Source organism: Oncorhynchus masou, chromosome 31 (genome assembly GCF_036934945.1).
Source record: "Oncorhynchus masou masou isolate Uvic2021 chromosome 31, UVic_Omas_1.1, whole genome shotgun sequence".
Classification (NCBI taxonomy): Eukaryota; Metazoa; Chordata; class Actinopteri; order Salmoniformes; family Salmonidae; genus Oncorhynchus; species Oncorhynchus masou.
The window spans coordinates 81,685,572-81,973,929 of NC_088242.1; the positions used below are offsets into that span (position 1 = coordinate 81,685,572).

A 288,358-nucleotide genomic window follows, 5' to 3' on the forward strand; every position below is an offset into this window, starting at 1 on the left:
TATGCAATGCGAGTCTGGTAGGGAGTGATGTTGAGAAATAAAAGCATAGTCTCTGCTGGAAAGGGTATTCTGAAAGGTGGGATCTCATTTTGGAAGGGTGGCTGACTTAATACTCAGAGGATGCTAAAAGATCTAACCTGAAGCTAGTCATTGTGTGGGGCCTGGGTGTGTTGCAAGCAGAATAGAAATGAAATGTCGTGCTGGCACTGGTTCTTTTATAATGCTTCATTGCGCCCAAGAGCTCTACTATCGTTTTGGAACTCAACAAAGTCCTTGGAGAATGAAGTGTTGTGCCTACCGACACGTGAATCCGCTCTGGTGAATGCTGCTCTCTTGGCTAGTTCATAAGTGGAAATAGGCCAGTAATGTGAGGTAAAGACTTTTGCTCTCCTGTTCGCATCCCTCAAAGTTCTCATTTTGATGTCCATCTTAACTGCCTTCAACTTTACCCAACTGCCGCTGTCACTTCCTCAGGCCCTAGCCGTTACTGTTCCGAACCCTGAGTTGCATGAGTACGTTCAGTAGCGTATCCTGTTTTGTGTTTTTTAGAATTTTCACCCTGTCCCCGTAGACCATTGGGACTACTAGACTCTGAAATGACCATTGACCTTTTGAAAATTCCATAAGTTGTCATGGCTCAAGTATCCCTAGTGTAAAACAAGATCCTCCCAGTTTTGATCTGTGAAACTACAAGTATTGTTCTCCCAGTGATTGCAAAATATGTCTTCATCTTAAAGGTAGACTCAGCAAAATGACGTTGTCACAAGCAGAAGTGCAGACATTGATTGGGACGCAATAGACTTGGTCACACTCTGTGCACAGGTTCGCTTCACAGCGTTTTAGCCAGGGCACCAAAACAGCAAAGTTGAGCCTTGTGCTTCAAGCGTTTAGTAGTTGTGGAAATTGGCCCACTATGCTGTTCACTTTCTGCATCTACGTCATATTGCTGAGTCTACCTCAATTCTAGACAGCTATCACCTTTCCACTTTTGCTTGTCAAGTTTATCACTATGTAATTTGTTTTGTATAAACATCTTAACATTCAATCGACTTCGATAGGATTAACACTGTCTAATGCTAGAAGTTGATGCTGTTTAGCACATCTGTAGTTCATGTTGATAATGATAAACAAATGCATGTCATATTGTTGCCCTCAAAAGCTGTACTCAACTAATTACAGTCTTGTTACTCGATCAGGTTAAACTAAGCGTTGGATGTGAAAGCCTGCTTTAACACGAGGTTGTGGACTTCGACGCTGACTGTTTCGTTCCAGTGCTTCCTTGGAGGTGGGTATTCTCTGACCAGTACTGAATGCCTTCGAGCTGAAGTCATGGGCCTTGTTTGCGTTCCCCTTAAATGACAGTCACTGATCTGACACATTTATTGTTGAAGGCAGTGTTGTGAAACCCTGCTTTTCTGTCCTTTAGTCAGATGAGATCAGGTGTCACTCACGGAAGGGTTCATATTTGCAGTATACAACCAGTGCATGTTTTAAATTGGCTTGTAATAAGGCTATGGTTCCACTCAGATACATGAACACTGAAATCTTATACGACCTACATTGTCTGTTTGTCCAAAGATACAAGTCAACTTTTGGCTGTGTTCAGAAGAGTTGCATCAAAGGACAAGCAGGTTTTTTTGCTCAATCCCTGTGTGTATGACCGTGTGAGAACTCCCTACAGAATATGCTTACACCAATCCAATGCTTTTAAGTGTGGGGAGAAGTACACACTTGGTAAGAATTGGGGATGCATGCTGTTGATCTGACTAACAGTAGCGTATGGTGCAACTAACTTGAGTTTACATTTCTAGCAGTGCACTCCTGTCATTTTACTGTATTCCTTCTGACTAATTCTAACTTTATTCCAGGTTCACCACAGGATGGTTTGCCCTGAAACAGCTCCTTGGAAAATCGTCACCAGGAGATATCTAAGACTGAACTGGAGATTTTCTGCTGAACTGGACTTGTTGTTTAGTCAGTCAAGACCTGCCTTGGAATGGGAGTGCATATCTGAACCAGATTTTATATATCCATGACGTTTACCAAACGGATTGTCATTCTGGCCTGCCAATGCAGTACCTGTATTACAAGTATACATTTTGTATTTTTTTGGTGAAGTACTCAAACGAACGTCTTGGAAATTGAATGAATTAAATATTTTTTTTCAAATTGGTTGTCTCTTGCACATTTTATGGGATGTTCTTGTAATGTCTTATTTTATTTAACCAGGTAGGCAAGTTGAGAACAAGTTCTCTTGTAGTACAGTACACATATTTCTGATGTTAAATAGACTTTCTATTCAGGGCTACTCATTGACTCTGTGGATGTATTGTGACCCAAAGATGGGCCGAATGCATAGGCAGTTGGCTGTAGTTGACCCTCCAACGTAACAAATTTACTTTTTTTTTTTTAATCAATCTGAAATGCTATTCCTGAGCTGTGGAGGGTTTTCTCTGCTTAATATTCATAAGCTGGGCGTAACTGCAAGGGACGCATCAATACATATACCGGGAGGCCTCGCATCTCATTCATTCCCATCTGCTGCAGGTCGGTCGGAAGATATTCTGTTTTATCGGAGGTAAGCGATTGTAATAACCTTTTCCATAAATGTTTGTGTTCGTAAACGTATTTTATTTAATTCGTGACAGGCGCTACCAAGATTGTGGCAGGCTAAATGAGTGTGACATCACCCGAGGAGGAGTCTGAAGGTGGCTCAAGATGCAGCTAACTAGCGAGCAAGTAGCCAACGATAACATGATAGTAAATTGTGTTCGATGTCCGAATTAATGGACAATTATATTGTGGTGTGCGGAACAGACCAATGTTCTTACATTTGTCATAATGCCGATGCCCACATTTTGCTATACAAGCGAGCGTGCTCAGAAACGTTAGTCGATGCAATGACGCAGTGATAGCTGGCTAGTCAGGGGCCATTAGCACTCATAAATGGCGCCGTTGTGGTTGTTGGACAATGCTGAACAAAGGGAGTTTCGCATCTCGGCCTGGGACATGAGGGGGCGGGGAAGACTATGTCGCTTACTGATTTGTACTAAAAACGGAACTGAATCGCACGCACTTATCTGCTTGTGGAGCGAGGACCGCTTTTTGTTGCGAAAACGCAAATTTCATTGGCTAGGTACGGTGAACTTGCTAGCTACGGTAGCGTTATATTGGGAAAGAGAGGACGAGAAGGCAGCGCTAGCTACCGGGGGGGGGGGGGGTCTTGGGCCTTGATGAGCTAAGCCCCCCCATACGCATTTGTTCTTCAATCGCTGGCACTTGACTGGTTTTTATCAAACTTGCTAGGTTACCTTCATGTTGGTAATACAACATACTTGGCATTGGGTAAAAATACAAATCAGAATCTAGCCAAACAACTTAAAAATAATTTTGTTATTGCGTGTGTAAGTGCACCATTGCAAGAATAGAACAGAGGTTTGCATCCAATAATAACCCCCTATCCAGTGGCGTAGGCACTGCCAGGCCCACCTAATCAGATTTAGCTAAAAAAAAAAAAAAACTTATATATATATACACACTCAGAACTTCCCCGTTGGCCCATCCACCAACGAATTCCAGCCCTGCTGCTAACAGTTCATTGCAAATAAATCATTGCACCCATAATAAACATGTTATTTCTTCCCTTCTGCAGTGGTGAAAAGGAAGGATGTCTGACGAAGGGAAGCTTTTTGTGGGTGGCCTCAGCTTTGACACTAATGAACAGTCATTAGAAGATGTATTCTCCAAATATGGGCAAATATCTGAAGGTAAGCAACTAACTGTTGGATATTGGGTGCAATGCAAAAAAAAAAAATATATATATAGAAATATATATATAGAAATATATATATATATATAAATAAATAAAAAAGATGTATCTGGTGGTCCACTATTTGAACATGCTTTGAATGATACACTTCTTGCAAGGTTGCCTTGTGTCTCTATAGTCTTTAAATAAAATGTCTCTGTCTAGTTGTTGTAATTAAAGACAGAGAAACTCAGAGGTCCAGGGGCTTTGGTTTCGTCACCTTCGAGAACCCAGATGAGGCAAAGGATGCTATGCTGGCCATGAACGGCAAGGTGACAATTAAACCTCAACTCCGCCCTGAAACACAACTCTGTCGACTGTGCAACAACAATATTAATGGTGTATTCTTTATATCCCCAACCCTTTCTGTGTCAGTCTCTTGATGGCAGACAGATCCGTGTCGACCAGGCGGGCAAATCTGGCGGTGGTGGCAGGTCCGGAGGTGGATTCCGAGGGGGCTCTTCAGGCGGCAGAGGAGGTGGAGGAGGATACTTCCGTGGAGGCAGAGGTGGTGGTGGTGGAAGAGGTGGGCGTGGCTTCTCACGAGGCAAGTTTGTTGTTTTCTATCCTACAGCATCCTGACCTTGAGTGTCCCTCCCTCGTTTGCCTTGGAGTGACTGACACCCCAGTCCCAACCCTACAAAGATGTCCTCACACCTGCGCTAGCCTGGGATTCTGTGGCTTGCAGAACTAACCAGAAGTAGTCAGTGCGTATGCGTGCACCCCGCACTCTGACCCCCCCCCCCCTATCCCTCATCCTTAATAACCACTCCTACGTTCCCATGTCTTTTTGTTTTGCAGTGAGTGTTGCTGTTGTCTAGTAGCTGTAGAGGTTTGATTGAGACATCTGTTGGGCTACTGATAGTATGTCCAAACTGAAGAGTGGTGTTCAATATTCTCTTAACACATTTAACCATAAGATGAGTGTATGGCTGCTTTTAGCATTCCTTTGAGTCAGCTGTTAACCACAAGTTATATTACAGGTGGTGGAGACCGGGGATATGGTGGTGGACGTTACGACAGCAGAAGTGGAGGCTCATACGGATCAGAAAGAGGCTACTACAACAAAGACAGGTGAATAGTGATATACCACCTCAGCTACATAAAGTCACATTTGCATTTACATAGCTACTATATGTTAGCAATTGATAGAATTTAGGAAGACAAAGGAAAGGTGAAGAGTATAGATCCTATAGGTAAATCACAATGCATTTTCAGGAGCTATGTGCCCATTTTGACAGTAGGCAAGCACTTTTAGGAAGACCATTTTGAATTTGATGTTACTCAACTTGCTTTTGCTCGTCCAATTCTTGTTTACTGATGGACATTTCTTCTTCTGTCCACAGAGCACAAGGAGGAGGATATGGAGATCGTTCAGGAGGTTCGTACAGAGACAGCTACGATAGCTATGGTGAGGCTTCTTATAAGCTTACACAAGTGTAGGGAGTCAGGATAGGCAGCCAATCTGGTGCCTGGACAGCAACATCCCTGAAAGCTACCATAGATTTGGAATCGGCCAATCAACACCAGAGCCGAGGCAGGTTCTTGCCCTGTATAGCAGCTGGATGGGCTCCTCTCGGACTGGGTTTGCCCTCTATGATCTTGGACCAACTGATGGATGAAAAGATCAGTGAAATTAGTAATTTTCTCAATGTATGAGGCCTTTAGTCATGTGTAATGGAGAAATGGGTACCCTATTCCCATTCTTTCCTGACCATATTGAGAAATACACCTTCCCAAGTTACACTTTTGGTGTTTCACAATATGTGGTACATAATTCATCTTCAAGAATAAAGAGTTGCAAATGAACCTAGTGGTGGACACTGGGTATTTCTTACAAACAAATGCCCTACCAGGTTAGTATTGGAAAATGGGAGTCATTTGGTGTTAAAGGTATGTGGTATAGGAAAGACTCAATATACAACATCCATTCCTTTAGGGAGCATCTGTGGAAGAGGGTCTGCAGATGGGCCTGAGTGTACTTGTGTTTCCCTCCTTGTTGGAGAACCTGGGACCTCGTCATTAACCACTGGGCTTTCTCTTCTCTGAACAGGCGGTGCTGTTGTCAGTGGCGCACAGTGAGGCTGACTCCTGTAGTTGAAATATGTTGAAGGCCCAGTTTAGCACTGCAGAAAGCCAAGGTAGGCTGACCTCGGTCTGCAACTGTCTTGGCGCGAGCTGTCCTACAGGGGCCATAGCATTAGCCCTCTACTTCCTGCTTTTCTTGTCATAAGCTTTTTCTCTCTGTCTTGTAGCAACTTTTTTGTAGAGGTGTATTTTCCTTTGCTTCTTTGCCTTGCAGTACAAGGATCTGCACACACACACACAATGGAGCCAGTCACCTTTCTTGTTGACGTAATTTGCATATAGTAGTAGCAGGATTGCCTTGTCTGTCTGCTCTGTAGTTTTGTTATTTAAAGTTTTCTATCCATGGAATAAGCCGACGTAAAATTGCTTTCATCGAGCGGAGGTTGACTACGCTTGCTAAATAGAAACAAAAAGGTTCTCAATCAGCTGGCCTGCCTTCAGATAGAGTATTTGTCACAGAAAATGTAATTCACTCCAGCATAATTTGCTACCACTTCTAAGTATCTTCAAAAGGAATTAACGTTCAGTAGCAGCAGGGCCGCTTTCGAGAGATGAGCCCCCTTCCATCCACAGAATCAAGGTAACCTGTGTGTGTCTTTCCAACTTCTCTGCAGGTGACGAGGGTGGCTGGTAGGACAGTGGCGTCCGGATGCCTGTCGTCTGGGCACGGCCCCTCACCCCGAACCAGCGGCCCCATCCCGATGACGGCGGGCCTGGCCTGGTCCTAGCCCAGCGCCTGCTGCTCCGCGACACTTTAAATCTTCTTCTGAAACCCACCATGTAGATAAGAGCAGTCCTGGATAAGTGCGGGGAGGGCTGGCTTGCACTCCGAGCCGCCCACCACCGGTCTGTTCCAAGTTTTTGTTTTTTACTTTCTGATCCTCCTTATTTGTTATTGAAAACCGCAGAGAATGAAATTTTAATTTACAGTTTTTGTGGGGAGCTCGAAAGAGCAAGGCTCATGTGCTGTAGGCCTTTGCCTCACTTTGGGCTGTGCACAACCTGAAAGACAGGGAATGTGTCTTGGATAGAGAATGGTAATGCTGTTGTAGTTTCAAAGCTCTGCTCTGTAACAAAGTATGAAAATGCTTGCACTTATTTTGGTTGATTTGATTGTGACTGCTTTGCCATCCATTAATGGTGATGAGTCTGAATGAGGGAAATGTACACAAATGTCTGAAACCTTCCATCACCACCATGTTTGCACTGTTCTACCTGACAGAGGGAGGGATGGTGGAGACGTTCTCTAAACGTTCTCTAGTCCACTGGGCTTTTTAGGATCGCTGTGGGTTCTGGTAAATGAAGAGGGCTTACTCAATTGTTTTCTGGATCACTGATCTGTTGTTTGACTGACCTATATGGCAGGTTCTTGTCTAATTTATTTTGGTTTCTACTGAGAACGTTTTTTATTTTATTAGCTATACATTTTGAATAAGGAACTGTCACATGACAGTTGAGTACACAGCGGTGAATTAATGTGAAGCGGGCCAGTTCTTAAAGGTAACTACTACTTATGAGCTCTTTTCAACAAACCTACTTTTTATGAGGGTACAAATGGAGTGATTTCACAACTGTTCTCGTCATAGCATCAGATTGGTTTTATATTTGATTTTTCTTTAAGCATTCTGTATCTTCATGGTTGTATTTTTCCTAAATAAAAAACCTTTACAAATCTCTGGTGCTGGTTTTGATATAGGCCACATTATAGGCATATTATTTTCTCATTTGTATGTGTTTCAAAAAGAGGTGACTTGATAGATATACATTTATGAGATTATATTGAAAGTCCTATCTGGGTAGAAATTAGATGATATTGTCTGAGGTACACTCACACCTGCTAATTAATATAAAAGTCATGCTGGCTATTGGAACAGCCCCGAATGAGATTATTTTCTGGAAAGTCTGGTAATAAGTTGTGCATGAAACTACAGCTATAGGGTTTATAGGCCATGCCAGTATAAAACAATTCCAGCAGGGGCTGACTTCTATTCTGTAAAAAATACAATGCATGTGTAGACAAACTAAGGAGTATCCCGTCTACCTGTGGTCCGATCAAACCAATGACTCGCCAGTATTCAACAGATCTAGAGGACTGACATGCCAGGGTTCTAATATAATGGCTCAATATGATGTAGGTTAGGTAGGGAGGGATGCTTTGCTATCATGCTGCATTAAACAATGGAACTACATACATTAAAAACGCCAATTCATTACAGCCGGAAGTGACTTTTCATAGCAGTTTAGGAGAGCATTTTCTCTAACCCTTTTCCTAAACTTAACCTAATTATCCTAACCTTCACCTAATTATCCTAAGCAGTTTTTAGGGAATCTCATATTTGATTTGATTTCATCTCATATTTGTTTTCATCTTTATTTGTCACAATATTAGTAATCTCAATAGTAGTCATCATGAGACATTCTTTCCTGTTGCCCTCAAAATCCATTCCAGACTGTTTTAATGTATTTTACATGGACAGTATGTTATCCAGATGTGCACAAGGGGGCAGTCTTGTCTCAAAGATCTTTGGTGTGTTCAATGTATTTTACTATATATTTTCAATTTACTGCTCAATGAAATGAACCATTTACCAGATATATGATTGTTGCCTTACTGGTGAAGGGACAACTTGATAAAAGCGCATCTTATCCGTTTGCTCGGATATTCACAAAATAAATGTGTCCAATAACATCACCCTACTCTACTGTTTAATCCCACAGTAAATCATTTAAGATTTAAAACTGCTGCAGCACAGAACAGGATTTGAAAGCATTGTTTGACAGATGGAAATTCAGAGGTTTCAATTGTTACTGCATGTAGGGGCATATAAGGCTAATTTACTGCAATTCTACACGTTTTTCCATGCTCTGTAACAAAGTATGTCTCATTTATGATTAATGTCTGATATAAAAACACTAAACAAAGAGCTGCAGTTAATATCAGAATTGGTAGCAAGGTACAAGTTAGTTCTAAATATTTCAAAAACAAAGTATTGTATTTGGGACAAATCATTGATAAAATATTGTAATGAATAATGTGAAAATTGAGCAAGTTGAGGTGACTTAACTGCTTGGAGTAACCCTGGATTGTAAACTGTCATGGTCAAAACATGTTAATACAGCATGTGGCTAAAATGGGGAGAAGTCTGTCCATAACAAAGCACTGCTCTGCCTTAACAACACAGGTCCTACTGGCCCTAGTTTTGTCGCACCTGGACTACTGTTCAGTAATGTGGTCAGGTGCCACAAAGAGGGACTTAAGAAAATTGCAATTGGCTCAGAACAGGGCAGCACGGCTGGCCCTTAAATGTACACGGAGAGTTAACATGAATGAATAATATGCATATCAATCTCTCCTGGCTCAAAGTGGAGGAGAGATTGACTTCATCACTACTTGTTTTTGTAAGTAGTGTTGACAAGCTGAATGCACCGAGCTGTCTGTTTAAACTACTAGCACACAGCTCTGACACACATGCTTACCCCACAAGACATGTCACCTGAGGTCTCTTCACAGTCTTAAAGTACAGAACAAACTATGGGAGGCGCACAGTACTACATAGAGCCATGACTACATGGAACTCTATTCCACATCAGGTAAATGATGCAAGCAAGTAGAATCAGATTTTTTTTTTTAAAGAGGAAAATACACCTTTTGGAACAGCAGGTATCGTGAAGAGATACACAGGTACAGACACGCATACGCACACAAACACTAGCACATGCACTCTACACACATGTACGTTGTAATATTGTTGTATGGTGGTATTATACCTTTTATATTGATGTAGTGGTGTAATAATGTTATATGAAGTACCGTTTTATCTTTTGTTTTGTGTGATGTAAGTGCCTTAATGTGTTTGGACCCCAGGAAGAGTAGCTGCTGCCTTGGCAACAGCTAATGGGGATCCCTAATAAATACAAATTCAAAAATGTGATATCTGTGTGAGAGTGACTAACAAATCAATGGGGGCCTCTAGAGGTCAGGGCCCCTTTTTTCTTCTTTTTTTTCTCACCTTTATTTAACCAGGTAGGCTAGTTGAGAACAAGTTCTCATTTGCAACTGCGACCTGGCCAAGATAAAGCATAGCAGTGTGAACAGACAACACAGAGTTACACATTGAGTAAACAATAAACAAGACAATAACACAGTAGAAAAAAAAGGTCTATTTACATTGTGTGCAAAAGGCATGAGGAGGTAGGCAATTAATTACAATTTTGCAGATTAACACTGGAGTGATAAATGATCAGATGGTCATGTACAGGTAGAGATATTGATGTGCAAAAGAGCAGAAAAGTAAATAAATAAAAACAGTATGGAGATGAGGTAGGTATAATTGGGTGGGCTATTTACCGATAAGACTATGTACAGCTGCAGCGATCGGTTAGCTGCTCAGATAGCAGATGTTTGAAGTTGGTGAGGGAGATAAAAGTCGCGAAACTTCAGCGATTTCTGCAATTCGTTCCAGTCACAGGCAGCAGAAAACTGGAACGAAAGGCGGCCAAATGAGGTGTTGGCTTTAGGGATGATCAGTGAGATACACCTGCTGGGTACATGCCCTACGTGCCCGGTCGGTAATTTGGTGATGATTAGGCCATCTACAAGGTTTAGATAGCTGGCTAGACTACCTTACCTAGCAATATAAATTGTTTAGCTAGCATAGGTTAATTGAATGACTGTCAGTGACTGAGATAAAAAAAAAACTGCTGATGCACAACCAAATTTCGAAATGGCACCTTGTGTATTCTACTTTTCAAACTCTCATCAGTAAGTTGAGAACTCCACTGGGGGGAGTATTAGGAAGAGGTGGCTCCGGACAAAGACATTAACTCGCACTGGTAAATCAATCAGAAAGCATGATAAGCACATTAGGATTCTTCACAGTATCATTGTCATGTTCTAGGCACCTGGTTGACCAAATTAACAAACTGTTTCTGGTCAGTGACATATCAATTCTTCATGGTGTCATTGATCTAGTCCAGAAAGTCAGGGATGCGCATGTAGATGTTGTTTCTAGTCTTGGTAGACACCACCCCATAGGCCACACCATTACAGACTAATGGACCACCAGAGTCTCCCTGGAAGTAACACACATAGACCACAATACCGAACAAATGAAAAGGTTGCCTGGCGACTCAAAGTGAATTCTTCCGCTGCTCTATGTTCACTACATACTTCGGTCTGAGACTTCCATAGTTGAAGTCGTTTGTGGTGACATCAAAATTATGAATGTTGTACAAAACAAAGTCATCAGCGATTTGTTTCTTAATCAGTGGCAAGTTTTTTTTCTTTCATGTTCTCTCTTCTGAGGAGCCACAGATACAATCTCGAGTGTACGATGCTTTTAATTTGGCATCCTGCCACTGATCTCTGCACGATGTGACTGACTGAGTCCTAATGGGTCTGTCAAAGTTAGAGGAGCTTTATTGGCAGAAATGTTCCCATCCCCTCTGATGTACATCTGATACCTTGGAATATGAACACCATATGGTTTGCAGATCACAATGATTCGAGCAGAACACCAAAACATCCACACAGGCTGATATAATTGATGTTCTTCAGGCTCAAGACAACCTCTTTCTCTTCTAAGCATGGCATGATGCTTCAGACTGGGTCATGTCTGTATTTCAGATACGGGCTGTGGTTAGGTTTTTTCAATGCCAAAGTATCATTCTTCGTCTGACTCCTATAATCCTTCAAGAAAAATGTTCCCTTTTGTTTGGGTTCCCTGGTACATGTGGTATATAGAGTATGTGACAGTGGAGGCTCCTCAGGGGAGAAAGGCGAGGACCATCCTCTTCTGTGAATTGTAGAAAAATGTAAATAGTGAAACATTTAAAAAGTTATCCTTTTTAGATAAAACTATACTAAATAAACGCAGCAAAAAAAGAAAAGTCCCCTTTTCAGGACCCTGTATTTCAAAGATAATTCGTAAAAATCCAAATAACTTCACAGATCTTAATTGTAAAGGATTTAAACACTGTTTCCCATGCTTGTTCAATGAACCATAAAAAATTAATGAACATGCACCTGTGGAACGGTGGCTAAGACACTAACAGCTTACTGTCACGCTCGTCAAAATGATTGGACCAAGGCACAGCGTGCGTAGAGGACTGCAGATGTGGCCAGGGCAATAAATTGCAATGTCCATACTGTGAAACTCCTAAGACAGAGCTACAGGGAGACAGGATGAACAGCTGATCGTCCTCGCAGTGGCAGACCACGTGTAACAACACCTGCACAGGATCGGTACATCCGAACATCACATCTGCGGGACAGGTACAGGATGGCAACAACAACTGCCTCAGTTACACCAGGAACGCACAATCCCTCCATCAGTGCTCAGACTGTCCGCAATAGGCTGATAGAGGCTGGACTGTTGTAAGGCAGGTCATCACCAGACAACACCAGCAACAAAGTCGTCTATGGGCACAAACCCACTGTCGCTGGGCCAGATTGGACTGGCAAAAAGTGCTCTTCTCTGACAAGTCGCGGTTTTGTCTCACCAGGGGTGATGGTCGGATTCGAGTTTATCGTCGAAGGAATGAGCGTTACACTGAGGCATGTACTCTGGAGCGGGATCGATTTGGAGGTGGAGGGTCCGTCATGGTCTGGGGCGGTGTGTCACAGCATCATCGGACTGAGCTTGGTGTTATCTCAACAATGTGTGTTACAGGGTAGAAATCCTCCTCCCTCATGTGGTACACTTCCTGCAGGCTCATCCTGACATGTCCCTCCAGAATGACAATTCCACCAGCCATACTGCTCGTTCTGTGTGTGATTTCCTGCAAGATAAGAATGTCAGTGTTCTGCCATGGCCAGCGAAGAGCCCGGATCTCAATCCCATTGAACACATCTGGGACCTGTTGGATTGGAGGATGAGGAAGGGCCATTCCCCCCAGAAATGTCCGAGAACTTGCAGGTGCCTTGGTGGAAGAATGGGGTAACATCTCACAGCAAGAACTGGCAAATCTGGTGCTGACCATGAGGAGGAGATGCACTGCAGTACTTAATGCAGCTGGTGACCACACCAGATAGTGACTGTTACTTTTGATTTTGACCCCCTCCCCTTTTATTCAGGGACACATTATTCCATTTATGTTAGTCACATGTCTGTGGAACTTGTTCAGTTTATGTCTCAGTTGTTGAATCTTGTTATATTCATACAAATACTTACGCATGTTAAGTTTGCTGAAAATAAACGCAGTTGACAGTGAGAGGACGTTTCTTTTTTTGCTGAGTTTATATTCACGTCTCCAAAGAATTTAATAAAACACACTGTTTCACAATGGTCACAGTAGCCTCAACAGCACTTTGCATGGTAGCACCATGGTGTAGCCGGAGGACAGCTAGTTTCCGTCCTCCTCTGGGTACATTGACTTCAATACAAAACCTACGAGGCTCGTGGTTCTCACCCCCTTCCATAGACTTAATTATGGCAACGTCCTTCAAGGATGTCCTTCAACCTATCAGAGCTTTTGCAGAATGAAGTGACATGTTGTCCGCATAATCAAAGAATCAGAGAATCTCGTACTGAAAGCATAAGCTCCAGCTAGCTAGCACTTCACTGTATAAAATATGGTGAGTAGTTGATTCAGAGAGAAAAATACAATAGTTGAACAGTTTAACAAATGAATTTCTTCAAAAATGAAGGAGAAGCGAGAGAGAGTGCTAGCTATATTTTGTATTTCTTTCACGTTCACTTACTTAGTTGGTGAATGCAGCTAGCTAGTTTAGCCTACTCAAACACAGAGAGTGATGTTGTTAGTTAGCTGACTATGGCTATCCAAAACTCCAAGTCAAGGTAAGCTTTTGGTTTTATTAATTTATTGCCACCTGGGCCCGCTGTTGTAACTGCTAAACTCCTTTCTCTCTGTACTGCATGATAGTAGTGTGTTTACTAATGCGTTAGTTCTAGTAGCTATGTTGACTGTGACATTATAATATGGTGACAACGACATAGGCTGTGTGTAGCGGTTAGCGGTTATAATATGAATGTTTGGATAATGTGTCTGAAGTCCACAAGCGAAGGGAAAAGGTGAGAAGAGGAGCGCGAGAACAAATTATACAGTGATCAAAGGGATCATGCTGAATTGTATGTATCTGTCGATTCGGTTGAAAAATGTTTCTTAAACAGAAGAAAACGGAAGAAAACGGCGATAAACATACCTCAATTTGTCCAATAAAAACTCCCGTTTGCAACTGTTGGACTAATGATTACACCCTAGATCAGCTAGATGCAGGCCAGTGTGTAAAAGGCGGTATTGAATGTTTCAATATTTGTCACCTTGATTACTACAATTTCTCAACCTGTGGACCTACGCTGTAAACATTCATTCATAGGCTAGGTTGTAGTAAGCTATCGATGTTACAGTGAACTAGGTGAATGGAATATGAATGACAGTCATCCAATATGATGTAATAGAAATAAGGCCACGCTCATTAACAAAAAAAATTGTCTTCTCTCATCTTAAACTGCACCAATTGCCACTGTTATGTGATGCTGGCCGTTCAGTCATTTTGACTAGTCAGTCATGATGGGTGCATTCAGAATAGACAGTTGAAATTGAAGGGGTGCTACTGATGGAGTTTCATTGTGGTTTATCTGCTGTTTGCCCTACGGGAAGACTATCCAATTAGACTTCATGAAGCATTTTATTCAATGGAAATAAACAGCATTCCCGACCATGGCCTCACAGTCAGAGCGCATGCCCGTGTCTCTGCATGGAGATAGAGGAGAACCAGCTGAAGCAGGTTTTCTATTTATAGCCAGCACATTACTAACAACATTAGCTCATCATATTAAGTATCTCTGATTACTGATCCAATCCCTCCTGGGTTCATGCCAATTGTGTGCTGTGATTATGTACTGCTTAAGTCTCAATTGTTCTCAGAATTACAGTGTTGTAGTGCTGGAGAGCTTTAGAAGTACATTCAATCGGGGAAGAGAACACTCCATAGAGGAAAATAAACAGACTGAGGTCCCAAAAATGTTCCATCAGTCTCTATTCAATAAGCCACAATTTCTCAGTCTTCTGCTGCCAATGTTTTTGAATTATATGGTGAAAATAACCGATTTGGATCCAGTTAAGAGTTTTCATCTCTAAAGTTGGGTTACCATGGCAGGCAGGGCTATCAGATGAGATGCCAGGATCTAAATCAAAAGTCTGTCAGGGTGCAGGGAGTCCATCAATGAGGTAGCTAGATGTCTGGGAGACTGTGTTGAGTTGATGTTCTCGTGAACAATGTCTTATATCATCATTGAAAATCCTCCTGTTTAGTTTTACAGACTACACACAGCATGACATGCCTTTGGCAAATGTGATGTTTTTGTTTTCCTTAACTACCCAATAACAGCTTTGCACAATCTTGGCATTCTCTCAACCAGCTCCATAAGGAATGCTTTTCCAACAGTCTTGAAGGAGTTCCCACATATGCTGAGCACTTGTTGGCTGCTTTTCCTTCACTCTGCGGTCCAACTCATCCCAAATCATCTCAATTGGGTGGAGGTCAGGTGATTGTGGAGGCCAGGTCATCTGATGCAGCACTCCATCACTTTCCTTCTTGCTCTAATAGCCCTTACACAGCCTGGAGGTGTGTCGGGTTATTCTCCTGTTGAAAAACAAATTATAGTCCCACTAAGCCCAAACCATGTGGGATGGCGTATCACTGCAGAATGCTGTGGTAGCCGTGCTGGTTAAGTATGCCTTGAATTCTAAATAAATAACTGACAGTGTCACCAGCAAAGCACCCCCACAACATCACACCTCCTCTTCCATGCTTCACGGTGGGAACCACACATGCGGAGATCATCCGTTCCCCTACTCTGCGTATCACAACGACATGGTGGGTGGAACCAAAAATTTCAAATTTGGACTCCAGACCAAAGGACAGATTTCCACCGGTCTAATGTCCATCACTCATGTTCCTTGGCCCAAGCAAGTCTCTTCTTATTATTGGTGTCCTTTAGTAGTATTTTTTTTGCAGCAATTCGACCATGAAGGCCTGATTCACAGAGTCTGCTCTGAACAGTTGATGTTGAGATGTGTCTGTTACTTGAACTCTGTGAAGCATTTATTTGGGCTGCAATTTCTGAGGCTGAACACTAAATACAATAAGGCACAAAAGAAACAACCAAAACAGCTCCGTCTGGTGCAAAACACACTAAACAGAAAATATCTACCCACAAAACCCATGTGGGAAAGAGCTACCTAAGTATGGTTCTCAATCAGAGAACAGCTGTCCCTGATTGAGAACCACACCCGGCCAAACAACACAGAAATCAAAAACATAGAAAATGAACATAGAATGCCCTCCCTAGTCACACCCTGGCCAAACCAAAATAGAAAATAAAAAGCCTCTCTATGGCCAGGGCGTGACACTCCCAGACAAACGAAACAACTTCTTGCTCACTTTGAGTACAATACAGTGCCACCGACATGGCCCACTACCAAAACCTGCGGGGCTCCTTCACTGCAGCCAATGTGAGTAAAACATTTAAACGTGTTAACCCAGGCAAGGCTGCCGGCCCAGACGGCATCCTTGGCCATGTCCTCAGAGCATGCGCAGACCAGATGGCTGGTGTGTTTACGGACATCAATCCTTATCCCAGTCTGCTGTTCCCACATGCTTCAAGAGGGCCACCATTGTTCCTGTTCCCAAGAAAGCTAAGGTAACTGAGCTAAATGACTATCACCCCGTTGCACTCACTTCCATCATCATGAAGTGCTTTGAGAGACTAATAGGTCCCAATAGGTCCACAGACGACGCAACCACACTGCACAAGGCCCTAACCCATCTGGACAAGAGGAATACCTATGTAAGAATGCTGTTCATCGACTATAGCTCAGCATTTAACATCATAGTACCCTCCAAACTCGTCATTAAGCTCGAGACCCTGGGTCTCGACCCCGCCCTGTTCAACTGGGTCCTGGACTTCCAGATGGGCCGCCCCCAGGTGATGAGGGTAGGAAACATCTCCACCCCACTGATCCTCAACACTGGTGCCCCACAAGGGTGCGTTCTCAGCCCTGTCCTGTACTCCCTGTTCACCCATGACTTCGTGGCCATGCACGCCTCCAACTTAATCATCAAGTTTGCAGACGACACTACAGTGGTAGGCTTGATTACCAACAACGACGAGATGGCCTACAGGGAGGAGGTGAGGGCCCTCGGAGTGTGGTGTCAGGTAAATAATCTCACACTCAATGTCAACAAAACAAAGCAGATGATCGTGGAAACAACAGAGGGAGCAGCCCCCTATCCACATCGACGGGACAGTAGTGGAGAAGGTGGAAAGCTTTAAGTTCCTCGGCATACACATCACGGACAAACTGAAATGGTCCACCCACAGAGACAGTGTGGTGAAGAAGGTGCTCTTTTTATTTTTTTTAAATTTCACCTTTATTTAACCAGGTAGCCAAGTTGAGAACAAGTTCTCATTTACAATTGCGACCTGGCCAAGATAAAGCAAAGCAGTTTGACACATACAACAACACAGAGTTACACATGGAGTAAAACAAACATACAGTCAATAGTACAGTAGAAAAAAGTCTATATACGATGTGAGCAAATGAGTTGAAATAAGGGAGGTAAAGGCAAAAAAGTAAATACAATATAGCAAGTAAAACACTGGAATGGTAGATTTGCAGTGGAAGAATGTGCAGAGTAGAGATAGAAATAATGGGTGCAAAGGAGCAAAATAAATAAATAAAATAAAATAAATACAGTAGGGAAAGAGGTAGTTGTTTGGCTAAATTATAGATGGGCTATGTACAGGTGCAGTAATCTGTGAGCTGCTCTGACTGCTGGTGCTTAAAGAGATAAGTGTTTCCAGTTTCAGAGATTTTTGTAGTTCGTTCCAGTCATTGGCAGCAGAGAACTGGAAGGAGAGGCGGCCAAAGATATAATTGGTTTTGGGGGTGACCAGAAAGCTATATCTGCTGGAGTGCGTGCTACAGGTGGGTGATGCTATGGTGACCAGCGAGCTGAGATAGGGGGGACTTTACCTAGCAGGGTCTTGTAGATGACATGGAGCCAGTGGGTTTGGCGACGAGTATGAAGCGAGGGCCAGCCAACGAGAGCGTACAGGTCGCAATGGTGGGTAGTATATGGGGCTTTGGTGACAAAACGGATGGCACTGTGATAGACTGCATCCAATTTGTTGAGTAGGGTATTGCAGGCTATTTTGTAAATGACATCGCCAAAGTCGAGGATTGGTAGGATGGTCAGTTTTACAAGGGTATGTTTGGCAGCATAAGTGAAGGATGCTTTGTTGCGAAATATGAAGCCAATTCTAGATTTAACTTTGGATTGGAGATGTTTGATGTGGGTCTGGAAGGAGAGTTTACAGTCAAACCAGACACCTAGGTATTTGTAGTTGTCCACGTATTCTAAGTCAGAGCCGTCCAGAGTAGTGATGTTGGACAGGCGGGAGGGTGCAGTCAGCGATCGGTTGAAGAGCATGCATTTAGTTTTACTTGTATTTAAGAGCAATTGGAGGCCACGGAAGGAGAGTTGTATGGCATTGAAGCTCGTCTGGAGGTTAGTTAGCACAGTGTCCAAAGAAGGACCAGAAGTATACAGAATGGTGTCGTCTGCGTAGAGGTGGATCAGAGACTCACCAGCAGCAAGAGCGACATCATTGATGTATACAGAGAAGAGAGTCGGTCCAGGAATTGAACCCTGTGGCACCCCATAGAGACTGCCAGAGGTCCGGACAACAGACCCTCCGATTTGATACACTGAACTCTATCAGAGAAGTAGTTGGTGAACCAGGTGAGGCAATAATTTCAGAAACCAAGGCTGTTGAGTCTGCCGATGAGGATGTGGTGATTGACAGAGTCGAAAGCCTTGGCCTGATCAATGAATATGGCTGCACAGTAATGTTTCTTATCGATGGCGGTTAAGATATCGTTTAGGACCTTGAGGTGCTGAGGTGCACCCATGACCAGCTCTAAAACCAGATTGCATAGCAGAGAGGGTATGGTGAGATTCGAAACGTTAGGTAATCTGTTTGTTGACTTGGCTTTCGAAGACCTTAGAAAGGCAAGGTAGGATAGATATAGGTCTGTAGCAGTTTGGGTCAAGAGTGTCCCCCCCTTTGAAGAGGGGGATGACCGCAGCTGCTTTCCAATCTCTGGGAATCTCAGACAACACGAAAGAGAGGTTGAAACAGGCTAGTAATAGGGGTGGCAACAATTTTGGCAGATAATTTTAGAAAGAAAGGGTCCAGATTGTCTAGCCTGGCTGATTTGTAGGGGTCCAGATTTTGCAGCTCTATCAAAACATCAGCTGACTGGATTTGGGAGAAGGAGAAATGGGGAAGGCTTGGGTGAGTTGCTGTGGAGGGTGCAGTGCTGTTGACCGGGGTAGGGGTAGCCAGGTGGAAAGCATGGCCAGCCGTAGAGAAATGCTTATTGAAATTCTCAATTATAGTGGATTTATCAGTGGTGACAGTGTTTCCTATCTTCAGTGCATTGGGCAGCTGAGAGGAGGTGTTCTTATTCTCCATGGACTTTACAGTGTTCCAGAATATTTTAGAGTTTTTGTTGCAGGAAGCAAATTTCTGCTTGAAAAAGCTTGCCTTTTCTAACTGGCTGTGTATATTGGTTTCTAGCTTCCCTGAAAAGCTGCATATCACGGGGGCTGTTCGATGCAAATGCAGAACTCCATAGGATGTTTTTGTGTTGGTTAAGGGCAGTCAGGTCTGGGGGGAACAAAGGGCCATATCTGTTCCTGGTTCTAAATTTCTTGAATGGGGCATCCTTATTTAAGATGGTTTGGAAGGCATTTAAAAAAAATAACCAGGCATCCTCTACTGACGGGATGAGATCAATATCCTTCCAGGGTACCCCGGCCAGGTCGATTAGAAAGGCCTGCTCGCTGAAGTGTTTCACGGAGCGTTTGACAGTGATGAGTGGAGGTCGTTTGACCACTGACCCATTACGGATGCAGGCAATGAAGCAGTGATCACTGAAATCTTGGTTGAAGACAGCAGTGGTGTATTTAGAGGGCAAGTTGGTTAGGATGATATCTATGATGGTGCCCATGTTTACGGCTTTGGGGAGGTACCTGGTGGGTTCACTGATAATTTGTGTGAGATTGTGGGCATCAAGCTTAGATTGTAGGATGGCTGGGGTGTTAAGCATGTTCCAGTTTAGGTCGCCTAGCAGCACGAGCTCTGAAGATAGATGGGGGGCAATCAGTTCACATATGGTGTCCAGAGCACAGCTGGGGGCAGAGGGCGTTCTATAGCAGGCAGCAACGGTGAGAGACTTGTTTTTAGAGAGGTGGATTTCTAAAAGTAGAAGTTCAAATTGTTTGGGTACAGACCTGGATAGTAGGACAGAACTCTGCAGGCTATCTTTGCAGTAGATTGCAACACTGCCCCCTTTGGCAGTTCTATCTTGTCTGAAAATGTTGTAGTTAGGGATGAAGATTTCAGAATTTTTGGTGGTCTTCCTAAGCCAGGATTCAGACACAGCTAGAACATCTGGGTTGGCAGAGTGTGCTAAAGCAGTGAATAAAACAAACTTAGGGAGGAGGCTTCTAATGTTAACATGCATGAAACCAAGGCTATTATGGTTACAGAAGTCATCAAAAGAGAGCGCCTGGGGAATAGGAGTGGAGCTAGGCACTGCAGGGCCTGGACTCACCTCTACATCACCAGAGGAAAAGAGGAGGAGTAGGATAAGGGTACGGCTAAAAGCAATGAGAATTGGTCGTCTAGAACATCTGGAACAGAGAGTAAAAGGAGGTTTCTGGGGGCGATGAAATAGCTTCAAGGTATAATGTACAGACAAAGGTATGGTAGGATGTGAATACAGCGGAGGAAACCTAGGTATTGAGTGATGATGAGAGAGATATTGTCTCTAGAAACATCATTGAAACCAGGAGATGTCATCGCATGTGTGGGTGGTGGAACTAATAGGTTGGATAAGGTATAGTGAGCAGGACTAGAGGCTCTATAGTGAAATAAGCCAGTAAACACTAACCAGAACAGCAATTGACAAGGCATATTGACAATAAGGAGAGGCATGCTTAGTCGAGTGATCAAAAGGGTCCAGTGAGTAGTGAGGTTGGTTGGGGTCACGGCGATTCAGACAGCTAGCCGGCCATCGGTAGCAAGCCAGCATAGGATGGAGGTCTGTTTTTAGCCACCTCGTGCGTTTCCGTCGGTAGGATTAGTGGGGTTCCGTGTGGTAGAGGGGATCAATCCAATTCGCCAAAAAATAGATATAGTTATAGAGGCCCAAGAAAAAAGGAAAAGAATTGTCCGATAGATCTATTCAGATAGTAGCCGATAAGACAGATAACGATTAGCGGGCCGCAGATGAGTGTTCAGGTAGAACTCCCTCGGCTGGATAACTGCCTCGGGCAGATAACGTCGATAGTCCAGTTGTGAAGGCCCGGTGGGGCTCCGCGTTGGCAGTAAAACGGGTCCGGATAGGTGATTGTAGCCCAGGAGTCTTTTTTTTAACCTTTATTTAACTAGGCAAGTCAGTTAAGAACAAATTCTTATTTTCAATGACGGCCTAGGAACAGTGGGTTAACTGCCTGTTCAGGGGCAGAACAACAGATTTGTACCTTGTCAAGTGCAACCTTCCGGGTACTAGTCCAACACTCTAACCACTAAGCTACCCTGCCGAGTGACTGATGGAACTCTTCAGCTGGCTAGCTCCGGAATAATTGATGTTTGCTCCGGGATCGACGTAAGCCGATAGTCACACGGATATAGCAGCTAGCTAGCTGCGAGATCCAGGTATCCAGGAGATCCAACCTCAGGAGGCTGAAGAAATTTTACAGATGCACAATCGAGAGCATCCTGTAAGGCTGTATCACCGCCTGGTACGACAACTGCTCCGCCCACAACTGTAAGGATCTCCAGAGGATAGTGCACAACACATCACCGGGTGCAAACTACCTGCCCTCCAGGACACCTATCCACCCGATGTCACAGGAAGGCCAAAAAAATCATCAAGGACAACCAACACCCGAGCCACTGCCTGTTCATCCAGAAGGCGAGGTCAGTACAGGTGCATAAAAGCTGTGACCGAGAGAATGAAAAACAGCTTCTATCACAAGGCCGTCAGACTGTTAAACAGCCGTCACTAACATTGGGTGGCTGCTGCCAAAATACTGACTCAAATCTCTAATAATTAAATACATACTGACTCTCACTTTAATAATTAAAAATGAGATGTAATAAATGTATAACTAGCCACTTTAAACAATGCCACTTTATATAATGTTTACATACCCTACATTACTCATCCCATATGTATATACTGTACTTTATACCATCTACTGCATCTTGCCTATGCCGTTCGGCCATCGCTCATCCATATATTTTTATGTACATATTCTTATTAATTCCTTTACACTTGTGTGTATAAGGTAGGTGTTGTGAAATGGTTAGATTACTTGTTAGATATTACTGCATGGTCGCAACTAGAAGCACAAGCATTTCGCTACACTCACATTAATATCTGCTAACCATGTGTATGTGACAAATACAATTTGATTTGATTTGGTTCGAGTCCTGAATGCTGATTGGATGACAGTCGTGGTATATCAAACCATATACCATGGGTATGACAAAACATTTATTTTTACTGCTCTAATTACGTTGGTAACCAGTTTATAACAGCAATAAGGCACCTCAGGGGTTTGTGGTATATGACCAATATACCACAGCTAAGGACTGTATCCAGGCACTCTGCGTTGTGTCGTTCGTATACCTTGTGCCTTATTGCTTGAATTTACAATGCCTGTCAACCAATCAGCATTCAGGGCTGGAACCACCAAGTTTATAATCCAGTTTATGTGCCTTATAGAATGTTGACCAATGTTTCTCCTCACCCGTCTAAATAACAGCATCTAGACTTTAGATATTAATTGTATGTCTCTTGATTTGTACTTTCTCAACCATGAATCCCAAAGACAACACAGCTGTCACGTGAACAGCTTCAGAGAGCACGCTTGACAAGTGTTTTGAGGTTTACTTCTATAATGAACATTGCCTGGTGTCAGATAGACAGGCATTGTAGCTAGTTATCTGGACAGACTTATCAGAAAGGAGCTGCTGGAGGACTCAGGATGTCAGTCTTTAGTTCCTCTCCATCCTATCAACACAGATCCAATCATGTGTTTCTGGGTGTAGACTTCTTTATGACATGATCATACCACAGAAATAAAGCCACATCCACCAGTAGACAGTAGACAATGAATGAACCCCCGGCCTACCACATATGTGATTTCGAATTCACCGTGATGTGCGACACAATGATCAAGGTCTTCCTTTTATTGTTGTAATTTTCCTTTCTTCTTAATGAACATGTAATTTTCGCCATTATTGATGGACTTTTTATGACTATCATTACTTTCCCCTGCTTTCGACCGCAATGGCTGATGGCTAAACCGGGCGGCGCTCAATCCCCGCAGTCCCAATAAAGCTGACAAGCTGACGATAAAGGCCTCTCCTCCTGGGCTTCCTCTCTGTTCAGTTCCTCTCTGCCTCCTGTGATTCCCATTACGCCATCACACAGCTCCCAGAGACCATTCTCTTCTCTTATTCGCTTTCCTTCTCACAAAACCCACTGTTGCACACCATTCCAATCAATTAGAATAAAAGGCTTGTGGTTCAGGTATGAAAGGGGGTATTATTCAGTCTAGACTCTGGAAGCTATGTAATAGACATACCTGGGGCTACGCGGTCAGTTTATACTCTTACCAAAAACAAAGGGGTACCCCTTTTTAGCCAAGGGAAATAGGTTGTTTCTGGTTTGTAGGTTTTATACACCCCATGAAGGAATATATCTTGAGCAGTTTAACTCACCCCATGATGTTGACATTTGATATAAGGACAAGAGAGGTAGACAGGAGGGTCACATAAGGAGAAAGGAGGGTCATCTGGTGAGAAAGTATCAGAAAGCTTTTGGTTTAGGTTTGCATGGTAAACAGGAAGCGGCATCCCTTTGTGTGGGTGTGAGACAGCCGACTAATAGATGTAGATATGTTCACACAGGTCATAGGGAGAAGAGAAGCCAACTTTCAAGTCAGTTTCTCCTTTTGACAAACCCAAAAGAGCCTTTTAGAACCCACAAGCTTCCAAGATACATCATTATCTGCTTTTGAGATATGCCTCACATGAATGTCTAATAGTGGTATCATTTTATTTCCATTTTTGGTTGAAGTAGATTGATTGACCATGACGCTCACTGTCATCTGTGCAGGTTAATATAATATAAGAGATTCTAGTCACTTGAGCCTTTAGTTTTCTTCCCAAAGGACTTTAATGCCTTCCCCATACCAGACAAACCTATCGGATCACAAAGCACTGGGTACAATGAACCCTAAAACCAAACAATTCCTATTTCGATACTAGGGTTAAGTTTAAATAACGTTACCTGGGGTCCGATGGCAGAAAAAGAGACTTATAAGAGCCATGACCTTGAACAGGGAAGAGCCATGAACAGGGAATGAGAATCGTCAAAGCTGTCTACTGTTTTTACATGAGAGGCATTCGATTGTACATTTTGACAGATGTACAGTATGTACATCACAGGCCACCATATGGCTTGATTAATGCTAAATTATGCTCCAGTAGACCAGCCTTGGGTCACACACAAGAAGCGACTTTCACATCATATAAATCTTCAAAACGTAAATCACAGGATATTTGTTCAATGTCACCCAAAGCATTTATGTTCTTTCCTTTCAGTCCCATGGTGCTCTGAAAGACCCCTACAGTCCATAACTAGCCGAGCTATAGTTTCAACATTACTACTATTGGTGTCTTGCTTGTAGTGCTTCGAAGGCAGTAAATGCAAATATATCAACCTCAAATAAATGACATGCACACAAAGGGAAAGAGTTTAAGCTCTGTCATGCATCACTCAGTGTCAATCACTCAAAATATATGCATAGATGATTAGTTCCTGGTCTCCTCCAAGGCCTATTTAAAGCTGAAGTGTAAGAGGAGACAGTGAATGACATCTCTCACAGGTTTCCAATCACATCAATTGCTCAGCTGAAGTCCATTCACTATGGGCATTCCATTGAACCTGGGTACTCTGCTCCTGATACTCCTCTTCTACACACAAGGTAAAAAAATAAAATACCTAGACTACACATGTACAGTGAGCTCCAAATGTATTGAGACATTTGTTGTTGTGGCTCTACTACAGCGCATTTGATTTGAAGTGACACAATGACTATGGAGGTTAAAGTGCAGACTGTCAGCTTTAATTTGAGGGTATTTTCATCCATATCGGGTGAACCGTTTACAGCACTGTTTACATAGACCCCCAATAGAAATGAATGGAAAATAATGTATTGTGTCATTTTGGAGTTACTTTTATTGTAAATAAGAGTAGAATGTTTCTAAACACTTTCACAATAATGTGGATGCTACTGTGACTATGGATAATCCTGACCGAATTGTGAATAATGATGAGTGAGACAGAGGCATAAACATATTCTATTTTTATTTACAACAAAAGTGACTCCAATGAGACACAATACATTATTAACCATTCATTTCTATTGGGCACAAAATAATCAGAAACAACCAAAACAAACAGTAAATGCTTCCAACCAATGTGTAGTCACAAGCTTGAGGTAGTACTTGCATGCTATGAATATGGGACCAAATACTTTAAGTAGTAAAGTTACAGTAAATTTGTCCCAATACTTTTTCTCCCTTAAGTGCTGTAATTTCTAAATGTTTCACCTGATATACACTACCGTTCAAAAGTTTGAGGGTCACTTAAATGTCCTTGCTTAATGAAAGAAAAGCACATTTTTTATCCATTAAAACAACATCAAATTGATCAGAAGCACAGTGTAGACATAGCTAATGTTGTAAATTACTATTGTAGCTGAAAACGGCAGATTTTTTATGGAATATCTACATAGGCGTACAGAGGCCCATTATCAGCAACCATCACTCCTGTGTTCCAATGGTATGTTGTGTTAACTAATCCAAGTTGATCATTTTAAAAGCTAATTGATCATTTGAAAACCCTTTTGCAATTATGTTAGCACAGCTGAAAATGGTTCTGATTAAAGAAGCAATAAAACTGGCCTTCTTTAGACTAGTTGAGTATTTGGCGCATCAGCATTTGTGGGTGCGATTACAGGCTCAAAATTCCCAGAAACAAAGAACTTTCTTCTGAAACTCAGTCTATTCTTGTTCTCAGAAATGAAGACTATTCCATGTGAGAAATTTCCAAGAAAGTGAAGATCTGGTACAACGCTGTGTACTATTCAGGTTCACAGAACAGCGCAAACTGGCTCTAACCAGAATAGAAAGAGTGGGAAGCCCCGGTGCACAACTGAGCAAGAGGACAAGTACATTAGAGTGTCTAGTTTGAGAAACAGACGCCTCACAAGTCCTCAACTGGCAGCTTCATTAAATAGTACCCGCAAATCACCAGTCTCAACGTGAACAGCAGAGGTGACTCCGGGATGCTGGCCTTCTGGCAGAGTTGCAAAGAAAAAGCCATATCTCAGACTGGCCAATAAGAAGAAAAGATTAAGTTGGGCAAAACAGATACTGGACAGAGGAACTCTACTTAGAATGCCAGCATCCTGGAGTCGCCTCTTCACTGTTGATGTGGAGACTGGTGTTTTTTGCAGGTACTATTTAATGAAACTGATAATAGGCATCTGTACACCTATGTAGATATTCCATTAAAAATCAGCTGTTTCCAGCTACAATAGTCATTTACAACATTAACAATGTCTATACTGTATTTCCAATCAATTTTCTTGTATTTTAATGAACAAAAAAATGTGCTTTTCTTTCAAAACAAGGACTTTTCTAAGGGACCCCAAACATTTGAACGGTAGTGGAAATGGAAATCTGATGGAAAAGCTGACAGTCTGCACTTTAACCTCATAGTCATTGTATCATTTCAAATCCAGAGCCAAAATAGCAAAAAAAATTGTGTTAGTCCCAATACTTTGAGCACACTGTATGCATTTATTCAGGGTCTTGTACTTTTGCAGTCTACTACTACTAATCCAATCAGGTATTATGCAAGGTGGTATCAAATAAGAAAAATCCACAACGTTTTAGATATTATGGGTTGAGTGGATCCGGATTGTTGATGTTGTCACAGTATACGCAGGGCGTATCTATGGGGGCAAGGAGGCTGTGGCCCACAGTAGACCCTACATGGTTCTTTTGGAGAAAGCTGTTGCCAACAATCTGAAGCCAGGAAGCTTTTGTGGTTTTCTAGTGAGAGAGAGGACTTTGTGATGACTGCTGCCCACTGCAATGGGGGGTCAGTAATGTCTGCTTATCTAGTGAGGGAAAACCAATAGAAAATGTGTGGAGCCCATTGGCCTCCATTATCTGCCCTATAAATGCTTCAACTGTTTCTCCTTGAAACTCACTACCTTACAGCTCTATGCCTAGAATTAAAATGCATGCTGGTCAAACTACTCTTTCAATTGGATTTTTCCTGCAATCTCACCAACATTTTAATAGGGTACCATTTCAATGTCTCTAGGTTTTTCACACCTGAATATCTTTACTGTTTTTAGCCTCGGGCTATCCTACCCCATGCTTCACATAGCTCTTCCTAATGTTGCATTTACACATTTTAACAATGTATTTCTAATGTCCCCTTTGGAGCATTTAGACGTGAAACACAGCTTAGCCCGGGGCTAAGACATCCAACAGCCAAAGGCTGAGATAAAAGGTGCAGTATGGAAAACCTACCAATAAATGTAGTCATGCACCATTAAGATATACTGCAGACTATTTAACCCTTATAAGAAAAAACATGAAATCATGTGAAACGTGTTTTTGGAACCCTGTGTGTCACGTTGAATAAATTATTGGAGACAGGCACAGTAATGCCATGAATAGGATTCGGGACGAAGCCCAAAACAAACACGTATCCAAAAATATTGAGCTGTAACCCAAACTAAAGAGCGAGGTAAAACCTCTAATAAATACACGGGGCAAGACCCGTAATAACAAATGCACAATACACGCAGCACGAAAGCCGAAATAACAACGCACATGTACTCCCAGACCAACAGGCATGGGAACAATAACCAACAAAACAATGGTGAACAGAGGGCACATGTATAAAATTACTAATCAGGGGAATTGTATGCAGGTGTGCGTAATGAAACACTTCAGTGACGCCTAGAGGCCGGTGACGTAGACCTCTGGAACTAGTGCACGGAAGGAGCAGCAGTACAGGGGGAATCCGTGACAACATGCTCACGTGTAGTTTCATGTTATCACATGTTGCTTTACACGTTGTCACATTAACTTCCCATAAGATTACGTGATCACATGAAAACGTGTTTTCGGAACACTTCACGTGATCACGTGAAATTAATGTGGTTTTTCCGTAAGGAAATGTCAGGGCATAGGTTGAAGCAAGCGGGAAGCAAGGATATACGGTAGATTGACATTATGTTTTCAATCAGTGTCTGTGTTTGTCCACTACGGTCAGTTGCAGATATGTGTAGGAATACAGTATATTCCATTGCGTTGTGCCTCTGTCTGTGTGTATGCTACAGATCTATTAAGGTCAAGCTGGGAGTCCACAATGTGCAGCAGGAGCAAGGTCAGGAAATGCTTGTGAAACAGGCATTTTCGCATCCAAATTATGATGAAGAATATAATAATGATATCATGCTACTCAAGGTAAAAGTCCAAGCTAGGACCTAAAGCTGCACATATTTTTATTTTTACCTACACAGGTGAAATTGTGTATGTACATTGTCACTACAATGTCAAAGTATGAATTGGATTGGTAAAAAACAGTTAACCACCATTAAATTAACTACCAGGCTTGCTGAATAGACTATAGAACCAAGGATGCAAGTTGTAACAGTCAACAAACCTGCTCTCTCTGCCTCAAAGCTGGAGGAGATTGCAGTTTTCACCGACCATGTGAGACCCATTGGCCTCCCGCTGACAAAAGATGAGGAGGTGCCCAAGGACTGTCTGGTGTCAGGCTGGGGACACACTATCAGGAATATAAAGCAAGGCTCCCCTGTGCTTCAGGACCTCAATGTGACACTGGAGGAGAATCAACTTTGCTCTGACAACCATCAGGTCTGCTCATCAGGACTAAATGGACCTGCTCAGGTAAGTGGCGTCTGAAAGTATGTAAAATAAATAACATGAGAAATAACATGAGAGGAATGAAAGGAAATTATAGTTTCCCTTTGGTTTGAGGACATGAATCATTCCAAGGGAAATGTGCCTTTTCGTTTGCCTGGCTACCTAAACTCCTTGCTTTGGCCAGACGCTACGCCACGCACACAGACGTTAATTTGTTCTCGGGGAGGTACTCCGCAATGAGTAGCTCCCCGATGATTTCTAAAATGCAAACACATTCTAATTGTTCTGATTGGGCCTAGAAAACAATGGGTTGAGCTAAAACACAAGTGGATAAAGAGGTGTTTTGAATATTCGGAAATGGCTGTGATACTCAAATTCAGTGTTTCTTAATCCTGGTCCTGGGGAACCAAGTGGGTGCACATCTTTGTTTTTGCCCTAACACTACACAGCTGATTCAAATGATCAACTCATCGTCATCTTTGATGATTTGAATCAGGTGTGTAGTGCTGAGGCAAACACAAAAATGTGCACCCCTTTGGATCCCCAGGACCAGGATTAAGCATAGTAAACAAGTCTGGTGCAATGTTTTCACCTCACTCTAGACTAGATAGTGTTCTGTTGCGTCAGACACAACCACATAGATCAGATGAAGGCTCTTAGCTGCCAAATCTGTTTTGGTTTAACACGATCAGATGAATCTTGCAACTGCATGATGATGGTTGTGTTGGAGGAGCTCATGCCCCCTTTTCACTTCTCCACTCATTTTTCAGACAGAAATACATGCTTAGCCCAAAATAGAATCCTCTTTAAAGTCAGCGCTGTCTGAGGAACACAGAGCCCCAGGAAAACTACCATGGGATATAGACCAACAGTAGATACCTCTGTCTGTAGACATATCCAGCGTTGCTGATATGGCTAACGTGGCTGCCAAACAGTGTGGAAAAGAAAAGCAAAACATTGAAACAGAAATGTATAGGTTTCCACTGAAAGCCAAAGAGGTTTGTAAGTGGGGACCTAAGACTCCAATATATTATTCATTTTGTAGGGGTCATTTGTAATTAATAAGCACCGAAAGGCGATATTTATTAAAAGAACTATATATTTAGAAAAAGAACTATATTTAGACATTTCTCAGTTGAGACCAGGGGAATAATCGAACTTCCAGATGTAGCTAGCTGGCCGAGTCCAGTATTGGTCAATTGTTGTAATTGGTCATAGGTTTTCACCATGGAACTTGTTAGTGGAGGATTCATTACTGTGGTGTGAATACAAATGCAACTCTTGGTTAATTCTTGCTGCTGGGCAGTCGAAATGAAGGAGCCTTCATGGAGACAGGAGACCGACCGCTCCCATTCCCAATGCCATGTGGAGTGACAGACAACCAAGCAGCCTCTCCGGCTCTCACGCGGATGTGTTGCAGGCTTAACAGCCAGAACATGTTAGATCTCTGCTGACATGTCTCTGAAAACCAAATTGGATTACATGGGTATGAATGCCTCATTTTCCATATGGGTTGTTTGGTTGCCACATCCTAGCGATATAGCCAATCAGAAATAGGCTAGTGGTCAATCCTGGATGGTCGTATAAAAATATTTTACTGCAAAAGTGGTTAAATTGATAGATTTTGTAACACGGAACCCAAAACGGGTGCGCCATCGTGCGCTATCATGCATACATTTATTTTGTTCCCCTACACCAAATGTGATCATTTTTATTTTATTTTTTATTTCACCTTTATTTAACCAGGTAGGCTAGTTGAGAACAAGTTCTCATTTGCAACTGTGACCTGTCCAAGATAAAGCTTAGCAGTGTGAACAGACAACACAGAGTTACACATGGAGTAAACAATTAACAAGTCAATAACACAGTACAAAAAAAGGGGAGTCTATATACATTGTGTGCAAAAGGCATGAGGAGGTAGGCGAATAATTACAATTTTGCAGATTTGACACGCAGGTTAAAATATCAAAACACATTCTGAACCAATTACATTAATTTGGGGACAGGTCGAAAAGCATTAAACATGTATGGCAATTTAGCTAGTTGGAATGTACTTGCTAGATAATTTGTCCTATTTAGCTAGCTTGCTGTTGGTAGCTAATTTGTCCTGGGATATAAACATTGTGTTACGGCTTTCTAGGTGTGAAGGAGAGTCAGACCAAAATGTGGGGTGTAGATTGCGATCCATGTTTATTAAACTGAAGCAACACGAATCTAAATACAAACACTACAAAACCAAAAAACGTAATGAAAACCGAAACATCCTAATACTGGTGCAAATAAACACAGAACAAGGACATCGGGACACTAAGGACAATCACCCACGAAACACTCAAAGAATATGGCTGCCTAAATATGGTTCCCAATCAGAGACAACGATAAACACCTGCCTCTGATTGAGAACCACTTCAGACAGCCATAGACTTAACTAGAACACCCCACTAAGCTACAATCCCAATACAAACACACCACATACAAAAACCCATGCCACACCCTGGCCTGACCAAATAAATGAAGATAAACACAAAATACTTGGACCTGGGCATGACACATTGAGTTGTTATTTTACCTGAAGTGCACAAGGTCCTCTACTCCGACAATTAATCCACACATAAATCAGCCAACTGAATTGTTTCTAGTCATCTCTCCTCCTTCCAGGCTTTTTCATCTTTGAACTTATATGGTGATTGGCATCTACACTTTTACCACGACAACCAGCAAAACAGTTCATCTTTCAATCACCCACGTGGGTATAACCAATGAGGAGATGGCACATGGGTACCTGCTTCTATAAACCAATGAGGAGATGGGAGAGGCAGGACTTCCAGCGTGATCTGCGTCAGAAATAGAAAGGAGTTGGCACGCTCGAGCAGTGCGGGTGCAATACATTTATTTTGCTCGCACACGCTCGCACACGCAACATGTCCGGTCTGGTCAGCTTGTAACACACCGCCTTAACTCAAAAAGTGCAGAATAATGCCTGGCTGGAGGAGGGGTGGTCCACCTAAGCTCATGTAACTCAAAATTGCAAGCTCTGATAATGCTCAAATGTGGAATACAAGTAGTCAGTTGTCCCTACATACACAAACAAACATCATTAGGATATCTTAATGCATCTTAGAAATATATATATATATTACTGTAAACACAAAGATACAATTGTTGGAAATATCAACTATGAATATTTATGATAAAAACTGTTTTTCCAGTCATATGTTTAGCCCCTACTCTTGTAATTACGTTAGGGGGCCTTCTTAGATTTGACTCCAAATCCATTATGGATGCCACATTACCATTAAATTGTGGTTTAATCACCTGTATATGTACATGTTTGTGGGCCTTCACATCATAGGAATTGCCCCCTTCCAGCCATGCGTTATTCTGCACTGTTTGAGTTAAGGGGGTGTGTCACAATATCTATCACTCTTTAACAACTTTGCAGGAAAATATTTTTACACAACCATCCATTTCATATATGGGAGAGTCTTCTTATACCTCGGGTAGGTGTATCTCAACATTTCTGGGGCCTTGTCACTAGGCTAAAAGACCCCACTCTGTCTACATGGCCTTATTTGACAGGCAAATAATGTGTGGCGCCCCCTTGATCTATGTTTAGTGCTTATATTTTCATTTTCTACAGAGATACTGTTATTTGTCTGTAGGCACACTCCACGAGGAAGGTTTCTTGACACGATTGTGCAATATGGCTTTTTTCCACTTCAATGTTTATCTTTAGTTTGAAATTAAGTGGAGATATAACATCTGCATTTCAAATGTGTGAAAACTGCAGGCAATGAAATATAGATATTTTGACTGTGATTGGGTATAGAAAAGTTTCTCAATACAGCCCTTGAGTTCACCTACCGACCTTCTGAACCTTGAATAGAGTGCTACTGCCCGAGGGAGGCTGTCTCCACACAGGCAGCACACAATAGTATTCTGGATATTTGGCTGTGACTGAAAAGAGAGGCAGATATTTGGGAATAGAACAGATAGACAGAGAATGGAAGAGGGAAGGAATGAGGGGGACAGTACAAAGAGTATCTTTAGAGGGGTCTTGTTCGGGGGGAGGAGTTTGGGGGGTAGAGGCAGCAGAGTAGACAGTCTATGTTGGTCATTATAGGGCTTTTAGAGGATGGAGAAAATAGACTGCGGATTTCAGCTGAAGATTCCATGAGAACAGACCTATGGGAGGAGGGCTACGAGACGGGGCTATAGGGAACACTGTGCGCCTCACCCCCTCCCCATGCCTAAACTCTCATCCCACATATGGGCTCCACTATTTGATTAAGAATGGTAACCTTAATAATAACACTGTGATATGCACTGTATTGCTTACTTTTTGTAGTACTAGTCTGTCTGGTCTCCTGCGTTCACAACTCATCAGTCAAAATGTGTTTTCTAATAGTTATTGTACTCACTGAGCAATTCTCCTTTAGTACTGTGCTTGTTTTTATCTTCTTCCCATGTTTTTGGAAGTGAGTTGAATGATATAAACAGCTTCTCCATACTTGGCATAATGACCTCTATATTTCACTATCACACCTGCTGTTAGTTGACCTGGCTCTGACTCCAGCAAGGGTAGGTAACTCAGAGCCATTCGGGGGTAGACTCGGGGGTAGACGTAACATAGTACACTTAAATCCAGGATACTCCAACTAGAATGATATGTTATGCTTCATATGGTATATTCATTTGTAGATCTCCATCATCCATTTTGTATGATATGTTACGAATTAGAATTTATGTGATATGTTACGAATTGCAATTCGTACAATGTGTTCCGAATTTACAAAACGTAGCCTAGTGGTTGTGCCAAAGGTTGCTGGTTTGAATCCCCGTGCCGACATGGTGAAAGAATCTGAGCAAGGCACCTAACCATAATTGCTCCTATAAGTCGCTGGACAGGAGTGTCTGCTAAATGACAACAACAAAAAATAAAAAAAATGTAATGTTACGAATTGCAATTCGTTGTGGCTAATGTTAGCTAGGTAGCTAGGTGGCTAAGGCTGCAGATAGCTAGGGGTTAAGGTTAGGAGTTACGTTAAAGGGTTAATGTTAGGGAAAAGGTTAGCTAACGTGTTCAGTAGCTGCAAAGTAGCTAAAAAGTAGTAAGTAGTTGCAAAGTTGTTAATTAGCTAAAATGCTCAAGTTGTCCATGATGAGAGCCACACAACCTTTGGGTTGCTAGACGTTTGCGTTATACACCCACCCACCCTCCCTACTTTTGTTTTTGACTTAGCCATTTTCTGCAGTCAATGACCAAAAGTACCCTTTGGGTGGATTGTTATTCAGATTTTTCAGAATTTCATAGTTAATAAAGACTACAAAAATCTGGTGTTTCCATGTCAAATGGTTTTGTTATATTTCAGTCTTCTGTGATGTATGTAAAGTGTAATATACTGGGATGCATTTACCATGCTACGTCTAGTCTATGAAACCAGGCTATTTGGGACCACTTTCAAATAGAGGAGGAAGTGCTAAAGAGCAGGTAAGATTTTTAGTTTTACGTTGAAAGTATTTATCCCTTTCTGTGAGATGGTTTATGTTTTGTTTCTCTTTCGGGCACCATGAGAAATGGAGAGGCCAATGTGCTCTAGCACTCTTCCGGGTTAAATGAGGACATAGACTACTGTCTCAATCTCCTTTGTTACAGAAGGCCCTCTAACGTGAGGAGAGGAGTGGTGGTCTAAGTTAAAATGGCGAATCCATCTGTGAGCGCTGACGTCCATCTTTGTGCGCTGACGGCATGGCCTTGGCGTTCTCAGCAGTTTTTTTCTGGACCCACAGCAAATCCTGGTGATCAGGGCCTGCTCATCTGTCTGGTCCAGAGTTCTCCTGCATGTTGTCTGTTTGTCCGCCCCCATCGTAGGGACATGCTGGTCGTCACGTAACTACCCTGGTCCTCCATTCAGCAGGAGAATGGCGTCTCATCCTTCACGCTGAGGACAGTCGTTTTTTTGGACACCCTGTTATGAAAGCCATATCAGTGCTCCAGCGGTTGATTTAAGGGTTTCAGTGAAAGGTGCATTGACTGGTTTGGGTTAGGGTTGCTCTGAGAGGCCCAAGAGGGGCAGAACAGAGTAAATGGCTATCAAAGACCAGACAGACAGTCTAATGATAGCAGTTGCTTTTTCTTGGGACTGATGGATGTGTAAAAAACAACAACTCTAAAGGTGTCCAGAGCTCTTTTCCTTCCAACATGCACCTTTGTAGAAGCCATTTCCTCACATAAACTGCTACTCCATACAGGCTGAGTGTTACTGATAGTACGGTATATCCTCGAAATTTACTCCAACTTTGTAGCGAGGGTAGTATTTTGATGTGAGGAAATGGAACTGAGGTCAGGTGCTGTTTGAGGAAGTGGAGGGATTGGGTAATGCTGTCCACAGTGTCTCCTAACCCCTTGTTACGAATCCCTTTTGGCCCGACAGTCTAGGGGGGATGGTAATGAGACTCGTAACATAACTCATGCAAATTATTATTGTGACAAAGGAAAAGTGTGAACGAAATAAGCACGACAACTGAAATCTACCGTCAAACTCTAGGTTTATTTATAAACACACGGTAATGGGGAGAGCAGGAAAAGGGGCTGAGCTGGACCCAAGGAAAGAAACAATAAGTATTCAAAAACACCCCTAAGCTAGACTAGCCTACTTTAACAACAGCTAACTAACTAACCAAAAATACAGTGGGTGGTCCGCCCAGTTCTAACTAGTGTATTTAACAAAGTTCACCTACGGGTAGTGTATGCCCATGGGCGACTTGTCTTGGTTTCCCCCTTTTCCACCAGCAATCAAACACAAACACCATAACCAAAAACAATACTCACAGGTGATGACAAAGTGCTATGAGGTGCTTAAACAAAAGAGAGGTTAAGACACAAAGCGAGAGTGAAACACAGAGACCTACAGACATGGCATTTACAGAGAGGCTGAGCTGAGCTGAGCTGAGCTCCAGAACAAACAAATGATGGGGTTTTTAAACCATGGGGAAGGAACTGTGATAGGTTTAGGAAATATGAGGAGGTGTGTCTTCTGATTGATGATTGATTTTTGACTGATTGGGGAGTGATGATTTTCACCTGTGAGGGGAGAAGGAGAGAAAAGAAACACACACACAGGATACACACACACACAGGATAACTGTATCCGTAACACCCCTCCTGTCTTAGCCTCCAGTATTTATGCTGCAGTAGTTTATGTGTCGGGGGGCTGGGGTCAGTTTGTTATATCTGGAGTACTTCTCCTGTCCAATTCGGTGTCCTGTGTGAATCTAAGTGTGCGTTCTCTAATTCTCTCCTTCTCTCGGAGGAGGACCTGAGCCCTAGGACTATGCCCCAGGACGACCTGACATGATGACTCCTTGATGTCCCCAGTCCACCTGGCCGTGCTGCTGCTCCAGGTTCAACTGTTCTGCCTTATTATTATTCGACCATGCTGGTCATTTATGAACATTTGAACATCTTGGCCATGTTCTGTTATAATCTCTACCCGGCACAGCCAGAAGAGGACTGGCCACCCCACATAGCCTGGTTCCTCTCTAGGTTTCTTCCTAGGTTTTGGCCTTTCTAGGGAGTTTTTCCTAACCACCGTGCTTCTACACCTGCATTGCTTGCTGTTTGGGGTTTTAGGCTGGGTTTCTGTACAGCACTTTGAGATATCAGCTGATGTACGAAGGGCTATATAAATAAATTTGATTTTCTTTGATTTGGCTATCTTCTGGTGCAACTGTCTGTCACGGTGTATAAATGCCCTCGGGTTCAATTTCAATGGGATTCTTATTCATGACTTTGTTGCTTCCACTGAATCCCAAAATAATAACTGTTCACATAGTGGGACAGTGGAGAATCCATTATGTTATATGAGAGAAATACAGCCTAAGGACTGTAAAAGTATTCATATAAGCCCAGGAAGAGAACACTGTGAGCTCTGAAGAGGAAATGTATAATTCTTGCCCGTTTTATTGGTGTTATTGTTTGGGAACAATACTCTGTTGTGCCTGAATGATTCATGCCTCTGACCGCTGGCATTTAGCAACAACACTAATATGATATTCCTGTTGTGGACGGACAAGGAGTTTTTGATATAACAGGTCTCTGGTATGTGGGAAACATTTGTAAAATAGCTGGAACTGGGGATGAAGATTGGATTGGGTGGAAGGATAGAGGGAGAGAGGAAGGGGTTGACAAGAGCGAGAGAGGGCCGGTGGTGTAACTGCACGTACATTAGACCTGTATATGGAAAAGTGCTCTCTGATGGGAAAGCTGTCAGGAGTTGAGGAATGGGATCCGGTGAGGGTGTGCTTGGGACATGGCAGCAATGAAATGGAAGGCTTCCGCTGGGTAATGTCACACCGCTGATGCTGACGAAGACCGCTCCCAGACAGAATTATGGTTGTTGTGAGCAACGGTAAGGCGTCTATGCAGGCCAGGTAGGCCTGTGATATGTCTCCGGGATGACAGCGTAGAAATAAACAGCTGTCTCTATGACAGTAATAAGAATGTCATATTTAGTGAGAGGCTTGAGGGATGCACCGTAGGGGTCTTTGGGTGCCTCTCTGATCATTTCCTGTCTAGTGATCATCATCAGTAATAATCAAGCCCCTCAGCAGCCAGGTGACTTGTCAACTAATAGAAAAATAGCCCTCCTCTAAATACATACAACTGCTGTGCTACTGACTATAAAGATGCATTTCTCAGCTCCCCTCTGTCTTCTGAAGGCATGGCAGTGATGCAACCATGTTAGATTTATACTGGCTTCATCTGAATGGGGATGGAAGAAGTTCATTTTGATATATTTGCTTTAGCTTTTATAGGGGAGTTTTTGTGTAATGGCTATTTATTAATATAACTAATATAACGCTATTCAAATATGGTTATCATTGGAGAGGATAAAATAAAATAAATTGAAATATTGTCTTGTCCATTTGGAAAAGTGATTTCTGTCTTTGTCCTTTGTTCTCTTCCACCCTTCCAACAGAAAGAAGAATGAGAAGGAGAGCGTCATCTCAATGTGCCAGAGCAGTTGCAACAATTATCTATGGTTTGACCTGAGCCATCAGAAACAGAAATAGATGAAAAACTGAGGAGAGAACTTTCTTCCGGGCCTCTCAGCGGAGCTAGCAGAGATGCATGACAATGAAGGCCTCCGGCTGGAAAGGCACTCAGCACTTCATCAACTGACTCCACAGAGACGGTCCAGCTCCGGATCTCTCAGAAGTCTGTCAGATCGAGGTAGAGATTCTCTGGGACAATACGCAGGCTTCTCAACCACCCTAGTCCTGTGAGCTAAACTATTTTAAACAGGTGCTAGCACTCTGTAATGGAGGTTTTGAAGTGTCCATGCACCATGAGTACCTGTGGTGGCTGTGCTGGCGAGGCTTAGGATAGTGATAATAAATTCTTTGTTGACAGTGACCGTTTCAAGAGGCAGAAATGTTGTCCTTTTAACGAGGTGAGGACATGTTTGCTGTGTGGTACTGATGCACAGAAGCACCATTATCTTCCATATCCGTAAGTCATCTGTATCTAACCAGGATGCTGCTGACTTGTCGTTTGACATACTGATGACACTGTGGATCATAATCTAGACATGCTCAGAATCTGAATTTCATCGGAAGAGAACAAAAATATTTTAAAATCAGCTTGACGTAGTGCCTTCTAAAGGCCTTGGGTCAAAAGCAGAGACAGACCAGGTCACAAGCACAACCATTCCGAAAGAAACAGCATAAACCTGTTTTTCGCTGGAGACCAGCCTTCGTTATGTTTTCGCTATGAGACCAGCCTTCGTTGTGTTTTCGCTTTGAGTCCAGCCTTCGTTGTGTTTTCACTATGAGGCCAGCCTTCGTTGTGTTTTTGCTATGAGACCAGCCTTCGGTGTGTTTTCGCTATGAGGCCAGCCTTCGGTGTGTTTTCGCTATGAGGCCAGCCTTCGGTGTGTTTTCGCTATGAGGCCAGCCTTCGTTGTGTTTTTGCTATGAGACCCGCCTTCGTTGTTTTTTCGCTATGAGGCCAGCCTTCATTATGTTTTCGCTATGAGACCAGCCTTCGGTGTGTTTTCGCTATGAGGCCAGTCTTTGTTGTGTTTTCGCTATGAAGCCAGACTTCGTTGTCTTTTCGCTATGAGGCCAGCCTTCGTTGTGTTTTCACTATGAGGCCAGCCTTCGTTGTGTTTTCACTATGAGGCCAGTCTTTCTTTGTGTTTTCGCTATGAGACCAGCCTTCGTTGTGTTTTGGACACACAAGCTGGGTAGCAACATATGCTGGTCACCCGCAAACCAGCATAAAGTCACATTATGCTGACTTGCAAAGGGATGTCTAATTCCTATTAGAATCCAGCCCGACTGGGGATATCAAAAATGTGAACACAATCTGCATTCAGAATGACTGTTAGGGTTAGAAAGATGAATAAATGAGACCACCTAAACCATCTAAAGTGGAACAACTATTTCAGTAACAGGGGAAATAACTCCAACCAACTGATTTGATTACTTTACAAAAATGTGTTTGTGTCGCATGAAAGGTGAAATACAAACAATTGTGTTCATGTCTAGTAACATTGTCTAGCCTACAGATACTATAAACAGTGTCACGATTGCTTTGCAGCATGTTCAGGATTTCTTTCAAACATGAGACAGCACACAGAATAAACTAGATATCCTAAATAGTGTTGTTTGCATTGGCTCAAATAGGCTATACAGCACTAAATCAGCCAGCCAGGAGTGCCTGTAGGTGAGGATGGGGGAGAGTGACTGATAAATTGTTTCATCCAGGAGAAAGATTTCATCTGAGCATGGGCTCAAATCATCAGTAAAGTATAAACAATGAATTATTCAAAAAGATGAAAGCAATACATTCAGCACAGGTTTACACAATATGTGCAGGGTAATGTCCATGAATGTGTGGTAGCGTCAGCCACCAGATAACATTATCATAACAACATGTTATGGGAGCAGGGAGAAAAATGTGCTGTTTCCTGCCATTTTACACATTTTGCCATGAGGCTGAGAACTTTGCAGTTTTAAAGCTAATTTCCTGCAATGTGTGTGACCAGTAAAACAAATAACATGTTTCCTGTCAAATAGGAGAAACGATGAGATGAGAAAATTGGTTTCGGGAAAAGATCTCAATAGAATTTAATACACATATTTGCTACAAAGTGTCAAGGGTCAATTATCTGGTTCATTACATTTGCTTTGTAGAAAATGATAAATTCTCAGTTATCATCAAAAGATAAATATCAAAAAAATATTCACATACTTTCATATCCTATGTCTCTTTAACAATGAATTAGTGTCTATACCAAAATAAATGCTTTTCACTTACAAATAGTGCAAAAGACATGCCATCTAGCATTTATAACCATATACATGTATAAACATAACCATGTATAACCAATTGTATGTATGTTTGTCCAACACATTTACATTTACATTTAAGTCATTTAGCAGACGCTCTTATCCAGAGCGACTTACAAATTGGTGAATTCACCTTCTGACATCCAGTGGAACAGCCACTTTACAATAGTGCATCTAAATCATTAAGGGGGGGTGAGAAGGATTACTTATCCTATCCTAGGTATTCCTTGAAGAGGTGGGGTTTCAGGTGTCTCCGGAAGGTGGTGATTGACTCCGCTGTCCTGGCGTCGTGAGGGGGTTTGTTCCACCATTGGGGGGCCAGAGCAGCGAACAGTTTTGACTGGGCTGAGCGGGAACTGTACTTCCTCAGTGGTAGGGAATAGCAGGCCAGAGGTGGATGAACGCAGTGCCCTTGCTTGGGTGTAGGGCCTGATCAGAGCCTGGAGGTACTGCGGTGCCGTTCCCCTCACAGCTCCGTAGGCAAGCACCATGGTCTTGTAGCGGATGCGAGCTTCAACTGGAAGCCAGTGGAGAGAGCGGAGGAGCGGGGTGACGTGAGAGAACTTGGGAAGGTTGAACACCAGACGGGCTGCGGCGTTCTGGATGAGTTGTAGGGGTTTAATGGCACAGGCAGGGAGCCCAGCCAACAGCGAGTTGCAGTAATCCAGACGGGAGATGACAAGTGCCTGGATTAGAACCTGCGCCGCTTCCTGTGTGAGGCAGGGTCGTACTTCGGATGTTGTAGAGCATGAACCTACAGGAACGGGCCACCGCCATGATGTTGGTTGAGAACGACAGGGTGTTGTCCAGGATCACGCCAAGGTTCTTAGCGCTCTGGGAGGAGGACACAATGGAGTTGTCAACCGTGATGGCGAGATCATGGAACGGGCAGTCCTTCCCCGGGAGGAAGAGCAGCTCCGTCTTGCCGAGGTTCAGCTTGAGGTGGTGATCCGTCATCCACACTGATATGTCTGCCAGACATGCAGAGATGCGATTCGCCACCTGGTCATCAGAAGGGGAAAGGAGAAGATTAGTTGTGTGTCGTCTGCATAGCAATGATAGGAGAGACCATGTGAGGTTATGACAGAGCCAAGTGACTTGGTGTATAGCGAGAATAGGAGAGGGCCTAGAACAGAGCCCTGGGGGACACCAGTGGTGAGAGCGCGTGGCGAGGAGACAGATTCTCGCCACGCCACCTGGTAGGAGCGACCTGTCAGGTAGGACGCAATCAAGCGTGGGCCGCGCCGGAGATGCCCAACTCGGAGAGGGTGGAGAGGAGGATCTGATGGTTCACAGTATCGAAGGCAGCCGATAGGTCTAGAAGGATGAGAGCAGAGGAGAGAGAGTTAGCTTTAGCAGTGCGGAGCGCCTCCGTGATACAGAGAAGAGCAGTCTCAGTTGAATGACTAGTCTTGAAACCTGACTGATTTGGATCAAGAATGTCATTCTGAGAGAGATAGCGGGAGAGCTGGCCAAGGACGGCACGTTCAAGAGTTTTGGAGAGAAAAGAAAGAAGGGATACTGGTCTGTAGTTGTTGACATCGGAGGGATCGAGTGTAGGTTTTTTCAGAAGGGGTGCAACTCTCGCTCTCTTGAAGACAGAAGGGACGTAGCCAGCGGTCAGGGATGAGTTGATGAGCGAGGTGAGGTAAGGGAGAAGGTCTCCGGAGATGGTCTGGAGAAGAGAGGAGGGGATAGGGTCAAGCGGGCAGGTTGTTGGGCGGCCGGCCGTCACAAGAAGCGAGATTTCATCTGGAGAGAGAGGGGAGAAAGAGGTCAGAGCACAGGGTAGGGCAGTGTGAGCAGAACCAGCGGTGTCGTTTGACTTAGCAAACGAGGATCGGATGTCGTCGACCTTCTTTTCAAAATGGTTGACGAAGTCATCTGCAGAGAGGGAGGAGGGGGGGGAGGGGGAGGAGGATTCAGGAGGGAGGAGAAGGTGGCAAAGAGCTTCCTAGGGTTAGAGGCAGATGCTTGGAATTTAGAGTGGTAGAAAGTGGCTTTAGCAGCAGAGACAGAGGAGGAAAATGTAGAGAGGAGGGAGTGAAAGGATGCCAGGTCCGCAGGGAGGCGAACACATCTCAACAGATTACCCACTATAGTAGTGCAAACATAAATGTTACCCAATGCTACACAATCGACCACAATGACCCCCACTAGCCATACTACAGCTAACAGTAAAATAAATTACCAGCTAAGCATAGACCTGGGTGAAGCTATCCACAATAAGGATTAGCCTCAAGGGGAATTTGCGTTTTGCCTTCAAAATGAAAGTGCCCCATGGAAAGTGATTCAAATGGATACAAATATTGGAATCATGCCATATTGTCACGAACCGGCTTGACGTTCGCAACAAAAGGGAGACAACATGGAGACAAGGAATAACAAAATATATTTATTAAATAAAGTAAACTAAATACAATTAACAATGGTGCGTGAAATCAGTAGTGTTAGTGAGCGTTTGCATGCATATATGTGATAATGTGGGGTGTTGAAAGGTGCCAAAGCAGGCAGGCAGGCAGGCAGGCAGGCAGGCAGGCAGGCAGGCAGGCAGGCAGGCAGGCAGGCAGGCAGGCAGGCAGGCAGGCAGGCAGGCAGACAGACAGACAGACAGACAGACAGACAGACAGACAGACAGACAGACAGACAGACAGACAGACAGACAGACAGACAGACCACAACCAAACTCTAACAGTGTGTCTGCATGGAGAGAGTCTCCTCAATGAATGGGGAAGAGGTGTATTTATCCCGGGACACACCCGAGCCCAGGTGTGTCCCATTTCGCTGACGACCCTCCTGGCTCCGTCCACCGATATCCTATTAAGGAAAACAAGAGCAAAGAGAAAGAATTCGGCAGACAGATTGGGAGGGTCGTCACAGTATTTAGACTAAATAATGCTGAACAAGGTCAGAATGTTTTTATATCAATTCAACAAAAGACAATTATTAGTTAATATGACACAAAAAAACAAACAGTTGGTGTCGCACTGTGGATGTTTTAGACTTTAAAATTGCATTATGGGCATACTCGGAGGGGTTGGGTTAAATGCGTAAGACACATTTCAGTTGAAGGTATTCAGTTGTACAACTGATTAGGTATCCCCAGTTTCCCCTTTAATGCTTGTCTTGGGCAGGAACTCACCGGAGCTAGATACCTGCACCTGAAACGTTATACTGTTTGAGCTCCTGTTCCTCTTATGGAATATTAGCTCAAAAGTATTGTGGAGCTCCTGCACCTAAAATTAAACAGTACCGGCACCCAACATGAGTACCACCACCTATTTTAATCCAAGTCAAGCACTGCGAATACTTATATGTACTGTATCACCTTTCCTATTTATTTCGGGTCAATGAAATTGGGTATCCGCCTACTCTGTAACATTCACAGATTAAGGACTTTGAAACCGGTGTGAAATGAGCCACATTAAGCTCACTAGTCAAACTACTATGTGCTGAACATTCATATTGCAATGTACAGGCTTACCTATGGATCTTGGCTCCATTAATTGGGGTATCAGCCTAATCAGTGACACCCACAGATAACACTTCTGAAGAGTTTACACAAATATGAGTGTTGTAGCTCATAAGGGACTTTTAGCTGTGTGAAATCCCCTCACTATACAGCCTATTGTGCGTATTGACATTCGTATTGCAATGTACAGCCTTCCCTATGGTGGGGTCCATGAATATTAGCTGCAATGCTAATAGTTGTGTAAACTCTTCAGAATTGTAATCTGTGGGTGTCACTGATTAGGCAGATACCCCAATTAATGGAGCCAAGATCCATAGGTAAGCCTGTACATTGCAATATGAATGTTCTTTACATTGTAGGTTGACTGGTGAACTTAATGTGGCTCATTTCACGCCGATATCAAGGTCTTGCAATAGGTGCTACGATGCTAATATTTGATATTTGTGAAAACTCTTCACAGTTGTGTTCTGTGAGTGTCACTGAGTAGGCTGATACCCCTTTTAGGGAGGCTGTACATTGCAATATGAATGGGGGGGAGGGGGGGGTTGTGAGTTCAAATCCCAAGTGAGGTTGACTCCCAAGTAATGCAAAACCATGCCGATCATTATCATATTTCCCAGAATGCTCTATTGTGATTTAAATTTTAGAATGGTTTCTTTCAATATCTGTGTTTTTTAATGTACATTGATTGACAAGTGACGCACCGCAGTTTTGCGGGTGCCCCACAAGGTCGGAGCAAGGTATAGGTTGGAGCAAGGTATAGGTCTGAGCAAGGTATAGCTAATCTCATACTATTCAACACACTTTGACATGAGGCTGAGAGAAAATGTTACTGTTTTAAATAAAATGAGGCTGATCGAAAAGAGGATTTAAACATCACTTTACAAGCCTAAGCATAATGTGACTTTGCTGGTTTTTCTTTAGCTTATGTTGGTCACAAGTGTCAAAAACACAGCAATGGCTGGTCGCCAGCATAAACGCAGCGAAGGCTGATCACCAGCAAAAAAGTTAGTAAGCCAGCATAACTAGCTAGACCACTCTGGTCAGACAAGTTTGACCAGCATCAGACCTGCACTGACCAGCAAATGTATGCTGGTCTTTGCTGTTTTTGTCAGCAGGGAAACCAAAAACAAAAAGCGAAAAATAGAGAAACTGGCATCAGAGATAAATATTGTTGCTTTGATTAATACTTGCACTCCCCTGTGCCCTTTCTGAGATTGCAGTCCACATGCTGCATTGTATTTTCTATTTCATTTTCTATCTTTTTTCATTATCTGGGCCCTTTAGTCATAAGCAATGCTCACTTACTCAGATGGAGAGAGCCCCCCAATCATAAACCCCATTAGATGTGTACCACACACACTCTCATTCCCAGTCTGACACAATATGACTGCATGGGGGGCATTGTATGAATAGAGAAATAAGGCTGCTCCCACCAATGATCTTTATGGGTGATACAGTAAACTCTCCTGGACCTTGATGGAACTCTGTTCCTCACCATGTTCCACCCTGATGGGTATGTGAGACTAGCTGATTCTGTAATGGAACAGCCTGAAAGTGTTGTTTTTGCTACTAGTCTAGAGGTACAGTATGATGGCATGCAGCTTTACAATGAACTTGGGGAAAAACCTCATGTAAGCTTGCCTCCGCAAAAAATTGATGGAGCCTACATATGTTTCCTGATAACCGAAGACAGACTTGTTGGACCCTGTGGAGCCTGTCTGATTCAATTGAAGACTAAAGTAAATGTTGGGGGTTTTTATGCACTCCATTCGGAATTTAATGTAAAGCACATCGTTACATCTTAGTGTAATGCATTATCCGCACAGAGAGGCAACCTGTTGTTCATTTGGGTTGACTGTGCTGGAGCCAGAGGTGGGAGCAGCCAGCCGGATGCAGAGACTGGACATGAGGTGTTTTGGGATCCCCTGGGCTGTGGAGGTCTGACACCAGTGTTGGACATACCGTTAGGCAGAAGATGCAATTGCATCAGGTATTACATCATCAAGGGATCTCGTGAGCTGGGAATAACTTAAAATAATAATACTAGTAATGCTCCGCTCGAGGCTACCCCCCTGACAAACAACCAGCAATCATGGGCTGCTCAGATCATTACTCTCATTCTGTCTTGCTTCAGCAGGTTGATTAAGCTGCAGCAAAACCTGCGGGAAGTTTCAAAGTTGCAAAGGAAATGGGGAGGGAGGGGGGGTTTCCTGGCCACTGTGCTCAGGAGGCCTGGAAACTGGTCACATTCAGGACATATTTTTGTAAGGACTGTGTTTGTGCAAAATGTTTCTTTGAAAAAACAGCGTGGACAGCTGAAACACTGACTGTTGCATCAATTGAAACTGGACGTTCTGAATAAGCATTCTAATCACAATGGATGCACGTGGTGTAAAAAGTACCCAATTGTCACACTTGAGTAAAACAGTAGGTACCTTAATAGAAAGTTACTCAAGTAAAAGTGAAAGTCAACCAGTAAAATGCTACTTGAGTAAAAGTATAAAAGTTTTGGTTTTAAATATACAGTACCAGTCAAAAGTTTAGACTCACCTACTCATTCAAGGGTTTTCTTTATTTTGACTATTTTCTACATTAAAGAATAATAGTGGAGACTCTTATCAAAACTATGAAATAACACATATGGAATCATGTAGTAACCAAAAAAGTGATAAACAATTCCAAATATATTTTATATTTGAGAATCTTCAAAGTAGTCACCCTTTACCTTGATGACAGCTTTGCACAATCTTGGCATTCTCTCAACCAGCTTCATGAGGAATGATTTTCCAACAGTCTTGAAGGAGTTCCACATATGCTGAGCACTTGTTGGCTGCTTTTCCTTCACTGCAGTCCAACTCATGCCAAATCATCTCAATTGGGTTGAGGTCAGGTGATTGTGGAGGCCAGGTCATCTGATGCAGCACTCCATCACTCTCCTTGGTCAAATAGCCCTAACACAGCCTGGAGGTGTGTGTTGGGTCATTGTCCTGTTGAAAAATGAATTATAGTCCCACTAAGCGCAAACCAGATGGGATGGTGTATAGCTGCAGAATGCTGTGGTAGCCATACTGGTTAAGTTTGCCTTGAATTCTAAATAAATAACTGACTGTGTCACCAGCAAATCACCCCCACACCATCACACCCCCTCCCCCATGCTTCACGGTGGGCAGTCCCACACAAAACACACTACCAGGCTGTGAACAGGTGTGTCCAAACTTTTGACTGGTACTGTACTGTACGTAAGTATCAAAAGTAAATGTAATTACTAAAATATACTTAAGTATCAAAAATAGAAGTAAAAGTACGTAAGTATCAATAATAAATGTAATTACTAAAATATACTTAACCTGTTACATCTATGGGGTCGCTATTTCATTATTGGATAAAAAAACGTGCCCGTTTTAAGCGCAATATTTTGTCACAAAAAGATGCTCGACTATGCATATAATTGACAGCTTTGGAAAGAGAACACTCTGACGTTTCCAAAACTGCAAAGATATTGTCTGTGAGTGCCCCAGAACTGATGCTTCAGGCGAAACCAAGATGAAACTTCAAAAAGGAAATGAGCAGGATTTTTGAGGCTCTGTTTTTCATTGTCTCCTTATATGGCTGTGAATGCTCAAGGAATGAGCCTGCCCAATCTATCGTTTCCCCAAGGTGTCTGCAGCATTGTGACGTAGGCATGATGTAGGCATATCATTGGAAGATTGACCATAAGAGACTACATTTGCCAGGTGTCTGCCCGGTGTCCTCCGTCGAAATTGGTGCGTCATCTTCAACTGCACGTCTTTTTCCAAGCGATTCACAGGAGAAAGTAGACATCCACAAACGATATATCAATGAATAGATATGTGAAAAACACCTTGAGGATTGATTCTAAACAGCGTTTGCCGTGTTTCAGTCGTTATTATGGAGTTAATTTGGAAAACAGTTCGCCGTTTTGATGACTGAATTTTCGTTTTTTTTTGGTACCCAAACGTGATGTACAAAACAAAGCGATTTCTCCTACACAAAGAATCTTTCAGGAAAAACTGAACATTTGCTATGTAACTGAGTGTCTCCTCATTGAAAATATCCGAAGTTCTTCAAAGGTAAATGATTTTATTTGAATCCTTTTCTGGTTTTTGTGCAAATATTGCCCGCTAAATTAAATGCTACGCTAAATGCTATGCTAGCTATCAATACTCTTACACAAATGCTTGTTTTGCTATGGTTCAAAAGCATATTTTGAAAATCTGAGATGACAGTGTTGTTAAGAAAAGGCTAAGCTTGAGAGCTAGCACATTCATTTCATTTCATTTGCGATTTTCATAAATAGTTAACGTTACGTTATGCTAATGAGCTTGAGGCTATAACTGGATACAGTTTTTTTCATAGCCAAACGTGAACAAAACGGAGCGATTTGTCCTACACAAATAATATTTTTTGAAAAACTGAACATTTGCTATCTAACTGAGAGTCTCCTCATTGAAAACATCTGAAGTTCTTTAAAGGTAAATTATTTTATTTGAATGATTTTCTTGTTTTTGTGAAAATGTTGCTGGCTGAATTCTAGGCTTATAGCTATGCTAGCTATCAATACTCTTACACAAATGCTTGTTTAGCTATGGTTGAAAAGCATATTTTGAAAATCTGAGATGACAGTGTTGTTAACAAAAGTCTAAGCTTGAGAGCAAATATATTTATTTCATTTCATTTGCGATTTTCATGAATAGTTAACGTTGCGTTATGCTAATGAGCTTGAGGCTATAAATAGGATTCCGGATCCAGGATTGCTCGACGCAAGAAGTTAAGAATCAAAAGTAGAAGTAAAAGTACGTAAGTATCAAAAGTAAATGTAATTACTAAAATATACTTAAGTATCAAAGTAGAAGTAAAAGTATAAATCATTTAAAATTCCTTATATTAAGGAAAGCAGTCGGCACCATTTTTTATTATTCAAATTTACGGATAGCCAGGGGCACACTCCAACACTCAGAAACTATTTACAAAAGATGCATTTGTGTTTAGTGAGTCCGCCAGACCATAGGCAGTAGGGATGACCAGGGATTTTCTCTTGATAAGTGCATGAATTTAACAATTTCCCTGTCCCGCTAAGCATTCAAAATGTACCAAGTACTTTGGGTTGTCAGGGAAAATGTTTGGAGTAAAAAGTACAATATTTTCTTGAGGAATGTAGTGAAGTAAAAGTTGTCAAAAATATAAATAGTAAAGTACAGATACAGCAAAAAATGACTTAAGTAGTACTTTAAAGTATTTTCACTTAAGTACTTTACATAACTTCCGATTTGAGCGTACGCTGCAGGGACCACTGTAGAATGATCACACTGGTTTGTTGGTACGTGCCAAAGGGTTAATAAAGCAAATCTGAAGAAAACACTACTGAGGTTTTATCAACACATCTCCTGCGCTACTCACTAATAGAGAAGCCTTGACCATTGCTACTCCCTCTTCTGGGACGGCTACAATGCCCTCCCCCTCCCTGCTTTATGCATGTCATATCACACCTCCATTCTACTCCTCCCCTCCTATAGGAATAAACTTAAACAGGAAGTACCAGTGGTAAGGACTGTTCAACATTGGTCTGACCAAGATTGTTTGACCACAAGGACAGGGAAATGTTCCAGGTTGTCTCGGAGAATAGCATTGACAAATACAGTGACCATCACTGAGTTCATCAGGAAGAGGATATTGTTCCCACTGTGACGATTGCAACTTATCCAAACCAAAAATCATGGACAGATGGCAGAATTCTCTCAAACTGAACCACTGCATTTAACCATGGCAAGGTGACTGGAAACATGGATGACACCCGAGCCATGGCCTGTTCACCCCGCTACCCTCTAGAAGGAGGATACAGTACAGGTGCATCAAAGCTGAGACCGAAAGACTGAAAAACAGCTTCTATCTCCAGGCCATCAGACTGTTAAATAGTCACTTCTAGCCGGTCTCCGCCCAGTACCCTGGTGGACTAGTGGTTACTAGTGGACTACCACCCGGAACTCAACCCTGCACCTTAGAGACTGCTGCCCTATGATCGTAGTCATTGACCACTGGTCACTTTAATAATGTTTATATACTCTTTTACCTACTTCATATGTACTGTATATACTGTATTCTAGTCATCCTATATAACTGCTGTACACACCTTTTCTATTCATATACTGTCCATGTCTATGCAAACCATTATGTAAATATACAGTATATTTATATTCCAGACTGTGTCATTTCTCCTTCTGATATTTATGAATTCCTTTCTTTTTATTTTGGGTATTTGTGTGCATTGTATTGTAAGGTATCACTGCACTGTTGCAGCTAGAGAAACAAGCATTTCACAGCACCTGCCATAACAACTGCAAAATATAACATTTGATTTATTTGAATTTGATTTTGATGTATCTGATGCTGTCTGGACAAAAAGAGTATGGCAGGTCATATTCTCTTTGTCCAGACAGCAGCAGATGCATGGGCTACATATTTAAGACAAAGGGACGCTGCTGCGCTTGCTTGGGTGCTTTCTCCAGTGAGTGAGTTTCATCTACTCTTTGGAGGCTGGCATTATTTTGGATGAACGTGCAAAGGTAACCTACTTTTTAAAGTGATTTGTTTGACAATCAGATGAAAATATGATGACTGGTTCATTAAAATGTAAAACATTTTTTACAGTTAAATTATGTCTTTACTATAAAACCCCAATAAAAAATATACCTGGGTCCTCCAACTCATTAAGTCTGCCCCTGTCTGACACTGAACAGGGTCATATTGTGGTATAGTCGGCAGTAGTGAGGACGAATCCACTAGAGGGGAGGAGGAAGGGGGAGGGACAGGGTCCTCGGCAGCTGGGACTGTCAGCTGACCCTGGGCGCAGGAAGCAGACTGGAACCGTCTTAACACCCCTCTACGGGCCACTTTGCATTCCACTGCTTCCCATTTTATACAGGGCTTTGTGCAACTGCTACCTCACTGCCAAGTCTCTCCAACTGCTGCCTTCAAATTCCTCCAAAGAAGATGGATGGCACGGGTTCTATGGACTTTCCAGACACTTTGCTCAATGAGGAGAAGTGACAGTGGGACTTCACAAGTTTCATGTTTTTGTGAGATTGGAAAAAGTACATGTTTGAGTCATGTCTGCCAAGTCTGGCTGAGGGATGAGTAAGTTCACTACTGCATTTCTATGCATTTTGTAATACACTTTTAACATGAAACGATTAGACATTTCCCCTGGTGAAACTTTTTTGGAGGAACAATTTTGTTTTGGAAAATGATAAATGTATTCAGTGGCCTTGTCCTAGTGTGAATTTACCTCATACAATGGAAAGCACTTTAAGCACCTGGAAAAGTGTCTAGACAGTATACTGTAAAACCCAATCCATTATAATTATAAAATCATCAGTAACACAGGCAGTAGCACTATGTTTTTTCCTCAGAGAGATCCTATATGGCAGGCCAGAATGGCATTAACAGGCCAATGATCAATCAATCTGTTAGGGTTTTCCTCTGGTGAAGGAGAAGCGGACCAAAATGCAGCGTGGTGGTTATTCATGTTCTTTAATAAAAGGAACTCGACATGAAATAACAAACAAAACAATAAATGTGTGAAAACCTAAACAGCCTATCTGGTGACAACAAACACAGAGACAGGAACAATCACCCACGAAACACTCAAAGAATATGGCTGCCTAAATATGGTTCCCAATCAGAGACAACGATAAACACCTGCCTCTGATTGAGAACCACTCCAGACAGCCATAGACTATGCTAGATACCCCCACTAAGCCACAAACCCAATACCTAACAAAACCCCACTCTATCAAAGTCTTAGTCCCTCCTCCTCGCGTCCTTGGATAGTCCACCCTCGCCGCCGACCATGGCCTAGTAGTCCTCACCCAGAACCCCACTGGACTGAGGGGCAGCTCGGGACTGAGGGGCAGCTCGGGACTGAGGGGCAGCTCGGGACTGAGGGGCAGCTCGGGACTGAGGGGCAGCTCGGGACTGAGGGGGAGCTCGGAACTGAGGGGGAGCTCGGAACTGAGGGGGAGCTCGGAACTGAGGGGGAGCTCGGAACTGAGGGGGAGCTCGGAACTAAGGGGGAGCTCGGAACTGAGAGGAAGCTCAGGCAGGTGGTTGGATCTGGCAGATCCTGGCTGACTGGCGGATCTGGAAGAGTCTGGCTGACTGGCGGATCCTGGCAGACTGGGGGATCTGGGTGAGTCTGGCTGACTGGCGGATCTGGAAGAGTCTGGCTGACTGGCGGATCCTGGCTGACTGGCGGATCTGGAAGAGTCTGGCAGACTGGGGGATCTGGGAGAGTCTGGCTGACTGGGGGATCTGGGAGAGTCTGGCTGACTGGCGGATCTGGAAGAGTCTGGCTGACTGGCGGATCTGGAAGAGTTTGGCTGACTGGCAGATCCTGGCAAACTGACGGATCTGGCTGCTCCATGCTGACTGGCGGCTCTGGCTGCTCCATGCTGACTGGCGGCCCTGGCTGCTCCATGCTGACTGGCGGCTCTGGCTGCTCCATGCTGACTGGCGGCTCTGGCTGCTCCATGCTGACTGGCGGCTCTGGCTGCTCCATGCTGACTGGCGGCTCTGGCTGCTCCATGCTGACTGGCGGCTCTGGCTGCTCCATGCTGACTGGCGGCTCTGGCTGCTCCATGCTGACTGGCGGCTCTGGCTGCTCCATGCAGACTGGCAGCTCTGGCGGCTTCTTGCAGACTGGCAGCTCTGGCGGCTTCTTGCAGACTGGCAGCTCTGGCGGCTTCTTGCAGACTGGCAGCTCTGGCGGCTTCTTGCAGACTGGCAGCTCTGGCGGCTTCTTGCAGACTGGCAGCTCTGGCGGCTCCTTGCAGCGCTGGAGAGGCGAGGCGCACAGTAGGCCTGATGTGTGGTGCTGGCACTGGTGGTACTGGGCCGAGGACACGCACAGGAAGCCTGGTGCGAGGAGCTGCCACCGGAGGGCTGGTGTGTGGAGGTGATACAGGGTAGACCGGACCGTGCAGGCGCACTGGAGCTCTTGAGCACCGAGCCTGCCCAACCTTACCTGGTTGAACACCAGTGCGGCGAGGTGGAATAGCCCGCACTGGGCTATGCAGGCGAACCGGGGACACCGTGCGCAAGGCTGGTGCCATGTAAGCCGGCCCAAGGAGACGCGCTGGGGACCAGATGCGTAGAGCCGGCTTCATGGCATTTGGCTCAACGCTCAATCTAGCCCGGCCGATACGCGGAGCTGGAATATACCGCAAAGGGCTATGCACCCGCACTGGAGACACCGTGCGCACCACAGCATAACACAGTCGCCACACTCCCTGTGAGCCCCCCCAAGACATTTTTGGGGCTGACTCCCGGGCTTCCTTCCGCGCCGCCGTGCTTGCTTCGCCAACCTCATTCTCTCGTAACCTTCCGCACACTGCTCCATCGAATCCCAGGCGGGCTCCGGCACTCTCCCTGGGTCGACCGCCCACCTGTCTATCTCCTCCCAAGTTGTGTCGTCCAAATTCTGCTCCCATGTCCCGAAATCCTGACCTCGCTGTTGCCTCTGTTCCTTCTCCTGCCTGTTGACACGCCGCTTGGTCCCGTTGTGGTGGGTGATTCTGTTAGGGTTTTCCTCTGGTGAAGGAGAAGGGGACCAAAATGCAGCGTGGTAATTTTCATACATGTTTAATGAACAAACACACTAAACACAAACACTACAAAACAATAAACGTAATGAACGTAATGAAAACCGAAACAGCCTATACTTGTGTAAACTAACACAGAACAAGGACATAGGACACTAAGGACACTCAAAGAATATGGCTGCCTAAATATGGTTCCCAATCAGAGACAACGATAAACACCTGCCTCTGATTGAGAACCACTCCAGACAGCCATAGACTATGCTAGATACCCCCACTAAGCCACAAACCCAATACCTAACAAAACCCCAAGACAAAACACACCACAATAAACCCATGTCACACCCTGGCCTGACCAAATAAATGAAGACAAACACAATATACTTCGACCAGGGCGTGACACAATCATTCTAAGAAATCATACAATGCATACTCCATCATCAATAATGGACCAAACTAACTCATATGCCACACCATGACAGCATCTACACAGACCAACCTGGCCACCTTGGGTCTCCCTCTGTGGTTTCACATGGTGACTACTCCCCTCCTCCTTCTCCTCCTCCTTCACTCCTCACTTCCCTCCCCTCTGGTTTTCTGAGCCCTGCAGACAGCCACTTGGAGAACAAGGCACATTGTGTCTGGATATGAACATTAGTGAAGAGACATAGAGACAGGAATACATTGGAGTCTGATCGCTCCTGCAGACCTGCAGCAGAGGAGAGGTGAGGACAGGGGTCAGACTCTGCTTTAGGAATGACACAATCTTTACACCCACTGCAATACCCTAGCTCTGTTCTGATCTGATCCCCCATGAGTTGGAGTTTTTCCTGGAAATAAGAACTAATAGTGAAAAACACTTGGCCCTAGTCATAGCCTTACTCATAAGCAGAATAATCTGGAATGGAGATGGTGTCTTCAATCTGATTTATTTTAATTTGATTTATTTAACTAGGCAAGTCAGTTAAGAACAAATTTCAATTTACAAGGACAGCCTAGGAACAGTAGGTTAACTGCATTGTTCAGGGGCAGAACAACAGCTTTTTTCCTTGTCAGCTCGGTGATTCGATCTAGCATCCTTTCAGTTACTGGCCCAACACTCTAACCACTACACTACCTGCCCACCCACAAAATGTTATTTGTTTTGCATTCAACTTGTCCTTTATTACCCATAACCTAATGTATGTGCTTACATGTCACTATGATTTGATCTAGACTGGAGCCACACTCCTACATCAGGTGAGGATTATTCCTCTATTCTCATTCTTTCACAATCTATCTAAAGATGTTGGCAGGCGAGCAATGACTGCTGTGTAACATCACAATGACAGCTGTGTAACATCACAATGACAGCTGTGTAACATCACAACATACATAGAAAGCCTCGGTCAATAGAGAACATGTAGATTACAACAAAAAGTCAATGTGAGTTTGGAGAGAGGAGTGTTGACAGGCCAAGAAGTTAAATGGAGGAGATGGGAGTACAGATATAGGAACTTAATTTGAGACAGTTTACAACAGCAGGAAAATAATCCTGCAGCAACAGGAAATGTTAATTATTATATGGATTATAATTAATGGACATTTTTGTAGGGATAGATACATTTTTCATAAGGGAAAATCAAGTTAAAAAAACTACAATACGCTTTGCAGGAAAGTTATCCTGCAACAGGGTGATCAAATTAAAGTCCTATATCTGTATACATTCACTGTTGTATTTCAGCATATTCAACACAATAATATGACCTATGCGCTCACATAACTCTGTTGTCCAGTGTGTATGAGGAGCAAAGCCAAACAAAAGTAATTTTTCATGCTCTCAAAACATTCCTCGGTGCATTTAATTTCTTAATGTAGATGACTCCGCGATTGCCTTTTGAAGGAGTGTGTCCTTTTTATTATAGTTTTGGATATTGAATACAGAAGGTATAAGGTTGACAGGCCTTGTTTTAATCTAATTTACAGTACGACAAAAACCCGAAAAAACACAAGTGGTCCGTAAGTGAACCCTAATCAACGTGCTCTCTGAGAACACACTATTGTTTCCAGAGGAACTCGCTACAGGAGAGTTTACCGCTGGGTTTCGTTTCCTGTTAAATTCCCACTGCAGATGTAGGTTCTTAATTTGAGCCAGTTTGCTACAGCAGGATAATAATCCTGCAACAAAAGGAATTGTGAATTATGTGGATTATAATGAATGGGGTTAGGGGTTGCTACATTTTTTGTTAGGGCAAATCAAGTCTGAAATTACAAACCTTAGAATACTTTTTCAAACTCAAATACACTACAAGTTGTCATTTCTCAGCAATAAAATTCTCATCAATAAAAGAGTGATCAAATTAAGATCCTACATCTGTGTGTCAGGGTCGTGTCTGGCGGAACATACAAGCGATAAAGAAAGATGGATACATACCTCCATAATGATCAGGCCAAAGGAAATTGCACATACCTTACCAAACAATCTTATTACACGAGTGACTTTGTCTCTAATTCATCTCACCTGTTGAAAACTGAAAAATAGCTGGATAATTGCAAGCGATGAGAATGAGGCATGTTATTTACTGTGAGCAGGTACTGTTATTAACCTTTAGCTGGTGCTTTCACATAATGAAAACCATATTAGCTGGAAACCTATCCCCCTCTCCAAGGTTGGCCAATGTGTTAAGAGACTCCTGAGGGTGGTTGCTGGAATGAGGACAGTGTTTTGGGAACAAGAGGAGGCTAATGATGGATGAGTTTGGGCCTCGCTAGCTGGCAAATAACTTGTCTGAGAAGGGATTTCTCAAGGCCAAATTTAGCCCTTTGAAAACAAAGTTACACTGACCAGTGGCAGAAAAAGTTGTTTGCTTGTAGAAACCAAGTTCATTTATAGACAATTTGGACCCCGGTGGCTGCTGATTCTGTAGCATATGAGGATGTGTAAAACTTACTACTCAGCCTGGTGTCCCTACTTACGCCAAAGAATAGCTATCTTTTCTGGTGGCGCCGACTGGTAAAACGCTTTAGGAGGGCGGTCATGTGTGCTAGCAAGGCAGAGGTCTCAAGTGCGCGCCAGGTATGGCCCGAATCAGGAGGAAGGGATACTCGCTAAGCAAGTAGAGTGATGTAATTTACACTTGCTTGCAGCTACAGTATATTTACTTTTATTGTTGCCTTACAGAGTGCTGTTTCCATTTTCCAAAATGCATATATCGTCTTTATTTATGAATAGAAAATGTATAGCCTAAGTAGTTTTGACTCAACAGCAGTCTGGACCTTTACATTTTTCCACTTTATAGGCTATGAGGACGGACATGTTGCCAAGACAGTGTTTTGGACCAAAGCCACCTCACCCACTTCACAACAGTGTAGGCTATTGTGGGTGACTGGGAACCAGAGGAATGTATTTGAAGAATGCTCTATGACTGATGAATTCATAACCCCACCTCGTTACACAGAATTCTTAGTTAGAACCAATTACGCAACTGTTGTGCAAAGTTGTGAAATTCCTGTCTACAGCCTAATAGTCAGGCATTGTTGCATTAAAGTGAATATAGAGAGCCTTCAGAAAGAATTCACAGTCGTTGACTTTTTCCACTATATGTTGTTTTACAGCCTGAATTTAAAATGGATTACATTTAAATTGTTTTGGTCACTGGCCTACACACAATACCCCATAATGTCAAAAGGGAATTATGTTTTTAGAAATGTTACAAATGAATAAAAAATTCAAAGCTGAAATGTCTTGAGTCAGTATGTATTCAACCCCTTTGTTGTGGCAAGCCTAAATAAATCCAGGAGTAAAAATGTGCTAAATAACAAGTAAGATAAGTTATGGAAATACTCTGTGTGCAACAATAGTGTTTAAAATGATGTACCCCACACATACAATTATCTGTAAGGATCCTCAGTCGAGCATTGAATTTCGAACACAGATTCAACTATAATGTCCAGGGAAGTTTTCCAAAGTCTTGCAAAGAAGGACACCTATTGGCCGATGGGTAAAAAAAAAATCTGACATTGTCACGTGAGTTGGGGTGGGTATTCTATGTTCTATGTTGTGTATTTCTATATTTTGGCCGGGTAGGGTTCTCAATCAGGGACAGCTGTCTATCATTGTCTCTGATTGAGAACCACACTTAGGCTGCACTTTTTTCCACCTGTGTTTGTGGTAAGTTGACTTTGTTTAGGGCACATAGCCTTTAGCTTCACTGTTTGTTTTTGTAGTGTTTATTGTTTTGTTCGGTGTCATTTTCCAAATAAAGAGAAAATGTACGCTCACAACGCTGTACCTTGGTCCTCTTCTTTTAACGGCCGTGACAGACATTGAATATCCCTTTGTATCACGCCCTGGTCTATATTTATTATGTTATCTTCATTTATTGAGTCAGGCCAGGGTGTGACATGGGTTTATTTGTAGTGTGTTTCGTCTTGGGGTTGTGTGGGGTGGCTGCCTAAGGCGGTTCTCAATCAGTCAGGTGATTGTCGTTGTCTCTGATTGGGAAACATATTTAGGTAGCCTGGGTTTCACTGTGTGTTTGTGGGTGATTGTTCCTGTCTCTGTGTTTGTTGCACCAGTCAGGGCTGTTTCGGTTTTCGACATTTGTTGTTTTGTATTGTTCGTGTTTTTTCATCATTAAAGATGTATCGAACGAACCACGTTGCATTCTGGTCCGATCCTTGTTCCACCTCTTCATTAGAGAAGGAGGTAGAAGAAACCCGTTACACTTTGAGCATGGTGAAGTTATTAATTACACGTTGGATGGTGTATCAATGCACCCAGTCACTACAAAGATACAGTCGTCCTTCTTAAATCAATTGCTGGAAGGGAAAGAAACCGCTCAGGGATTTCATCATAAGGCCCATGGTGAGTTTAAAACAGTTGCAGAGTTTAATGGCTGTGATAGGAGAAAACTGAGGATGGATCAACAACATTGTAGTTACTACACAATACTAACCTAATTGACAGAGTGAAAAAAGGAAGTCTGTACAGAATAAAAATATACCAAAACATGCAATAAGGCACTAAAGTAAAACTGCAAAAAATGTCACAATGAAATTAACTTTGTCCTGAATTGAAAGTGTTATGTTTGGGGCAAATCCAACACAACACATCCCTGAGTACCACTCTTCATATTTTCAAGCATGGTGGATGCATCATGTTATGGGTATGCTTATCATCGAAAAGGACTAGGGAGTTTTTTAGGATAAAAATAAATGGAACCAAGCTAAGCACAGGCAAAACCCTAGAGGACATTATTTTAAATAATAAATGTGCAAATATTGTACAATCCAGGCGTGCAAAGCTCTTAAAGATTGACCCAGAAAAACTCACAACTGTAATCACTGCCAAATGTGATTCTAACATGTATTGACACCGGGGTGTGAATATTTATGTTAATGAGAGATTTCTGTATTTCATATTCAATACATTTGCAAACATTTCTATCAACATTTTTTCTCTTTGTCATTATGGTGTATTGTGTGTAGATGGATGAGAACAAAAATCGATTTAATTTGTTTTGAATTCAAGCTGTAATAAAATGTTCTATAATCAAGTGGTATGGGTACTTCCTAAAGGCACTGTAAATCTAACAACACATGCACTAACACAACTAAACCAAATTTGACCATTGTGTCTTCCTAATCAGTCTCTAAGACAATTATTTTGTCTCCAAAATAGATATTCATTATCAACCTAATCCTCGATTTAAGGTTTTTTATTTGTTTATTAGTATTATGAGTTACTATGAGTGTATCCTGACACCTTCATGTCATAGTAAATTGTCTTAAGAAGGAGAAAAGTGGATATTTCCTTTCCTTCCATGGATTGACATAAAGGATCTCCGGCCATCTCATAGATTTGCTAACACCAGCCTGCTGTGTAGTCATGTAGGTTGTGCGTCGGCAGGCTGGTGGGCAAATAAAAAACCCTACTGTGTAATGCTTTTCCCTACTTTTATTTGTACTCCATAAATCAGACCAACACCTTTTAGCATCTTCAAACTCCTGAAGTGGGAAAATGACTTTCATTGTGGGCACCAGGCAGTGGTACAGTTTATTACAGCACATAATGCGCTGGGATATGGTTACTGGTTTATTCATATTTTTCATCACCCAGTATATAGAATTACTGCTAAAAGCATGTGCTTTCACTGAGGTCGAGTGAGGTCAAATATCATTCATTCACTCTTTCTGATATCTGCATGTATCCCTATGTGACTATACAGCATACCTGTGGAAGTAGCTAAGAGATCAGAACAAGGAGCCTCTGTTTTGGGTTGTGGTACTAGACAGTTAGTCACATCACTAATCTACTGCCAGCATTAGGGCTATTACCATAATAGAGATGGAAACAGAGTTTATAGAAGCTGAAGAAACACAGATCATGAGAAGTAGCATATGTACATTTTGGAAAACACACAAAATAATTGTTATTTGCATAAGAAAATGTTAAAATGTCTCTCGGTACCATAAGGAAACATAACTTTGAATGGTTTTGGATCTTTCGATTTATTGATTATGACTGACTTTCTCCATACTTGACACTTCATATGAACTGTCATCCGGAGTAGACCTGCTTATGATATAATATAAAATATAACAACTTTGGCCTGTATGAAGTGACATCTTCCAAACGTTTCAATAACATCTTAATCATATCTCCATTCAGTCCATAAAGCTACACCAAAGTTAAGCATCCAACAGGCTCTTTTTTAATATCATATTTCAATAACATGGATTATATCTTAAATTGGGGCATGCAGGAAATTATACATTACCTAATGACATCATAGTTATAGTCTAGTAATAACTAAGTCATTCATCATGAAGGGTAGAAACAAAGTAGCTCTAATTAAACATGTTATGTTAAATAACTGTTATTAACAGTCCACAGCATGGAAAAGTCAACCAGAGAATGTCCCCTTGCCAAATACCTGACAGAGGCAGTCTGGCTTCTGTCAAATTATGGAAAGTCTGAAATCCAAAGAGAATAAGGAGCGCTAGAATTGATCATTGAGAAAATTGTGTTGAACTATTTGCTCACTATATACATGTGCAAATGTACTTCCAATGCGGTGTCTCTACCCCTGAAAGCTAATCCTGCAGCTGTTTTGTATTCAGCGCCCAGATATATTGGTGAATGTGAACTACACTAAAGAAAAATATAAATGCAACATGTAAAGTGTTAGTCCCCTGTTTCATGAGCTGATATAAAAGATCCCAGACGTTTTCCATATGCACAAAAAGCTTATTTCTCAACAATGTTATGCAAAAAATGAGTTTAAATCCCTGTCAGTGAGCATTTCTCCTTTGCCAAGATAATCCACCTGACAGGTGTCTGTTCCAAGAGGGTGCATGACCTTATACACGTAGCTGTTTCCATCAACTTCCCTTCATGTCAATGGATTACTGGAAAATAAGCCATTTGTTTCTCTTTATAATTCAATTCATGAGCAAAAACAAGGATTGAGTTGCCTGCAAATGATTTTGTTAACATCTCACACAAATAGGTAATGGGGTAATGATATTATGTCCAAGGTTAACATAGCTGTCAGATGAGGTGTTTGGGGTTTACTTAGAAGTGGTGGTCTGACTGCTTGTCTGTTGCCTTTTGAAACACCAGTAGCTCCGTGTTGGTATGTCCTTGTGTTGACTTTCTCAACATTTTGAAATGTGTATTCTTAGTCAGTGAAGTGTGTGCAAAAACAAAATAGGCAGAGGCTACACTAGCAACTGTGACAGCAGTATTGAGTAGTGATGTAGAAAAAAAATGGATACCATTACATACTGGGATATTATTTTTGATGATGTATCATATTGCTAGTTTGTTGTATCTGCACTCAAAATCCAGTATTTTTCCTTCATAACTTGTTCTCCTTTTTAAATAGGGAGCCAACATGTTTTCAGGTCTTTTATTTCTATGGCTCTTCCTTGTCCCTCTGCAGCAGACATATGGTGAGCAATATGTTTGGAACATCGAACCGCAATACATGTACAATTGTGAGAATTGCAATATATAACATATCAGAACCTAGGTATGGTGATAATATCATATCATGAGGTCCATGGCAATTCCCATCCCTAGTATTGAGTGTTCTGACACGTTCTGCCCAGAGTGAGCTCTCTGCTCATGTCAAAGCTAAGATTCAAGTTGTGTTTCTTTTCTATTTTTCCAGCTGTCAAGTATCCACTGTTCAACGTAAGTACTTTTTCATTCTCCCCTCTATGGAATCTATATACAGTATATATATATTGTATTTTCTAATTATATTTCCAATATTCAAATCTTACTGGCATTAAGAACTGCTGGAAAAATGTAACATTTAAGTAGAAAAGTGTCAGATCTTCACACCTGTAAAATGCATTACTGTAAGGTGAAAGAGTATTATATTGAAATGACCCCCACTTCAACTGGAGTCTGCCATTTTTAGTACCTAGCTGAGATCCAAAAGAACCCACATGAAGGGTATTGTAATTACTGGTTATGGTCCTGTAATACGTATTTATTAAAGCCTTGTCAGCATTTCCCCTTTGACCGATGCACAGACAGGTTCTTGCCTTACTGATGCAATGGCAAAGGAAAGACTGGTAACTGGCGTCAGCGACTCAGGACCTGAAATGGGCTATTCAGTCAAGAGAAATGTGTTATGTATCCTCTTCTACAACATATTCTTCTTCTACAATGGCAACAACATTTACTACATATTCTTATAAGGGCACAAGACGAGACCCAAATGCAGACACAGGAGGCAGATGGTTGAGCTCCAATATTTATTACACAAAAAGGGGTAGGCAAAAGGCAGGTCGGGGACAGGCGAGAGTTCATAAACCAGGTGCGATTCCAAACAGAACAAGGGGATAGGCAGGCTCAAACAGGCAGAGTGGTCAGAACAGGCAGAGTGGTCAGGCAGGCGGATTCGGCGTCAGGACAGGAAGGGTCAAATCCAGGAGGGCTCGGAAAAAAACTGACTGAAAAATAGGAGCTATGAGAAACGTTGGTTGACTTGGCAAAACAAGACAAACTGGCACAGTGAGACAGAAATTCCTTCGGACGGGTGCCAGCATCAGCAGATGAATGAGTGTTCCCGAGACCCGACCTCTCACACCGGCATTCTCGTAGGTGCTCATCAATGGCGATGAGGGAATCGAGGTCCCGTGGTATTTCCAGAGCTGCGAGCTCATATGCAGTAGTTTGAGCTGCCTCCCTCCCGGGCACCGGAGAATCAAAAACATTCGACACTTCTGCCATGAATTCTTCCAGGCTATGGCACACAGCAGATTGCTGCTCCCACACAGTTGCTGCTCAGGAGAGCACCCTTCCGGACGTTAGCATGATTAAAGACTATCTTTGATCGGTCCAACGGGAACGAAGAGGGCTGGAGTTCTGGGAAAGGAACACCCGGCAGGTACCAGGATCGCCTGCATAACGCTCCAGAGGTAAGCAGGGTTCTCGAGGAGCCAGGAAGGGTTGAACAAATCCACTAGTAGTAGAAAGGTTACTGGGTGATTGGGAGGTCTCAGAGGTGGACGGCTGCCTATGAGCTAACTCACTGATTTGCTCCATTATAGTCTTGAACCCTTGGTCGTGGCGTTCAGTCAGGGAACGCAGCCCTGGAAGGTACAGCAGTTGTTCCTCATGCCTCCCAATGGTGGCTCCCTGTAGGGAGACAGTGTGATGGAGCTGGTCTCAGTCTGCTGGGTCTGTCATGGCCAGTTCGTACTATAAGGGCACAAGGCCCTGTGGTCATCCTGTCTGGGTTGGCGCCCCCCCCCCCTTGGGTTGTGCCGTGGCGGAGATCTTTGCGGGCTATACTCAGCTTTGTCTCAGGATGGTAAGTTGGTGGTTGAAGATATCCCTCCAGTGGTGTGGGGGCTGTGCTTTGGCAAAGTGGGTGGGGTTATATCCTTCCTGTTTGGCCCTGTCCGGGGTGTCCTCGGGTGGGGCCACAGTGTCTCCTGACCCCTCCTGTCTCAGCCTCCAGTATTTATGCTGCAGTAGTTTATGTGTCGGGGGCTGGGGTCAGTTTGTTATATCTGGAGTACTTCTCCTGTCCAATTCGGTGTCCTGTGTGAATCTAAGTGTGCGTTCTCTAATTCTCTCCTTCTCTCTCTCGGAGGACCTGAGCCCTAGGACCATGCCCCAGGACTACCTGACATGATGACTCCTTGCTGTCCCCAGTCCACCTGGCCGTGCTGCTGCTCCAGTTTCAACTGACCTGAGCCCTAGGACCATGCCCCAGGACTACTTGACATGATGACTCCTTGCTGTCCCCAGTCCACCTGGCCGTGCTGCTGCTCCAGTTTCAACTGTTCTGCCTTATTATTATTCGACCATGCTGGTCATTTATGAACATTTGAACATCTTGGCCATGTTCTGTTATAATCTCTACCCGGCACAGCCAGAAGAGGACTGGCCACCCCACATAGCCTGGTTCCTCTCTAGGTTTCTTCCTAGGTTTTGGCTTTTCTAGGGAGTTTTTCCTAGCCACCGTGCTTCTACACCTGCATTGCTTGCTGTTTGGGGTTTTAGGCTGGGTTTCTGTACAGCACTTTGAGATATCAGCTGATGTACGAAGGGCTATATAAATAAATTTGATTTGATTTGATTTGAAGGCGAGACCCAAATGCAGACACAGGAGGCAGATGGTTGAGCTCCGATATTTATTACACAAAGGAGGTAGGCAAAAGGCAGGTCGGGGGACAGGCGAGAGTTCATAAACCAGGTCAGAGTCCAAACAGTACCAGGGGATAGGCAGGCTCGAGGTCAGGACAGGCAGGGGTTCAGTGAACAGGTCCGAGTCCAAACAGAACAAGGGGATAGGCAGGCTCAAGGGTCAAGACAGGCAGAGTGGTCAGGCAGGCCGATTCGGACAGGACAGGCAAGGGTCAAAACCAGGAGGGCTAGGAAAAGACAGAGACTGGGAAAAATCAGCGCTAGGAGAAATGCTGGTTGTCTTTGCAAAACAAGACAAACTGGCGCAGAGAGACAGGAAAAACAGGGATAAATACACTGGGGACTAATGGGGAAAACAGGAGACACCTGGGGGTGGGTGGAGACCATCACCAAGACAGGTGAACCAGATCAGGGCATGTCACTTCTTCTACAACAACATTCAGTATATCTTCTTTTACACTGGCAACAACATTCACTACATCTTCTTCTTCTACAACATTCAATACATCTTCTTCTTCTTCTACACTGGCAACAACATTCACTACATCTTCTTCTTCTACAACATTCAATACATCTTCTTCTTCTAGACTGGCAACAACATTCACTACATGTTCTTCGACAACAACATTCACTACATCTTCTTCTTCTACACTGGCACCAACATTCACTACATCTTCTATCCAATAGATGTTCTCACTCTGACTTTTCCAAAATAGTGTCAGTGAAAGTGTGGCTTGCCATTCTAGTTTTCCCTCCTCCCAGCCTCCTTGTGGGACTTTATTATGATAATATTTCCATTGGCGTTGAGTGCTGTGAGGACAGGACCTGTGCCTTGTGTTTAATGATTCATCACCTGAGGGGTAATATTCACTGACAATTGAGATCATTGTGTATTGTGTATTTGGTAGAACAATCACTTTTTACTGGGTCCCGTGTAAATGGTCCAAGAGTAGTATTCACATTTTGTGGATCCAGATGTTTCTGAGTAATCTGTTGTTTATTTTATTGGATTACATTCACAGGTTGTCCTTAGCCATTAGGGGACCCATTGTTGATGTCAGAACTCTGCAATGTAGGCTATTAACTAACATTTGTCTCTCATATGCAAAGCTCTATTTTTGTAATTTGGTGTTTTTTGTAACTGTAGATGCCGGATACTGTAGATGCTATTTCTGTGGTTTCTCGTACCATTTGATATTCCTTGTTATGACTGTTGTGTTTTGTGTCGTTGATGTTATGAATTATGCAAACCCAGTTATCCCTTAATCTTGGGGGGGGGGGGGGGTTCAATATCATTCTCACGATACCTCACGTCAATAGAATATTCCCTTTTGCCAATTACGTTTTTGAAACTCACATTTGCATATTTCTGAACTATTTCGAGAATTATCATTGAATACACACATATGACATGTATCAAATCAGGACATAACATCACTGGAAAATTTTACAGCAAAGGTTTATTTACAATTCCTTATACATTTAGTAAATTCCATACAATACACAATTTACACATGAAAAAGAAAAACAAATGGGCAACGCCATGCAGTACATGTCATGTAATGATTAAACAGAGAATTCTCAGAAATGGATTTATATAATGCATTTATGGGTCCCCAAGACATCTTCCAGAGCACAGTGGCAACCATACAAGTCTCTCTTAATAGGTCAGACAATATGGAAAGATCCAACACTCGCTTCGCCAGAGGATATTCCTGAATAAGTTACAGTCTCCCTGAGAGCAGCCAGACTGTACAGGAGAGGACAGATGCATGCACTCATGCTGATGGCACAGGCACACTCAGAAATCAACCTTAAGCCAAGGCAGGGCTGTATACTGTTCGTCAGTCTACAAGTACTAGTACCTCAACATTCTACAGGACAAGTGGGAATGCGAGACTGTTGAATTACCATGGAGAAGTAGCGAAAACTAAGTGAACATTTTTTAAATTGTCATTTATCACTTATTATGTGAAATGTGAAGCACGAACCTGTCTGGGAATTTTTAGAACCTGAAACTGTGTCTGGAATCGAGGGGATCATGTCATTTGACTATTTCTTCTGTATTAAAAGGAGATCTTTGCAATCTGTTTTCTGTTTGAGGTTTTTCTTCCACAACATCGGCATGGTTCTACATTTGAATAGGAAACTCTCTTCCATTCCTCTCTCCTCTTAAAGCTAATGAATCAGGAAACTGGAAACTGATCAGAGACTGTTCGGATAGTCCTTACTATTTTTCTCACACAATGTGTTATGTAACATTGGTAATTAGACTTACTCTGTCTCTCAACCTCCCTCAAAGCCTCTTCATGAAACATCTACCAGTCAACTTATCAGAGCATGTTTACTTTAAACAGCCTACTTCCAGAAGTGACGACTTTAGCTTCAGATAAGTGATGGACAGCGAGGCGAAAGACCACTTTTCCCCCTTTTTCTCTACAACAGCTCTCTGTAATTATTCAAATCCATCACAAGATAATCTCACCCTTGTCCCACAAGTGACTCCAGAAGTGACTCCTCTTTGGTGTTGCAAGTCCTCCAGTTGTTGAACAGTTGTTGCTGTGGCCCCTCTCTCTCACCTCACACCCTACTGTGGTTAATGAGAGTTATCTTTTCCACACGTGGACCCAATTACCATCATCTTACTCATAGCCTGGATGCAACAATCTTCTCCAAATAAGCTGATTGGTTTATTTTAATGAACTGCTGGACTGTCCATTCTAAGAGGGTTTAACATGCCCATGATGGTAGAGGTCATTGATAATGACTAGAGGGCCATAAATGATAATTTCCACATATCGCTTTCTAGATGCACTGTACAATATACTTGTTGAATCTATTTGATCCTGAGTATCTATTTTACAAGGTAGTTTTTGGGCTGTTGCTAGTTTCAGGTTGCGTGCAACATCTAAACTCCTTTTCTTGTACAATAAACTGTACAATAAACTGCAATGGTTTCAATTTACTTAGTTCCCTGAGGTTTTGCTGACTGACATTTAAGAAAACACCTCAAAAATTAAGCCAATTTAAAGGTATGGTCGTTTAAATGTTGAACGTACTTGACCACAGACCTCTCTTGTGCCTAAATTATATCCACATGCTCTCTGGAAATCAACTTGTTTGGTTGTTTGTGACAGTCTCGGTTAAACTCTTCAATGTACCCCCAAGTGTATATGTAATGTATTTCCTAATTAACAGCTGGGCTGATAACTACGAGCCAGCCATGTTTGCTTCCTCCGTGTTCTACAGGCACTCATTTGGGTTTGGATTAGTTCAGCTCTAGGAGCTCTCCAGCAGTCTGAAGGGACCCACAACCACCCACTACATAGATAAACAAGTTTGGACCTACTATCAATGGGGAACTTTCCTCCAATTACTGAATCCAATTAAATGGGCCTCTTTGAATGTCTTCCCACTTGCCACTGTAATGCCCAAGCACTGGAGAGCCTCTAAAACCCATACTCATAATTGGTTCTACTGAAGGACTGTTTAAATACAACTTAATTCTCCCAGAGCCTATTTTCCCTTTGGGAAACACATTTGTGGAATTGGTCCTGTAATAATCAGAGGTCTGTCTGCAAGTTAACTATATTAATAATAAGTTGTTGTTTAGTAGCTATGGGGAAATAGTACCGTTGAGATAAATGTGTCCCTCTGGAAAGGGACTGTGTTCTCTAAACTGAAAATATGATTGTACACTTCTTGCTAAAAGTTAATGCGTCATGCAGCAAGATATGAAAACATTATAATGGGAGCAGTTTGCAGAAATATCAGAAATATATGTGGCACTGACAGTGTAAAATGATGACCTAACATTTAAGTGATTGTTATACACGGTAATTCAAAAAGCAATTGAATCCTGTACAAGCTCCCTTACAAATACACTCGGTATACCATAGCCAAACTTACTGAAGGATTTACCCGATTTACCAGCAGTACCTGGTGCAGTATATAACTGGCTTGTCACGTGATGATTTGCAAGGGCTCTCAGGTCAAAATAGAACATAGCTATTGCACTTGATGAGACAAAGACAGACACTCCCACATTTAACAACAATACAGTCCATTTAGTCTTGGAACTAGCCTAGCTAATTATCTGCAATGTTTTAATAGGGTTTCTTCTCTGATGTTGATTTGTTTTAGTGTTTTACATTCCTGACAGTAATGTTGGGGGGGATGTTGAAGAACAGACAGAGAGGTGTGTTGGATGAGTACTTGGGGACTTTGTGGGAACTGAGGACTGAAGGGAATTGTGACATCCCCCACAATATCCTCTCTCTCTCTCAGGTCCCCTACCGCAGGCTCTGTTCAGTCAACTGCTGAGATGCGTTTTGATAAGGGATGCTTGTGTTGGCTGGGGCCCGGTACATGTTGGATTCAGGTTAGAGAAAAGGTCTGGATCTCAGTTGGCAATGTGACATGCTTATTTGGAGAGAAAAACGCTAGAAACAAACGCACTAAGAAGCGTCCTCTGTTACACAAACTCGATAACTCCTTGCACCCCATTGCATCTTCTTAAATAATGCCACTTTTTGGCAGAAAAGACTTCCCGGTTTCTAGAAAAGGGGCCCACTGTCTGTTACAAACAAACTAGATCACTAGGACCTCATGATCCTTTGATCTTGAGGGACTCATGAGTGCAATGGAAAGCGCTGATGTATTATGAAGTGTTTAGCATTTTGACTGGCGTTTACAGTTGCAGTTGGTTATATCTCAAGCGATCAGAGATATCAGAAAAGACGGTTGGTTAACGATGGTTAATGTGGAACGCGATAAATCCAAATATTCCTCGGAAATTGGTTTCCTTCTTAAAATCCTATTAATGCCAATTAAATAAATATCCTTTGCTTTACTGGACTGATGAAAGCTAAAGAAATGTATACTGATATGTATTGCCAAACCCTTCCAGTAAGTTTCAGAGGAAAAAAAGTCTTAATTTCGCTCTCCTGTGTGGTTTTGCTGGAGAAGTTACTGCTTCAATAGATTACCGTACTGTGTTCAGAGAAAGTTCACATCCAACATCACCAGGCTGACACAACTTGACATTTCCTTCTTTTGTTTGTGAGAGTACGTCATCTTCATTTCTAACCCAAAGACCTAGGAATAAATTAAAGTTATTAGGATTCAAGTACAGAAAGTGGAAAACTTTACATGCACTAAAAATACTACTTTTGTTTACACTCTGTGGCACAATGAAAACTTGTAACTCACTTATTAACGGCAGATCTACTGCCGGTTCTGTGTCCGCATCGTAGATCTCCTCCTGCTAGAGGAGCTGGATCTGCGGCTCGTGGATTCAGAGGGGTAGGTCACTACCCGGGAGGACCTTCCTCGGGCCTGCAGCCCCTGTGCCTCCCTCATGTCCCTTGCCATCTGAGACAGGGTCTGGCTGGGGTTTGTCTGGAGGCGTTGGAAGAGACTCTCCCTGGTTAAAGTCCTTTCTGGGCAGCTGAAGGTCAGAGCAACCCCAGTGTCTGACTTCATCTCTCTGGAGAAGCCGTCAGAGGTACCGTCAAAACAGCGTCCAATGGCGATCTCTTTTGCCACCCTTGGGTTCTGGTCCGTGACTGTGTAGATGCCATAGTTGTGCCCCAAGGGGTCGACTGGGGCCAGCATGTTGAAGGCATGGGACTCATTGTTCGGTGAGGTAGGGGGGTGCTTGGTGAGATACTCCTTTAAGAGGCTGTTGATGCCCACTCTCCTACAGTTGCCCTGTGGGAGGACTGATATGAGGGACCTATCGACTGCGGCTTGGTCGAAGAGCATACCACTGCACTTGAACTCGAGGCAAGCTGCTGAGATGTTGGCCACGTGCATGTCGCGGGTACTGCGAATGTCTCTGATGCCGTACAGCTGGCCTGCAGTCTCAGGGTGGGTGCCTCCATGGTTCTGTGACCTTATCATAACCTCCCGTTGTCCCTGGATCTTGACCTTGATGAAGCAAGCCCTGAACTCTTGTGGGTTGGGCCACCAAGAGAGGTAGTCACCTGTCCATGATGTTAAGTCGTTCTCTTGAAAGGGCACAACGTTATATTCGTATTTGTCCTTTTCCACTCTGAAGAATCGGAAATGGTTGGCATTGACTTCAGCATTTTCACAGGATATTAAACTCTGGTAGGGGTATATTGGCCCGTTGGTCTCTTCCAAATTATTGGGGTTGGGTTTTGCCAAGTTGATTCTGAAGGCTGTTTTCTTAAGAGCTGGATCATTGTGGTCTGAACGCTGGTAGTCTATCTTGTCTAAATATGGCTGAGACACTCCAATGATGTTTGGGTTCATCTTGGGGGTTGAGGGAGCTGCTTCCAGTTCTTCACCACCCATAATGCCTGTGACGTAAGCTGTGTAAGCATCAGGCACCTGAGCATCACAGAAGGCTGGCAGGCAGGCTCCGTTGTGTCCAGTTATCACACTGTCAAAGCGACCCCATGCTCTGGGGTTAGAGGAAAAGCCAGGCTTGGGCTCCAAGTTTATCAGGCTGATGACCACACCTTCCAACTGCTCAGTGGCCAGGAATTTGTCACTCATGTATGTCCTCACTTTGACGTAGCAGCGGCGGTTCTCAGGCACATCCAGGTTGAAAAGTCGACGCTCCCTGATTTCCATATTACCTATGAGGAAAGTGCGCTCCTCTCGCTTGCGCCGTCCATTACCACCAGATGTGGTCTGAGTGTAGTGAAAGTCACTCTCCTCCTCCCAGACACCTGTGTCTGGGTTGAGGGACCACAGTTTCATTTTGGGAATGTGTTCTTGCATTTTGACGTGCTGCGTGTCGAGGAGTACTTGGACCGCTCCAGCCCCTAGGACTTCCTGGTTCGTATCATCTCTGAAGTCAACGGAAAACATCCCATATGTCCTCAGTGGAAGCATGTCACCCTCATCGTCCACAAAGTTGAGATCACCAGGCGCTGCAGCAGCTGTGGTGATGTTCCTGGGGTCAATGAAGGTGACACTGGCTTTCACCGTACCTTCGTACACCTCCCCATTTTTTTTGTGGAAAGAATTTGGAGGTATGACAATCTGTCCAATGGGGTCCTCTCCTTTGATTTCTCCTAAGTCAATGGTATTTGTCTCTCCAGCATTGATATCAATGGGTTCCTGCTTTCTCATCACCTTCACGTCATGATAAACAGAGCCCCCTCTCTTGTCAAAGATAAACACCTTAGGAGTGTCAATGAATTTTTCTGTGGGATCCACAAAGTTGACCACTAGCCTCTCTGTGTCTGGAGTTATATTGAGCGTGAAACCTCCTTTGTACCCTGTGGTGCCCACTCTCTCCTTGCCAACATACATGTGCCCGAAACGCAGTGGTTCATCGTTGTCAACTGTGACCACCCTGCCACGCACAAGCACCTTGGGCACCACACACTTCAGGCAGCCACACTCAGTCACAGCTTTGATGGGTAGGCTGTAGCTCCCACAGTTGATCACCCGGCTCTCCATCTTCTGGACCCCGCAGCAGTAGCCACCTCCATCCCTGCAGCGCAAGTCGAAGTCCAGGGAGCCTACACACTTGTTGTGGGTGCAGCGGCCAGCGTTGTAGAGCTTAGAGTCAGTCCCAGGCTGAACACAGTCCATGGGCAGCCTAATGAGGTGGTTCTTAGGTGTGGGGTTGCATGCCTGCATGCCTTTAGCTGTGGAATACACAGTGCATAGAGTTAGTAATGAGATTACACATGTTTTATGGATGTAAACACACACATGCATAATGCATATAATGCACACACATTGGCAAGAAAAAGTATGTGAACCCTTTGGAATTACCTGGATTTCTGCATGAATTGATCATCATATTTGATCTGATCTTCATCTAAGTCACAACAATAGACAAACAAAGTGTGCTTAACTAATAACACACAAATTATTGTATTTTTCTTGTCTATATTGAATACATAATTTAAACATTCACAGTGTCGGTTGGGGAAAGTATGTGAATTCCTAGGCTAATGAATTCCCCAAAAGTGAATTGTAGTGAGCTAACCTTGAGTCCAATCAAGGAGACGAGATTGGAGATGTTGGTTAGAGCTGCCTTGCCCTATAAAAAACACTCACAAAATTTTAGTTTGCTATTCACAAAAAGCATTGCCTGATGTGAACCATGCTGCAAACAAAAGAGATCGCAGAAGACCTAAGATAAAAAATTGCTGACTTGCATAAAGCTGGAAAGGGTTACCAAAGTATCTCCAAAAGCCTTGATGTTCATCAGTCCATGGTAAGACAAAATGTCTATAAATTGAGAAAGTTCAGCACTGTTGCTACTCTCCCTAGGAGTGGCCGTCCTGCAAAGATGACTGCAAGATCAAAGCGCAGAATGCTCAACGAGGTTAAGAAGAATCCTAGAGTGTCAGCTAAAGACTTACAGAAATCTCTGGAACATGCTAACATCTCTGTTGACGAGTCTACGATACCACGGAAGAAGGCACTGCTGTCCCAAAAAAACACGTCTGAAGTTTACAAAAGAGCATCTGGATGTTCCCCAGCGCTACTTGCAAAATATTCTGTGGATTGATGAAACTGCAATTGAGTTGTTTGGAAGGAACACACAACACCATGTGTGGATGAAAAAAGGCACAGCACAGCACACGAACATCAAAACCTCATCCCAACTGTAAAGTGTGGTGGAGGGAGCATCATGTTTGGGGCTGCTTTGCTGCCACAGGGCCTGGACAGCTTGCTATCACCAATGTAAAAATGAATTTCCAAGTTCATCAAGACATTTTGCAGGAGAATGTTAGGCTATCTATCCGCCAATTGAAGCTCAATAGAAGTTGCGTGATGCAACAGGACAATGATCCAAAACACAGAAATAAATTAACAACAGAACGGCTTCAAGAGAAGAAAATACACCTTCTGGAGTGGCCCAGTCGGTGTCTTAACCTCAGCCCAATTGAGATGCTGTGACATGAACTCAAGAGAGCAGTTCACACCAGACATCCCAAGAATATTGCTTAACTGAAACAGTTTTGTAAAGAGGAATGGTCCAAAATTCCTCCTGACTGTTGTGCATGTCTGATCCGCAACTACAGAAAATGTTTGGTTGAGGTTATTGCTGCCAAAGGACAGTCAACCAGTTATTAAATCCAAGGGTTCACATACTTTTCCACTCTGCACTGTGAATTTTTACACAGTGTGTTCAATAAGGACATGAAAATGTATAATTGTTTGGGTGTTATTAGTTTAAGCAGACTGAGTTTACGCTCCAGTGTTCCTGTTAGACTCCCTATCCTCTAAAGAAAAAGATTGTTGCAGACAGATGCCTGAATTTCTTCAGGCTAGGGTCCTTTTTCTCAATATCCCCCTGACTGACGTGCCCAAAGTAAACTGCCTGTTGCTCAGGCCCTGAAGCCAGGATGTGCAAATACTTGGTACCATTGGAAAGAAAACACGTTGAAGTTCGTAGAAATGTCATAATAATGTAGGAGAATTTAACACAATAGATATGGTTGGAGAAAATCCCCCCCAAAAAATGAGTGAGAATAATTTGTTTTAGTACTGGGACAAACTATTGGAAATTCATGTTTGGGCGCGCAAGGAAGACAAGATGCACCTGCTAATATTGGTTTCCTATTGAACATACTTCTTTCCATATGAAATATTGTAGTTTGATGACATGTTAGTGTATCTGAGTCAATAGAAACATATTTTGACTTGTTTTAACAAAGTTTTTGGATTCCTTTCTCTGCATGTTGAACGAGTGGATTACTCAAATCGATGGCGCCAACTAAACAGACTTTTTGGGATATAAAGAAGGATTTTATCTAACAAAATGACAATACATGTTATAGCTGGGATCCTTTGTATGACAAATCAGAGGAAGATTTTCAAAGTGTAAGTGAATATTTAATCACTATTTGTAAATTTATGAAACCTGTGCTGGTGGAAAAATATTTTGATGTGGGGCGGCGTCCTCAAACAATCGCAAGGCATGCTTTCGTTGTAATGGTTACTGTAGATTGGACAGTGCAGTTAGATTAACAAGAATTTAAGCTTTCAATTGACACAAGACACTTGTATGTACCTACATGTTTAACCTGTTGAGTGTAGAGGGCAGTATTTTGATGTTTGGATGAAAAACGTACCAAAATTAAACTGCCTCAGGCCCAGAATCTAGAATATGCATATAATTGTCAGATTAGGATAGAAAACACTCTAAAGTTTCCAAAACTGTCAAAATATTGTCTGTGAGTATAACAGAACTGATATTGCAGGTGAAAACCTGAGGAAAATCCAACCGGAAGGGGCTTCTATTTTGAAAGCTCCACGTTCCATAGCCTATCTTCACTCCATTTAAAGGGATATCAACCAGATTCATTTTCCTATGGCTTCCCCATGGTGTGAACAGTCTTTAGACATAGTTTCAGGCTTTTATTTTGATAAATGAGCGAGAAAGATCATATTGCGTAAGGGGATGGCTGGGTGCCAGCAGCGTTTTGCATGCGCAACAGCTTGGAGCAGCCATTTTCTCTCTCTCTCCTACTGAAGAAGCTACAGTCCCTGTTGATATATTATTGATTATATATTGTAAAAACAACCTGAGTATTGATTATAAAAAACGTTTGACATGTTTCTATGAACATTACGGATACTATTTAGAATTTTCGTCTGCGATGTCGTGACCGCTCGAGCCTGTGGATTTCTGAACATAATGCGCCAACCAAATGGAGGTATTTTGGATATAAAAATAATCTTTATGGAAAAAAAGGAACATTTATTGTGTAACTGGGAGTCTCGTGAGTGCAAACATCCGAAGATCATCAAAGGTAAGCAAATTAATATATTGCTTTTCTGACTTTTGTGACCAATCTACTTGGCTGCTAGCTGTTTGTAATATTTTGTCTACTGAGAGAGATGTCCTTCCATAAACGCTTGGTATGTTTTTCCAGAAAAGTTTTATTGAAATCTGACATGCCAGGTGGACTACCAACAAGCTAAGCTGTGTTTTGCTATATTGCACTTGTGATTTCATGAAAATTAAATATTTTTAGTAATTTAATTTGAATTTGGCGCTCTGCAATTCAGCGGATGTTGACAAAAATTATCCCGCTAACGGGATGGGTGCATCAAGAAGTTTTTTGTGACTATTTATTTGAATTGCGCACCCTCTAGCTCCACCGGAGGTTGTCCCGCTAGCAGACGCCTAGCCTGATATATACAGTTGAAATCAGAAGTTTACATACACTTAGTTTAGAGTTATTAAAACTCATTTTTCAACCACTCCACAAATTTCTTGTTAACAAACTATAGTTTTGGCAAGTCGGTTAAGAAATCTACTTTGTGCATGACACAAGTAATTTTTCCAACAATTGTTTACAGACAGATTATTTCACTTATATTTCAATGTATCACAATACCAGTGGGTCAGAAGTGTACATACACTGAGTTGGTTGTGCCTTTAAACAGCTTGGAAAATTCCAGAAAATAATGACATGGCTTTAGAAGCATCTGTTAGGCTAATTGAAATACTTTGAGTCAATTGGAGGTGTACCTGTGGATTTATTTCAAGGCCTATCTTCAAACTCAGTGCCTCTTTGCTTGACATCATAGGAAAATCAAATGAAATCAGCCATGACCTCATAAAAAAATTTGTGGACCTCCACAAGTCTGGTTCGTCCTTGGGAGCAATTTCCAAATGCCTGAAGGTACCATGTTCATCTGTACAAACAATAGATACACAAGTATAAACACCATGGGACCACGCAGCCATCATACCACTTAGGAAGGAGACGCGTTCTGTCTCCTAGAGATGAACGTACTTTGGTGCGAAAGTGTAAATCAATCCCAGAACAACAGCAAAAGGACATTGTGAAGATGCTGGAGGAAACATATACAAAGTATATATACCCACTATATATATCCACAGTAAAACAAGTCCTGTATCGATACAACCTGAAAGGCCGCTCAGCAAGGAAGGAAGCCACTGCTCCACAACCGCCATTAAAAAGCCAGTCTACGGTTTGCAACTGCACATTGGGATCGTACTTTTTGGGGAAATGTCCTCTGATCTGATGAAACAAAAATAGAACTGTTTGCCATAATGACCATCGTTATGTTTGGAGGAAAAGGGGGAAGCATGGGGGTGGCATCATCATGTTGTGAGGAATCTTTGCTGCGGGAGGGACTGGTTCACTTCACAAAATAGATGGCGTAATGAGGTAGGAAAAGTATGTGGATATATTGAAGCAACATCTCAAGACATCAGTCAGGAAGTTAAAGCTTGGTCGCAATGGGTCTTCCAAATCGACAATGACCCCAAGCATACTTCCAGAGTTGTGGCAAAATGGCTTAAGGACAACAAAGTCAAGTTAGTGGAGTGGCCATCACAAAGCCCTGACCTCAATCCTATACAAATGTGTGGGCAGAACTGAAAAAGCAAGCAAGGAGGCCTACAAACCTGACTCAGTTACACCAGCTCTGTGAGGAAGAATGGGCCAAAATTAACCCAACTTATTGTGAAAGCTTGTGGAAGGCTACCCAAAACGTTTGACCCAGGTTCAACAATTTAAAGGCAATGCTACCAAATACTAATTGAGTGTATGTAAACTTTTGACCCACTGGGAATGTGATGAAAGAAATTAAAGCTGAAATAAATAATTCTCCCTACTATTATTCCGACATGTCACATTCTTAAAATAAAGTGGTGATCCTAACTGACCTAAGACAGGGACTTTTTACTAGGATTAAATGTCAGGAATTGTGAAACTGAGTTTAAATATATTTGGCTAAGGTGTATGTAAACTTCCGACTTCAACTGTGTTACCCAATGTGTCATTTCCTGGCCCCTCTGCATAAAAAAACTAATTAAATAACTAAAAGAAACAAAAGGAAAACGGTAGTCCGGTCTTTAAATATGGATGGAATGTTTTATTAAATAACTGGAGTGTAGCCTAATGTTCCCTAGTGATGGGAACCACAATGGGCTGGTAGCATAAAGCAGGTTAATCATTCTTCACTCAGAGCCTTGGTGTTCCAGGTGTTGTTCTTCTATTCACAGGGGCAAATCTCTCAGGCTGCAGAGACTCAGAGCCAGAACATATCCTCCTGTAGAAGCCCGTAGCTGAATGCTTTAGCACACTCCCCCGCGGCCCCTTTTTGTCAATCTATATCGTGGCTAACAAGTAACTGGGGAATACGCACAATGTGTATCTACCCTGCACGGATGTGGAAACTCATACTTGTTTGACTAACAGGATTTATTGACAATCTTGGATTTCACTTCAATAAGGGGAGCTCTGGAGAAGTGGGATTTTGGTTTTTACAGTCTATTATAAATAATGTAAATAATCTCTGTTTAGAAAAGGCTGCTTTATACCAATGTAAACATAATAAAACCTTACTGCCAGATTCTGGAGGCCTTGATATTTTACGATCTTATTTTACTTGGGTGTATTTTTTCGATGTTACAGATACAGTAGATTTTCTGCAGGGTTTTTTCCTCACTGACATTCGGTTTGCTGCAGTGTCTTTTCCTACTGTCCATTCCTACAGGTACAGTACAGGATTTGATGGATAGGGTCTATACGTACCGATAACGCTGAGGAATGCCTGTGAGGACTTGATGCTTCCTGTCTGGCTGCTGGCTTTACAGTAGTAATGTCCTGTCTGCTCAGGCTTCAGGTCTCTCAGCACCAGATCCTCTTCATATTTGAACATGTTCCGGTCCAATAGGGTCCTATTGTGATACCTGGAGAGAAGAACATACCATTAAAAACCTATACTGAAAATGTAATTTTTATAAGTTGTTTAATATAATGTGTTATCTAGTCATGCTTCCCAAAAACATTTGTAAGATTTTTTTCTGGTAAATTAACAAAGGAATGCATGATCATACCAGTAGTATTTGTCTGGCATGGGCTCCCCTGCTGCCTTGCAGCATAACATCACACGCTGTCCCTCATAGCGCACTTTGTCCTCTGGGTGCTTTACAATGTATGGCTTCTCTGCAAAGCAGTAGGAAACAAATCCCTAAAAACCTGCCTCTGGGACTGTTGTGAACGGTACCAAAAAGGTATCCTGATCGAAATGAAACATAATCAGGCCTACAGTTTAAACTCTTCTTGGTCTCCGTACTTATGAACAATGATTGGTGTGGGATTATGGTGAAATACTGCCCTTGTGACTGCATTTATTTTTTATTTAGTTTCCATGTACAGTGGGGCAAAAAAGTATTTAGTCAGCCACCAATTGTGCAAGTTCTCCCACTTAAAAAGATGAGAGAGGCCTGTAATTTTCATCATAGGTACACTTCAACTATGACAGACAAAATGAGAAAAAAAATCCAGAAAATCACACTGTAGGATTTTTAATGAATTTATTTGCAAATGATGGTGGAAAATAAGCATTTGGTCACCTACAAAAAAGCAAGATTTCTGGCTCTCACAGACCTGTAACTTCTTCTTTAAGAGGCTCCTCTGTCCTCCACTCGTTACCTGTATTAATGGCACCTGTTTGAAGTTGTTATCAGTATAAAAGACACCTGTCCACAACCTCAAACAGTCACACTCCAAACTCCACTATGGCCAAGACCAAAAAGCTAAAAAAGGACACCAGAAACAAAATTGTAGACCTGCACCAGGCTGGGAAGACTGAATCTGCAATAGGTAAGCAGCTTGGTTTGAAGAAATCAACTGTGGGAGCAATCATTAGGAAATGGAAGACATACAAGACCACTGATAATCTCCCTCGATCTGGGGCTCCACGCAAGATCTCACCCCGTGGGGTCAAAATGATCACAAGAACGGTGAGCAAAAATCCCAGAACTACATGGGGGGGAACCAGTGAATGACCTGCAGAGAGATGGGACCACAGTAACAAAGCCTACCATCAATAACACACTACACCGCCAGGGACTCAAATCCTGCAGTGCCAGACGTGTCCCCCTACTTCAGCAAGTACATGTCCAGGCCCGTCTGAAGTTTGCTAGAAAGCATTTGGATGATCCAGAAGAAGATTGGGAGAATGTCATATGGACAGATGAAACCAAAATATAACTTTTTGGTAAAAACTCAACTCGTTGTGTTTGGAGGACAAAGAATGCTGAGTTGCATCCAAAGAACACCATACCTACTGTGAAGCATGGGGGTGGAAACATCATACTTTGGGGCTGTTTTTCTGGAAAGGGACCAGGACGACTGATCCGTGTAAAGGAAAGAATGAATGGGGCCATGTATCGTGAGATTTTGAGTGAAAACCTCCTTCCATCAGCAAGGCAGGGTAGCTTGGTGGGGCGGCAGGGTAGCCTAGTGGTTAGAGCGTTGGACTAGTAACCACAAGGTTGCAAGTTCAAACCCCCGAGCTGACAAGGTACAAATCTGTTGTTCTGCCCCTGAACAGGCAGTTAACCCATTGTTCCTAGGCCATCATTGAAAATAAGAATTTGTTCTTAACTGACTTGCCTAGTAAAATAAAATATTGAAGAAATGTGGCTGGGTCTTTCAGCATGACAATGATCCCAAACACAACGCCCGGGCAACGAAGGAGTGGCTTCGTAAGAAGCATTTCAAGGTCCTGGAGTGTCCTAGCCAGTCTCCAGATCTCAACCCCATAGAACATTTTTGGAGGGAGTTGAAAGTCCATGTTGCCCAGCAACAGCCCCAAAACATCACTGCTCTAGAGGAGATCTGGGCCAAAATACCAGCAACAGTGTGTGAAAACCTTGTGAAGATTTACAGAAAGCGGTTGACCTCTGTCATTGCCAACAAAGGGTATATAACAAAGTATTGAGACAAACTTTTGTTATTGACCAAATACTTTTTTTCCACCATAATTTGCAAATAACTTCATTAAAAATCCCACAATGTGATTTTCTGGATTTTTTTTCTAATTTTGTCTGTCATAGTTGAAGTGTATTTATGATGAAAATTACAGGCCTCTATCATCTTTTTAAGTGGGAGAACTTGCACAATTGGTGGCTGACTAAATACTTTTTTGCCCCACTGCATATGTGCATGTAAAGGACTGAACTACTTCAGACTTTCCTCCAGTGGTCCGTATTGTAGTTTTAAATGTTCTTACCCTAGTCTGGCTACAGTAGATGGATGGTTATAATGATAGACTGACTGGCTCAAAGCAGTACTAAGTACATAGAGTACATACTTCATCATTGGGCTATTTGTTGATATTACTAACTTAGTATAACTCACCTGCGTACTTTAGGACTGCCCGTACCCAGGATGACCCACTGCTGTTGCTGGAGGTGGATGCAGTGGCCGGGGCAAACTTCTCCTTCCTGATGTAGAGCTGGCTGGGGGAACTGGAGCAGACCCCTGGGAGCCTGAAGAGGCCTTTGGCGTCAGTGCGGGTACGGATTATCTTGGGTCGGCTGGCCAGCGCTATCCTGGCCCCCATCACGGGGACACCGGTCATACTAAGTACCTCTCCTTGGAGCATGTGGCCCACACACACACAGCGGCTACAGTCCTCACTGGGACGGCCATCGGGACACTCACGCTTACATTTGGCTGCAGACACACATACATACACAATAACACCCACACACAATACATTCAGCATACTTTTACACATGATTAGAATGATTATTCAGATTCTACAGCCATATTGTGTATGTTTCTTTAGATTTACGACTTACTCGGGCATGGATATTTCCCACATTTCTGGATTTCAGCTGCTCGTCCAACACACTGCACTGTTATAGAGGTTCTCACACAGGTCCTCCTTCTGATCCTGCGACCCTTGCCGCAGGTCACTGAGCATGCTCCCCACGTACCCCACTGAGTCCACTTGGCTAGTCAAACCACAGAGACATGGGACATAAACATGAATGATCCATATAATGTAACTGTAGCTTCAAGGAAAGGTGAAAGGAAAGATGCATTGTAACAAAATATTATCACAGGACTTTTGCCAGGCTACTGGTCACCTGATGAAAGTGTGCCGTAACAGAGTTGTTACATATCAGGTAGTTTCCTCCTCTTTCTGGGAGACAGTGCTGCTGATGACGGTTAGAGAGGGAAGTGCACAGTGACAGCCTTCTCCTGATCAAAGCCCCTGCAGCTTTATGAACATCGAAGGTGTGTTGACGATGGTGACAGATAATTGTTAGAAGCCCATGTTAGGGAGAAGTTAGCAAAACTGTGGCATGTGGAGAAGATGGTTTAATGTACATTCTTAGGAAAAAGGTGATATCTAGAACCTAATAGGGTTATTCAGCTGTCCCCATAGGAGAACCCTTTGAATAACTATTTTTGGTTCCAGGTAGAATCCTTTTGGTTCCATGTAGAACCCTTTACATAGAGGGTTCTACATTGAACCAAAAATGGTTCTCCTATGGACCCTTTTTCTAAGTGGTTCAGCATTGGCTCTACTGTGGCCGTAGTCACTGTATTCATTAACAGCCGCATACTGCAGCTCCATCTCAGATCTGTTGTGATTGTCTTCATGTCAATAATGACCCTGATCAGCTGATCAGTCTCTGGTAGTGAATGAATTACCTAAAATTATAATTAATATGATTGGCTTGATGTTAAATATTGGCATGGTATGTACACTGTAGGTCTATGTGTAGGTTGTGTTGGGAGGATACCTTCACATGGCAGGGTGGCACACTCCATCCTCTCTGTCTGGGGCCCCTGGCACGGCGGAACCAGTAGCAAGGGCATGGGCTGGATGCTCATACACTTCCTCTGACGGACCTGAATGCCCACGTCATTACAGGCTGTAGCAGAGCAGGGGCCCCAGGCAGACCAGTCCATCCAGTAGGCCTGAACTGGACACACAAGACAAGACATTGTGACAAGGGTGAGTATGGAATCCACATAGAAATAGAATTGGTAGAATGGTCACAGACCTAAAATTCCAGTCCTGGACTGAGAATTACTAATGTAGGATCTTAATTTGATCACTCTTTTGGAAATGCAAACGTGTAGTGTACTCAAGGTTTAAAAAGGCTTCAAAAGTTTGTAATTTCCACTTTAAACTGTCACTTGATATGATTTGCCCTAACAAAAAATGTTCATTAATGATAATCCACATCATAATTCAGCCTTCTTGTTGCTGCAGGATTATTTTCTAGCTGTAGCAAACTGTCTCAAATTAAGATACGTCATCTTTATGTAAGTAACGTAGTTTGGAGTTTGAAAAAATAAGTCCAGGACTTTTTTTTGGGGGGGGGGGATGTGGACAGACTCGGTATACAAATCCCAAAAGAAAGAAATGATCACATTTCAATACATTTTTATAGAAAGTTAGCAAAAATAGATAAGATCTTGCTACCATGGAAAGGAAAATACCTGTCTATTTGTGGAACAATCACCCTGATTAACTCTTTAGCCATATCACAGTTTAACTATTTGCTTATGGTTTTGCCTACACCCAGTGACCTGCTTTTTAAATTATATGATGGAATGGCAATTTTATTTGGAATGGCAAGCCAGACAAAATTTAAAGGGCCTATTTATATAACGAATATGAATTCGGAGGGCAGAAATTATTAAATATTAAAGCATTAGTCCTCTCACTAAAGGCATCAGTCATACAAAAGTTATACTTAAATCCAAACTGGTTCTCTAGTAAATTGGTAGGAATGTCTGACCCCATGTTCAAGAATGGCCTTTTCCCCTTTATTCAGATTACAACTGCTCACTTTCGGGTGTTTGAAAAGGAAATAATCTCCAAAATATCATATTTTTCTTTTAAAGCCTTAGAATGTTGGTTGCAATTTCAGAATAATCCACCTGAAAAGACAGAACAAATAATACAACAAATACTATGGTTAAACTCAAATATACTAATTGATAAAACAAAATGTATTTTTCGATGAAATGTTGAAAAAAAGGTAGAATTTTAGTGAATGATATCATAACTAGGACATGCAGCTAACTCAGACATATGAAAATGTCTGCTCATACACAAAATTACAACCAACTAATTGCAGCATCACCACAAAAATGGAAGAGGCAAGCAGAAGGGGATAAAAGTAAGGAATTTGTCTGTCGGCCCTGTATTAAAGAACATAAATGGTTAAAGAAAAGTGTGATAAATAAAAACATATACCAATTTCATTTAAGGATGAAAAACTTGACAGCTGTGCCATATAAATTGCAAAATAGATGGGAAGAGAATTTCGATGTACCCATTCCATGGCACATGGTTTATGAAATGACACGCAAAGCAGCGTCGGATTCAAAACTTCGAATTTATCAATTTAAATTACTGTACAAAATTCTTGCAACCAATAGAATGTTATATACAGTATATGGGGGATACAATCTTCCCAGCTCTGCTGTGAGGAGGCAGAGTCATTAGATCCTTTATTTTGGTACTGTCCATATGTAGCTTGTTTATGGTCACAGGTCCAGGAATGGCTAAATAATTGCAACATTTGCCTAGAACTAACGCTGCAGATAGCAATACTGGGTGATTTGAAAAGCCATGGTCAATCAAACAATAATATTATTATTATTATAGCAACAAAAATGTATCTTTAATTCTCTATCTGTAGAAGCTATGAGAATAGAAAGGTTCAGTACTTTTGTGAAACATCACAGCACAGTTGGAAAATATATGGCAAATAGAAATCCAAAATGGATGGTGTTAAGGGATAGATGGGAGGGGTTGTATGGAGCTGAAGGGTGGGACTAATAACAAGATAACCAATGTAAAACATACGGGCCTGTCAAATGTATATAGGTTCAGAAATTCTGTGAAATAGCACAGTTACAAATAGAAATCAAACTGGATGGACATCAGAAATGGAGGAAGGACATAAAAACAAAGAAAATATAACTATTGTAAAATAGATTGTGTCTGTAAAATGTATATAATATGTATAAACTGAAGGTAGAAACCTAAGTGTTATTATTTATTAGTTTACTCCAATTGGGGGAAAGTTGGTAGGGTTTGATGGAAATAAAGTGGCCAATGCAGTGCAGCAGATGCCTGGCTTAAGTGGCTTTATCTCCACTGAGGTTCTGTTTCGACTTAGTATACAGCACAGTAACTAAGGGTGACGGATAGTTGGCTAATCCCCTCACAAAATTCCTTTATCCCCTAAGCACAGTATGGGTTCAGAATCCTTAACACAAAGCTATTATAGCACATCTACTTTATAACCCATGTGAATGGGGCATGGTGCATGGTGGTCTGTGGGTACCTGGTGGGCACTGGAAGCGGACGTAGTAGTTGGAGCAGATGCGTCCGTAGGGCTGCTCCTTGTTGATGCACCAGAAGCCCTTCTCCAGGCTGGAGTGAGTCACCTCCCCAGTCTCTGTTGCTGCTACCCAGTCCGTGGTGCGGGCCTCCATGGCCACCGGCCGGGCACACACCCTCTCCCTGTAGTAGAACTGGATGGCTTCTAACCGCTCGTAGTCTCCATTCCCCCCTGGATGGTCGATGTTGAACCAGGACGTCCATTCAGTCACGCCTGCCATACATGCAGATTGGGTGAAGGGAGACATAGACAAGGAGATACGGATCACGACTGGGGGGTAAGGTTGCACAGTTTGTTTTTATTTACTCCTTTTTCTCCCTAATTTCATGGTATACAATTAGTAGTTACAGTCTTGTCTCATCACTGCAACTCCCGTACAGACTCGGAGAGGCGAAGATCGAGAGCCGTGCGTCCCCCGAAACACAAGCCAACCAAGCCGCACTGCTTCTTAACACAATGCCCACTTAACCCAGAAGCCAGCCACACCAATGTGTCGGAGGAAACATTGTACACCTTGCGACTGTGTAAAGCATGCACTGCGCCTGGACCGCCACAGGATTAGTTAGTGCTAGAAGGGACAAGGACATCCCTGCCGGCCAAACCCTCCCCTAATCCAGATGATGCTGGGCCAATAGTGCACCACCCCATGGTTTCTTCCGGTCGCGCTGGCTGCGACAGAGCCTGGACACGAACCCAGAATCTCTAGTTGCACAGCTAGCACTGATTCACAGTGCCTTAGACCACTGCGCCACTCACAAGGCCGAAGGTTGCACAGTTTAAGAGAATAGTCTGCTACTGTCATTGTCTGGTGTGTAGAGACACCCAGGGGAGCCTGCGTTGACCAAACTCTTTCCAAGCCAACTCAGAAGGCAGATGAGGAGTGTCATGTCGTCTAGCTTTTGTCTGCCACATGTTCAACTCTTAGGTTTTCCAAAGATGTGAAGAAACAGCCTCACTGCATTGCATTAGCAACATACCATGGATCTCTGAATAATAGATTTCATAATTGGAACGAGCCCCTTGGGGGGCATCGAGATAAAAGTGAAGTGATCTATTGGTGGACATTGTCAAGATGTGTGCTCACCGTGCTGTGTGCTATCGTCGGTAAACATTCTCAACAGACATAGTGACCCCTCTCTCTAGTCTCTCTGTTCATTTAAAAGCCAGTGGTTTTCAACCCTGTGGTGACATTAGGTATTTAGTTTTAATTTCCTGTATCTGGATAATGTGTGTGTTGGCTTACATATTAATTTGGACTGGATTTAATGAATAGTTGCTTAAATTAAACTGCACTCGTGTGAATATAAAGTAGACTCCATGCTATTGTTTGCTCTGATATGATCCTGGCAGGTTAACATCATTGTTTCATTCCACCAGACTGCTCATTCAAAGGAGTGAGACTGAATGTAAGCATAATGGAATGTGAGAGCTGAGTGGGAACTGAACATTGATTACACATTAGAAACAGGGTATAGTTGATGAATTGGAGAAGGAGGGGTGGGGCTCATAGAGTCTCAACATTGGCCTTGGACTGGAAATGGACTTGACACCTAAATATGATGGGTTGTATGTATAAATGTTACTAGTATGTAATAAAACTGTAAAAATTGATTTTCTGCACTTGCCATGGTGTGTAAAGCCTGGCAGTTTCAGTACATCAAAGGAAGGAAACCCCTCTGTCTGAGGCAGAAGACACATTGTTGAGTAAGTTTTCCCTCCTCAGGTTGTATAGGTCAACCAGGTGGTATTAGGAGTGAGCTCACTCACCTGTGGTCTGCTGTGGCTCAGTCAGCAAGTTGTAGGCCAGCTTCCTGCTCCTGTCTGTCTGACTCCACTTCCTGAGCAGGGAGCTGTTCCTGAAGGGCCCTGGATGGGGAGAACCACACCATGAATACAACCTATCACTATGACCAGCAGGGCCCAACCTTACCTGCACCGCTGCACCACTACCACACTGTAACACTGTAACAGTGACCTCGGGGCTCTGCTCAATGGATCCACCAAGTTTTACAATGGGGAGAACCAGATTTATGAAAGCCGGTTTTCGAGTCTGCGGACCTACTTGTCTGAGGAGTTGGTCCTCGGCATGTTCTCATCAATTTGACAGTGTCTGTGAATGTGAAAGGAATGTCTACGTCTCACTCCACGGGCTGTGGTTGAAGGCCAGGGAGAAGTTTTGGTGTGGGACACCCGATCTTGGTGCATTGACGCTGGGGTGTCTGTGTTTCCAGATCCCCCGGCCTTGTCAGGTTGCCACAAGAATACAAAGACAAGCCTGGTTCTCTTTTACCGCCCCCGCGAGCTAGCTAGGTGCCAGCAATCAGTCTGGAAGACCTCCATCCAGATGTGTGTGAGAACACCTGATATCACACACACACACACACACACACTAGTCAGAAGACTACACCACAGTCCAAGCACGTTCAGTTTTTTCTCAACGAAACACTGTCCTGTCTCATTAAGGACCTGGGGCCATGTGGAAAATCTCTCTCTCTCTCTCTCTCTCTCTCTCTCTCTCTCTCTCTCTCTCTCTCTCTCTCTCTCTCTCTCTCTCTCTCTCTCTCTCTCTCTCTCTCTCTCTCTCTCTCTCTCTCTCTCTCTCTCTCTCTCTCTCTCTCTCTCTCTCTCTCTCTCTCTCTCTCTAATCAGAAGCCAATGAATGAGATGGAGCCTCTATAAAGGGAGATGGACTGGAGGGAGAGTGATGGAGGGAGGGAAAGTGGGAAGGACAAGCAGAGATGATTCCTCATGGTTTCTCAATGAGCCACGTACCAGAGGTTACATTCCTCCACTCTCTGAGGGAAACCTTGTCTATGTCTGGTGGTGTGATAGTGTGTCTGAAACTGTATGTGTCTTCGAGCTAGTTTTCTGGCTGCCCTCTTTGAAACAAGTCCTGGCTGGTGGGTCCCTACAAAGCCCAAACGTCCCCCCTTAAATGAACACATCTCCATCAATAAAGCCAGGAAGCAAGTGGTTAAGGGCGCTGCACTGCAGCGCCAGCTGTGCCACCAGAGACTCTGGGTTCGCGCCCAGGCTCTGTCGTAACCGGCCGCGACCGGGAGGTCCGTGGGGGGACGCACAATTGGCATAGCGTCGTCCGGGTTGGGGAGGCATTGGACGGTAGGGATATCCTTGTCTCATCGCGCACCAGTGACTCCTGTGGTGGGCCGGGCACAGTGCACGCTAACCAAGGTTGCCAGGTGCCCGGTGTTTCCTCCGACACATTGGTGTGGCTGGCTTCCGGGTTGGATGCGCACTGTGTTAAGAAGCAGTGCTGCTTGGTTGGGTTATGTATCGGAGGACGCATGACTTTCAACCTTCGTCTCTCCCGAACCGGTACGGGAGTTGTAGCGATGAGACAAGATAGTAGCTACTAACAATTGGATACCACGAAATTGGGGAGAAAAAGGGGGTAAAATAAAAATGTAATAAAAATTTATATCAATAAATACATAATAATAATAAAGCCCGGATGCTGAGGAGACCCATTGAGACACACACAGCTGAGAGGAATCAGCTCACGTAAGCCATCCGTTAGTCGTGACTTGTCTACCATATGCTGCCAATATGCCTCACTTTCCCCTCTTTTCCACCTCATCCCGTCTCAGATACGGTTTGGCCTTGATCCATCAGTCATCTCTACATCTGCCTTCTCTTCCCTTCTCTGACTTTCCTCTCTATCCTCATCTGATCTTGTCATTATGCTGGAATGGCCCATGCAGCAACGTAGCCAGTTGTGATATTACACACACTCACGTCCCACATGTGCAGCGTCAAGCAAGGGCTGACAGCGGAGACGTGTGTCCTTTCTTTCGGTTCCCAACCGCCTGCCTGAAGCCATCGTGGCCTGAGAAAGCCATTCCCACCACGGACTGTCTCACGGCCTGCCTGACTGACTAGCTGGATGTCTGTGAGAGCGCTTACCACTTTAGGAGGTCCACCGCTGAGTTTATGGACACAGTCACAAAGACCCAAAGCAGAGGCAAGTTTCAGTCCCAGCTATTTATTGCTGACTGTGGGTCTTTTTTTGTTACGCCAACACTATTCTCTTCCAATTTTATGGCTTTGGAGCATTTTTTCCTAGTATGGTCTTCAACCCAGTGAATGGCTTCTCTTACAAGTGGTATTATGTAAGTTCCAGGTCAGTCTTTGCAGTCTGCTTAAACCAGACTGACCTCTGCCCTCAGCTTTGCAGGCCTACATACTGCAGCTGTGTGTTTAACAGTAAAGCAAGGGGCTATCTTTCAATGCAAGGTGGGCTTTTCATATCTGGCTTGATACTGTAGATTATAGACAGGGGTTTTAATATTTGATTGACATGATGGAATCACTGGCTAAATAGAAACAAATGTCTCTCCGCATAACCTCTGCACTGCAGGTGTGCCCATGCGGGCTTGGACACACTTCCAAGTGACGTTGTCATATTAACAATCTACTGGACAGAGAACTGCACTATTACCAGCCTTGGATACTCCATCATGGGCACATTGCTTACACTTATCACTTCAAGATGTTTGATATTGAAGCCTAAACCATTAAAAGATTTCAAGAGTAATTTAATGAGGTGCATAATGGCATTAAAGATTTTTATGTCGGAATCCATATTTAATATAATACAAACCCGTCAGCCTTGCAACTTCAGTGATGGCAGTTGTCCACTGGCTCCAGTAGTTGACTTTGACTATTTAACGTTCCTTTGAGTGGCTTGTTAACACTTTATATGTGAATTTAAAAAGCCAGTGATTTTATATGTGCTGTTTCATGCTAATGGTACGTCAGTGGCGTTACCTCATCCAAAACATGTTGAAACACACTGTTATGTTAGAGGAAACACACTTAAACTTAACTGGATTTCCTCCTTTGTTTGAGGTCCTTACTCCTGTTTAACTTTCCCTAATAGAGACCTCTCTACTACATCAACACCACCAACAAGATACGGAAAGAGGTCAAAGTATAGTCCCATGCAATGGAACCAATACATTAGCAATGGTTCCAAGTATGTTTCTGTGCCTATTAGCAGACCCTCTTTCTCCCCCTTAATATAGACACACAGGCTAGCTTCTCTCAATATAGACACACAGGTTAGCTTCTCTCAAAATAGACACACAGGCTAGCTTCTCTCAATATAGACACACAGGTTAGCTTCTCTCAAAATAGACACACAGGCTAGCTTCTCTTAATATGGACACACAGGCTAGCTTCTCTCAATATAGACACACATGTTAACTTCTCTTAATATAGACACACATGCTAGCTTCTCTTAATATAGACACACAGGCTAGCTTCTCTCAATATAGACACACAGGCTAGCTTCTCTTAATGTAGACACACAGGCTAGCTTCTCTTAATATAGACACACATGCTAGCTTCTCTTAATATAGACACACAGGCTAGCTTCTCTTAATATAGACACACAGGTTAGCTTCTCTCAATATAGACACACAAGTTAGCTTCTCTCAAAATAGACACACAGGCTAGCTTCTCTCAATATAGACACACAGGTTAGCTTATCTTAATATAGACACACAGGTTAGCTTCTCCTAATATAGACACACAGGCTAGCTTCTCTTAATATAGACACACAAGTTAGCTTCTCTTTATATAGACACACAGGCTAGCTTCTCTCAATATAGACACACAAGTTAGCTTCTCTTAATATAGACACAGGCCAGCTTCTATTAATATAGCCATACAGGCTAGCTTCTCGTAATAAAGCTGAATACCATGCAATGTTAAATTAGTGATGGAGACGAACTCTCAACTGGGTGTTAGAATTTCTACGTCAGATCCAGTATTGTCTCAAGCTCCCCTCTGCCTGCTTCTGCGCTTGCACTGCTTTGGCCATTCTGGTGCCAATGCCTGGTGTGGCTGGCATTGTTGTGTCTGCTGGACTCTGATACTTATTCTGGGGATCTTGCCACTATAAAGTGGTGCTGGGCTTTAGTTACAGGGTACACAAGGACTCAAACATCTATTAATACTGCAGGCCCTTCTAAATGCCATTCTCCTCTCCTGTTGCCTTCTCAGACGGGTGTTTTCCGAGACAGAGCATGCACACTCGGCAGCAGCCAGATACTAATAAAAAGTTGCAGAAAATGAAAAAATAAGTTTTGAAGTTACCCAGAGAAATGACTTCAGTAGTCAGATTAGACAGATTGCCAACCCAAATCTGCCTGGGCTGAGACACAGGCCTTTCAGCAGGTCTGGATATTGTTTAAAATATTCCAGAGCCTTACAAGAAGAAAATGTAAAAACACTTTTCTGTGTTATGTAACAGCTTGGATGGAGTGGTGGCTCACGGGTGTCACGCCCTGACCATAGAGAGCCTTTTAATGTCTCTATTTGGTTTGGTCAGGGTGTGGTTTGGGGTGGGCATTCTACGTTTAGTTTTTCTCTGATTTTGTATTTCTATGTTTTGGCGGGTATGGTTCTCAATCAGGGACAGCTGTCTATCGTTGTCTCTGATTGGAAACCATACATAGGTAGCCCTTCTTCCCTCCTTTCTTTGTGGGAAGTTGTTTTTTGGATTGTTTATTGTTTTTGTCGGCGTCATAATAATAAAAGGAATATGTACGCTCACCACGCTGCACCTTGGTCCTCTTCTTTCAACGGCCATGACAGCGGGGCTGAGCACTGGGCTGAATGTTGAGCGTCTCTCCACATAGTGTTGATGCAACTTTTCCATGCCACAGCCCCACACTTAATTGTAATAACAGGTGTGTGCAGTGAAGTGTTAGAGCACTGGAAACATCCGTCACCTGGCCTTATTAAGATTTAAGCAATAAGGAGATATTTGTTCAAAATCAGAAGCATTTTATTTAGACAAAGGTTTGTGTCAAACCAATGGACATTAAATGATTGCCCAGAAAGTGTGCATGTGTACTTATGCATGTGAGTTTTTATGCCATGGCCTTGCAGACATGTGGAAGTTGTTTTGTTTAGTTGGCCTATTATCTGGCTGAGGTGTGCTGTGGTAGAAGAATCAGATGGTCTCTCTCTCTCTGCTTTCTCCCTCCATCAATCTTGGCTTCAGGGCTGGTTGTGGAGCCACTGACTGATTCTTGGTCAAAGGCATATGTGCCTCATTATACAGTTTTGCCCCTGACATGAACTAATGATGCAAATCCACCACAAGATTTGGCGGGATTTTAAAAAAGAACACAGAGGCTTTGTGTTCTTTATGTGATTTTTTTCTACCGCACTGCATTTCCTCATTCAGGCTATAAAAAAAACAATTGGCCTCGATGGTATTTCCACATTAAGTCCACTGCAAGTGCTCACCTGGGTTTCTGCAATGGGTATACACGAGCTCTAGAAAGAACTGCTTCTTGAGCATTAGCCTAGTCCTCTGCCTCAAAGAAATGTTTGTGCACTTTCATCCTCAAACGCAGGCATCGCATCTTCAAACGGTAGTCAGCCATTTGGGCCTTCACGTGATGATTGCTGGGAATACAAGGGACTTTGATCCCTTTCTTCTCCCTCCCATTCTCATTTAAGTCAATGGGCTACACATCCTGATGTGGGATTTGTGGTTTAGCTGGACCACTGCTCTCCAGTCAGTCTGTGGCCAGCATCTGGAGAATGAGCTAGTCCCTCTGAATGAAGCCAATTAGCACAGGGACAACATTGACTTTGGAGCTCTGAGACTGCTTCTTCATGGTCCCAGTTGGCCCACCTCCACCTCTATCCCGAGACTGGTATGGAGATTACAGTTCATTACGGGCAGCATGTGTGGCATCTGGCTCTTTAAAACACTCCACTAAGACCTGAGACTTAGTTTAGCTTGATTGATAGTCACAGTGTTCCATTTCGGTATAGTCCATTTCGGTATTGCATCCAGGAGCAGAAGCTGTCTCTTCAAATAGGGAAAACACATCATAAATCTTTGAACTCTGAGCAGGATGGGGATAATGATGGAGGGAAAGTGATAGAGAAGGAGCAGGAGGGGAAAGGAAAAGTAAAAGGAAAAAGTGAGACAGGGAGAGGGGAAACCAGAGAGAGTCATTTCACCTGTCAGTTAGGTGAGAAAGTGGGATAGAGGATTTGTGTTTACTTGTTTCATTGATGAGTGCTGACTTGGTGAGTGCTGACTTGGTGAGTGCTCCAGCCGGCGGGTAATGTATCGAGGTGAGATGGGGACAAATACAACCCATGTCTGCCACAATGTGTTGGCAAGTGAATACATCACTATCCATTCTATCAAACACCTAGTCAGTGTGATAATTTTCCTGAACAGGCAAAACTATCCAGTACTTGCACTGAATTCTTAAAGAATCCCAAGGCTGTCCATCCATTATAACACACTTACTGTATAATAACTAGTTTACTGTCAATTTCACACACCCCTCAAATTGAGGGGCCCTGATCCCTACAAAGGCATTATATAATCGCCCCCAGAGAAACATGTGTTACCCCTAACATCCATCTGCTTCTCATTAACATGACAATACAATGAGAGTGCTGATGACTTGACACAGCATGATTAACACTTCCAGTGGTGGGACATCCCTGCAGAGACAGACAGCCCCCCTGTGGTGCTACAGTGTGATCTCACCATTCACAACTAAAGAACCACTACTGGTCCAACGCTGACATCCACTGGGATAGGCTACTTTCTCACCTTGCAAAGTTTAGGTTCAGGAAGACAGAGATGTGTGCAAGTATTTCTAATAATTGATTTGATTGGTTTATTTTTATTTTAGTGCCATACACCGTTTGGTGCCAAGACACTATTTCTTAAAGTACATGTGCACAAAACTCAAAACAAAATTAAATGTAACAAATTCAAATTTAAAAATAGTAATCGTAACTAATAACATTTTTTTTAAACGTTCAAATGGAAGGGCTAGATCTGTCGCTATTTTCCTCATAACAACCTCAATTCATCGGGGCATGGATTCTACAAGGCGTCAAAAGTGTTCCACAGGGATGCTGGCCCATGTTGACTCCAATGCTTCCCACAGTTTTGTCAAGTTGGCTGGATGTCCTTCAGGTGGTGGACCATTCTTGATACACACGGGAAACTGTTGAGCGTGAAAAACCCAGCAGCGTTGCAGTTCTTGACACACTCAAACTGGTGTACCTGGCACTTACTACCATACCCTGTTCAAAGGCACTTAAATATTTTGTCTTGCCCATTCACCCTCTGAATGGCACACATACACAATCCATGTCTCAATTGTCACGAGGCTTAAAAATCATTCTTTAACCGGTCAACCTCCCCTTCATCTCCACTGATTGAGGTGGATTTAACAAGTGACATCAATAAGAGACATTGCTTTCACCTAAATTCCCTTGGTCAGTCTATGTCATGGAAAGAGCAGGTGTTCTTAATGTTTTGTACACTCAGTGTTTTATGTGCCACTTTCTATAAACTTTTTAATTGGGTGTCAGTCAGACCTTAGGTGCGGGTAAAGCTTAAAGCAGCAGCACGTAAAGATATAAGCATATTTCTTTTTTAATTAGCCATGGGAGGAGGGTGATGGAAGAGAAGTTAATTTGCATATCTACTGGCTGATAATTGAGGCTGTGTGAGTTTAGTTTGTGCCCTCGTGTCCCACTTATTTCTCTCTCAGTCAGGTGACTGCAGGCACGGGTGGAATGGTGGCGTGGGTCTACCTTAATCCATGTAGTGCCTTCACTGCAAACACACACGCACAGAGAGAGAGAGAGTGCTACACTGACCTTCAAGGTGTTATATGTATTGTAAATCTTCTGAATGGCACAAATACACAATCCTTTGCTCAATTGTCTCAAGGCTTAGAAATCCACCTTTAACCTGTCTCCTGCCCTTCAACTACACTGATTGACGTAGATTTAACAAGTGACATCAATAAGGATTAATAGCTTTCATCAGGACTCACCTGGTCGGTCTGTCATGGAAAGAGCAGGTGTTGCTCATGTTTTTTCCACTCAATGTATACTTTTATGTCATAAGAATGAGCTACTACAGACAAGCAGTGGATCATTGACAGCATGTGTCAGAATGATGAAGCTGTTCAGGCTTCAGGGTTGAATTGGCTATTATTGGCTAATGTCATTGAGTAATGACATTGCCTACCACAGCTACAGTTAAATGGCATGCAAGACAATGGCAATGATACAAAACACAGTGGCAGTGTTACGAAGAACCTATTCTAAAATGTCCTGGAAAATGAGTTCTGCTGATGAGTACACAAACAATTTCAATGACTTTTTGTGGGATATGTAAAAAGGCAGAGTGATATAATTATTTGCACATGAATAATGAATCTGAACTAACATCACATTTTGAGGAGGACATTAACTTGACATACCTTGAGCCGCTGCCACTGCCACCAGGAAAGACAGGAGTAGTGACACTTTTGTAACGTCCCACATGGTGTCCCACAATCACACACTTGGATGCTTTCCTTCTCTCTCTCTGCGTGTATTATATTATCAAGTCAAGAGGAAATTTTGTTGTTCTTCAAAATGTCAGGCTACAGAGTCTGAGTGCTCTTAGGTGTGAATGATGGTGGTTGGAAACCTGCCTCTGTCCCTAAACCCAGCCATATGAAGATTGTAAATTAGACGGGGAACAGGAGTCTTAAAAGAAGGGACACCCAGAGTGCAGTCTAATCCAACCCCCCTCTGCTCACCATTGGCCAGTGCTCTCTCACATCTGTGTCTTCCATAACACTCCCAAAAGAATGCAGGAGAGAGCGGGCGGAATATTACCTCAAATAAAAGGGTGTTTTTTTACTTTCCCCAGAGTAAGATTTCATCGGTTCTGTCTGGATTGTAATACGTTTTTGGGCTGTTACTGAAGGTTGTATCCACCAGAGTACACAGAATGCATCACACTAAGATATTATGATTATGTTTGTATACAGAACTCGTAAAAACGGACAGCTTTTCTACAGTATGCTCAACCTCAGTGTAGTGTAATTGATGAAACAAGCCTGTCAATTGCGTAACAATGGCATTCAAATTGGCCATAACCAAAAATATATACGTTGGCATGCAAAACATGGTTTTGTCATACAATTCATCAAAAGAACAACACTGAACAAAAATATAAACACAACATGCAACAATTTAAAAGATTTTACTGAGTTACAGTTCATATAAGGAAATCAGTCAATTTAAATAAATCCATTAGGCCCTAATCTATGGATTCACATCACTGGGAATACAGATGCATCTATTGGTCACAGACACCTTTAAAAAAAAGTTGGGGCGTGGATCAGGAAACCAGTCACTGTCTGGTGTGACCACCATTTGCCTCATGCAGCGTGACACATCTCTTTCGCATAGATTTGATCAGACTGTTGATTGTGGCCTGTGGAATGTTGTCCCACTCCTATTCAATGGCTGTGCGAAGTTGCTGAATATTGGCGGGAACTGGAACACACTGATGTACACGTCGATCCAGAGCATCCCAAACATGCCCAACGGGTGACATGTCTGGTGAGTATGCAGGCCATGGATGAACTGGGACATTTTAAGCTTCCAGGAATTGTGTACAAATCCTTGGGGGTCATGCATTATTCTGCTGAAACATGAGGTGATGGTGGTGGATGAATGGCATGACAAGAAGATCATCAAGGACAACAACCACCCGAGCCACTGCCTGTTCACCCGCTATCATCCAGAAGGCAAGGTCAGTACAGGTGCATTAAAGCTGGGGCTGAGAAACTGAAAAAAACAGCTTCTATCTCAAGGCCATCAGACTGTTAACCTCTACATGGTTGGTGGGTCCCCCTCGGGATGGTTGAGCTAACGTAGGCTAATGCGATTAGCATGAGGTTGTAAGTAACAGGAACATTTGAGAAAAATCTCAAGTTGTGCACAAAATTTGAGATAAATAAGCTTCCAATAGGAAGTGCTACGCAAAAAACGTACTTACATTTTAACTCGGAGGTTCCGAGTTTCCGAGTTGTCTTGAACGTGGCACTAGAGTAGAGCTTCACATCGTTTGTGTACTCGCAGATTGCATGACAATGCCAGATGGTCAACTTCTGGTTAGAATTTGTAACTTTAACAACTGCTGATTGCACGATGATTCTCTGCAAAGAGGGAAGTGGCATAATATGGCATGCCATTCAACAAACACTCACTTCAAAACACACAGAGCCATGCTGGTGAGATAGAATGCACTGACTAGTTGCAAATACATCATCAGCAACTGTATTGATGTTTAGGAGTTATTACGTAAAATTCCCTCCGGTAGGTTGGATAATTCCATGCAGATCTGTGAAAAAAATATGCACTAGTCTGCCCTCTTACTTAGATGTTCTACCCTTAGTTCTAAATCACTGAAATCCAGAATCCAGCCTACCAATCAACTGTAATAGAACAGGTCTCTTCCAGAGGAGGCTGGTGGGATGAGCTACAGAAGGATGGGCTCATTGTAATGGCTGGAATGGAATAAATGGAACGGTATAGAACACCTCAAACATAAGTATGAAAACCTATAGCTTCTCCCACCGGCCTCCTCTGGTCTGCTCAATATGATATTAGTATCGGTTATTATCTGTTCATTCTCTTCCACCCTCTAAAGACTTTGAATACCATTAATTAGAGATTAGAAAAATACATTCTCACTTAAATATATGAGAAAGAGCCTCTCAGAAAATGCAGTGGAACAGAATGAAAAATATGAGCAGTAAATGTTCAGATGTATTCCAAAAGCCTCAATTCAACATCTATTCCACATTGGCCATTGAAGTGACATGGAAACAACATTGAATCAACCAATGTGTGCCCTGTGGGTGGGCTCTTTGCGCTTAACAGGTTTTACACCGTTGTATGTTATGCACTTAGAGGACAGTGCAGGGTTTGGTATAAATACAATATGACTTCTTGCACACAGTGCTAACACTTAGAGGACAGTGCAGGCTTTGGTATAAATGCAATATGACTTCTTGCACACAGTGCTAACACTTAGAGGACAGTGCAGGCTTTGGTATAAATAAAATATGACTTCTTGCACACAGTGCTAACACTTAGAGGACAGTGCAGGCTTTGGTATAAATACAATATGACTTCTTGCACACAGTGCTAACACTTAGAGGACAGTGCAGGCTTTGGTATAAATAAAATATGACTTCTTGCACACAGTGCTAACACTTAGAGGACAGTGCAGGCTTTGGTATAAATACAATATGACTTCTTGCACACAGTGCTAACACTTAGAGGACAGTGCAGGGTTTGGTATAAATACAATATGACTTCTTGCACACAGTGCTAACACTTAGAGGACAGTGCAGGGTTTGGTATAAATACAATATGACTTCTTGCACACAGTGCTAACACTTAGAGGACAGTGCAGGGTTTGGTATAAATACAATATGACTTCTTGCACACAGTGCTAACACTTAGAGGACCGTGCAGGGATTGGTATAAATACAATATGACTTCTTGCACACAGTGCTAACACTTAGAGGACAGTGCAGGCTTTGGCATAAATAAATCTAGTACATTAAGCGTCCTGTACTCTTTTCACATCCATTCACAGGCCTATTATAAACATGTTTAGATGTCAAGTAAAAATGATGAGAGACACTCGTCATCAACTAACTACCCAGCTTGCACTACACTTGTTTGCCACATTGATTCTACACTGAGTATACAAAACTTTACAAACACCTGCTCTTTCCATGACATAGACTGACCAGGTTTATCCAGGTGAAAAAGATGATCCCTTATTGATGTCACTTGTTAAATCCACTTCAATCAGTGTAGATGAAGGGGAGGAGACCGGTGAAAGAAGGATTTTTAAGCCTTGAGACAATTGATTTATTGAGACAATTGTGTGTGTGTGTCATTCAGAGAGTGAATAGGCAAGACAAAATATTTAAGTGCCTTTGAACGGGGTATGGTAGTAGGTGCAAGGCGCACTGGTTTGAGTGTGTCAAGAACTGCAACGCAGCTGGGTTTTCATGCTCAACAGTTTCCCGTGTGTATCAAGAATGGTCCACCACCCAAAGGACATCCAGACAATTTGACACAACTGTGGGAAGCATTGGAGTCAAAATAGGCCCTTTGAAACACTTTCGAAACCTTGTAGAATCCATGCCCTGAAAAATTTAGGCTGCTCTGAGGGCGGGGTGGGGGGGCGGGGTGCAACTCAATATTAGGAAGGTGTTTTGTACAATCAGCGTATATTTTAATTCAGTTGTAATCAATAAACCAGAGACAGCTTGTTTTACTGTAGCATCCCAAATATGAAAACATTTCCTCTCAAATGCAGAATTGATATGAACTAAGCACACTGCAGACACAAGTTCTGATTCCACTCCATCGACTCTGGATTTAGAGAGAATTATTGAAATCTTTCAGCATGTAATATCATCCGTCTGATCTCCTGCCTGATCTCTTCTAACAATGTCTGAGGCTTGGCATGGATTTGCATAACCTACTGTGTGATCTCTGATGTTATGAAGCATAATGGCAGTTTTATCCACCAACACAGTTTGGACTCTACAAAGTTGTAATTCCTGTGGAGGATTTACTGTCATGATTACCTTTAATCTTGTCAGCTTTCATATGTCCTACTTTCTTACATCGAATCACATCGGAATCAAATGAATTAAATGAGATATTTTATTGGACAAAGAGTTAACCCTGTAACTGCAAAGCAACGAACAGGTGTTACTTGGACTAAGGAAATGCAGCAGTGTAGACTGAATTATAATTTTTTTAAATATGCAGCTGCTAGAAAGTAGTTTTACCCAAAATCCAAGCATTCTTCAATAAGAAAAACAGAACTCAAAACATAATAATACATAACAAAAAGCAGTTAACTGGAAGGTACAAAACACCTCTTCCGCACAACATTCATAGTTTTTGCTGAAGGAGAAAGATCATCTCAGAACTTTGCAAAGAAGCAATCACAAAAATGAGAATGACACAACTCACTTGGTAACTCACATGAAAACTCACATGGAAACTCCTCAAACCATTTCCAAAACAGACATACAACTCAGACCTCCCACAGATTCTATACAATTTTTCTATTGTATTTGAGCAAACAGAGTGAATTCTGGGTAAGGCTAAACCTGCTCTAGTCTACACCCATTGGAGAGATAGCACATGAACGGTAAAGCACAGTAACAATCTATAAAATACAAAACGTGAATATATTATCCATATTTATCCAAAATGAGGACTGGTGAGGGTGTACAGAAGATTTTACAATTCTATAACACAGTCTATGCCTGGATATTCTGGCAGGTTCAGATCGTATTTCTTCTGGATGTCATAAGGCAGGAAGCGTCCCGCCAAGTAGTGCTTCCCTGTGAAACTGGTGGCACATCTCTTTGGTGCCATAAGCGAGATCAGGACGTCTGGGTTGATCCCATCTGAGGTGACCTGGTCAACATCCCAACCTTTAATAAACAAGGAAATGATGATCACCATTTGAATTCCATCTCCATTGATGGGACAACTAACCTGCCATCTACTAGCTATGTCACGTGACATAACATCATGGAGAGCGTGAGTATCTCACTTGAGCTTCTCCTTTCAACTTTAATCGGCATTTCATATCTTACAGATTAGACACCTGCCAGGTAGCAGCATTCCAGAACAAGTTAAATGGGGAGAGGGTGTGATATAATGGCCAAATATATGCACTACACTTAGCTATATGCTTTACTATCTCATTCCATCCAGGTTGGTCTCTACAGCTCGGTAATGTTGAGGATGACTTGAGGTTGATCTGACAAAGGCTATCGCAGATGCAAATGTGGCCGGTGAATTGTGGAGAACACAGGAGGCTGCTGAGGGAAGGATGGCTCATAAACATGTCTGGAATGGAGTAAATGGAATGGTATTAAACACATGGAAACCATGTGTTTGATGTGTTGATACCATTCCATTGACACCGTTTACGATATTACTATGAACCCGTCCTCCCCAATCAAGGTGCCACCAACCTCCTGTGGTGGAGCATGTACAGGCCTTTATTTTGTATGGCTTACTCGTGTTTAGCTCAGAGCTAAAATCCTGTTTTGGGCAAATTTCTGTACATTTGTGCAACACTGGTACATGTTGAATGTGCAGCATAGCTTTTAGCCTTACCTGAGGGTATGTCCAAACTTACGATGGGGATCTTGACCTGCTTCAGAGTGACTAGGATGCCAATGTAGGGCTCCTTCACGTCTGTGTGGTCAGTCTCTGGCCCCAGGATGGCATCGATCACCAGGTTATAGGCATCGTTGATCAACTGCACCTTAACACACCACCATAACACAACCACAACTCAAACTCTGGTCAGCATCTGGACAAGAGCTTTACATTGTTCTCACAGCTCCAGCAAGGTGCACTTTCATAAGTCAGTTCCGCTAGCAGATGTCAACTTTAATTCAAGGATTAATTTGTACAATACACAAATTAATACTAACATACTGACATCTAACATTTAATGTTTTATAATCCTTTTTTATGTTCCTCACCTCTGTTGGGAGATAGGAGAGGAATGGGATGTCCATCTTTTCACACTGAACTGTGAAGTCCTGTTGAATGGTGTGAGGGGTACGTTTGGGATAGTAGATGGTTGGCTCATACTCCTGTGAGAGAGAGAGAGAGAAAATACTACTATCGGTCAAAAGTTTGGACACACCTACTCATTCAAGGGTTTTTCTTTAATTTTGCTATTTTCTACATTGTAGAATAATAGTGAAGACTATGAAACGCATTCATAAAACTATGAAATAACACATATGGAATCATGTAGTAACCAAAAAAAGTGTTAAACAAATCAAAACATATTTTATATTTGAGATACTTAAAATAGCCACCCTTTGACTTGATGACAGCTATGCACACTCTTGACATTCTCTCAACCAGCTTCGCCTGGAATGCTTTTCAAACAGTCTTGAAGGAGTTCCCACATATGCTGAGTACTTGTTGGCTGCTATCCTTCACTCTGCGGTCCGACTCATCCCAAACCACCTCAATTTGTTTGGGGTCGGGGGATTGTGGAGGCCAGGTTATCTGATGAAGCACTTCATCACTCTCCTTCTTGGTAAAATATCCCTTACACAGCCTGGAGGTGTGTTGGGTCATTGTGTTAGCATCCTTCACTCATGCTGCCAAACATACCCTTGTAAAACTGACCATTCTACCAATCCTAGACTTTGGCGTTGTCATTTACAAAATAGCATCCAATACCCTACTCAACAAATTGGATGCAGTCTATCACAGTGCAATCCGTTTTGTTGTCACCAAAGCCCCATATACTACCCACCATTGCGACCTTTACGCTCTCATTGGCTGGCCCTCACTTCATACTTGTCGCCAAACCCACTGGCTCCATGTCATCTACAAGACCCTGCTAGGTAAAGTCCCCCCATCTCAGCTCGCTAGTCACCATAGCATCTCCCACCTGTAGCACACGCTCCAGCAGGTATATCTCTCTAGTCACCCCCAAAACCAATTCTTTTTTTGGCCACCTCTCCTTCCAGTTCTCTGCTGCCAATGACTGGAACAAACTACAAAAATCTCTGAAACTGGAAACACTTATCTCCCTCCCTAGTTTTAAGCACCAACTGTCAGAGCAGCTTACAGATTACTGCACCTGTACATAGCCCACCTATATTTTAGCCCAAACAACTACCTCATTCCCTACTGTATTTAATTGTATTTATTTATTTTGCTCCTTTGCACCCCATTATTTTTATTTCTACTTTGCACATTCTTCCATTGCAAATCTACCATTACAGTGTTTTACTTGCTATATTGTATTTACTTTGCCACCATGGCCTTTTTTTGCCTTTACCTCCCTTATCTCACCTCATTTGCTCACATCGTATATAGACTTGTTGATACTGTATTATTGACTGTATGTTTGTTTTACTCCATGTATAACTCTGTGTCATTGTATGTGTCGAACTGGTTTGCTTTATCTTGGCCAGGTCGCAATTGTAAATGAGAACTTGTTCTCAACTTGCCTACCTGGTTAAATAAAGGTGAAATAAAAAAATAAATAAAAATTGTCCTGTTGAAAAACAAATGATAGTCCCACTAAGCCCAAACCAGATGGGATGGCATATCGCTGCAGAATGCTGTTGTAGCCATGCTGGTTAAGTGTGCACAAGTACACATACAAAGATCATCCGTTCCCCCACACCGCGTCTCACAAAGACATGGCGGTTGGTACCAAAAATCTCCAATTTGGACTCTAGGCCAAAGGACAAATTTCCACCAGTCTAATGTCCATTGCTTGTGTTTCTTGGCCCAAGCAAGTCTCTTCGTCTTATTGGTGTCCTTTAGTAGTGGTTTCTTTGCAGTCATTCGACCATGAAGGCCTGATTCACGCAGTCTCCTGTGAACAGTTGATGTTGAGATGTGTCTGTTACTTGAACTCTGTGAAGCATTTATTTGGGCTGCAATTTCTGAAACTGGTAACTCTAATGAACTTATCCTCTGCAGCAGGTAACTTTGGGTCTTCCATTCCTGTGGCGGTCCTCATGAGCGCCAGTTTCATCATAGCGCTTGATGGTTTTTGTGACTGCACTTGGAGAAACTTCAAAGTTCTTGAAATTGTTGGGATTGACTGACCTTCATGTCTTAACATAATGATGGACAGTTGTTTCTCGTTCCTTATTTTAGATCAAATCAAATTTTTTTGTCACGTGCGCCGAATACAACAGGTGTAGACCTTACAGTGAAATGTTTACTTACAAGCCCCTAACCAAAAATGCAGTTTAAAAAAATCAAATAAGAATAAGAAATAAAAATAAAAAGTGATTAAAGAGCAGCAGTAAAATAATATTAGCGAGACTATATACAGGTACAGAGTCAATGTGCGGGGCACCGGTTAGTTGAGGTAATATGTACATGTAGGTAGAGTTATTAAAGTGACTATGCATAGAAGCTGTTTAGATGCCTCTATTCTTGCCATAATATGGACTTGGTCTTTTACCAAATAGGGCCATCTTCTTTATATCCCCCCTATCTTGTCACAACACAACTGATTGGCTCAAACTCACCAAGAAGGAAAGAAATTCCACAAAATGTTTTTAACAAGGCACACCTGTTAATTGAAATGCATTCCTGGTGACTACCTTATGAAGCTGGCTGAGAGAATGCCAAGAGTGTGCAAAGCTGTTATCAAGGGAAAGGGTGGCTGCTTTGAAGAATCTCAAATATATTTAGATTTGTTTGACACTTTTTTGTTGGTTACTACATGATTTCATATGTGTTATTTCATAGTTTTTATGTCTACATGGTTATTCTACAATGTAGAAAATAGTAAAAAGAAAAACCCTTGAATGAGTAGGTGTTCTAAAACTTTTGACCGGTAGTGTATATGAAAATGTAATATGAATGAAATAGTCCGTAACCATATAAATCAATACAGGCCCTCTAAGATGACAAGGTGACAATTTAAGAGAGAACATACTTTGCTGTCTGTGGGTTGATCAGGGCTGGAGAGATAGACAGCTAGAGACTGACAGGGCTGCCCTCTGATTAGCACAGCGCTGTAAGCCTACTATCACTCTGGACTCTGGGATGACTAAATTACACCTCCATGATTAATGATAGACGTTTAGGGAGAGTGGAAAGCCAGACACCTGTGGCTTGTGATGTTAAACGACGGCCAGCCATGATCCCCACCGCTAATGGGCCTCAATCACAGTGATAAGTACCTCATACAAGTACCTCATACAAGTACTTGGGAGTATGGCTAGACAGTACACTTCCCTTCTCTCAGCACATATCAAAGCTGCAGGCTAAGGTTAAATCTAGACTTGGTTTCCTCTATCGTAATCGCTCCTCTTTCACCCCAGCTGCTAAATTAACCCTGATTCAGATGACCATCCTACCCATGCTAGATTACGGAGACATCCTTTATAGATTGGCAGGTAAGGGTGCTCTCGAGTGGCTAGATGTTCTTTACCATTTGGTCATCAGATTTGCCACCAATGCTCCTTACAGGACACATCACTGCACTCTATACTCTTCTGTAAACTGGTCATCTCTGAAAACCTGTAACAAGACCCACTGGTTGGTTGATGCTAATTTATAAAACTTAGGCCTCACTCCCCCCTATCTGAGATACCTACTGCAGCCCTCATCCTCCACATACACCACCCGTTCTGCCAGTCACATTCTGTTAAAGGTCCCCAAAGCACACACATCCCTGGGTCGCTCCTCTTTCAGGCCGAGCCAGCTAGTGACTGGAATGAGCTGCAAAAAACACTCAAACTGAACAGTTTTATCTCAATCTCTTCATTCAAAGATTCAGTCATGGACACTCTTACTGACAGTTGTGGCTGCTTGGTATGATATATTGCTGTCTCTACCTTCTTGCCTTTGTGCTGTTGCCTGTACCCAATAATGTGTGTACCATGTTTCGTGCTGTTACCAAGTTGTGCTGCTGCGATGTTGTGTTGCTACCATGTTGTTGTCATGTGGTGTTGCTGCCATGCTGTGTTGTCATGTGTTGCTGCCATGCAATGTGGTTGACTTAAGTCTCTCTTTATGTAGTGTTGTGGTGTCTCTCTTGTCGTGATGTGTGTTTATTCCTATATTTTTAATCCCAGCCCCCATCCCAGCAGGAGGCCTTTTGCCTTTTGGTAGGGCGTCATTGCAAATACAGTAAGAATTTGTTCTTAACTTATTTGCCTAGTTAAATAAAGGTTAAATATATACATTTGAAGTCGGAAGTTTACATACACCTTAGCCAAATACATTTAAACTCAGTTTTTCACAATTCCTGACATTTAATCCAAGTAAAAAAATCCCTGTTTTAGGTCAGTTAGAATCACCACTTTATTTTAAGAATGTGAAATGTCAGAATAATAGTAGAGAGAATGATTTATTTCATCTTTTATTTATTTCATCACATTCCCAGTGGGTCAGAAGTTTACATACACTCAATTAGTATTGGTAGCCTTCCACAAGCTTCCCATAATAAGTTGGGTGAATTTTGGCCCATTCCTCCTGACAGAGCTGGTGTAACTGAATCAGGTTTGTAGGCTTCCTTGCTCGCACACACTTTTTCAGTTCTGCCCACACATTGTCTATAGGATTGAGGTCAGGGCTTTGTGATGACCACTCCAATACCTTAACTTTGTTGTCCTTAAGCCATTTTGCCACAACTTTGGAAGTATGCTTGGGGTCATTGTCCATTTGGAAGACCCAAGCTTTAACTTCCTGACTGATGTCTTGAGATGTTGCTTCAATATATCCACATCATTTTCCTTCCTCATAAGGCCATCTATTTTGTGAAGTGCACCAGTCCCTCTTGCAGCAAAGCATCCCCATCCCAACGATGAACCAGACATGTGGAGGTCTACAATTTCTCTTCTGAGGTCTTGGCTGATTTCTTTTGATTTTCCCATGATGTCAAGCAAAGAGGCACTGAGTTTGAAGGTAGGCCTTGAAATACATCAACAGGTACACCTCCAAATGACTCAAATGATGTCAATCAGCCTATCATAAGTTTATAAAGCCCTAACATAATTTTCTGTAATTTCCCAAGCTGTTTAAAGGCCCAGCCAACTTAGTGTATGTAAACTTCTGACCCACTGGAATTGTAATACAGTGAATGATAAGTGACTAGCCAGCAGCATACCACCCATGATTAGCCAGCAGCATATCACCCTGCATACCACTGCTGGTTTGCTTCTGAAGCTAAGCAGTGTTGGTTCTTGTCAGTTCCCTGGATGGGAAACCAGATGCTGCTGGAAGTGGAGTTGGAGGGTCAGTAGGAGGCACTCTTTCCTCTGGTCTAAAACACTGCCCTGTATAGGGTGCCGTCTTTTGGATGGGACATTAAACTGGTGTCCTGACTCTCTGATGTCATTAAAGATCCCATGGCACTTAATGTAAGACCTCGGAGTCCTGGCTAAACTCCCAAACTGGCCCTCAAACCATCATGGTCACCTAAGAATTCCCAGTTACAATTGGCTCATTCATTCCCCTCCTTTCCCCTGTAACTATTCCCCAGGTCGTTGCTGTAAATGAGAACGTCTTCTCAGTCAACTTACCTGGTAAAATGTAAACAATTGTTACTTGTGTCACAAAAATTACTTGTGTCATGCACAAAGTAGATGTCCTAACCGACTTGCAAAATCTATAGTTTGATAACAAGACATTTTTGGAGTGGTAGAAAAACAAGTTTTAATGACTCCAACCTAAGTGTATATAAACTTCCAACTTCAACGGTATCTTTTTAAATAGTGTAAGTGAAAGGGCCTCAGTGTCCTGCTGGTCATGCTGGGTATGTAAACCAGGCAGTGAGAGGTTTAGGTTCCTCCATCTCTGACTAACTGGCCCTGGTCTGTCAGAGGGTGAAGTGGTCTGTTAGCCCAGATATCAGTCTACGTGCTCCAACTCGTTCCTGGGAGACATTAAACCAATCAGGCTTCAACCACAGGGGCTAAAGAACAGGCAACTGACATCATCTTTCATAACTGCCGCTAAAGAACCCAGAGAGAGACGACCCTCTAGGGTGGCTGCGACCCCTCCGTGACCCCTTGGTGTCCTGACTTAGAAGAGGTAACAACGTCAACAAGAGACAGACATACCTTGGGGATGGAGGCACCATCAGGACGCTCTCTAGCATCAACAAGCGTCAACTAAGAGGTACATCAACAGGTTACAGACAGGTCACACGCCTTTTCCTGTTGATGTTAAGCCTTCCCACCGTTGAACTTCCTCTCCCTGATGGATGAGTATTCTGAGTAGGCCTTGAAGGAGCGTCTTTCCTGTGGTCACAGTCCGTTGAGATTCACAGTGGTTTGTTTCAACCGTGACACAAAGGCAACATTCAAAGGACATTATGGAATCTCTGAGACTCATCAGTCGTGATGAACACCTTGACTCTTTCAGACGTCGAGGCCAAGGAGTTTATGTTCAAAAGAAACACGAAAGAACCGCATTATGTTCCCGAAAGAACTGTAGAACATCATGTGCATCCTCCCTTGCCTGAGCAACAGGCTGGACTAACGGTCACAGACATAACCATACTCAGACAGAATCTGACAAAGATGAGCTTTGACTTGGGGACTGTTTGTCTTTTCCATATGCAATATTTTGGCTCGTCATTTATTTAGCAGTGGAAAGAACCATGGATGCATGCCAAACATACTGTATCTTTTATACTGATAACAAGTTCAAACAGGTGCCATTAATACAGGTAAACGAGTGGAGGACAGAGGAGCCTCTTAAAGAAGAAGTTACAGGTCTGTGAGAGCCAGAAATCTTGCTCGATTGTAGGTGACCAAATACTTATTTTCCACCATAATTTGCAAATTAATTAATTAAAAATCCTACAATGTGATTTTCTGGATTCTTTTTCTCATTTTGTCTGTCATAGTTGAAGTGTACCTATGATGAAAATTACAGTCCTCTCTCATCTTTTTAAGTGGGAGAACTTGCACAATTGGTGGCTGACTAAATACTTTTTTTGCCCCACTGTATATGGTGAAGTTATATAGATACAGTCCGTTTAAGGCAGGAAAACAATAACACATTTGTGGTTTCGACCACATAGAATAAAGAAAGTAGACTTGCCACACTATATCATAACGTGTAAATCCTTCTTCAAATTATGTTTTTAGTTCATGTACTGTTACCGTCTGTAGTATTGCAATAAATGTCTTCACATGACAGAACAGCACATCCACAGTCATGCAAACTAATGTGACTAAAGTCATGACATCAACAACATGTTATCATGGTATGCTACCACTGCCAACTGTATCCAGACAGTATTTTAATGAGGGTAAGAATGAAGTGATGTCATCGACATGTTCAATCCCATGATGGATCAATTAATCATTAAGGTCTACTTATAGGAGTTGTAATGAAAATCTTCTAAACCCTTTTACTTTATACTGCAATAAACTCACTGAACCATTTCATTCATTACTAACTATAGTCTGACATTGTCCACATGGCCATGTGTGTGAGATGGCTGGAGGGTGCATGGCTGGTGCAGTCTTCTGTGGTATACTTACAAATATGCGCAAGTGGCGGGCACACACCAGGCCGATGGAGCCGTTCTGGTCAGGACCACAGACTACCAACACTGTTGGCTGCTTCTTACCCAGGGAGGTCAGAGGAAAGGCCTGGAGGGAGAGAGAGACAGAGAGTGAGACAAAGACGTCACCAGTTAGCCTAGCAGACTCATTGTCCAGGGTACAGGTCATCCAACCCGTGAGGCTGACCCTCCATCACGGTCAAACTCTCACCTTCGCGTACCAGGGACGCAATGCCATAGCCAGGGGAAATAGTACCCAGGTCTTTTTTTAAAGACAGAAAGCCCCAAACGAATTAAACCCAGACAGGAGTGGAAAAAATACCAGACCCGGACACCACAGGATGCTCCCTTTAAATAACACACTACTTTCCATCAGGCCTGAGCCATGAGTTTTCCCACCGGGCCACTGGCATCTCCCCCTCTCTGTTTTACAGGGGCACAGCACATACCCCAGTAAATCCCCTCACACGTCCTTAAGAGAAGCAGCAGAGGTATCTCCCACTATATCCTGCTGGAGTTGGCGTGTTAACTTAAGTGGTCCAATCTTCCTCCTCACACCTAAATAGGATCAGTAGGGGAGTGAAACATGTAGTGTTGCTAGCTACTATCAACATCACAGCTGAAGGTGTCTTACCTTACTTTCCAACAGCTTTAACACACCAAATATGTAGCATAACCCTAGGTATTAAATATACTGGACAAATTTCAATATGGCCGCTAAAACCGGGAGTCTAAATGGAGTGGTACATTACAGTGCAACAAATGGAGCCGTACTCTAATTGCAGTATCTGATTAATACAGACATGAAAGAATGAATTACAGTAATGATGCCGGGAGAAGAGAGACAGCAGCCATTATCTGTAACATAAATGTTCTGTCTAGGAGTAGATACACTCTAAATGAGATGAAAGAAGGATGGTAATGGCGGCATCAAGTCCGTGAGGTGGAAGGATAATGATGGCAGCAGAAGCTACCTTCCGAGCGTAGCGAGAGACGAAATAGATAGGTAAGAGCATTTATCCTAAGTGGCTGATCAGATGAAACGACTTCCGGGTGTCATTAAGGGTGTAGTAGTGTGTCTCCTGCTGTGCATCAGGGTTTTCATGTGTGTCTCTCGTTGCGCTGATGTGATGACACCCTCTCAGACTTGCTCCGCTGTGGCAAATGCTAACGCTAATTAGCACAGTAGCCCAATAAGGACCAGCCATCTTTGATAGGAGTGACATTCAATATCCAGATACTGTGAATGCAGTGGAAAACCTGAGTGCCTTTTACAGCAGCATCCTAACTGTATCATCTTATATTTTCTATCTTATCTCACCTTGCTTTAGGATTGGGCCATTAGCGCTAACAAAATGTTTAAAGACTAAAGAGAAGGTCATTTCAGTGGATATCTAAAATTCACATCCAGTGGAACAAGCTGGTTTTAGAGGAGTAGGTTGCCCTGGTCTGGGTTTAGTAGTCTGGGTTTAGCCCTGCTACCCTGCCTCCTATCTGGAGGAATCCTGTTGTGTCAGCTCATGGTGCCAGGCTCTGCAGTCCTATCCTCATACATGTGTAGGATACGACTGCAGGGTTAAACCAACCGACCGCCTGGTCAAAGTGTTCCTGACACAAAGTGTGTTCCTGACAGCTCCACACTCCGTACACTGCTGCTGACCACAGGCAGTCTGACTGGGAGAACTAACTTACAGAACGCTCACCACACATTACACACACACACACACACACACACACACACACACACACACACACACACACACACACACACACACACACACACACACACACACACACACACACACACACACACACACACACACACACACACACACACACACACACACACACACATACACACAGGAGCAATGGCTGCATTGACTCTAATAAGGTCCCTGAGGCTAAGCCTACTTTTTTTCCCCTACACATATTCTACGAGGTCAGTCGACTGAGAACATATTCTCATTAACAGTAACGACCCTGGGAATAGTTGATTTTAATTGGTAAGTCTATCGGCCAGCTAACTATCTAAACTTGTAGCAAGTATGGCCAAATTACCGACCGGGGTGGGGCCCATTGATCATCCGTTATCATATTAAAAACTGCAAACATTTGCCTCCACCCTATGGCAAAATGTGCATAATTTCAGGAAATTAGCTGTAAAACTGCAAAAAATACATCTCTGCCCATGGCAAAATGAGTAGAATTGCATTAAATGAGTTATTATATTTGTCGCCCCCACCCCCCATGCCCATCCCACTATAGGGCCTCTGCTCTCATCCATCTGACACACACACACACAGACACACCACACACACTTGCCCCCACACCCACGTGTCCCACCACACATACAGCCACAAATACAAAAAACCCAAAATACCATGATATTTAGTATTTTCACAATATAATGTTTCATTATTTCAAATATTCATAAATTATTGTAATAAAATAAAAATAAAAGACATCTAAATACTATTCATATTACAGAGCAAGTGGTAAAGCTTCATGTGACACCTTTTGTCTTGTAGCATCTACAGATGAAACATTATGGTGCCTGGGTAAGGCCAAAATGGCACCAATATTCCAACTTCAATTCATTATTTCTCAATGATGCCTTAAGATACAAATGTCAAATATGTATCAACAATCTTTCCTCCAAAGGACACTTTTATGGATTACATTTTGTGAAAATCGAAAATATAATGGTCTCCTTTGTTCTAGTTTCATAAGGAATCACCCAAACATAAACATACAGCCACACATTCCTGATGAAAGCTGAGCGGGATAATCAATGTGTTTTTCAATGGACATGTTGCCATATTCAACACATCCTGAGTAGACAGAACAGGGACACAGGGACACAGGGACAGCAGACTCCAGCGTTTACTGCCTATGGAACTGGAGCATTCTTTGTGTCCCCAGGTGCTGAAAGGCCTTTGCCTGCTATCCCTACCCCCGAGGCTAAACGCAGGCGCTGCACTCACGCACGCCAGATCACAGAGGAACACCGATGAGATGGACCCTTGATGGGCCCGTGTGGTTGATGCCAGGGGGGTTGAGCTCTTTGGGCGTATATGGGGTGGATTACTCTGTGAGGAGTTCATGTTATCTGGCAAACGCAACCACTGTAGTGAAATCTCAAAGCCTTACTACTGAACTCAAAATCAAATCAAATCAAATTTATTTGTCACATACACATGGTTAGCAGATGTTAATGAGAGTGTAGCGAAATGCTTGTGCTTATAGTTCCGACAATGCAGTAATAACCAACGAGTAATCTAACCTAACAATTCCACAACTACTGTCTTATACACACAAGTGTAAAGGGATAAAGAATATGTACATAAAGATATTTGAATGAGTGATGGTACAGAACAGCATAGGCAAGATGCAGTAGATGGTATCGAGTACAGTATATACATATGAGATGAGTAATGTAGGGTATGTAAACAAAGTGGCATAGTTTAAAGTGGCTAATGATACATATATTACATAAAGATGCAGTAGATTATATAAGGTACAGTATATACATATACATATGAGATGAGTAATATAGGGTATGTAAACATTATATTAGGTAGCATTGTTTAAAGTGGCTAGTGATATATTTGACATCAATTTCCATCAATTCCCATTATTAAAGTGGCTGGAGTTGAGTCAGTGTGTTCGAGACAGCAACTCAATGTTAGTGGTGGCTGTTTAACAGTCTGATGACCTTGAGCTAGAAGCTGTTTTTCAGTCTCTCGGTCCCTGCTTTGATGCACCTGTACTGACCTCGCCTTCTGGATGATAGCGGGGTGAACAGGCAGTGGCTCGGGTGGTTGTTGTCGTTGATGATCTTTATGGTCTTCCTGTGACATCGGGTGGTATAGGTGCCCTGGAGGGCAGGTAGTTTGCCCCCGGTGATGCGTTGTGCAGACCTCACTACCCTCTGGAGAGCCTTACGGTTGTGGGCGGAGCAGTTGCCGTACCAGGCGGTGATACAGCCCAACAGGATGCTATCGATTGTGCATCTGTAGAAGTTTGAGAGTGCTTATGGTGACAAGCCGAATTTCTTCAGCCTCCTGAGGTTGAAGAGGCGCTGCTGCGCCTTCTTCACGATGCTGTCTGTGTGGATGGACCAATTCAGTTTGTCTGTGATGTGTATGCCGAGGAACTTAAAACGTACTACCCTCTCCACTACTGTCCCATCGATGTGGATAGGGAGGTGCTCCCTCTGCTGTTTCCTGAAGTTCACAATCATCTCCTTTGTTTTGTTGACGTTGAGTGTGAGGTTATTTTCCTGAACTTTGATGTCATGCATGTGGGTGCAGTAGCCCCAGGCCAAGCCAGACGCTGCTTGTCTAGCTACGTACGGTATGTGTGCTGCGGCTGCGGCCGCTCGAGCCATGGACCATTATCTTTTGGTGATAATGATGGTAGGTGGATGTGGTTGAGGTAATCAGACGCTCTGAGGGGATCTCTCACTCTTTCTTGGTCTCTCTCTCTTTATCTCTGATAGGAAAATGTCTTATGTCTGAAAGCTCAAGGAACATTAATCACATCACACCGGGTTCCTGTGGAGGATACGACTGCAGGGTTAAACCAACCCACCTCCAGGTCAAAGTGTTCCTCACACAAAGTGTGTTCCTGACAGCTCCACACTCCGTACACTGCTGCTGACCACAGGCAGTCTGACTGGGAGAACTAACTTACAGAACACTCACCACACATTACACAAAGGGACAAACACACACACACACACACACACACACACACACACACACACACACACACACACACACACACACACACACACACACACACACACACACACACACACACACACACACACAGGGGTCTGATGTAAATAGGGATTTATAAATACATTTGATTGATTGATGGATAGATAGATAGATTAATGAGTAGCTCGAAAAAGGTGGTTCTTGGAGAGAGGAAGGAAAGAGGAGTGGGGGGATAAGGGTGGTACATAAAGTACCTTGGTGATGGCGATGGCACAGGCATGCCCCCAGATCTCTATCAGCTGCTGCTGGCCAAACCTGTAGTCCCTCAGCAGCTCTGTCTCAATGGCTGCTGTCTCCACTTTACTGTAGGGAAACACAACACAGAGTAATAGCATTAGCATCATCAATCAGATTCAATCAATCACAATTCAATTATATATTGTGTACGGTAGCACTGTTTATGAATCTCTCAGCAAACTAGACCTAAACCTCAAAAACATATGTTGCTGTGTTGCGTGTTAGATGAAATGCTTGGTTGGGGATTGTCTGATGCCTGAGGTATTTCCTTTGAGTGTAATGACACTACCAAGTTGAAGTTTATGAAGTAGATATTTATACGGCTCTGAAACAGGTATACAGGTGAGGCTGACAGGCCTGAACTGATATCATAACTCTGCCATGTGGGCTCATTTAACCAGAGAGGGAGCTGCTGTGGAAACACAGAGAAAGTACACTATTCCATATTACACTAGAGACACCTGGTGGAGAGATGGAGTACTACATCAAGACATTCTCAGAATTTTTATTTTTTATTTATTTATTTTACCTTTATTTAACCAGGCAAGTCAGTTAAGAACAAATTCTTATTTTCAATGACGGCCTGGGAACAGTGGGTTAACTGCCTGTTCAGGGGCAGAACGACAGATTTTCTACCTTGTCAGCTCGGGGGTTTGAACTCTCAACCTTCCGGTTACTAGTCCAGCGCTCTAACCATACCATGGAGAATATTATAATCAAAGCATATAGTATGATAACATACACAGAGTATACCAATTATTACGAACACTTTACTAATGATGAGTTGCACCCCCACCTCAATTTGTCGGGGCATGGACTCCACAAGTTGCCGAAAGATTTCCACAGGGATGCTAGCCCATGTTGACTCCAATGCTTCCCACAGTTGTGTCAAGTTGGCTGGATGTCCTTTGAGTGGTGGACCATTATTGATACACACAAGAAACATGAGCTTGAAAAAACCCAGCAGCATTGCAGTTCTTGACACAAACCGGTGCGCGTGGCACCTGCTACCATACCCCGTTCAAGGACACTTACATCTTTTGTCTTGCCCAGTCACCCTCTAAATGGCGTACATACACAATCCATGTCTCAATTGTCTCAAGGCTTAAAAAATATTCTTTAACATGTCTCCTCCCCTTCATCTCCACTAACTGAAGTGGATGTATGTCTATCATGGTGTATATCATGGAAAGACCAGGTGTTCTTAATGTTGGCCTAATGGTTGAGAGCATTGGGCCTGTAACGAAAGGTTGCTTGTTCGAATCCATGAGCCAGCAAGGTGGATTAATCTGCTGTTCTGCCCTTGAGCATGGCACTTAACCCCCAACAACTACTCCCGGGATGCCGATGATGTGGATTAAGGCAGCCCCCCGCACCTCTCTGATTCTGAGGGGCTCTTTTTAAATGTGGAAGACACATTTCGATTGAATGCATTCAGTTGTACAACTGACTAGATTTCCCACTTTCCTCAAAGGTGACATTTGTGGTTCCAGCAGGACTATTTTTGTTTACAGCAGAATGTATTTGTCAGCTGATTCTCTGCTCACACACATGCACACAGGCTCGTGTGGTACCGGAGCGCCAGTCCAGGTCCAAGAGGCTTTTAAAGAGCTTCTACCCCCAAGCCATAAGTCTCCTGAACATCTAATGAAATGGCTACCAAGACTACTTGCATTGCCCCCCTCTTTTACGCTGCTGCTACTCTCTGTTATTATCTATGCATAGTCACTTTAATAACTCTACCTTTATGTACATATTACCTCAATGACCTCTACTAACCGGTGCCCCTGCACATTGACTCTCTACCGGTACCTCCTGTATATAGCCTCGCTTTTGTTATTTACTGCTGCTCTTTAATTATTTGTAACTTTTATTTCTTACTTTTTATTTTTCTTAAAACTGCATTGTTGGTTAAAGGCTTGTAAGTAAGCATTTCACTGTTGTATTCAGCGCATGTGACAAAACATTTGATTTGATGCACACGCATTTGTAGAATTTTGCATTTTTCAAAAACCTGAAACTGTATTTTCCTGCAATCTAGAGCCAAAATCATTATGCTTAATTTGATGTAAAAAAAATATGTCTATTTTTCTGCATACAGTATCTAAGCATACCGCTTGAGCTGTCCTCCTGATTGGTGGTTATTTTTTAAAGAAATGAAATAATCTTCTCTGCATCTCTGCTAAAATCTGGGTAATTGATTGAAAGGAATGTGAGTCTTATTTAGTACATTGCTTGCTTTTCTAAAGTCTACCAACTTTGCCAGCAGGCATGCCAGCTAAGATAGACAAGCTAGCTACTCTAACATGATTGAAAGCCTGAAATGGCTTCTTGGTTATCAGGTCATGAGATTGGGAACCTATCTGGCCTAGCTCAATCCAACTTCATAAAATTGGTTAGTAGAATTACAGAGAGAAAAAACTAAGCATTATTGTTATTTAAATGTAAAAAAAAAATATATAGAAATAAATAAGAAAAACAGGACAAATCTGAGGGGGCACAGGCCCCTACAGGCATGACACCTCTGGACTTAATCATCCTCCACTTGTGACTACAGAGGAAAACGGAGCATACAGGGAAGCTTAAAGGGCCACTGACATCTGAAGCATGTAACAACTTCAGGAAGCTCAACAAGGACTAAGAAGGTTGTCCCTGATGTAAAACCTAATTCAGATATCTTATGATGAAACACTCTAACCATATTTCGAGTTCTCATGCAGATGAAAGTCACACGTTGAAAGCATTTAAAAACAGTACAACTTAATGTCCTGGCATCACAGGCAACAACCCCAGAGGCAACAACTGTGACTAGTTGAATGCTTAAGGTTGCCCCAGCATTGGCCCAGTGTTCTCTTCTCTTTTGGCTCTAGGATCACTGTGTTAAGACCTACCGCGTCCAACGGGGCTTTGGGCTCTAGGATCACTGTGTTAAGACCTACCGCGTCCAACGGGGCTTTGGGCTCTAGGATCACTGTGTTAAGACCTACCGCGTCCAACGGGGCTTTTGGCATTTAGCTCAGCCAACAGAGCATCACACCTGTCACCCAGGGCTCGCTGTGACATGATGGTCTTTAAAAAGATCACATTAGTTCATTGGGTTGGATGGCTGCTTTCATAATAGGACGATAGTACTTTTACAGTAAGTAATGTAGGCTACAATTCATCCGCGGTCACTGCCTGAAGGCCTACATAAAATGTAAAAACTTGTCACCTTGGCTAGATGTTGCCCGTAAGCACAGATTTAGGATCAGCTAACCCTCCACAACCCTAACCTTAAACAGTACGGGGGGTGGGAACTGCATCTGTCTGGAAAACATCATCCTACTCCACTGTCTTCTAGACCAGGCCAAATGGCACCCATATGGAGCCTGCTGGGTCCACATAATTCAATATAACTTATTATATATCTTTGTCTGGGTCAACAATGAGACAGAAATCCCTGTTCATGTTCCTCCCAAGTCCCCAGCAAACAGATAACACACAGTACTGTAGTCCTTCACTCAAGCACATAAAAGCCATCGAGGGAAGGAAGAGATGGATCCAACTTAGGTGCACCAAGGGGGACCATATGTCAGTGAAGGTGCTCTGAAGAGCAGAGGAGGAGGGGAGGGGTGGCGGTGTTGCACATACGCTTGAGTGGCTGGAACAGCAGCAGCAGAGACAGTAACAAGCTGGAGAGACCCAGTGTTGCACCCCTCCCTCCCCTGGAGTCTCCATTAATCTCCATGTGTGTGGCGGCCACGGCATCCCTATGGTGTGTCATTGCTCCTCACCACTCAGGCTGTGGCCCAGGGTGCTCAGCTGTGATCACATGCCTGTTAATGAGCCTGTTTACCTCCACAGCCTAGTTGTCCCTGAAGGGTAGCAGACACACACACAAACAGAGGGGGATACATGCACATACCTTTTCAAACACACACTTACTCGCATGAGCAGATGGCTGCTCACAAAACACCTCTCCACCACGTCACACCAAAATATACAGTAGGGCCTACACAAAAAACATTCACGACGAAGGCTGTGGCGACCACATGACTCAACATCACAACACTTTCCAATGTCTAATGAGCTCATGTTTATGGGAGAGAGTCAACAGAGCTGTCTGACAAAACTAATGAAAAACACAGAGTGCCTGCAGTAACGCTGTACTAACGCTGTACTAACAGTACACTCTCAGGAGACTGATTAGGTCTGGGATGATGAAGTGATTAATATAAATTGCAGCCTGTTAATTGCATGGAGTGTCAATCCATCTTCATTTATCTGGATCTGTTCATTAAGACAAAGTTAGTGTGAAATGTGTGCAGGAGCAGAAAGCTTACACTTTTTTAATGACAAAATAACTGAGTATTAAGGCTGTTCCTCCCCTCCTCTCCCATGCCCTCCTCTCCTCCTCTCGCATGCCATCGTCTCCTCCTCTCCCATGCCCTCCCCTCCTCCTCTCCCATGCCCTCCTCTCCTCCTCTCCCATGCCCTCCTCTCCTCCTCTTCCATGCCCTCCTCTCCTCCTCTCCCATGCCCTCCTCTCCTCCTCTCCCATGCCCTCCTCTCCTCCTCCTCCATGCCCTCCTCTCCTCCTCTTCCATGCCCTCCTCTCCTCCTCCCCCATGCCCTCCTCTCCTCCTCTTCCATGCCCTCCTCTCCTCCTCCCCCATGCCCTCCTCTCCTCCTCTCCCATGCCCTCCTCTCCTCCTCTCCCATGCCCTCCTCTCCTTCTCTCGCATGCCCTCCTCGCCTCCTCTCCCATGCCCTCCTCTCCTCCTCTCCCATGCCCTCTCCTCCTCTCCCATGCCCTCCTCTCTGCCTCTCCCATGCCCTCCTCTCCTCCTCTTGCATGCCCTCCTCTCCCATGCCCTCCTCTCCTCCTCTCCCATGCTCTCCTCCTCTCGCATGCCCTCCTCTCCTCCTCTTGCATGCCCTCCTCGACTCCTCTCCCATGCCCTCCTCTCCTCCTCTTGCAGGCTATCCTCTCCTCCTCTCCCATGCCCTCCTCTCCTCCTCCCCCATGCCCTCCTCTCCTCCTCTCCCATGCCCTCCCCCCCTCCTCTCCATGCCCTCCTCTCCTCCTCTCCCATGCACTCCTCTCCTCCTCTTGCATGCCCTCCTCTCCTCCTCTTGCATGCCCTCCTCTCCTCCTCTCGCATGCCCTCCTCTTCTCCTCTTGCATGCCCTCCTCTCCTCCTCTTGCATGCCCTCCTCCCCTCCTCTACTCCTCTTCCTCTCCTCCTCTCCCATGCCCTCCTCCCCTCCTCTCCCATGCCCTCCTCCCCTCCTCTCCCATGCTCTCCTCTCCTCCTCTTCCATGCCCTCCTCTCCTCCTCTTGCATGCCCTCCCCTCCTCTACTCCTCTTCCTCTACTCCTCTCCCATGCCCTCCTCCCCTCCTCTCGCATGCCCTTCTCTTCTTCTCTCTTGCCCTCCTCTCCTCCTCTTGCATGCCCTCCTCTCCTCCTCTCGCATGCCCTCCTCTTCTCCTCTTGCATACCCTCCTCTCCTCCTCTTGCATGCCCTCCTCCCCTCCTCTACTCCTCTTCCTCTACTCCTCTCCCATGCCCTCCTCCCCTCCTCTCCCATGCCCTCCTCCCCTCCTCTCCCATGCCCTCCTCTTCTTCTCTTGCATGCCCTCCTCTCCTCCTCTCCCATGCCCTTCTCTCCTCCTCTCCCATGCCCTCCTCTTCTTCTCTTGCATGCCCTCCTCCCCTCCTCTCCCATGCCCTCCTCTCCTCCTCTCCCATGCCCGTCCTGTCCTCCTCTTGCATGCCCTCCTCCCCTCCTCTAATCCTCTTCCTCTACTCCTCTCCCATGCCCTCCTCTCGCATGCTCTACTCCTCTCCTCCTCTCCCATGCCCTCCTCTCGCATGCCCACCTCTCCTCCTCTCCCATGCCCTCCTGTCACATGCCCTCCTCTCCTCCTCTTGCATGCCCTCCTCTCCTCCTCTTCCTCTACTCCTCTCCCATGCCCTCCTCTCGCATGCCTTCCTCTCCTATGCCCTCCTCTCCTCCTCTCCAATGAACTCCTGTCCTTCTCCCATCCAGGATCTACATTAACTAAACAGCTCCTAAAATAATCTGGTAACTTTGTCTTTTCACTCACTTCACAGTAATTACCCAGGCTCCTCTCTGCTGATGCTTAAATAACTGTCTTATAGACTGGGTGTCCCTCCTGTATGTCCTCGTCTCTGTTCTCGTCTCTGCTTCTTTCTGTCCTCCTCTCTGTCCTCCTGTCGGTTCTTCTTTCTGTCCTCCTCTGTCTTCCTCTCTGTCCTCCTCTGTCCTTTTTCTGTCCTCGTTTCTGTCCTTCTTTCTTTCTGTTCTCCTCTCTGTTCAATATTTCTGTTCTCTCTGTTCTTCCTTTCTGTCCTCCTCTCTGTTCCTCCTCTGCCTTCCTTTCTGTTTTGATCTGACCAAACACAACACAGAAGAGCCGCCACATCACATGAGGTAAAAGAGAAACAAGTTAAAATGGAAGAGTTTGTGGTGGACACAGTATGTGTCTTTTTCCGGTAACCCCTCCCTCTGTTCTATCTCTATTTTCTTTCTCCCTCTCACACACCTTCTCTCTCTGTTCCTATCTCACTCTCTCTTCTGCTATGATGAAGTCCCAGCCAGTCTCCCTGATGCAAAATAACAAAAAAGAGGGCCTGACAAGAGCAGAAAGAAAGACCCAGATGGAGAGAAATAGATTCATATAGATACAGTGGGATCCAAAATTACTGGCACCACTGACTGGCAATGCACAAACAATACTTAAAAAACATAAACAATATCATTAGAGCGACAAACTCAAAATATCAACATGTGAAAACTACTGTACTTTATTAATGTTTCAATGTAACCCACCAAAATCATTTATTAATTTAAATAAAAATCAATGTCCTCCAAATCAAGGTTTCACAATTATTGGCACCCTTAAATGTTATTGTAAATAACATCTACCAAAATGAAACAAGGAATTAAATTCCACTTATTTAAGTTGATCTAAGTGTTAAGGAACTATATTGAGCCATTACATCACTTCCTTTTTCACTGGGGTATAAAAAAGAGGTAACACACATGCAATATCCCTTTGTCATCCAACACCATGAAGAAAAGAAAATAACTGGTAGTTTGAAAAGGGACAAATGGTAGTAGACCTTTATAAATCTGGTAATGGCTACAAGAAGATCCACAAACGATTGAATATACCATTGAGCACTGTCAGGGCAATTATTAAAAAATGTAAAAGATATGGAACAGTCAAAAACCTCACAGGTAGAGGATGCAAATGCATTTTGCCCCCCAGGATAGGGAGGAGGATGGTGAGAGAAGCAACAAAATCCCCAAGAATCACTGTGAAATAATTGCAGGGCTTGGTGGCGTCTTGGGGTCACCAGGTTTCAAAAAGCAACACGAGACGCCACCTCCACAACCACAGGCTCTTTGGAAGGGCTGCCAGAAGAAAGCACCATCAGACGCCACCTCCACAACCACAGGCTCTTTGGAAGGGCTGCCAGAAGAAAGCACCATCAGACGCCACCTCCACAACCACAGGCTCTTTGGAAGGGCTGCCAGAAGAAAGCACCATCAGACGCCACCTCCACAACCACAGGCTCTTTGGAAGGGCTGCCAGAAGAAAGCACCATCAGACGCCACCTCCACAACCACAGGCTCTTTGGAAGGGCTGCCAGAAGAAAGCACCATCAGATGCCACCTCCACAACCACAGGCTCTTTGGAAGGGCTGCCAGAAGAAAGCACCATCAGATGCCACCTCCACAACCACAGGCTCTTTGGAAGGGCTGCCAGAAGAAAGTCCTTTCTGACCCCAAGACACAGACGCAAACACATTGAGTTTGCAAATGTCATTTAAATTATGACTGGAAGAAGGTGCTCTGGTCAGATGAGACCAAAATTTAACGTTTTGGTCAGATACAGCATCGGCATGTTTGGTGGCGAAACAGAGATGCATACCAGGAGAGGCACCTTATACTCACAGTCAAATATGGTGGTGGGTCTGTGATGTTTTGGGCTGTTTTAATTTGCAGAGGTCCAGATGGCATAATGAATTCCACTAAGGATCAGGCAATTTTGGCTGACAATCTGGTTGCCTCTGCCAGAGGGCTGGGACTTGGCCGTAGAAAATGACCCAAAACATACCTCAAGATCCACACAGAAATGGTTCTGTGACAACAAAATCAGTGTTCTGCCATGGCCATCTCAGTCGCCAGACCTCAATCCAATCCAAAACCTGTGGGCTGAGTGGAAGAGGGCAGTTGATAAGCGCAAACCCAAGAATGTGAAGGATCTTGAAAGGTTCTGCATAGAGGAATGGTCCAAAATCCCTCCAAATGTGTTCCCTAACCTTGTCAAACATTACAGGAAAAGACTCCATGCTGTTATCCTTGCCAGAGGTGGTGGCACTAAGTACTAAATGAGGAGTGCCAATAATTATGAAACCTTGATTTTGTTGAAATGTATTTTGTATTAAATAATTGTATGATTTTGGTGTGTTCCATTGAAACATTAATAAAGTACAGTATTTCTCACATGTTGGTATTTTGAGATTATCTCCATAAATATATTGTTTATATTTTTTAAGTATTGTTTGTGAATTGCCAGTCAGGGGTGCCAGTAATTTTAGAGCCCACTGTATCTACAGTACCAGTCAAAAGTTTAGACACACCTACTCATTCAAGGGTTTTTCTTTATGTTTACTATTTTCTACATTGTAGAATAATAGTGAAGACATCAAAACAATGAAATACTACATATGGAATCATGTAGGAACCAAAAAAGTGTTACACAAATCAAATCATATTTGAGATGCTTCAAAGTAGCCAACCTTTGCCTTGATGACAGCTTTGCACTCTTGGAATTTTCTCAAACAGCTTCATGAGGTAGTCAACTTGAATGTATTTGAATTTACAGGTGTCTTGTTAATTTGTGGAATTTCTTTCCTCAATGCATTTGAGCCAATCAGTTGTGTTGTGACAAGGTAGGGGTGGTATACAGAAGATAGCCCTATTTGGTAAAGACCAAGTCCATATTATGGTAAGAACAACTCAAATAACCAAAGATAAACGACAGTCCATTACTTTAAGACATCATGTCAGCCCTAAAGGACTCAGACCATTAGAAACAAGATTCTCTGGTCTGATGAAATGAAGATGGAACACTTTGGCCTGAATGCCATGCATCACATCTGGAGGAAATGTGGAACCATCCCTATAGTGAAGCATGGTGGTGGCACCATCCCTATGGGATGTTTTTCAGCGGCAGGGACTGGGAGACTAGTCAGGATCGAGGCAAAGATGAACGGAGCAAAGTACAGAGAGATCATTGGTGAAAACTTGCTACAGAGCGCTCAGGACCTCTGACTGGGGCGAAGGTTCCCCTTCCAACAGGACAACGACCCTAAGCACATGGCCAAGACAACACAGGTGTGGATTCGGGACAAGTCTCTTAATGTCCTTGTGTGGCCCAGCCAGAGCCCGGACTTGAATCCGATCAAACATCTCTGGAGAGACCTGAAAATAGTTGTGCAGTGACGCTCCTAATCCAACCTGAAAGAGCTTGAGGATCTGCCGAGAAGAATGTGAGAAACTCCCCAAATACAGGTGTGCCAAGCTTGTAGCGTCTATGAGAGAAAAATTACAAAATCATGTTATAATACTGTTTATGCAACAAATTGCTTTGATGAGTACTCTCTCATCTGTATCTATGGGACTGAGTTGGGCCTCTGGAGCTTGAGCTGACAATTGACAATGACTTGGTGATAAAAACCTTCCATAGACAAGATGTGGTGTGTGTGACCCGAGATAGAGATAGCCTGGAAAAGTTAGAACAATCCCTCATTGTCTCATCTTCATCCTGGCATTTGGGAAACTATGCCAGGTTGGGGGTAAAACAACATCCTGTGCAGATAACCAGGAGATGAACCCAAGGTGGCTTATGATGCCCCCCGATCAGCATAAGGTTTCTTATATAAGATCTGTTTTTTTCCATTATCAGTTCAGCTCTCTGCAACACACTCAAGAGGGTGGGGTCGACAGTTTCATTATTGCAATAATTAATCGATATTGAATAAAGATGATTGTTTGAAGAAATGACAAAAGTCTCTCACTTGATTAGAATATTCCACGACATGTCATACCCAAGACGACTCCAGGCTGTTATCGCTGCTGAAGGTGCTTCAACAAAGTGCTGAGTAAAGGGTCTGTATACTTATGTAAATGTGATATTTCCATTTTTATTTTTAATAAACCTGTTTTTGCTTTGTCATTATGGGATATTCCGTATAGATTGTTGATGAAAAATAAATAATTTAATCGATTTTACAATAAGGCTGTAATGTAACAACATTTTGAAAAAGTCAAGGGGTCTGAATACTTTCCAAATGCACTGCATGTATACTGCATATAAGTATATGAGAGAGAGGAGCATGCGGGAGATGACTAATTGAAACCAGCTCATTCCTGTCTCCAGTGTTATATTTCTAACACAGTGGTTGTGGAGCCACTGAATACATTCAGCAAAGGCCTGAGAAACCTAACCAAGGTAATGCATCTCATTATGAAAGTAAAGAGTGAAAAATCTTCCCCTTTATTTACATTAGCATTAACATAATCACATTTAATGTCATTGTGAGCTTAAGTGGTGCTAGAGCAAAAACGGTTTGGTCATAAGTTGGGTCATGGTGGCCAGGGAAACAGCACATAGAGACTTTGAGGAAAAGAGCTGTGGAGATGTTTCCCTGCTGAGCACTCAATAAATTCCTGGCTTACAAATCATTGCTAATGCATGCTTCAGTCTCTTCCTGCTGCCACTACTTCAGATCATCTGATGTTCGACTGTTCATCCCGCAGTGTGCACAGGTGTGTGTGTGTTTTCACACGTGCGTGTGTGTGCGTGTGCGTGTGCGCGCGCGTGTGTGTGCACAGGTGCGTATGTGTGTGGGCACAAAGACGAAAGATCACCTAAGGACACACAAAAAACACAAAGTACTGAAGTACATTCTGCTCATCACTCAAGACAAGTGTAGTTACAGGAAGCCTCCCATCTGAGAGGACAGGAAGAGAGAGGAAAAAGAGGCCAGGCCTGGCTAACAATAGCAGAGAGCAGAGCAGAGAGAGAGAGAACAGAGATTAGTAAAATCATCCATCACTGTCTCAGTCGGGCCTCAGCCTGAGGGGAACATTGTGATTTAGTGGTGCGAGGACTAAAAGCAAGGAAAAATATATATAGAGAAAGAGAGTGATAGAGTAAGTGTGAGTGTGTGTGAGCATGTATTTGCGTGTGCGTGTTTATGCATGCGTTTGTGTATATCTAATGGGCCAAAGGAGATGAGATCTGCGGCGCATTTGCCTGTTGGCCATCAGTAAAGCTGGAGAAGTTGCAGGAACAGCCTTGGGGACTCGTGGCTCAACCTCAACCATAGCCACAGCCTCACCCATAGCCTCATCCACACCCTCAGCTGGCACAGAGAAGACTGGGCTTACCTTGCCTCAGCCTGGTCACATTATGGTCAGATCCTGCCTATGTTATGCCTTCCATCTCCTCCTGTTGATTCTAATGTTAGAAATGATTCGTCACACATATCACCCATGAACAGTGCACTGGGGTATCAGAGTGGTGAAACTATAGTCACAGTGCCACTCACAAAGGTCAGTCATTCAATTCATTTCAGGGCTATAATGAATCCTGGGGATGGATGGACGTATTGTATGGACATTTATGGACAATGTATGTAAGGTATGGACAATATATTTATGGTATGGACAATGTATTTATGGTATGGACAATGTATGTATGTGTGTTTATTGTGTGTGTGTGTGTGTGTGTGTGTGTGTGTGTGTGTGTGTGTGTGTGTGTGTGTGTGTGTGTGTGTGTGTGTGTGTGTGTGTGTGTGTGTGTGTGTGTGTGTGTGTGTAGGGATGTCAGTGTGAGTGTGTAGGTCCAGTGTGTGGTGCATAGAGTTAGTGCAAAAAAGAGTCAATGCAGGTAGCCCGGGCAGCCATTTGATTAGCTATTTAGCAGCCTTGTTTACCAGTCTTATGGCCTAGGGGTATGAGCTGTTCAGTCTTGTTGGCTCCAGACTTGGTGCACTAGCACTGCTTTACATGCGGTAGCAGAGAGAACAGTCTATGGCTTGGCTGGCTTTAGTCTTTATAGAGGTCCTGGACGGCAGGGAGTAATCATTTTAGCGGGTGCTGCTAGCGCTAACTTCTGGCTACCATTACAAAATCCTATACGAATCAGCAGTAAGACCACTCGTCAGCCACTGTGCACTGGGAATAAAAAGATACATTAAAGACCCAGTTCTGTCACATCCCATTGGGTTTCAGTGACCTTAAAACATGCTGCAGATACCAGTGAAAGGATCACTAACTCAATTTAGAATGCTATTGGCCTGAATACAGCCCAGACTGAGGGCCATTCTCACCTCTACCCGATTGCCCAACCTGAAATATAACAACAATGCATCAACTGTCCTGTTTTCATGAAAATACATTCTGGGTCTGGTTACATGCCTGTGTGAGTTTCTCACTTTCTGTTCCTCCCAGCCACCCATCTCAGCCCCCCCACCCCACCCCCCTTGGAGGATAAAGGAGCAAGGATGCTTGATAAGGAGCTAGCAGATGCTACGGTTATCAATCCTGCATCCCATCCTGCTGAGCAACCGTTTCGCCCACCTGCTTCCAGAGATTCCTGCTCCTTCATCCTTTATCCTGTTTCCTGATGGTCCAGCTTAGGGGGTCTGAACTAATAAAACAGAGATAATGAATCAGGATTTTACTGAGCTGATCAACACCCTAAAAATCTCTGAAAAGCATCCAATTATCTCTGGTCCTGTGAAGTCGCTGGGTCGCGGCTGTGAAAGGTTCAGCAGAATCTTAGCACGTCATATCTGGTTTAAAGACTACTGCCACTCCGTTGGCATAACTTTTGACAACTGACACCTTTTGGAAACAAAAAATGATCTACAGAGATGATGGACTCCACCCAAGCCATCTAGGAGCCTGGACCCACTATTCATATTTCAAGGCTGCATTAAGATATTGACTCAGCCCTGTTCAAGTAATTACATCCCATCCTCTCAAACCGTTGTCGTCGTACTGTTGTCTATACTACCAGGGGTGTTGTCAGTTGTAATCTTGTACCCATTCGTTTGAACTCCACTCTTAGATCTGCTATTGTTAGATCAAAAGAGGACCCCAATGTGGTCTGCTCACCCAGTGCTTTTAGTTCAAATGGGAATTCCATAAACTTGAATACCCCATAGGAGTTAACTAAACTCAGCAAAAAAAGAAACGTCCTCTCACTGTCAACTGCGTATATTTTCAGCAAACTTAACATGTGTAAATATTTGTATGAACATAACAAGATTCAACAACTGAGACATAAACTGAACAAGTTCCACAGACATGTGACTAACAGAAATGGAATAATGTGTCCCAGAACAAAGGGGAGGTCAAAATCAAAAGTAACAGTCAGTATCTGGTGTGGCCACCAGCTGCATTAAGTACTGCAGTGCATCTCCTCCTCATGGACTTTGCCAGTTCTTGCTGTGAGATGTTACCCCACACTTCCACCAAGACACCTCCAATTTCCCGGACATTTCCGGGGGGAAAGGCCCTAGCCCGCACCCTCTAATCCAACAGGTCCCAGATGTGTTCAATGGATTGAGATCCGGGCTCTTCGCTGGCCATGGCAGAACACTGATGTTCCTGTCTTGCAGGAAATCACGCACAGAACAAGCAGTATGGCTGGTGGAATTGTCATGCTGGAGGGTCATGTCAGGATGAGCCTGAAGGAAGGGTACCACATGAGGGAGGAGGATGTCTTCCCTGTAACGCACAGCGTTGAGATTGCCTGCAATGACAACAAGCTCAATCCGTTGATGCTGTGACACAACGCCCCAGACCATGACGGACCCTCCACCTCCAATCCTCATGCCTCCTTGCAGCATGCCTAAGACATGTTCACGCAGATGAGCAGGGACCCTGGGCATCTTTCTTTTGGTGTTTTTCAGAGTCAGTAGAAAGGCCTCTTTGGTGTCCTACGTTTTCATGACTGTGACCTTAATTTCCTACTATCTGTAAGCCATTAGTGTCTTAACGACCGTTCCACATGTGCATGTTCATTAATTGTTTATGGTTCATTGAACAAGCATGGGAAACCGTGTTTAAACCCTTTACAATGAAGATCTGTGAACTTATTTGGATTTTTACAAATTATCTTTGAAACACAGTGTCCTGAAAAAGGGACGTTTCTTTTGAGTTTAGTTTGTTGTCTTCTTTTACTAAATCAGAAGTTTTTTATCCTGGGTGAATTCAATTATGATTGGGAAACGCAGTTTTTGTATTTTATTTGAATGTGTTTATGTAGATACTGAACAAAAATCTAAAACGCAACATGCAACAATTCCAAATAGTTAAGTTTAAGTTTAAGAGTTTAAGAGTTAAATAAAGTTCAAGGAAATCAGTCAATTGAAGTAAATTCATTTGGCACTAATCTATGGATTTCACATCACTGGGAATACAGATAAGCATCTGGGGGAAAAAAGTAGGGGTGTGGATCAAAAACCCAGTTAGTATCTGGTGGGACCACGATTTGCCTCATGCACTGCGACATCTCCTTCGCATAGAGTTGATCAGGTTGTTGATTGTGGCCCCTGGAATGTTGTCCCACTCCTTTTCAATGGCTGTGCGAAGTTGCTGGATATTGGCAGAAACTGGAACATGCTGTCGTACACGTCGATCCAGAGCTTCCCAAACATGCTCAATGGGTGACATGTCTGGTGAGTATGAAGGCCAGGAAGAACTGGGACATTTTCAGCTTTGTTTCAGAATATTTAATTGTCTGGCAACAGCCCTGGTGTACATTCCAGCAGTCAACATTCCAATTGCATGGCCCTCAGAACTTGAGGCATCTGTGACATTGTGTTGTGTGACAAAAATGCATATTTTAGATTGTCCCTTTATTGTCCCCAGCAGAACATGCAGCTGTGTAATGATCATGTTGTTTAATCAGCTTCTTGATATGCCAAACCTGTCAGGTGGATGGATTATCTTGGCAATGGAGAAAATTAGGCGTGTGTTGTTCTGAGTCTGTAAGCCTGAAGGCTTGGTTTGTTGTGATGCCATAAGGCATAGAGCGATCTCTTTATCCATCCCTCTCCCTCTCTCCCTAGCTCTCTCTTTTTCCCTAGCTCCCTCTCTCCCTAGCTCTCTCTTTCTCCCTAGCTCCCTCTCTCTCCCTCTCTCCCTAGCTCCCTCTCTCCCTAGCTCCCTCTCTCTCCCTCGCTCCCTAGCTTCCACTCTCCCTAGCTCCCTCTCTCCCTAGCTTCCTCTCTCCCTAGCTCCCTCTCTCCCTAGCTCTCTCTTTCTCCCCCTCTCCCTTTATCCTTCACTGCATTTTCTCTCCCTTTCTCCATTTATCACGCTCTCTTTTTCTCCATTTCTCTCCTCTCTCTCTCTCTCCAGTTAACCATGTCACTTGTTAGTCTGTAATTATCTGTTGTAACTAAGTACTGATGTTTCTACCTTTGACCTTTTTAACTGCCACTATCAAATGTCTGCCAGTGTTGAATGTGATGTTTAAAGTTTTACACCAGACTGGGGCAAGGACACACTGATAATGTATCTGTGACACTGTGATTCTGTAGCTGCTGATGTTGTGACTTCCTACAAGCCTCTCGGGCTGGTGTTTACAGAACATTTGGTGCAGTGTGATTAATATAAAAAGGTCCTTCTCAGAGAAAGCCCAACTTGTAATTAAAGCAACATTATTTTGATTGATATCAACAACTACTCTCCTGTTTGTTCACCTGAAAATGACTGTTACAGATGGCTCTGAGGATGGAATACTCAAGGTTTCAGCCTTGTTTCAGGTTTGTTTCCTTGGTATTAAAACAAACCACTGAAAATGACTGTTACAGATGGCTATGAGGATGGAATACTCAAGGTTTCAGCCTTGTTTCAGGTTTGTTTCCTTGGTATTAAAACAAACCACTGAAAATGACTGTTACAGATGGCTATGAGGATGGAATACTCAAGGTTTCAGCCTTGTTTCAGGTTTGTTTCCTTGGTATTAAAACAAACCACTGAAAATGACTGTTACAGATGGCTATGAGGATGGAATACTCAAGGTTTAAGCCTTGTTTCAGGTTTGTTTCCTTGGTATTAAAACAAACCACTGAAAATGACTGTTACAGATGGCTCTGAGGATGGAATACTCAAGGTTTCAGCCTTGTTTCAGGTTTGTTTCCTTGGTATTAAAACAAACCACTGAAAATGACTGTTACAGATGGCTATGAGGATGGAATACTCAAGGTTTCAGCCTTGTTTCAGGTTTGTTCCCTTGGTATTAAAACAAACCACTGAAAATGACTGTTACAGATGGCTCTGAGGATGGAATACTCAAGGTTTCAGCCTTGTTTCAGGTTTGTTTCCTTGGTATTAAAACAAACCACTGAAAATGACTGTTACAGATGGCTCTGAGGATGGAATACTCAAGGTTTCAGCCTTGTTTCAGGTTTGTTTCCTTGGTATTAAAACAAACCACTGAAAATGACTGTTACAGATGGCTATGAGGATGGAATACTCAAGGTTTCAGCCTTGTTTCAGGTTTGTTTCCTTGGTATTAAAACAAACCACTGAAAATGACTGTTACAGATGGCTATGAGGATGGAATACTCAAGGTTTCAGCCTTGTTTCAGGTTTGTTTCCTTGGTATTAAAACAAACCACTGAAAATGACTGTTACAGATGGCTCTGAGGATGGAATACTCAAGGTTTAAGCCTTGTTTCAGGTTTGTTTCCTTGGTATTAAAACAAACCACTGAAAATGACTGTTACAGATGGCTCTGAGGATGGAATACTCAAGGTTTCAGCCTTGTTTCAGGTTTGTTTCCTTGGTATTAAAACAAACCACTGAAAATGACTGTTACAGATGGCTCTGAGGATGGAATACTCAAGGTTTAAGCCTTGTTTCAGGTTTGTTTCCTTGGTATTAAAACAAACCACTGAAAATGACTGTTACAGATGGCTATGAGGATGGAATACTCAAGGTTTAAGCCTTGTTTCAGGTTTGTTTCCTTGGTATTAAAACAAACCACTGAAAATGACTGTTACAGATGGCTATGAGGATGGAATACTCAAGGTTTAAGCCTTGTTTCAGGTTTGTTTCCTTGGTATTAAAACAAACCACTGAAAATGACTGTTACAGATGGCTCTGAGGATGGAATACTCAAGGTTTAAGCCTTGTTTCAGGTTTGTTTCCTTGGTATTAAAACAAACCACCGAAAATGACTGTTACAGATGGCTCTGAGGATGGAATACTCAAGGTTTAAGCCTTGTTTCAGGTTTGTTTCCTTGGTATTAAAACAAACCACTGAAAATGACTGTTACAGATGGCTATGAGGATGGAATACTCAAGGTTTAAGCCTTGTTTCAGGTTTGTTTCCTTGGTATTAAAACAAACCACTGAAAATGACTGTTACAGATGGCTATGAGGATGGAATACTCAAGGTTTAAGCCTTGTTTCAGGTTTGTTTCCTTGGTATTAAAACAAACCACTGAAAATGACTGTTACAGATGGCTATGAGGATGGAATACTCAAGGTTTAAGCCTTGTTTCAGGTTTGTTTCCTTGGTATTAAAACAAACCACTGAAAATGACTGTTACAGATGGCTATGAGGATGGAATACTCAAGGTTTCAGCCTTGTTTCAGGTTTGTTTCCTTGGTATTAAAACAAACCACTGAAAATGACTGTTACAGATGGCTATGAGGATGGAATACTCAAGGTTTCAGCCTTGTTTCAGGTTTGTTTCCTTGGTATTAAAACAAACCACTGAAAATGACTGTTACAGATGGCTCTGAGGATGGAATACTCAAAGTTTAAGCCTTGTTTCAGGTTTGTTTCCTTGGTATTAAAACAAACCACTGAAAATGACTGTTACAGATGGCTCTGAGGATGGAATACTCAAGGTTTCAGCCTTGTTTCAGGTTTGTTTCCTTGGTATTAAAACAAACCACTGAAAATGACTGTTACAGATGGCTCTGAGGATGGAATACTCAAGGTTTAAGCCTTGTTTCAGGTTTGTTTCCTTGGTATTAAAACAAACCACTGAAAATGACTGTTACAGATGGCTCTGAGGATGGAATACTCAAGGTTTAAGCCTTGTTTCAGGTTTGTTTCCTTGGTATTAAAACAAACCACTGAAAATGACTGTTACAGATGGCTCTGAGGATGGAATACTCAAGGTTTAAGCCTTGTTTCAGGTTTGTTTCCTTGGTATTAAAACAAACCACTGAAAATGACTGTTACAGATGGCTATGAGGATGGAATACTCAAGGTTTAAGCCTTGTTTCAGGTTTGTTTCCTTGGTATTAAAACAAACCACTGAAAATGACTGTTACAGATGGCTCTGAGGATGGAATACTCAAGGTTTAAGCCTTGTTTCAGGTTTGTTTCCTTGGTATTAAAACAAACCACTGAAAATGACTGTTACAGATGGCTCTGAGGATGGAATACTCAAGGTTTAAGCCTTGTTTCAGGTTTGTTTCCTTGGTATTAAAACAAACCACTGAAAATGACTGTTACAGATGGCTCTGAGGATGGAATACTCAAGGTTTAAGCCTTGTTTCAGGTTTGTTTCCTTGGTATTAAAACAAACCACTGGAATTTGGTGAATGAGCCCACTGGGCACATGTTGCAGTTCAACGTCTAGTTTTGATGTATGTTTGGTTGAGTTGTCACATACATTCATTTATCATGAAATCAACAACAACAAAATCACCAAGTCATTGGATTTAGGTTAAAAGTTGGGTGAAAAAAATACAAAATTCAATTAAGTTGATGACTTTTTGTAAATCCAATTATTTTTCCACATTGAGTGAGCGTCATCACATAGATTTTGGAGGTCGAAATGACGTGGAAACAATGTTGTTTCAACCAGTTTTCCCCAGTGGGAGCCTTGTTGTACTGTCAATAGATGATCTTGATTTTGTTGTAGTCAACTACTTGGTTAAAGGTGATACTGACACCACTGGCATTTTCGTAGCGTGGTTAGTAGGTACGGGGTCAACAGAGTGGGAAAACGTGTTCCTCAAGTGAAAGGCAAGTCTGCTGTGTGTTTAGTTTGTACATTGGAGGAGCAAAACTACATCTTGCAAACTCGAGTGGCATCCGCCTCTGCGGTGATGGCCTTGTGAAAACATAACCAATCGGTTTTACTGACCACACAATTGTGAGAGCCCCCCGGGACCAGCGATTAGCAACCCCAGGTCTCCTTTCGATACTGCTATAGCAAAATATACAGTGTTTTGTGTGTTGCAGGGTGAAATAAATAAAGTCAGGAATAACCTCTGGTGGGTAAAGCCTGTGTTGTGTGTTCGTTGGTTCATCTTGTCCCATTTGTGCCCTGTGTCACGTTTGGTTAGTCTGTAACTACAGTTCTATATTGGTGAACTGTCTCTCACTCTCTCCTATTAGATGGATCTTTTGGCATGGTAGAACAAAGCTAAAATAAGAAAGGCTAAGAACAGTGGTGTAAAGAACTTAAGTAAAACTATTTTAAAGTACTTAAGTCTGTACTTTACTGTACTATGCATATTTCTATGTCAGATTCTCTGACATATCGCAACTCTTTTTTGTTTTAACGTGTAGCTCGAGTTGTCTGACAAATTGTATGAGTATCATCAGACCATTCTTAAGTGATCGCTTGCTTTAGGCTAGCGGGCGGAGGCGGTTGTGGTTGTGAAAGCATGCTCCAGTTGTCAAAAGCTGTAAGGAGTAGTTCAAATTATGTGAACATTGATGTATGGCTGATCTATTTGATCATTTGGGTCCATTACACACACTTCCGTTCAAAAGTTTGTGGTCACTTGTTTTTGAAAGAAAAGCAAAACATTTTGTCCATTAAAATAACATCAAATTGATCAGAAATACAGTGTAGACATTGTTAATGTTGTAAATGACTATTGTAGCTGGAAGCGGCAGATTTTTTAATGAAATATCTACATAGGCGTACAAAGGCCCATTATCAGCAACCATCACTCCTGTGTTTCAATGGCACGTTGTGTTAGCTAATCCAAGTGTATCATTTTAAATGGCTTATTTGTTCATTAGAAAACCCTTTATTCAATTATGTTACCACAGCTGATAACTGTTGTCCTGATTAAAGAAGCAATAAAACTGTCCTTCTTTAGACTAGTTGAGTATCTGGAGTATCAGCATTTGTGGGTTCAATTACAGGCTCAAAATGGCCAGAAACAAATAACTTTCTTCTGAAACTCGTCAGTCTATTCTTGTTCTGAGAAATGAAGGCTATTCCATGCTATTCCATCTCGTACAACGCTGTGTACTACTCCCTTCACAGAACAGAGCAAACTGGCTCTAACCAGAATAGAAAAAGGAGTGGGAGGCCCCGGTGCACAACAGAGCAAGAGGGCAAGTACATTAGAGTATCTAGTTTGAAAACAGACACCTCACAAGTCCTCAACTAGCAACTTCATTAAATAGTACCCGCAAAGCACCAGTCTCAAAGTCAACAGTAAAGAAGCAACTCCGGGATGCTGGCCTGTGTGTGTGCTTTTCTTTCAAAAACAAGGACATTTCGAAGTGACCCCAAACTTTTGAAAAGTAGTGTCTATAAAAAAAATATAATTAAATAAAGAAGGGAGAGATTGACAATAAACAAATGTTTTATAACCACATACACCAGATAGGTGCAGTGAAATGTGTTATTTTACAGGGTCAGCCATAGTAGTAAAGCGTACTTGGAGCAAATTGCTTCAGGGCACATTGACAGATTTTATAGAGCAAAACTAGAGTAAGACTAAAATACATAAACTGTTTTAAGTTTTATTAGTCATATGTACAGGAAACAGATGGTATACAACGTCCAGCAAAATGCTTACTTGCAGGTTCCTTCTCCACAATTCAACAATTAGAAATAATAAAATATAAGAATCCGAACATTAAGCATATGGCTCAGTAGAATAGAATAAATATAGCCTAAATATAACACAGGAATGCTCAATTTATAGTCCAATATTTACACATGTATCAGGGAAGGAGGGATTTGGGGACAAGTGTTTAAATTGTGCAGCAATAGTACCTTAAATGGTACAGCAGTTGTGATGTGTGTACCTATATTTGTGGTGACCAGAGGTCCGCACAAGAATAGTTAACAAAAACATTTGACCAACTGGGGACATTTTGTTGGTCCCGAGAAGGTCAAATGCTATTTTTTGGGAGTTTAGGGTTAAGGTGTAACGGTTTTCTTGAGGTGAAGGAGAGGCGGACCAAAACGGCGCTGGGCAGACGGGCGGCTCAGGCGGCGCTGGGCAGACGGGCGGCTCAGGCGGCGCTGGGCAGACGGGCGGCTCAGGCGGCGCTGGGCAGACGGGCGGCTCAGGCGGCGCTGGGCAGACGGGCGGCTCTGATGGCGCTGGGCAGACGGGAAGCTCCGGCAACGCTGGAGAGGAAGGCTCTGGCAGTGCTGGACTGAGTAGCTCTGGCACCTCTGGAATGAGGGGCTCTAGCGCCTCTGGACTGAGGGGTGGGAGCTCTGGCAGCGCCGGACAGGCGGAAGACTCCGGCAGCGCCGGACAGGCGGAAGACTCCGGCAGCGCCGGACAGGCGGAAGACTCCGGCAGCGCCGGGCAGGCGGAAGACTCCGGCAGCGCCGGACAGGCGGAAGACTCCGGCAGCGCCGGACAGGCGGAAGACTCCGGCAGCGCCGGACAGGCGGAAGACTCCGGCAGCGCCGGACAGGCGGAAGACTCCGGCAGCGCTGGAGAGGAGGAAGGCTCCGGCAGCGCTGGACAGGAGGGAGCACCTGTAGGGATGAGACGGAGAGACAGCCTGGTGCAGGGGGCTGCCACCGGAGGGCTGGTGCGTGGAAGTGGTACCGGATAGTCCGGACCGTGCAGGCGCACTGGAGCTCTTGAGCACCGAGCCTGCCCAACCTTACCCGGTTGAATGCTCCCGGTCTTCCTGCCAGTGCGGCGAGGTGGAATAGCACGCACGGCTATGCAGGCGAACCGGGGACACCGTGCGCAAGGCTGATGCCATGTAAGCCGGTCCAAGGAGACGCACTGGGGACCAGATGCGTAGAGCCGGCTTCATGGCACTTGGCTCGATGCTCACTCTAGCCCGGCCGATACGCGGAGCCGGTATGTACCGCACCGGGCTATGCTCCCGCACTGGGGACACCTGCCCGGTCTCTCTCGCCCCCCAGTAAGCACAGGAAGTTGGCGCAGGTCTCCTACCTGGCTTCGCCACACTTCCTGTGTGCCCCCCCAAGAAATTTTAGGGGCTGACTCTCGGGCTTCCTACCGCGCCGCTGTGCTTGTTTCTCCAACTCCATTCTCCTATATCCCTCTTCGCACTGCTCCAGCGAATCCCAGGCGGGCGCCGGCACTCTTCCTGGGTCGACCGCCCACCTGTCTATTTCCTCCCAGGTAGTATAGTCCATACTCTTGCCGTCCAAAACGTCCTCCCATGTCCATTCCTCTTTTCGCTGCTCCTGCTGCCGCTGCCTGTCACCACGCCGCTTGGTCCTGTTGTGGTGGGTGATTCTGTAACGGTTTTCTTGAGGTGAAGGAGAGGCGGACCAAAACGCAGCGTGGTGGTTATTCATGTTTAATATATAAAGACACTATACATGAATAAACTAACAAAACAAGAAACGTGAAAACTCAAAACAGCCCTATCTGGTGCAAACACAGAGACAGGAACAATCACCCACAAACACACAGTGAAACCCAGGCTACCAAAGTATGATTCTCAATCAGAGACAACTAATGACACCTGCCTCTGATTAAGAACCATACTAGGCCGAAACATAGAAATACCCAAATCATAGAAAAACAAACATAGACTGCCCACACCAACTCACGCCCTGACCATACTAAATAATGACAAAACAAAGGAAATAAAGGTCAGAACGTGACATAAGGTTAGAATTTGTGTTAAGGTTAGGAGCTAGGGTTAGTTTTAGGGTTGGGGTTAGGAGCTAGGGTTAGTTTTAGGGTTGGGGTTAGGGCTAGGGTTATGGTAAGGGTACGGGTAAATAGGATTTTGAATGGGACTGAATTGTGTGTCCCAATAAGGTTAGTTGTAAAATACTGTGTGTGTGTGTGTGTGTGTGTGTGTGTGTGTGTGTGTGTGTGTGTGTGTGTGTGTGTGTGTGTGTGTGTGTGTGTGTGTGTGAGAGAGAGTGTGACAGTGCATGTGTGTTAAGGTGCGGAGAGTCAATGCAGGTGGTCAGTCCGTCTGATGGCTTGTAGATAGAAACGGTCTCTGGGCCTGTTGGTATCAGACTTCATGCTCCAAAACCGTATGCCCGATGGTAAGGGAGTGTACAGCTTGTGGCTGGGGTGAGTGGGGTCCTTGATGATGCTGCAGGCCTTCCTCTGTCACCGTTTCAAGTAGATGTCCTTGATCGGTGGGAACATGGCCTCAGTGATGTACTGAACTGTCTTCAGCACCCGCTAGAAGACCTTGAGGTCGTGGACGGATCAATTTCCGTACCATGCCGTGATTGCAACTGGTCAGGACGCTCTCGATGGTGTATTTGGAGAGGACCTTATATGCCTTCCGATAAGGAGAAAGTAAAAGGGAGTTGTGGCATCCATGTGAACAAAAGTTGTTTGTTATATTATTGTTAAAACCTTTTTGTTGGGAGCCACACTTGGGCTCCCAAGGAGCCACACACTTGTTGGGAGCCACACTGTTTATTAAAAAAACTAATAACTTAAAGAATCTTTGTCTATCAGATACCGTTTTGGAAATAAACTTTGGGAGTTGAGTTAGTAATTACTAACCTCAGAACTTTTGGCCCGGAGTGTTGATGGTATGGTTCATAATACACATATACAGTTGAAGTCGGAAGATTACATACACTTAGGTTTGAGTCATTAAAACCCATTTTTCAATCACTCCACGAATTTCTTGTTAACAAACAATAGTTTTGGCAAGTTAGGACATCTACTTTGTGCATGACACAAGTAATTTTTTACCAATTGTTTACAGACACATTATTTCACTTATAATTCACTGTATCACAATTCCAGTGGGTCAGAAGATCTTCTGTCTCCTAGAGATGAACGTACTTTAGTGAAAAGTGCAAATCAATCCCAGAACATCAGCAAAGGACCTTGTGAAGATGCTGGAGGAAACAGGTACAAAAGTATCTATATCCACAGTAAAATGAGTCCTATATCGACATAACCTGAAAGGCCGCTTGTGCTCTGACCTCTTTCTCCCCTCTCTCTCCAGATGAAATCTCGCTTCTTGTGACGGCCGGCCGCCCAACAACCTGCCCGCTCGACCCTATCCCCTCCTCTCTTCTCCAGACCATTTCCGGGGACCTTCTCCCTTACCTCACCTCGCTCATCAACTCATCCCTGACCGCTGGCTACGTCCCTTCCGTCTTCAAGAGAGCGAGAGTTGCACCCCTTCTGAAAAAACCTACACTCGATCCCTCCGATGTCAACAACTACAGACCAGTATCCCTTCTTTCTTTTCTCTCCAAAACTCTTGAACGTGCCGTCCTTGGCCAGCTCTCCCGCTATCTCTCTCAGAATGACCTTCTTGATCCAAATCAGTCAGGTTTCAAGACTAGTCATTCAACTGAGACTGCTCTTCTCTGCATCACGGAGGCGCTCCGCACTGCTAAAGCTAACTCTCTCTCCTCTGCTCTCATCCTTCTAGACCTATCGGCTGCCTTCGATACTGTGAACCATCAGATCCTCCTCTCCACCCTCTCCGAGTTGGGCATCTCCGGCGCGGCCCACGCTTGGATTGCGTCCTACCTGACAGGTCGCTCCTACCAGGTGGCGTGGCGAGAATCTGTCTCCTCGCCACGCGCTCTCACCACTGGTGTCCCCCAGGGCTCTGTTCTAGGCCCTCTCCTATTCTCGCTATACACCAAGTCACTTGGCTCTGTCATAACCTCACATGGTCTCTCCTATCATTGCTATGCAGACGACACACAATTAATCTTCTCCTTTCCCCCTTCTGATGACCAGGTGGCGAATCGCATCTCTGCATGTCTGGCAGACATATCAGTGTGGATGACGGATCACCACCTCAAGCTGAACCTCGGCAAGACGGAGCTGCTCTTCCTCCCGGGGAAGGACTGCCCGTTCCATGATCTCGCCATCACGGTTGACAACTCCATTGTGTCCTCCTCCCAGAGCGCTAAGAACCTTGGCGTGATCCTGGACAACACCCTGTCGTTCTCAACCAACATCATGGCGGTGGCCCGTTCCTGTAGGTTCATGCTCTACAACATCCGCAGAGTACGACCCTGCCTCACACAGGAAGCGGCGCAGGTCCTAATCCAGGCACTTGTCATCTCCCGTCTGGATTACTGCAACTCGCTGTTGGCTGGGCTCCCTGCCTTAAACCCCTACAACTCATCCAGAACGCCGCAGCCAGTCTGGTGTTCAACCTTCCCAAGTTCTCTCACGTCACCCCGCTCCTCCGCTCTCTCCACTGGCTTCCAGTTGAAGCTCGCATCCGCTACAAGACCATGGTGCTTGCCTACGGAGCTGTGAGGGGAACGGCACCGCAGTACCTCCAGGCTCTGATCAGGCCCTACACCCAAGCAAGGGCACTGCGTTCATCCACCTCTGGCCTGCTCGCCTCCCTACCATTGAGGAAGTACAGTTCCCGCTCAGCCCAGTCAAAACTGTTCGCTGCTCTGGCCCCCCAATGGTGGAACAAACTCCCTCACGACGCCAGGACAGCGGAGTCAATCACCACCTTCCGGAGACACCTGAAACCCCACCTCTTCAAGGAATACCTAGGATAGGATAAGTAATCCTTCTCACCACCCCCCTTAATGATTTAGATGCACTATTGTAAAGTGGCTGTCCCACTGGATGTCAGAAGGTGAATTCACCAATTTGTAAGTCGCTCTGGATAAGAGCGTCTGCTAAATGACTTAAATGTAAATGTAAGACGCCACTGCTCCAAAACCGCCATAAAAAAGCCAGACTACAGTTTGCAACTGCACAAAGATCGTATGTAAACTTCCGACTTCAACTGTATATATTTGGTAAATAACTTACACAAGGAAACAGTTCACTAAATGTTTTGGAAGGACTTACCAAAGAAAATTAGTTTTGTCAGTATACTTTTGTGAAATGTTGGAATACTGATGTTAGAAGGTAAACAATTCTGGAGCCAAGCCAAGGCTTGTAAAGTCATTTAAATACATAGAGCTTTCGACTCTATGATTGTGTTGTACTAATCAATGGTTTTAATAATGTATTCCGTAGTACATTATTACATCAATGATGTCGCTCTTGCTGCTGGTGATTCTCTGATCCACCTCATCGCAGACGATACCATTTTGTATACTTCTGGCCCTTCTTTGGACACTGTTAACGAACCTCCAGACGAGCTTCAATGCCATACAACTCTCCTTCCATGGCCTCCAACTGCTCTTAAATGCAAGTAAAACTAAATGCATACTCTTCAACTGATCGCTACCCGCACCTGCCCGCCCATCCAGCATCACTACTCTGGACGGTTCTGACTTATGTGTGGACAACAACAAATATCTAGGTGTCTGGTTAGACTGAACTCTGGTTAGACTGAACTCTCCTTCCAAAATTAAATCGGCTAGAATGGCATCCTATTTCGCAACAAAGCATCCTTCACTCATGCTGCCAAAACATACCCGTGTAAAACTGACCATCCTACCGATCCTCGACTTCGGCTATGTAATTTACAAAATAGCCTCCAACACTCTACTCAACAAATTGGATGCAGTCTATCACCATCCATTTTTTCACCAAAGCCCCATATACAATCCACCACTGCGACCTGTATGCTCTCATTGGCTGGCCCTCGCTTCATACTCGTCGCCAAACCCACTGGCTCCAGGTCATCTACAAGTCTGAGGTAAATCCCCGCCTGCTAGGTAAATCCCCGACCTTATCTCAGCTCACTGGTCACCATAGCAGCAGCCCGTAACATGCATTCCAGCAGGTTTATCTCACTGGTCACCCCCAAAGCCAATTCCTCCTTTGGCTGCCTTTCCTTCCAGTTCTCTGCTGCCAATGACTGGAACAAACTGCAAAAATCACTGAAGCTGGAGACACATATCTCCCTCACTAGCTTTAAGCACCAGCTGTCAGAGCAGCTCACAGATCACTGCACCTGTACATAGCACATCTGTAAATAGCCCATCCAACTACCTCATCCCCATACTGTATTTATTTATCTTGCAGTGTTTAATTGCTATATTGTAATTACTTCACCACCATGGCCTATTTATTGCCTTACCTACCTTATCTTACCTCATTTGCACACACTGTATATAGACTTGTTCTACTGTATTATTAACTGTATGTTTGTTTATTCCATGTGTAACCCTGTGTTGTTGTATGTGTCGAACTGCTTTGCTTTATTTTGGCCGGGTCGCAATTGTAAATAACAACTTGTTCTCAACTAGCATAGCTGGTTAATTAAAGGTTAAATAAAAATAGTAATTTGAAAATGTAGTGACCTGGTATATTTATGGTTACCAATAGATGGCAGTATTGAGTGAATGCGGGGGTTTGCTTCCCGCTATCCGTAGCTATTTCCTATGTCTGCCTATATAACTATGATTAAGAAAGCTTCAGGTGCTTAAGCCAGGTGCATTGGAGAATGTAATTATAAGTTACAATTCAATACTAAACCGTACTTAAGTCTCATGAGTCATAACTCTAAGAAGCCTTTAAGGATACTACAGAAACGAATGTTTAAAATATACAGTCACACAACGAGTGTGAAAGTTGACTGCATTTGCATTTTTGTTAAGAATATTCAAGGTATTTGCAAACACAAAATGTGTTTATTGGCATACCAGTTAGTTGTCTATGAACTAGATAAGGTATCATTAACCTCTAGGGTAGGGGGCAGCATTCGGAATTTTGGATGAAAAGCATGCCCAAATGACACGGCGTGCTACTCGGGCCCAGAAGATATGATATGCATATAACTGGTAGATTTGGATAGAGAATACTCTAAAGTTTCCAAAACGGTTAAAATAGTGTCTGAGTATAACAGAACTGATTTAGCAGGCAAAAATCTGAGAAAAATCCATTCAGGAAGTAGTTTTGTTTCTGTAGTTTCCTATTCAATGCCATTATAGTATCTATTGACGTAGGACTCCATTTGCAGTTCCTATGCCTTCCACTAGATGTCAACAGTCTTAGAAATCATTTCAGGCTTGTATTCTTATAAATGAGGGAGTAAGACCAGTCTGAACGAGTGGACCCTAACGTGTCGAAGAGCTTTTTCAGGCACATGTGCATTTCTTGATTATCTTTTATATTGACGACGTTATTGTCTGGTTGAAATATTATAGATCATTTAGGCTAAAAAACAACCTGAGGATTGAATATAAACATCGTTTGACATGTTTCTATGAACTTTATGGATACAATTTGGATTTTTTTGTTTGATTGTTTTGACTGAGTTTGAGCCTGTGGATTACTGAAGAAAACGTACTAACAAAAACGGAGGTTTTTGGATATAAAGAGACTTCATCGAACAAAAGGAACATTTATTGAGTAAATGAATGTCTTCTGATTGCCACAATATGAAGATCATCAAAGAAGATAATCAAAGGTAAGGGATTAATTTTATCTCTATGTTTTAGGTCAGGGTTAAGGTTTGTGATTGACTTAAAACAAAAATATCAAAAACAACTTATCACTGGATTCTAACATGCAACCTTTGGAATCACAGGCAGATGCTTCCACCCTTCCACCATCATGTCCACACTGCCCAGCAAAATCAAAACCTACTTGAAGCTAACAGCGCTCACTGTTGCCCCTAGTGGCCGGTTCCACGTCATCTCCCGACATCCTCAGACATGGATGGACGTCAGATACGGACTTGTATCACAGGTGACCTGCCTGGATTTATTATACCTCCTGGTTGGTTTGTTTAGAACTAAATTGTGTATTTTTTGTTTTAAGGTGGTTCTTGAACACCAAGATTACTAGAAGTGAAGTGGAATGAATCATGTTGAATACTCCCCTTGGTAGATGGTTATTCATTCAAGCATATTTATCAGTGGGTTTGTTGAATGGGGTAATAGAAACTGCCATTGTGCTAGGGACATACAGTACCTGAATTGTTTTGGTCTACTTGGATTTATTTATTTTATATCATGGAGGTGCATCATTTTTTCAATATCTCCCTCCCTCCCTCTGTCTCTCTCACTCTACTGTGACATTCTCATGTCCCCTGCCAGTTTGTTCTAGAGAAGCAGGTTAATGTGCTCATTGGGAGTCCTACAGTGTCTCTCTCCAGTAGGTCCGTGAGTGACGACATATTGACTCATTTTTTCAAAACAAAACTGTCTGTCAATGTTGGCTCATGCTTGCCCATGTATTCCATTCAAACAAATCTTTTGGGTTGGTTGTTTATTTTAAACATCATGTGACTGGTTTTGTGTGAATGTGTGAGAATCGAAACACTTTTTCAAATCACAAAGTTTAAGTTCCATTGCAGTCAAATGTGATTTCCTTTTGTTTTATAAATATTTCCACACAACGAGGTCAGAATAATACTGTGTAATTGTGAAAATTATGATTATGATTATTATGATTATGATAATGCCCGTTTAGTGCAAGAGCTGTTCGAAAATACCTCCTGAAATGTCAGTCTGTTTTGGTGGGATGGAGTTTTGGCCTGCCTGGTAAATGATATAGTTAATAGACCAATAAGAAAGACAGTATCGGATTCCCCTCCCCACTCAGACCACCCCCAGACAGTCCTAGCAAAATTCTTGCTTAAGAAATTGCTCTTTGCTAAGAATATATATTTTCTTACCATTTTAATTTAAAGCCATCACAGTAAGGTACTTGATTGTTACCCAGAAATGATTTGATATCGAGAGAAAAACTGTCTGCATCGGACAGCTAAAGGTGTCATTCTCACAGAAAGCACTGTCACATAATCTCATTTCAAATGCAATCATAACATGAAAGGCAATTTCAATGCAACAAAGCCAATAGTATCAAAGACTTTATGACAACGTCATTCACACAGAGCATTCGTTTCTTCAAGACACTTCAAAATCCACCAGCAGAACGACAACAAAGAGAAAGGTGTTGAGAGGTGAGACGTCTACTTGGTCCAAATTGCTTATTCTTCATCAAGAAACTCCCAGATTCAAAAGAAGGTTCAGAAAATCTGAGGGTAAATGTCTGCATTTTGATTATTTCAGCAACTTCAAATCACCTCTCTGCAGAACAATATCTATGGGCCTGTGGGAGAACAGAGAGGCTAATTGGAGAGCTGCTTCCTCTGTATGAAATGGCCTTTTTATGGCTCTGTTCTGCAGTCCAATCACACATAAAGGGCCACATGAGAAATTCCTGGGTTTGGTCCAGGAGAGTAGATGGGACACAGTGCTGCTGAAGAATGTCTTGGGCAGCGGACAGAAAACCCGTAAACAAACAACTGATCACTTTGGGATCATCCAATTTACCTCATATTTCATGAGGTTCACTTTGCCTTGGTTGGGGCATCCTGGAGGCATGCTCCACCAAAGGAGATGGATGGGACTATGCTTGCACAGATACATACACAAACATCCACAATCCTGACACAAACACCTGCCACACTCTTCCTTCCTAACACACACACACACACACACACCAGGTGCAGGGCTGCCTCAACCTCTGCCTGGCCTGTCTATAATTAATGAGTGGAGCACTGGGTGGGAGGGGGGTCATGACAGAGGGCATGGACCCAAGTGTCTATCCTGGCAAGGCGCCACAACCTTTGACAGCTGCATTGTAAGCCCTAAGGCATTTTTTTTTTACCTCAAATACTTCTAGTAAGTTGAACTCAAAGTCAATGAAAAGTCTTTATTACTTAAAATGTTTATGTGCTACAGCCTCAAAACTAAATGAGAAGTCAAATCAACTATTAAGTTATGATGAATTATACATGTTTAAGTAAGCACAACTTTATCACTGCAAATTTAAACAACTTGATTATAAACTGTTGATATAACTAAAACATGTATTGTTTATTCAGCATTAACTTTATAAGTAGTTCTAACTCAAAAGCAGTCAGGACAATTAGATACTAATATTTTTAAGTTTTCACAACATTTGATTGGTTTTGAGTTCAAGAAACATTTTTTTGTAGGTAATATAACATAACTAACCTCTGCTTATTAAACAAATAATAATTTAAGTAATTGTTGACATTAATTTAATAAGTACATTTTTTTATTTATTATCAAACATATGTTTTTTACTTAAGTGATGTGAACAAGACATTTTTAAGTTCCATTCATATGAAATTGACTAGTTTATTTTGTTTGGTTAAAGAGTTTGTCGTGTTAGGGAGCTCATTATAATACCAAGCATGCTTTAAGTTTGTTAATTTTTACATTTCCATTTTCATCCAGAGTAACTTCAGTCAGTGCATTCAACTAAGGTAGATAAACAATCACGTGTAAAAAGTCAAACATTTCTGTAGCCATTATTGAGAATGCTGTTGTAGGTAAAGTGGTCTGTTGGTTGGGCAACATTCTAGATGAGTGCTGCAAGTTATGAAGCGACTAAAACGTCTTACAGAAGTACAAGACACAGACGGGAGCAGCAATGGTCTCTACTGAATTCCCTGTTATGATATTTTCATTGGAACTGAAGTTGTACTTTCTTTGTAGTTTGGATAAAAAACACTTTTTTTAAGTAGCAACTGCTTGAAAATATTATGATATGTATATGTAACAAAAAAATAGAGTTACAAATTGTAAGTAGTCCAATCAACCTAACATTAACAGTTTCTTAATATATCTGTTAGTGTTTAAGCCACTACTAAGTTTAGCATTTAACAATGATCTTAAAGTTCAATGTACTTCAAACCTTTCTTGACTTCCTCGGGGTGTACAATCACTTCAAGTAACTACTCTGATATGGTTGTTCAATGGATTTCCACAAAAGTTGAGTAATGACAGAACATTGGGATTTACAGTGTGCTAGCATGTGGCATGTGGATGTAGGTGGTGGGAAGCCAGTCAAGCCACAGAGAGAACAAGGCTTGTGGGGAGGAAAACTACAGTATACTGCCCCAAAGATGCCTTGTATCTGAGCGGTCTCCAATGAGCAATGGGAAGAGGACCATAGATCTTCACTGCACGTTACATTGATAATAGGGAGAGATGTGGTAGTGATGGTGGGTGTGACAGCAGGGCAAGCAACCTGCCAGCCCACTGCCCACACAACAGCCAATAAAGTCGATACTTGGCAACAACGAGCTAATTACAATTAACTTCCAGGCAGATAACCTTGAAATAATCGAATTATGCTTCAAAAACAGCCCAGTTAAAAGGCCTGTTAAAGATCAATTACGGACCTTGTTAAAGCTTCCTCTGTTCCCTTCAATGTTTATAAGATGGCGGGCAAGAGAGAATGCTGAGCGCTTGTTTGTACGGCGAACCTTAACCTCAGGGAACCGCTGATCTTTACAAAGTGTGAGTCTCCTAACATACTAAAGTTTCTACTCAACCTGTGGTCCTCGCTTATAATGTATGCACACTTGCCATTTGGATACATTATACACAGAATGTCACCAGCAGGGGTTCTTGGGGAGCCTGAAGGGGTGGTAGAGGGGGAGTGAGAGGGGGAGTGAGAGGGGGGGGGTCTACCACTGTTGGCACTCCTCTGATGATTAAGGGAGGGAGCAGCAGGGAAGGACAGGCGGTACAAGAATGTGTATCCATCGGGAGAGGGGGGGAGGGGGGCGTCATAATCATCCTGGGGGCTGGAACCATTTCCTTACATGACCTGATCTATCATCAGAGTCCCAGAGAGTAACATCTGCTCCCATCCAACAAAATCACCACAATGCCACCATCACATCCTCTCTGGCCCAGCTCCACTGGCCCTCACTCAGGCCGGGAGGACTGTACGGAGAGAGAGGCTCTAAGGGTCAGTGATGTGGAGGATACATAGAGCAGGCCCAAGGCCCTAAGATCTGATATGGCTGGAGCCTGCTGTTTTATTAGGCATGGCCCCTAAGACCCTCACAAACATCTACAGATGCACCATAGAGAGCATTGTCGGGCTGCATCCCCGCCTGGTACGGCAACTGCACCGCCCGCAACCGCATGGCTCTCCAGAGTGTGGTTGCGGTCAGCCAAATGCATCACCTGGAGCACACTGCCTGGACATCTACAGTACAGCACCCGGTGTCAAAGAAAATCATCAAGGACTTCAGCCACCTGAGCCACGGCCTGTTCACCCTGTTACCATGTACCAGACGGAGACAGTACAAATCAAATCAAATTTTATTTGTCACATACACATGGTTAGCAGATGTTAATGCGAGTGTAGCGAAATGCTTGTGCTTTTAGTTCCGACAATGCAGTAATAACCAACAAGGAATCTAACAACAAGTAATCTAACAACAATTCCAAAACTACTGTCTTATAAACACAAGTGTAAGGGGATAAAGAATATGTACATAAAGATATATGAATGAGTACAGAGCAGTACAGAGTACAGAGCAGCATAGGCAAGATACAGTAGATGGTATCGAGTACAGTATATACATATGAGATGAGTATGTAAACAAAGTGGCATAGTTAAAGTGGCTAGTGATACATGTATTACATAAAGATGCAGTAGATGATATAGAGTACAGTATATACGTATACATATGAGATGAATAATGTAGGGTATGTAAACATATTAGGTAGCATTGTTTAAAGTGGCTAGTGATATATTTTACATAATTTCCCATCAATTCCCATTATTAAAGTGGCTGGAGTTGAGTCAGTGTGTTGGCAGCAGCCACTCAATGTTAGTGGTGGCTGTTTAACAGCCTGATGGCCTTGAAATAGAAACTGTTTTTCAGTCTCTCGGTCCCAGCTTTGATCACCTGTACTGACCTCGCCTTCTGGATGATAGCGGGGTGAACAGGCAGTGGCTTGGGTGGTTGTTGTCCTTGATGATCTTTATGGCCTTCCTGTAACATCGGGTGTTGTAGGTGTCCTGGTGGGCAGGTAGTTTGCCCCCGGTGATGCGTTGTGTAGACCTCACTACCCTCTGGAGAGCCGTACGGTTGTGGGCGGAGCAGTTGCCGTACCAGGCGGTGATACAGCCCGCCAGGATGCTCTCGATTGTGCATCTGTAGAAGTTTGTGAGTGCTTTTGGTGACAAGCCAAATTTCTTCAGCCTCCTGATGTTGAAGAGGCGCTGCTGCGCCTTCTTCACGATGCTGTCTGTGTGGGTGGACCAATTCAGTTTGTCTGTGATGTGTATGCCGAGGAACTTAAAACTTACTACCCTCTCCACTACTGTTCCATCGATGTGGATAGGGGGGTGTTCCCTCTGCTGTTTCCTGAAGTCCACAATCATCTCCTTAGTTTTGTTGACGTTGAGTGTGAGGTTATTTTCCTGACACCACACTCCGAGGGCCCTCACCTCCTCCCTGTAGGCCGTCTCGTCGTTGTTGGTAATCAAGCCTACCACTGTTGTGTCGTCCGCAAACTTGATGATTGAGTTGGAGGCGTGCGTGGCCACGCAGTCGTGGGTGAACAGGGAGTACAGGAGAGGGCTCAGAATGCACACTTGTGGGGCCCCAATGTTGAGGATCAGCGGGGTGGAGATGTTGTTGCCTACCCTCACCACCTGGGGGTGGCCCGTCAGGAAGTCCAGTACCCAGTTGCACAGGGCGAGGTCGAGACCCAGGGTCTCGAGCTTGATGACGAGCTTGGAGGGTACTATGGTGTTAAATGCCGAGCGGTAGTCGATGAACAGAATTATCAAAGGTATTCCTCTTGTCCAGATGGGTTAGGGCAGTGTGCAGTGTGGTTGAGATTGCATCGTCTGTGGACCTATTTGGGTGGTAAGCAAATTGGAGTGGGTCTAGGGTGTCAGGTAGGGTGGAGGTGATATGGTCCTTGACTTGTCTCTCAAAGCACTTCATGATGACAGAAGTGAGTGCTACGGGGCGGTAGTCGTTTAGCTCAGTTACCTTAGCTTTCTTGGGAACAGGAACAATGGTGGCCCTCTTGAAGCATGTGGGAACAGCAGACTGGGATAGGGATTGATTGAATATGTCCGTAAACACACCAGCCAGCTGGTCTGCACATGCTCTGAGGGCGCGGCTTGGGATACCTCGGCTGCAGTGAAGGAGAGGCCGCATGTTTTGGTTGCAGGCCGTGTCAGTGGCACTGTATTGTCCTCAAAGCGGGCAAAAAAGTTATTTAGTCTACCTGGGAGCAAGACATCCTGGTCCGTGACGGGGCTGGTTTTCTTTTTGTAATCCGTGATTCACTGTAGACCCTGCCACATACCTCGTGTCTGAGCCGTTGAATTGAGATTCTACTTTGTCTCTATACTGACGCTTAGCTTGTTTGATTGCCTTGCGGAGGGAATAGCTACACTGTTTGTATTCGGTCATGTTTCCGGTCACCTTGCCCTGATTAAAAGCAGTGGTTCACGCTTTCAGTTTCACGCGAATGCTGCCATCAATCCACGGTTTCTGGTTTGGGAATGTTTTAATTGTTGCTATGGGAACGACATCTTCAACGCATGTTCTAATGAACTCGCACACCGAATCAGCGTATTCGTCAATGTTGTTGTCTGACGCAATACGAAACATATCCCAATCCACGTGATGGAAGCAGTCTTGGGAGTGTGGAATCAGATTGGTCGGACCAGCGTTGGACAGACCTCAGCGTGGGAGCTTCTTGTTTTAGTTTCTGTCTGTAGACAGGGATCAACAAAATGGAGTCGTGGTCAGCTTTTCCGAAAGGAGGGCGTGGCAGGGCCTTATATGCGTTGCGGAAGTTAGAATAGCAATGATCCAAGGTTTTGCCAGCCCTGGTTGCGCAATCGATATGCTGATACAATGTAGGGAGTCTTGTTTTCAGATTAGCCTTGTTAAAATCCCCAGCTACAATGAATGCAGCCTCAGGATGTATGGATTCCAGTTTGCAAAGAGTCAAATAAAGTTAGTTCAGAGCCATCGATGTGTCTGCTTTGGTGGGAATATATACGGCTGTGATTATAATCGAAGAGAATTCCCTTGGTAGATAATGCGGTCGACATTTGATTGTGAGGAATTCTAAATCAGGTGAACAGAAGGACTTGAGTTCCTGTATGTTTTTGTGACAACACCACGTCTCGTTAGCCATAAGGCATACGCCCCCGCCCCTCTTCTTACCAGAAAGATGTTTGTTTCTGTCGGCGCGATGCGTGGAGAAACCAGCTGGCTGCACCGACTCCGATAGAGTCTCTCCAGTGAGCCATGTTTCTGTGAAGCAAAGAACGTTACAGTTTTTGATGTCCCTCTGGAATGCGACCCTTGCTCGGATTTCATCAACCTTGTTGTCAAGAGACTGGACATTGGCGAGAAGTATACTAGGGAGTGGTGCACGATGTGCCCGTCTCCGGAGTCTGACCAGAAGACCGCTTCGTTTCCCTCTTTTACGAAGTTGTTTTTTTGGGGCGCCGGCTGGGATCCATTCCGTTGTCCTGGGTGAAAGGCAGAACACAGGATCCGCTTTGCGAAAGTCATATTCTTGGTCATACTGATTGTGAGTTGACTCTGCTCTTATATTCAGTAGTTCTTCTCGACTATATGTAATGAAACCTAAGATGACCTGGGATACTAATGTAAGAAATAACACGTAAAAAAATGCATAGTTTCCTAGAAACGCGAAGCGAGGCAGCCATCTCTGTCAGCGCCGGAAGGTGTGTTCTTGTTCTGAATGTCGTATAGCCCGTGAATCAGTACGGACCCGGGTCTCATTTAAGAATTCGTACCACACCAATCTTAGTTGAATATGTATTTACTAAAAAGCTAAAATGATGATAAATGAAAATAGACAAAACACATTATAGGCTATTGATTAGAACTTATAACGGGCCAACACACTATGGCGCGTGTTACCCACAATGGGAATTTCAAAAGAGAAAAAAGAAGTACACAAGAGTAACATACATTTGGGTGAATTTGTCAGCTATGCTATTCTAACCCTAGCCTTGCCCCAAACTGCTGCTCTTATGGGTCAGAATATAATGATGTAATTACGTGGGGGGTGATCTCCGGGGATTCTCTGCGTGGACTGTTCCGCTGTTCGATGACGCACTTCTCCTGAACACCTCCCTGCTCATCCTCCCGGTGTCAGTGTCCTTTTTGGCTTAGGAGTCTGGGCCCTCACCCCTTTCTCTGGAAGGGGTCTTCTGAGGCCAGACAGCTCTGTAGCTTTGAGCTCACAGCATAGGAATGAAACCCTTTAGATACCAAGATTCGATGGGAGATGGAGGCTAGGTGGTTCGACTTGAATTCACCCGCTTAGACATAGCTACTCATCCGTAGTTTGGGTAGAAAAGGATTTCTTTGTCCTCGAACTTGCGTTGCGTTCTGGGTTCGTTGACTTTAGACCTCACTGCAGCTGGGGTCACGTAGTCCTGTTGGAAATTCTATACTCACAGGTTTTATACCCTTGGGTCAGAAGTGGGCGTAGCCTGCCTTTAGGGCAATTCTCTGGGCATACCAAGTTAATGAGGCAAGGCTAGATTTTTCTCAAATCCCATTTTAGACAACTAACTTAACATTTCATCTTCCCCAAAACATTATTTTTGATTTGGATATTTTCCATAACGTACAATGTATAAACATCAAACATATACTAGGAAAACCCTTCACATTACAATGTTTTCGTAATAACGTAATCTATTAACCTTTAATAACAGTACAAAAATGACATACATTTTCATATTCCATCTATCGTCATGACCACCATTGTGGCTGACGAAAACCATTGTTCCAAAGTCCCTTTAGTTCATGTTTAATGTTCTGAGGCTGGTTCTCCATAGTGACAGGACAAAGGAATTTGTCTGTGGCCTGAGATTTACCAGGGGACTGGGGGCCATAAAACCCCCACGTCTTCAGACCCCTAGATCTCTCCTCCTCTGTTGGGGTTGAGAGATAATCTGTAGGGTTGTGGTCTCCTGTAACCTGACCTGATCAAGACAGTCATGACATACTTATATTCTGACATTGCTCATTCTGATATTTTTTATCTTTTGGATTATGTGTGTATTGTTATTGTATTACTAGATATTACTGCACTGTTGGAGATAGAAATATAAGCATTATGCTGCACCTGCGATAACATCTGAAAATCTGTGTACGCGACCACTAAACATTGGTTTGATATAGAGTCAGAGGGGCTAGGGCAGCCCCAAGCCAAGAGTACAGGACATTCAATACAGTACACTATCATTCTGACTGAGGACATTAATGGAGGAATTCCAACTCACATTACCCCCAATCACCAACAGGCCAAGAGAACATGAGCTAACACCAGTACTTCTCATCTCTCAACCCTGCAAGAAGGCATTGCTTGTCAAAACACTGGTTTAGTCATTCAGTACATTCTGGGAGTGTAATGGAGTGCTAGAATGTATTTAGATTCTGAAGCACTTCACCTCACCAGCCCCATTAACCCACCGCTCCATTCATCAAACCAACCTCAGTGTAATATCCACCGACACCTGACATTGAGAGCACAATACAATATTAATTCATGTTCATCACAAGTGGGATGTTATTACACAAATAGGGCCAATAGCATCAGTCAGATTGTAATAAAATAGCGATATGATATCACAAAAAATGTCACCAGTTACGGGAGACTAAACGTCAGAAAATTGCTAAGCAGAGCGACGGTCAACAGCCTTACTGATAGTGTGTCGCAAACATGGAGGGAACAACCTCCCTGTGTGTTTATATTGACAGAGGAGGCCAGGGTCTCCACAAGATATCACAGCCACAAAGTCAAAATAGTCTGAAAACAAAAAAAGTCATTTTTGGTCTTAATTTAAGGTTAGTCATAAGGTTTTTGTATTTGTCTTGTTAGCAGTGTGGTACAGGTTAACATCAGGTTTAGGTTTAAAAATCGAAATAGGCAAGGTGTAAGACTTTGTGGCTGTGTTAACTAGTGAAGCAAGAGGGAGAGAGATGTCTGTGGGCTGTTGTAAGCCTTTGGTGGTCCCACTGTCATCCCATTGGGAGCAGAGAGATGAGCAGAGACATGGTTAATCAATTGAGCCACAGTATAGCCATAAGTCTATAGTTAGCTTTCCGCCCATAGTCCAGTCTATATATCAATCCAGACCATGCCAGAAGAACTGTGGAGTCTCTGTTGGGCATGCAATATATTTTAATAATTAGGCAGTAGGCAGATGCTTTTAACCAGAGAGACTGCATACATACATAAATACAGGGACATCAAATGTTGTGCTTAAGTATTTAAAAGCAAGTGTTGACAGCAGTCTTCTGACTAGAATGAAAAATGTACTCTTACCAATGGAATGATATCTCTGTCAACCCTCTCTGGTCCCTCTTTGGATTCAGTGTTATCATCTGGCTAATGACAGTGATAAACTATAGGATGGTTTATATTGCTTTCTCAACTCAAACTGAGATGATGATTCTTCAAATGAATGACTGGAGTAATATAATGATATGTGAGAACCAACCAACAGTGAATGAAAAGTGTCATTCCCTTCAAATAAAATTCTGAATTGGCTCTAACTGGCATTGATGTTCTATCATGCACATGCCTGCTCAATGCTGTCAGCACAAGAAAGATGAGGATCATTATTAAATACAATTAATGAATACAATTAATAAAAGTGTGACTTAGCTAGTGGCTACACTACAAACTGTCATGTTGATACTCATTTACTGTCTCATGGCACTAGGGATGTGAGGTTATTTCAATATCCAAACAAACGTTAGTACTCAAATACTTGGTTGAGAATTAATTTTTTATAGGCCTATTTTAACGCTGAAAAGGGTATCCAATATCCAATTGATAGTTACAGTCTTGTCCCATCACTGCAACTCCCGTACGGACTTGGGAGAGGCGAAGGTCAAGAGTCATGCGTCCTAAGAAACACGACCCTGCCAAGCCGCACTGCTTCTTGACACAACTCGCTTAACCCGGAAACCAGCCATACCAATGTGTCGGAGGAAACACCGTACAACTGGCGACCTAAGTCAGCGAGCAAGCGCCCGGCCCACCATAAGGAGTCGCTAGAGCGCGATGGGACAAGGACATCCTGGCCGGCCAAACCCTCCCTAACCCGGACGATGCTGGCCCAATTGTGCACCGCCTCATGGGTCTCCCAGTCACGGCCAGCTGCGACAGAGCCTGGGATCGAACCCGGGTCTGTAGTGACAACAAACATTGTAATGCGCTGCCTTAGACCACTGCGTCACTCGGGAGGCAAAACCACTTATTCTAAGTTAAATTAAAATATCAACATGACATTTTTACATACAAAGATATACCATGACATTTCAAATTATTAATTTAATAAAACAACAACCTTTTCAATAGTTGACCGGTAGCCTTCGTGTGTAGCTTGCTTTTTATGTTGGCCAATCAAAGTAGCAAAGAGGCTCAAAGTGTAGCAAGTGGAGTGAGAGTTCAGTGCAGCATGTGGCCTCAATAAGACTAGCTAGCTTAGCTACCTTCTCTAGGCTACTCCAGTCAAGACAGGTACTGTTATATGGGATGATAACATTGTGGCTGCTACAAGTTAGCTAGTCTTGGCTGTAGCCGAGTTGCCTTGGCGTCTCGCTCTCTCTCCCTCCGTCTGCTCGCTCCCATCTCACACATCCCGCCCCCTCTGCAGCTGCAGCAATACAGCACTAGCCTCTCTCCCTCGCCGCAGCAGTGCTCAGGTTAAAAACGTACATAAAAATAAATAAAAATACATGTATTTTGAATATCCAGATATCCAACAAAAATCCATGATACTATTCACATACGGAAATGATTTCAAACACCCCATCCCTACATAGCATCCCAGCTCATCCTCCACTGGTCTCTTCTGAAAAGTTGAGGCCGGAGCACCATTCAACTGGATGACAAGAGACTGATGTAAGACAGGAGACATCTCTCTCCCCTGCCCTCCAAAAAGTGTGACTATGGCTGGCCAGTGCTGAGAGTCCTGTTGATAGGCTGTCGGCCCTGTCCAGCCATTGGCAGTCTTTCCACATCACAATCAGGATGACTGATCACAAGTAGCCAGTGGGGGAACTGGCTTTAGCAACTGTCCCTCACAAGATGAAATCACAGGACCTGATAATGGAACTGTCCTACCTAGTGTCACTGAGAATTCCACGAAAGGTGTCAGAGACATCTGCATTGTCTTGGTTTGTTATTGCACCACTATTACTATTGTCTATGGATAGGCAACAAAGTTGTGATACATAAAACACTCAACTTATGCAACAAGACATGGGCCTAATAGAAAAGCTTCAAATGCATCTATGTACTGGCAGAAACCAGGAGAGGAATGTGGAGCTAATGCAATTGACAGTGGCACTTTCCATTCTGTGTGTTAGTCCAACAAATTACATCATCTAAATCCTGAGCGGGAACAAAACAGTGCAACAATCAAAGCTCAGCAGAGCGAGACAGTGAACCTTATTACGGAGGAATGCCTTCCTCGCCGTCTCCTGTGACACACACACACGCGCGCATGCAGGCACGTGCACACACACAAATGGCACTCAGGCGCGGAGAAAATATACAGCGATGAAGTGAATGGAGGAACATAGTCGTAATGCCGTACATGCACCTACTACAGCCCAACACCCACACTGATATCCTCCTAGAGTTACTTCTCTTCTCGGACATTGTAGTTGAATATTATACAATACCACAATGCGCTTACATAACATACTCGCTTTTATCTGAAACAAACTGAATACTGGTAACTGTGTTTCTGACTAAAAACAATAAAAAGCCCTCCAGATTTAGCACAAATCACACTTACAACCTACTTTTCCATTTCCCATCCAACTGGTTGCTCACCCACCGTTTCCATGGTGACTCGGTCATATTCAACATATGTGAATGGCAAGTGTTAATAACTGATAATAAAGCAGCATCTGCTCACAAGTAATCTGACATATCTTATTAACTGATGCCTGCTTCTCTCAGCTCCTGAATGTGTCCTATTTCTCTGGGAAGAGATGTGTGTGTGTGTGTGAGACAGTCATCAGCTACACAGTAGCAGAGGTCAATGACCTGCTCTAGACCGCATCCTCTGACATTATAACATGAGACAACTGGTGGACCATGCTCTCATTCTGTCAGTATGAAAACATCTTGTTGCAGCTGTATATGTTGACCCATATACATGTAGATACTGTGTTTTGCCCCATATACATGTAGATACTGTGTTTTGCCCCATATACATGTAGATACTGTGTTTTGCCCCATATACATGTAGATACTGTGTTTTGCCCCATATACATGTAGATACTGCATTTTGACCCATGTCTGTGACTAATGTAGCGGATGATGTAGCCTTGAGGACATAGATACACAGTTTGTCAGTCAATGGGTGCCAGTACAAATTAGTTAGTCATGGGTAAGTTGGTGTCAACAAAGGGGATAATGTGAGGTTATACTATGTTTCTGATGTTGCCTTGTACAACAAGTCCTTCAGGAGCTGCAAAGAAAGTCATGCATTCCTCCATCAATACACACACAGGGCTCTTGTAGAAAAGCATGCTATATATCTTCCCTTTGATTGACTCATGTAGAAAACCAAACTATATACAGTATTATCCTCAGGTTGGCTCTTGTAGAAAACCAACAGACCATACTGATTGGCTATTGCACAAAATTATCAGGACATGCATCTTTCGAATTGGCTCCTGAAAGAACCACCATGCTATATATCATCCTGCGACTGGCTAGCTCAGGCTGGTCTCCCAGTGGAAAGGTGCAGTATAGAGAGCAATAGTAATGGTGTCTTTTTGTAGGCACTAACTCCACCATGGCTCGTTGGTAGAAGCCTATGGGAAAATGAATGGTGTTTTTGTACGGTTTTTGGATAACCACCGAAAATAAGGTCTGTTGTAAACACAGGCTTAGGATATCTTATACACTTTATTCTATGAGAATCTTCATCAGCTAACATCACTATTTGTGAATTTTGAAACATTTATGTAATTAAAATAGCACAAAGGCCTCCAAATTCATAAAAGGTCATATTAACTGACTGATATTATCTCATAGAACAAAACACATAAGATCTCCTAAGCCTGTTAACCTCAGACCTTAATTCCGGCACTTATGCCAAAACCCTATTAGGGATGACTGAACGAACCAGAGGTAACTCATTTCCTGTTTTTAGGACTAAAAGCTGGTGAGCTCTATGGATCTGATTGATTGGTACTGTTCTAGGCAGGCCATATCCACAAATAGATAACATGCTCAGTAACCCTACTGACTTCGCTGTGTACACAGTTCAACTGGAGATTTACAGACCAGGCAAGAAGCAATTTAGAGCAATCAGTTAGCGATTTTCTCCCACCACTTCAAATCCATAAGTGCAGAGCATAGACACAAATCAGTTGCTGTGACCACTGTTGTGCTTACATAATTGTCAAGGGGATTTTTTCCCTCTAGATAATTAAGAAATATATGGAGCAAACTCAGCCGAGTTTAGGTTTACTGCATAAGGTATGATCACTGGTCGTTGGAAATGAATATTGATATATTGACACTAACCCTATTTTAATTAAAAGTGAACAAACAGACATCCACCCTCAGGCACAGGTTTAATCTCAGATCTTCTATGGAGTAAAAGAGGTCTCTGAAAATAATCCTCTCTTATAGAGACCTTCCTAAAATAACCCTGGGCCAGCAAGAATGTTCCTGCACTTGCCGTGCTGGAATTTGGCCTCCTGTTGCCATGGAGATATAAAAGTGAAGGGGGTCGCTCCCAATCTGTATCCAACTGTTCACCTACTGCTTCTTCAAACCTCTATGCCATCCACGCAGAAAAACAGAGAGAGAGAGAGAGAAAAACACACACACACACACACACATATATATATATAGAAAGTGAAAGAGAAACACAAAACACACACACACTTCAGTCCTGTCCACATTCCCCTCTCAGGTACAGTGGCTTGCGAAAGTATTCACCCATTTTGGCATTTTTCCAATTTTGTTCCTTTACAACCTGGAATTAAAATGGATTTTTGGGGAGTTTGTATCATTTGATTTACACAACATGCCTAACACTTTGAAGATGCAAAATATGTTTTATTGTGAAACAAACAAGACAAAAAAACAACTTGAGCGTGCATAACTATTCACCCTCCCCAAAGTCAATACTTTGTAGAACCACCTTTTGCAGCAATTACAGCTGCAAGTCTCTTGGGGTATGTCTCTATAAGCTTGGCACATCTAGCCACTTGGATTATTGTTCAAAGCAAAACTGCTGCAGCTCCTTCGTTGGATGGGTTCCGCTGGTGTACAGCAATCTTTAAGTCATACCACAGATTCTCAATTGGATTGATGTCTGGGCTTTGGCTAGGCCATTCCAAGACATTTAAATGTTTCCCCTTAAACCACTTGAGTGTTGCTTTAGCAGTCTGCTTAGGGTCATTGTCCTGCTGGAAGGTGAACCTCCGTTCCAGTCTCAAATCTCTGAAAGACAGGTTTCCCTCAAGAATTTCCCTGTATTTAGGGCCATCCATCATTCCTTCAATTCTGACCAGTTTCCCAGTCCCTGCCAATGAAAAACATTCCCACAGCATGATGCTACCACCATGGGATGTTGTTCTCGGGGTGATGAGAGGTTTTGGGTTTGCGCCAGATTTGCGCGTTTTCCTTGATGGCCAAAAAGCTACATTTTAGTCTCATCGGACCAGAGTACCTTCTTCCATATGTTTGGTCTCCCACATGCCTTTTGGCAAACACAAAACATGTTTGCTTATTTTTTTCTTTAAGAAATTGCTTTTTTTCTGCCCACTATTCTGTAAAGCCCAGCTCTGTGGAGTGTGTGGCTTAAAGAGGTCCTATGGACAGATACTCCCATCTCCGCTGTGGAACTTTGCAGCTCCTTCAGGGTTATCTTTGGTCTCTTTGTTCTCTCTCTGATTAATGCCCTCCTTGCCTGGTCTGTGAGTTTTGGTGGGAGGCCCTCTCTTGGCAGGTTTGTGCCATATTCTTTCCATTTTTTAATAATGGATTTAATGGTGCTCCGTGGGATGTTCAAAGTTTCTGATATTTTTTTATAACCCAACCCTGATCTGTACTGCTCCACAACTGTGTCCCTCACCTGTTTGGAGAGCTCCTTGGTTTTCATAGTGCCGCTTGCTTGGTGGTGCCCCTTGCTTAGTGGTGTTGCAGACTCTGGGGTCTTTCAGAACAGGTGTATATATACACTGAGATCATGTGACACTTAAATAAAGTCCACCTGTGTGCAATCTAACTAATTATGTCACTTCTGAAGGTAATTGGTTGCACCAGATCTTATTTAGGGGCTTCATAGCAAAGGGGGTGAATACATATGCACCCGCCACTTTTCAATTTTTTTTAAATTAAGTAATTATTTTCATTTCACTTCACCAATTTTGACTATTTTGTGTATGTTCATGATATGAAATCCAAATAAAAATCTATTTAACTTTTGTGCACCCATCCCGTTAGTTAGCAGGATCATTTGTCAACATCTGCTGAATTGCAGTGCGCCAAATTCAAATTAAATTACTAAAAATATTTACTTTTCATGAAATCACAAGTGCAATAAAGCAAAACACAGCTTAGCTTGTGGTTAATCCATCTGGCGTGTCAGATTTTAAAAAAACAACTTTACAGCAAAAGCTATCCAAGCGTTTATGTTAGGACCTCTCTCTCAGCAGACAAAATATTACAAACAGCTAGCAGCAAAGTAGATTGGTCACGAAAGTCAGAAAAGCAATAAAATGAATCGCTTATCTTTGATGATCTTCGGATGTTTGCACTCATGAGACTCCCAGTTACACAATAAATGTTCCTTTTGTTTGATAAAGATTATTTTTATATTCAAAAACCTCCATTTGGCTGGCACCTTTTGTTCAGAAATCCACAGGCTCGTGCAGGTCATGACGGGCAGACGAAAATTCCAAATCGTATCCGTAAAGTTTGTAGAAACTTGTCAAACGTTTTTTATAATCAATCCTCAGGTTGTTTTTATAATAAATAATCGATATTTCAACCGGACCGTAGCTTTTTCAATAGGAGAATGAGAGAAATGGTCTGCTCCAAGCTTTTGCGCATGCAAAACTCTGCTGGCACTCAGCCATCCACTGACGCGATGTGATCCTTCTCGCTCATTTTTCAGAATAAAAGCCTGAAACTATGTCTAAAGACTGTTCACACCATGTGGAAGCCATAGGGAAAGGAATCTGATTGATATCCCTTTAAATGGAGGGAAGGCACGCAATGGAACAGGGAGATTTGTTTTTCTTAGGCACTTCCTTGTTGGATTTCCCTCAGGTTTTTTCCCCCTGGGTAAATATAAATAATCTATCATTCACCCATTCAGCTGTCCCTGAAACAGCTGACAGAGGTACAGGAGCTGCTGGTGTATTACTGTGCTCTGCCACTCCAGCCACCTCTTTGATAGAGATTTAGCTGGGAGTTGATGGAGACAGACACACATAAAACAGTAGTTTGAATAGATACTGGCATCAAAGGGACAGGATGCTCTCATTGGTCCTGCCTGTCACATTAACCCAACCTATCACGGTGGATCATGTTAGTAGGGGTCCATGCTCGTACAGCGTTACCAAAACATCTGCTAATACACTTCTACTCATACCATATTCATGCTAATGAATAACTGTTTCAGTAGCTACAGTGAAACATATCTGGTCTGCAAGTTTGGAACCTATTTAGAATTAAATTTCAACTATCCCTTCTCATAGGCATACATTAGGTGAGGGCATAAGGGAATAAAGAATGGGTTATTTTAGGTTAGAAGGCATCTCAAAGCTCACAATAGCACGAGCTAAAGGAAAGTGCTTATTTCCAGTGTGTGAGGGAATGGAATTCCAAATTGTGATCAGTGTAGCCCCTCATTGTTCTTCTTGTGTTTCCCTGCCAGCTTCTTGAAAATAAAAGAGAGCCGCACACTCTAGGAGCTCAGATGCAAAAATTTAATACCAACGTTTCGACAGCGTTTCAGGTACCCTGATGAAGACAGCGTGGCTGTCGAAACGTTGGTATTACATTTTCGCATCTGAGCTCCTAGAGTGTGAGGCTCTCTTTTATTTTCAAGTTTCTACTCCGCTAGCCCGCACCTCGTCTTAATAGGTGTGCGTTTCTTTTTCTTCTAGATCCCTGCCAGTTTCTGTCAGGGGACACCGAATCGATGCCGAAAACTTCGGAACTCAAGAACTCGGATACCTGTGGCAACATCTGCTACCAACTAGCTAGCTAGGTTGCAATGGGCCCACTTTGCCTGGAATAGCTAACTTGTGTTTCCAGTGCTGTAGAAACTGTGTTTATTACGCTCTTGTCTGGGACAATATTGACAATCCGGAGTTCCAATGCAAAAATTGTTTGCTAGCAGTGGATTACAGGAATGAGGTGGCAATGCTTAACAAACAAATCTCAATTCTGCATGAATTTATAGGGAAAACAAATATTTGAACTCAACTCCTATGGATGGATGCCGCTCTGGACTGATGGATGTTTCCCTGCCTTTACATCTGTCCCTATCCGAATGGCCTGTGCTACCTGGAACTTGCCTGCCAAGGAAATCGTCTCCATCTGCTTCTCCTCCTCCACCCTGTAGTGAAGTAGACAGAGGACAGCAAGAAGAATGTTCCAATCAATGCTGGTTCTATGTCACAAGTTGTGGAAACCGAAGGCAGCGGCATGCTGATAAACGGACGGGAGTGACTGCGAGAGGTTCGGAGCAGATCGACATAAGGAATAGCTTCGCTGCACTGGTGACTGATCTACCTGCGCCTTCACCTCTGGGATTGCCTGTGCCTGCGACTACGCTATCTTCAGCAGCGGCTTCGTTGTCGAGTTCGGCTCCTTTCCCTCTCTCTGGATCTGACGGGGCACTGCCTGCTGTGGAAGGTCTGGACCTATCGTCTTGAGCAGTAGGTGTACACTATCCTGCTTTTCGTGGGCCCGTGAAAGACTCAACGAATTGTGTTAGGTGTGGGAATGGGCGTATTTTGCCATTTCCTTTTCACGCCATTGTACTGGGCAGTTCAAATGGTGATAAATGTCTCAGTCCCTGGAGCAAAAAATGCGTGCTATACAGGAACACGAGTACAGGATATCAAGCTGCTTCCAAACATTTTAAAACAGCATCAGGAAATTGAGTCTATCATAGTTCATATTCTAATTACTTCTCCACCATGGCCTATTTATTTCCTTAACTTACCTCATTTGCACTCACTGTATATAGACTTATTGTTTTCTTTTGTTCTACTGTATTATTGACTGTATGTTTTGTTTATTCCATGTGTAACTCTGTGTTGTTGTATGTGTCTAATTGCTATGCTTTATCTTGGCCAGGTCGCAGTTGTAAATGAGAACTTGTTCTCAACTAGCCTACCTGGTTAAATAAAGGTGAAATAAATAAAATAAAAAATGTGGAATTCAATGACATTATGAAGGGCAGTTCAGAACAGCTTTAGATGGATTTTAAAGAACTGATTGGGTCACTACTTAACACCAACAAAACGCCCCATATTATCTGTCCCTCTGCCCTCCCTAAATCGTGGCATTGGACGGTTCAGACTATTATCCCTCCATAACTGGCTATGAGACTACTGCAGCTCTGTAGGTATAACACTTATTGAAAATGTTGATTCCTTCTGGAAACAAAGCTCGTATTATAAGGAGGATGAGATCCACCCAAATCATTTGGGTTCCTGGATCCTTTCCCAGCATTATAAAGCTATGTTGAGACAATGACTTATCAATGGCCCAAACCCTTGCTCAGTTAATCCCTAACATTGTCTCCTGAGTTGTCATAATGCTTCAGCAAATGTACATTATCCCAGGGGCATTGGACGACACAATGTAAGTAACCAAATGTATGTCCCCCTTTCTGCCCTGAATGCCTCTGCTGATCCCAAAGCTATTGTATGCAGTAATCATGTGCCTATGAACCAGAGTTATGCTGTTAGAAGTGAGGTGATGTGCTCTAGTAGGAAGTCAACTATATGCAGCTCAACCTGCACTAAAATAAATAACATGAGCATGTCTACCTCTGCTAAGCTTCCCAGTAAAGCAATACAAATAATCAAGCATCCCAGAAAAGTGCTTAAAATAGCCCACACTAACATATGTAGCTTAAGAAACAATGTTCATGAAATCAATAATCTGACAATATCTGAAACTCAATTAGATCATGCGTATGATGATACAGTGGTAGCAATACATATAACATCTACGGAAAATACAGAAATGCCAAAGGTGGAGTTGTGGCCGTTTTTTCCTGTAAATCTTAGAGGATCTCATGTTAATACTGTTGAAGTAATATGGTTACAGGTTCATCTGCCTCACCTACAGCCCATTCTGGTGGGAAGCTGCTATATACCACCAAGTGCTACCAGTGAGTATCTGGATAACATGCTTGAAATGCTTGATAATGTATGTGATATCAACAGAGAGGGATGTTTTCTGGGTGATTTAAATATTGACTGGCTTTCATCAGGCTGCCCACTCAAGAGAAAGCTTCAAACTGTAACTAGTGCCTGCAACCTGGTTCAGGTTATCAGTCAACCTACCAGGGTAGTTAGAAAAAGCACATGAATGAAATCAACAACATGTATTGATCACATCTTTACTAATGCTGCAGGAATGTGCTCTAAAGCAGTATCCAAATCCATTGGATGTAGCGATCATAATATAGTAGCCATATCTAGGAAAACCAAAGTTCCAAAGGCTGGGCCTAATATAGTGTATAAGAGGTCATACAATACGTTTTGTAGTGATTCCTATGTTGTTGATGTAAAGAATATTTGTTGGTCAGTTGTGTGTAATGAAGAGCAACCAGACGCTTATCCCAGTCACTAATAAGCAGGCACCCATTTTCGAAAATTACAGTAAAAATGGTTCAATCCTGTGAATTGATGAGGAATTTAAAAATTGTATGGTTGAGACGAATGAGACAAAAGGAATGGCAAATAAGTCTGGCTGCACAACCGATTGGCAAACGTACTGCAAATTGAGAAATCCAGTCACGAAACTGAATAAAAAGTAGAAGAAACTACACTATGAAACAAAGATAAATTAAATAAAGAATTCAAGTAAAAAACTTTGGAGCACCTTAAATGAAATTTAGCTCCATCATTCATTGAATCAGATGGCTTATTCATCACAAAACCCACTGATATTGCCAAAACTACCTTAATGATCAGCAAACGTAGGCATGACATGCCAGCAACAAATAGTGACACTACACTTGCAAGTATATCTGACGTAATTAAGAAAGACAAGAAATGTCATTTGAATTACATAAAGTGATTGTGGAAGAGATAAATATTATTGTTGTCTTTCAACAATGACAAGCCCCGGGGTCTGACAACCTGGATGGAAAAATACTGAGGATAATAACGTACAATAGTTCCACTCCTAATTTGCCATAACTTCAATTTAAGACTACTAGAAAGTGTGTGCCCTCAGATGGACTCCAATCAAGCTGTAGAAACATCTCAAGGATGATCAATGGAAACATGATGCACCTGAGCTCAATTTCAAGTCTCATAGCAAAGAGTCTGAATACTTATGTAAACAAGGTTATTTTTTATTTTTTACATTTAATACATTTGCAAAAATGTTCTAAAAACCTGTTTTTTCTTTGTCATGATGGGGTATTGTGTGTAGATTGCTGAATATTTTGTTTCATTTTATCCATTTTAGAATGAGGCTGTAACGTAACAAAATGTGGAAAAGGTCAAGTAGTCTGAATACTTTCCGAAAGCCCTGTATACACACACACACGCACACACACACACACACACACACACACACAGCCAGACCTGACAGGCTACTTAGTGTATCCACTGAAAGATTACACACAGGCATTTAGAGGTCAGATAAACAAGATTTTGCTCAGCCATTTGAATAATGTAAAACAAATGTTAGACTTTTTGAATGAGAAAGTGTTTTTCCCTGCCCTCCCCCATTCTGTCTCTTGTTAAACTGTGTTGACAAAGCCTGGACACCCTGCTGAATGAAGCCTTGGGTCTAATATAAACCAGACTCGGCAGGGTTATGTAGCTAAAGAAGACAGGAACTATCCAGAATTTGGACATGCATAAGAACCATAGCTCCAATCTCAGCAAATGCTGAGCAGCTGTGTCCCTCATTCCACACTGCCCGGGACCGGGATTTGCTCGCTAGCTCTGTGCTGCATGGATGTACCGCTGTGGGCAAAGATACAGTGTCTGTCTCCCTGCCTGCCTGCCTGCTTGCTGGTCTCCTAAGCCTCCCATACTGTAATTCAATTGAAGCGGCCCATCCGTTGCTATGCATCCACCCACCCACCCACTCCCACCCAACCCCTCAACTCCACCCACCCACACCCAACCCCTCAACTCCACCCAACCCCACACAGCTCACCTCCTCACAGATACAACACCGGCAACACTCCACTCAAACAACATCTATAATCACATATCCTTCCCAGCCTCAAACAGTTGCTGTGACAACAACATATTATGGCATATGCATGGATGTATCGCCCCTTCAACACAAAAAATGTATGCATATGTAAAATATACATCGCACACACTACATAAAATCCCTATGCATTATGCATGGAGTTATTGGTGGTTGGTAAACTAACCACTTCTATCAGCCTGGTTATGCGAGGGGCTGTTTCCCTGCAGTATAACTAAAGCCCAGAGGTAAAGACTATAAAAGCAGTGTAAACTGTTACCGTGATGTTTTTTTGCGGCTAGAACTTAATGAACAGCAATACACTGTGCAGGCTTTATAAGCTATCTCCAAATAACCAGGAGAGATCAGTGAGGCTGGAGCCTTCTCTCCAGGGTCATTCTCTAGTCAATGAGGCTCAGCTCGCATATGGAAGGCAGTAGTACAGTGGCACTACAGGACTTATTACAATGAGGAACAGAGTGTTAGAAAGAGTGGCAAGAATGTTTACCGGCATAGGAGACATGGATAATGTTGAGACAATGTTATTCTGACGTTGAAAGACCATTCACTGGTGAATTTGAAGAAAATGTAAACCAACATCACTAGTCTGGTTCATTACATGGTACTGCATACGAGATTAATAAAAATACAGCATTGTATATCATGCATATAAATAGGCTGTGAGCTATCAGGCCAGTAGCAGTGACAGTGGGCCAGGCCAACCTCATGGTATTTTTCACAGTAGGCTAATACATACAAATCAATACAAATACAGAATGCCTATGGGTAATGCTTATGAATGGGCCATAGCTATCAAGGCCACTGACAGTGTGACAGGACATCATGACAGAGGGTGTGAATTTGACAGTGACATTAGAGGCAGAAATCTCTAGACTTGTAATTACCAGACTGATCACCACTACGTGTGCAGCATTAAATATAAGCTTCAGTAGGCTCGAGAGGCTAATAAATCTCTCCGGCATCCAGACATTAAGTCTGCAACCTTCCCATTGTGTTCCATCCAACACCATGTAATTTACCATGTTCCTCAGTGACTGTATGGTGTTTAGGTGCCAGCGTGTGTCAGTCAGGGTGTGTGTGTCTGAGATAAGCATCTGTGTTTGCTTACGTGCATCATGTGTGTTTGTTTGCACAAGCCTGTATGTGTGTGGAGAAGCTCCATCAAACACCTCTCCTGGCAGCCTCCTACTCTATAGAGAGAGGAACAAGCCGTCTGTGTGGACTATGAGGACATCCCATTTGGGGGGATTTGAAATGTATTTCTAGATACATTTTTAAGGATGCATGTGAAATATTGAAAAATTGGCCAAAATGTATTTTTTTTAATGATTTAATACATCCCAACATGTACAGTGGGGCACAAAAGTATTTAGTCAGCCACCAATTGTGCAAGTTCTCCCACTTAAAAAGATGAGGCCTGTAATTTTCTTCATAGGTACACTTCAACTATTACAGACAAAATGAGAAGGAAAAAAAATCCAGAAAAACACATTGTAGGATTTTTAATTAATTAATTTGCAAATTAAGGTGGAAAATAAGTATTTGGTCAATAACAAAAGTTTCTCAATACTTTGTTGGCAATGACTGAGGTCAAACGTTTTCTGTAAGTCTTCACAAGGTTTTCACACACTGTTGCTGGTATTTTGGCCCATTCCTCCATACAGATCTCCTCTGGAGCAGTGATGTTTTGGGGCTGTTGCTGGGCAACACGGACTTTCAACTCCCTCCAAAGATTTTCTACGGGGTTGAGATCTGGAGACTGGCTAGGCCACTCCAGGACCTTGAAATGCTTCTTACGAAGTGACTCCTTCGTTGCCCAGGCGGTGTGTTTGGGATCATTGTCATGCTGAAAGACACAGTAATGTTTCATCTTCAATGCCCTTGCTGACAGAAGGAGGTTTTCACTCAAAATCTCACGATACATGGCCCCATTCATTCTTTCCTTTACACGGATCAGTCGTCCTGGTCCCTTTGCAGAAAAACAGCCCCAAAGCATGATGTTTCCACCCCCATGCTTCACAGTAGGTATGGTGTTCTTTGGATGCAACTCAGCATTCTTTGTCCTCCAAACACGAAGAGTTGAGTTACCAAAAAGTTATATTTTGGTTTCAGCTGACCATATGACATTCTCCCAATCTTCTTCTGGATCATCCAAATGCTCTCTAGCAAACTTCAGACGGGCCTGGACATGTATTGGCTTAAGCAGGGGGACACGTCTGGCACTGCAGGATTTGAGTCCCTGGCAGCGTAGTGTGTTACTGATGATAGGCTTTGTTACTTTGGTCCCAGCTCTCTGCAGGTCATTCACTAGGTCCCCCCATGTGGTTCTGGGATTTTTGCTCACTGTTCTTGTGATCATTTTGACCACACGGGGTGAGATCTTGCGTGGAGCCCCAGATCGAGGGAGATTATCAGTGGTCTTGTATGTCTTCCATTTCCTAATAATTGCTCACACAGTTGATTTCTTCAAACCAAGCTGCTTACCTATTGCAGATTCAGTATTCCCAGCCTGGTGCAGGTCTACAATTTTGTTTCTGGTGTCCTTTGACAGCTCTTTGGTCTTGGCCATAGTGGAGTTTGGAGTGTGACTGTTTGAGGTTGTGGACAGGTGTCTTTTATACTGATAACAAGTTCAAACAGGTGCCATTAATACAGGTAACGGGTGGAGGGCAGAGGAGCCTCTTAAAGAAGAAGTTACAAGTCTGTGAGAGCCAGAAATCTTGCTTGTTTGTAGGTGACCAAATACTTATTTTCCACCATAATTTGCAAATAAATTCATTAAAAATCCTACAATGTGATTTTCTGGATATTTTTTCCTCATTTTGTCTGTCATAGTTGAAGTGTACCTATGATGAAAATTACAGGTCTCTTATCTTTTTAAGTGGGAGAACTTGCACAATTGGTGGCTGACTAAATACTTTTTTGCCCCACTGTATACAGTGCCCTCTGTAATTATTGGGACAGTGATATAGGCTCTGTACTCCAGCATTTTGGATTTGAAATGATACAATGACTTTAAGGTTAACGTGCGGACTTTCAGCATTCATTTGAGGGAATTTTCATCCATATCGGGTGAACCATTTAGAAATTAAAGCCTTTTTTGTACATAGTCCCCAATTTTAGGAGGCCAAAGGTATTGTGACAAATTCACATTTGTTTACTAAAGTAATCAAAAGTTTAGTATTTGGACCCATATTTATATCACAGAATGATTACATCAAGTTTGTGACTCTACAAACTTGTTGGATGCATTTGCTGTTTGGTATGGTCGTGTTTTAGATTATTTTATCCCCAATAGAAATGAATGGTAAATAATGTAGTGTCATTTTGGAGTCACTTTTATTGAAAATAAGATTACAATATGTTTCTAAACACTTCTACATTGTGAATGCTACCATTGGTAATGGGCAGTCCTGAATGGATTATGAATAATGAGGAGTGAGAAAGTTAGACGCACATATCATACCGTAAAAATATATTTTCACATGTATTCATCGATACATTTTGTAAATACATACACTACCATTCAAAAGTATGGGGTCACGTAGAAAAGTCCTTGTTTTTGAAAGAAAAGCACACTTCTTGTACATTAAAATAACATCAAATTGATCAGAAATACAGGGTACACATTGGTAATGTTGTAAATGACTATTACAGCTGTAAACGTCAGTTTTTTTATGGAATATCTACATAGGCGTACAGAGGCCCATTATCAGCAACCATCACTCCTGTGTTCCAATGGCACGTTGTTAATCTAAGTTTATAATTTGAAAAGGTTAATTGATCATTAGAAAACCCTTTTTGCAATTATGTTAGCAATTATGTTGTCCTGATTAAAGAAGCAATAAAATTGGCCTTCTTTAGACTAGTTGAGTATCTGGAGCATCAACATTTGTGGGTTTGATTACAGGTTCAAAATGGCCAGAAACAAAGGACTTTCTTCTGAAACTAGTCAGTCAGTCTATTCTTGTTCATAGAAATGAAGGCTATTCCATGTGAGAAATTGCCAAAGAACTGAAGATCTCGTACAACGCTGTGTACTACTCCTTTCACAGAAAGCGCTAACTGGCTCTAACCAGAATAGAAAGAGGAGTGGGAGGCCCCGGTGCACAACTGAGCAAGAGGACAAGTACATTAGTGTCTCTAGTTTGAGAAACAGACGCCTCACAAGTCCTCAACTGGCAGCTTCATTAAATAGTACCCGCAAAACACCAGTCTCAACATCAACAGTGAAGAGGTGACTCCGTGATGCTGGCCTTCTAGGCAGAGTTCCTCTGTCCAGTGTCTGTGTTTTTTTGCCCATCTTTAATCTTTTCTTTTTATTGGCCAGTCTGAGATATGGCTTTTTCTTTGCAACTCTGCCTCAAAGGCCAACATCCCGGAGTCAGCTCTTGATTGCTGATGTTGAGACTGGTGTAAGCCTTTGTAGATATTCCATTTAAAAAATCTGCCGTTTCCAGCTACAATAGTAATTTACAACAATAATGTCTACACTGTACTTCTGATCAATTTGATCAAAAATGTGCTTGTTTTTGAAAGAAAAAAAGAACAATTCTAAGTGACCCCAAACTTAACGGTAGTGTATTTTTTACATTTATTTGGTAATGTTACTTTTGATTGTATTTGTAAGAAATATGTGTTTACATTCAAAAGTATGGCAAATATTTTTTTTAATGTATCAATCATACTGCAATGAAATCTATATTATTTTACTTTAAGGCAGAAACATTTACATACATTCAGGCAGTCATACAACAAGGCATTAACTAACAATCATTCATGTGGGAGCAGTTACTTTCAATCATTCAGACATAGACCTACAGCACCAGTCAAATGTTTGGACACACATACTAATTCAAGGGTTTTTCTTAATTTTGACTATTTTCTACATTGTAGAATAATAGTGAAGACATCAAAACTATGAAATAACACATATGGAATCATGTAGTAACCAAAAAAGTGTTAAAGAAACCAAAATATATTTGAGATTCTTCAAAGTAGGCACCCTTTGCCTTGATGACAGCTTTGCACACTCTTGGCATTCTCTCAACCAGCTTCACCTGGAATGTTTTTCCAACAGGTCATCTGATGCAGCACTCCATCACTCTACTTCTTGGTTAAATAGCCCTTACACAGCCTGGAGGTCTGTTGGCTATTCTGGGGCGGCAGGGTGGTTAGAGTATTGGACTAGTAACCGGAAGGTTGAAAGTTCAAAACCCCAAGCTGACAAGGTACAAATCTGTCGTTCTGCCCCTGAACAGGCAGTTAACCCACTGTTCCTAGGCCGTCATTGAAAATAACAATTTGTTCTTAACTGACTTGCCTAGTTAAATAAAAGGTAAAATAAAAAATAAATTTGTCCTGTTGAAAAACAAATGATAGTCCCACTTTTATTTTTATTTTACCTTTATTTAACGTAGTTTTTTTACTCACCATAACAATTTAAATAATCTCCACTAACCATGTTTCCATCCACAGTTTTCATGAGTGTAAAGTCATACCATTAGATATTTTTTACTGTCACGATAGCTGTGGTAGAAACGGGAAGTTTTGGTACAATTTTATAAATGACGACAATTTGTTCATTCGACATGGTGGGATCTTTTTTGTCTGTAAAATGTATTATGCGAGAAACGGCTTTATGCGCAAATATTGATATAATAACCATCATATCGAAATAAACTCACACGATGATATGTTGTGTGGTCATCGCACCATGATTTGAGAAACCATGCAGTTTATTAGGCTACAGACGACAAATTATGATCAACTTCACAGAATGGTGAAATTGCACGATGATCTTGATGCTCCTTTCCAATAAATATTGATGGCCTTATTGTGACATGATGATCGATGTTTGACAAATGAACATATTCTCATTTTTATACATAATAATCTCATCATATAGACTAGCATACCTGTATCTGGAAACTGTTGGCTGGAGCGCACGTACCAAGACCAGAGTAACCACATTTGCTATTTAATACAAACGTTATTGTGACAAAACTATTGTTTTTTATTTTTATTCTGTACATGAAAGCGTAAGTGAAAAACTACATTTTGTGTGCCCTACGTCATCACGCACTACTTTTTATCTGCAACAGGTCAGTTTGGTGGAAACGCCAATGGGGAAATGCGCCTATTTTGTTTATGCAGATTTTGGAATATTCGCATCAAAATGTCTCACCAATTGGATGGAAACCTAGCTACTGGTCAATACGTAAAGACTAATTTAAGAATCCTCTGAAGGGACAAACTATGTCATATGCCGAATTAGGAAATACCTTGGCCACCCTGTAGACCAGATAGCCATGCATTTCTGGAATTGTCATGCATTTGAGCAAAAATGCAAATGTCCATGCATCTCTGGAATACATTTAATACATGTAATATCTCTGGAATACATTTAAGGCATTTTAAGTGAAATATATTGAAATATATTTATTTTTTGTATTGGACTATGTGGACATGTGGTACCTCCAGGTACCACTGTCATGCTGTTATTTTTATTTATTTAACTAGGCAAGTCAGGTGAGAACAAATTCTTATTTACAATGACGGCCTTCTCCGGCCAAACCCAGACGACGCTGGGCCAATTGTGTGCCATCCTATGGGACTCCCAATCACGGCCGGATGTGATACAGCCGGAATTCGAACCAGGTACTATAGTGACGCCTCTTGCGCTGAGATGCAGTGCCTTAGACCGCTACACCATTCGAGAACCATGTAATGGCCTGATTAGCTAACATGCATCCCTGATTTAGAAGTGATGAAATTACACTTTAGGACGGCAGCAGGGACATGGTTAGCATACCAACACTAAATTAAACATGATTGGCTGATTCAATCACAGGAACAGTAATTATAATTATTCAGGCATCTTGATCCCGCTGAGGAAGACAGGTGGAGAGAGGTTGGAACTGCCTAGAATACACGCAGCAGGAACAGTTAGATTTTCTAGGGCAGATGTGTGTTTTGTCCGTAGTCTCTGCCAATATCTAATCAAAGTACTAAAAGCAATACTCTTAGATCAATGTATGCAAATTGTATTCAGAGTTATGGTTTTATATATATATATATATATAAAAAACTCCATACATTTATAAATAATGTACATTATAGAGTCCATCATCCTCTTTCATATCAACACAGTGTATTACAATCAGCCTAGAACTTGATCCCCTGTCTGTCTAAGACAGAAGACTTCCTGCTCCAAATCAGTACCTGACAGGCAGGCAGCAGAATCAAGCCCTAGCAGGTATCACCTTAGCCCTTGATCATGACAGTTCCATTACATTACACATAGGGGTCATTGGACAAAGGTGTCTTCTGTGTTTGGTCTGAACATTAACATGCATCACTTGCAGAACAGTTTTGGAAGCATAAGGACCTTATCTTTCATATCAGAGAGAAATCATTTTCAAATTGTCTAATGACACAAATATATTGTCACTGAAAAATGCTCTCGGTTGCAATTGTGTTCAAACCGCCTTGATAGGAGTCCCCTTTGTTCTTTTTCTCTCAGGGCTGCGAGAGAAACATGAGTTGGTGTGACAGGTTTTGTTATCTGTTGCATAAAAGTACAGTAATGAATGCAGTCAGCAGCCACAGGGGGACTGCTCTGGACACTTGTCTCTACACAGAGAACCACCTCTCTGGATGAAAACCTACATCACACACCCAACTTAATGTCTACAATATAAAAACATAAAAGCTTATACGCCATCAGCTATCAAAAGGTCCGTTCACATTTACAAGCAGGATGTGTAAAACAGAGTTCACAATCCATCATAAAAGATGTAGGCTACTGCCAGCCGGCATTGGATCATTTTTGTAAATTGAGAGCAGGAATAGCTGTGTTGCCCTAATTCTGCTAAGTGCCTTACCTGAGATACCGCAGTAGCTCGATGGTCTCCGCCGGTTCAGTCGAGCTGTGGTTCATCTTTTGGCAGCCTGGGAGGATTCAGTACATACGCAGAAGGAGGGTAGAATGAGCTGCACTGCTTCACAGAATACACTCTTGTTCTCTCTCTCTGTCTGCTATTTCCCACTCAGAACGCTCTCTCGTGTTTGTATCAGCAGCCCTTCTCTGAGAGAGACAGCCAATTAAGACGCAGGGAGATATGGACGTAGCCAGCTGATTGGCCCAGCCTGCGGTGAGTCGTAGAAGCTCAGACAGAAAGTACTGCCCCCCTCAGTGGCAAAACCAACAAACCCTCTGTGGAGAAACTGGAGTAGAGTGGGGAATGCCTCAAAGCTCTGCAGATTACAATCACAATCACACAGACACAATAACAATGCCTGTCATCTTATAGAGGGGGAGGCTGGAAAAGTATACAAATGTATAAAGACAAATTTGAAATCTTTGGTGGCATTGAGCATAATACAACATTCACAAAACCCCATAAATACCAGATGAATGTATTGCATTGAATATAATGATGGTTTAATCTGTGCCTGAAACTTGAAGTAAGATGGGTTCATGGTTATATGTGTTTGAAGCATGAAAGAGAATAAAACATGTTTACGGTAAATCCCCAACTGCACACACACACAAATTATGCATGTAAGTCTGACGCAAACACACACACACACCATAAGCAGAAGTGTATACAGTACAGTAAAAACAACCATTGCCAATAGCAATAGCTACCAAGCCAAGGGCTGTGGCTCCTAACTTGGTGCGATATCAAACAATAGCTCACATTGTTCAGGAAAGGTCAGTGCTGCTCACAACATTCTAGCCTGGTCTACATTCCAGCAGGCCTGCTCTATGAAATTCTAGCTAACAGTCAGCCAACAGCCTGCTCATTTTATGACCAATTGAAAGTCCAGTTGTTTTTGGTCAGTTTGTATAGTGTGGTGAGTGACAGGACAATGGGAAGACACTCATCTGGACACCAATTTTGGGGGAAATGTAGATTAGACTCCTTCCTTTTTGTTCCTTCTATTGACTAAGTTCTTGTAAAAAAAAGGAACCCAAACAGCTGTACCTGTGTATTAATAGAGACAGACACATGCTTGAGGCCAAGGAGATTCTTGGTGTGGTCTACCACCCTGAGGTCATATTAAGACATTACAGCTAACAAAATCCAATTAGAGGGATTGTTGCATTTCATACAGCCAAGTAGACGAAATAATATGAAAATGTATTAATTATTGATCAGAGTCAGTAATATGTGATTATTTAGGGCTAAGCCCCAGCATGTCACTGACGATAAACCCTCATGTGCTGGCAGGTTTTGCTCGTTTTAATGTCTATTGTTGTCATAATGTCGTCATAATACACGCGCAAACACGACCGTGACCTTATCAATGCGTCTCCAATGTTGTTTATCTCAACGTTGTCACCGCCACCTGAGACACCTATCTGTTCCTCAAATTGGTCGAAGAGCGTGCGACCACCGGCGTTCATGACCCGATGGGGCAACAGCCAGACAAATTTTGAAGAGCAGAAAGTCAAACATACCTTTTTGAACATGTGCTCGGAAAAAGTTCTGCGCGGGATGGGCTACAAATTGGGGGTGACAATCGGTGAGGGAAGCTACTCCAAAGTCAAACTGGCAAGCTCAAAGAAACACAATTCCGAGCTCACCATAAAAATTGTATACCGCAAAAAGGCGCCTCACGACTTTGTCCACAAGTTTCTACCCAGGGAGCTGACGCTTCTGAGGGAAGTGAGACATGACAATATTGTCCATGTGCACGAATTCGTCGAGGTTTGCATCGGCCGACTATACATCGTGATGGAAGCGGCAACAACGGACCTTCTCCAAAAAATCCAAGAGGTTAAATTCCATCCCCATTGTCCAAGCCAAGACCATGTTCTCCCAGATTGTCAGTGCTGTGAACTATCTCCATCAACACAACATCGTCCACCGAGACATGAAATGTGAGAATGTACTACTGACAAGGGACAACAAAGTCAAGATCACGGACTTTGGTTTGGGAGGTTTGCCATGGACTATTCTTTGCTGAGCAGCACTTACTGTGGTTCCGCGGCCTACGCAGCACCCGCGGTACTGCTTGGAGTTCCATACGATCCCAAGAAATATGACGTGTGGAGCCTGGGTGTGATTCTGTATGTCATGGTCACTGGGTGCATGCCTTACGACGATTCCAATGTCCGCAAACTCCCTCGCGCTCAGCGCAAGGCGTTGGTCTACCTGGATGACGTCACCGTGGAAGAGCCATGCCAGCTGTTCATTGCCTCTGTTGCAGTACAGCCCTTCTTCCCGCCCGACAATCCAACAGGTGGCAGAGCAGTCTTGGTTGCAATAGGCAAGGATGTGCATGATTAAGTCGTGTGTACCCTAATTGGAAATCCGACCACTTTCATTTGTTAATTTAGGTTAATGATCCTTATTATCTGCTGGACATATTGTAGGTCTATTCATGTGCTAATTTATTCAGATGTATTCATGAAGTTATTTTGTCTTTTGAACAATATAAAAGCTATAAGACTGTTGGGAGACAACAAAAAAGCAAAACATTCAATAATTCTTTGGACTCTAGGCCTGGCTACTTTGCATAGTCTACTTTTCTCTTCCATTCGTAATGAAACACATGGAACGAACATTTTTCACTGAACCTACCAACTGACCTGTTGAAACAGATGGGTCGTATACTATTGTAACAATATCTGAAGCTTTGTTTACATTTACATTACATTTAAGTCATTTAGCAGACACTCTTATCCAGAGCGACTTACAAATTGGTGAATTCACCTACTGACATCCAGTGGAACAGCCACTTTACAATAGTGCATGTAAATCAAAAGGATTTGACATTTAAATATGCAACCATGTAACAAATCTACATCGGCACAGCACCACCTCACTTTAGAAACGCTCAGCTTCAAAATGTCAAGCAGAGACACAGGTATCATCTCTTGAACCAAAAGAGAGCGCACGGCCTGTGACCTGAGCGTCAACGCAATCAAGGGGGAAAGACACTGCTTTGGAGAGGCATGACCAGACAACCGCTCTAAACTGGCGCAGTACAATGCTGTGCTCGCCAAACCACTGGAGGGGCCAGAGGGAGAATCAGCTCTAGTCAAAGAGAAGCGTGGAAGAATTAAGACGCACTTCCCTCTGACCAAACTCCATCTCAGCTGTACTTATGCCGAAGGTGGTTGACAGAATTGAGCGCTAAAGGGCATCCAGAGGATTTTTTACGCACACACATAGCCTATTTTACGCACGCCTATCCAGTCTTCCTATTGATGGGAAATTGACATTCTGCTGAATTCTAATTCATGCCGTGCTGCTGCACCTACGTGGATTGCCAAAATAGAAGCATTGAGAGAACACAACTGTCATTTTAATGTTACAGCTTTTTCCATTTAGGCCCATCGTTTGAATTTTAGACTGAAACATCTGATCAATCTTGGGCAACTTCAATTGATGATGCATTTGAGTGCAATAAATACTTAATCCCTTGTGACATATGGATTTGAAAGGTCAGGCCAATAAGCCTGATCATGATATAAACTACAAGGTGCAATCCAATACAAAAAATGTGAACATTTCAAAAGTCAGCAAGTCATTCAAGTCAATATTACACACTTTAACAATACACAATCCCCAGAATAAAAATTGGCTTAAAATTAGTTTTATTATTATTACTTGACAGGAACAAAAATCAAAAACAAATAGAAGCATTTCTTGTAAAAAAAGAAAAAAGAAAAGTGTTCAGGGTTAGGTGCTATGCTTTAGTCTAAACAGTACTAGCACCCCTGGTAAAACGGAATGGTGTTTGGTTGTCGAACTGCAGCAGGCAGTATTCAGGACAGCACAGTAGTGGCTGCTGCACCAGCAGCCTGGAACAGGTCATTGCTAGATGGACACAGCTTATGTGAAATTGACATCAAAAGTTTTTGTATTTTCACAAACCCTAATCCTTTCCCTATCCTTAACCTAATTCTCCTAACCTGCTATGAAGTCATTTTTGGCCAATTTGACAAATAAGCTGTAGCCGTTCTAGCTATAACCCCTGGAACACTGGCCAAGACAATCACCATCAGCCATCATGTTTCTGAGAGCAGGGCTCCAAGAGATTGACAAAACAGGCAAATCCCAAATGACACCCTATATAGTTGAACACTTTTACTCACAGCGCTTTAAGTAGTTCACTATATGGAGAATGTGGTGTTATTCAAGATGCAAGCAAATGAATCCATCTGAAATCTTGATCTAAGGGCAGCTATGAAAAAACAAGGTGACACAATTATGATAATAGGTGGTCAGACAAATAGTTTAAGGTTACAGAAAACAACAGGGTTCATATGAAAATGTATTAATTAATTAAGACTGTACTGTCTAAGGACACATACAGTGCTATCAAAACATATCATCAGGAGAAAGCATGGTCATTTTATAGGAAAAAAATGAAACATGAATGTGGCTGCACAAGACATTGAGATACAAACTAAAATTGTAGCATTGTTTGATCATTTCCTTTCAGATTAATTTCTACTAGGCCACTGAACTGTGGTGTAGTTCTGAACCATGTTGTTTTGATACAGAAGCGTAACCCCATAAACCCTCACATACTGACACGGCACTGTCTTATTCCTTCTGAGGGAGCTTTGTAAGCATGGTGCATTTTTCAACAGCTTCTCACCCTGTATTGCACCACCTATAAAAGTAAAATACAGCTGGCTTTTCCACCAGACGGACTAGCTAACTAATTAAGGGACGTGACAACTCATACACTCACCTTTGTAAAAGAAAATACTAAAAGTATAATGTTGCTAGGTTTTCACATAACTACATTCTGAAAGCTGTCCAGCCTTTTAGATCAATGAGTGGGCGTGTAGGAACCGCTGGACACATGTAATCTAGAGTAGAGATCCATTGGAACTGAGGGCGTAAACAATATCTTAACTAATGACCCTACAACTACACCCAGAGACGGCATTTGCCTAGAAGAAAAGTAATGCACCACAACCGATGACTAAAAGCAAAATTATTTCATAAGATCACGTCCCTTCGCCCTCTCTTGCATTTCAGGAAAACAAGCACATCCCGTCTTTATTTTAACGCTGAGGGTTAAACAGAAGAAAGAAGGGATCCATTTGGGTGCAACAATTTCTTTGGAAGGTAACATTTTTTCAAAACTATTTTCAAGAATAGTCCTCCCACAATATGTTCTGTGTTTGTACATACAGTATTAAGTCAGTTTCTTCATGGTTTTTTCAGCTTAGAAAACAAGTTTTTAAAAAATGTTTACACTAAACTATCAGATGTAAAACCACCTCAACAGTAATGTTACCTTTCAAACACAGACCTCCATGAGTCCAGTTCCAAAATAGTACAATCTCTCGACACAGGATATGATTTACAGAAAAAAATAAAATTAATCTAACATTCAACCATACAAAATAACCAGACGCACTGTAGGCTTCTCCTCAGTTCTGCACCACTGTCGACTCAAAAGAAGCAGTCTGTATGTATAGATGTTTAGATTTTTTTCCCCAAGTCTTTTTTATTATTTTGTTTTTGCAAAGCTGAAGCCATTTTCATATTCCGTGGATGGTCCTCTAGTCTCAGTCAGTGAGGCCAGAGAGAGACCAGGTCCTGGCTCTTCCAGGTAGAAGGGAGGGGGGGGTGTTAACTGTCCTGTCACCTGCAGAGCCAAAGGTACTTCTGGCCTGGGACATCCATCCCTCTCAGTGTGAATGTGTGAAGATCAGAACTGACCATGGAGGACAGGGCAGATGGGCACCAAAACTGTTTGAGAGAGATGAAGTCCATGCAACCCATTTGACCCATGGGATATAGCGTATCTCAGAGCCCTGTACTGTCCCAGTAACACCAGTACTCCACAATGGAACTGAAGACTCTGGACATCAGAGGAAGATGGTGGGAATTGTTTTTATTTCATAATCTGGTGTTGTTTTCCCAAGAGGATTCCATTGTTTGGTTAATCATGAGAATGACTATTATTAAGATTGATAATAAGTGGTGGTGTTATTTCCATGTGTTGGCTGTCTGGGAGATGGAGCGGGAGGGAATCATGTCCAGGAGGTACTCTCTCTGGCGCTCCAGGTTGGCTGAGGTGGTGGTCTTGTGGACAGACAGGCTGGGGTTCACATAGCCCATGGTCACACCTGAAGGAAGACAACAACCACAGCAGTGAGTATACAGGACAGGAACCAAGCCCAAAAAGCAGATATCTTAAACACCCTGTACCATCAGTTAGCCTGTCTGCAGGCTATACAGCCAGACCCTGCACCAACATTTAGCCTGTCTGCAGGCTATACAGCCATAGCAGAATAAAAGGACAATTACATTTGTCACTTAGCCAGAGCAACTTAAAAAAACAATTAGGGTTTTGTGCCTTGCTCAAGGGCACAGGTTTTTCACCTAATCGGCTCTGGGATTAGAACTAGGGATCTTTCAGTTTCTGGCCTAAGGCTTTTAACTGCTAGGCTGACTACCACCCAACCTGTAGAAGGCCCCAATGAATGAAACAATTCTACATTCTAACAATGAGTCTAACCCACCACCTGTTAATAACACAGGAAAGGCAAGGAGAGAGAGAGAGAGAGGGAGGGGGACAGCTTGCTAATCATATCAGACTGACCGTCACCACATTAAAGTAAAAACAAACCTTCCACAAACTTTAGTGACACCAGGATGCATTTCAGGTTACTAGGTAGGGAGAAAATGGCGAGAGAAGAGAACAGATGCAGAGAGAAAGGAGGTGAGGACAGGCTTGTCTCTGTTCTGTAGAGGTTCATCTACCTGAGTTCCCGGTGGTCTGCTTCCTCCAGGCGTTGGGGTTGGCCGAGGAGTTACTGCTGCTGCCCTTTGTCCCCTGCACCGGGCGCATGGCATGCTTACCTGGCCTGCTGACCAGCGACGCTGCGGTCACAGCGTTCTGCAGCTGCTGAGAGGACGTGGAGAACGAGTGAGTGACACCGCGAGACCCTACCACCTGCTGCACACTACGGGACATCTGACCAGAGCTCTGAGAGAAGGGAGAAAACAGGAACGTTAGTAAATAACCAATGTGTTCACAGACTCAAAAAGTATGCCACAGTTTTCTTCTTCTTCCAGGAATCAAAAAATGTACACCAGACAAGCTTCCCCTTCCTTATGAGTTGGTAGTGAGAGTAAAAGTATTTGGTTTTAAATATACTTAATTATCAAAAGTAAAAGTATAATCATTTCAAATTTCTTACATTAGGCAAACCAGATGGTGCCATTTTCTTGTTTTTTTATTTACGGATAACCAGGGGTAGACTTCAACACTCAAACATCATTGCAAATTAAGCATGTGTGTTTAGTGATCAGAGGCAGTAGGGATGACCGCTGATGTTCTCTTGATAAGTGTGTGAATTAGGAAATGTTACTTTCCTGCGAAGCATTTAAAATGTAACGAGTACTTTTTGGTTGAAGGGAAAATGTAAGGAGTAAAAAGTACATACTTTTTTTTAGGAATGTAGTGAAGTAAAAGTTGTTATAAATAGTGAAGTACAGATGCCCCAAAAAACTACTTAAGTAGTACTTGAACATATTTTTACACCACTGGTGTGTAGCGTTTGTGTTGTGTCCCACTGCTGACCTGCTTGATGGAGGAGTGGTGGCGGGCCATAGGCGTGCCTCTATGCTGCTGGAGCTGGAGCTGGGCTCTCGCCTGCTTGTACTGTTGAGACACCAGCATATGCTGCTGCTGCTCACTCTTCATCCTTGAGGAAGAAGAGGGCATTTTGGAGACGGGGGAGGCGGCCTGCTGGAGGATCCGCTGCTCTACTTCCTGCTCCTGCTGCAGGGCCTTGACGAAAGCCGCCTTCAGACGGTTGGTGTGCTGCGCCTTCAGGGCCTTCTTGAGGTTGGACGACATGCACTGGTCGCACAGGACGGGGCCGCTCTTCTCCGAGCGCCAACACGACGTGAAATCCGTCTTGCACTGGGCGCAGGTGTGCGGCTCCATGGGGATGGGGGTCACCGGGGCCACTGACTGACCCTGTTTCTTGCCTGAGTGAAATACCAAAAAATGACATGTCAGTATTATGTACCTTAGGCCTATATCCATCCTGCCCTGCCTATCTAAGGTCTTCGAAAGCCAAGTCAACAAACAGACCATCTTGAATCCCAACGTACCTTCTCCGCTGTGCAATCGGGTTTCCGAGCTGGTCACGAGTGCACGTCAGCCACGCTCAAGGTACTAAACGATATCATAACCGCCATCAATAAAAGACAGTACTGTGCAGCCGTCTTCATCGACCTGAACGAAGGCTTTCGACTCTGTCAATCAATCACCATATTCTCATTGGCAGACTCAGTAGCCTCGTTTTTCTAATGACTGCCTTGCCTGGTTCACCAACTACTTTGCAGACAGTTCAGTGTGTCAAATCGGAGGGCATGCTGTTCGGTCCTCTGGCAGTCTATGGGGGTGCCACAGGGTTCAATTCTCGGGCCGACATTTTTTTCTGTATATATCAATGATGTTGCGCTTGCTGCAGGGGATTCCCTGATCCACCTCTACGCAGACGACACCATTCTGTATACTTCTGGCCCTTCCTTGGACACTGTGCTATCTAACCTCCAAACGAGCTTCAACGACATACAACACTCCTTCCGTGGCCTCCAACTGCTCTTAAACGCTAGTAAAACCAAATGCATGCTTTTCAACCGTTTGCTGCCTGCACCCGCACACCCGACTAGCATCACCACCCTGGATGGTTCCGACCTAGAATATGTGGACATCTATAAGTACCTAGGTGTCTGGCTCGACTGTAAACTCTTCTTCCAGACTCATATCAAATCTAGAGTCGGCTTTCTATTCCGCAACAAAGCCTCCTTCACTCACGCCGCCAAACTTACCTTAGTTTAACTGACTATCCTACCGATCCTCGACTTCGGCGATGTCATCTACAAAATAGCTTCCAACACTCTACTCAGCAAACTGGATGCAGTTTATCACAGTGCCATCCGTTTTGTTACTAAAGCACCTTATACCACCCACCACTGCGACCTGTATGCTCTAGTCGGCTGGCCCTCGCTACGTATTCGTCGTCAGACCCACTGGCTCCAGGTCATCTACAAGTCCATGCTAGGTAAAGCTCCGCCTTATCTCAGTTCACTGATCACAATGGTAACACCCACACGTAGCACGCGCTGCAGCAGTTGTATCTCACTGATCATCCCTAAAGCCAACACCTCATTTGGCTGCCTTTCCTTCCAGTTCTCTGCTGCCTGTGACTGGAACGAATTGCAAAAATCTCTGAAGTTGGAGACTTTTATCTCCCTCACCAACTTTAATCATCTATCTGAGCAGCTAACTGATCGCTGCAGCTGTACATAGTCCATCGGTAAATAGCCCACCCAATTTACCTACCTCATCCCCATACTGTTTAAATTTATTTACTTTTCTGCTCTTTTGCACACCAGTATCTCTACATGCACATGACCATCTGATCATTTATCACTCCAGTGTTAATCTGCAAAATTGTAATTATTCGCCTACCTCCTCATGCCTGTTGCACACAATGTATATAGACTATTATTTTCTTCTACTGTGTTATTGACTTGTTTATTGTTTACTCCATGTGTAACTCTGTGTTGTTGTCTGTTCACACTGCTATGCTTTATCTTGGCCAGGTCGCAGTTGTAAATGAGAACTTGTTCTCAACTAGCCTACCTGGTTAAATAAAAAATATTAAAAAGTAAACTTTTCAAATAGAGCAAGGTGCTAGAATGAGAAGAACCCATGGCAGCCAACAAACAACTCACTAAGAGATTAGCTAAGATTACTACTGCCACCATAAAGACCTTGTGCTGACGCAAGGAATCAATATGTTTGATTAAAGCATAAACCCACCCCGTCCCAGTGTGTCCAGCAGATTCTGCACCACCTCCTCCAGGCCCATCAGGTAGATGAACTCGTTGTTGGCTGCTGACGGCAGGAAGTTGCGCTCGGGCGAGGGAGGTTTTGGAGGAGGGATCTCCAGCAGTGTCTTCTCCAGCTGCTTACGCAACGCCAGCTTGGCGGCCGCCTGGCGAGCAGCCGGGGACTCGTTGGCCTGGACCGTGGACACACCACTGCCCATCGCAGACGTCACAGATGAGCCCTTCTGAGAGCCCTGGGAAACAGAGACACGCTCACTAGTCAGGATGAAATTAGATGAAGAAATAGTGCTGTTGGGAGTCCAACACCGTGGGGATGCATTTCTGAAATGTTCGTTTTGGAAGAGGACTTAATGTAAGATGCTGGCCAGTACACTGGTGACCTGGCAAAAATGTAGTAATGTTTCTGACTGACCTGGGTGATAGAGTGTGTTCTGACCTGTGGTATGTTGACCAGGACGTTGGTGTTAGGGACATTGGCCACCCTGATAAGGCCCTGCTGGATGACCCTCTGACCCTGCACCTGGACGTTGGGGACCGAGGCCCTGGGGGCCAGCAGCAGGGGAGGGGGGGCCGACCCAGAGTGCTGCTGCTGCCGCAAGGACGCGATCTGCTGGGGAGACACCGCAATGGGCTGACAACGTTACACACACACACACACACACAGCAGGAAATAAGGAGAGGAGAAGGGGGAAGTGGAGTCACACACAGGGAGAGGGACAGAGAGAGGAGAGTGTAATGTTTACTGTTAATTTCTAGTTGTTTTTAGTTGATATTGTTTTGCGGCTTCTCACTGCCAAAGCCCATTGAATTGAAAGGACATGGAGAGAAAATATGTCAATATCCATATCACTGTCAAATTAATTTACTGGAATAGACTGACAAGCACACTGCATGTAGAACCAACTAGTATTGTGCATTTAGTATATTACTTAGAGAGAGTTCACTGCCAAGGAAAGTGTTTTACAGCATGAAAGTAGCAGAAAAACATGAAAAAAATACACGTAGATGTAGAATTCATATTAATAAGTCACATTGCACAAGACAACAATAAAATAAGTTTAAACAGTAATCACCAGAGTATAAATTACCTGTGCCCCTCTGACGAGGGGTGGCATGACAGTCTGGGAGTTCAGTTTGGACGGGACGTGCTGCCCACCCCGGACTAATGGAGGAGGGATCACTATGCCTGAGCTACGGCCTGACAACACCTGGACACAAAACGACACCAGGGTTTAAACTTTACACAACCAAATCAAATTGTATTCATCGCATACACAAACATTTAGCAGATGTAATTGCGGGTGAAGCGATATGCTTGTGCTCCTCGCTCCAACTGTGCAGAAATATTGAACAATACACAATCTAAAAGTAAAAGAATGGAATTAAGAAATATTAGGACGCGCAATATCGGAGTCCAAAGTGTGTGTGTATACATACACTACCAGTCAAAGTTTGGACACAAACTTATTCAAGGGTTTTTCTTTATTTTTACATTGTAGAATAAGTGACAAAATTATGAAATACCACATGGAATCGTGTAGTAACAAAAAAATGTTTCTCAATCAAAATATGTTATATTTTAGATTATTCGAAGGAGCCACCCTTTGCCAGCTTTGCACATTCTTGGCATTCTCTCAACCAGCTTCAACTGGAATGCTTTTCCAACAGTCTTGAAGGTGTTCCCACATATGCTGAGCACTTGTTGGCTGCTTTTCCTTCACTCTGCAGTCCTACTCATCCCAATTGGGTTGAGGTCAGGTGATTGTGGAGGCCAGGTCATCTGATGCCGCACTCCATCACTCTCCTTCTTGGTCAAATAGCCCTTACACAGCCTGGAGGTGTTTGTCCTGTTGAAAAACAAATGATAGTCCCCCACTAAGTCCAAACCAGATGGGATGGCATATCACTGCAGAATGCTGTTTTAACCAGCATGGCTACATGTGCCTTAAATTCTAAATAAATCACAGACTGGGTCACCAGCAAAGTACCCCCACATCATCACACCTCCTCCATGCTTCACGGTGGGAACCACACATGGAGATCATCCATTCACCTACTCTGCGTCTCACAAAGAAACGGTTGCTGGAACCAAGAATCTCCAATTTGGACTCATCAGACCAAAGGACAGATTTCCACCCGTCTAATGTCCATCGCTTGTGTTTCTTGGCCCAAGCAAGTCTCTTCTTATTATTGGTGACCTTTAACAGTGGTTTCTTTGCAGAAATCCGACCATGAAGGCCTCATTCACAGAGTCTCCTCTGAGCAGTTGATGTTGAGATGTGTCTGTTACTTGAACTCTGAAGCATTTATTTGGGCTGCAATTTCTGAGGCTGGCAACTCGAATGAACTCTGCAGCAGAGGTAACTCTGGTTCTTCCTTTCCTGTGGCGGTCCTCAAGAACGCCAGTTTCATCATAGCACTTGACAGTTTTTGCGACTGCACTTGAAGAAACTTTCAAAGTTCTTAATTTTCCAGATTGACTGGCCTTCATGTCTTAAAGTAATGATGGACTGTCATTTCTCTTTGCTTATTTGAGGTGTTCTTGCCATAAGGTGTACTTGGTATTTTACCAAAATCGGGCTATCTTCCTTATACAACCCCTAACTTGTCACAACAGAACTGATTGGCTCAAAACGCATTGAGGAAAGAAATTGCACAAATTAACTTAGCAAGACTGTAAATTCAAATGCATTCAAGGTGCCTACCTCATGAAGCTGGTTGAGAGAATGCCAAGAGTGTGCAAAGCTGTCATCAAGGCAAAGGTTGGCTACTTTGAATCTCAAATATATTTTCATTTGTTTAACACTTTTTTGGTTACTACATGATTCCATGTGTTATTTCATAGTTTTGATGTCTTCACTATTATTCTACTATGTAGAAAATAGTAACAATAAAGGAAAACCCTGGAATGAGTCGGTGTACCAAACCCTTGACTGGTACTGTATATATAGATATGATGTATAATAATTATGGACAGTATATTGATAGAAAATGCAGTCTATCTGAAGAATATGTAGGATAGTATATTCTAGTATATTCTATATATATAGAATAACGTATATACATAGATGAAATGGGTAAAACAGTATGTAAAGATTATTAAAGTGACCACATGCTCAACCCATACTATGAGGGTTGACTCCTAACGCAAGATCCACATGTAATTCAGACTTAAGTAAATCATGATTTAATGGAAATTAGATTTGACCATGAAAGCATCTTTTGATGATACCACATGATCACTTGACATTTGCTGGCAAGTGGCCAGTCCCTTTCACATCATATTCAATCAATCGTTCTGGAAAGACATATCGGGTAGAGGCAAAACAGAGCCATGTCACATCAGCTGTTGTGTCCCAGCAAGATGCAAGTGATTACTTCTGACAGCTCGGTTGAACAGACACACTGATAACAAGCTAGTACAGAGAGCTTGAATGTGCTTAGTGGTTGAATGGATACACTGATATACAATCACAAGGAGTGTGAATGTGCTGTACATCCCTCCCTTTGCTTATTAAAGCAATAAGGCATGAGGGAGTGTGGTATATGGCCAATATGCCATGCCTAAGGGCTGTTCTTATGCACAACCCTTAGCCGTGGAATATTGGCCATATACAACAAACCCCCGTGATGTCTTATTGCTATTGTAAACTGGTTACCAATGTAATTAGGGCAGTAAAAATACATGTCTTGTCATACCCGTGGTATACTGTCTGATATACGATGGCTTCCAGCCAATCAGCATTCAAGCTCGAACCACACAGTTTATAGATAGATATATCCCCTCTGTAAATTGTATATTCCGACTGTAATCAGCCTATACTCCAGAGTTATGTGTAGAGAGAGAGTTTATTAGTCACACGAACAGGGTTGCAGATGTGAATGAAAATCTTAAGCTTCAAGCTCCAACAGTGCAGGTCAAAGGGAAGTGAATGAAAAAGTAAAATTAATAATAACATACATATTTACAACCAACATGATAAATTACCATTGGGGTGGGGGCAGTGAAAATGTCAGTTGAGGGGGGTGGGAATATCTATAGGGGGAGAAGTGGGAGGGGGGATCGGTAGGAAGTCCAGGAGGGGGACAGGGGGAGCAGTGGTCTGACTAGTGGTGGCTATTCAGCATGATAAATGTCAATTGGGTGGGGGCAGGGTAAATGTCCATTGAGGTGGATATTGTGTATGATGTCCAAGTAGACTCGTGTCTTTATTCTGTTTGTATATTGTCTATTGCTGGCAGCACCACATTAAGGCAAATTCTGGGTATATGTATAAAACATTTTTTTTAAAGGTGATTCTGATAATAGCAGTAATGTAATGACTTGTATAGTAGCGGTGAGCAGTAGCTGTCTGTACCTGTAGTGGTCCTTTGCCTGATGCGATGCTGCCTCTGACCAGAGGTGGAGGAGTAGCCACAGAGCCAGAGGTTGGCTGGAGAACAGAGGGAGAGAGAGAGAGAGAGAGTGAGTGAGACCAGACAATCGATGGCAAGCTTTGTGCGTCTGTGTGCGCGTGCATAGTGCATTTGGAAAGTATTCAGACCCCTTAACCTTTTCCACTTTTTGTTACGTTACAGCCTAATTTTAAAATGGATTAAATAGTTTTTCTCCCCTCATAAATCTACACACAATACCCCATAATGACAAAGTGAAAACAGGTTTTTAGACACTTTTGCACATTTCAAAAATAAAACAAACTGAAATATAATATTTACATAAGTATCCAGACCCTTTACTCAGTACTTTGTTGAAACACTTTTGGCAGCAATTACAGCCTAGAGTCTTCTTGGGTATGACACACAAGCTTGGCACACCTGTATTTGGGGAATTTCTCCCATTCTTCTCTGCAGATCCTCTCAAGCATTGTCAGGATGGATGGGGAGCGTTGCTGCACAGCTATCTTCAGGTCTCTCCAGAGATGTTTCATCGGGTTCAAGTCCGCGCTCTGGCTGGGCCACTCAAGGACATTCAGAGACTTGTCCCGAAGTCACTCCTGCGTTGTCTTGGCTGTGTGCTTAGGGTCGTTGTCCTGTTGGAAGGTGAACCTTGCCCCCAGTCTGAGGTCCTGAGCAGGTTGTCATCAAGAATCTTTGTACTTTGCTCCCTTCATTTTTGTCTCGATCCTGACTAGTCTCCCAGCCCCTGCCACTGAAAAACATCCCCACAGCATGATGCTGACACCACCATGCTTCACCGTAGGGATGGTGCCAGGTTTTCTCCATACGTGACGCTTGGCATTCAGGCCAAAGAGTTCAATCTTGGTTTCATCAGACCAGAGTATTTTGTCTTTAGTCTTTAGGTGCCTTTTTGCAAACTCCAAGAGGGCTGTCATTTGCCTTTTACTCAGAAGTGGCTTGGGTCTGGTCACCATAAAATGCCTGATTGGTGGAGTGCTGCAGAAATGGTTGTCCTTCTAGAAGGTTCTCCCATCTCCACAAAGGAACTCTGGAGCTCTGTCAGAGTGCCCATCAGGTTCTTGGTCACCTCCCTGGCCAAAGCCCTTCTCCCCCAATTGATCTGTTTGGCCGGGCGGCCTGTTAGGAAGAATATGGTGGTTCCAAACTTCTTCCATTTAAGAATGATGGAGGCCACTGTGTTTTTGGGGACCTTCGATGCTGTAGAACTTTTTTGGTACCCTTCCCCAGATCTGTGCCTCAACACAATCCTGTCTCGGAGCTCTACGGACAATTCCTTCAACCTCATGGCTTGGTTTTTGCTCTGACATGCACTGTGAACTGTGGGACCTTAGGCACATTAGGCCAACCTCAGGCACATTCTCACAGGGTGTAAAACAAGCCTCACCCAAGGACGCTACACTTGGCGTCACAACCAAGTCCTTAAAAACCTTGCGTCCGCCCTGGAGGACAAGCGAGCTGCCACCAACTCCCTACCACCCACAGCAGCATCACACTCCTTACGGACAAACTTTGTCCGCGAAGGGGTTAAACCACCGAAGAGCGGCTCTACACCATTAGAGCGAGACCAGCTGCGCTTGGCCCGCGACTGGAAAATGCTAGCTGACATTGGCCGGCAACTTGTGTTTCCTCCGGAGATCGCAACCACCACACTAAGACCTGACATGGTGCTCTGGTCCCGTTCACTCAATAAGGTCTTCATCATTGAGCTCACAGTACCCTGGGAAAACTCAGTAGATGAGGCTTATGAGCGAAAACATCTGCGCTATGCTGATCTAGCTGCCGAAGCACGGCATCATGGCTGGAACACAGAAGTCCGACCAGTGGAGGTGGGCTGCAGAGGTTTTGTGGCAACATCTACAACCAGACTGCTTAGAGACCTGGGAATTAAGGGCCAGAGCCAGCGTTCGGCAATCAAAGCTGTATCAGAGGCGGCAGAAGGCAGCAGTCAGTGGCTCTGGATGAAGAGGAAAGACCCCAGCTGGGCCCCGAAGTGAGAGGGCCAGGAGGTATGCGGTCAACAATGCTTGACTCAGGGAGGAGGACGCCCTGCCATGCATAGTCCCATGGGATGTTGGCTATCAACAACAAGGCAACTCCTATGACTAATTGGGAATGGGACGCAAGCGTAGGATTGATCACCCTGTCGCTGGCCGCCTTTGGGGAGGGTGTATAGTGTGAAAGGCCGAAACACCCTAGGAACCAAAGGTACACTACTGACGATGCGCTCCCCAAATTTCACCACGTTCACTGTTTATTAACTCTTGGAAGTGCTTGCACAACGAATAGTAACATCTCATCCTGTGTTCTTGGAATCAGGTGTGTGCCTTTACAAATCATGTCCAAGCAATTGAATTTACTACAGGTGGACTCCAATCAAGTTGTAAAAACATCTCAAGGATGACCAATGGAAACAAGCTCAATTACGAGTCTTATAGCAAAGCGTCTGAATACTAATATAAATAAGGTATTATTTTTTTCAAATATATTTTTTAATACATTTGCAAAAATTTCTAAAAACCAATTCTGGCTTTGTCATTATGCGGTATTGTGTGTAGATTGATGAGGGAAAAAATAAATGTAATTCATTTTAGAATAAGGCTATAACGTAAGAACATTTTGAAAAGGTACAGGGGTCTGAATACTTTCTGAATGCACTGTATGTGTGTGTACGTGTGTGTGTTTGTTTAGATACCTTCTGTAGAGTGCTTTCCTTCTGGATCTGGCTGTGTCGTAGTTTCTTCAGCAGCACCAGCTTGGCCTCCTGGAGTCTCAGCTCCTCCTTCAACTGTTTGATGATACGCTCCCTCTCATCTGGGCTGCTCTTCTACACAAGGGAAGACAGCAGGGGATCATACACACAATTACATTAGAATTGATTTGCATCCATGATGGATGAAGACGCATTGGGAGTAGCACAAAGAGAAGAGTCGTTCTCTGTGTGCGTGTGTGTTCGTACCCTGAGCAGGTCAGTGTCTGTCTTTCTGTAGTAGTTCAGGCCGTTCACAATGGGGATGGACAGCTCGTTGTCTGACAGCACTATGACATCATTGTTTGGTGACAGGGGCTGCCTCTCTTTCTTTACGTCACTGGAGAGAAAAACAAAAACGAAATAACTAAACTCGACTTTACTAGTAGGAAAAAATAAGACATTGAAAGCAAAGATGATATGGAAAGCCAAACCCCCTTTCCTCACGCAAATTCATTTGTGCGTGATCATACAACACTCATTAATCATATTACAAATGATGGCCACAATGGCCAGTATACAAACAGACAGAATCAGCATTCGTCCAGTAGAGGGCGGTAAATGATAACTTTTCAGTGATCTACGAGTGAGTGGATAATGTTGGGACACCAAAGTCAATCTGAGATTCATAGACCCATCATACTGGAGTGGGAGCTCTGTTCACAGCCCGGTCTGAATAAGAGCCTTCCTCTTCATATCTTTTCACTGGTATGGTAGTGTCAGAAACTTGGGCCAAAAGTAGTGAGTTTATGACCAAGTTGTAGGCCCAACCTCCGAGATTACATCTGGCCTCATTGCTTCCTCCATGGCTGTAGCTAGCTGTTGTTTCCTCCAGCCTGAGGAGGACAAAGGGGAGCAGCGGTATGTAGTGTGGAGCCTGTGACAGAGAGGCCGACGGAGATGGAATGCTCGCCCCCCCCCCCCGACACAGCAGGCGTCCCGCTCGTACCCTGTGGGTGGAGTTGGTGACTCTTGGTAGGGACAGTAGCTGTGCCTGAGGCCCGGTATGTCAGGGACCCACCCCTCCCAACTGCTGACACCAGAGTCGCAGAGCAGAGGCCTACGGAAGACATTGGAGGGGAAAGCGAGAGGGGAGAGGGGAACGTGGCTAGGACCCAGCCTATTGTATACACTCTCACTCACTCATTTACTGACCGTGTGTCTACGGTGCAGAAGGTAGGGCACTCAACAAGGGCACAGTCTCCCTGGCTGGTGCAAAACATCCCAGATCCCTACTGTGGTAACAGGGCTGATGCCTGGTTCAGTTTAGAGGGGAGGCAGAGGGAAATACAGTAGCAATGATTCAGTCACACCATCCACAGCTGGTTACTCAGGGGCCATGTAAAGCAATGGCCCACGTTGTGCAAAGAGTAAACTGATGGATAGGGAGTCAGACACACACACAGTGACCTAACCAGGAGAAACTCTTAGCCCTGGCAATGGGCAAAGTGAGGGTTATTATCTGTGGTGACAAGGCGATCTCCTCCACCCTGAAAGCTGATTAGACAAGCATAAACAAAAGCCATGTACCTGGTTACATAAGATCCAGAACCTCACTGCTTCTGTTTCTACTAGCTACTGCTTCTCTGAAACACTCTGCAGTATTGACTTCCACTGAATTAGTAAACTTGTGGGAGCAAAGTATCAGGTAGAAAAAGTGCATTCCTTCAAACCACTACTCGTGAAACTGGACAGAAACGTCATCAACAGTTCTCTCTAGCTAGTCTAATAAGGTCTATCTGGCCAAAATAGTGTTTTTAAAAAATATATTTATAATTCAAATGAGAGTGGAATGCAATGCTTATTCTAGCCTTCGCACCCTGTTTATGAAAACAGTTGGATCAAAATTCTAGATCTCCTCTACAGTGCAAACACTACAGGTTCAATAAAAAAAACATTGAAACTTTAGCAGTAAAGGCTTAGGGTGATGCAAAGGTGACAAGGGAAAACTTCTGCAGTACATAAAAGGTCCTTCCTTGGAGGCTAGCTTCCTTTCTCACTACTGCCCTCACCTCTAGTGTATATTAATCACTCTACAGAGTGAAGAGAACGCGTGACATCAGGCATTTCCCTGCCCTGGTCATGTGACACACCCACCCAACAACAGCCCCTCCTTCCCCCAACTGCTCCTTCCAATCTCCAATGTGGAAACCATGGCAACGGCCAGCTGCAACCAGTTTGTGACAGTTTGTGACCTTCATTTTGTGTGAAGTGAGGCAGAGTTCAGGTGCTGGAGAAAATGGAGGCAGTCAGCCGGAGCCTCAAACTTTTCAAAATGGGGGCAGGCCACCCTGAACCGAGGGAGTACAGACATGCACTTCCTGTGTGAGAAGCCCACTCACTAGCTAGTGCAGACAGTAGTTCAAACACACACACAGTAGTTGTCAAGCAAATGTCCCTTTCCAGTCAAAACAAAGCAGTAGAATAATCTAATCACCTAAATAGACCCTGTACAGACTCAGACACAATCCATCATATTGTAAACATGCACCACAGGCCAGATGGGAAAAATAACAATTTAGACCAACATTCGAAAATGAAATGTAAATCCAGAGTGTGACGGTAATACTATTAACAAAAAGAGAGTGTCTGAGGGTACCACAGTTCAGTTAGGACTGGTTCAAATTTACAGCTAGATAGAGTGTAGGCTACCGCAGTGTGTGTGTATGATCAGTTTGTTTCACCTCTTGGATGTGGTCATATCTACAGGCCTGTCCCCGGTCTGCACCTCCACTTTGATGGTAGCCTTAACCTCACCGGTCTTCAGGATGCTCATGCTGCCCACCTTGGCTGTCTGCTCAGTCTTCACCACATCTCCTCCTCCACCCACAGCCACTAGAGCTATAGGTCCATCTGCTGCAGGTAGCAGGTCACAGTTCTCCAGCTTTACCTTCTTACTGGCCAGCTCCCATCCAGGGCTGCCAGGGGCAACCACATCCCTCTCCAGGGCCCGCTTCCGGCTGCGCGTCTGACGCACCGCCTCCTCCGACATCACTGCCTGGGATAAAGAGAGACGGGGGTTAGAGATATGGATAAACACACAGGTCAGTGTCTGTGGACAGCATAGTTTTAGTAATGACGCACCGCCTCAAAATGAGTTGAAAGTTCAACACTGGCTGATAAGGAGTGTGGTCGTGCAATATAAACAATGAAAACAGCACAAATCAAACCTAAATGCCCATCAGGGCACCATATCAGTGGAGTGTGGACTGTGGTAGCAGGCTGGGTATTAATTCCTCCAGCTGTACTGGGGGGGTGGCTCTGTCTGACTGACCTGACTGCAACACAGTCTCTGAGTGCCTGTTCCCCAGATGCTGACCCAATTCCCCCCTCATTAGCATAATAGAGGATGTAGAAGGGAGACCCACTCAGCTCAAACACCAGCTTCACCCACAACTATTACATCGCACAACACCATAGATAAAGCATCACTCAAACAGACATGCAAATATCTCACACACAAACGCAGGTTATGAATTGAAACAAGAATCAAAAGTGTGACCTTGAAAGTGTGTGCGTTCTGGACTAGAGTTGAGGTACAGGGAAACCTATTCTTATCTCCTTTCAAACGGTCTGACTTTTAATAGAATTGTCTCATCTCTCCCCTTATAGAGGTTCTAAACAATCATTGGGGCAGCCACTGTATACCTGTGTACACACTAGAGGTTGACCGATTAATCGTAATGGCCGATGAATTAGGGCCGATTTCAAGTTTTCATAACAATCGGAATTTTTGGGCACCGATTTTCCAATTATTTTATTTTTTTACACCTTTATTTAATCTTTATTTAACTACGCAAGTCAGTTAAGAACACATTCTTATTTTCAATGATGGTGGGTTAACTGCCTCGTTAAGGGGCAGAACGACAGATTTTCACCTTGTCGGCTCGGGGGATCCAATCTTGCAACCTTACAGTTAACTAGTCCAACGCAATAACGACCTGCCTCTCTCTCGTTGCATGGAGACTGCATGTTACGCAAATGCAGTAAGCCAAGGTAAGTTGCTAGCTAGCATTAAACTTATCTTATAAAAAACAATCAATCATAATCACTAGTTAACTACACATGGTTGATGATATTACTAGATATTATCTAGCGTGTCCTGCGTTGCATATAATCTGACTGAGCATACAAGCATCTAAGTATCTGACTGAGCGGTGGTAGGCAGAAGCAGGCGCGTGAACATTCATTCAAACAGCACTCTCGTGCGTTTTGCCAGCAGCTCTTCGTTGTGCGTCAAGCATTGCGCTGTTTATGACTTCAAGCCTATCAACTCCCGAGATGAGGCTGGTGTAACCGAAGTGAAGTGGCTGGCTAGTTAGCACGCGCTACTGGCTCTGAGCCTTGGGGTGGTTGTTTCCCTTGCTCTGCATGGGTAACGCTGCTTCAATGTGGTGGCTGTTGTCGTTGTGTTGCTGGTTCGAGCCCAGTGAGGAGAGGGACGGAAGCTATACTGTTACACTGGCAATACTAAAGTGCCTATAAGAACATCCAATAGTCAACGGTTAATTAAATACAAATGGTTCAGAGGGAAATAGTCCTATAATTCCTATAATAACTACAACCTAAAAACTTCTTACCTGGGAACATTGAAGACTCATGTTAAAAGGAACCACCAGCTTTCATATGTTCTCATGTTCTGAGCAAGGAACTGAAACGTTAGCTTTCTTACATAGCACATATTGCACTTTTACTTTCTTCTCCAACACTTTGTTTTTGCATTATTTAAACCAAATTGAACATGTTTCAATTATTTACTTGAGGCTAAATTGATTTTATTGATGTATTATATTAAGTTCAAATAAGTGTTCATTCAGTATTGTTGTAATTGTCATGATTACAAATACATTAAAAAAATAAAACAAAATCGGCTGATTAAATCGGTATCGGCTTTTTTGGTCCTCCAATAATCGGTATCGGCGTTGAAAAATCATAATCAGTCGACCTCTAGTACACACTTCTCCCATCAGATAAAGAAAGCTGCTGACTCAAGGTCTTTTTCATCCACTGTGACATCAGAGCAGAGCTCCACATGACCCTTCCCAAGATTCCATGGGAGACATGAAGCACTTCCCTGAGAACTGGTTTAAACCGGTCTGTGGTTTTAATCCCTGGAGAAACCAACTGGCAGCGGGAGAGGCCACAGCCGCCTGCAACTGGGGAGGGAGGGAGACAGCGTCGCCTGGATTCCAAAACACAAATGTCTGCCAGCGAAAAGGCCACTGAAACTTTTACACAGACAACTGAAGGACAAAAAAAAATCTATATCACCGAATCGATCACCATCAATAGGAATCCACGTAGCCTATAAAGTCGAATTGAAACTGAAATTGTAACTTTATTTTGGTGTAGATCCAACCATTTAAAACACTGATTGCCAATGATCATCGCACCGAAGCAAAACGGACTCATTCAGAAAAACAGAACAGCACCAACTTAGTTGGGGTCTCAACTTAATGTTGAGAGTTAGAATAGTAGAATACACAAGGTGCAATTTTGAAATGTTATTGTGCATCAGTAGTCTTTCTTTTTACATCAGTCATTGACAGTCACTCATTTAGCCCATATCAGCTAAACATGTTTAATCTAAACTTGTGATCATGGTCGAATTACCAACCCCGGGGGGGGGGGAGTCCCCATTGATTTGGTTAAACACTCTCACTCATATCATTAAAAACCATTTCTCTCCACCCTATTCCAACATGTGTAGACTTGCAGGAAATGAGTTATACAATTATTATATTTAATTATATCCACCCCATGGCAAAATGTGTAGAATTGTAGCCAACTTGCTTTAAAAATGCAAAATGTTCCCTACGGCCCATGGCAAAATGAGTAGAATTGCAGGAAATTAACTATAACACTAAAGAAATGACACTCCGCTGTCAAGAGGGGCAACGCTAAAATGTTTTGCACAGAAGTTAACAAACTTGAATAATGTGACATAGCATGTAGAAATGTTGAAACTGTTCGCAAAACAATGTCCATACAGGCTAGAACACTTTACAATGCAAGAAGATACCGGTAACATCCAGCTTTGTAGCTCAACTTTCCTTGCTATGCTAGCTGACAGTGAAAGCTAACATCAATTGACTACCCTAGTACTTTGTGATAATATGCAAACCATAAACACAAAATATACTGATTTTAAAGATGAGTGCCACTAAAAACTTTATTCATTCACTTACTCGGTCTCTCTCACATCTCTCCAAAAGAGTATCTATTGCCTATGCTCTGTTCATGTCATTACTGGTTAAAGAGACAGCAAACATTTTTATAAAAGCAGCTACTTCTATGCAAATGTTTTTGATCACTACAAGAAAATAAGTCCCAAATGGAAGGGAAACAGATTGTTTGTAATCAGCCAAAACAAGCTCAATAACTTAATGCATGCACAGACTCCTATTGAATATGGATTTAAATCAAATCTTATTGGTCACATACACATATTTAGCAGACATTATTGCAGGTGTAGCAAAATGCTTGTGTTGGTAGCTCCAACAGTGCAGTACTGTGGATAGGCCTAGGCTACAGTACATCTATAGAGATTTCCCACACAAATAAATGATTGCCATTGCCTTTTTTTTCAGTGATATTGTTTCGGTACCATTTTTGTATCAAGTATCGTGATGGTATCGATTATTGTGATACTAAACCTGGTATCGAAGTCAAAATTCTGGTATCGTGACAACACTACTTAGAGCCCCCAAAAGACTGGCTCTGACTGCATGTGTAGCAGTGTTTCCATTAGCCAGTAATAACCAGCTTTTGCCAAAAATAAAAAATTAAAGCTGATAAATAAAATTGGCACAGGCCAATTGTCTGGAAGAAAAAAATATCCAATTGCAAAAATTATGCTTTTTTTGCCTATTCATTGATGAAAATAGTCAATGTAAATACATTTGACCGGTTATGCTTATCGGTGTATGGGTTAATTTGCAGAATTTAGTGGAATTCAATTGGTGCGTGTGTATTTTCGTTAGTCGTTATTATTCTTATTTATCACCCGTGCACAGCATACAGATACAGACCCTAGCTTATGCGAAAAATCTGTCAGACAACATGAAAGCTGCTGCTGCAGCGTCTGTTGCTGCTGGAGTGAAACGTGCTTTTAAATCAAATCGTATTTGTCACATTCGGCGAAAACAACAGGTGTACCATTATATGGTTACTTACGAGCCCTTTCCCAACAACAGAGTTAAAAAGCAGGAAAAAATACATATCAAATTTGCACAAAAAAATAAATCAATAGTAACACAAAATAATGAGGCTATTTACAAGGACTACCGGTACTGAGTCAATGTGCAAGGGTACGAGGTAGTTGAGGTAATATGTTTTATAAGCCCAATCATTGCCCAACAATTCTAAATACAATCTAATATTAAAAATGGTTTTGATAGTAGCTCTTTTTTAAGGATGGCTATCTTTATTTCTCAACTGGCAACTGAAGTGCACTTCCCATTCCAGTGTTTATAACGGTAGGCAGGCTTCAGTGCGTCACACACCACTTTGCAATGAGCTGGAGGCAGTACGCATTTTGAAAACATATTTAAATTGTTTGAAACCTGAACATTTTACTACATATCTTGAGGTCTTTGCCTCGCTTCAAAGTAGCCTAGCCAAAATACGACCAACCGTAAAAGCAATTTTTTAAAGACAACCATATGCCATTGAAACCAGCAGCCTATTTCCCTCAATTTTTAGAATTGTCCAGTAGCCAAAAGGCACAATCCTTATCATATTAGCAACCCATGCTAGGTTGTTGCATCTTTAGACGTCCACGGATATTTTCATCTCTGTCAAAAAACCTCTCCCATGTGCGGTGCGAGTCTGACAAGTGTTTTTCCACTAACAGCATTATGGAACGAACATTCACGCACGTAGCCTTCTGCCTTGTGCGAATTGCTGTGCTTATAATGTGGAGAAATAATAGTTAATCAATATTAAGCTAAAACGTTCTGATCTGTTGCATCAGCCTCGTTTCAAAAAATATATATACAGTGCCTTGCGAAAGTATTCGGCCCCCTTCAACTTTGCGACCTTTTGCCACATTTCAGGCTTCAAAGCATAAAGACATAAAACTATTTTTTTGTGAAGAATCAACAACAAGTGGGACACAATCATGAAGTGGAACGACATTTATTGGATATTTCAAACTTTTTTAACAAATCAAAAACTGAAAAATTGGGTGTGCAAAATTATTCAGCCTCCTTAAGTTAATACTTTGTAGCGCCACCTTTTGCTGCGATTCCAGCTGTAAGTCGCTTGGGGTATGTCTCTATCAGTTTTGCACATCGAGAGACTGAAATTTTTCCCATTCCTCCTTGCAAAACAGCTCAAGCTCAGTGAGGTTGGATGGAGAGCATTTGTGAACAGCAGTTTTCAGTTCTTTCCACAGATTCTCGATTGGATTCAGGTCTGGACTTTGACTTGGCCATTCTAACACCTGGATATGTTTATTTTTGAACCATTCCATTGTAGATTTTGCTTTATGTTTTGGATCATTGTCTTGTTGGAAGACAAATCTCCGTCCCAGTCTCAGGTCTTTTGCAGACCCCATCAGGTTCTCTTCCAGAATGGTCCTGTATTTGGCTCCATCCATCTTCCCATCAATTTTAACCATCTTCCCGGTCCCTGCTGAAGAAAAGCAGGCCCAAACCATGATGCTGCCACCACCATGTTTGACAGTGGGGATGTTGTGTTCAGAGTGATGAGCTGTGTTGCTTTTACGCCAAACATAACGTTTTGCATTGTTGCCAAAAAGTTCAATTTTGGTTTCATCTGACCAGAGCACCTTCTTCCACATGTTTGATGTGTCTCCCAGGTGGCTTGTGGCAAACTTTAAACAACACTTTTTATGGATATCTTTAAGAAATGGCTTTCTTCTTGCCACTCTTCCATAAAGGCCAGATTTGTGCAATATACAACTGATTGTTGTCCTATGGACAGTCTCCCACCTCAGCTGTAGATCTCTGCAGTTCATCCAGAGTGATCATGGGCCTCTTGGCTGCATCTCTGATCAGTCTTCTCCTTGTATGAGCTGAAAGTTTAGAGGGACGGCCAGGTCTTGGTAGATTTGCAGTGGTCTGATACTCCTTCCATTTCAATATTATCGCTTGCACAGTGCTCCTTGGGATGTTTAAAGCTTGGGAAATCTTTTTGTATCCAAATCCGGCTTTAAACTTCTTCACAACAGTATATCGGACCTGCCTGGTGTGTTCCTTGTTCTTCATGATGCTCTCTGCGCTTTTAACGGACCTCTGAGACTATCACAGTGCAGGTGCATTTGTACGGAGACTTGATTACACACAGGTGGATTGTATTTATCATCATTAGTCATTTAGGTCAACATTGGATCATTCAGAGATCCTCACTGAACTTCTGGAGAGAGTTTGCTGCACTGAAAGTAAAGGGGCTGAATAATTTTGCACGCCCAATTTTTCAGTTTTTGATTTGTTAAAAAAGTTTGAAATATCCAATAAATATCATTCCACTTCATGATTGTGTCCCACTTGTTGTTGATTCTTCACAAAAAAATACAGTTTTATATCTTTATGTTTGAAGCCTGAAATGTGTCAAAAGGTCGCAAAGTTCAAGGGGGCCGAATACTTTCGCAAGGCACTATTTATATAAAAAAAATTGATGTAGCGTAGGCCTGCCTACCGGTTGTATGAATTTGGGATCTATCATTCCACAACTGTCCCAGAGTCTGTTTGGAATAGGCCGTTCCTTTCTAGCACAGAACGACAAGCTCACCAATATAATTGGTACACTTTTCTTCTATAGGGATAGTAGATTGACAGAGTAGTGGTTTTGCTGTTCATTACTTGTCTTGTTGGCTGAGGAAAAGTAAAATGTGGACATTTATCCCTACATCTTCAAACGCAAAACGGAATTCGGTAAGGACGCACCTCGTTGCATGTTCTAAATGTGATTTCTGTCATTCTGAACACCGTGGATGGACGCCCTACACACACCCAATGCATATGGGTCCGGTAAATTTCTCAAATGTCCAGTAAATTAAAATGCTGCCGGTCAAATGTCCTGTGCCACATTTTTCTAATGGAAAAGCTGATGTGTAGGTTTGGATGTGGGTACGCAGACCTGTGAGCCACTGCAGCCCCTCATGTTGCCCATCCCTGCTGTAGAATAAAACATTCACCAGTGCTCTGAACCTTGTTTACTCTTTCACATCTGGAGACCAGAATCTTGACCATGTTCAATTCGAGTCAGAAACTGTGCCCTATGAATGTGCTGGCACATTAGAATCAGGGCTTTACATGCTTGAAATTATCACTGGTATGGCTCACATCAAAACAGATCACACTCTGGTGTACCTTGAAGAGTGTACAAGGCCGGCCTAAACACTCAGCCTACTTTCTGCAACAGGGCTATTATCATGTCATCTTGACACTAGCACAAAAAAACACATTCACCAGTCAAGTGCTCCATGTCAAGGTTAAGGATAGACATGTCTCAAGTCATTTGCTTTGATGACTGTTAACTATTCAGAAGGTCCACACATTCAGCTAGGGCTTGTCAAGTGTGTGCAGTTCACTTTGTCACAAGTGAGTTTGTTGTCAAAAACCACTTGATTGCCAGTTTATTGGAACTGTAAATGAGTTGAGTGGATCAGTCTGAAATCCTCCAACACTGTTTGGGACTGGGGTTCAATTCCCACTTGACTTGTTTGAGGCACACATGAGAACAAAAGAAGATACAAATATTTTAGAGGTCAGACAGGTGCTTGGACTTTTGAGTAATTGATAGCCGCACATACATGCACGCCAGGATACCAATCCCAGCCACTCCTAGCACTGATGCTTAGGCTAAAGTAAACAGCATTCAATGGTCCTCTGACAAAATAGGAACTCAAACACCAAAATTCTCTAACATGACAAGAACAACTTGGCCAGGCTGATGAAAATGTCCAACTCAGCATTTCTCTCCCACTCAGTGACTATATTGCCACTGAGATTTACTGGTCCTGAACATCCCTTCACTGTCATCCTCCACATCTGCTCAGAGCTCACAAAAATGTGGCTATTTTCAAGGTGGGAGGGGCAAAAAGACACTCAAAGCAACATCCACTGCCTATTGCAGATCACATTTCAATCAAAACATAAATGCAAAATGTAGGTGGAGCTGGGAGCATTGCACCCGGTTTATAAAATGGCAGGTGAAACACTTGAGCTAAGAGGAGAGGGACTGAGCTCTACAACATTACAAGGACAGATGTGCCCTGTTTGTGCTCATTGATGGGTACAAAGGGCATCCATCTGAAGGGGGTGGAGCATTCATAAACCACAGAGCACACAGCTCTTCACGATCCGGATGCTTAAGAAATCCCTCTACGACCTCCCACGAGCAATCAAACAGGCAAAGCGTCAATACAGAACTAAGATCAAACCCTGCTACGCAGGCGCTGACGGATGTGGCAGGGCTTGCAAACTCTCACGGATTACAAAGCTAAACTCAGCCGTGAGCTGCCCAGCAATGTGAGCATACCAGACAAGTTAAATGCCTTTATGCTAGTGTCGAGGGAAACAACAACCATGCATGAGCGCACCAGCTGTTCTGTATGACTGTGTGCTCTCACGCTCCGTAGCCGAAGTAAGACCTTTAAACAGGCTATCATTCGCAAGCCGGCGGGGCCAGACGGAATACCAGGATGCGCTAACAAGTTTACAAGTGTCTTCACTGACATTTCCAACCTATCCCTGACCCAGTCTGTAATACAAACTTGTTTCAAGCAGCCCATAATCCCCTTGCCCATGAACACCTAGGTAACCTGTCTTGATGACTATTGACAAAAGCACTCACATCTATAGCCATGAAATGCATTGAATGACTTAGTCATGGCTCACATCAAACCAATCATCTCAGACACCCTGAGCTCACTCCAATTCGCATAACGGCCCAACCGATCCACAGATGACGGAATCTTGATTGCATTCCACAAAGCCCTTTCCCAACAGGAAAAATGTACACATCTAAGAATGTGGTTCACTGACTACAGCAAAGCATTCAACACCATAGTCCCTGCCAAGCTCGTCACCAGGCTCAGGACCCTGGGACTAAACACCTCCCTCTGCAACTGGATCCTGGATTTCCTGACTGGTCGCCCCCAGGGGCATGGGTAGGCAACAACAAATCTGCCACGCTAGCCCCCGAATAGCAGCACTGTAGAAACTATTACACTCGACGGAACGACTTGATTAGTGTAGTGTCAACAACGCAGCCATTGCCAGCTAGCCTACAAAGTCAACAACGCAGCCACTGCCAGCTAGCCTACTCCAGCAGTACTGTATCATTTCAATCATTTTAGTCAATAAGATTCTTGCTACGTAAGCTTAACTTTCTGAACATTCGAGACGTGTAGTCCACTTGTCATTCCAATCTCCTTTGCATTAGCGTAGCCTCTTCTGTAGCCTGTCAACTATGTGTCTATCTATCCCTGTTCTCTCCTCTCTGCACAGACCATACAAACGCTCCACACCGCGTGGCCGCGGCCACCCTAATCTGGTGGTCCCAGCGCGCACGACCCACGTGGAGTTCCAGGTCTCCGGTAGCCTCTGGAACTGCCGATCTGCGGCCAACAAGGCAGAGTTCATCTCAGCCTATGCCTCCCTCCAGTCCCTCGACTTCTTGGCACTGACGGAAACATGGATCACCACAGATAACACTGCTACTCCTACTGCGCTCTCTTCGTCCGCCCACGTGTTCTCGCACACCCCGAGAGCTTCTGGTCAGCGGGGTGGTGGCACCGGGATCCTCATCTCTCCCAAGTGGTCATTCTCTCTTTCTCCCCTTACCCATCTGTCTATCGCCTCCTTTGAATTCCATGCTGTCACAGTTACCAGCCCTTTCAAGCTTAACATCCTTATCATTTATCGCCCTCCAGGTTCCCTCGGAGAGTTCATCAATGAGCTTGATGCCTTGATAAGCTCCTTTCCTGAGGACGGCTCACCTCTCACAGTCCTGGGCGACTTTAACCTCCCCACGTCTACCTTTGACTCATTCCTCTCTGCCTCCTTCTTTCCACTCCTCTCCTCTCCTGACCTCACCCTCTCACCTTCCCCCCCTACTCACAAGGCAGGCAATACGCTCGACCTCATCTTTACTAGATGCTGTTCTTCCACTAACCTCATTGCAACTCCCCTCCAAGTCTCCGACCACTACCTTGTATCCTTTTCCCTCTCGCTCTCATCCAACACTTCCCACACTGCCCCTACTCGGATGGTATCGCGCCGTCCCAACCTTCGCTCTCTCTCCCCCGCTACTCTCTCCTCTTCCATCCTATCATCTCTTCCCTCTGCTCAAACCTTCTCCAACCTATCTCCTGATTCTGCCTCCTCAACCCTCCTCTCTTCCCTTTCTGCATCCTTTGACTCTCTATGTCCCCTATCCTCCAGGCCGGCTCGGTCCTCCCCTCCCGCTCCGTGGCTCGACGACTCATTGCGAGCTCACAGAACAGGGCTCCGGGCAGCAGAGCGGAAATGGAGGAAAACTCGCCTCCCTGCGGACCTGGCATCCTTTCACTCCCTCCTCTCTACATTTTCCTCCTCTGTCTCTGCTGCTAAAGCCACTTTCTACCACTAACTTCCAAGCATCTGCCTCTAACCCTAGGAAGCTCTTTGCCACCTTCTCCTCCCTCCTGAATCCTCCTCCCCCTCCCCCCCTCCTCCCTCTCTGCAGATGACTTCGTCAACCATTTTGAAAAGAAGGTCGACGACATCCGATCCTTGTTTGCTAAGTCAAACGACACCGCTGGTTCTGCTCACACTGCCCTACCCTGTGCTCTGACCTCTTTCTCCCCTCTCTCTCCAGATGAAATCTCGCTTCTTGTGACGGCCGGCCGCCCAACAACCTGTCCACTTGACCCTATCCCCTCCTCTCTTCTCCAGACCATTTCCGGAGACCTTCTCCCTTACCTCACCTCGCTCATCAACTCATCCCTGACCGCTGGCTACGTCCCTTCAGTCTTCAAGAGAGCGAGAGTTGCACCCCTTCTGAAAAAACCTACACTCGATCCCTCCGATGTCAACAACTACAGACCAGTATCCCTTCTTTCTTTTCTCTCCAAAACTCTTGAACGTGCCGTCCTTGGCCAGCTCTCCCGCTATCTCTCTCAGAATGACCTTCTTGATCCAAATCAGTCAGGTTTCAAGACTAGTCATTCAACTGAGACTGCTCTTCTCTGTATCACGGAGGCGCTCCGCACTGCTAAAGCTAACTCTCTCTCCTCTGCTCTCATCCTTCTAGACCTATCGGCTGCCTTCGACACTGTGAACCATCAGATCCTCCTCTCCACCCTCTCCGAGTTGGGCATCTCCGGCGCGGCCCACGCTTGGATTGCGTCCTACCTGACAGGTCGCTCCTACCAGGTGGCGTGGCGAGAATCTGTCTCCTCGCCACGCGCTCTCACCACTGGTGTCCCCCAGGGCTCTGTTCTAGGCCCTCTCCTATTCTCGCTATACACCAAGTCACTTGGCTCTGTCATAACCTCACATGGTCTCTCCTATCATTGCTATGCAGACGACACACAATTAATCTTCTCCTTTCCCCCTTCTGATGACCAGGTGGCGAATCGCATCTCTTTCATGTCTGGCAGACATATCAGTGTGGATGACGGATCACCACCTCAAGCTGAACCTCGGCAAGACGGAGCTGCTCTTCCTCCTGGGGAAGGACTGCCCGTTCCATGATCTCGCCATCACGGATGACAACTCCATTGTGTCCTCCTCCCAGAGCGCTAAGAACCTTGGCGTGATCCTGGACAACACCCTGTCGTTCTCAACTAACATCAAGGCGGTGGCCCGTTCCTGTAGGTTCATGCTCTACAACATCCGCAGAGTACGACCCTGCCTCACACAGGAAGCGGCGCAGGTCCTAATCCAGGCACTTGTCATCTCCCGTCTGGATTACTGCAACTCGCTGTTGGCTGGGCTCCCTGCCTGTGCCATTAAACCCCTACAACTCATCCAGAACGCCGCAGCCCGTCTGGTGTTCAACCTTCCCAAGTTCTCTCACGTCACCCCGCTCCTCCGCTCTCTCCACTGGCTTCCAGTTGAAGCTCGCATCCGCTACAAGACCATGGTGCTTGCCTACGGAGCTGTGAGGGGAACGGCACCGCAGTACCTCCAGGCTCTGATCAGGCCCTACACCCAAACAAGGGCACTGCGTTCATCCACCTCTGGCCTGCTCGCCCCCTACCACTGAGGAAGTACAGTTCCCGCTCAGCCCAGTCAAAACTGTTCGCTGCTCTGGCCCCCAATGGTGGAACAAACTCCCTCACGACGCCAGGACAGCGGAGTCAATCACCACCTTCCGGAGACACCTGAAACCCCACCTCTTTAAGGAATACCTAGGATAGGATAAAGTAATCCTTCTCACCCCCCCTTAAATGATTTAGATGCACTATTGTAAAGTGGCTGTTCCACTGGATGTCATAAGGTGAATTCACCAATTTGTAAGTCGCTCTGGATAAGAGCGTCTGCCAAATGACTTAAATGTAATGTAAATGTAAATGTAAAAAAGGGGTACACTCAAAGGTTGTAAACTTAGTCCCTTCCTGTTCTCCCCGTTCACCCACGATTTGATGGCTGCGCAAGACTCCAACACCATCAACTTTGTTAACGACATGACGGTGGTAGGCCTGATCAACAACGACGATGAGGCAGCCTATCGGGATGTCAGGAAGTGAAGAGTCTTGGTGGTTCCAAACTTCTTCCATTTAAGAATGGAGGCCACTGTTTGTTGGGGACCTTCAATTCTGATCTGTGCCTTCACACAATTCTGTCTTGGATCTCAGACAATTCCTTTGACCTCATGGCTTGATTTTTGCTCTGACATGCACTGTCTAATATGGGACCTTATATAGACAGATGTGTGCCTTTCCAAACCATGTCCAATCAATTTAATTTACCACAGGTGGACTCCAAACCAAGTTGTAGAAACATCAAGAATGATCAATGGAAATAGGATGCACCGGAGCTCACAGGATCTGAATACTTATGTAAATGTGATTTCATTTTTAATTTATGTTTTTATAAATTTGCAAACATTTTGAAAAATCTGATTTACTTTGTCATTATGGGTTAGTGTTTGTGGATTAGAGGGGGAAAAAAACAACATACTTTACGAATGCACTGTATATGTACTGTGTATCCTCGTAACCCTGCACAACAACTCAGTACTGGTACTCCCTGTATATAGCCATGCAATTTTTACTCATTATTGTTATTCACTGTGTTTTTTCCTCATGTCACTATTTCTATTTTATCTTCAACTCTGCATTGTTGGAAAAGGACCCTTAATAAGTAAGCATTTCACTGTTCGTCTACACCGGCTGTTTACGAAGTATGTGACAAATAAAATTTGAGCTCACACATTAACACACAGTGACTCTGGATGGGACTTGTGGTCACTGAATGCGCTCCCTGAATGCAACCAGGGACATCAGGGCCTAAAATGTCCGCAGGACCTGAGGGGCACGATACAGTGTAGTATGAAGCAAGGTAAGACTTGCCTCATTATTTGTAGTGAAGCAAAACGTTCAGGTTTCAAACAATTATACTGCCTCAAGCTCACATTGCAAGCACGTATGAACTGCTCTTGGTGTCGGTCTACATGATAATCATAGGAGCCTTGGCCGCCTCAATCATAGGAATCATGGCCACCTCAATGTCCTCGCTGCTGATGACATCCAGTGGAGTCATCTACAAGGGAGCTATTCTTGTTTGTAGCTCAGGCGTGCATCACGGTCCGTCTCCATGGCGCGTGGCTAGAGCCGTCTCATAGGAGATGGATGGCATCATGAAGATGCAACATCCACTATGCTGTAGGCCCTGCTTCTAAGCAACAAAGGGAGGACACCAAATAGAACATCAGCGTGTGTGCGATCAAGATGGAGACGCACAATATGTGTCCTTCCTCAACTGTTACTTCACACTCAGCCTACCTACCACCCCATTGAAGCTCACTTGCTTTTCACCAAGCAATGTCTATCTGTGAGAAAATCAGGAGATTTTGCATTAGACAACCCCTGGGATGACAGGAAAATAAATCAGATAGCAGAGAAAAAGCAGTAGAGTACAGCTAAAACACATGTACTAAAAGGAAAGTAGAAGTCTATACATTCACTGCCATTCAAAGCGATACGAGAGTGAATGACTGGGAAATAACTTTGCATAAGTCTTTCAGCCTGTCATCTGCACTGATATGGGCCGAGAGCGTTTTGGAAGCAGGTGATTGCAGGAGTGGAATGATGAAAGAGAGCTTAGAGCCCATACAAGGACAGATTGATAATTACATTTATTTGTGCTTTTCACTATAGCACTCGGGTGTCAAACAACAGAGTGTTACTGTGTAAGCATTGCTTTCAGTCAGTGACCTACCTCTATTCAAGAACATTAAAAGCATTTCATCATGAAAATATGAGTTCAGGATTTCTTTCAAAACTTGGCCAGGACAACAGACTAAAAAATATGTTTACTTTGAAATTGAGGGGAGATCATTATCTTGCTCTAGGCAGAGGACCAACTATGGATCTATAGAGAACAAAAATATAAATGCAACATGTAAAGTGTTGGTCCCATGAGCTGAAATAAAAAACACAGACATTTCATACACACAAAAAGCATATTTCTCTCATTTTGTGCACACATTTATTTACATCCCTGTTAGTGAGCATTTCTCCTTTGCCAAGATAATCCATCCACCTGACAGGCATGGCAAATCAAGAAGCTGATTAAACAGCATGATTATTACACAGATGCACCTTGTGCTGGGGACAATGAAAGTCCACTAAAATGTGCAGTTTTGTCACACAATTGGCATGTTAACTCCAGGAATGTCCACCAGAGCTCTTACCAGATAATTGAATGTTAATTTATCTACCATAAGGCACCTCCAATGTGATAGAGAATTTGGCAGTACGTTCAACCGGCCTCACAACTGCAACCACGCCAGCCCAGGACCTCCACTTGCGGGATAGTCTGAGACCAGCCACCCAGACAGCTGATGAAACTGAGCAGTATTTCTGTCTGTAATAAAGCCCTTTTGTGGGGAGAACTCATTCTGATTGGCTGGGCCTGGCTCCCAAGTGAGTGGGCCTATGCCCTCCCAGGCCCACCCATGGTTGCGCCCCTGCCCAGTCATGTGAAATCCATAGATTAGGGCCAAATGTATTTATTTCAAATGACTGATTTCCTTATATGAACTGTAACTCAGTCAAATCGTTGCGTTTATATTTTTGTTCAGTACAGAATCAATGAGTGGCATTAGGCAATATCTGGAAACTCCAGTGTCAGTCAGGAACATAGTGGAATTTGGGAGACTTACAATTTAATCAACACCTGTAAGGGTAATGTTAAATAAAGGAACTGACAGATCTGACTAAATTATGAATTTCAGGCAAGCTAAACACCATCACATCTCAATCCTCCATTCAAGTTTGTACACCACATTTGGGAGTGGGGTGAGAACCAATGTCACTGTGTTGATACTCAGCACATAACACGTTATAAAGTGCTACCTGTTTGCGAAGGTGATGGTAACTTAAGAGACAGAAAATTAATGCTTTAATTAGTCTTGATAAAAACAGTCTAAACTACACATTCTAAATCCAAACAATCAGGTCTCATAATGACAATGGTTAAGGGCACTAATTTATTGCACCATTGCATATATACCCATGCATTTGCATAGTGATACCAGCAAACGTACATAACGTTAGAGCTCTCAGCATCAAATTAACTGCACTATCAGTACAATGCCCATCCCTACAAGATTCATTACCATCCATTGATAAGAGTTGCATGCAAAATTTCCAAAGAGATAGCGAGTGGAGAGAGATTATTGGTTTGTGTTCCCTAGAAATTATGGTGAGGTCTCTAAGGTCTCTGTTAGAAAACAAGGCCTGGGGCAGATCTAGCCAGGGAGAGCGAGAGAGAGAGACAGCCAGAGGAGCAACAGGCCACCCAGCAGTCTGATCACGTGTCCATTCAGATTAATATTAAACACACCAACATTGGTGTGGCTTTTTATTGCATCGTCCAATTTCCACCCTGATCGCTAGCAGAATGAAGCTGCACACACACCAGCCATTTTTCACTTTCATGCTTTGATTGCAGACCTGTACTGTTGATGACTTCTTACCAATTTACCATTAGAATTTAAGTGAATTATTCCATGTTCAGCGATTCTTGCTAGAAACAATGGCCATACTACACTAGGCAAGATAGGGCATAGAGAACATATTACCTGGTTTGACTCTCCAATGAGCTCATTCTAATTTCATGGGCAGTCCTTTAGGGAAATGGATCAATCGTAATACTCTATTTCCTCAGGTATCTAGCATCTACTATCTGATATGTTGGATGTAATGATCTTCCCTAAGGACTGGACATGGCAATTAAAGCACACGGATGCTTTTGAATACAGGCTCTATTGGATCCAGTGAGGGGGGGAACAACAGTATAATATTGCCAAATAAAATGGGCTGCACACAAAGCCATGAATCTCCTTCTCATCTCATGCAATTAGTTTCTCTTCCCTGTGATATGTTGATTCAAAATATATATTGTTCTAGATTTGATTAACGCACAATTCATTTCTGTTTGATTATTCATTTGAGGTCACATTTAGGTTGAGAAGGACATGTCCAAATTACTGAATGAATTTTGAAAGAAACTGGAGGGAAAGTCAACCCACTGAACCCAGTGCTGTTTTTGGAATATCTGATAGTGCAAAAAAAAAAAGCATTGCTTAATCTGGTTTCACCAAACTGAGTACATGGGTACTAAACAGAGAGAGAGAGGGAGCAAGCTGACTGGGTGGTGGGGGAGGGGTGACTGGCCTGGCCATAGATCGACTGTACACTGACAAACACTCTTGCTCTTCTCTTCCTCACTCTCCCTCGTTCTCTCTCCTATTGGTTGTGGCAGAGAAGGTTCCCCTACTGGTTCGGGACTGAACACCAAGGGTTAAGTACTGCCATTTTAACACCACTGACACATCAAGCCATTAGGGTGTTACCTAACAAAATGGAAGCCTTTAACCCTGCATCTGCCAGTTAGGCTCCACCTGGATTACACTTAGAAACATGACGACGAACGGCATGGGCAAAGCCCAGGAAGTGCAGCCAGACCACTACACGTGACCACAAAGGAATGCGCACATGCACACACTGACACACACAAGGAACAGACGATCACTCACAAACACCAAGAACACTGCTGCCCCCCCTTCTCACACACACAAACACAGTCTCGGAGAAGGACAGAACTAGTTGACAAGTGTTTACAATCACGATTCAGGCCGATCGAGGCGCGGCATGCACTACATTGGGACACTAAGAGCAGATGAACTCATATCATGAATAGAATGAAAAACCAGAAGCTGTACCTCTGATTCCATTAACCATCTGATCTTCATGATGAACCAGCCAGTGGATAAACTCACCAGCTAGACTAGACTTGTTTTGCCTTGAAGTCATGATTTTTAATGCCATTATCTCCATTGAAGTTCAGCTTACCCTGCTTATGGTCAACTACAGGACCCTGATTCTCCATAACTTCAAGTGGAGGGTTACAATAGGTAATAGGTCAGTGCTGACTCCGAGCAAACAACGACTAGGCCTAGCTTAACTCAGAAGAACTTGGCTGTCTAACCAGGGCTCTAAAGTGTGAGAAAAATTTGCTGTGACCACAAGTTTTATTTTGAGAGCACTTTGTGACTAGGAACAAAATCTTCCAGATAATAATTGTTTCGTGTTGTACCGTTGTGGCCCTAGAGAAAAAAAATTGACTGCACATTCAATAGGGTGATGGTTGCACCACCTTCAAGCCCAACCAAGTCAAAATATCTGATCCATATTACAGCCGCAACATTTTAATCTTCCTATAACGGATCGTGGGCTGTTCTAACACTACTCGCACATCGTTAACCATTGGTTTACACTTTGTTCAGTCATATTACCTCATTGGCTAGCTAACCACCTAGTAACAGAGAAAGAAAGTGATAACTTCTTTAGCAGATCAATGACCATAGCAATGCGTGAATGACAGATCTCTTGCATGTTGATATCACAGGACGTTTTTAAAGAAATGTGTTTGTGCAGGTACAGCCAACTACGGCAAAAATAATATTGCGATATTGCCAAAACGACCAGATCAAATGTTCAATGTAATGCATCTCAATAGGAAAATAGTGCTTTTACACAATGTAGAAACCTACTTTTGTAATTTCAATGACCGGTATTGGTATCAACATTTTAGCTTTCATAATAATAATAATAATAATAATAATAATGTCTTTACAATGTTACATACAGTATTAGTTTCTAGGGCACAACATGTGCTTCAAAAGTAGCTCAAAGGTTGCGTTATTAAAAACTCTTTGGGCTAAGGGGAAGTATTTTCACATCCGGATGAAAAGCGTGCCCAAAGTAAACTGCCAGCTACTAAGGCCCAGAAGCTAGGATATGCATATTATTAGTATATTTGGAACAAAACACTCTGAAGTTTCTAAAACTGTTTGAAAAATGTCTGGGAGTATAACAGAAGTGATTTGGCAGGCGAAACCCCGAGCACAGTCCATCCTGGGAAAAATAATTTGGAGCTCAATCTGTTTTCCATTAGATTTCTATGGCAATCCCTTTTTAATAGAAATATGCTTGCAGTTCCTATGGCTTCCACTAGATGTCAACAGTCTTTAGAAATTGGTTGATGTTTTTCCTTTGAGAAAGTCGCCCTGTTAGAAGAAGTAGCCCTGCTATTGCCATGTGTCACTCCAGGTGCACTCCGTTTTGGTGCGAGCGACCTGGAACGTGCTTCCCTTTGTTTTCGTCCGGTATTGAGTACAGTAGTTCCCGTCTTAAATTCGATCGATTATTTACATTTTAGGATACATCAATTTGGATTAGGAATGTTGTTTGAAATGTTTGGACCAAGTTTACAGTTAACTTATTAGATACTTTGTCGGCATGTTGGGCGAGTTGGAAACGGTGTTTTTCTGAATCAAACGCGCCAAGTAAATGGACATTTTGGGGATGTAAAGAAGCAATTTATCGAACAAAAATACCATTTGTGATGTTTATGGTACATTTTGGAGTACCAACAGAAGAAGATCTTCAAAAGGTAAGGCATGAATTATTTAGCTAATTCTGACTTGTGTAGCACCTGCCTGGTTGAAATCTGATTTTCATGTGTTGGTATGCTGGGCACTGTCCTCAGATAATCGCATCGTCTGCTTTCGCCGTAAAGCCTTTTTGAAATCCGACACTGCGGCTAGATTAACAAAAAGATGTTCTGAAAGAGCTGCAAAATCTGGACCCCTACGAATCAGCTGGGCTAGACAATCTGGACCCTTTCTTTCTAAAATTATCTGCCGAAATTGTTGCCACCCCTATTACAAGCCTGTTCAACCTCTCTTTCGTGTCGTCTGAGATCCCCAAAGATTGGAAAGCAGCTGCGGTCATCCCCCTCTTCAAAGGGGGGGACACTCTTGACCCAAACTGCTACAGACCTATATCTATCCTACCATGCCTTTCTAAGGTCTTCGAAAGCCAAGTCAACAAACAGATCACCGACCATTTCGAATCTCACCATACCTTCTCTGCTATGCAATCTGGTTTCAGAGCTGGTCATGGGTGCACCTCAGCCACACTCAAGGTCCTAAATGATATCTTAACCGCCATCGATAAGAAACATTACTGTGCAGCCGTGTTCATTGATCTGGCCAAGGCTTTCGACTCTGTCAATCACCACATCCTCATCGGCAGACTCGACAGCCTTGGTTTCTCTAATGATTGCCTCACATGGTTCACCAACTACTTCTCTGATAGAGTTCAGTGTGTCAAATCGGAGGGTCTGCTGTCCGGACCTCTGGCAGTCTCTATGGGGGTGCCACAGGGTTCAATTCTTGGACAGACTCTCTTCTCTGTATACATCAATGAGGTCGCTCTTGCTGCTGGTGAGTCTCTGATCCACCTCTACGCAGACGACACCATTCTGTATACTTCTGGCCCTTCTTTGGACACTTAACAACCCTCCAGGCAAGTTTCAATGCCATACAACTCTCCTTCCGTGGCCTCCAATTGCTCTTAAATACAAGTAAAACTAAATGCATGCTCTTCAACCGATCACTACCCGCACCTACCCGCCTGTCCAACATCACTACTCTGGACGGCTCGGATTTAGAATACGTGGACAACTACAAATACTTAGGTGTCTGGTTAGACTGTAAACTCTCCTTCCAGACCTATATCAAATATCTCCAATCCAAAGTTAAATCTAGAATTGGCTTCCTATTTCGCAACAAAGCATCCTTCACTCATGCTGCCAAACATACCCTTGTAAAACTGACCATCCTACCAATCCTCGACTTTGGCAATGTCATTTACAAAATAGCCTCCAATACCCTACTCAACAAATTGGATGCAGTCTATCACAGTGCAATCCGTTTTGTCACCAAAGCCCCATATACTACCCACCATTGCGACCTGTACGCTCTCGTTGGCTGGCCCTCGCTTCATACTCGCCGCCAAACCCACTGGCTCCATGTCATCTACAAGACCCTGCTAGGTAAAGTCCCCCCTTATCTCAGCTCGCTGGTCACCATAGCATCTCCCACCTGTAGCACACGCTCCAGCAGGTATATCTCTCTAGTCACCCCCAAAACCAATTCTTTCTTTGGCCGCCTCTCCTTCCAGTTCTCTGCTGCCAATGACTGGAACGAACTACAAAAAGCACTGAAACTGGAAACACTTATCTCCCTCACTAGCTTTAAGCACCAACTGTCAGAGCAGCTCACAGATTACTGCACCTGTACATAGCCCACCTGTATTTTAGCCCAAACAACTACCTCTTTCCCTACTGCATTTCATTTATTTATTTATGCTCCTTTGCAACCCATTATTTTTATTTCTACTTTGCACTTTCTTCCATTGCAAATCTACCATTCCAGTGTTTTACTTGCTATATTGTATTTACTTTGCCACCATGGCCTTTTTTTGCCTTTACCTCCCTTATCTCACCTCATTTGCTCACATCGTATATAGACTTGTTTATACTGTATTATTGACTGTATGTTTGTTTTGCTCCATGTGTAACTCTGTGTCGTTGTATGTGTCGAACTGCTTTGCTTTATCTTGGCCAGGTCGCAATTGTAAATGAGAACTTGTTCTCAACTTGCCTACCTGGTTAAATAAAAGGTGAAAGAATTTTTTTTTTTTAAATCGATCCCGCTAAAGGGATTGGCGTGCGAAGGGATCCCTAAGAAGTTGATACAAGTTCAGAAATATACATTTTAACCTGTAGTGACACCCCATCCCGTGAACGGGACCGTTGTCATCATCTGACACTAATTAGCATAACGCTACGGACATAAATCTTCCTAGAAAATATTCCTATTCATGAAAATCGCAAGTGAAATATAATGGAACACAGCTTAGCCTTTTGTTAATCACCCTGTCATCTCAGATTTTCAAAATATGCTTTACAGCCAACGCTAGACAAGCATTTGTGTAAGTTTATCATAGCCTAGCATAGCATCATGCCTTGCTAGCAGCAGGCAATCTTGTCACAGAAATCAGAAAAGCAATCAAATTAAATCGTTTACCTTTGATGAACTTTGGATATTTTCACTCACGAGTCTCCCAGGTAGACAGCCAAAGTTCATTTTTTCCCAAAATATTATTTATGTAGGCAAAATAGCTCCGTTTGTTCTTCACGTTTGGATGAGAAATCGCCCGGAAATTGCGGTCACCACAATGCCGAAAAAATATTCCAAATTAGCTCCATAATATCAACAGAAACATGGCAAACGTTGTTTAGAATCCATCCTCAAGGTGTTTGTCTAATATCTATTCGATAATATATCCGTCGGGACAATTAGTTTTTCACTAGGACCGATTGGAGTAATGGCTACCTCTGTATTTTACGCGAGAATCTCTCGGAGCCACCATGTGACCACTTACGCAATGTGGCCGCCTATGGCTATTCTTCAACAGAAATGTGTAAAACTACGTCACAATGCTGTAGACACCTTGGAGAATACGTAGAAAGCGTAAGCTCGCTGATGGTACATTCACAGCCAAATAGGGAGTCATTGGAACGCAGCGCTTTCAAAACCTGGGGCACTTCCGGATTGGATTTCTCAGGCTTTCGCCTGCAACATCAGTTCTGTTATACTCACAAACAATATCTTTACCGTTTTGGAAACGTTAGTGTTTTCTATCGAAAGCTGTCAATTATATGCATATTCTAGCATCTTTTCCTGACAAAATAGGTGATTTAAAATGGGAATGTTTTTTTTTTCTTTCAAAAATGAAAATACTGCCCCCTAACACCGAGGTTAAAAATGCAGATATTTAACTATAAAATTAAAATAAATCCTGTGCATTTTATATTGAAAGTCAGTGTTTTTTGCTTGAGTGATCAGGGACCTGCAACTATAGTTTTCCTTCAAAGAAAATACATCAGTGCAACAATTTCAGCAGAAAATAAATTAATTTCATCAGATGACAACAAAAGTGCAACACTTTTGGCTAGCAGAAATTACAATAAGAAGCATTTTAGAACTGCGTAGCAAGATATTTCTTATGCGGTTTTTTTCTGCATGAAAAACACACAATTCTGCGTTAACAGGGCCCCCTGGTAGATAGAATTCATATAGGCCCAATATACACTGATTTTTGTACAAAACATTAGGAACACCGTCCTAATATTGAGTTGCACCCCCTCCCCTTTTGCATCAGAACAGCAACAATTAATCTGGGAATGGACTCTACATGTTGACTGATTCCCACAGTTGTGTCAAGTTGGCTGGATGTCCTTTTGGTGGTGGACCCCTCTTAATACACACAGGAAACTGTTGAGCGTGAAAAACCCAGCTCTATTGCAGTTCTTGACACATACCGGTGCACCTGGCGCCTACTACCATACCCTGTTCAAAGGCACTTGAATCGTTTGTCTTGCCCATTCACCCACTGAATAGCACACACACGTCTAAATTATTTCTTTAACCTGTCTCCTCCCCTTCATCTACACTGATCAATAAGGGATCATAGCTTTCACCTGGTCAGTCTGTCATGGAAAGAGCAGGTGTTCCTAATGTTTTGTACACTCAGTGTAGGCATCTCAATCAATTACATTTTTTACGTTGGGAGTACCAGTGCTATGAAATGTTTTAATTTAGAGCCCTGCGTCTAACACATACTTGAGCCAATATGCTGGTAACAAAACCTGAACTTGAATCTTTGGAGCAGGCTATCTGTATATGATGAAAAACATCATCATCATCACACTATTTGTTTTGAACTGGAAGTGCTTTACTGCTGACATGCACACTTTTGGGGCCACATCAACGGTGGACGAATGAACAACATAGTGACATATCCCTTTAAATCTATTCTGTTACAGGTGTTTGTGAATCTTGATGCAAATTAAAGTATCTATCAACATCAGGGATTACTTATCCTTACATCAAATACAGAACTCTAAGCCCTGAGACATGCAACCACGAGTTGCCCTCCTGGAACTCTACAAATGTTCCAAGTATTTGCTAACATTGATCTCAAACCAAGCCTTGAAGGAATCCACAACAAGGAAAATGTATAGCCACAACCGATTGCAATTGTACCAAACAAGGTGGCTTGGGATAAATTTCCTATTGAATTTAACCTTCAAACCACACGTTCCTGGTGACAAGGGATATGTGATCTGCACAGACTATCCTATGAGTGATAATCTTGCATTTCAGCTAAATTACTTCAACACACACACACACATCACAAATCCCCTAAATCTAGACAAACATACCAAAAGACTCTCCACACACATTCATATCAGATTACATTTCTTGGAATTGGCCTGCGGGATGAAGTGGGCATAAAAAAAAGTGTTCTATCCCACAGCACTGAACAGACAGAGGGTATCCCAATGAACAAAAGACTACACACTCCTATTGTGTCACATCCACAGCAACCAAAACAAAAAACAGTAACCAACCTACAGCACTACTGCCTACCTGGAAGCTATTGAAGCTGTGACAGTGGCACACATTCTATAGGTGGGCTAGATGAAGCTCAGTCAGCACCTACACTAGTGTGACATCAGTTCAGTACACAGCTAGCTGGCCTGGTTGCGACACAGGCAGGCAGCAGGGCACCCGGATGCTTAGTCCCCCTCTTGGATGAGTGCCTTGATGCTGTATTCGTGTGGCTGCCGCACTGAGTGTTCCAGAGTTGCCATGTCAGCACTGGCCAGTTAAAACAGACAGTGGGAGCTATTGTTAGGAGAAGAACTGGAAAATGTAGCAATGCCATAGCCCTTGCTTCTTCATCCACAAATCTTGCTAAACCTGGAGTAATTGAGAATGTTCTGAGGCATTCCAGAGAAGGGGGAGTGTGATCACATTTTGTAACAGTTTCCATGAGTTTATATTTTTATGATGTCGCAAACATCTGTCCGCTAGTCAACTCAATGCATTAATCATGTGAAAATAGAGGACACAATGATAAGTTGGTGCAGACAGGATAAGTCATATGGTTCTCATAAAAAGTCACGACTCAAATATATGAGACACCAGTAGACACAAGCACATCATTCTTTAATAGCCTATATGGCCTACCTACAGTGCCTTGCGAAAGTATTCGGCCCCCTTGAACTTTGCGACCTTTTGCCACATTTCAGGCTTCAAACATAAAGATATAAAACCCTATTTTTTTGTGAAGAATCAACAACAAGTGGGACACAATCATGAAGTGGAACGACATTTATTGGATATTTCAAACTTTAACAAATCAAAAACTGAAAAATTGGGCGTGCAAAATTATTCAGCCCCTTTACTCTCAGTGCAGCAAACTCTCTCCAGAAGTTCAGTGAGGATCTCTGAATGATCCAATGTTGACCTAAATGACTAATGATGATAAATACAATCCACCTGTGTGTAATCAAGTCTCCGTATAAATGCACCTGCACTGTGATAGTCTCAGAGGTCCTTGAAAAGCGCAGAGAGCATCATGAAGAACAAGGAACACACCAGGCAGATACTGTTGTGAAGAAGTTTAAAGCTGGATTTGGATACAAAAAGATTTCCCAAGCTTTAAACATCCCAAGGAGCACTGGGCAAGCAATAATATTGAAATGGAAGGAGTATCAGACCACTGCAAATCTACCAAGACCTGGCCGTCCCTCTAAACTTTCAGCTCATACAAGGAGAAGACTGATCAGAGATGCAGCCAAGAGGCCCATGATCACTCTGGATGAACTGCAGAGATCTACAGCTGAGGTGGGAGACTCTGTCCATAGGACAACAATCAATCAGTCGTATATTGCACAAATCTGGCCTTTATGGAAGAGTGGCAAGAAGAAAGCCATTTCTTAAAGATATCCATAAAAAGTGTCGTTTAAAGTTTGCCACAAGCCACCTGGGAGACACACCAAACATGTGGAAGAAGGTGCTCTGGTCAGATGAAACCAAAATTGAACTTTTTGGCAACAATGCAAAACGTTATGTTTGGCGTAAAAGCAACACAGCTCATCACTCTGAACACACCATCCCCACTGTCAAACATGGTGGTGGCAGCATCATGGTTTGGGCCTGCTTTTCTTCAGCAGGGACAGGGAAGATGGGTAAAATTGATGGGAAGATGGATGGAGCCAAATACAGGACCATTCTGGAAGAAAACCTGATGGAGTCTGCAAAAGACCTGAGACTGGGACGGAGATTTGTCTTCCAACAAGACAATGATCCAAAACATAAAGCAAAATCTACAATGGAATGGTTCAAAAATAAACATATCCAGGTGTTAGAATGGCCAAGTCAAAGTCCAGACCTGAATCCAATCAAGAATCTGTGGAAAGAACTGAAAACTGCTGTTCACAAATGCTCTCCATCCAACCTCACTGAGCTCGAGCTGTTTTGCAAGGAGGATTGGGAAAAAATGTCAGTCTCTCGATGTGCAAAACTGATAGAGACATACCCCAAGCGACTTACAGCTGGAATCGCAGCAAAAGGTGGCGCTACAAAGTATTAACTTAAGGGGGCTGAATAATTTTGCACGCCCAATTTTTCAGTTTTTGACTTGTTAAAAAGGTTTGAAATATCCAATAAATGTCGTTCCACTTCATGATTGTGTCCCACTTGTTGTTGATTCTTCACAAAAAAATACAGTTTTATATCTTTATGTTTGAAGCCTGAAATGTGGCAAAAGGTCGCAAAGTTCAAGGGGGCCAAATACTTTCGCAAGGCACTGTACCTGGTTAACAGGTGGTGATTTCCCTATGGAATACCAGAGCCAACCCCAAATGTCTGATGAGCTTCACAGCTTTATGTTGAAAGAGTGGAGCCTCTCATGTGTGAATCTACACAATGAGGAACCATGCTTGAATTGAGCTGCCTGTTGACCCCTTGGGCAATGAGTTGCCATGATGGCCTGCACTAAGTACACAAATCAGTCATCAATGGCTCAAGAGTATGTTTAAAAATAAAACAATCTTCCTCTGGCATCCAGGATCTGAAATAAGAGGTCAACTGAAAGCAATTTATTGGTAGAATTCTGTCCTGTTGCTTTCACCTGTCAAACCAGTCCAGAGGAGTCAAGGAGAGAAAGATGCTATTGTGACGGACTCGAAGTGGGGTGCTCTCTTCTTCCTAAAACTAAGACTCATTGGTCAGCGTTCACATTTATATTGACCATCCATGCACCTGATCACCGAATTTCTAATCTTTTCTGGATTACTAGGTTTAGGCTGAATCCAGCACAAACACAGCGTTCCTCAAGTGGTGGAGCTGTTCTGTTTCTGACATGAGGAAACAGTAGACTTGGTACACACAGTTGAGTCAATATGAAGTCCAACAGGGTAAACATGAAGAGTACAGACTTTAGATTCCTCCCCCACCTCTCAGAATAGCCTAGGGCCTGAGGGTTGGTGAGATCTGGTGACCAACACAGCTAATGTCCTATAGTAGGCCTATTCTCTCAATACAAAGAAAATAAACATATGGATAGACAAGGCATAGCCTAGAAATGTGCACAATACCACCACAGGACAGATCCCAATAGAGACAACCTGATGTGTTGCCCTCTGAAAAATGTTTAGGAATCATTAAACAGGGCCACATTATGTGACATATCATAGGGACATTGTCATTTGCTCCCTCCCTGGAGCTCTAGTCATAACATACACATCAAATTTGCTAATGAAGTCTCTTCTAACGATAATATGAGCATGTGCATCTATAGGTTGGTTCTACCTCATACTACACACCCTGACTTGAATCCCTGCACTGGCCCTGCTGCTAGTAGGCTATAGCCTAGTAGTAGTTGTACATGAATCGGAAGCCCCCGTAAGGCCCCAGAAACCCATCCTCCATGACTACCTCCCTACAGTGTCAGGAAGCTGGTCTCAGGGAAACCAAAGCTTGTGACTGGTTGACTCAGACCATGCGTGGCTAGCCCTCCTGCATTTCCTGTTAACCACTCAATGACGCTGTACACTTCCCTGGCCAGTGATCACAGTGGAGAGAGGACACCAGCCCTCTATCTCCCATCTGTTTATCTGACTGGCAGCCAATCCATAGTTGTCTCCCATTCCCTTATAACCTCATCGCTCAAGATGACCATGCTACGACCTGTTCAACAATCAATCGGTTCCATTTCCCACCGCTGTCCTTGAAGGTGCCCTGCTGCTTTGCTATTATAATAATATATCAGCCAGACATATGGATGGATGGAAACGATATTCATCCCTCCATATAGTGCAGTAGGCTTCCAAATTAGCCCTAAATTGAGGAGCATTACAAGTGACCGACGCAGAGCTGAAAATTTTATTATTACAGAGGCACCCCTTTATCAGTGAATCTCCAGTCATTAATCAGCTGAGGAGGGTCTGACATCTCTCTGGGAAATCACAGGTACAGCTTGCTCTCTGCGGGGCTGAAATGGATGCTAGATAAGCACCTAACAAATAAATAAAAGATCTAGCCCATGGATTCTGTAAGCTTTCAACAATGGATGAATATACTAGGCCTATAGTAATAACCACTACATACTAGAGGTCGACCGATTAATCAGAATTGCCGATTTCAAGTTTTCATAACAATTGGAAATCGGTATTTTTATGCACCAATTTTGCCAATTTTTATTTTTACACCTTTATTTAATCTGTATTTAACTATGCAAGTCAGTTAACCTGTTGATGCTCTGGGGGCGCAATTTCATTTTTGGATGAAAAACGTTCCCGTTTTAAACAAGATATTTTGTCACAAAAAGATGCTCGACTATGCATATAATTGCTACCGTTCGAAAGAAAACACTCTGACGTGTCCAGAAATACAAAGATCTTCTCTGTGCGTGCCCTAAAACGTGAGCTTCAGGCAAAACCAAGATGAGATGGCATCCAGGAAATGACAAGGATTTTTGAGGCTCTGTTTTTCATTATCTCCTTATATGGCTGTGAACGCAAGAGGAACGAGCCTGCCCTTTCTGTCGTTTCCCCAAGGTGTCTGCAGCATTGTGACGTATTTGTGGGCAGATCATTGGAAGATTGACCATAACAGACCACATTTACCACGTGTCCGCCCGGTGTCCTGCGCCGAAATTGGTGCGCAAAAGTCACCTGCCAGTATTTTTCCATGGGACACAGAGAGGAAAGCAAGCTTCCACGAACTGCATGTCAATGAAGAGATATGTGAAAAAACACCTTGAGGATTGATTCCAAACAACGTTTGCCATGTTTCGGTCGATATTATGTAGTTAATCCGGAAAAAGTTTCACGTTGTAGGTGACTGCATTTTCGGTTCGTTTCGGTAGCCAGACGCAATGTAGAAAACGGAACATTTTCTCCTACACACAGACGCTTTCAGGAAACACTGCGCATTTGGTATGTGACTGAGACTCTCCTCATTGAAAACATCAGAAGCTCTTCAAAGGTAAATGATTTTATTTATTTGGTTATCTGGTTTTTGTGAAAATGTTGCGTGCTACATGCTACACAAAATGCTATGCTAGCTTTGCATACTCTTACACAAATTAGTCAATTTCTATGGTTCAAAAGCATATTTTGAAAATCTGAGATGACAGTGTTGTTAAGAAAAGGCTAAGCTTGAGAGCAAACGCATTATTTTAATTTTATTTGCGATTTTCAGAAATCGTTAACGTTGCGTTATGCTAATGAGCCTGAGGCTTTAGTCACAAACCCGGATCCGGGTTGGGGAGTTTCAAGAAGTTAAGAACATTCTTATTTTCAATGACAGCCTAGGAACGAGGCAGAAGGACAGATTTTTACCTTGTCAGCTCGGGGGATCCATTCTGGCAACCTTACAGTTAACTCGTCCAACGCTCTAACCACCTGCCTCACGAGGAGCCTGCCTGTTACGCGAATGCAGTAAGCCAAGGTAAGTTGCTAGCTAGCATTAAACTTATCTTATAAAAAACAATCAATCAATGACTGTTGTTGCTCCAATGTGTACTTAACCATAAACATCAATGCCTTTCTTAAAATCAATACACAAGTATATATTTTTAAATCTGCATATTTAGCTAAAAGAAATCCAGGTTAGCAGGCAATATTAACCAGGTGAAATTGTGTCACTTCTCTTGCGTTCATTGCACGCAGAGTCAGGGTATATGCAACAGTTTGGGCCACCTGGCTCTAATTCACGTAATTATAACATTGAAGGTTGTGCAATGTAACAGGAATATTTTAGACTCATGAATGTCACCCTTAGATAAAATACAGAACGGAATAAACGTTTTGTTTTCGAGGTGATAGTTTCCGGATTTGACCTAAGGCTCATATTTCTGTGTGTTTATTATAGTTAAGTCTATGATTTGATATTTGATAGAGCAGCCTGACTGAGGGGTGGTAGGCAGCAGCAGGCTCGTAATAGTCAAAGGTATATGGTTTAGAGAGAAATAATCGATGCGTTATAATTCCTGTAATAACTTGCGGCTGAACTTGAAAGGGGTTCCTTCGTTATTTTACCATTCATGTCTTCCATAGAGAATGTCTTGATCTACTTCAAATAATGTTTGTGTTTCGTGCAGGCTTAAACCGCCTCGGCGTTTTGATACCCATGTAAATCTCACTAGGATAAGGTAACGTTTGTCATAATATTAAGGTGTTATGAGAATTATGACTCGCACTTTGGTAGTCAATTCTTACCATGTCCATTATTAAAATAGGATTTCCTGCAAATAGAAATGACAGTTTTTGTTTTCAACATTCATCACAGGTAACTTTAAACTCTATTTTTATTCAAACAGTTGAGAGTATGTCTCCTAAGCAGACTCTTCAGTATCATTGTCACTTCAGAGCTGTGTGTTTACAGATGGCAGAGAAAAGCAGAGCACCAGTGTGGGACTATTACATGGAATTGGCACCAGGGAAAGCAAGGTGTCTTATTAGTGATAAAGATGTAAGCGTCGGGTCAGCAACGGCTAAATCAAAAAATACCACAAACCTGTGGAATCACCTTAAGAACACCCATCCAAAAGCCCATATGTATTATATTAAGTTAAAATAATATTATATTAAGTTAAAATAAGTGTTCATTCAGTATTGTTGCAATTGTCATTATTACAAAAATGCGTATAAAAATTTTAAAAAAGCCGTTTAAGCCGTATCGGCTTTTTTTGTCTTCCAATAATCGGTATCGGTGTTGAAAAATCATAATCGGTCGACCTCTACTACATACTAACCTCTCATACGAGGTAAAATGACCTAACGAGGTCGAGTGTCAATAGCGCATCAATCTAATGAGAAAAGGTAAGCCCATCTGGTGACAATACAATGAGATAAAGTCCCTTTTTAATGTCACCACAAAACAATTTACAGTCACACTGCAACAGGAACTGTTACTTTGTGGTCACTTGAATTACGACAGATACACTGGCTTGTAATGAAAGTAATCACCCGTATGAGGAATCTGTTGAGCATGAAAAACCCAGCAGCCTTTCAGTTTTTGGGGTAAACTGGTGCGCATGGCACTTACTACCATACCCCGTTCAAAGGCACTAAAATATTTTGTCTTCCCCATTCACCCTCTGAATGGCACACATACACAATCCATGTTTTAGCTGCCTCAAAGCTTCAAAATCATTCATAATCCCTCCATCAGTGCTCAGACTGTCCACAATAGGCTGAGAGAGGCTGGACTGAGGGCTTGTAGGCATGTTGTAAGGCAGGTCCTCACCAGTCTTCACCAGCAACAACGTCGCCTATGGGCACAAACCCACCGTAGCTGAACCAGACAGGACTGGCAAAAAGTGCTCTTCACGGACAAGTCGTGATTTTGTCTCACCAGGGGTGATGGTCGGATTCTCATTTATCGTCGAAGGAATGAAGATTATATTGGGGCCTGCATTCTGGAGCGGGACCGATTTGGAGGTGGAGGTTCCGTCATGTCACAGCATCCTCGGACTGAGCTTGTTGTCATTGCAGGCAATCTCAACGCTGTGTCCCTCATGTGGTACCCTTCCTGCAGGCTCATCCTGACATGACCCTCCAGCATGACAATGCCACCAGCCACAGTGCTCGTTCTGTGCGTGATTTCCTGCAAGACAGAAACGTCAGTGTTCTGCCATGGCCAGCGAAGAGCCCGGATCTCAATCCCATTGAGCACGCATGTTGGATCAGAGGGTGCGGGCTCGGGCCATTCCCCCCAGAAATGTCCGGGAACTTGCAGGTGCCTTGGTGGAAGAGTGGGGGAACATCTCACAGCAAGAACTGGCAAATCTGGTGTAGTCCATGAGGAGATGCACTGCAGTGCTTAATGCAGCTGGTGGCCACACCAGATACTGGCTGTTAATTTTGCCTCCCCTTTGTTCAGGGACACATTATTCCATTTTTGTTAGTCACATATCTGTGGAACTTGTTCAGTTTGTCTCAGTTGTTGAATATTATGTTCATACAAATATTTACACATGTTAAGTTAGCTGACAATAAACACAGTTGACAGTGAGAGTACTTTTCTTTTTTTGCTGAGTTTAGTATGGAGCTGTGGCTCTGAGTATTGTTTCTTCATCCTATGCAATGTATTCCCACTCAATTTGGTGGAATTTTCTCCCCCTGTTCAGAGAAATTACTTGTTAGCTTGCCATGAATATTTTATGAATATGGATTTGTTAGGTTTATGTCCTACATCCTGATATTACCAGGTTATGACCACTAGACGGCGCTGTTCCGGCTATCAGGTGATTATTTTTTCCCTTTCTCAAAAGTGCACTGCAAATGCGAGCGGTCTCACATGACAAAGGAAAATATCCTTCAAAAATGTAATAGAGAGAAAATCTAAAGATGCAACAACAAGCATGGGTTGGAAATATGACTAGGTTGTGTCTTTGGCTGCCGGACAATGAAAGACAGTTGAGAACATGTGAGAAATACTGGTTTCAATGGCATATGAAGAAGTGATTCTAAAATAATCTCCTTAACATTCCTATGGTTGGAACATGGCAAGACCTTCCACATCCAGATTTTAACCAATTACATTTATGGTTCAATAGTTTCAAAATGTTGACTGCCTCCGTTCAGATTGCAAGGTGGGTGACGTTGCAGTGCGCAAAAGGTACTGGCCTTAAGTCTCCTATCGGAATGAACATGCCTCAAATATGTGGACAGAACCAAGCCTTTAGATATTAATAATGATCCTACATTACAATTGTCAAGATCCCAGAAATGTTCCATATGCATAAAAATCTTATTTTGCTCATATTGTAATCAAATTTGTTTACATCCCTGTCAGTGAGCATTTCTCCTTTTCCAAGATAATCCATCCCCCTGACAGGTGTGGCATATCAAGGAGCTGATTAAACAGCATGATCATTACACAGGTTCACCTTGTGCTGGGAACAACAAAAGGCCCCTAAAATGTGCTGTTTTGTCACACAACACAATGCCACAGATGTCTCAAGTTGAGGTAGCATGCAATCAGCATGTTGACTGCAGGAATGTCCACCAGAGCTATTGTCAGAGAATTGAATGTTAATTTCTCTACCATAAGCCACCAATGTCATTTTAGATCATTTGCCAATATGTCCAACTGGCCTCGCAACCGCAGACCACGTGTAACCACGCCAGCCAAGGAACTTCACATCCGGCTTCTTCACCTGTGGAATCGTCTGAAACCAGCCACCCGGACATCTGGTGAAACTGGGGAGTATTTCTGTCCGTAATAAAGCCCTTTTGTGGGGAGAAACTCATTCTGATTGGGCAGGTGCCACTTGGGAGCCAGGCCCAGCCAGTCATGTGAAATGCATAGATTAGGGCCTAATTCGTTTATTTCAATTGACTGATCTCCTTATATGAACGGTAACTCAATAAAATCATTGAAATTATTGCATGTTGAGTTTATATTTTTGTTCAGTATATGTAATAAAACGTCTCATTAAATAAAGTGTGGCTACATTTTCAGGTGCCTCCCTTATGTCAGCATCGGTTTGGACTTGATGGGCTGTAGCCAATATGCATAGCCAATATGGATATTTGGGTTAATGGCCTTGGTGCCCGAGCAGATGTTGGTGCCCGAGCAGATGTTGGTGCCGTGGCAGATGGGCACCTCTTGAAGACTAAATGTCCTTGCCCCTAAATTCACGAGATTCCAGGCCTGCTATATACACTCATTGTTGGGGGGGGGGGGTTGACCATTTCTTTGGATTCGTCATGTTTTACTAATTGTTAGAAAACAGTTTGATCCAAATGGGATGTTTACGACTATAATATTATTTATGAATCCTATAAATTAAACTACCCAATTTGGCTCTAATCAATTTCTCAGAGATCAAATTATATTTCAACAAAATAATGTTGCAGGTATGCTAATCGAATCGTTTTTTTTTTTTTTTACTAAAGAAACGATGACAGAACATTCTGAGATGGTGGGTGTCATGGCTTGCTGAAATGACATGGAACTACCCAACTGAGTATTTTAATCATGACACAGAACCATAATAACTGCTTGCTTGCCATACTGAATGTGGCGCGCACATCGTCCACCATAAAAAAAGTACATACACACACTTAATGAATGAGAGAACATTCAACTACACATCAAAATAAAAACGTGTTAACGCAATTCTGCGAGAATGCCGGCTTCTGATAACAATTATACAATTATTGAATATCCTTTGTTGTACTGTGATACAGTAACAACAAAAAAAAGGGAATTACAACAACAACCTGTCTCCCACCACAGTCCAACCAAATCGATGTTCCAACTCGCTAACAACAGCGAACTAAAGCCAGGTCGTGAGATAGCATAGCTGACACTTGATTCCTATTACGGGGAACACAATTAAAAACGTCCTGATCGTGTTTGGGTTACATTTATTCTTAAAATGTATAATATTTCGTGTATATAAACCTGTAAGTGGTGGGATTCACCAAATTCCCACTCATGACAAGCTAACGTAAGCAGCCTGGCTAGCTAACGAACTCGCTCGGACACTCGCATGTACAGACAGACAGCCACTCCGGGATTCAGTCACAAAAATAATAAAGGAATCCCATTTTTGAGAGTCGAAACCAATTTGTTGTTTTTGGACTAGTTTAATGCATGTTGTAAATAAAATACTTGTATCCGACTTTTAGAACATTAACCGGTACAAGTTTACATGCATTATTTGACTTTTGAAACGGTTTGTTCTGACTTTGCAGTGGCTTGCTAATTACAGCTAGCGAGAGACACAAACCATTACCTAGGCTAGCACTCACAGCAGTTAGCCAGTTAGGTAAGGATATATAATTACGTTAACGACTGGAAATAAGTTTTACTTCGTCTGCTTAATTAAATTCAAAATCAATATTACTTTAACCCATCAATTGAAATTATATCTTAACTTACGGAGAAGAGGTGTCGCTGTAACGCTTTTCACTTGTTTTGACAGACTATTTACTCCTGTAATTCGATGAAGAAAGAAAAAAAAAAAAAAAAAAAAACGATCCCGGGGATCCCCTCTTCAGCCCTGCCCGCTGCCACTCCGGTTGCCAAATAATGAGCTTCTCTCTCATACATGGAACACAGCGTCACATCACTAAGCATGCGCATGTGGTCACACAAGGTGGCAACCGAGTCCGATTACATTAGTGCCACTGAGTATATCATGTGTGTAAAACTACATTTCAAAAGTCAGTTTTCAGTAGCATGTCTCATAATTGCAATGCTTTGCCCCACAACCACTACAGGAATACTTTCCATTATTCTATCTACCTCACACCAGTGCTGTAATCAATTGTCAATTCACCAATTATCAATTATCAATATTATTAAACATTAATTAATGTCATAAAAAAAAATTACTGTCTCTCCATGAAACTAACAGAGCATTTATTTATTTTTTACAAAAAATGTAAAAATCTAGTCCTATAGCTAGTCAATGGAAATGATGTGTAAATATTTCTCATATTGTCATGATGGCACTTGACAAGTCAGTGCTATGAATCCTCCCTAAAACAACCATGGGCAGCTCTTTCATTCACAGTCCATACAACAGTAAACAAACACAATATTGGTACCAACATGTAACATACCAGATGTATGAATGTACTATGTGATGTCTCCACTGTCTTTTTATTTTTTTACCTTTATTTTACTAGACAAGTCAGTTAAGAACAAATTCTTATTTTCAATGACAGCCTAGGAACAGTGGGTTAACTGCCTGTTCAGGGGCAGAACAACAGATTTTGTACCTTGTCAGCTCAGGGATTTGAATTTGCAACCTTTCGGTTACAAGTCCAATGCTCTAACCACTAGGCTACACTGCCGCCTGTCTTTCAATGAGTCCGGGCCAATCTCAATAATTCTCCTGATCATGTCTTTGGGGGCATGAGGATCTTTGAACAGTGTCTCAGTGCAGACATGTCAGTTATTGCGAGAGAGGGACAGGGAGAGAACAAGAGAGAGAGAGAGAGAGAGAGACTACGGAATCAGAGATAAGTAACAGAAGTGGGAACTGGGGGCTGAATAAAAGGATCCAATTTTGGGGTAAATTCCACCAATTAAACCCCTGAATATCACTATTATTGACCCTTATCAATATCACAATCCCACTAAAGTGACTAAATAATGCTGTGAACCTAACTCCAATCTGAAGTGAACCAAACCTAATACTGATCACCTGGGCCGATAGAAGTGTCTTCGAACTAACTAACCTTGGTGCCCTCATTAATTTAATCAGTTATGAATTCAAACATGCAAGCATATACATTGGCCAAAAGTGTGTCTTATGCCTGAACTCTCAGGTTTGATCCAAAAAAGCTAAGGGCACACAAAATCAATGTCCTTGTCTGGCCACTGCATTCTCGAGACCAAATTTGTAGTGTGATCTCAGAAGTAGTTCATAAGAATTCTGGTGGCATACGGTTAGCATCCTCTTCTAAAGGAGTTGGTGACATTCCCTTCCTTGGATGGATCAGTGTGGGAAAACAACCTCAAGAAACAGGAGCAATTAAACCGTACCTATGCAATCTGCACAATCCATTTTAATTGGGGCCAAATGTCAAGCGATGTGTGAAGTGTCAGAAACCTGTTCTTTAGAGAAAATTGAGAAATAGTGCTTTATAGCTTCAAACCAGTACACGAAAAGAAGATGAGTCATATCAATGTCGGCACAATGTGTGACACTGGCTTAAAGCAACAAGGCACTATCAACTTAATCCCCACTGAAGTACAGGAGCAAAACAAGGAAATACCCCTCCCTGTCACGATCAACAGGACTCACTATTTGGCAGGAAGCGTCTCCTTTCAGAACTGTTTATGCTGACACTGATCACCAAACAAGCATCACTGCCCAAAAACATTTATGAACATACCTAAAATCTAACAACATATTACTTTCTAAAATGACGTACAAATTGAGAGGCTGATTCGTATAAATTTATTGCATTTTTTGGGGTGAACAGAAATTGTTGTAAACTTGTTGAGTGTGCAAGTCATATCAAAGAAAAGACAGCCATGACATCTGCATGGCTGACTGGTAACAAAGACTGTCATGTGACCATTACTGGCTGACCATTAGGTTGGTATTTATCCCTGCAGTAATTCACCATCAGGAGTGATTCAGCATTCCCCTGAATAAGGAACATTAAACGAGATCGACAAATCAGACGCAGCAGTCAAAGGGAAAGAGTAGTTTTACAAGATGTCCTCCTCTGTCCTGTGCCTGAATGATACTCTCCCCAAAATAACTCAACTCTGAATCTCACGTTGGACCCATAAGATACATGATGTCTTGTCTTGTCTTTATGGGCCCATGTATTGTACTGTGTAGTTAGTTGGGGACAATTTATTTTATGAAAGTAATATAATGATAACTGTAAAGGAAATTATTCCTAAGTAACTGCACAGTACAATATGAATATAGATGACTACTGTGTGAATAAGTCAATGTATCTCTATAATATAAATGTATGTAGGCTATATAAAAGTACTGCATATGTATCACTACCCACTGAGCACAGACGTCAATTCAACGTCTACTCCACGGTGGTTCAACGTAATTTCATTGAAATGGCGAGGAAACAACGTTGATTCAACCAGTGTGTTCCAATTGGGAACATGATAGTGGGAAAAGTCATGATGAACTCAATATAGAACTCACTTCTAATAAACACTAAGTACACTTACTGACAAACATTCCATAACACTTTGGTTGCAAATACCATGTTTATTCAGACTGCTATCCAAAAATAATTGAAAAACTGTGTAATCATTTAAAAACACATGCATTGAATAGAATATGGCAAGCACTCAAACTTTGTGTCCATATATTTGTTGTTTCCAACTGTGGTAATTAAAAAATTATTTGAGATGTATATTCAAAAAGGCAGATGGATTTTTATGACAGGGCCAAATGTTATTGAAATTCACTGTCTCAAATCAGGTTTATCAAAACACAGCTCAAATGGGGGCCCTGCTGGTCCATGAAATAACTGTACTTGGTGGACAAGAAATTAAAAACTTATATTACTATTGAATTCAAAAGTTGTGCTACAAAATGATGACTAGTTGTGAAAATCCTCAGGAATTGGCTAGCAGCAGCAATTGTATTATTCATAGTGGATTCATATTAGTAAACTCAATGCATAAGGAAAATACCATCCATACAAAGTAAACCACGCTGTTAACCACAACAATCCTTAAATTATAATAAATTATTGCGGGTGGTCATATCTGTTTGGATGCTTCTCTCTTTGTTCTTATATTTGTGTTCCAGCAGCCACCGAGTAGACTTCAGCAAGGACAACTTGTGCTTCCTCCTGGAATTTCATTCCTCCTGTTCCTCAGTGGGGCCAAACAGTTCGGTTCCTTTGGCCCAGTGTCTTTGGTACAAGTAGTGTGAGTGGTCATATATCTTTGGCTGCCTCTTTCTTTGTTATTCTCTTTGTGGTCCAGCAGCTGCAGAGTACCCTGGAACAAAGATGCCTCTGCCCTAGACCCGGCCTGCGTTTCCTCCTCTTCCTTAGTGGGGCAATAATACTTTTTAGCACAGTCTCCCAGCATCCTCCCATAGTATCCTTGTAAACCAATGTCACTGTTATTTATTTGGCTCAGCAATCTGTCAGCTGTCTGTAGCACATTCTCCAGGTTCTGGTAGTCCTCTGAGAGGGCTGCAGCCACCCTGCAGTGCTCCTGCTGCTGCCAATGCAGCTTATGGTGCTGCTCCTGAAGCTCTGATCGGAGGGGCTGCTACTGTGAGAGGACAGAATTGTGTTTGAAGATCCGAAATTGGTGGTCAGAGTAAAGGCTCTTGCACATGGACTTCAAGGCTTTGTTCTTTGTCTGCATGGCCCTGTACTAACTGGTCAGAGTCTGAAGTTTGTTCTGGAGGCCCTGGTAGTCTGCCTCAACGTCCTGGAACTTAGATTTGAGGCTGTGATGCTGAACTAGGAGGGTTTGATGTTTCAGAGACCATTGTTTTCTGCTCGGAGATCAGCTCCTAGTATTCAGCGAGGAGGCTGTGATGATCCCAGAGGAGTTCCTGATGCTCACCCGCTAACACTTGGTGCTGCCACATAAGTGCTTGGTGCTGTGACTTCAGAGCCTCATATGCTGAGCTCTTTGTCTGGAGTCTCTCACTCAGCTAGACACTGTAGACTTTTGCTGTGTCCAAAGCTGACTTCAGGTCTTTGACCATGGCCTCCCCTTCCACAACTAGGCAGTGGCAGCGACTGCGTTCGGTCTGCAGGCTGGAAGTTAGGTCACTCTGTTCTTGCTTGCTCTTTTCCAGGGCTGGACTCTTCTCATGGAATTTCTCAGCTTTGACAATCTCTGAGGCCACAGCCTCCTCCAGGTCACTGGTGACTGCTCTGGTCTCATAAAGCTCCTCCAGCACACTGCTTGGTCGCCTCGAGGTCAGCCTGGAGCTTCTGTCTTCTGATCTTTTCCTTTGATAGTTCAGAGGTCATTTTGATGGTGCTTAGACTAATTTTTGCATTTACCTGAAGGAAGGCCTTTACTTGAGCCCTCAGGTCCTGCCCTTGGGAGCTCAGATCTCGCTTTTCAGAGATCCCTCTCTCTCTCTTTTAGCTGGTCACTTTGAGCTTTATCTGCAGATGTAGCAGACTTCAACTGTTATAGGTCTTTCACCATAGCTGCTTGCTCCTGCCCTGTTCCTCTGCCAGCTCAGAGGCCAGTTGGTCAGAGATTATCCTTGGTTTTGCTCTGTTCCTGATTGGCCCATCAGCTCCAGCTCCTCAGCCTCAAGCTTCTTGATCTTGCGCTGCTCCGTTTTAAAGTCTGATGCAATGTTGTTGTCTCTCAGCCGGAGCTGTGTGTTTGTGCAATGCTCCTCTTCCAGTGAAGCCTGTAGAACAGCTTTAGCTGCCCTTTCCTTCTTCAGAACCTCCCTCTGTGCAACCAACTCTGAATCCTCCCCATTGGGATGGACGTGCTGCAAGGGACAAAGATTACTTGTTCCCTTCCCCAGCAGACTGTTTCTTGCTGGTAAAGGCAGATAATGTGGAAGAGGCAGCCTGTTCCTGGACCTCCTGAACAATAGATGAGGCAGACTTCTCCTGCCTCTCCTCAACAATAGTGGTAGACTCCTTTCTCTGCCCCTCATTCTGGGGAAGCAGCATCACACAGAGGTATCTCATTTTAGTATGTGACCACTCTTAGAGCATATTTTACTCACATTAAGAATAACGGTATCATGATTCTTACCAGTGTCCTCAGGATGGAAGGGACAATGGCCTTGACTTCCTCAATGGAACTGTTCTCCACACCGTGGCTGGTTGAACCAAAGATGGCAGAGCATTTGTAGAATTTCTCTTGGACGTCCTGGACTTCCTCAACAATAGAAACAGACTTCTATTGCACTACCTCAAGGATAGAGACAGAATTCTCCTGCAAATCCTCAAAGATAGAGACAGACCTCCTGCACATCCTTAACAACAGAGACAGACTTCTCCTGCATATCCTCAACACAGGAAGTTGGTGGCACCTTAATTGGGAAGAAAAGGCTCATGGTAATGATTGGAGTGAATCAGTGGAATGGTATCAAATATATCAAACATATGGTTTCCAGGTGTTTGATGCTATTCCATTTGCTCTGTTCCGTTCTCCCCTCAGCAGCCTCCACTGATCCTCAATGATAGAGACAGACTTCTCGGTCTGCTTCTCATCAGATTCCTAATGCAGCAACATCACATGAAACAGAGGCATCTAGTATTAATATGGGGCCTATGTTGTAGCATCTTTACTCACACTGAGAATGACTCTTACCAGTGAATTCTTAACATATAATTCACATTGAAAATTCATAACATATTAAACAAATTTATGATGGACATACACAAATTAAAAAATACCATTCCAAACATAACATATTATACTAATTTGAGTGTCCCGGATTTTCGTTTACTATGCCTGCGTTTACACAGGCAGCCCACTTCTAATCTTTTTCTCACTAACTGTTTTTTGACCAGTCAGATCAGCTCTGAAAAAGTGTCGATGTGAAAAGCTTTGATGTGATTGGTCAAACAACCAATTAGTGTAAAAAATATTAGAATTGGTCTGCCTGTGTAAACGCAGCCTTTGTTGAAGTGGTTGCAAAAATGTTCTATTCTAAATCATTTGAGAATACATGGAATGGTGCAAAGTGAAAACCTATTATTGAATGAAGCATCTGCCAGGCACATGCCCTTTTCTGAATATTATTTTCATTGCTCCCGTTTGCCCAGTTTCACTTTAGTCTTGATGCACACACAGCACGGCATTATGCAGGGAGTTGGGGCTCAATCATTTAGAATTAAATTAACTCAAGTGAATTGCATTCTCATCTATAGATCATGTGGACATAAATATCTTTCATAAATAGTTATCATGGTATGAAATCATTATATGCTACTTGTATGCATGTTGTATTTTCAGTACATTTGTCAGAAATGTCATGATGAATTAAAGACAGCTAAGATCACCCCACAATCATTCTCAAACATTGCAAAATTATGGTTGCAAATACCATGTTTATTCTGACTTTTCTCGTAAGAATTATTAAAACAAGCAATACAAGTATAGGCATTGAATAGAATATGGCAAATACTCAAGCTTCTGATGTGTCTGCTCATTAAGATCGACATAAATACTTTAAAAAGCATTTAGTTGGAGTACTACATCGAAGAGTTTAAAATTCATTACACACAACTAAATTTAGGTTATAAAATGTCACTGACAATAAAGGTTTCGTATGTGGCATATCGATATAATGTATTGTCAAGAAAACCCTTAACTAGAACTATAAAGACAAATTCTAATATTACAAAAGGTAGCATAGATTTTTTTTTCATCTGAGGTTTCTTGTATGTTCATAAAATGTCCAACTTCATGATCTATGGAACTTAAATTAACTATAGTTCATATGTACAGAAAACAGATGAGTTTGTGGTGCATCTTGCTAATCTATGACAGGCCAAATGACAAAATCTCTCAAAGCAGGTTTTTCAAAGAAAAAAATCAACAGGGACACCTGCTGTTCCATTAAGTAACTGCACTTGTACATTCAATTATTTCGCTATTCTCGCTTGCAGTCTTTCAGCAAGAAATTCAAACCCTTGAGATCAACAACACTACCCATTTAACATTCAGATCCATGTCCAAACTTAGCATGAAACAAAACATGTTACTGGTTCAATACATGAGAAGTGATGCCAATTGTACCTAGACTAATTCATGAGGATGGGATGGTACAAACAATGAAGCTGTGAAAATCTTCAGCAGATGGTTAGCAACACGTGTAGAGTAAATCAATATCAGGAACTTCCATGCATGAGGAGAAATTGCATTCATACAAAGAAAAGCTGAAAAAATAAAAACATGAATAACATATTCATATAACTGCTACAATGTTCACACTCCCCCTCACATTTTCCTAAGACAGAAAGAAACTATGGTTCCATTCTAGACATCTTTGAGGCCAGAAGGAAGGCAGCCCTTGTGTTACGAGCCTGGTGCTCATAGCAGGCTGGCCAGGCTGGATGTTGGGCCGTTCTGGGCTTGAAACTGCCCAGGTGGTGGGCCGTCCGTCCACTGTCACAGAGAAGAGAGAGACAGATTTGTTAATTACCCATCTGAGCCAGACAGAGTCATACAGACAGATAGAGAATACAAAGGGACAGACAGAAAAACACAGCAAAACAAGCTACATCATCGATCTACAAACCACAACTTTGATGGCAGTAATAATGAAAGATAAAAAGTTAACATGGATAAGTTGATACGTACGCTGATGAGGTTGTGTTCGGGGAGGCTGCAGGCAGCGATGTGGTCTTGGAGAAGCTGCTGCGAGAAGTTCTGGTGCATCTGAGCTGCTTCATGGGCATCTATGGTGTTTCCCAGGGCCTTGTTCAGATCTACAGGGACAAGACAAAAACATTGTGGTCAAGGAAACCTACCTCAAATAATTTAAGCCTAGTAGAGAACAATGAAGCTCAAACCAAAGAAAGAAAATGTGCAGGTGTGGGCGCACCTTTTAAAAGGGCCGAGGACCACAGCTGGACAGACATGTCAGGGATCTTGCTGGCCAGCTGCATCGCTGGAACCACCATGTTGTTGCTCTCCTGGAGAAAAACAACATATTGTTATGCAACCTACCGAAGCTAAATAGTTTGCCGCAAACACGTTGAATAAAATGTATAAACAGTACGGCATGGACAAAAAAAGGTTAAATGTGTATATGGGACACAAGCAAACAATTTTTGTTGTTCTATTGTTTGTACTATTATCTTTTTATTTTTCAATTTGTGTGACCTTGTTTCCTTGTCTATCAGTATCTTGTTACTTGTGGACCCCGGGAAGAATAGCTGCTGCTTCAGCAAAGGCTCATGGGGATCCAAATATACCAATAAATAAACCAACAGGGGCAGGGTAGATGTTTCTGGCAAAATATCCATTTGTGACCATTGTGGAGTGATCTTACCCTGTGGTTTCCCAGTACATAGAATATATGGCCTAGCAGAACAAGTGAGCAAGCTGTCAGTCTATTCAGGTCCTCCGCGTTGGACATCTTCAAAGTTTCTCTAAGGAACCGTCTGCAATAAGAATATCATCACGAAATGATTATTTCCCAATTCCCACTGAAAGTTTGAGGAACTTATGGGACACTTCTCAGTAAAATAGTTGGGGGAGACTTACTTGGCCTCGTTGTAACGTCCTTGAAAAAAGGACAAGAGTCCTCGGATGTAGAAGGCTGCAGCGCGGAGACAGTGAGAGCTGCAACACAAACACACATCGGTCAACTCGAAGTCAATACACCTTCTCACCAACAGGCTGCACACGTAACCTTAAAAAATAATGTATTTGGCTCTGATGAGCAAGATTGAGTAACCATTAAAATCTCTGTTATGCAATACACGCTTACACACCTCACAGGAAAGTTGTGATCAGGGTTTATCCTCTCAAGGAGACTGTAGAGCTTTAAAAGAAAGAACAAAGTTAATACAGTAGACAATTTATTTAGAGTAAAAATGAATAGTGTGTGTGTGTCTACCAACCTCCTGGTGTCTGTTTCCTTCCCTGATGTAGACGCTGGCCAGGTTTGTTACAATGAACGCCCACAGCTCCTGGTGTGTGGTTAGCTGTAAAGAAAACACACAGATTTACTCACCATCACAAATGTGACAATGTAAAACATATTAAACACATGCAGACATAAACCCGTATAATAAGCTTAGCGTTACGACTTACGTCACTTACCCGCAAAGCGGCGGTGAACTGTGCCTCTGCATTGTCCATACAGTTGACAGATATGCAATACAGGCCCTGAGAAATGGAACAGCATATACACAAAGTTAAGTGTTTTAGAGATACAGTAGTGCCAGTTACAGAAGTGGGGTGGTAACTGTTATTCAAGGCAGTGAATTGAGGCTATGTCTTCTGGGTGAAGGTTTAAAATACTCACTAGTAGAGTGTGAAGCTGGGCAGCATGATTGGTGAATAACCTGGGGGACTGTTGGCACAGTTGGCAGACCTGGGAGATCTGGGATACGGGGAGAAAAAGTAATCATCCTCATAAATGACATGGGCATGAAAATGCCGATCATATAGTTCTGTAGCTACTTTGATTAAACTTTTAACATTCCACTATAACTTCACACAGTGTTGCATTTCAGAGTGAATGAGTAAAGTTGAACAGAAATAAAAATGGGTAAACAGTTGGTTCTATACTACCTCTTGTAATGCGGTGGCCTTGTGACCAGTGACAAGCCGGCACATGATGATGTGCTCCAGCAGAATGACCTGGAAAGTGGAGAGGATGGGACTGCTGTCCAGCACTGAAATAGAGGGGAGTCAAGAATACATTTTAGACAACAGTGAGTGTTAAACAGAGGTGAGATAAGTGTGCTTCAAATCACATACTTTTTAGTTTCTCAAGCTGCATGAGTGCTTTGTCTGTGTATTTCTGTGCCTTCTCCAAATACCCTGCTTGCATGGAGTGCATGACAGTCACCTGGAACATATAGAGAGCAGGGTTATTACCAGGGTTGGGGAATATCTGATGATATGTAATCAGCTATGTAATCTGATTTTTATAATCATTTGTAATCCATTACCAGCAAAAATATTGTAATCAGATTACAGATACTTTTGTAAAAAAATAGATGATTACCTTATGGTTTACTTTCTGTTTTCTCAATGACAAATTCAGCATTGAAAAAAGGTTTGTTCCACCTGAGCGAGTCTGACCACTATGATGACACACCAAATGCGTTTGATGGATCCTTTTTGTCTTCTTCTAATGCCTCTTAAGGGGCAAGTTATCAGTTTGTTTACAAGATTAGTAAAGACTTTAAATCCGCATTGTGTTTTGTTTACCACTGGGATACTGGGATCATTCCTGCCCTAGTTATTACCATGTAACATGTTGATATTACCACAACATAGCCATCCAATCCTTTCAGATCTGCACAAGTATCTAGGGCAGAATCAGTCCTCAGGCATCAGGTGAATGAGGAAGAGATTGGGCTCACCAGGTAGACGAGAACACACATGTGCTCTTTGGGCAGCCAGTGGAAGAGGTCAGCCGGGTTACTGGGCAGGATCTCATCGTCGTGGAGTGTAGAGATAGTCTGGATGCACTGCTGCAGCTGCTTCAGACAGGGCTTCACACTCTTCACCTGCAGCACACAACGTAAGGAAGGGGTGGGTCACTATCAATGCAACTACTTAACAATTACGATACAAACTAGATGGAAAGTATTCATTTTTGAACAGGGGTGTGCCCCTGTTGTCATAGGTGTCCTTAATTCACTGTCCTTGACAAGCGTTGTGCACCCTGGTCTTGGCCAAGAGGAGTCCTTACCTGTCCAGCGTCCAGGTAGTGTGTGACCTGCAACACCAGAAAGAAGACCCTGAGAGACTCTTTCTGGATGGGGTTTCCCTGCCAGTTCTCCACGATGGTCCCACACAGAGTGAGCAGAGGGTGCACCTCCCCCAGCTTCCTCTCCATCAGTAGGAGCTGATACACAGGACAAAAAGACACCTTATGGTAAAGACTATCCAGTGCAAAAGTATTTTTTATTTACATCCTTTAAAAGGGATACTTTGGGATTTTGGCAATGAGACCCTCCCCAGAGTCAGATGAACTCGTAGATACCATTGTTATGCTTCTGTGTGCAGTTTGAAGGAAATTGCCAACTAGTGCTAGCGCAAAGACGGGAAGGAAGTCTATGGTATATTGGGAAACTACCTCTAACTTCCTTCATTCTGGACGCAGAGACATAAAAATTGTATCCACAAGTTCATCTGACTCTGGGTAATAGATAATGGGCCTCATTGCCAAAATCCTGAAATATCCCTTTAAGTGCATAACATACTCAAGATATCTGTTTACCCTTATTAAATGCAAAAGACAGCCATTAAAAATCATGCATTTTTATAACAAAGAATTTGAGACTTACCATTCCTTTACTCAGAAGAAACAACGCTCTGTGAAAGCATACATCACCTATTCAGTCTATCGTTATAGGAAAATGTAAAATAAGTCTATTGGAGGGCATGTTTAATAACATCGCTCGTTTCAATGATGAATCAATGTGGACATAAAAAGTAAATGGTTCATTGCATCAAGGTTACAGTACCTGGTATATTCCGAGCCCACCACTCTGGCGTACTCAGCACCGACACCCAGGAGGTCACATGCAGACACAAGGTCCTTCTCTAGAGTGTGCAGTTGCTGATAGGGTAAAAAAAAGAAGAGAAATTCAATCTACAATCAAACATCCAACAGAAAGGTGCCGTCTTTCAGATGGGACATTAAACGGGTGACCTGACTCTCTGTGGTCACTAAAGATCCCCTGGCACTACCGTAAGAGTAGGGGTGTTAACCCTGGTGCCCTGGCCAAATTCCCAATCTGGCCCATTCATCCCCCCTCCTTTCCCCTATAAGTATTCCTCGGGTCATGGCTGTAAATGAGAATGTGTTCTCAGTCAATTTACCTGGTAAAATAAGGGTAAAAAAAATAAATACAACTATTCAGTTCAGTCGATATTTACAATAAAGAACGACACAACGTACCGCCAGTTGAAACAGCAGGCGGCAGTGCCAATAGGGAGTCTGCTGTGAGATCTGAATTGCCTTTCGCAGTAAAGGCTTTGCAGAATCCACCAGATTCTGAAAACAGAACATACAGTGTCATAACGACTCAACCTTACACTTAGATATAAACATGATTTTCAAATGGATCTCCAGACAGCAAAAGATTTCAAATGTATTTTAGCTTTATTTACCGGTACCTGCTGACAGTAGAGTTCTGATAAAAGACTTGCAGCCTCAAATTTAACATCTTCAAACTGTGGGATCTAAGATATTCCATGAAGGAAACCTCATCAAATCAAAGTGTATTGGTCGGGTACACAGATTTGCAAATGTTATCACTGGTGCAGTGAAATGCTTGTGTTTCTAACTCCAACATTGCTGTAATAATACATAGCAAAACGCACAATCTTGACATGTAATTTGACTACTGAGATGTGCTTGGAGCAGCAAACACATATCTGAGAAATGTTCTGAAGAATTGCACATTGTAATGATAGTTGGTAATATACTATACGCCATTTAGCAGACGCTTTTATCCAATGCGACTTACAGTCATGCATGCATACATTTCGAACCCGCAACCTTGGCGGTGCAAGCACCATACTCTACCAACTGACTAAGCTCTGTGTTGGTCTCCAGCTAGTGTTGGGGTTGAAACCATATCATTGAAAAGGATACTTGTTGTGAAATGAACCACTAAAAAAAAAGAGAAGTTAGAGCCAAAAATACACATTATGGATGCATAACTTAGTCAAAGTAATCAACTGTTAGCAACTTGTAAAAACACAGTGAAGCTAGCTAACGTTAAAGTAGAAGTTACAGTAGAAGCAATAGGACTGGCGGCTAAAATATCATGCGCGCTAACTAACAAATACTATTCTGAATGCAATTACATATGAATGAAATTATCAAAGGGTCAGGATCTAAAGCTAGCAATACAACTTTTTCCCATTTAACTATAGGAGACGCCGATGAACGCATCTCTGACTCCATCCTCTAGCTTTCTCAAACTCTCCCTCCTCACCGCTTTCTCCAAGTGGCTCCGCGCGAGCTCGCTGTTCTTCGTATGATGATAGAGGACCGAGCCTAGTTGAAGATGAGTTCTTGCCTCAACCCTTTGCGGAGGTTTAAACTGGAAAACAGCTTGAAGACAATGTACACACAGACGAATTTTTGGTGGACTTGAGGTGCGGAAATGTTCTGCAAAGCCGAGAAGGGCGAGGTACCAAGATTCCGGGGCCTCTACGTTGGACGCCATTTTCCCAATAACAACAACCATTGAGCACCGTGTCACCCTCGCGTGTTTTCGACTACAAGCGAGATCTTTGTTTTTAAAACATCCGTGGTACTTGTAGTCCAAAACAAGTACGTGCCGTAATAATCTATATTTGTAGTCAAAAACAGGTACGTGCTATAATAATCTCGTGAGCGAAAAGAACTCCAATAATTTTTTAGACAACACCTAGAATTAAACCACCGCCTTTCTCAGTTTGGGAGAATCGTCAATCTAGTCAAAACCTCGTCAACGGTGTGAAAGACTGGCGAATAGACGGCGGTATTGCAAAACCACAGAGATTGACCAAACAGCAGCAAACAAACAAGGAAATGTGGACGGAAGACGACAGTAGAGTTAACCATTGAATGTGAAATCATTTGGAAGATTTGCCAGATCTTCATCAAACACACACAGTAAACCAGATTAAAGGTGAGGGAATTGTTATGCACATTAATTTCAGCCTGGTGTGCAGCAATGTTTACATTTTCCTTGCATTGATTGATTATGTTAATAATGAGTACTTATGTCACTCTGAATCCCAACATTACTTATTTGTAATACATATCTTAACTAGGTAGCTCCAGTTTAGATCCCTGTAATATGGATATCTTCCATCCAGATGTATATATCGTAGAGTTGAATAAACTCAGCTATATAAAATGCACATGTATTAAATGTGAAGCTATAAATGGATTATAATGGGTAATTTCGATGTACTGTTTTACAAGTAAAATGTATGATATTATATATTTATATTTGGCTACATCTAATAATTTGCAAGTATAGAAGTTGATACATTTCCAATAACTGTATTTAACAGCATATTTAATAATGGTGACACAGAGCTCATCTATGAAGTGGGAGTGTTTGTTGTTTTCACTATTTTATTTTTGTCTCCTGCAGTGGATTGTCTGGTGTTGGCTGACTGATTGTCATAGATAGGCCTACTGATTGTTGTGGTCAAGGGCACACATGGCCCATACAGTGCAGGACCACCAGAGAGCACTGCCCCAGGCTGCTGTCTCTCCCTCCCTCCAGCCTTGCTAAAGTGAGTCCCCCTCAGCCCCAGCCCCTACCTCGGGGGTTTTCCCTGAAGCAGAGTTTCATTTGATAGTTGTGGCTGCTTTGCGTGATGTATTGTTATCTCTACCTTCTTGCCCTTTGTGCTGTTGTCTGTGCCCATTAATGTTTGTACCCTGTTTTGTGCATCTACCATGTTGTGTTTCTACCATGTTGTTGTCATGTTGTGTTGATACCATGCTGTGTTGTCATGTGTTGCTGCCATACTTAGGTCTCTCTTTATGTAGTGTTGTGTTGTCTCCCTTGCCGTGATGTGTGTTTTGTCCTATATTTTTATTTAATTTATATTTTTAATCCCAGCCCCTATTCCCGCATGAGGCCTTTTGCCTTTTGGTAGGCCGTCATTGTAAATAAGAATTAGATCTTAACTGACTTGCCTAGTTAAATAAAGGTTAAATAAACTAATTCCAGTCAGGCAGGTCTACATACCACATAACTGTTTATTGCAGGATCATGCAGGTCAGGACCATAGAGCTGAAGGCTGCCAAACATGTTTACCACAACAGCCAGTAAGGAACCTTGGGTTAGCATGGGAGATCCTGGCACATAGGTAATGTGGCCAAAGTGGACTAGACTAGATCTTTATTTATTGCTAAGTAGTACATAATGCCACTGGCAACATTAGTCATCACCACTGTTTTGCAAGTTCGTCAATTGCCCAAGAGAGCAACAAAGAGCACTACAGAAGTTGGTCAAGTCAAAACTTGCCAGCCTATGCATTGCTGCTGGGCTCCTTGCAAATTCCCAGTGTGCCCTCAAAATATGTGTCTCCACCTGCATCCCAAACACACCGTATCAGAGAATTGATTGTTTCCAACTAGTTTTTACAGCCTCCAAACACACCCTGACCCTTGACTGTCTCTAAGCTCAGGGGTCACCATCAACGCTGATACAGACGACTGACACACACATACATACATAAACACAACACATACTCAGATGTAGCTGCTTTTCTTGAAGCATCTCGGTCCAGCTGAGGGCTTATCTCCACCTTTAGTTAGAGGCAGGGAAAAGCTTTTTGCACGTGTATATTTGCCATTCTCTTTCTGGGTTATAATGGGAGTGCTGTGCATGAGGTTAGCCTACAAGATACAATGACATCATGGTGCATTACTACAATGTATTATGACTATAAGAACATATTGTGGCGCAGCGGTCTAAGGCACTGCATCTCAGTGCTAGAGGCGTCACTACAGACCTAAAGTGGGTTAGAAATCTGCAGAAAGACAGTTCAGATTACACTCTGGCAGTCCAGGCACATAAGAAACCTTAACTTAATGTAGATGTGTTTCCATCTTATACCTTTAACCTATATCTGCAGCCAGTGATAATGCCATGTTAGAGTCTCCATTGCTGCAAAGGTGTGACTTATGGAGTATGTTTTTGACTGATATCATTTCAAAGTGTGTTTGTCTTTAGTGTCCTGTGTGAAGTTGAGTACTCAATGTTTCTTTCTGTGTGCAGAGATTGACAGTGTTGGACACCCTGCTATGTGGAGCGTTCGCAGGTGCTGTGGCAAAAACAGTCATAGCCCCCCTGGACAGAACCAAGATCATCTTCCAAGGTAAGTCCATTTCTCTGGAAGAACATGCATTAGGAATACAAAGTAGGGGTTCCCTTCGGAAATACTTATTTGATTGTTAGTATCTTTACCAGTTATTATGCCTTAATACTTATTTGATTGTTAGTATCTTTACCAGTTATTATGCCTTAATACTTATTTGATTGTTAGTATCTTTACCAGTTATTATGCCTTAATACTTATTTGATTGTTAGTATCTTTACCAGTTATTATGCTTATTATTATTGATACTTATTTTCTTCCTCCTGCTTTAGTGTCCTCACAAAAAGTATCTGCTAAGGTGAGTCTATTACAAGTCTCCTATATAACTTGCATTACACTAAATAAAGATGTACTTGATGTTTAGTATGCATGCTGCCATACGGGTGAATCCTAACTTCTACTTAAATAAAACAATTCACCTAGTCTCCCATTGACTTCAATGCATGACTAAGTGAAAAAGTTAGGATTTGCCCCAAGGTGTGTTAAGTTAGTGTTAAAGGGATACTACGATTAAGCCCTTGTTCTACTTACCCAGGATCAGATGAATTAGTGGATACCATTTTTATGTCTCTGTGTCCAGTATGAAGGAAGTTAGCGGTAGTTTCGTGGGCGATCGCTAACCAGCGTTAGCGCAATGACTGGAAGTCTACAGGTTCAGTAGCATTATTGTGTTGCCGTGTGTGCCCCCAAGAAGCCTTCAGACTCATATATTGTACGTACATGAAATATGGCTTCCTCAGCCTGTGGAGGGGCAACTCTGCCACCATGGTGCGAGTCATCCCCTACGCTGCCACCCAGTTCTGCTCCCATGACCAGTACAAGGGAATACTGGGGAGATACTACGGTTTTCAGGGAAAGTGAGTAGAGTACCTATCGGTGTAAAGAATCGCAAATACACACACTGTTTAATGTAGCAACATTTGACCTCTGGTGGTCTCCATCAGCCTCCAAAGCAACTCTTCAGTGATCGTTCTTGAACAGAACAAACCATGTTCTCTACTGTGACAATTCCTAATAATACAATGATACGCATTCATTGTAGAAAACATAGATGTTCTGTAACATGATGGAATCCATCTGGTCTTTTTCAGAGCCCTGCCTCCTTTTCCACGTTTCCTGGCAGGATCATTGGCTGGCACCACGGTGGTCATGCTGACCTATCCCCTGGACACGGTGCGGGCCATGATGGCGGTGACGCCCAGGCAAATGTAGGGCACTCCGATAACGCTCGTCATTTTCTATCTTTGAATGTAAAAACATACCTGCATGTGGCTCCCCTTTGCACACTTGTTCAGTGTTCAACAGGCATGTACTTTAAGTTAGTATAGGTCATATTACTATCCTAATCAAAATTCTTATAGGTTAATATCCTTCTCTTATCGTTCTTGTTTTGGTTGCAGGTACAGCAACATCATGCACGTTTTTGTGCGCATCACACAGGAGTAGGGCATAAAGACCCTGTACAGAGGCTTCTGCCCGACCATCTTGGGAGTGATCCCGTACTCAGGAATCACCTTCTTCACATACGAGACCCTCAAGAAACTGCATGCAGGTACAGACTGACGGGCCAACAGTACGGCAGCGGCCTGGGCACCATGAAGACGATCGTGGTGCAGGAAGGGGGGTGCGTGGACTCTACAAGGACCTCAGTATGAACTGGATCAAAGGGCCAATCGCTGTGGGGGTCAGCTTTGACCTTATGCACAACCTACTGCACAAGATGCACCAGCTGGGATACTTCACACACTGAGCCAGCAGGGGGAGCCAGAGGAGAAGCTCACTGTTGGGACCAGTCATTCGCTCACAGGGACGAGCACGGGCGCAACTTTCACTGGGGACGGAGGGACATGCCCCCCCCCCCCATTCTGAAATTGCATGTTTGTCCCCCCGAGTTTTATCATTGGATTGTGATACAAAATGAGGCAACAGTGTGCTTTAGGACCATGCGGACGCCTCCGAGCGGTCGGGTAGGCTGTTTGGAGTGTTTTTCTGACTGGATTTGAAGTACAAAAAATATGTCCCCCGCACTTTTAAAACCAAAGTTGTGCCCCTGGGGACTAGAATGGCAATAATATACGAGATCTGTCTACTCACAATATGGATCCTCTCAGTAGGCCTATGCACTCTACATGTCAAATTGGAATTCTAAGGAGAGGGTGGTACTGGACAGACAGGAGGAGGCAGAAGCTGTCCGTATTAAGCACGCACAGCCAGACCCCTACTCCTGATGTTGATGGATGGAGTGTCTGCACTAGGGCCAAAATAAGTGTCCTCAAACTGGGTAGATGTGTGCAGATGTTTGCAATATGAGAGGTATGACAATGAAAGATTTTTAGTTTCGAGGCCTGATCCTTGTTTGAGATTGGGGTATTATGTTGGCACGGGCACATTTTAAATGCCCAACACAGCTGTTTTTTATATCAATATCAAATCATTTGGGTGACAATTGAGTACCTTAATGTAATATATTTCTATTATAATGGGCAAATATTGCTTTTCAGCAAAAAACTATTTCTCAAGAAGAAGTTTGCTAGGACTGTCTGTTAGTGGTCTGAGTGGGGAGGGGAAAACTGAAAACTAACTGTTATTGGCAGAGAGGTTTGGAACTGTCGTTGTTACTATTGGTCTATTAACTAATTTTCTGAATGTTGATTTGAGCATGGAAAGCCAAAATTCCCGCCCATGCAAACCTGCTGGTTATAAATTCCTGTGTAGATTATGGCTGGTTGGTAAACATTCAGAAAATAACACTGATCACATTTTCACACTTCTATAGTGTTAGTTTCATCAGCTGTTGTACAATATGATATAAACACAGGAAAAACTGAACTGTACTTGAAATAAAATATATTTTTTTCGTAACAGTATCTCTATTTGTCCATAAGGTGGAGCCAAGTGATCAGCAAACTGAAAGCTGGCCTATACTAGAGTGAAATATTCTAGTTCAGTATGCTGAGAAGTCAAGTCATAACTGCTAAGCCTAAAATAAAATGGGCAAAATTCTAGATCATTTATAGTATTTGGTTTCAAAATCTGTCATTTAATTTGATATATTTTGATATATATATTGATATATTTGATCCTATCCTTTACGGCTATACCTCTGAGACGGTGCAGCCACAGAGAGACAGTGGGTTGATGTAAATAAGCATCACTAGTTGTCAGTATCCCCTGGTGAACCTCAGGTTAGCCCCTGATGGGACATAGTTCAGCTTCTGATTACACCCTGCCTTACCTTGACCTTCACATTGGTCGCTGTGGGGTTTGAGTAGGATCATTGTTGAAACTATACCTTTTTACACATTTATACACCTACTAATGTGCAGAACAAATCCTCTCACACAAACACTTTCTATTTTATTTCATACATTTTTTATTTTCAATATACTGGTTGGATTTCCTACATATTACTATGTCAATGTAGTTGAGTGCAAACCCATGCCACTCTTTCTAGTGCCACAGAATATCTGCTGTTTAGTCAAGTCATGCACCATTTTACAAAATTTTCAACCTTGAGTTCTTTCTTTGATATAAATGTTTTATTCCCCAAAGCTTTTTACCAAGCTTAACAATTATGAATCAACCTGTGAGGTGCCACAATGTCAGGGCAGAACTGAATTGGCACTTCACTTAAGGGCATACCCACACAAGCACAGATAACCATTGAAGATATCTCAATAAAACAACAATGTTAGTAGTCCCTTAAATTACCAGGGAATTCCAGGTGCTCCTACCCAAATGTTACTATTACTTTCTGAACAGCTAAATAATACCTTCACAGTGTCATATCTTGCAATCTTTTATTTGACAAATGCATTTTCTTCAGTGTGCTTTGGCCAGTCAGTTCACTCTATCTATTGCTCATGCTCCTCAAAGTATGGTGAGGCTATATTGTGCTCAATGTGGAGCCACTTAACCCCCCTTCTGTGGCCAGTTGATGATACACACCAGTGGATGTGATCCTGGGTGTCTGCTGCCACCTGACAGACCAACTGACCGACCACTTGGCTGGAGAGAGGACCCTGTGTCTCTGCTTCTCAGCCTTTCTGCCTCAGTCTCATCCTCCCTCTCTCTGGCCTTGTCTATCTGCCTCCCTGTCTTTCTGCCTTCCTCCCTCCCTGTCTCTCTGCCTCCCTGTCTTTCTGCCTTCCTCCCTCCCTGTCTCTCTGCCTCGTCCTGCATGTCTCTCTGCCTCCCTGTCTCTCTGCCTCTCTGTCTTTCTGCCTCCCTCTCTCTGTCTCTGTCTTTCTGCCTCCCTCTCTCTTTCTCTCTACCTCAGCCTCCATGCCTTCCTCTCTGTCTCTCTCCCTCCCTATCACTCTCCATCCCTGTCTCTCTGCCTCGTCCTGCCTGTCTCTCTGCCTCCCTGTCTCTCTGCCTCCCTGTCTCTCTGTCTTTCTGCCTCCCTCTCTCTGTCTCTCTGTCTCTCTACCTCAGCCTCCATGCCTTCCTCTCTGTCTCTCTCCCTCCCTATCACTCTCCATCCCTGTCTCTCTGCCTCCCTGTCTCTCTGCCTCCCTGTCTCTCTGCCTCCCTGTCTCTCTGCCTCCCTGTCTTTCTGTCTCCCTGTCTCTCTGCCTCCCTGTCTCTCTGCCTCCCTGTCTCTCTGCCTCTCTGTCTTTCTGCCTCCATCTCTCTGTCTCTCTGTCTCTCTACCTCAGCCTCCATGCCTTCCTCTCTGTCTCTCTCCCTCCCTATCACTCTCCATCCCTGTCTCTCTGCCTCCCTGTTTCTCTGCCTCCCTCCCTCCTTCTGCCTGTGACCTTGACTGTGAATTCTGGGATACCCTGCCACCCAACAGTGAGCTGCCAACCTGGGAGCGCCACAATCTAAACAATAGAACTGTGCAATAAAATGGACTGAGGGGGCCTGGGATGGTGAGAGTGGGACGGGGACAGAGATTCATGTTGGAGGCGTGGTTGCCATAGGTACCTGGAACCATGCCAGAGAGGAGAGGAATGTATTTTCATGTATTCAAATCTTGCATGAATAATTAACTATCCAGCCCTGGAACGCAGGCAGCAAACAATGGCAGTTTAAACATCTGCACCCTGGTCCTCTTTCCCCTTGTATCCCATGGCTGTGTGGGAGAGGTGAGGAGGTTATACTGGGAGGTACGCTGCTTGGAAATGCATTTGATTCGAATGTGTTAAGATGGAGGATACATGTCTGGTTAATATTGTTTCCCACATAATAATACAACGGCTGTGTGTGCCTTTCCAGGTGTAGGTTCATTGGGTGCACCGTGATCACTCAAAAACGGATTTTGACACATGCCACATTACCAGGTTTAGATGTTTAGGAATACAATGAAAAATGGAGCAATGTGAAACAGTTCACTTTGAGCTTATACCCAGACTAGAGCGTACTGGCTCAGTAGAGGGGGAGAATATGGCTGCCCATCAGTGCAGTCAGACAACCCTGTGGCACTGCAAAGGCATTCTGGGTAAGATCCTGCTGCAGTCACTTTGATAGCCAGCCACTGTCAGGTTCACAAGCGCCTGCTCCGACAGTAGCTTTCATAAATTCCACTGCATTAAAATGCCTAGAAAGACATTATAGGGACATAAATAGCCTTGTAAACGTATCCAGTTAAAACCCTCTAAAACAGCAAAAAGGACAGCGAGAAAAAAATATAAAATCATCATAACGCACAAGACAATAAAGCCTCAGTCAGGAATGTAAGCTCAATCAATCCCTTCATTCACAGAGGCAATATTCTCAAGTGTTATAGAATGTTGCCTCCCCCACAGCCCCAGCCCACTCTCCCTACCTCAGTCTTGTTCATTTTATAAGATACAGCATATTGCCACTTATCATCTGGCAGTGTTGTAAAAGCACTGAGGTCACTGCATTACGGAGCTGCTGGGCTCAATACTTCCATTAGAGGGCGTGTTCAGGCTACGCTGGGCTCCATACCACTGCTCCAAGTGCATGGGAGGGGCCACACTCACAAATGGAAACTCCCTCACTAGTCTACAACTAAACCACACATACATCTAGTTATATACCCCCAATCACTCTTTCATTTTTTATTTTCCTCTCCCTCTCTCTGATGCACGCATGCATGAAAGCACACACACACACACACACACACACACACACACACACACACACACACACACACACACACACACACACACACACACACACACACACACACACACACACACACACACACACACACACACACAACACAACACACACACAAACAGGATTCAATAGAACTCCTATACACATTTCAACTTGAAGGCCTCAGATGCAGCATATCTACTTGCATAGTTGTGTAACTCCAAAATAAAAGTTGAAAGAAAACAATTATTTTATCAAGTCACAATCAAACATTGATTTCATAACATTTAGCTTATTTACTGCAAAAGATGAGGCAGTAACTGTACGTCACTGCCTCTGCAAAAAGGAGGGGAAAAGAGTAACCAGTAAGAAAAGATACTGGGGTGCATCGCAAGGCCATGAAAGTTGAACGCGTGCTTTGACTGGGTGGCGGTGGCGTAACGGAAATGGAAGAAGTTCGAGTGCATTCATTCCAAATCGTAAATGTGCTGTTGATAGAGTAGCTTTGCATCTGACCTCCCTTCCCTCCTCCCACTACCCTCCCAGGCTCTCTCCCCTCCAGCCTCTACTATAAAATGTTGCTGCACCATTGTTTCCCCATGTGTCCTTGTGTCTCTGTTGGCAGAGTATAGACAGAGGTTTACTCCTCAGCGATGATTGGCAATCGGCCCTGCCTACTGTATTAAAATAGGGATCATTTTAAACAGCCATGTATTTTCAGAGGGGGATGGTCAGTGCGTCAGGCAGACTTTGCACGAGAAAAGCCGGGGTCCTGTGAACCTTCTGCTCCAAATGTCCACATTCAATAGCTCCACCATGGTTAGTATGACAAACTGCGCCTCCAAGTTCTCAGACTTTCTTGAACACACCCCTATCCCCCACTCCGCACTTCTCAACCCTCTTGTCCCTCCCCTGCACCCCACTTGCACCTCCTTGCACCCTCTGGGCTGAGCTTGTTCTTTTCATTAGTTGTCTGGGCCAACAAGTCCATAGGGTTAGGAAGGTGACCCCTACACACAGAGCGGACTCATATATAGATAGTACACTGATTTAAGCGCATGATGATAGAAATAACAACACAGGAAATGAAACATATCCAGTACAACTTTAAAATATCAGATTTAAAAATATATATTCTCAAAATCTTTAATGTATTCAATGTATTGACTAAAAACACAAAATAAAGAAAAATGTACTGGCCTGGCCAAGATATAGACAGATATTCTTGCTTATAACCACACATTGATATCAGTGCAATTTACTCTGAAGCTGACATTGGCACACCTTGACTCTATGGCACTGTACAGTAACACTGTGATTGTGAACATTACAGATCTTAATACAAATACATATGAACAAGGTTACTGTGTGAGACAATTCATTTTGATCTATAATGAGTCCATTGTCTGTTGTTTTTTAACATAAATGGCAGTTTTGATAAAGACTAGTACAAAGGTTGGTATGGATGCCAGTCTGTTACTGATGATGTCATAAACACTGGACATTTTCCTGGGAGGGCTATTACTATTCTGTAAGAACGTATTCACATGAGGAGCAATGCCTACCTTTTCCTAATGAAAAAAACTAAACTTGGAAATAAAGAGACTGGTCAGATTGGGATAATCTCCCTCTTTCTTTCAGGCCAGGGCCCAGGGCCTCTCCCATATTCTAGTATTATAAATGAGGCTGTGTTTCATTTTATCTGCCAAACCCCAATAGACTGTAGATACTATGTCAACATCCCATGGGTTAAAATACAACAGTTGGACGGTTGTAAAAAGTCAATTCAACACATTTTTGCAGGGAGGTAGATTACTATTGTCACACCCTGATCTGTTTCACCTGTCTTTGTGCTTGTCTTCACCCCCCTCCAGGTGTCGCCCATCTTCCCCATTATCTCCAGTGTATTTATATCTGTGTTCATTGTTTGTCTGTGCCAGTTTGTTTTGTTTTGTCAAGTCTACCAGTGTTTTTCCCCATGCTCCTGGCTTTCTCTAGTTCCTGTTTTCTAGTTTTCCCAGTTTTGACCATTCTGCCTGCCCTGACCCTGAGCCTGCCTGCCGTTCTGTACCTTGTCACACCACACTGGATTACTGACCTCTGCCTGCCCTGAGCCTGCCTGCCGTTCTGTACCGTTCGGACTCTGCTCTGGATTACTGACCTCTGCTTGTCCTTGACCCGTCGTTTGTCTGCCCCCCTGTTTTTATACTAAACTGTCTGCACCTGGGTCTTCTCCTGAGCCTACTCTGTAAGTACATATTCACATGAGGAGCACTGCCTAACTTTTCACAATGAAGAAAACTAAACTTAGAAATAAAAAAGACCCTGGCTGGTCAGAATGGGATAATCTCCCCCTTTCTTTCAGGCCAGGGCCCAGGGCCTCTCCCATATTCTGTTATTATAAATGTGGCTGTGTTTCATTTTATCTGCCAAGCCCCAATAGACAGTTGGATGGTTGTAAAAGGTGTCAATTCAACAAATTTCATTATTCCATTATTACACAGTATGTAATACTCCGGGTGTCGTGGGTGTGGAGTCAAAGGCAGGAGACAGAGAGTACAATGCTGTGCTCTTTAATTGCACTAACGCACTACAGGGTGCTAACAATAATCACGGCCCCAAAACACAGGGAATGACAAAATGACGACTGAAAAATGCACGACTAGGAACTAACACGTTCCTCTGATACAGAGCAGAAGGTTACAAAGAATAATCCCGCACAACAACCAGGTGGGCCGGCTGTCTAATAAAGACAAACTAATCATATACACAGGTTCTACCAATAAACATACAAGGAGGGGGAGGAAAGACAATCAGTGGCAGCTAATAGGCCGGTGACGATGACCGCCGAGCGCCACCCGACCGGGAAGGGAAACCACCCTCAGTCGGACTTGTGACAGTACCCCCCCCCCCCCCACCCCCCCGCAGGGCGATCCGGATGGAGGCGATGGAAATCCCTAAACATGGACGGATCCAAGATGTCCCCCACCGGTACCCAGCACCTCTCCTCCGGACCGTACCCCTCCCAGTCCACGAGGTACTGCAGGCCCCTCACCCGGCGTCTTGAGTCCAGAATGGCCCGGATCATATATGCCGGGGACCACTCGATGTCCAGAGGGGAGGGAGGGACCTCCGGCACCTCACTGTCCTGCAGGGGACCAGCTACCACCAGCCTGAGGAGAGACACATGAAACGAGGGGTTAATGCGATAATAGGAGTTGTAATCGATAAGGAGGGGGAGGTTTCGGGTCGAGAGCCAGACCCTGTCCCCCGGTACAAACACGGGGGCCTCACTGCGGTGGCGGTCAGCACTCCTCTTCTGCCGTCCACTCGTTTGTAGTAGAGATTCCTGGACGGCCCTCCAGGTCTCCTTGGAGCGCTGTACCCATTCCTCCACCGCAGGAGCCTCGGTCTGGCTCGGATGCCATGGTGCCAGGACAGGCTGGTACCCCAACACACACTGAAAAGTGGACACGTTAGTAGAGGAGTGGCGTAGTGAGTTCTGGGCCATTTCAGCCCAGGGAATGTATCATGCCCACTCCCCTGGCCGATCCTGGCAATACGACCGCAGAAACCTACCCACCTCCTGGTTCAGTCTCTCCACTTGCCCATTACTCTCGGGGTGATAACCGGAGGTCAGGCTGACAGAGACCCCCAAACGCTCCATGAAAGCCCTCCATACCCGAGACGTGAATTGGGGGCCCCGATCAGAAACGATGTCCTCCGGCACCCCGTAGTGCCGAAAGACATGGGTGAATAATGCCTCCGCAGTCTGTAGGGCTGTAGGGATACCGGGCAACGGGAGGAGACGGCAGGACTTAGAGAACCAATCCACAATCACTAGAACCGTGGTGTTCCCCTGAGACGGCGGAAGATCGGTCAGGAAATCTACGGATAGATGTGACCATGGCCGCTGTGGAACGGGGAGGGGTTGTAATTTCCCTCTAGGAAGGTGCCTAGGAGCCTTACTCTGGGCACACACTGAACAGGAGGAGACATAACCCTTAACGTCCTTAGCCAAAGTAGGCCACCAATACCTCCCCTGAAGGCTCCCCACTGTCCTCGTCACCCCAGGGTGACCCGAGGAGGGTAGGACGTGCGCCCACCGAATCAGTTTGTCCTGAACACCAAGCGGCATGTACCTTCGCCCAGCCGGACACTGAGGCGGCGCAGGTTCCGCCCGTAACGCCCGCTCGATGTCCGAGTCCACCTCCCATACCACTGGTGCTACCAGCTTTGAGGCGGGAAGGATGGGAGTAGGTTCGGTGGACCCATCCTCCGTGTCGTAAAGGCGGGACAGTGCATCAGCCTTTACGTTCTGGGAGCCCGGTCTATAAGACAAAGTAAACCGGAACCGGGTGAAGAATAGGGCCCACCTTGCCTGACGTGGGTTAAGTCTCCTAGCTGCCTGAATATACTCCAGATTCTGGTGGTCAGTCCAGATGAGAAAGTGGTGCTTAGCCCCCTCAAGCCAGTGTCTCCACACCTTCAGAGCTGCTCTAACCACCGCTAGCAACTCCCGGTCCCCCACATCATAGTTACGCTCCGCTGGGCTGAGCTTCCTTGAGAAGAAAGCACAAGGGCGGAGTTTTGGTGGCGTACCCGAGCGCTGTGATAGCACGGCACCCACCCCAGCCTCGGACGCGTCCACCTCCACTATGAATGCTAGAGAGGGGTCCGGATGTGCCAACACGGGTGCAACAGTGAACAACGCCTTCAACTTGTTGAATGCTCCGTCCGCCTCTGCTGACCACTTGCAACCGCACTGGGCCCCCCTTCAGCAGTGAGGTAATGGGAGCTGCTATCTGGCCAAAACCCCGGATAAACCTCCGGTAGTAGTTGGTAAAACCCATGAGGACACTCACCCTCTCCGCTCCCGAGGGAGTAGGTCTGACGGTGGCCAGGTATAGCTCCAGCTGAAGCAAAAACCCCTGGCAACCCGCCACCGCTCCATCATAAGCACTTGGTAGCGTCAGACGGAGGGTGCTGGAGTCGGGAGATGGGGAGTCCGGAGCCGGGGGTGCCGAAGGTGGAGAGAGGAGACCACTCCTCTCCCATCGGTCCATTCTCTCCATCACTTGATCCATCGCGGATCCGATCCGATGGACGACGGTGGTGTGGTGGAGAACCCGTTCCTCCATCGATGGGAGAGGGTTGGCTGCTGCTCCTACTGACTCCATTCAATTTTTAGGTGCGGGATTCTGTAATACTCCGGGTGTCGTGGGTGTGGAGTCAAACAGGAGACAGAGAGTACAATGCTGTGCTCTTTAATTGCACTAACGCACCACAGGGTGCTAACAATAATCACGGCCCCAAAACACAGGGAATGACAAAATGACGACTGAAAAATGCACGACTAGGAACTAACACGTTCCTCTGATACAGAGCAGAAGGTTACAAAGAATAATCCCGCACAACAACCAGGCGGGCCGGCTGTCTAATAATGACAAACTAATCATTACACACAGGTGCTACCAATAAACATACAAGGAGGGGGAGGAAAGACAATCAGTGGCAGCTAATAGGCCGGTGACAACGACCGCCGAGCGCCACCCGACCGGGAAGGGAAACCACCCTCAGTCGGACTCGTGACACAGTAGGCCTACTTGAAAATTATACAACAAAACACACAAAAAACACATTACATTTAAATAGATAAATTACATTTTGTTAGTAATGGATAACTGACATCATCGATTGTTACAGCAGTGCTGTCCTCACAATGTTACTTTATTATTCTTTAATTCCTCTGGCTTATTCATTATTGCATATTCATATTCATACAATTTTGAAAACATCCTGCATGGACCATGTTGTATTTTTCATAGGTCTGTGGTGTGCTCATGTGAGCTAATTCAACATATCAGAGGCAGGTGTACTAAGAAAATGGAGGAACAAAGTTAGTATTTATATCCAAACTGAAATGGGAGAGGCAGTAAGGACACTGCTGACCTGCAAAACAACTAACCAAAATCTAAAACTGACCCTTACCTTAACCCTAACCTTAAACAAACCCTTAAACCTGACCCTAACCGTAACCTAATTTTAACCAATTCTGAAATGAAATATTGGTTTGCAGGTCAGGAGTGTCCTTATAGAATTTTCCAACAGAAATACACAGGAAACAAGCCAGACTCACATCTGAGGCAACAACATGTGGCATTGGAAACTCTTTAAACATACACATTTGTATCTGAGGAGTGTTGTTTGTTTTGGTTAAATGACATACGTTTAGATGTCATATTAGTAGAAACATTATAGATTTGATATAGAACATTTTTAGAAGCGTTTTAATATTGGTTTAATAATGTTATACCTTATAACATAATCCATTTACGACTGAAACACTTCATGAATATACATTTAACAAAAGTTTTATAGTATATTATTCAGTCAGTCAAAATTAAATGGAATTTTCTGTACCCGAGAATAAAGCATTTACCTGTTATAATAAGAAGCATTTTGCCTCCTTTTCCCTCATTTAATATTCTGAATATAACATACACCTTTAATATTCTAAATATAATAACACCTTTAATATTCTGAATATAACATACATTTTTAATATTCTAAATATAATATACACCTTTAATATTCTAAATATAATATACACCTTTAATATTCTAAATATAATATACACCTTTAATATTTTAAATATAATATACACATTTAATATTCTGAATATAAAATACACTTTTAATATTCTAAATATAATATACACCTTTAATATTCTGAATATATCATACACCTTTAATATTCTAAAAATAATATACACCTTTAATATTCTGAATATAACATACACTTTTAATATTCTAAATATAATATACACCTTTAATATTCTGAATATAACATACACTTTTAATATTCTAAATATAATACACACCTTTAATAGTCTGAATATAAAATACACCTTTAATAGTCTGAATATAATATACACCTTTATTAGTCTGAATATAACATACACCTTTAATAGTCTGAATTTAACATACACCTTTAATAGTCTGAATATATCATACACCTTTAATATTCTAAATATAATATACACCTTTAATAGTGTTATGATTTACTAGGAGTGGTGGGTGGAATCAGGCGCAAAGAGCAGGGTTCAGTAGATTGTCAATTTATTCTCCGGCGCACAAAAACGGTCAAGCCAACACACAGGGTGCATAAAATTGACCAGCCCAAACACAGGACCAAAATAGTCCGGAGAATACATACACGAAAACCACCATACAACAGAGTAACAAATGACAAGCCAGCACAAATACCCAGCGGGCCAAGTGCCCTTAAATAGCCTACAAACAAACATTAACTCAAAACAGGTGTACCCAATAAACAGAAACAAACGGAAAGGGAATCGATGGCAGCTAATAGGCCGGCGAAGACGACCGCCAAGCGCCGCCCGAACTGGAAGAGGAACCATCTTCGGCGAGATTACTGACAAATAGTCTGAATATAATATACACCTTTAATATTCAAAATATAATATACGCCTTTAATAGTCTGAATTTAACATACACCTTTAATATTCTAAGTTTAATATACGCCTTTAAAAATCTGAATATAATATACACTTTTAATAGTCTGAATATAATATACACCTTTAATAGTCTGAATATATCATACACCTTTAAATTGTAAATATAATATACACCTATAATATTCTGAATATAACATACACTTTTAATAGTCTGAATATAATATACACCTTGAATATTCTGAATATATCATACACCTTTAAATTGTAAATATAATATACACCTTTAATAGTCTGAATATAACATACACATTTAATAGTCTGAATATAACATACACTTTTAATATTCTGAATATAATATACACCTTTAATAGTCTGAAAATAATATACACCTTTAATAGTCTGAATATAATATACACCTTTAATGTCTGAATATAATACACACCTTTAATAGTCTGAATATAATATACACCTATAGTAGTCTGAATATATCATGCACCTTTAATAGTCTAAATATAATATACATCTTTAATAGTCTGAATATAATATACACCTTTAATAGTCTGAATATAATATACACCTTTAAAAGTCTGAATATAACATACACCTTTAATAGTCTGAATATAACATACACCTTTAATAGTCTGAATATAATTTACACCATTAATATTCTAAATATATCATACACCTTTAATAGTCTGAATATAATATATGCCTTTAAAAGTCTAAATATAATATACACCTTTAATATTCTAAATATATCATACACCTTTAATAGTCTGAAAATATAATACATCTGAATATAATATACACCTTTAATTGTCTGAATATAATATACACTTTTAATAGTCTGAATGCATCATACACCTTTAATAGTCTGAATATAATACACACCTTTAAAAATCTGAATATAATATACACCTTTAATAGTCTGAATATAATATACACCTTTAATATTCTAAATATAATATACACCTTTAATAGTCTGAATATAACATACACCTTTAATAGTCTGAAAATAAATTACACCTTTAATATTCTAAATATAATATACACCTTTAAAAGTCTGAATATATCATGCACCGTTAATAGTCTGAATATAATATATACCTTTAATAGTCTGAATATAATATACACCTTTAATAGTCTGAATATATCATACACCTTTAATAGTCTGAATATGTCATACACCTTAAATATTGTAAACATAATACACATCTTTAATATTCTGAATATAACATACACCTTTAATAGTCTGAATATAATTTACACCATTAATATTCTAAATATATCATACACCTTTAATAGTCTGAATATAATATACACCTTTAAAAGTCTGAATATAATATAAACCTTTAATATTCTAAATATAATATACACCTTTAATAGTCTGAATTTAACATACACCTTTAATATTCTAAGTATAATATACACCTTTAATAATCTGAATATAATATACACCTTTAATAGTCTGAATATAATATACACATTTAATATTCTAAATATAATATACACCTTTAATATTCTAAATATAATATACACCTTTAATATTCTAAATATAACATACACCTTTAATAGTCTGAATATATCATACACCTTTAAATTGTAAATATAATATACACCTTTGATATTCTTAATATAATATACACCTTTAAAAGTCTGAATATAATATACAACATACACATTTAATAGTCTGAATATATCATACACCTTTAATATTCTAAATGTAATATAATATAATATACACCTTTAATAGTCTGAATTTAACATACACCTTTAATATTCTAAGTATAATATACACCTTTAATATTCATTATCTGAATATAATATACACCTTTAATAGTCTGAATATAATATACACCTTTAATATTCTAAATATAATATACACCTTTAATATTCTGAATATAATATACACCTTTAATAGTCTGAATATTATATACACCTTTAATAGTCTGAATATAATATACACCTTTTATAGTCTGAATATAATATACACCTTTAAAAGTCTGAATATAATATACACCTTTATTAGTCTGAATATGATATACACCTTTAATAGTCTGAATAGTTTAATATTCTGAATATAATATACACCTTTAATATTATATCTAAATATAATCATACACTTTTAATAGTCTGAATACATCAATAGTCTGAATATAATTTACACCATTTAATAGTCTGAATATAATATACACCTTTAAAAGTCTGAATATAATATAAACCTTTAATATTCTAAATATAATATACACCTTTAATAGTCTGAATTTAACATACACCTTTAATATTCTAAGTATAATATACACCTTTAATAATCTGAATATAATATACACCTTTAATAGTCTGAATATAATATACACATTTAATATTCTAAATATAATATACACCTTTAATATTCTAAATATAATATACACCTTTAATATTCTGAATATAACATACACCTTTAATAGTCTGAATATATCATACACCTTTAAATTGTAAATATAATATACACCTTTGATATTCTTAATATAATATACACCTTTAAAAGTCTGAATACAACATACACATTTAATAGTCTGAATATATCATACACCTTTAATATTCTAAATGTAATATACACCTTTAATAGTCTGAATTTAACACCTTTAAAAGTCACCTTTAATATTCTAAATATAATATAAATAGTCTGCCACCTTTAACATTATCTGAATATAATATACACCTTTAATAGTCTGAATATAATATACACCTTTAATATTCTAAATATAATATACACCTTTAATATTCTGAATATAATATACACCTTTAATAGTCTGAATATTATATACACCTTTTATAGTCTGAATATAATATACACCTTTTATAGTCTGAATATAATATACACCTTTAAAAGTCTGAATATAATATACACCTGTATTAGTCTGAATATGATATACACCTTTAATAGTCTGAATATAATATACACCTTTAATATTCTAAATATATCATACACTTTTAATAGTCTGAATACATCATACACCTTTAATAGTCTGAATATAATATACACCTTTAATAGTCTGAATATAATATACACCTTTAATATTCTAAATATAATATACACCTTTAATAGTCTGAATTTAACATACACCTTTAATATTCTAAGTATAATATACACCTTTAATAATCTGAATATAATATACACCTTTAATAGTCTGAATATAATATACACCTTTAATATTCTAAATATAATATACACCTTTCATATTCTGAATATAACATACACCTTTAATAGTCTGAATATATCATACACCTTTAAATTGTAAATATAATATACACCTTTGATATTCTGAATATAATATACACCTTTAATATTCTAAGTATAATATACGCCTTTCATTATCTGAATATAATGTACACCTTTAATAGTCTGAATATAATATACACCTTTAATATTCTAAATATAATATACACCTTTAATATTCTGAATATAATATACACCTTTAATAGTCTGAATATTATATACACCTTTTATAGTCTGAATATAATATACATCTTTTATAGTCTGAATATAATATACACCTTTAAAAGTCTGAATATAATATACACCTTTATTAGTCTGAATATAATATACACCTTTAATAGTCTGAATATAATATACACCTTTAATATTCTAAATATATCATACACTTTTAATAGTCTGAATACATCATACACCTTTAATAGTCTGAATATAATATACACCTTTAATAGTCTGAATATAATATACACCTTTAATAGTCTGAATATAATATACACCTTTAATAGTCTGAATATGTCATACACCTTAAATATTGTAAATATAATACACATCTTTAATATTCTGAATATAACAAACACCTTTAATAGTCTGAATATAATTTACACCATTAATATTCTAAATATATCATAAACCTTTAATAGTCTGAATATAATATACGCCTTTAAAAGTCTGAATATAATATACACCTTTAATATTCTAAATATAATATACACCTTTAATAGTCTGAATTTAACATACACCTTTAATATTCTAAGTATAATATACACCTTTAATAATCTGAATATAATATACACCTTTAATAGTCTGAATATAATATACACCTTTAATATTCTAAATATAATATACACCTTTCATATTCTGAATATAACACACCTTTAATAGTCTGAATATATCATACACCTTTAAATTGTAAATATAATATACACCTTTGATATTCTGAATATAATATACACCTTTAAAAGTCTGAATACAACATACACATTTAATAGTCTGAATATATCATACACCTTTAATATTCTAAATGTAATATACACCTTTAATAGTCTGAATTTAACATACACCTTTAATATTCTAAGTATAATATACGCCTTTCATTATCTGAATATAATGTACACCTTTAATAGTCTGAATATAATATACACCTTTAATATTCTAAATATAATATACACCTTTAATATTCTGAATATAATATACACCTTTAATAGTCTGAATATTATATACACCTTTTATAGTCTGAATATAATATACACCTTTTATAGTCTGAATATAATATACACCTTTAAAAGTCTGAATATAATATACACCTTTAATAGTCTGAATATAATATACACCTTTAATATTCTAAAAATATCATACACTTTTAATAGTCTGAATACATCATACACCTTTAATAGTCTGAATATAATATACACCTTTAATAGTCTGAATATAATATACACCTTTAATATTCTAAATATAATATACACCTTTAATAGTCTGAATATAACATACACCTTTAATAGTCTGAAAATAAATTACACCTTTAATAGTCTGAATATAACACACACCTTTAATATTCTGAATATATCATACACCTTTAATAGTCCTTCCGGTTCCGGGTTGGAGCGAGCGGTCGCATCTACACTTCGGTCCGCAGGTAGTATAACTTTTCATTACATTTTCATTACATTTCATTATAGTACAACGGTTTGATTTGTCTAATCTTAGCAATTTCTTCTTAGCTAGCTACATAGCCGTCTTTGTATCAAAGATAATTGCGTAATTATCGTATTTCGTCGTCCTAAAGTAGTCTACACTGCTATCTGCCCAGCAGCTAGCTAACGTCCAACGTCTACTAGCACTGTAGAAACTTTTACACTCAACTGAATGACTCGATTAGTGTAGTGTTAGCTAGCTACATAGTTGTCTTTGCTGTCTTCGTATCCAAGATAATTGTGTAGTTTAGAGTGTGTAGACTTAGAGTGATTATCTTAATTTACCGAGGTTAGCTAGCCAGCTATTTGTCGTCCTTAACGTAGGAGATACTGCTAGCTAGCTAGCCAACAGCTAGCCAACGTCTACCGAATTGAACTTCAACTACCCGGTCAACATTCCACTTCGCTCCACAGGTAGTATCACATTTTCATTTCACTTCATTACAGTACAACGGTTTGATTTGTTTGATCGTAGCTAGCTAGCTACATAGCCGTCTTTGTATCTAAGACAATTGTGTAGTCTAGAGCGATTTTCTAGGTTAGCTAGCCAGCTATTGTCGTTCTTTTAACGTAACGTAACGTAATCAACACTGCTAGCTAGCCAGCTAGCCCCCGAATAGCAGCACTGTAGAAACTATTACACTCGACGGAACGACTTGATTAGTGTAGTGTCAACAACGCAGCCACTGCCAGCTAGCCTACAAAGTCAACAACGCAGCCACTGCCTGCTAGCCTACTCCAGCAGTACTGTATCATTTCAATCATTTTAGTCAATAAGATTCTTGCTACGTAAGCTTAACTTTCTGAACATTCGAGACGTGTAGTCCACTTGTCATTCCAATCTCCTTTGCATTAGCTTAGCCTCTTCTGTAGCCTGTCAACTATGTGTCTATCTATCCCTGTTCTCTCCTCTCTGCACAGACCATACAAACGCTCCACACCGCGTGGCCGCGGCCACCCTAATCTGGTGGTCCCAGCGCGCACGACCCACGTGGAGTTCCAGGTCTCCGATAGCCTCTGGAACTGCCGATCTGCGGCCAACAAGGCAGAGTTCATCTCAGCCTATGCCTCCCTCCAGTCCCTCGACTTCTTGGCACTGACGGAAACATGGATCACCACAGATAACACTGCTACTCCTACTGCTCTCTCTTCGTCCGCCAACGTGTTCTCGCACACCCCGAGAGCTTCTGGTCAGCGGGGTGGTGGCACCGGGATCCTCATCTCTCCCAAGTGGTCATTCTCTCTTTCTCCCCTTACCCATCTGTCTATCGCCTCCTTTGAATTCCATGCTGTCACAGTTACCAGCCCTTTCAAGCTTAACATCCTTATCATTTATCGCCCTCCAGGTTCCCTCGGAGAGTTCATCAATGAGCTTGATGCCTTGATAAGCTCCTTTCCTGAGGACGGCTCACCTCTCACAGTCCTGGGCGACTTTAACCTCCCCACGTCTACCTTTGACTCATTCCTCTCTGCCTCCTTCTTTCCACTCCTCTCCTCTTTTGACCTCACCCTCTCACCTTCCCCCTACTCACAAGGCAGGCAATACGCTCGACCTCATCTTTACTAGATGCTGTTCTTCCACTAACCTCATTGCAACTCCCCTCCAAGTCTCCGACCACTACCTTGTATCCTTTTCCCTCTCGCTCTCATCCAACACTTCCCACACTGCCCCTACTCGGATGGTATCGCGCCGTTCCAACCTTCGCTCTCTCTCCCCCGCTACTCTCTCCTCTTCCATCCTATCATCTCTTCCCTCTGCTCATACCTTCTCCAACCTATCTCCTGATTCTGCCTCCTCAACCCTCCTCTCTTCCCTTTCTGCATCCTTTGACTCTCTATGTCCCATATCTTCCAGGCCGGCTCGGTCCTCCCCTCCCGCTCCGTGGCTCGACGACTCATTGCGAGCTCACAGAACAGTGCTCCGGGCAGCCGAGCGGAAATGGAGGAAAACTCGCCTCCCTGCGGACCTGGCATCCTTTCACTCCCTCCTCTCTACATTTTCCTCCTCTGTCTCTGCTGCTAAAGCCACTTTCTTCCACTTTAAATTCAAAGCATCTGCCTCTAACCCTAGGAAGCTCTTTGCCACCTTCTCCTCCCTCCTGAATCCTCCTCCCCCCCCCCTCCTCCCTCTCTGCAGATGACTTCGTCAACCATTTTGAAAAGAAGGTCGACGACATCCGATCCTCGTTTGCTAAGTCAAACGACACCGCTGGTTCTGCTCACACTGCCCTACCCTGTGCTCTGACCTCTTTCTCCCCTCTCTCTCCAGATGAAATCTCGCTTCTTGTGACGGCCGGCCGCCCAACAACCTGCCCGCTTGACGCTATCCCCTCCTCTCTTCTCCAGACCATTTCCGGAGACCTTCTCCCTTACCTCACCTCGCTCATCAACTCATCCCTGACCGCTGGCTACATCCCTTCCGTCTTCAAGAGAGCGAGAGTTGCACCCCTTCTGAAAAAACCTACACTCGATCCCTCCGATGTCAACAACTACAGACCAGTATCCCTTCTTTCTTTTCTCTCCAAAACTCTTGAACGTGCCGTCCTTGGCCAGCTCTCCCGCTATCTCTCTCAGAATGACCTTCTTGATCCAAATCAGTCAGGTTTCAAGACTAGTCATTCAACTGAGACTGCTCTTCTCTGTATCACGGAGGCGCTCCGCACTGCTAAAGCTAACTCTCTCTCCTCTGCTCTCATCCTTCTAGACCTATCGGCTGCCTTCGATACTGTGAACCATCAGATCCTCCTCTCCACCCTCTCCGAGTTGGGCATCTCCGGCGCGGCCCACGCTTGGATTGCGTCCTACCTGACAGGTCGCTCCTACCAGGTGGCGTGGCGAGAATCTGTCTCCTCGCCACGCGCTCTCACCACTGGTGTCCCCCAGGGCTCTGTTCTAGGCCCTCTCCTATTCTCGCTATACACCAAGTCACTTGGCTCTGTCATAACCTCACATGGTCTCTCCTATCATTGCTATGCAGACGACACACAATTAATCTTCTCCTTTCCCCCTTCTGATGACCAGGTGGCGAATCGCATCTCTTTCATGTCTGGCAGACATATCAGTGTGGATGACGGATCACCACCTCAAGCTGAACCTCGGCAAGACGGAGCTGCTCTTCCTCCCGGGGAAGGACTGCCCGTTCCATGATCTCGCCATCACGGTTGACAACTCCATTGTGTCCTCCTCCCAGAGCGCTAAGAACCTTAGCGTGATCCTGGACAACACCCTGTCGTTCTCAACTAACATCAAGGCGGTGGCCCGTTCCTGTAGGTTCATGCTCTACAACATCCGCAGAGTACGACCCTGCCTCACACAGGAAGCGGCGCAGGTCCTAATCCAGGCACTTGTCATCTGGCCCCCCAATGGTGGAACAAACTCCCTCACGACGCCAGGACATCGGAGTCAATCACCACCTTCCGGAGACACCTGAAACCCCACCTCTTCAAGGAATACCTAGGATAGGATAAAGTAATCCTTCTCACCCCCCCTTAAATGATTTAGATGCACTATTGTAAAGTGGCTGTTCCACTGGATGTCAGAAGGTGAATTCACCAATTTGTAAGTCGCTCTGGATAAGAGCGTCTGCTAAATGACTTAAATGTAAATGTAAATGAATATATCATGCACCGTTAATAGTCTGAATATAATGTACACCTTTAATAGTCTGAAAATAATATACACCTTTAATAGTCTGAATATATCATACACATTTAATAGTCTGAAAATGTCATACACCTTAAATATTGTAAATATAATACACATCTTTAATATTCTGAATATAACATACACCTTTAATAGTCTGAATATAATTTACACCTTTAATATTCTAAATATATCATACACCTTTAATAGTCTGAATATATAATACACCTTTAATAGTCTGAATATAATATACACCTTTAATTGTCTGAATATAATATACACCTTTAATAGTCTGAATATAATATACACCTTTAATAGTCTGAATATAACATACACCTTTAATAGTTTGAATATAATATACACCTTTAAAAGTCTGAATATAATATACACCTTTAATATTCTAAATATATCATACACCTTTAATAGTCTGAATATATAATACACCTTTAATAGTCTGAATATAACATACACCTTTAATAGTCTGAAGATAATATACACCTTTAATAGTCTGAATATAATATAGACCTTTAATAGTCTGAATATATCATACACCTATAATATTCTGAATATAATACACACCTTTAACATTCTAAATATATCATACACTTTTAATAGTCTGAATGTAATATACACCTTTAATAATCTGAATATAATATACACCTTTAATAGTCTGAATATAATATACACCTTTAATATTCTAAATATATCATACACCTTTAATAGTCTGAAAATATAACACACCTTTAATAGTCTGAATATAATATACACCTTTAATAGTCTGAATATAATATACACCTTTAATAGTCTGAATATAATATACACCTTTAATAGTCTGAATATAATATACACCTTTAATATTCTAAATATAATAAACACCTTTAATAGTCCGAATATAACACACACCTTTAATATTCTGAATGGAACATACAACTTTAATAGTCTGAATATATCATGCACCGTTAATAGTCTGAATATAATATACACCTTTAATATTCTAAATATAATATACACCTTTAATAGTCTGAATATAATATACACCTTTAATAGTCTGAATATATCATACACCTTTAATAGTCTGAATAAGTCATACACCTTAAATATTGTAAATATAATACACATCTTTAATATTCTGAATATAACATACACCTTTAATAGTCTGAATATAATTTACACCATTAATATTCTAAATATATCATACACCTTTAATAGTCTGAATATAATATACACCTTTAAAAGTCTGAATATAACATACACATTTAAAAGTCTGAATATATCATACACCTTTCAATTGTAAATATAATATACACCTTTAATATTCTGAATATAATATACACCTTTAATAGTCTGAATATAATATACAACTTTAATATTGTAAATATAATATACACCTTTAATATTCTGAATATAATATACACCTTTAATAGTCTGAAAATAATATACACCATTAATAGTCTGAATATAATATACACCTTTAATAGTCTGAATATAATATACACCTTTAATTGTCTGAATATATCATACACCTTTAATAGTCTGAATATAATATACACCTTTAATAGTCTGAATATAATATACACCTTTAATATTCTAAATATATCATACACCTTTAATAATCTTTATATAATATACACCTTTAATAGTCTGAATATAATATACACCTTTAATATTCTAAATATATCATACACCTTTAATAGTCTGAATATGTAATACACCTTTAACAGTCTGAATAAAATATACACCTTTAATAGTCTGAATATAATATACACCGTTAATAGTCTGAATATAATATACACCTTTAATAGTCTGAATATAATATACACCTTTAATTATCTGAATATAACATACACCTTTAATAGTCTGAAAATAACATGCACCTTTAATAGTCTGAATATAACACACTCCATTAATAGTCTGAATATAACATACACCTTCAATAGTGTGAATATAATATACACCTTTAATTGTCTGAATATAACATACACCTTTAATAGTCTGAATATAACATACACCTTTAATATTCTAAATACAATATACACCTCTAATAGTCTGATTTTAACATACACCTTTAATATACTAAATATATCATACACCTTTAAATTGTAAATATAATATACACCTTTAATATTCTGAATATAACATACACATTTAAGAGACTGAATATATCATACACCTTTAATAGAATGAATATATCATGCACCTTTAATAGTCTGAATATAACATACACATTTAAATGTCTGAATATATCATACACCTTTAATATTCTAAATATAATATACACCTTTAATAGTCTGAATTTAACATACACCTTTAATATTCTAAGTATAATATACGCCTTTAATAATCTGAAATAATACACATCCTTTAATAGTCTGAATATAATATACACCTTGAATATTCTGAATATAACATACACCTTTAATAGTCTGAATATAACACATGCCTTTAAGAGTCTGGATATATCACACACCTTTAAATTGTAAATATAATATACACCTTTAATAATCCGAATAAAACATACACCTTTAATAGTCTGAATATATCATACACCTTTAAATTGTAAATATAATATACACTTTTAATATTCTGAATATAACATACACCTTTAATAGTCTGAATATATCATACACCTTTAAATTGTAAATATAATATACACCTTTAATATTCTGAATATAACATACACATTTAATAGTCTGAATATATCATACACCTTTAATAGAATGAATATATCATGCAGCTTTAATAGTCTGAATATAACATACACATTTAATTGTCTGAATATATCATACACCTTTAATATTCTAAATATAATATACACCTTTAATAGTCTGAATTTAACATACACCTTTAATATTCTAGGTATAATATACGCCTTTAATAATCTGAAAATAATACACATCTTTAATAGTCAGTATATTATACACCTTGAATATTCTGAATATAACATACACATTTAATAGTCTGAATATATCACACACCTTTAAATTGTAAATATAATATACACCCTTAATATTCTGAATAAAACATACACCTTTAATAGTCTCAATATATCATACACCTTTAAATTGTAAATATAATATACACCCTTAATATTCTGAATAAAACATACACCTTTAATAGTCTCAATATATCACACACCTTTAATATTCTGAATATAATATACACCTTTAATAGTCTGAATATAACATACACCTTTAATAGTCTGAATATAATACACACCTATAATAGTCTGAATATAATATACACCTTTAATATTCTAAATATATAATACACCTTTAATAGTCTGAATATAATATACACCTTTAATAGTCTGAATATAACATACACCTTTAATAGTTTGAATATAATATACACCTTTAATAGTTTGAATATAATATACACCTTTAAAAGTCTGAATATAATATACACCTTTAATATTCTAAATATATCATACACCTTTAATAGTCTGAATATATAATACACCTTTAATAGTCTGAATATAATATACACCTTTAATAGTCTGAAGATAATATACACCTTTAATAGTCTGAATATAATATAGACCTTTAATAGTCTGAATATATCATACACCTATAATATTCTGAATATAATACACACCTTTAACATTCTAAATATATCATACACTTTTAATAGTCTGAATGTAATATACACCTTTAATAATCTGAATATAATATACACCTTTAATAGTCTGAATATAATATACACCTTTAATATTCTAAATATATCATACACCTTTAATAGTCTGAAAATATAACACACCTATAATAGTCTGAATATAATATACACCTTTAATAGTCTGAATATAATATACACCTTTAATAGTCTGAATATAATATACACCTTTAATAGTCTGAATATAATATACACCTTTAATATTCTAAATATAATAAACACCTTTAATAGTCCGAATATAACACACACCTTTAATATTCTGAATGGAACATACAACTTTAATAGTCTGAATATATCATGCACCGTTAATAGTCTGAATATAATATACACCTTTAATAGTCTGAATATAATATACACCTTTAATAGTCTGAATATATCATACACCTTTAATAGTCTGAATATGTCATACACCTTAAATATTGTAAATATAATACACATCTTTAATATTCTGAATATAACATACACCTTTAATAGTCTGAATATAATTTACAACATTAATATTCTAAATATATCATACACCTTTAATAGTCTGAATATAATATACACCTTTAAAAGTCTGAATATAACATACACATTTAAAAGTCTGAATATATCATACACCTTTCAATTGTAAATATAATATACACCTTTAATATTCTGAATAAAACATACACCTTTAATAGTCTGAATATAACATACACATTTAATAGTCTGAATATAACATACAACTTTAATATTGTAAATATAATATACACCTTTAATATTCTGAATATATCATACACCTTCAATAGTCTGAATATAATATACACCTTTAATTGTCTGAGTATAATATACACCTTTAATAGTCTGAATATAATATACAACTTTAATATTGTAAATATAATATACACCTTTAATATTCTGAATATAATATACACCTTTAATAGTCTGAAAATAATATACACCATTAATAGTCTGAATATAATATACACCTTTAATAGTCTGAATATAATATACACCTTTAATTGTCTGAATATATCATACACCTTTAATAGTCTGAATATAATATACACCTTTAATAGTCTGAATATAATATACACCTTTAATATTCTAAATATATCATACACCTTTAATAATCTTTATATAATATACACCTTTAATAGTCTGAATGCACTTTTAATATTCTGAATATAACATACACATTTAAGAGACTGAATATATCATACACCTTTAATAGAATGAATATATCATGCACCTTTAATAGTCTGAATATATCACACACCTTTAAATTGTAAATATAATATACACCTTTAATAATCCGAATAAAACATACACCTTTAATAGTCTGAATATATCATACACCTTTAAATTGTAAATATAATATACACTTTTAATATTCTGAATATAACATACACCTTTAATAGTCTGAATATATCATACACCTTTAAATTGTAAATATAATATACACCTTTAATATTCTGAATATAACATACACATTTAATAGTCTGAATATATCATACACCTTTAATAGAATGAATATATCATGCACCTTTAATAGTCTGAATATAACATACACATTTAATTGTCTGAATATATCATACACCTTTAATATTCTAAATATAATATACACCTTTAATAGTCTGAATTTAACATACACCTTTAATATTCTAGGTATAATATACGCCTTTAATAATCTGAAAATAATACACATCCTTTAATAGTCAGTATATTATACACCTTGAATATTCTGAATATAACATACACATTTAATATTCTGAATATATCACACACCTTTAAATTGTAAATATAATATACACCCTTAATATTCTGAATAAAACATACACCTTTAATAGTCTCAATATATCATACACCTTTAAATTGCAAATATAATATACACCCTTAATATTCTGAATAAAACATACACCTTTAATAGTCTCAATATATCACACACCTTTAATATTCTGAATATAATATACACCTTTAATAGTCTGAATATAACATACACCTTTAATAGTCTGAATATAATACACACCTATAATAGTCTGAATATAATATACACCTTTAATATTCTAAATATATCATACACCTTTAATAGTCTGAATATAATATACACCTTTAATATTCTAAATATATCATTCACCTTTAAGATTCTGAATATAATATACACCTTTAAAAGTCTGAATATAATATACACCTTTAATAGTCTGAATGTAGCATACACCTTTAATAGTCTGAAAATAAATTACACCTTTCATAGTCTGAATATAATATACACCTTTCATAGTCTGAATATAATATACACCTTTAATAGTCTGAATATAATACACACCTTTAATTATCTGAAAATATCATAGACCTTTAATATTCTGAATATAACATACACATTTAAGAGACTGAATATATCATACACCTTTAATAGAATGAATATATCATGCACCTTTAATAGTCTGAATATAACATACACATTTAAATGTCTGAATATATCATACACCTTTAATATTCTAAATATAATATACACCTTTAATAGTCTGAATATAATACACACCTATAATAGTCTGAATATAATATACACCTTTAATATTCTAAATATATCATACACCTTTAATAGTCTGAATATAATATACACCTTTAATATTCTAAATATATCATTCACCTTTAAGAGTCTGAATATAATATACACCTTTAAAAGTCTGAATATAATATACACCTTTAATAGTCTGAATATAATACACACCTTTAATTATCTGAAAATATCATAGACCTTTAATATTCTGAATATAACACACACCTTTAATAGTCTGACTATAATATGCACCTTTAATAGTCTGAATATAACATACACCTTAAATATTCTGAATATAACATACACCTTTAATATTGTAAATATAATACACATCTTTAATATTCTGAATATTACATACACCTTTAATATTCTGAATATAACATACACCTTTAATAGTCTGAATATAACACACACCTTTAATAGTCTGAATATAACCTACACCTTCAATAGTCTGAATATAATATACACCATTAATAGTCTGAATATAACATACACCTTTAATAGTCTGAATATAACACACACCTTTAGTAGTCTGAATATAATATACACCTTTAATAGTCTGAATATAATATGCACCTTTAATAGTCTGAATATATCATGCACCTTTAATAGTCTGAAAATAATATACACTTTAATATTCTGAATATTACATACACCTTTAATATTGTAAATATAATACTTATCTTTAATATTCTGAATATTACATACACCTTTAATAGTCTGAAAATAAATTACACCTTTAGTAGTCTGAATATAATATACACCTTTAATAGTGTGAATATTATATACACCTTTAATAGTCTGAATATAATATACACCTTTAATAGTCTGAATAAAAATACACCTTTAATAGTCTGAATATATAACACACCTTTAATAGTCTGAATATAATATACACCTTTCATAGTCTGAATATAATATACACCTTTAATAGTCTGAATATAATACACTCCTTTAATAGTCTGAATATAATATACACCTTTAATAGTCTTAAAATAATATACACCTTTAATAGTCTGAATATAATATACACCTTTAATTATCTGAATATATCATAATCCTTTAATATTCTGAATATAACATACACCTTTAATAGTCTGACTATAATATGCATCTTTAATAGTCTGAATTTAACATACACCTTTAATATTCTGAATATAAAATACACCTTTAATAGTCTGAATATAACACACACCTTTAATAGTCTGAATGTAACATACACCTTCAATAGTCTGAATATATCATACACCTTTAATAGTCTGAATATAACATACACCTTTAATAGTCTGAATATAACATACACTTTTAATAGTCTGAATATAATACACACCTTTACTATTCTGAATATAACATACACCTTTAATATTCTAAGTATAATACACACCTTTAATAATCTGAATATAATATACACCTTTAATAGTCTGAATATAATATACACCTTTAATATTCTAAATATAATATACACCTTTAATATTCTGAATATAACATACACCTTTAATAGTCTGAATATATCATACACCTTCAAATTGTAAATATAATATACACCTTTAATAGTCTGAATATAATATACACCTTTAATATTCTAAATATAACATACACCTTTAATAGTCTGAATATATCATACACCTTCAAATTGTAAATATAATATACACCTTTAATAGTCTGAAAATAATATACACCTTTAATATTCTAAATATAATATACACCTTTAATAGTCTGAATATAACATACACCTTTAATAGTCTGAAAATATCCTACACAATTCCAATACAAAAGAGAAATTGCCATCATGTTCATTAATACCTCATCTAATTATTGATAGCATTTTTTTATAGATAAATAAGTTCTATTTCCTTTGTTTTTCTGTGGACTCTTATTTGCTTTAATTGGTCATATGCATGACATAGGCCTGCTTTGTCTACTGCTCTGTCATTGTAAAGGTCATTTGTGTCAGTAATGTTTGGGGTTGTTAGGCACTTACAAACAAACTACCACTACTAACTGGCCAATAGTGCCTCAATCAAAGGACAATGGCCACCCCTAATCCCTTTGATTACAGTCCATAGGACTTTTACTGCCCTGCAGGGAGGAACTGTTTGTTGTCATAGGAAGTCATTGGACAGTGAAGAGGAAGCTGGATGGCTCGGTTTGGGCCATATGACATACCATAGTAAATGGTCAAAAATTTGAAAATTAATTCAAATAGCATACAACATTTGGTCAAGGTGATTTTGCTCAGAGGAGTTGTCTGTTCATTGTGCTGTTGTCCAGTGTCACGTTCTGACCATCGTTCGTGTGTGTTTTCCTTGTTTTAGTGTTGGTCAGGACGTGAGCTGGGTGGGCATTCTATGTTGTGTGTCTGGTTTGTCCATTTCTATGTTAGGCCTGATATGGTTCTCAATCAGAGGCAGGTGTTAGTCATTGTCTCTGATTGGGAACCATATTTAGGTAGCCTGTTTTGTGCTGGGTTTTGTGGGTGATTGTTCCTGTCTTTGTGTTTGTGGTACAAGATAGGACTGTTTTGGTTTTTTCACGTTTCTTGTTTTGTAGATTGTAGTACTTTCATCTTTATTAAAGATGCACAAAACTAACCACGCTGCATTTTGGTCTGCCTCTCTTTCCCCACAAGAAAACCATTACATCCAGTTGTTATTTGATAGGTGAAATTAAAAATATAAAAAATACAGAATGTTTTTCCACATTAGGGAAACAAATGTCAAAACATATTCAAACATACAGCAATTGTAAACCAGGGATAGACATCAACATTGGGTCTTATTTGTGGGATAAGTCATTTGTAGACTTTTTATGGCAAATAACTCTAGCAAGTGTTTTGTGTAGCTGACTATTAGTGGACATATTGTAGGGTTTATGCCCCATATAGTGATCAAGTCTGTGTCAGCAAACTTTAGGGGTAATCAGATATTTAAGTAAATATAAGTTACGTTGACTGGGTCTAGAAAACAGGTATATTTATTTGTTTTATTTAATGTTTGCCAACAGACCTCAGAACTGGATAGTGGATAGTGTTGACCCGTTTAGTTTGAGTTTAAATTCTCTCACCTTGTTTCTTCACAATAGTCATCATAACTGAAGTTATTGATATAGTAATTGCCAATATATTGTTGGTGTTATTTACTATCATTTCAGAATGTTTCCCACCAGGCCACTGTGGGATGCTTTGCCCGTTCTGTTCTGATGACCCCTCTTCGCCTCACAGGACAGAAACAATGAGAGGCCTTGCCAAACACCTAATGGTAGCCTGGACAGTGAATAGGATGAGGTGTGTGTGTGTGTGTGTGTGTGTGTGTGTGTGTGTGTGTGTGTGTGTGTGTGTGTGTGTGTGTGTGTGTGTGTGTGTGTGTGTGTGTGTGTGTGTGTGTGTGTGTGTGTGTGTGTGTGTGTGTGTGTGTGTGTGTGTGTGTGTGTGTGTGTGTGTGTGTGTTTCCACCCAGAGAGGGGGTCACTCCTGTTATCTCCAGAGCAGTGTTGAAGACACTGCCTTGTAAGGTTGAGTTTATCCCTGGTGAGAGTGAGGGAATCTGTCCAGCTCAGTAAGCATGTATATCAGGCCATCTCACGGCTCACTGGACTCTCCCTGGGTGGGTCCGGGTCAATACCACCACTGCTGACTGGCTGGGCAGAATGGGATAATCTCCCTCTTTCTTTCAGGCCAGGGCCTAGGGCCTCCTCTCCTGGTGGCCGAGTCACAGCCTTCGGCCATGGCGGCTTGGCTCTAATTTCAGGTCATCTCCAGTCGGAGGGGGGAGGGGAGCCCATTTCAGCCAGAGCACTGGAGCGCACTGGGGGTATTGGGGCATCGCATGAACTGGCTGTTGGGAGAAAACAATAGGAGGTGTGATAACCAATAAACAAGGCCGGCCGGCCGGCCGGTGTGTGTGTGTGTGTGTGTGTGTGTGTGTGTGTGTGTGTGTGTGTGTGTGTGTGTGTGTGTGTGTGTGTGTGTGTGTGTGTGTGTGTGTGTGTGTGTGTGTGTGTGTGTGTGTGTGTGTGTGTGTGCGTGCGTGCGTGCGTGCGTGTGCAGTGCTTTCTTCAGCTCCAGCAACTTGCTTCAACACCCCCTATGCTCACACACACGCAGGGAACAAATTGACACCAACAATGTTGGCCACTTGGTTTAACTGTCTGCTCTCTGGTCCTTCAGGGTAACTCTGAGAGGATCTGAATAACTGCACTCTGTCAAAACTACACTCTGTCAAAAGTTTTAGAAAACCTACCTATTCAAGGGTTTTTCTTTATTTTCACTATTTTCTACATTGTAGAATAGCGATGACATCAACACTATGAAATAACACATATGGAATCATGTAGTAACTAAAAACTGCTAACCAAATCAAAATATATTTTATATTTGAGATTCTTCAAAGTAGCCACCCTTTGCCTTGATGACAGCTTTGCACACTCTTGGCATTCTTTCAACCAGCTTCATGAGGTAGTTACCTGCCATGCATTTCAATTATCAGGTGTGCCTTTTTAAAAGGCTAATTTGTGGAATTTCTTTCCTTCTTAATGCGTTTGAGCCAATCAGTTGTGTTGGGACAATGTAGGGGTGGTATACAGAAGATAGCCCTGTTTGTTAAAAGACCAGGTCCATATTATGGCAAGAACAGCTCAAATAAGCAAAGAGATATGACAGTCCATCATTACTTTAAGACATGAAGGTCAGTCAATACAGAACATTTCAAGAACTTTGAAAGTTTCTTCAATTGCTGCAAAGAATCCACTACTAAAGGACACCAATAAGAAGAAAATATATGCTTGGGCCAAGAAACACGAGCAATGGACATTAGACCGGTGGAAAGTTGTCCTTTGGTCTGGAGTCCAAACTGGAGATTTCCTGTATCCCTGCTTTCTCAAGTTCTGTTCCCTAGTTACCCTGGTTCTGACCGTTCTGTCTGCCCTGCCCCGAGCCTGCCTGCTGTTCTGTACCTGCCTGACTTTGACCCGTTTAAGAACCTCTGCCTGTCCTGACCCCGAGCCTCCCTGCTGTTCTGTACCTGCCTGACTTTGACCCGTTTAAGAACCTCTGCCTGTCCTGACACCGAGCCTCCCTGCTGTTCTGTACCTGCCTGACTTTGACCCGTTTAAGAACCTCTGCCTGTCCTGACCCCGAGCCTCCCTGCTGTTCTGTACCTGCCTGACTTTGACCCGTTTAAGAACCTCTGCCTGTCCTGACACCGAGCCTCCCTGCTGTTCTGTACCTGCCTGACTTTGACCCATTTAAGAACCTCTGCCTGTCCTGACCCCGAGCCTCCCTGCTGTTCTGTACCTACCTGACTTTGACCCATTTAAGAACCTCTGCCTGTCCTGACCCCGAGCCTCCCTGCTGTTCTGTACCTGCCTGACTTTGACCCGTTTAAGAACCTCTGCCTGTCCTGACCCCGAGCCTCCCTGCTGTTCTGTACCTACCTGACTTTGACCCATTTAAGAACCTCTGCCTGTCCTGATCTGAGCCTGCCTGCTGTTCTGTACCTTATTGACTCTGTCCTGGATTACGGACCTCTTTTGCCTGCTTCCTGTTTGTGTCAATAAACATCTGTGACTCTAGCTGTCTGCATCTGGGTCTTATCCTCAGTTCTGATAGTCCCACAGTTAACAATGCATGTCAGAACAAAGCCATGAGGACAAAGGAATTGTCCGTAGAGCACAGAGACAGGATCGTGTCGAGGCACAGATCTGGGGAAGAGTTCCAAAACATTTCTGCAGCATTGACGGTCCCCAAGAACACAGCCCGCTTAGAGTATGCCAAAAGGCACCTAAAGACTCCCAGACCATGAGAAACAAGATTCTCTGGTGTGATGAATACAAGATTGAACTCTTTGGCCTGAATGCCAAACGTCATGTCTGGAATAAACCTGGCACCATCCCTACGGTGAGCATGGTGGGGGCAGTGTGAGCATGGTGAGGGCAGCATCTTGCTGTGGAGATGTTTTTCAGCAGCAGGGACTGGGAGACTAGTTAGGATCTAGGCAAAGATGAACAGAACAAAGTACAGAGAGATCCTTGATGAAAACCTGCTCCAGAGTCCTCAGGACCTCCGACTGGGGTGAAGGTTCACCTTCCAACAGGACAACAACCCTAAGCACACAGCCAAGATGACACAGGAGTGGCTTCAGGACAAGTCTCTGAATGTCCTTGAGTGGCCCAGCCAGAGCCTGTATTTGAACACGATCATACATCTCTGGAGAAACCTGAAAATAGCTGTGCAGCAACGGTCCCCATCCAAACTGACAGAGCTTGAGAGGATCTGCAGAGAAAAATGGGAGAAACTCCCAAAATACAGGTGTGCCAAGCTTGTGTGTCATACCCAAGAAGACTCGAGGCTGTAATTGCTGCCAAAGCTGCTTCAACAAAGTACTGAGTAAAGGGTCTGAATACTTATATAAATGTGATATTTCAGTCTTTTTATTTTTGCTAAAAAAATCTAAAAACCTGTTTTTTCTTTGTCATAATGGGGTAATGTGTGTAGATTGATGAGGGGGGAAACTATTTAATCAATTCTAGAATAAGGCTGTAATGTAACAAAATTTAGGACAGTTGAGGGGTCTGAATACTTTCCGAATGCACTGTATGGTCATTGATCAACTTCAATATTGTCCCTTGACACATTCAAATGTAAAGATAAAGTAAGTTGAGGCAGCTTTTATTTTTGCAAATACGTTCACTTTATTTGTATTTTTTACCACAAAATAATGAAATATGCAGCATCCCTTAATTTTTACATTAAAAATAGTTATTACAATCAATGATATGAGCATTATATGGATACAAGTATGAAGTTGCAGTGCAAAGGCTTACAAAATCTTGAGCAAAATCAAATATATTACTTTAAAATTCTTTACCCTAAATTACAGAGGTGCAAATGATCCCTTTGGGCCTCAACCAATATCCACATAAAATTTGTTAAAACATATTTCATTTAGATCTAATAAAACTATTCAAAATAAAAAATCCACCTTGTTTCCATGTTAAGACTCCTCTTTACCTGTCCACAAATAAAAACTAGGTGATCAACTAAAACTAGGTGATTAACTGACCCTTATTCCAATCACAGAGGAGGCTTTACCTCTTCTCTGGTCAGGTCAGGTCTGGTCTGGTCTGGTCTGGTCTGGTCTGGTCAGGTCTGGTCAGGTCTGGTCTGGTCTGGTCTGGTCTGGTCTGGTCTGGTCAGGTCTGGTCAGGTCTGGTCTGGTCTGGTCTGGTCAGGTCTGGTCAGGTCTGGTCTGGTCTGGTCAGGTCTGGTCAGGTCTGGTCAGGTCTGGTCAGGTCTGGTCTGGTCAGGTCAGGTCTGGTCAGGTCTGGTCTGGTCTGGTCAGGTCTGGTCTGGTCAGGTCTGGTCTGGTCAGGTCTGGTCTGGTCTGGTCTGGTCAGGTCAGGTCAGGTCTGGTCAGGTCTGGTCTGGTCAGGTCTGGTCTGGTCTGGTCAGGTCTGGTCAGGTCAGGTCAGGTCTGGTCAGGTCAGGTCTGGTCTGGTCTGGTCTGGTCTGGTCTGGTCTGGTCAGGTCTGGTCTGGTCAGGTCTGGTCTGGTCAGGTCTGGTCTGGTCTGGTCAGGTCTGGTCTGGTCAGGTCTGGTCTGGTCAGGTGGTCTGGTCTGGTCTGGTCAGGTCTGGTCTGGTCAGGTCTGGTCTGGTCAGGTCAGGTCTGGTCTGGTCTGGTCAGGTCAGGTCTGGTCTGGTCTGGTCAGGTCTGGTCTGGGGTCTGGTCTGGTCTGGTCTGGTCTCTGGTCAGGTCTGGTCTGGTCTGGTCAGGTCTGGTCAGGTCAGGTCTGGTCAGGTCTGGTCAGGTCAGGTCTGGTCAGGTCTGGTCTGGTCTCAGGTCTGGTCAGGTCTGGTCTGGTCAGGTCTGGTCAGGTCTGGTCTGGTCTGGTCAGGTCTCTGGTCTGGTCTGGTCAGGTCTGGTCAGGTCTGGTCAGGTCAGGTCAGGTTTGGTCAGGTCAGGTCTGGTCTCTGGTCAGGTCTGGTCAGGTCTGGTCAGGTCAGGTCAGGTCAGGTCTGGTCTGGTCAGGTCTGGTCAGGTCTGGTCAGGTCTGGTCTGGTCCAGGTCTGGTCTGGTCTGGTCTGGTCCAGGTCAGGTCAGGTCTGGTCTGGTCTGGTCCAGGTCTGGTCAGGTCTGGTCTGGTCAGGTCAGGTCAGGTCAGGTCTGGTCAGGTCTGGTCAGGTCAGGTCTGGTCTGGTCAGGTCAGGTCTGGTCTGGTCTGGTCTGGTCTGGTCAGGTCTGGTCTGGTCAGGTCTGGTCTGGTCTGGTCAGGTCTGGTCTGGTCAGGTCAGGTCTGGTCAGGTCTGGTCTGGTCAGGTCTGGTCTGGTCAGGTCTGGTCTGGTCTGGTCAGGTCTGGTCAGGTCTGGTCAGGTCAGGTCAGGTCAGGTCTGGTCTGGTCAGGTCTGGTCAGGTCAGGTCTCTGGTCTGGTCAGGTCAGGTCTGGTCTGGTCAGGTCTGGTCAGGTCTGGTCTGGTCTGGTCAGGTCTGGTCAGGTCAGGTCTGGTCTGGTCAGGTCTGGTCAGGTCTGGTCAGGTAAGGTTAGGTCAGGTCAGGTCTGGTCAGGTCAGGTCTGGTCAGGTCAGGTCTGGTCTGGTCAGGTCTGGTCAGGTCTGGTCAGGTAAGGTTAGGTCAGGTCAGGTCAGGTCAGGTCAGGTCAGGTCAGGTCAGGTCAGGTCAGGTCAGGTCAGGTTTGGTCAGGTCAGGTCTGGTCTGGTCAGGTCAGGTCAGGTCAGGTTTGGTCTGGTCAGGTCTGGTCTGGTCAGGTCTGGTCTGGTCTGGTCAGGTCTGGTCAGGTCTATGGTCAGGTCAGGTCTGGTCTGGTCTGGTCTGGTCTGGTCTGGTCAGGTCTGGTCAGGTCTGGTCAGGTCTGGTCAGGTAAGGTCAGGTCAGGTCAGGTCAGGTTTGGTCAGGTCAGGTCTGGTCTGGTCTGGTCAGGTCTGGTCTGGTCAGGTCAGGTCTGGTCAGGTCTGGTCAGGTCAGGTCAGGTCTGGTCTGGTCAGGTCAGGTCAGGACATTATGCAGGTCTGGTCAGTTCTGGTCAGGTCTGGTCAGTTCTGGTCTGGTCTGGTCAGGTCTGGTCAGGTCTGGTCAGGTCAGGTCAGGACATTATGCAGGTCTGGTCAGTTCTGGTCAGGTCTGGTCAGGTCTGGTCAGGTCTGGTCAGGTCAGGTCAGGACATTATGCAGGTCTGGTCAGTTCTGGTCAGGTCTGGTCAGGTCTGGTCAGGACATTGATGCTTGATCCTTTCACTGCATTGCCATTGTAGCCTCAGCATCTGAAAAGACACAAGACAACAGAAGAATCTGATTAAGACAATGAACATTTCTACATGGACAGTAAACCTGTTCAAATCCAGACATCTAAAACATCAGCACACGTTGATTGACAGTTTAAAGGTGCCCTCTGATCATGTACACACGTGCAGTGTGACGTTGTGTGTGTGTGTCATCTCCCCTCCCCAGTAACGCTGTGCTGTTGTTGTTTACTACCGGTTGTGTGTGTATGTGTGTGTGTGTGTATCAGTCATCTGTATCAGTGTTTAGGGTGAGCCCTGAGCTTGCCGACAGTTAGGGGTCAAGGGTCAGAGTAGGGACTGTCTGGGCGCACCGGCTGACCCCCAGCACCGGCAGCCTATAGGGGGAGGGGAACCCTCATCACCCGGACCAGGCTGATAACACCTCTGGGATTAGGATCCAGACACAAACACACTGACCCCACTCCTTGCTCCCAAACACACACACACGTCATAGACATTGGTCCCTGCTTGGTCATAAACTGATGTCACGATCGCTTAGGCTGCATAACGCAGGTTAGGTCTGGTCTGGTCTGGTCTGGTCTGGTCTGGTCTGGAGGGAGGAAGGGAGGGAGGATGCTGAGTCAGGGACTGTCACCTAATTATCATTCTTCTCTGAGATGAGACTGCATGGGGGGTTCTGTCGGGGCTTTTAACCATTAGTAGACATGATCTGATGTAGCACCATTGAAGAACTCTGATAGTTATGCGATTTCTTTGTGCAAATGTAGATGATATACATATGTACATATCTGGTTAGAAATCTAACAACAAGAGAGCCGTGGACCAAACGACACAGAACATCATTATTACAGACTCACCAGACCCTGTGACCCTCTTATCATAACAACCAAGGAGAAAGAAACTGCTCTCCAGGAGGAAAAGGCATTAACTGACCACAACCCTAAATAGTCCTGTTGTGTTAATAACACACAACCTCCTCGCTTTTACTGGGGTCTGGAGAGGAGGTCCTACAAGGAGTTCCTTCCAAACAGACATCAACAATAACCTGTCTGGTCTCGTCTGGCTTGGCCTGGTCATGTCTGGCATGGCCTGGTCTTGTCTGGCTTGGCCTGGTCTGGCCTGGTGGAGCGGGAGGCATGGCTGATTTATCAGGATATTATACTGGGGAGACTATTGGGGGGCTGCGGAGACACTGGGGGTGGGGAGACATGGGGCAGGGGAGGGAGAGGGGAATGACAGGTGGGCAGGAGAGGGAGAAGGGAATGACAGGTGGGCAGGAGAGGGAGAGGGGAATGACAGGTGGCAGGGGAGGGAGAGGGGAATGACAGGTGGCAGGGGAGGGAGAGGGGAATGACAGGTGGGCAGGAGAGGGAGAATGGAATGACAGGTGGGCAGGAGAGGGAGAGGGGAATGACAGGTGGCAGGGGAGGGAGAGGGGAATGAGAGGTGGCAGGGGAGGGAGAGGGGAATGACAGGGGCAGGGGAGTGAGAGGGGAATGACAGGGGGCAGGGGAGGGAGAGGGGAATGACAGGGGCAGGAGAGGGAGAGGGGAATGACAGGTGGGAAGGAGAGGGAGAAGGGAATGACAGGTGGGAAGGAGAGGGAGATGGGAATGACAGGTGGGAAGGAGAGGGAGAGGGGAATGACAGGGGGCAGGGGAGGGAGAGGGGAATGACAGGGGGCAGGGGAGTGAGAGGGGAATGACAGGGGCAGGAGAGGGAGAGGAATGACAGAGGGCAGGGGAGGGAGAGGGGAATGACAGGGGGTAGGGGAGGGAGAGGGGAATGACAGGGGGCAGGGGAGGGAGAGGGGAATGACAGGGGCAGGGGAGGGAGAGGGGAAAGACAGGGGGCAGGAGAGGGAGAGGGGAATGACAGGGGTTAGGGGAGGGAGAGGGGAATGACAGGGGCAGGAGAGGGAGAAGGGAATGACAGGGGCAGGAGAGGGAGAGGGGATTGACAGGTGGCAGGAGAGGGAGAGGGGAATGACAGGGGCAGGGGAGTGAGAGGGGAATGACAGGGGGCAGGAGAGGGAGAGGGGAATGACAGGTGGGAAGGAGAGGGAGAAGGGAATGACAGGAGGAAAGGAGAGGGAGAAGGGAATGACAGGTGGGAAGGAGAGGGAGAAGGGAATGACAGGGGCAGGAGAATGAGAGAGGAATGACAGGGGGCAGGGGAGGGAGAGGGGAATGACAGGGGGTAGGGGAGGGAGAGGGGAATGACAGGGGCAGGAGAGGGAGAGGAATGACAGGGGGCAGGAGAGGGAGAAGGGAATGACAGGTGGGAAGGAGAGGGAGAAGGGAATGACAGGGGGCAGGGGAGGGAGAGGGGAATGACAGGAGGGAAGGAAAGGGAGAAGGGAATGACAGGTGGGAAGGAGAGGGAGAAGGGAATGACAGGTGTAAAGGAGAGGGAGAAGGGAATGACAGGTGGGAAGGAGAGGGAGAAGGGAATGACAGGGGCAGGAGAATGAGAGGGGAATGACAGGGGGCAGGGGAGGGAGAGGGGAATGACAGGGGGTAGGGGAGGGAGAGGGGAATGACAGGGGGCAGGGGAGGGAGAGGGGAATGACAGGGGCATGGGAGGGAGAGGGGAATGACAGGGGCAGGGGAGGGAGAGGGGAATGAAAGGTGGGTAGGGGAGGGAGAGGGGAATGACAGGTGGGCAGGGGAGGGAGAGGGGAATGACAGGGGCAGGGGAGGGAGATGGGAATGACAGGGGGAAGGAGAGGGAGAGGGGAATGACAGGGGCAGGAGAGGGAGAGGGGAATGACAGGTGGGAAGGAGAGGGAGAAGGGAATGACAGGTGGGAAGGAGAGGGAGATGGGAATGACAGGTGGGAAGGAGAGGGAGAGGGGAATGACAGGGGGCAGGGGAGGGAGAGGGGAATGACAGGGGGCAGGGGAGGGAGAGGGGAATGACAGGGGCAGGAGAGGGAGAGGAATGACAGAGGGCAGTGGAGGGAGAGGGGAATGACAGGGGGTAGGGGAGGGAGAGGGGAATGACAGGGGCAGGAGAGGGAGAGGAATGACAGAGGGCAGTGGAGGGAGAGGGGAATGACAGGGGGTAGGGGAGTGAGAGGGGAATGACAGGGGGCAGGGGAGGGAGAGGGGAATGACAGGGGCAGGAGAGGGAGAGGAATGACAGAGGGCAGTGGAGGGAGAAGGGAATGACAGGTGGGAAGGAGAGGGAGAAGGGAATGACAGGGGGCAGGGGAGGGAGAGGGGAATGACAGGAGGGAAGGAAAGGGAGAAGGGAATGACAGGTGGGAAGGAGAGGGAGAAGGGAATGACAGGTGGCAAGGAGAGGGAGAAGGGAATGACAGGTGGGAAGGAGAGGGAGAAGGGAATGACAGGGGCAGGAGAATGAGAGGGGAATGACAGGGGCAGGGGAGGGAGAGGGGAATGACAGGGGGTAGGGGAGGGAGAGGGGAATGACAGGGGGCAGGGGAGGGAGAGGGGAATGACAGGGGGAATGGGAGGGAGAGGGGAATGACAGGGGCAGGGGAGGGAGAGGGGAATGAAAGGTGGGTAGGGGGAGGGAGAGGGGAATGACAGGTGGGCAGGGGAGGGAGAGGGGAATGACAGGGGCAGGGGAGGGAGATGGGAATGACAGGGGGAAGGAGAGGGAGAGGGGAATGACAGGGGCAGGAGAGGGAGAGGGAATGACAGGTGGGAAGGAGAGGGAGAAGGGAATGACAGGTGGGAAGGAGAGGGAGATGGGAATGACAGGTGGGAAGGAGAGGGAGAGGGGAATGACAGGGGGCAGGGGAGGGAGAGGGGAATGACAGGGGGCAGGGGAGGGAGAGGGGAATGACAGGGGCAGGAGAGGGAGAGGAATGACAGAGGGCAGTGGAGGGAGAGGGGAATGACAGGGGGTAGGGGAGGGAGAGGGGAATGACAGGGGGCAGGAGAGGGAGAGGGAATGACAGAGGGCAGTGGAGGGAGAGGGGAATGACAGGGGGTAGGGGGAGGAGAGGGGAATGACAGGGGGCAGGGGAGGGAGAGGGGAATGACAGGGGCAGGAGAGGGAGAGGAATGACAGAGGGCAGTGGAGGGAGAGGGGAATGACAGGGGGTAGGGGAGGGAGAGGGGAATGACAGGGGGCAGGGGAGGGAGAGGGGAATGACAGGGGCAGGGGAGGGAGAGGAGAATGACAGGGGTTAGGGGAGGGAGAGGGGAATGACAGGGGCAGGAGAGGGAGAAGGGAATGACAGGGGCAGGAGAGGGAGAGGGGATTGACAGGTGGCAGGAGAGGGAGAGGGGAATGACAGGGGCAGGGGAGGGAGAGGAGAATGACAGGGGGCAGGAGAGGGAGAGGGGAATGACAGGTGGGAAGGAGAGGGAGAAGGGAATGACAGGTGGAAAGGAGAGGGAGAAGGGAATGACAGGTGGGAAGGAGAGGGAGAAGGGAATGACAGGGGCAGGAGAATGAGAGGGGAATGACAGGGGGCAGGGGAGGGAGAGGGGAATGACAGGGGGTAGGGGAGGGAGAGGGGAATGACAGGGGCAGGAGAGGGAGAGGAATGACAGGGGGCAGGAGAGGGAGAGGGCAATGACAGGAGGCAGGAGAGGGAGCGTGGAATGACAGGGGGCAGGAGAGGGAGAGGATTGATAGGGGGCAGGAGAGGGAGAGGGGAATGACAGGGGGCAGGAGAGGGAGAGGGGAATGACAGGAGGCAGGAGAGGGAGCGGGGAATGACAGGGGCAGGGGAGGGAGAGGGGAATGACAGGGGCAGGAGAATGAGAGGGGAATGACAGGGGGCAGGGGAGGGAGAGGGGAATGACAGGGGGTAGGGGAGGGAGAGGGGAATGAAAGGTGGGCAGGGGAGGGAGAGTGGAATGACAGGTGGGCAGGGGAGGGAGAGGGGAATGACAGGGGGCAGGGGAGGGAGAGGGGAATGACAGGGGCAGGGGAGGGAGATGGGAATGACAGGGGGCAGGAGAGGGAGAGGGGAATGACAGGGGGCAGGAGAGGGAGAGGGGAATGACAGGTGGGAAGGAGAGGGAGAAGGGAATGACAGGTGGGAAGGAGAGGGAGAAGGGAATGACAGGTGGGAAGGAGAGGGAGAAGGGAATGACAGGTGGGAAGGAGAGGGAGAGGGGGATGACAGGGGGCAGGAGAGGGAGAGGGGGATGACAGGGGGCAGGAGAGCGAGTGGGGGATGACAGGGGGCAGGGGAGGGAGAGGGGAATGACAGGGGGCAGGAGAGGGAGAGGGGGATGACAGGGGGCAGGAGAGGATGGAAAACAGTGTGGGGATGCTGAAAGGACTGCACAGAGGCACCAGCATCATTTATGCAGAGTTTGGCTGAGGGGTGGGGGGTGTCTAGGACCCCTCAATAGCCCTGGAGGGTGGCTGAGACTGAGGTTGTATCCATGGTGCGAAAGAGGGTGTATTTTTGGACGGGATGAGGAGGATGGAGAAGGAGGAGGAGGGGGTGTGGTGGCTGGGCACTGTGCTCAATGACGCTTGTCTGCCTGTCTGTCTGATGTCCCATTAAGGTTTGGGACAGGCCGGGGCTGAGAGGGGAGGAGAGGAGAGGAGGGAAGGTGCTGTTCAATCCCCTGGTAGACTGCTGCTCCATCTGCTCTGTTCTATTCTACTCCGCTCTACCCTACTCTGCTCTGGGCTCCTCATTCGAACAGCAGGCCTGTCTGCTCTGCTGCATACTCATTCTGCACCCCACCACAGCCACCAATGTCAGCTAGTAGTGAGGCTCATGAGAAGCAGGGTGCATCAAGAGAAAGACAGGCAGCTCAGTGGGGAGGCTCTGCCGAGGGAGATGCTGGATGTTTGTGTGTGCTGCTGGGCTGTTGGCTCAGGGCCTGTGGTATGAGCCTGGTGGTTGCAGTGTGTGGACGGCTAGATGATGGTTGAGTGTGGTGATGTGGTCAGGCAGTTTAATGACCATGGACATACCACACAGACAACACTGACATATTGTACACACACCATAGGACACATGAGTGTGATACATGGTGTGATGTGATGCCTCAGAAAGAGACTATTCTGTCATAATGAAAAATGAGACTGGAAAATAATCACAGATACTATATAAGTTGTCTCCTTTCAAAATGCTGAATTCCATAAGTATCAAAATTAATTTTAGATCAACAGTTACATAATTTTTTATGCATGTAAAAATGTTAATTGTAAACACCCTCACAAAGAAAACCTCTATTGTGGCAGCAGAAAAGGGTGGTTCTCTGATGACATCGTCATGGTAACTAGCAGCAGGAGCAACATAAAGACTGTTACTGGGCTGTGGGAGCTTTGTCTCTGGTCCTGGTGGGCCAAAAGGCCTGAGAGGAGGGGAGAGGGAGAGAGGAAAGAAAGGGATAGAGGGATGGAGACAGAGAGAGAAATAGAGAGATAGAGAGTGAGAGAGTTTGGTTTGACCTGACTGACAGAAACTTGGGGAAACCTGAAGGTGTATCAATCCAGTCTGTCCAGTCTGGCCCCCCAAAAAAGTAGGGGCTCATTAAAATGTCATTGGATCACGCCTTGCATGAATCGTGTGATTTTCCCTCCACCATAAGTGACCATGACTGAGTGGTGAATGGGGGACCGGGGAGAGCTGGGCCAATAGAGTGCCATGCTGAGTCCCCATGGGTACCAGCCCCTCACCAAGGGGGGCTCATTTAACCATTGTTCGTCTGTTAACACAGCTTTTTAAAACGCCTCTTTATGGACTCAGCAAAGCACACTTCCACGTCCCCACAGCCAGAAAGGAGGGAAACACTAAAGAAAAGAAAAAAGTGAAGTCGCAAGAAAAACAGCTTGAAAGCAAGAAAGATAGAAAGTACAAAATGTATAACTGTGTTAAGATTATTCTCCTAACCACGATCCAAAAATAACCACTCTCAGTGGGCTGCCTCATAGTTCAACTTAGAATTATTTACATTTCTCTCACAACTAGTATTATCTATTAAACATGTAATACATTCATTATTATGTCCAAAAAAATCCGCCTGCAATATCTTTTATTACAGTTTTTTAGATCACAATGATCCTATTTGATGACCATGGATAGATC

The 288,358-nt window shown here is 42.7% G+C and overlaps 7 protein-coding genes, 1 long non-coding RNA gene and 2 pseudogenes across 29 annotated transcripts in view; 5 read left to right on the forward strand and 5 right to left on the reverse strand.

Moving 5' to 3' along the window:
• LOC135524549 (cold-inducible RNA-binding protein B-like) overlaps positions 1-2,169 on the forward strand; it is a 5,853-nt gene extending 3,684 nt beyond the window's left edge. Inside the window, exons 7-8 of the transcript XR_010452984.1 lie at positions 1,197-1,285; positions 1,869-2,169. The gene's annotated coding sequence lies outside the window, so the exon portion shown is untranslated. The remainder of the gene's footprint in view (positions 1-1,196; positions 1,286-1,868) is intronic.
• A 300-nt stretch (positions 2,170-2,469) lies between these two features.
• On the forward strand, positions 2,470-6,627 carry LOC135524550 (cold-inducible RNA-binding protein B-like). Of its 7 annotated transcripts, none has more exons than XR_010452985.1 (8): positions 2,470-2,578; positions 3,653-3,767; positions 3,974-4,080; positions 4,184-4,355; positions 4,792-4,882; positions 5,155-5,219; positions 5,862-5,949; positions 6,511-6,627. XR_010452985.1 is itself a non-coding variant. In XM_064952175.1 (7 exons), the coding sequence occupies exons 2-7, from the start codon at positions 3,668-3,670 to the stop codon at positions 6,528-6,530; spliced, it is 555 nt and encodes a 184-aa protein (XP_064808247.1). In that variant the 5' UTR covers positions 2,470-2,578; positions 3,653-3,667; the 3' UTR covers positions 6,531-6,621. The 7 variants fall into 7 exon arrangements, 3 of the variants coding, with proteins under 3 accessions (XP_064808247.1, XP_064808248.1, XP_064808249.1); XR_010452988.1 differs by having other exon boundaries at positions 5,155-5,189; XR_010452987.1 differs by having other exon boundaries at positions 4,184-4,334.
• An 18,313-nt stretch (positions 6,628-24,940) lies between these two features.
• Positions 24,941-36,350, forward strand: LOC135525030 (granzyme B-like). The gene is given in 6 exon segments (XM_064952804.1): positions 24,941-24,998; positions 27,020-27,141; positions 27,144-27,184; positions 28,443-28,569; positions 28,789-29,016; positions 36,306-36,350. Coding segments are annotated over 6 exon segments (621 nt in total).
• A 32,626-nt stretch (positions 36,351-68,976) lies between these two features.
• cilp2 (cartilage intermediate layer protein 2) lies at positions 68,977-94,776 on the reverse strand. The gene is made up of 10 exons (XM_064952180.1): positions 94,553-94,776; positions 86,025-86,123; positions 84,201-84,470; positions 81,633-81,815; positions 80,679-80,834; positions 80,233-80,550; positions 77,922-78,030; positions 77,617-77,774; positions 69,308-71,727; positions 68,977-69,193 (listed from the first exon to the last, which is right to left on the reverse strand). The coding sequence occupies exons 1-9, from the start codon at positions 94,614-94,616 to the stop codon at positions 69,323-69,325; spliced, it is 3,762 nt and encodes a 1,253-aa protein (XP_064808252.1). The 5' UTR covers positions 94,617-94,776; the 3' UTR covers positions 68,977-69,193; positions 69,308-69,322.
• Positions 94,777-98,807: 4,031 nt separating this feature from the next.
• LOC135524554 (yjeF N-terminal domain-containing 3-like) lies at positions 98,808-172,833 on the reverse strand. Its single transcript, XM_064952187.1, has 6 exons — positions 172,629-172,833; positions 113,198-113,306; positions 108,197-108,307; positions 100,679-100,792; positions 100,305-100,455; positions 98,808-99,610 (listed from the first exon to the last, which is right to left on the reverse strand). Exons 1-6 carry the CDS (start codon positions 172,682-172,684, stop codon positions 99,414-99,416), a joined length of 738 nt encoding a protein of 245 aa, XP_064808259.1. The 5' UTR covers positions 172,685-172,833; the 3' UTR covers positions 98,808-99,413.
• A 1,388-nt stretch (positions 172,834-174,221) lies between these two features.
• On the forward strand, positions 174,222-175,023 carry LOC135524553 (testis-specific serine/threonine-protein kinase 6-like; annotated as a pseudogene).
• Positions 175,024-176,339: 1,316 nt separating this feature from the next.
• Positions 176,340-227,732, reverse strand: LOC135524552 (transcriptional repressor p66-alpha-like). Of its 6 annotated transcripts, none has more exons than XM_064952186.1 (11): positions 227,623-227,732; positions 192,453-192,766; positions 189,979-190,108; positions 189,715-189,846; positions 186,962-187,036; positions 183,692-183,811; positions 183,016-183,210; positions 182,575-182,836; positions 180,316-180,728; positions 179,493-179,718; positions 176,340-178,855 (listed from the first exon to the last, which is right to left on the reverse strand). In XM_064952186.1, exons 2-11 carry the CDS (start codon positions 192,758-192,760, stop codon positions 178,716-178,718), a joined length of 2,001 nt encoding a protein of 666 aa, XP_064808258.1. In that variant the 5' UTR covers positions 192,761-192,766; positions 227,623-227,732; the 3' UTR covers positions 176,340-178,715. The 6 variants fall into 6 exon arrangements, with proteins under 6 accessions (XP_064808258.1, XP_064808256.1, XP_064808257.1 ...); XM_064952184.1 differs by having other exon boundaries at positions 183,016-183,213; XM_064952185.1 differs by having other exon boundaries at positions 183,040-183,234.
• A 6,493-nt stretch (positions 227,733-234,225) lies between these two features.
• Positions 234,226-241,346, reverse strand: LOC135524556 (MAU2 chromatid cohesion factor homolog). 4 transcript variants are annotated; one of them, XM_064952189.1, is made up of 19 exons: positions 240,837-241,346; positions 240,491-240,508; positions 240,010-240,075; positions 239,792-239,887; positions 239,355-239,449; positions 239,175-239,202; positions 238,577-238,732; positions 238,245-238,391; positions 237,634-237,724; positions 237,445-237,548; positions 237,176-237,253; positions 236,962-237,036; positions 236,769-236,852; positions 236,640-236,689; positions 236,410-236,487; positions 236,195-236,306; positions 235,745-235,835; positions 235,501-235,628; positions 234,226-235,305 (listed from the first exon to the last, which is right to left on the reverse strand). In XM_064952189.1, the coding sequence occupies exons 1-19, from the start codon at positions 241,089-241,091 to the stop codon at positions 235,231-235,233; spliced, it is 1,827 nt and encodes a 608-aa protein (XP_064808261.1). In that variant the 5' UTR covers positions 241,092-241,346; the 3' UTR covers positions 234,226-235,230. The 4 variants fall into 4 exon arrangements, with proteins under 4 accessions (XP_064808261.1, XP_064808260.1, XP_064808263.1 ...); XM_064952188.1 differs by having other exon boundaries at positions 240,004-240,075; XM_064952191.1 differs by having other exon boundaries at positions 236,971-237,036; positions 240,837-241,344.
• An 80-nt stretch (positions 241,347-241,426) lies between these two features.
• Positions 241,427-246,594, forward strand: LOC135524557 (mitochondrial coenzyme A transporter SLC25A42-like; annotated as a pseudogene).
• Positions 246,595-280,189: 33,595 nt separating this feature from the next.
• Positions 280,190-288,358, reverse strand: part of LOC135524558 (uncharacterized) — a 67,916-nt gene continuing 59,747 nt past the window's right edge. For all 8 annotated transcript variants that reach the window (XR_010452991.1, XR_010452992.1, XR_010452996.1 and 5 more), the window contains one exon: positions 280,190-281,338. This is a non-coding gene — a long non-coding RNA (uncharacterized LOC135524558). The remainder of the gene's footprint in view (positions 281,339-288,358) is intronic.

Coding starts and splice junctions, on each gene's coding strand:
- LOC135524550 (XM_064952175.1), top strand. CDS start 3,668: ATGTCTGACGAAGGGAAGCTTTTTGTGGGTGGCCTCAGCTTTGACACT. Junction 4,081..4,183: donor TGCTGGCCATGAACGGCAAG/GTGACAATTAAA, acceptor TTTCTGTGTCAG/TCTCTTGATGGCAGACAGAT. Junction 4,883..5,154: donor GGCTACTACAACAAAGACAG/GTGAATAGTGAT, acceptor TTCTGTCCACAG/AGCACAAGGAGGAGGATATG.
- cilp2 (XM_064952180.1), bottom strand. CDS start 94,616: ATGTGGGACGTTACAAAAGTGTCACTACTCCTGTCTTTCCTGGTGGCA. Junction 81,816..84,200: donor CCGCTTCCAGTGCCCACCAG/GTACCCACAGAC, acceptor TTGTGTGTCCAG/TTCAGGCCTACTGGATGGAC. Junction 71,728..77,616: donor GGCATTCCTCAGCGTTATCG/GTACGTATAGAC, acceptor TGTATTCCACAG/CTAAAGGCATGCAGGCATGC.
- LOC135524554 (XM_064952187.1), bottom strand. CDS start 172,684: ATGAACCACAGCTCGACTGAACCGGCGGAGACCATCGAGCTACTGCGG. Junction 108,308..113,197: donor GTGCCATCGCCATCACCAAG/GTACTTTATGTA, acceptor CTCTCCCTCCAG/GCCTTTCCTCTGACCTCCCT. Junction 100,793..108,196: donor CCCGCCACTTGCGCATATTT/GTAAGTATACCA, acceptor TCTCTCTCACAG/GAGTATGAGCCAACCATCTA.
- LOC135524552 (XM_064952181.1), bottom strand. CDS start 192,760: ATGTCGGAGGAGGCGGTGCGTCAGACGCGCAGCCGGAAGCGGGCCCTG. Junction 183,235..183,691: donor CCCTCGTCAGAGGGGCACAG/GTAATTTATACT, acceptor TAACGTTGTCAG/CCCATTGCGGTGTCTCCCCA. Junction 178,856..179,492: donor GCAGACCACCGGGAACTCAG/GTAGATGAACCT, acceptor GTCTTCCTTCAG/GTGTGACCATGGGCTATGTG.
- LOC135524556 (XM_064952188.1), bottom strand. CDS start 241,091: ATGGTTGTTGTTATTGGGAAAATGGCGTCCAACGTAGAGGCCCCGGAA. Junction 236,690..236,768: donor AAGGAAACAGACACCAGGAG/GTTGGTAGACAC, acceptor TTTCTTTTAAAG/CTCTACAGTCTCCTTGAGAG. Junction 236,307..236,409: donor GGACGTTACAACGAGGCCAA/GTAAGTCTCCCC, acceptor TTCTTATTGCAG/ACGGTTCCTTAGAGAAACTT.